This window comes from Aythya fuligula, chromosome 7 (assembly GCF_009819795.1).
Source record: "Aythya fuligula isolate bAytFul2 chromosome 7, bAytFul2.pri, whole genome shotgun sequence".
Classification (NCBI taxonomy): Eukaryota; Metazoa; Chordata; class Aves; order Anseriformes; family Anatidae; genus Aythya; species Aythya fuligula.
This window is the reverse complement of record NC_045565.1, coordinates 29,032,220-29,251,514: the sequence shown is the minus strand read 5'-3', so window position 1 is coordinate 29,251,514 and position 219,295 is coordinate 29,032,220. Positions and strand designations below refer to the sequence as shown.

General features: G+C 45.3%; 5 protein-coding genes across 9 annotated transcripts; 2 read left to right on the top strand and 3 right to left on the bottom strand.

The window, feature by feature from the left end:
- The first annotated feature begins 8,308 nt into the window (after positions 1-8,308).
- AFAP1L2 (actin filament associated protein 1 like 2) lies at positions 8,309-69,789 on the top strand. 3 transcript variants are annotated; one of them, XM_032191036.1, is made up of 20 exons: positions 8,309-8,389; positions 46,076-46,204; positions 46,742-46,819; positions 51,293-51,384; positions 54,981-55,071; positions 57,957-58,040; positions 60,050-60,255; positions 60,517-60,696; positions 61,565-61,654; positions 61,961-62,048; positions 62,393-62,497; positions 63,096-63,307; positions 64,921-65,066; positions 65,359-65,470; positions 66,139-66,381; positions 66,469-66,649; positions 66,829-66,996; positions 67,529-67,710; positions 68,161-68,289; positions 68,945-69,789. In XM_032191036.1, exons 1-20 carry the CDS (start codon positions 8,374-8,376, stop codon positions 68,969-68,971), a joined length of 2,559 nt encoding a protein of 852 aa, XP_032046927.1. In that variant the 5' UTR covers positions 8,309-8,373; the 3' UTR covers positions 68,972-69,789. The 3 variants fall into 3 exon arrangements, with proteins under 3 accessions (XP_032046927.1, XP_032046926.1, XP_032046925.1); XM_032191035.1 differs by lacking the exon at positions 57,957-58,040 and having other exon boundaries at positions 60,053-60,255; XM_032191034.1 differs by lacking the exon at positions 57,957-58,040.
- A 1,774-nt stretch (positions 69,790-71,563) lies between these two features.
- On the bottom strand, positions 71,564-84,987 carry VWA2 (von Willebrand factor A domain containing 2). Its single transcript, XM_032191231.1, is given in 12 exon segments — positions 71,564-71,567; positions 74,991-75,081; positions 75,579-75,779; positions 78,257-78,521; positions 78,636-78,748; positions 79,494-79,624; positions 79,763-79,957; positions 82,019-82,128; positions 83,533-83,651; positions 83,809-83,820; positions 84,292-84,369; positions 84,939-84,987. Coding segments are annotated over 12 exon segments (1,368 nt in total).
- Positions 84,988-88,876: 3,889 nt separating this feature from the next.
- Positions 88,877-107,680, bottom strand: TDRD1 (tudor domain containing 1; the record flags this gene model as incomplete). The annotated part of the gene is made up of 22 exons (XM_032191230.1): positions 88,877-88,974; positions 90,489-90,535; positions 90,745-90,960; positions 91,242-91,409; positions 92,314-92,424; positions 92,649-92,765; positions 93,239-93,481; positions 94,024-94,194; positions 94,409-94,519; positions 95,211-95,333; positions 96,069-96,317; positions 97,720-97,890; positions 99,327-99,434; positions 100,617-100,793; positions 101,205-101,276; positions 102,428-102,599; positions 103,536-103,679; positions 104,368-104,550; positions 104,886-104,990; positions 105,893-105,953; positions 107,068-107,173; positions 107,581-107,680. Coding segments are annotated over 22 exons (3,048 nt in total), but the record flags the coding sequence as incomplete, so codon positions are not given.
- A 5,696-nt stretch (positions 107,681-113,376) lies between these two features.
- CCDC186 (coiled-coil domain containing 186) lies at positions 113,377-143,175 on the top strand. Of its 3 annotated transcripts, XM_032191085.1 has the most exons (18): positions 113,377-113,439; positions 120,655-120,808; positions 122,443-122,493; positions 124,620-125,309; positions 127,643-127,769; positions 129,689-129,817; positions 130,554-130,766; positions 132,006-132,125; positions 132,649-132,753; positions 133,073-133,171; positions 133,955-134,041; positions 134,808-134,950; positions 136,901-137,156; positions 137,760-137,949; positions 139,038-139,118; positions 140,161-140,371; positions 141,351-141,570; positions 142,300-143,175. In XM_032191085.1, exons 4-18 carry the CDS (start codon positions 124,624-124,626, stop codon positions 142,381-142,383), a joined length of 2,751 nt encoding a protein of 916 aa, XP_032046976.1. In that variant the 5' UTR covers positions 113,377-113,439; positions 120,655-120,808; positions 122,443-122,493; positions 124,620-124,623; the 3' UTR covers positions 142,384-143,175. The 3 variants fall into 3 exon arrangements, with proteins under 3 accessions (XP_032046976.1, XP_032046978.1, XP_032046979.1); XM_032191087.1 differs by lacking the exon at positions 120,655-120,808; XM_032191088.1 differs by lacking the exons at positions 120,655-120,808; positions 122,443-122,493 and having other exon boundaries at positions 113,407-113,439.
- Positions 143,176-167,673: 24,498 nt separating this feature from the next.
- On the bottom strand, positions 167,674-170,279 carry ADRB1 (adrenoceptor beta 1). The gene is made up of 2 exons (XM_032191511.1): positions 169,032-170,279; positions 167,674-168,084 (listed from the first exon to the last, which is right to left on the bottom strand). The coding sequence occupies exons 1-2, from the start codon at positions 170,277-170,279 to the stop codon at positions 167,911-167,913; spliced, it is 1,422 nt and encodes a 473-aa protein (XP_032047402.1). The 3' UTR covers positions 167,674-167,910.
- Positions 170,280-219,295: the final 49,016 nt, after the last annotated feature.

Here is a 219,295-nt window from a genome sequence, read left to right as displayed (position 1 = left end):
AACTGACAACCTGGAGGTGTTTCCCCCACTGCTCTGCAGGGCAGGATCCCATTCCCTGCCTGCTGCCCTGCAGCCCCAGGAACCTAGAAAAGAAAGAAAGAAAGTCTTCCTTTTGATTGTCTCATTTAGTCATGAAAAGTCCACTTCCCAGGTCTCAGCTCCTTCCTTGTAGCAACAGAGCAAGAGTTACTGCCTGGTGCCAACCCTAGAACACCTCTGGCCAGCCCAGGCTCTGGAGGTCCTGAGCAGCAGCCCCCAGTGGGGCCTTGGACCCAGAAGGGTGAGGGAGCAGTTGTTCTGTTTCAATCTGCCTCAGTCCATAGTGGTTGGGAATTTCATCTCCATGAACGTCTCCTGTGCACAGAGTAAGTATACAAGGCTCTGGTCCAGTCACTGGCTCCACAGCGTGACAGTGGCAGCCACCCTAATTGCATTTCTTAATTTCTCTCCAGTTAAACGTACAAGCCCAATGAAATCTAAGTCCTGAGTTTCTCTCTTTCTTTTCATTTTTTCTTTTTTACTTTTTAGGCCATTTTTCTCTGTTCCCTCCTCCCCACAAATAATGTGAGGTTTATGACCCCTGAGTAATGGCTGAGGAATGCGCTGCATCCTACAGCCATCGCAAAGCATCTGGCAATGGGAATCTTCACAGCATGTCAAAAATACACAGATAAAACCACTGTAAATAGCTCAGATCAAAACAAGTCAAATGTCAGTGCTAATTTGCTGTCAAGTATATAGTCCAAGACCACTTCCTCCTGCAAAAAGAGAAACCCAGTTCCCAAGTGTGGCTTGCTCTGCTGTCACAAGAAGCTCGCTCTCTACCAAAAATCTCTCCAACTCTGAATGAACAAGAGCATTTTTTTCCCCCTTGCTTTTTTATTCTCTAGCTTTTGTGCTGTCCGCTGCGGAGTCTGAGGCTGGGAAATGAAACTTCAATCTGGCCTGCCATTTTTCTATTGTAAGAAAGGACTCTTGGGAGAGATATTTACTGTTTTCTATGGCTCAGTGAGAGGGCGAGAGAGGGAAGTTGTTCCAGGAGTTCCCATTACAAAGCATTTTTTCACATAGGCTCGCTTGTATTTTTAAGGACTTGGAGATTAAAGAGCCGGCAGCCCTGGAACAGGAAGCTTGCTGTACATCCAAAGGTCAGGTGGGTCTCAGACAGCCACTGCTTCCAGTTCTCTTTTGTATACACACTGCAGATTAAAATGTACGTCCCAGACTGGACGTAGCCATGGTAGTGATGGGGGCCTATGGGCTGGGGGAAAGGACGAATGAGGCAGCAGGAAAGCAGCACAGAGCCGTCCCTCCTCAAGCTGCGGTTTCATGAGACGAAGGACTGGGCTGCTCAGCCAGCTCAAGGTATTCCCACGGCCTCACAGCTCCTTCCTGCCATCAGATATGTCAGCATGACTGCTTGTGGGGTCGCTCTCCCTGACATTCAGGAACTGATCCTGCTTAAGAAAACATTTTTTACTTCTTATTCCATACTTTTCTTTTTTTTTATTTTTTTTTTAATTGGAGTCAGTTCCCTCCTTCGGTGAGTGCAGTGGCCTCACAAAACAGTTGTACTGGCACAAAAGGGTGGGCACAAATGGGTAATGGGGTATGAAGAACATTAGAGCAGAATACTTTGAGTTGCGAGGGATATTGGACATGTTATGTCATGAAATTACAGTCTTGATTTGGTGACAGAGGTGATAACCCTCCCTTTAGCACTGTGGTTCCAGCAGCACATTTACACATTCTGTTATTAAGCAGTCATTAAGAAATGTGTCATCGTTTGGGATATCCCAGCCCCCATAGCACCAGGTTTTGGAAAGAAGAGTTGCTTGTAGAACCAACTCTTTTCAGGATGAGCCCAGTGAGGCTGTCTGAAATAGTGCTGCACGTTGGCTGGCTCTTCTGGACGTGGCTACATACTGCAGAGCAAACAAAACGCGGCTGAGTCCATTCAAGGAATTCATTGACATTGATGCTTTGAGGTCTTTATGTGAACCGAAGTGTTTGCTGTGAAACAGGAGACAAGCTAATAATCAAAACAAGTTTTACAATGAATGAACTGCCGCTGAGAAATGCCTACTTTACAGCTTTGATACCATGCTGGATGTTAAATGACTGCCAGGAGCAAACTCTGTGGTATCTCAGTTAGCTCTTACCCTAATTATCATTTACAGAGGAGTCCCAGCTAGATGAATGATGACTTCAATATAAGGACTTTTAAGTAAGATTTATTGATGTGACTACATTAATAATTCCCTTAGTAATGATGCATTTAAGAGTACAGATACTGTGGGAGGAAGGGGGAAGGAGGCCAGATATTTGGAGTCATGTAGAAGTGTGTGTTTTATTTTCATGTTGTCTTTCGCTGTTCCCCCTACCTCCTCACACAGCTGGGAAAAAAAAAAAAAAAAAAAAAAAAAAAAAAAAAAAAAAAAAAAAAGTAATGCTCTTACTGGCTAGTTTTGTGGAAAAAAAAAAAAAAAAAGAGAGAGAAAAAAAAAAAAAGTAGGTAATTGGCACATCTGTTGAGGACAAGAAATACTGGATCATAAACAAGATCTGCCAATACACACAGGCAGCCCCAAGCACACCACACTGCAACATGCCAACCTTGCTGCCAATGCTTGGCATTCAAGATTTGTTTTTCCCATAGCTGATCAATTGTTCCACTTCTTAAAAAGTGCATTTGTGCTCCTTCTGGCCCCAGAGCGATCCCAGCAGAGGACCACAGGAGAGCTTCCCTGTGTTTTACCAGTCCCAGTGACAACAACACGACTGCTGGGGCAGGCTGAGCAGCCACCCATTCAGATGCACAAACCAGCTCAAAAACTGACCCTGTGAGGAAAAGTGGAGTCAGGTTCAGTTGTACCAGCAAGCTGTCAGGGTCAGTATGGCTGCAACATGGCCCTGGTGCTGACACCAGGGAAGAGGAGCTCTGCCCCAGCAGGATTTACCCCTCTGCAGGCCCCAGGCTGCCACTTGGCCTTCACCTCATGGGGACATCCAGGGAAGATCATCCAAACTTAACTAAAGTTGCTAGTCCATTCCCCTCTGGGCATTTTCAGCCTGAAATGAAATGTCCTTGGTCAGATGATCTCACTGAGGGATTGAAGTAAACCGAAAGAAATTAAAGGCACTTAAAGCATGAAGGTTTGGTAAGATCTTCTGCAGGTCTTGTGGGAGATGCTAAAGCCATTACATCTCACCACCACTCCTCTGCTGGATGTCAGCATCTTCAGCTGCAGCACTGGAGCAGCTGCATGCAAAGCTATTCAGGTTATTTCAAGTGACCTTCCTTGAAGGTTGAGCTGTGGTAGCTAACTTGTCGATGAGAAAGGAAATGCCACAAGAGTAAACAAAAATAGTGTTTGGTGGGCGGCCAGTGAGAAGCTGCAGGACAGAACCTGCAACAGAAAGGCCCTGAGACAAGATCTCTAGCTATAACTTCGGGACCCAGAACTATCGTTTTGCAGAAACCTCATCCTGTACCAGAACCCACATGTCTCCTCAGCGTGTCTGCTTGAGGAGTGCTGCAGCCTGAGGTGGACACGCACGCTTGTATGGTCACCTCCCACCCTGCAGTTGCTGGGGCCTGGGGATGGTGGCTGCAGCCCTGTGCTCCTCGGGGAAAGGCAGACCAGGGCTTGGGTGTCCAGGGCCCTCAGGCACCATGGGACACTCCTGGATCCTGCCACTTGTGCATGGGGTGACGCACGCCATCTCCCAGCTTCGCCAGTGGCGACCCTCGTGGCCTGTGCCCCTGGGCGGCTCTCCCAGTCCAACCCCCTCCAAAAAAACACACATTTCTGGGCACCTGGCCTGCTGTGTGAAACAGCCTTTGTGCGATATTTTGTCAGCTACAAATAATTGAAAAAGGCCTACATAAAGTCCTAATTGTGTCACAGAACAGGCTCTTCAGTCATCCATCTTCCTATTAAACTTGCGAATTTCAGCTACTCAGCCCTGTTGGAGTTATTTTCCCCTTCCCCTCCTTCTTCTTTTAAGCTTCTATTTATATTCTCTCAGTTGTCTCTGCCAGAAGATCTCATGTGGATACATTAGGCCTTTTCAAAAGGAAAGTTGGATTACAGCGATTTTTCTCCCCGTAGGACACAACAGCTTCATCCTTCATAACAGAGCAATACACTATAACTTCATTATGGATGGCATGAAGCTGGCCTATTTAAACAGAATACTTAATGATAGCTGGGAAGGCAGAAGAAATTCAATTCTGCTGGTCTACGTGGGAAAAGGGAAAGAGCTCTTTTGGTATTTACTGAGGCTGACTTCTTGACTCTTAATTAAAGTCTCTGTTCACAGGACAAAAAATAAAAATAAAAATGGGAGATTCGAGTGATACAGATGAGATCTGCTACCGTGTGGTTGCTTCCTTTTTGTCAGGTAGTCTGACATACCCTGAGATCTAGTATTATTAGCAGGCATGAGGGCTCCTCCGTAGTACTTAGCCATGGCTGGTAGAAATTGCAGTTTGTTGGTGCTCTACTGTAGAAATTACAGGTTCTGTGTTTATTTTGTTTGTTTGTTTGTTTGTTTGTTTGTTTAACTTTCCCACTTCAGCAGTGCTGACCTCTGAAACGTGTTCTGCTTATTGACTTTGGCTTGGTGGAAGTGGTTAAGGCCTAAAGAGAAGGTGCGGACTGAAAAAAAAAAAAAAAAAAAGCCACTCATTTTTGGGAAAATGCCAGAATGAATAGCCTTCCGTGAGCTCACAGTTGACATCAGACCACAGGTTGTGGTGATGATGGAAGAGGTTTTAAAAGATCCTAATGAAAATGTAGCAAGCTGTAAAAATTAATGTTTTCCCATATTTTGATAAAACAAGTTTTTCCTCTTGCCTGGGTAAGTTTTAGTGGTGCTGAAAGATGCCAAGAGGTCATCTCTGTCAAGGTGAGTCCTCCATTAACAGCATTATAGTCCACAGAGGTTTTTTGTACCGACTTAGGAGAGAGATTACTCCATATTGGTTTACCAATAAAATCCATGTGTGGATGAGATTTGTAATATTTGGTCCACTGAAAGCCCTGATTTCCTATCCCATCCCCTCAAAAACTAGGACCATGGCTAATTACATATCAGAAACCTGTATCAGAAACTCTTAGGAAGCTGAAAGACATGTCCCATGGTGGCTGTGAGCATTATATGCTGAAATGCAGCGTATTGATACCCAGTGAGGTCTGCTGGGGGGAACATGCCCGCATGGAGTTTGGAGTGGAAAAAAGAATGTTTTTTAGTTCTTTTACTGGTATTGAACACTGCCAAAGGAAAGCTGAGGGGCTTCTCTGGAGGGAAACATAGGTCTTAAGTGGAAAATAAGTGTGATGAAGGAATGGCTCCAGGATGAATAAATGCCCAGGCAGTTAAGAACACTGTCCAGTCAGCATGTCTCATACTTTGGCCAGAGATAGGTATTCTATCTATCAGGGGAGCGAAAGTCATCCATGCTGTTAGAGCTCTCTCTAATTTGTTCTAGGAGCAGTTTGGACTCAATGACTGCAAAGGAAATGTCAAAGAATAGGAAGCCAAGAGAAGCTCATCAAAAAGACATCTGGTCCTGCTGTCCTTAATGGGAAATCCCCCCTCCCTCCAGCCACTCTCTTCCCAGCTATGCTCTTTTGAAACAGTTAATGTCTGAGGGAATCCAAAACATTGCTGGGATGTATCAGCCATGACGTTTTTGTATAGCTGAGCAGCTGAACAGCTTTTTTTTTATTATTATTATCATTTGTTTGTGTTAGGTCTGATTGTCTTGCCTTTCATTGGAAAAAGTCAGAAATGGCTGGGCAGAAGTCAGTGGAGCAACACCAGTGTTATGCCAGTTGAAGCTGGGGAAGAATTTGGCCACCTCTTTTATGGCCAGAATCATGAGGTGCTTCACAGGGAAATAAGAAGACCTCAAAAGGCATACCCATAGTCAGCATGCTTGAAAATCTCCTGAAGTAAAAGATTCATGTCCTGTTCTCCAGTTGAGTACTCACTCCTCTTCTGCCAAGTAGCTTTGCTTGCATCAGTTACGCTATCCCAGAGAGTGATGGGTCTGTCTCCTACTGCTTCTGGCCCCTTCTTCACTGACTGAGCCCTATCAGTGCTTTCCTGGAAGCGGGAACAGGTAAGGTCTGCTGTAAAGCACCCACAAATATTACCTGTGGGGAAAGAAGTTGGGTTGAGGCTCATGCTCCTGAGTGGGTTGCTAGGATTTTTCACAGAGCACTGCAGTAAATCACCTGGTGGTGGCATTTAGCACATGAAATATCTCCCCTGCAAAGAGGCAGAAGCCTATTATGGATGTCTGCAATTGCCACTAATAATAAGGAGGAAAAAAGCAAAAAATACATGGATACGCATGTAGACGGATGTTATTTTATTGGCTCCAAGGAGCTCCACCATGAAAACTGGCACACAAGTATTTGCTCTGCCTGGGCAAAGCAGCAAACTCTGATTTCAGCACCAACACTGGGAGTATTAGCTCCTTGCACTAAGCAGGGTCTGCACGTTTCCCAGTTTTATTAAACCCTGGAACACAACAGCCTGTTTGGAAAAAAAAAAATGTTCCAAAGTGTTCTAGGTAGTTTATGCTGCAAGAGGAAGGGGACAAACTTATATCCTCTGCCATTATGTTAGTTGTCACTGCCTCACCAATTGCCATGGGCCTGGCCAGCAGTCCTGAGACACCAGTGTGTCCTTATCACAGCCAGGAGGGGAACGCAAGGGACAAGCAGGGGATATAAAGCCTCTGGGGTCTGAAGACAGGAATCTCAGGTATTTGATGTCTTGGTGTTTCAAATCATCTTTAATTAGCTTGTTTAACTGTTATTATCCTTAATTAGGCTTGCTGAGTTCAGAATGACTACTCACCTGCTTTGAGGCACAGACAAGCTTTAAAAGTTTGCAAAATCAGGGCCACACTGCTAGATTCTGAAAACTGCAGCCAAGAACTTGCTGGAAAGGGCCGTAAGAGAAGTATTTCTAGCGACGGATGTATTTATTTAACCTGTTTTTCCCTCCAGTCATCAGAGGCTGCTGGATCTGATGGCTCAGGCACTTGGCTTGCCTCTCCATTTGTGTGGTGGTTGTGTACTGGCAAGAGACGGGATGTGCTCCACCTTCAGCTTCCTTGAGCAGCAATAGCCCTTTATCAAAATTTGTTCTCACTGGGGACGTTTCCACGAAGTAAAAGCCGCTTTACAGTTCCACCTGACACAGACGCCCTGTGAGATGTCGTTGCCAGCAATCACAGCCTTGGAGGGTGGGGGCAGGAGGGGCACACAGGGACCCAGGCAGGCTGGGAAATGTGGGTTCTGTGAGCCTCTTGTTGGCCTTTGCCCAACTCACTGCTCTCTGCTTGCTGACTCCACGGCCCAGCAATTGTACAGAAACGATGATGCTCCCCCCTCACCATTTTACTCAGCTGAAGTGGAAATGAACATCTCTGAGCACTCCAGGCTCTTCAGACGTGTGTGCATCTCAGACATAGGCTTGCAGAGCTGAGCAAAGGTGCAAGGAGCTGTATGGTTTGGGGAGCCCACCCACCTGCCCCACAGTGGAAACAGGTCTCTGCAAGAAGAGGTATGTTTCCATCACGGGCTACACCGCTGTCTTCCTGCCCACACTTAAAGTGCTAAGCAAGGCCCAAGCCCCAAAGTCGGTGAGTCCCTTCAGGGACAAGGCCAACCTCAGAACAACGTGGCCTTGCTGTCACCCTCCTCCATCAGTGGCATCCTCTTTTAGTTTAAAGCCATTACCCCCTGTCCTACCACTACGCTCCCTGACAAAGATTCCCTCCCCAGCTTTCCTGCAACCCCTTTTAGGCACTGGAAGGCTGCTGTAAGCTGCCCCAGGAGCCTTCTTTTCTCCAGGCTGAAGACCCCCAGCTCCCTCAGCCTGTCTCCACAGAAGCGCCCCAGCCCTCTGAGCATCCTCGTGGTCCCCTCTGGAGCATCTCCAACATCTCCACATCTTTTTTTTAACGCTCCCATTATTGACAGAAGCATCACATTCCTGCAGCGGCCTCTCAAACACCGCATCACCCTCGGACCCGGCTCCCTCTCGCCGTGCCTGCGGCGCTGTGCCGAGAAAAACTCCTCCGGAACCCGCGGGTGGGGAAATCCCCCGGGACGAGCCGGGCGCGGCGCTGCGGGGCGGGGCAGCTCCGTGCCCCTCGAGCCCTTCCCGGCTCCCGGTGGCCTCGGTGGCCGCAGGTTGCCGGCTGCCCGTGCCCACAGCGGAGCCCCGGCCGCGGGGCGGAGAGGGGCGGGGAGGGGGCGGCCCGGGCCGGGATCCGGAGCCGGCGGCGGAGGGACGGGAGCGGTGCGGAGCGGAGCGGAGGCAGCTCCGTGTCCCGCAGCCCCCATGGAGAAATGCAGAGGTGAGGGGGGGGCGCCACGCGTGTCCGCGACCTGCCGAGCTCCCCTGCTTCGGTGGGGAAAGGGCTTTGGGGAAATAAAGGGGGTCGCCGCGTTCACGCGTGGGGAAACCGCGGTGGAGGTGGGGGTGTCTCGGGGGTGTCCGCGTGTGGGGGCTGCAGGCGGCTCCGTGGGGAGCCGAGCCCCGCGAGTGGGGCGGGGATGGGAGCGGGGCGAGTCCCGCAGGGGGTCGGGGCGGGGGGCGCGGAGCTGCGGCTCCCCGGGCACCTGCCCCGGGTAGGGACCGTGGGGACTCCCCACGCAGGACCCTTCCCTCTCGGGGTCAGGGAGCAGCGCCGTGGCTCGCTTGCTGCAGCCCCTGGATTTGCCGAAGGTTGCTCCGCTTTTTCTTCCTAAATCGCCCGTCGGCGCAGACTTCCTGCGCTCCTGGTTTCTGAATGCAAATCGGGCTGGAAGGAGGGCAGGGTCCCGGCCTCCCCGCTGTCCCCGGGGGTCAACAGCGGCTGGGAACGGCTCGGCCGAGCCCCGCAGCGCTGCGGGAAGCGCCGGGGAAGCGCTCCGGGGAGCGGAGGAGAAGGAGAAGGGGGAGGAAGGGAGGGGGGCTGGTGAAGTGCCCACGCCTGGGGTGCTCTGCGATTTTGGTGCCGCTGGCTTGTAAAAGTCTCCCCCAGAGGAGGTCATTCCAGCACTTGCACTGTACCGAACAAGTCTGTGGTACAGCTTTACCTATTGGAAGGAAATGGGGTTCTGCTCATAGCCACTGCCCTCCTTGGGCTGCCTGAACACTTCAGAGAGGAGCATAGAGCTCAAAAAGTACGTTTCTGCCTGACCCTGCCTGGACACTTTACCCTCAAAATACCCAGGTGTGGTTAGAGCTCAGTAGACGCATTCAAATTAACAGCCCTTGTTCCCTAATCTTTCTGTGGTGGGGACCTGATATGCCAAGGTATCACACTGTGGGAAGTTACTTTTTGCCAGGACACCGTTCTCTGACTCTGCTGTGCAAGTAATGCAGTGTTCTGACACAGCTGGTTCTGTATCTCCTGTTGCATTTTGATTCATTTCCTACTTACAATTGATGCTTTAGAGGCCCGATAGGCACAGTAGTGATGTACTGCTAAAGTGATGTTAAAGATCATATCACAAGCCAAATATTGTGTAGCATTTTTTTTTTTTTTACTCTTTTTTTTTTTTTTTTTTCTGGCAGGGTCTGCACAGTGCCATTCAGTTCTCGTGGCAAAGCAGTGGATTCATTAAAATTCAGCTATGTTTTGTATATTGTCTTCTTAAATATGCACACTGCTCCCTCAGAGCAGGGCGATGTGTTCTGCACATGTGTAATGAATAGCAAGAGCGACTGATGGCAGAGCTCGCCAGTGCCTTCTGTGCTATGGGTAATGAACGGGCATGTGTGGGACCAGCGGGTGCTGATGAGGGCAGGGAGGCATCCCGAGCTGTGTGGTCCCAAGGGGAGAGCATGCAGGAGGTGGGAGCCCTGTGGAGCAGGTGGAGGAAGCAGCTGAGTGAGGAGTTACTGATGAGCATGAGGGGCAGTGCCTGTTCCTACAGGACAGTCCACCTATGATGGATGGAGTCAAAGGACACTTAAGCAATAAACTGCTGTTAGGGGGAGGCATTTAACTCTAAAGCCTCTCCTATTACTTAAGAAGCACAGGGTGTGAGCAGCAGCAAACAGCACTGCTTATTTCTTTTAAATGCAGGTGGGGACGCATTCTAGTCCTGGCCCCAGCCTGGCACACACAGGAGGTGTCTGTCCCTCCTGCTTCCAGAGCAGCTGCAGGATTTGGGTGCTGTGTCAGCCTGCAGGGTGGCACCTGCACTGCGGGAAGGGCTTAGGCGCTTGGATGCACGTGGTGGGAGTGAAGGAGGGGCTGTGGAGCTCTCCTGGGAATGGGTTTCCTTTCCCAGCCTCTGCAGATGGGGATGCAGGGCCAGCTGCATGAGAAGAAACTCTCTTGACACTTGTTAGGCTACGAAGGCTCTGAAAGATGATCTCTGTGTGTGGCAGGTTTTTTTTCTTTTTTTTTTTTTTTTTTTTTTCTTTTTTTTTCCTGCCAGTCTGCAGCAAAGAGCATTTTCTCAAATGATATGAGCCTTGAGAGGTTTGGTAGGTTATTATTGTATTTTTAATGCGGTACAGCTCTCTAATGGAAATCGGTGTTACTTGCAGCCCAGTCCTTCAAAGAAAGATGTTTGGCACTCTTGTGTTACTGTCTCTGTTGAAGAAAGACATCAGCTTTGTATTCCTCTTCATCTGAGGGTCTGCCAGGGCTCTGCAGGGCACTGTGAGTGCTTCCAGTGCTCCTCTAAGGAGACGTGCTCCTTCCTTGAGGTTGCCTTGTTACCAGAAGCCAAGCGTTTAGTGTAGATGAGGATTAAAATGGTGACTTGGTAGAAAGATGAGGTGTTTGCTCGCTTATTAGCGTGTTTCGACTGGGAGGGGAATGGGGCGTGGGCCTGCTTGGGACCTAGTGCACGTTCTTTTTAACAAGTTCCTGCAAATGCAGGGAGATATGCTTGGGATGAACCGTAAAGCAGAGAGGAGAATAAGAATCCTGGTGACATTCTGAGACCCTGTATAAACCCTTGTTAATCAGAATCAGAATTGGATTGATTCATATTAACATGATCTAGGCTCTGCATAAACATATGTGGTTTATCCTCAGCTGAGCACCATCACAGCTGTTGTGTTCAGCTAATTGCCTTGGTGCAATTGGCAACTGGAGAAAACAGGGCAGTGTGCTGCTGTACCGAATCCAATACAATTTTCAACTGCTGTGCTGAGTCTCCTTTGAAATGGAAATTAATGTCCTGTGTAATGCTGTAAGATGTGTTATCTCTCGCTTATGTGAGAGTGACCCTGGTGGGTTTTGGAGAAGGAAATGGGCTCTGAGAGCAGAAGGCAGGGATGCAGTCATTTTCAGCACGGATTTAGGAGATGAAGCCTTTTTCTGTGACTGAAACCACAGCCTGTCTCAATTATACATCTACCCTGTCCACCCAGCCACGCCATCCTGCACACTGTCACCCGTGCCAGTATATTTCTAGCCCAGCTGCATTTCTGGACGCAGCACCCCCTCAGTCATGCTGCTATGGTATCTGAGCCCTGCTGGCATTGTTCACAAAACTGCCTGGATCCTGCTCCTGGAGCTGGCAGTGCTCACCTGCACTGCAACTTTGGGCGCCTACTTTTGGAGCATTCCTGGCAAGGCACGAGGCCTTGTTTTTGTGGTGTGCTGTTTCTTTTTGTGTATGGGGCAGTTCTTGTCCCCCTGCACACCTTCACCACTCCTGAAGCTGTGTGCGTGCTGTACTTGGCGGGGGCTCCAGAAGTTTCCTGTGAAGGAGTTCAGTGTTTGGGGGCTTTCACTGATCGCTTCCATTGAAAACCTACAGCACAGGGAGTGCTTACGTTGTTCTCTTGGGAACTTCCTATGAGCCTCCAAATAGCCTGCTGTCCCAGAGGGAAAGGCAGAAGTCCTCTGAGGCAGGCAAATGTATCTTCAGGCAGTAGCGACCAGAGAGCCCAGGGCTGCAGGGGACACCTTGGAGAACCAAAACTCAGCCGTGCATCTGTGACTAACGATGATGTGGAGCACCAGCACCTGGGCCGTAGGCGTTCCTCGCTGAAGCACAGGCCCAGAGCCAGTGTGTTGACTGGGGTGCCGCAGTCACAAAGCTGGTCTGCTGACCTGCCCAGTGGTGTTTACTTCCCCTTGGAAGTTGAGTCACCTCCTCTCTGCTCTCAGGTCAGCGGGGAAGACAGGCTGGTGTGGGCACTGCCACAGTCTGTCACCACAGATCTGACCCGTCTCTGATGTGGCCTTGCCCCTAGGAGGTGCAGGTGCCAGCGCTGCTCATTTCTGGGCTAAAGTTCCTATAAATGTTTTTACAGACCAGTAACTTGAGTTGATTTCAGGGAGCAGAGCTTTAGGAAGATGGGGTGTGTGGGGGGAGGTCTGAAGCAAACTCAAGCTGCTGAAGCTGGCCAGAAGCCCACAGGCACCCTTCAGTGGGGCTGCATTGGATGAGCGACTGGCCCTACAGCGACCCAGTGAGCCTGCAGCCGGGGCTGAAAGGCACCGAGGCTGAGAAATATGCCAGGGCTAACGCCTGGCATGGGCTAGCTTGTGGCTGCTGGCTCAGGACGGCCATGGGAGAGGCATCATGACAGAGGCGTGTGCGTGGCAGCTCCTGCAGGCAGGGGCTTTGGTTTTGCTGCAGCCCTGGGGTCCCCTGGCAGCGGGGCTATGGTGTGGCGGGATGCTGCGGGGGGAGGCCTGGGAACTGTGCTCATCTGGCCTGAAGTTCCAAACACAAGGGTCAGCGCTCACTGAAGTACTTTTTTCCCCTCTTTTCCCACTGACCTATTGGCTTTCTTCGTGGGCAAAATTCCACAGAAAGCACATCTGAGGATGGTTTGGTGTATGGCAACATTGTCTTCAGTTATAAACAGCTCTGTCTGGAAGTAAATATCTCAGAATTATAGGATCAGCCTGAAACTCCCACATAATGTACATACTTGCCACTTGTGATTTAATAAAAGCCAGTATTTCCTCCCCTTCAGTGAACTGTGCTCTGTCTTGCATAAAGGTTTTTCTGATGTCTTTTTTTTTTTGTTGTTTTCCTCCTTTGGATCCGCTTAGGATAAAAGTGTAGTGCAAGGCTTACAATGAGCCTGGGAAAGAGAGACCCGCAAGCCCTGGCTGGCAGTTCAGCCTGTGGGCTTCGTGTTTGTGCGTGTAGGAATTTGAGTCTCCTCCTGAGATAACCAGGAGCAGTCGCCGCCCCCAGCACGGGGGTGATGCACGTGGTTTTCCACTCGCTCGTGTGACTTGGGAGGCTTTCATTTTGAAAATATCTTTAGGCTCTCTATCTCGCTAATAATTAATGGATCTAGTTTTTTGTTTTGTTTTTTTTTTTTTTGGAGTCAGTGTGAAGTTTGGAGTGTAGAGGTGAGCTGCTAAGCAGCTTGGATGCCTTTTGAAGATGTTTGCATAACGCTTTGGCAGCGGTGTTTTCAGCGAGGTGGGCCCGAGCCAGGAGATTTTTGCAGTTCATGCCCGAGTTGTGGCTTGAGCCCTTCCCTCTTGAACTGAGCTCGGTGGGGAGCAGGGCTTGGGCTGCTGCGATGAGGCCATCTCCTTCCCAGAGCTTGCGTCTGCACCGAGGCAGGTGGCGAGGGGAAGTGTGTGTACAGGTTCCTGTGAGCTGAGATAAGGTATCTGCAAACAAATCTCTGATCCAAAGTCGCTCTGCAGATCACATCATCGTTATTTATCACTGCAAAGCACGAGAACTATTAAGGCTTGGGAAGAAAGAGCTGGCTCACAGAGAACGTGAGTTGCACAAGGGTTTTGCAATGCCGCTAGTGGCTTTAGCTGAGTGTCTCTCCACAAGCACGTTTGAAACGGGGAGCTTTCTTCTGCAGAGGAATGTGACCCGGCCAGCTGCAGCCCCACCAGCTTCCAGTAGCACCATTAATTTGTCATTTGTGTGGAACAAGCCAGTGCATGCGGCCGGTCAGTCCCCACGCCAAAGGCTCTGGCTTCTCATGGTCCCACTGAGAATGAGCTGAAATCGGCGCTAACACAGAGATGCTCTTTGGTGCCTGCTGGTAACAGGCAAGTGATTGCAGCGGTTAGGTGGCCACCACCTGCAGCAGTAAAGGATTGCAAATGCAGAAATTTGGGCTGCAAAAGTCGAGATGTGGCGAGGCCAGGCTTCTGCAGCGGCTTGTGACAGCTGGAGGCCATCTGTCCCCTCATCCCATCAGCAGCTTTATCCCTGCTACTTGGCTGGGGAGCATGTCCTGCCTCCTCTGTTTGATTCTGGTGTCTTCAAGGATATTTTGCGTTTTATTGCAGCCTCTAAAAATGTGCCTGGTAGTCTTGAATACTGGGAATTTCTGCTGGTTTTATTGTCATGCTTCTCAGACTTCTCCATTGCCCTGGGGTATACAGAATCCAGCAGAGAACTGGGATTATAATGTACTGTTCCACATCTGCTATAGGATTGCCTGATCTTGGCAGCTGATGGAGTATGATAAAGCCTCCTCGCATGAGAAGAGAACTGTTCAGACCGATGGAGCTCCATCTACAAAGCAGCAGAGCTCTCTTTACCTTGCTGCAGTTAGCTGGGCTGAGGGGTGGGAGGTAGCATCCCCTCATCTAACCCCAGCCAAGCTTTTGTTGCCTGTTAGGAGTTCAGGATGTGTTCATGTGCTTGTGGGTGAAAGCAGCTTTTTTTTTCTTAATTAAAAAAAAAAAAAAAAAAGTGTCTTCTGTGCATTGTAGCAGCTGTCTGCTTGTTGTGAGCTGCGCCTAGAACCATGCCTGTGAAACTGGGTTAGGAGACTGAAGCGCTGATAACCTGTTTGATAACCTTGTGGCTATCTGTATTCCTTCCTCTTGTGGTGGGTGATGAGGGGAAAAGTGTAGAACACAAAAGACAACGAGCTACGTGTGATGAAATTGCATGAGGTGACTTGAAGTGAAGGTGTGACACAGATGGACCAGGCAGACCTTGCAGCTCCTGGGGGGCCACGTGCCGTCCTGCACTGGCCTCAGACCTCTGAAGAGCAGGCTGCAGGCTGGCTCCTGCTCAGCTGTCTGCTGCTGCTGGGGTCTCGTGTCTACTGGGCAGCACTGCGGCTACGTGCTCTTCCTCCTGAGCTTTTCAAGCCGTGCGGGTGGTTTGCCTAATCTGGGGCATGTAGTGCTTGATGCCTGGGGCTGCAAGTGTCATCAGTGCTGCGCGGGCTTTTGGAGTTCAGCACCCTCACCCTTCTCTGTATGAGTATCCCAGAGCAGTGCTCAATCACCAGTGAGCTCTGTGTGTGTGACTTTGGGGAATTTGGGGTTTTCCCTCAGCCTGGTGCTTGTGATCCCCACATCTGTCTTGGTTCCCTGTGCAGCAGTCAGAGCGTACTGCTGTTGCTGGTGATGCTCAGCCTCGTATGGCAGTGGTACCTCTGAAAGCCGGGGGCCTCTGCAGAGCCACCCCTTGCAAGACGAGGTGCAGGAGCTCGCAGTGTCTCCCTTGGCTACTCCATGAGAAAGCTATAGGAAAACGTGAGGACTGACTTGTAATAGTCCTAATTACATGTTACTGGGTTCTGTCCAACCTAACCAATCATTATTAGCTGAGCAGTTAATAATACAGTCCCCCTTCTGTGTGCCAAGCATGGGTGTAGCTTCTCGGCTAACAAGGACCTGTACCCTTGCAGGGCAAGGGCTGTGTGGGAAGAGGAGCAGCCTAAGAGCGTGCTGAAAAGGCACAACCCATGTATTCTCTGAGGCTCACAGTAGACGTACACTCACCTTAACACAAACCCAAAAGGCCACGGTTCTTTTTACCAATGCAAAATGGAAGTCTGCTACCACACCATGTAGCAAAGCAGTGCTTGTAAATGATTTACTCTTCTGTTAAGCACAGTATTATTTTATATAAGCACAGGTTCTCACTTCTGCTGTAACCTTGTCCCATCTTTTCCAGTCCTATTAAAGGGATACATACGCATGCACAGTGTCTTTCAACTCTCTAATGAGCAATGCTGGCTGGTGATGTTACCCATTTGCCTTGGTGCCATGACAGTTTAATTCTGCTGCTGCAGCTTTGGAGTTACTCCCCTGGTGAGGAGAAGACTCTCTTTTGTGAAATTGGGTTATCTTTCAGGCGCTGAAAGGCACTATTGCCTTGTTTGGTGCTGGTTGTCTCAATGCTGAGCTATGCATTGGGACACCATAACCTATTGTGTGTTGTTTAATGTATCTGTGCTTGCAAGAGTTGCTCAGCTTGTATCTGAATGTGGTTGAACTGCAGGGTCTAGTTCTAGGAAACTTCCCCAATTCTTGTAAATCAGTCTTGAAGTGTGTTTGTTATGCTAAGCTTCACTCTTGATTTCTGGGACTTTGAATCGTAATTCTGTCGCTGATCCTGATCTAGATATTGAGACGCTGTTAATGCAGTCTGTCATCTGAGCGCTTACATTGTGGCAGCTAGTCCCAGTTTCAGCACAGCAGGCTCTTGCTTTAATCACCTGCATATGCCAAAATACCAATCAAATGGATTTAAACGGGCTACCTCAGCTTATGCTGAGCCAGTACAACCTAGCAATATGTGAAGCAGAGCAGACCTGGGTGAGGATGCGGTTTCTTCAGGTCCGTGTCTGTTAGCACTTTGTGCTAGATGACTTCAGTGAGCGTAGTTTTCAGCTCGGGTTGCTCAAGCAGATGCTCTCTTTGAGTGCAGAAGAGGTCTATTTCTGGAAATTGAAGTGGGAGTTGGCGGGCTGGGGGGAAACGAAATGGCAATTGAAACTCGTTCGTTATAAAGCCTGAATTCCCATGTCTGGCTGAGAAGAGAAGCAAATGCTTTCTAGACCCGGGAGGCTCAGCGTTCCCAACAGCAGCATGATTTATTTGTAATTCTGATAGCTCTCTCTGAGCCTCTTAAACTGAAAGTGCAATGGCAGCTTTCCTGTACTGCTCCGACTGCGTGCAGCAAGCTGTGGGCAGTGCCCGGGCAGGAGACCCGAGTGCTGCAGGAAGGGAACTCAGCTGCAGCCAGGTCTTGGGGCAGCACTCCAGGAGAGGATTGCCTCCGTCCGAAACCCTGCATTAAATGGCACGGGATTTAACTTGCATGTTTCACTGGACCAGCTACGTCAGCCTTCCTTCAATTCTTTGGCTTAAATAATGGCATCCCCCTTTGGTGCTGTGTGTTTTCATTTCAGCTGTGGTGATTCTCTGATTTTTGTGGTGGTTGGTTACCAGCTCCACAGGAGTTTCAGAGCCACAGGGATAAACTGGAGCATGGCCAGGTGTTGAGCATGGAGAACAGCTCTTCTGGGAGATGGCTTCAAGACCAGGTGTAGGGTGTCCTGTTCATGCTGCGTGTGTACTAAAATGGAGCATCCATGCAGTTAGTGTAGGCATTTAGCGTCTCTTTGAAACTAGTGTTACTACAAGGTGTGTAAAAGAACATGGACTGCTGTGTGCCACCTCCAGATTGCATGTTCTTACATCAGTCAGCTAGTCCCCATGAAGAAATGAGTTGGTCTGCGTGGTAATCCACTTCTCTCTTTAAGGTATTCTTATAGAATTTAACTCTGGTCAGACAACCTCACACCGACACTCCTGATTAGCTGCAAAACCTTCTCAGTTTGCTTTTGTTCCCATGCTGGACTGGAGTTTTTGTTGGAAATGCTCTGTTTTCAGCATGTGTTCTTGTTTTTCCTGACAAACATGAATGTCTGTTGGCCTACATCTAGAGGAGGTGGGAAAGGCCAAATTCATTCCTGGTGTCACTCCAGCATAGTCAATGGGCTGACCACAAGGATCAGATAGGATCTAGGACATTAAGTTTACTGAAAGTTTAACCAATTTTTATTGATACATTTCTGGTGCAACTGATAAAGATGCTTTGTCACATCAGGAAATCGAACTTTAAAGTTAACAGAAGCCAATGTGTGATGGAGAAGGAATGCAGAGCTGGCAGCTCATTCACCCAACAGAAATGCTGATGCTTCTGGGTGCTCGTAGCACAGGCATGGCTCACCCTTGCTGCAGACATAATTACTTGAACCATGAAAGATGAGGAGGCTTGAACACACTGGAGATGTGTGGTATGCTAACACAGCCAAATCCTCTGCTGAGACCTCAGTTGGGGCTGGGGGACCCTGGTGCTGAGGGCTGTGGAGCCTTCGGCACAGCACTGATCTGTTGGTGCTTGACATCTTCATCTTAGAGGCTTTGGGCTGAAGCCTCCTCAACTGAGAAGCTCCTGAGAGCTTTTGCTAGTCCCACATTCTGGGCTGGAATTTCAGATTTTCTCTCAGCACTTGTCTGTAAGATTTCCTTCTCTCGTTAATACAGTCACTTTTTGTTTCTGTTGTTCCCAAACACGCAGGCCTGCTCTGCCATGGTACAGCAAGAAGGAAGTAAAATATTCCATTTTAAATATGTAAAGAGAACTGCTGCCTAGCAAAGACAGAGCTGGCTTCTGGATGAAAGAGTCAAATGCCAAACTGTTTTGTTTCAATTTGAGCAGGAGCAGCTTTGATCTAGAAAAGATGACTCAGTCAGTAGCAGGGAGCATTTCTTTATTCTGAATTCAGAAATAAAACCCTAAGATTTAGGCTATGGCGGGTTTGACACGTCAGTCACAGTGTATATTATGTGAAAATGAAAACCATAATGTCTGAAATGAACTGTGGATGCTTTTCCGAAACAAAAAAAAAAAAAAAAAACACTTCTGATGTTGGTTGCCAAGAGTTTTCCTGAAGCCAGAAAGGGCTGGGGGTGGGGGAAGATCACTGCTAGGGAGATGGGAACAGGGAGCAACGTGGACAAACCAGGAAGGGGAGAGACTTCCTGCACCGTAGCTTAAGCCAGAGGTGGGGCCGGGATTAAAATCTGGGTCTCCTGGCCCTCAGTCAGACCCCAGAATCTGCGTTTGCTGCCTCCTTGCCCTGACTCGGTGCATCTCCTTTGCCACCTCTTGCAGCTCGCTGGAGGAGGCTGATGTGGTTAGACCCCGCAACTGGAGGGTCAGCTCCAGTTGTGTGGAGCAGGGATGGCCAATTCCTGCTACTGAGCTGCTTTTATTTGGAGCCAGGTGTCCAGGCCCAGATCGGCGCAGCTGTGTTTCGTGGCACCGCAGCTGACCCAACAACACAGCTGTGCCCGGGCTGGGGCCCTGCGCAGGCCGCAGCACACACACGTGGCCCGAGCTGGGTGCCGGGGTCAGCAGGTTGTGTGGCTGGGATCCTGGGGACGTGGTGAAACACATCTGGCTCCAGGCAGCAAGCTGCTGGCAAGCCCTGGTGCAAGGGAAAGCTGTCACTGGTGCGGCTTTATTCAACATCCAGCCACTGGCCTGGTTTGTTCTGTGCTGCTGTCCCCTGCAGGCTGAGAGCGAGTGGGTGTGTGTGTGTGTGTGGAGGGAGCCTCCAGAACACTTCCTTGGTGGTTTCGGTGGTTGCATGCACTGGGTGATGGAGACTTCTTTGGCACGGTCGCCTTGTGAAATCTCCTCCTACCCAACAGGTTGTTCCTGCTGAGGAGGACAGCCCAGCCCTACGATCCCCCTGCCTTGCCTGCACCACCTCTGCATTTGCTCTCCTTCTTGCTCTCCTAGCAAGCAGCTGCCAGCTAGCTTTTGGCCAGGCTAGTTTTCTGCTTGCTGGTAGACCAGAGGGCAAGGGGGTGGGAGCAGTGTGCTGGGGAGAGGGGCCACTCTGTCGGGTAGCAATGCACAGTCAAGCATGCTCACTCAGGATGCCAAGGACGTTCAGGTTCTCCACAGATGCCTGGCAGCAGGGATTTCCTTGGTCTGCACTGTATATGTCTGATAACAGGGCTGGTTATAGAATAGTAGCTGGATTAGGTAGCCCAAGCTAAACAGCTGTAGAGAAGATGAAATTAGACAGGGAAAAGAGTCCTTAAATCATTTACTTTACCCCTTGTTCCAGAAAGTGTGTGTCTTCTGGTGTTTTCCCCATTTAGATGCTGAATGTTCCAAGTGATGTGACTTTCCCTCAGATTTCTTCAGGATTGCTCCATGGTCTGGGAGGTCTCATTACTCCTAGGGATGTGATGTGAAATATTAGTACTGGATGTATACAGTGGAACACTCACATAATTTCCTTTCTTGGCATGGCAAAAAAATAAATAAATAAATAAAATCCCATTTTCACTAATGCCAAGGAACAGCCAATGGTGTGATGTGAGAGCTGGAGAAGGTGAGGAGGCCCACACTACCTGCTGTCACACTGAACCCAAACCGCCCTGGCACCCAGGGGTGTCTCAGCCAGCCCATACTAAGCAGCGAGCTGCTGGCCTCCCACAGCATCGTCCTGTGGCTGGCAGCTGGTACAAGTGTGAGTGCAGATGTGGTGCTGGGAGACGATTCAGAAGCTCAAGGCTTGCAGCTGGAAAGTGGAGAGAATGTGGTTGGAGGGAGTTGATCATATCCTTTCCTCGAGGAAGGAACGGAGGCTTGGGCACTTGGGTGGGAGGGAGGAGGTGTCTGCTGTCCACCCTGCAGCAGAGCGGACTGAGAGCTCCCAGATGTCATCAAATCCTTCTCTTCCTCCTCCAGCTTCCCTTTGTACATTACCATTATCACAGTTTGTTTTGCCCATCCATTTCCAGGAACTACCCCAATTTTCAAGGTCCTGCAGAGACAGAAGGGAGGTTCCTTCTGTGACAGCTTGAGGAGCAGTTGATCATATGTATTTTGTTTTTTTTTGAAGTGGACTCTCTCTGGTACTGGTTCTCCTGCCACTGATGTTTTCAGCCCGGGGGAGAACTGTATGACCATGACATATAGGCCAATGCGAAGCTAATGGACTGAAAACACGTAGCAGTGCTGGCTAATCACAGGTCCAGCAGTATGTAGCATGGCAGTATGGGTGTGCTCCCAGGTATCGGTGGTGCTTTTGATATTTCCATGCTTCGTTTCACTCTGGTCTTGAGTGTGCCTTTAATATAAAGCAGTACTGTGAAAATCAGAGACTTTACCCTGTGACACCATGTGAATTTTGAAGGAATAATGCTTTCTTGAATAGCACCGGTGATATGTATGTTAGCAAAGAGATTAGAAGCATGGATTTCAGTCCTCCACGAAACAGCCTAAAGGGCCTAACTGGAGATGTTGCTGAGCTTTGTCCCACGGGAGCAGGCTTTTAACCCTTGGCTGGAACAGTCCTGTGGGTGGAAATACACAGTGTGAATATTAATCTCCAGCTTTAAAACAATAACTTTTGCAATCAGTTGTTGGGTGTGGTTTTTTGACAACTTCCAGATCTCATAAATCTGATGTTTATGAATTATAAATAGCTGTAAATGTACCTGAAAGCTTGGATGCTGTAACTGTTATTAACTACTCTTAATGTAGGTCATAACTTCTGCCCAGAATTGGTGACAGTCCTCAAAGCTATAGGTGTGCCCAGTGCTGCAGTATAGTTTCTGGCATGTCTTTTAGATGGAAGGAAATTGATAGGATAAACATTATATCAGAAAATCAAAATAAGCCTGTAGAAATTTCAGCTTGCAGTGAAGATTGTAATTTTTAGGTGGTAGGACAAAGTGATAATAAATACAGCAGGGAACAAGGAAATCATGTAGCAACTGAAAAATATCCAAACATATGGAAAATTCAATTCTATGGAGAATTAAGTCACTATTATGTAATCAGGATCAATGGAAATGAGCTGATGTCAGTATTGGACTGGCTTAATGCATGGATGGAAAATTGTGTCCTCTCGGACAGACCTGCTAATAGGAGTGGAAGCTCCATGCACGCTGCATTTCCATTAACCGTGTTTTATTTTTTTACCTAGAAGGGGCCTGAGCCAAACCCAACAGAAATAAATAGCATTTTTACTAACCTGAAGCTGATTTGGGGTCTGAGCCTAAAAGATCTGTAGAAGATGGCAAACAGCAGGAGTCTGTGGTGAATGTCTACCCTGTACTGGTTGTTCAGGGCAAAGCTTTTCCCTTGCTTTCCATCTGTCTGAACCTTTTGTGCAACCAGCTTCTGGATCATCCCTCCAGGTAGGGCTGTGGTGGCCCAGCAGCCTTGAAAGTCCCTGCCCAGGTAGGAATTTCCATCCCAAACTTCCAGCTGAGGACTGGAAGGGGCTATACCTGGCACCAGGTGGGATGGGTGCCCATGTGCCCAGGGCACAGAGACTCCAGCAGCATTACAGTGACCACAGAATCAGCAAGGTTGGAAAAGACCTTCAAGATCATCATGCTGCAGAAGTGCCCAAAGACCTCCTAGCCTTCTTATGGCATGATGCTGGTTCTGTGAGATGGACCCTGTGGTGCGGGAGGGATGAAAAGCCCTTGCAGCTGCATGGGATGTCCCAGAAGGATGTGTGCCTCGGAGGCAGCTTGGTCTTTTTTTGTGGTGGGGCTTGATAGCAGCAGCAAACTCATAGCTTGTCCCTGAACATAATCAATCCTTACCTGGGCAGCTGTGTAGGAAACACCAGAGCAGTCTGTTAGGGTTGAGCACACTCTAGTTAACGTTACTGAAAGGTCATCCTGGAAGAACTGCTTGGGTTCAGCACAGCTTAGGGCAGTGTCTCTTTGGCCACCTTGAGCAAGGCTGGTTATCAAGATCCAGCCAAGCATCCTTACTGCTAATTTGAGAGCCAGAAGGGTTCCTGAGGTTTCTGGGGTGTGTTGTTTTTTTCTGATTTGTGAAGATGAATAAAAAAAAAAAGAAAAGCATATAATGGTTTAGTGAGAAACTCGTGTTCTAGATACCTTGGACACTGTGACAGTGACCAGGGCACTGCACTGACCTACTGAAGATGCATTTTGGGGATGCCCATCAGCCATGTATTAACTAAAAGGAGAAGCAACAGGTTTCACAAGAGGCTCTTCCCTGCATGAAATAGGTTTGAAATCCTGGAGTGGTTACTGCATAATAAGAAAACCTGCCTTTGATTCAACAAAATGAGGGGAAAAATGTCAGCTGTTAAATGTTAGTGGATGGAGCTGTCATGTGAAGCGAACATGTGGGTGGCTTCCAATTAACAGAGATGCCAGGGGTGGGGAGAGACTAAGGAGAGAAAAGGGGATGGGATAGGCTGACCTTTGACTGTTTCCAATTCAGTGAGAGCCTGAAGGGAGTGTGCGAAGTGAGCAGGAGGTCTCTGAGGGTGTCAGCCCAGGAGAGGACCCGAGCTGCTGAACACCTCACACCCCATGGAAAGGGGAGCTACCACATGTGCCCTCAGCTCTTGCTGCTGGCTGGGCACTTCTGCTGCTCACCTTGTCAGCCCACCCTCGGAGCCAATTCCCCTGGGCATCCTAGGGAAAAAATGGGGGAGGAAGGGAAGGGAAACTCCCTCATCCCCACCATTTTGTTGTTTCCACACATTACTCTCACTGGCTTGATGTGGTTCAGTGAAGGGTGTGATGAATACCACTGCAAGTGCAGGGCAGAACTGAAACAGTAGCCAATGGCAGAGAAAAGGAAGGGGAGCCTGGGGCTCGTCAGCTTCATGGGTTCCTCATTTGGAAAGCTTTTTGGTCATGGAAATAACCTTGATGTTTCCCTAACTGCTAGGAAAGGATATGGAGAGGGGTGTGACAAAAAGAGAGCAAACAGCTTTATCCAGTACCTTAAAGGTTACTTCTGCTTTTCTTGTTAAGCCTCTTCAGCTTAACTTAAACATTTTCTGTGCTATGAAATAATCGCTCTGAAAATGGTGCTAGAGAGGTGAAGACACCCTTGGCTTTGGGAGCAACGTTAAAATGATTGCATCTACTTCCTGCCCAGCAGATTTGTTGAAAGTTGGCCAATGTCTTTCCTGAGAAACAGCTGCTCAGAAATTTGGGAGGAAAAATATTTTATTCCTCACATTCTGGTGGATTTGAGGCTCACCAGCTGGTTGAGTAGCCTGCCAAGGCTCCACGCTGTTGTGGAAATGTACAGTAACTGGGCATAAGTAGCTCTAAGCCCCTTTTGGACTCGAGTGTGAAAATGTCTTAATGCTGGGAAGCTGCTGAATGTCTCTTTCAAAGTAGAAATAAATCAGAATGGAATTGCTCTGTCTTTGCCAACAAATAAACTCATTTTGGGGAATTTACTGTCCCTGTTTCCACAGCGCCTCTTAGGCCCGGCCTGTTGGCTGGAGCTGTCCAAGCCCTCCAAGGCCCTCGTGCTATTCATGTCTGTTTGAAATATTATATTCAACTTAAAAACCCAGTTCTTAAATTGGATTCTTGAGTGCTTGTATCCATAATTTGTTTTGCTTCAATCTGAGGATGAAATTCTCTCTATGTTGAGGAAAGTCTCTGATTGACTTCAAGGAAAACAGGCTCAAGTCCTAACAGACTGAATTTCAAACAAGGAAAGGGAAGACTTGTGTCAAAAAGACTTTACTGCAGCAAATACAACTTCTGTCAACGTAGTCTCATTTGTCTGTCTGTTTTTAAACCCTGATTAAATTATTATGATTTGCTTTTCTCAACTCCCACCCCTCCCACAAAGCGGAGAAAAGTTTAAATGGAGTATTTTGTTTGACTGGTGTAAAATAAATATTTTGACAGCTAAAAAGTAAAAAAGAAATGTTTGCATCCGTCTTCCTGAATGGAAAACTGGATATTTTCTGGCCTAGAATGCAATGGTGATGCTTGGCCACAAGGACAGCCTCCTCCAGCCCAAATGTGGGCCCAGGACGAACAGAAGAGGGATGGTTCAGATGTGATATGAGAGAAATCTTTCTGAGGATGAAGAGAGTCAAGCTGTGGACAAGGCTGCACAGAGAGGTCCATCCTTCAAAGTTTTCAAGACCCAATCACTGCAAAGAGCCCAAAGTGACCTGGTGTGAATTAGGACTTAATGCTGCTCTGAGTATACCACTGGACTAGGGATGCCTGAGGTCTCTTCCACCTGGAGCATTTCTGGGATTCTTCAGATTAATAGCCAGAAACATCACCTCTCCTCCAGGAGCTGCGGTTTTGGGGGTGTAATGGCTCAGTAGCCCATGCTTCTGTGTGGAGTTTTCAGCTGGTGCCATCCCTCTCCCCATCCATACATGTGCACATTGACAAGCATGAGCTTTGGGACAGCATGACCCAGATGCTGAATCTGGAATAAATCCGTGATACTCATATCACAAAGCAGCTGCCTTCAGGGTGTGTGAGGAGGATCCTTGCCTGCAGGGAATAGTCAAGGGCTACGTGAGCTGTGCTTAACCATTTCATCAGAGTTCTCTGTTTGCGTTCTGTCTGGCCAAAGCTGCTTGTACTTGTGGCCAGGAGCTGCTTGTGTGTGGCTTCTGCAATGGATCTCCAGGCAGACTTCCTCCCTCTGGGCTAGCAGACTTTTGGAATAGGCCAGTCTCCTCGTAGCATCCTGTCTGTCAATGGTGAAGCTCAAATCAAGATTTCATTAATGTGGAGCAAATTGTTCTGTTGGAATAAAGTTCAGGCTGCAAAAGACCAGAGCTGCTTTGGATCTGACCCAAGACTTTTACAAAGCAGCTTCAATCTATGTGTATGGTTTTTATTTATTTATTTATTTTGTATACACTATACAAGATTTCAGAACAAGATGTTCTTCTAACCCTATTAAAAAAAAAAAAAAAAGGCCAAGAGAAAATGTGTGATGCAGTAGTGGGAGGCATTCAGATGCTGCCAAAGTGGTGTGATGTAACTTGACACGGTGCCAAAGTTTCAATTGTAAACTGAATGCAGGTGAATGCTGATCAAAATGAGCCCACGGAATATCAAACTGCTGCATCTGTAGCTTGGTTTGAGGCCGCATGTAGAAATACAGGTGAGGGAGCCGGATTCTGTCTGGTGATATATGAGTATTCTTATCTCCATGTTTAAGTCCTAAAATAAACACAACCCATGGATATGCAATGTTATTCTCTCTAAACAAGCTTAAAAAAAAAAAAGCACAAACAAAAAACCCACACCTTACTACTTATGCTTAGCTTTTGATGAGTAGACAGCTTGGGAAAATGTTTGCTTTATTTTTTACACGCTATCATCTTACAGACTTGATGCGTGTAAAACGCTGATAAGAGGACTGGCTTGGTGGCTGAGAGCAGAGCAGTGGATGTTGTTTATCTTGACTTTACTAAGGCTTTTGACACGGTCTCCCATAACATCGTCACAGGAGTAGGCGGGGAGGTGAGATGAAACTGTCTGAACTGCCGTGCTTCGTGGCACAAAGTCTAGCTGGGGGCCACTGCTAGAGGTGTGCCCAGGGGTCGATACTGGCACTAATACTATTCAACATCTTCGTTAAAACCTAGCTGATGGGGAGCATCCTTGGTAGTTTTGCAGATGAAACTTGAGAAGTGTTCGATACACCAGATGGTTGTGCTGATGTTTGGAGGGACTTCAGCAGGCTGGAGAAATGAGCCAAAGGTTTCTGAAGTTCAGTAAAGAATTTCAGGGTCCTGCCTTGGAGAGGAATAACTGCACCAGTACTTGTGGTGGGCTGACCTGATGGGAGGCAGCTTTGTAAGGAAATATTCACAGGTCCTGGTGGAGGACCATGGTACTCCTCCTCAGAGGACCATGTGCTGGACCTGGTTCAGCCAAGGACCAAGAAGGATCCCCCAAGAGGGATTGGAGCATCTGGCACAGGAGGAGAGGCTGAGAGAGCTGGGACTGTTCAGTCTGGGGAAGAGAAGGCTCAGGGGGTCTTGTCACTGTGTATAAACACCTGATGGGGGGTAAAGGAGGCAGAGACAGATGTTTCTTAGTGGTATCTAGGGAAAGGACAAGAGGCAATGCTTTTCCACAGAGGCGCAATCTGTCTTGGTCAAGAGAGTTTTAGCTTCCTTGAGCAGGGTCTGTGTTTCCCAGCTGCCTGAGCGAACGTCTGTCCCATCACGCTGGATCTACTTTTGGCACGCTCAGGTACCTGTGAACTTGTGGCCCTTAAGCTGTTCTACAGACGAGAATCTCCAGTCCAATCTTGGGAGTGTACCTTCAGGGCTAGAAAAGAGGCTTTTCTGTTCAAATGGATTTATTGCCGCTGGTTTCCTCGAAGCACCACTAAATGTGTCATGCACAAAGGTGGTTTCATCAGCAGTTCTGCTTGGCGGGAGGGAAGAGGCTCTCTGTTTTGCTTATTTAGGTTCAGCATGAAGTCTCTCCTGGCAGGTCAGTTGCTTCCCATGCGCTCCCAAGCTGCCCTTCCTTCGCTGTGAGCTGAAGGTGAGCTCCCACCCCTGGCCAGCTGTGGTCAGGGTGGGCAAAGCCCCGGGCCGGGATGCTCTCCAACCCAGCCATGCATGGTGTTCACCATTTGATCCTCTCTGGCTGCCCTCTATTTTTAGAGGTTTGGAAGTGTCACTGGGACGTTCCTCATCAGAGGATCTGGCACACCAGGTCTCCTACACGTCCTGGAGTTCATCTGGGCAGAAGGGATTTCTAGTGGAAATGCACATCTGTTACTCCTTAAATGTGACCACTGTCAAGGTTTCCATCCCTCCAGCAAAGCAGTTCTTTGCCAATGGCCCAGTAAACTCTGCTTTTGGAGGAGGAGAGGGAAAGGGAGTAAGTCTTCAGGATAACAGAGTCTTTTTTTCTTTTCTTTTTTTTCCTTTTTTTTTTTTTTTTTTTTAGTTGAAGGGATGAAGTTTGTTTTAAATTACAGCATATTGAGTCAGTCTCTTTGACACCCACAGCTGTGCTGGCAGAGAGCTGCAGGAGGATTTGTCCGGGCAGGGTGCTGTGTGCCTGGTGGGGCTGTGGGAAGGATGCACCTTGCAAGGTGCTCGGCTCACGGTGGCTCCCGGCTTTGCTTTGCGTCACCAGCAGGAGCATTCCTGGCAGGGGGCGGGCGTCCACCCAGCAAAACAAATGACATTGTTTTGACACGGTGCAAAACCGCTCCCTCCACCTTCCCCTGCACCGCTGCTGCCCGTATCTCGGCGTGAAATCCTGAGGGGAAGCTGCAGGCTGAGTCATCTGGCGCTGCGCGCGCTGACAGCACAGACAACGGGCTGGAGCGCCGCGGAGGCTGGGAGGAGAAACCCAGGAGATCTTGGCCAGAGGTGGTGGTGGGTTCCCCCACCTCCTTTCCTGTCCTCGGGCTTGGTTGTGGACCCAGACCTCCGGGTCTGAGCTGTGAGGTGATCAAAAGGAGTCGGTTCAAGAAAACCACTGACGAGGCATCAAACTGCCAGGGTAAACTTGTGTTTTCCTTGCAAAACCTCGTGTGTGAGCTCAAGGCAGAGATGGAAGCGTGCAAAAAGGCTTGCACAGGGAAGGTCTTTGAAGATTTGTGCTGCTCACAGGAGCAGCCAAGATAAGAGGCTGCAATCTCCCTGCTCCAGCTGCAGTCTGCAGCCAGGTAGCTTTGGTGGAGCTCGTGCATGGGTGTGTGAGAGGGAGCTGGGGCTGCTCAGGAGCTGGGCAGCAGTGGGAAGCCTCCCTACACTCCCTCCCAGCCCCTTTCCTCCTGGAAAATGAAGCCAAAACAGGGAGTATTTTGGGTGTCCCCTTCCTCTGGCAGCTGGTCCCCTGGTAATGAGCCATGCTGCCTGGGGATGCCATTTCCCCAGGGCAGGCAGCTCCCCCTGCACTCCTGCATTGATTTGTGGTGGGAGCTGCATGCCCAGCCTCTTATCTCTTTCCAGGCTCTCCCTGGAAAAGCTGCTTTTCTGCAGAAGGGCTGCGTGCAAGCTTCCTCCTTCCTGCAAGGGGCTGTGGTCCCTGTGGCTGCTGTGCCGCGGGAGGGGAGGGATTGCTCCCTTCCTTTCGGTATATCCCACCCACGCTGGGAGAATAGGGAGTTCGCTGCTGAAACAAATGGGCAGGAAATGGGCAGTGAATAAAGGAAAGGGCTCCTCCACATGCTGTGAGTGTGACCAGTGGTGTGAGCCTGCCTTTTAGAAAGGGCCTTGATAGCTGGATATGACCCAAAGCTCCAAGCAGTACATCTGCACCGTGCCTTGTGGCTGGGCACAATCGGTCTGTGCACTCACAGGGGAAGCAAAGCGCCTCTGCCGTGGGCTGCTGGGCCTTGGGAGGGTTGTACACAGCCGGTGTTGGGCGGTGTAGCCTTGCAGGAAAAACCTGGGAAGCCTGAGGCTGTCCCTAGCACGGCAGCACGCTGTGGGGTGAGAGAACAACTCCATCAGCTGCTACCTCAGCAGCATTTTACACCATGCCAAGACCCCTTGAGGGGGTTTTGCTCTATTGAGTTTGCTCTGCTGAGTGGCCAGAGGGCAGACCCAGGCCCTGCTGGCTGTTAGGAAGGTGTGCTGGTGCTGCTGGAGCTGCAGTGGAGCTGCTTCGCCGTGGAGCACCGGCTGTCACCATGGGCACGCGGGCCCAGAGGTCTCCCCTGTTCCTGCAACCTTCTGGACCCCCGGGGTTTTGGTCTGGGATTTGAGGCCAGGGGATTTCTGTTTGTTTGTTCAAGGCTGTTTTATTCGTTTATTCCTAATCACATGCAGTTCTCATTGTTGCTCAGCCTGTGGCTTTCAGCTATCTTGAAATGAAAAGAAAATACATGTTTGTCTTCCAGCACCTTGGGAGCCAAGGGAAGCCTTAGGCAGAGCCAAGACGTAACGTGGCAGTGCAAACACTGATGTGCAATGTTCCCCCAGATCCGTGATTAAGAGCCGATGATTTTCCCAGGGTTACCAGGAGGACACAAGCCTTCAGGACCCGGTCCTCTGGCTGCCACAACACTAAACCTGTTCCTATGGAGATGAGCTGATTGCTATCGGGTTTTGTGCTGATTTCAGGCCTTTTACTTCTAACGCTCTCAAATCTGCTCTGCTACGTATTTCCCTTCTACGCACAGCCAAAACCAGACCGAGCAGCTTTCGGGGGACAACACGAGCAGCAGCCCTTTTCCCCAAGGGCTCTTCCAACCCAAACGCCGCCTGGTAGGAGGCCCGAGCAGCTCCCGCGGCTCCTCCGAGGGGCTGAGCTGGGCCTGCCGCCCCGCCGTTCTTTCTCACAGTATTTTTAGTGGAGGAATGCACCTCCTGACCCGCCGCCGGGAGCCTCTGCCGTGCGGGGAAGTGGGTCCCAGGCATGCTCCAGCTGCGACGTTCCAAGCAGCGACTATTTCGGGAGCATCTGGGTGTTTCCAGGTCCCCCGGGTACGCTCTGCATTTGCCTTCTCGCCTTTGTTGATGCTGCTTGGACAGTAAGGAGGACCTGGAAACTCGCCACGATTTATGATCTATTTTTTATTAGGTAAGCAGCAGACAAAATGCATCCTGGCTTAGCGACCCGTATCGGGGAAGGGGTGCCTGTCTGTGTGGGAAGCATGCAGGGAGGGCTATCAGCCAATTTTTCGTTTTTATTTTTTCCTGGTTGGTGCTCTCTGGCCACACATAATGTAGTGAGTGAAAAGAAAAGAGTATTTTTGTGCTGTTCTTGGGGCCGCGAGCAGGCCGGTTGCAACAATGCGGTGTTTTGTGAAGGTGCCTGCTGATCATCCGCCTGTTGTAAGTGGTACGGGGCCAGAGGACTTCGCAGGTGACTTCCAAGTGTAAAAGCTGTGCTGGGTGGGACAGCAGCATGGGCTGCTTCAGCTCCTCTTCAGCTCCTGGAGCTTTGCTGGGTGGCTGCAGCAGTGTCCCAGGCTCCCACTGCCCTTTTTGAGGGCATCGTGAAAAGTGTTTTTTCAGCGTAGCTCTGACCCAAAGTGCTTCTGGAAGCCAGATGTGTCAGCTCAGCAAGACATCCTGTCTAAATATTTTCAAACAGAAGTTTAGGGTTGCTTTATGACTCTTGGTTTTGGAACTGTCTGTTTTTCAAAGCCAGTTTTTGGTCTTGTGGCTCTCTCCCTGCAACGAGGCCGGGTCCTGGTCTAACTTTCACCGGTTGGACTGGGAGCTTCTCATACCGAGCTGGGCTGCAGGGCACAGAGGCTGGAGCACACCACGTAGGTCGTGGGCAGCACTGGAAGGTGTCTGAGGACTTGACAGCTGTTTCCTGATAAATGTCAGCACGGGGCAAACCCTTCTCAGAAACTGCTGGGTCTCACCATGGGAGCATGTGCTTGGTGGAGCTGTTGTTGGCAGCAGGAGAAGGGAAGGAAAGTGGGCAAATTCAGACATAGTGGGGTTTTTCCTTCTGTAGTAGGAAAATAGTGGGCCAGGTTTGCTCAAAAGTTCCAACAAATTCATGGACTAATGCAGGAGAACCATAAGTACAGTCTGTCAGTGCAGTTAACCAGAAATTATAAGGGCTGTTCTTACACTTCAAGTGAGTGGAAGGCTTTTTTGGCTGGTTTCTTTTCCATTTATTTTTTTTTTCCCAGAAAATGCTGATCTGTTAGGAGTTTGCTGTTTTGTTTGTTTGTGTTTAATTTTATTTTTTTCTCAGTAAAGATATACCAAAGTTATTTTTTGTTAAAGTTCCTGAGGTCCTGGCTGGAATTTCTGGTCATAAACAGCCTCCGTGACAACGGCACTACCTGGGAAACCCACGTCCTTGGGTCTGAGCCTTGCAAATCACCCCGTGTCAGGCTCCTAGCCAAGGAACAGTAGTATCATATATACATAGATGTGTACAGACATACGTATGTAGGGGAACAACTTAAATGGGATAAAATGGGAGCCAGCTGCTCCAGAGGAACTGGTGTTTGGGGCACACAGGACTTGCCTGCAGTTCTGCCTAGCCTGACCTCAGTTTTGTCTCCTCCTGTCCCAGAGGAGAGCCCTATCAGCCTGGTGGAGTCACCGGCTATTGAAAGGTGGTGGATTCAGTCTTTCTTTTTCCTAGAAATAAACAAAATCCCAGTGCTTAGTCTTCCCATTGAAAGTGGAATGGTTTGTGGTTTCCCGTTTCAATGAAACATAGCTTGCACTTTGTTTCAATTTCATCTTGAGCTCTTTTTTTTGTGGTATTTTGGGATCCCCAGAGCTGAACATCTGGGTCTCCATGACACGAATTGGGAAATATCTACACTGTTTGTTCACTCCTGCATAAAACTGAAGTTTCTGTTTAAGAGGTCATCCTTCTTCTCTGTGCTTAAAGTAAAACTTTATTGGTAAGCTTCAGTGGGGGCTGTGTGGATCTTTTACAAAAGAAGGTACGGCTCAGGTAGATATCTGCGGTGGCTGTACAGCAGTAACAAGATTATTGCGTACTCTATATTTAAAATCCTGTGAATGGCAGTGATTATTGGGTTTGGTGTGGCACCTGATGTTACCATTGCATTAGCCATGATACGTGATATGCGGTCCAGTGAGGGCAGTGGGATTAGATGTCACCTATCCAGGCTGCAGCCCATTGCTGGGAAATGAAGCCATCAGATTTCTCTGAACACCTTTGAGGTGTTGGTCTGAAGCTGTCTTCTTGCCCAGTTACCTTTGGTCCATGGTGGCTGCTTGTGTCTGGTGCCACTGATACCTCCCAAAGCAGGTTTTGAAGTGGTACATGTGCATCCACAGCAAAGAAGCCTTTTGCCAGTCTGCCAGTACCTCCTGAAACGTGGCCTCCCTGGTGTGTACCTTCGTGTGATGAGTCCTCTTTCAACAGCAGCTGCGTTTGCACAAAGATTGCTTTGTTTCCCTCACAATTGCCAGGAGCTTGTGAAATGGGGGCCCTATGAGACCTGTGGGGAGAAGTGACAACTTCCCTTCCTGTGAAATTATGGTTAGATCCACAAGTCTGAAGCAGATGGGATCCAACACAGTTTGAACTAAGTCCACCAGGAACATTTGAATGCTGAGACAATTTTCAGTAAATACTTTGCGTTATGACATCCTGTGAGCTTCCTCAGAGGGTTTCTGGAAGCCTGGTTAAGCGTGCCAAACCTCCAGAATATACATATATTTATTTATTTTTAGCACTCTTGACAGATAAGCAACCCCAGGGACTTAACCATGGCGACATCCAGCTGGGAGCGGGGCGGTCCTGAGGGACCATCTCTGTGCAGCGATGCTGGGGCTTGTTCCCCTGGCCCAGCTCACCTCATCTCACCTGCACCCAGTGAGACAACCCGAGCCCTGTACCCTCTGAGGGCTGTAGACTTGTTTTAATCATCTGTCACTCTCTGGATATGAGCCATTGAGGAAAAGAGTCTCTACAGTAGGGTAAAAGTTTAGAGAAAATGGGCATTAAAGCCCTCAGGTGGGAAACAGGTGAGGGGCAGGAATGGCCCTGGTGTAACATCAGCTTTGGCTTCACTGCAGAACCGCAAATCTTTTGGCTTTGGGTCTCACTGCAGCTGGCTGCCTTTGGCTCTTGCTCTTCCAGAAGTGTTAAGGCCTGGTGGAAGGGGATGAACGTGGAGCTTGCAGAGGGGAACAGAACAAGTGAGACAGGTTTCAGCTGAGCTTTTGCTGTCGTAAGCTTGTGTTCATTTGAACCCCCATTCAAAACCGCTCGTGGCATAGCACATATATCAAAGCAGCAGAAATTTAGCAATGGTTGTTTGTGACTGGAAACCACCTAGTTTTGCATTCGGTTTCATCTCTGGCTAGCATCACGCCTCTCCAGCTGGAGCAGCACTCCTGACCTGGCAGGCTGCTCACCGCCAAAGCAAACATCAGTGCTCGTGGACCCCAGATGCCTTTGAAGCCTTTGCTTCAAAAAAACACCACCCTCTGAACTATGATGAGGGATGATAAACTGTGCCACATACAGATCCAGTCCTCTAAGAAATGTCTTATCTCTGAGGGATTTTCAGAACCCCTCTCTTGTTTGGAAATGATGAAAGCAAGACAGCTGTTAATGAGGTGAAAAGAAAAATGGGAGCAGGAGGCATCTAGTTCTTCATGGTGGTGTCTTCCTCAGCTTTTCAGCAGTTGCAAGGCGTTTCTGTAAAAATGTTTTGAAATGCAGGTGTTCATGAAGCTGCATTTCTGACAGGCTGGGGAGCAATGGGAAAGCTAAAAGAAACTTTTTTTGGCAGTAGATCAGCTTTCTTAGCATAGTGTACTTGCCCAATCCGTATCCTTTTAAATTGTAATGACTTCCTCAGGCACCATAAACACTCTGGCCCTTGTCACTTCTCCTTTTGAAGTCTGTTTTTCATAACGCAGCCTTTTCTGAAGTGCTCCTGCTGTCAGTCAGCTAACTAGTCCAAAACACTCCCGGTCTTCAAAATCGCTTAATTCTTTTTCAATTACAGATAACAGCTCTCCTGTTGCTTGCTGCTGACTCATGCGAGAGAGGTAGCATGCCTTGGGTACACCTGCAAGTCCCAGCTGCCACCTAAATAGGGCAGAGAAATCAGAGCAAGATAGCCAAGGCATGGGCACAGTGATGTGTGCTGAGAGGAAAAATTGCCTCAGTGAAGCCAGCATCTGAGCGTTAACCAGTGCTGGGTGTGTATCCTTGGTGAGGCTTAGAAAACCAGCCCCATCACTGAAGCTTTCGGTTTGGGCCTAAGGTTGCCTGTGGTGAAGGGTGAATAAGGAAAAATGTCCACTTCTGAAAAATATTTAATTGCACAACATCCTTTCTCATGTTAGTGGGACCTGAAGTGTTTTAGGAAGTGTTTAGAATTACCTGAAGAATTTAAGAAGTGTTGCAAAATACAGGTCTATAGTTTGGTCCCAAACTAGCAGAGAGGCAGAGCTAAAGGACAAATTCAAATCCCTTCAGACAGAGGAGGGATTTGAACCTGGCCTGCCTCCTTGGCTGTAATGGTAAGAGGGCAGCTGCCCTGTCTTGGTGGGTCCAACCTCCACCCAACTCCTGCCTCTCTCTTCTTTTTCTCCTAAAAATGGGAAGTGTTTTCGTAGTCATTTGTCTTTGCATTCCTTCACCTGCCTCTCTGCTGCTTAGAAAGCCTGGACAAGCAGGTAGCAATAAAATAAATGAAGCTTCAACAAACCACAACAGGAACAATCCTCGTATTTTCCCTAACCCAAGAAGATTTAAAGGCTCTGTGGCTTTGTGTTCCCTGGCTGCCTCAGCTTTGCCTTTGGGGCTGGAAATTGATGGAAGGAGAGAGAGGCAACAGGTTGAGTGAATTTGCAGTGGCAGCCTGTGTGGGAAAGGGCTGGTGCAGCTGCGAGGGCTTGGACAGCCTTTGTGAGACAGCAACAGCAGACAGCAAATGAGAAAATCCCTCCCTAAGCAGTATCCCAAATGCTCCCTGGACAAGTGAGCAAAGCAATGTGGTGAGGGGGAGATCTGGATCACACAGCCCAGGGCTCTTCTCCTCACTGCTGCTCCTTTCTCTGGACCATCAGCACATTGAATGGCCACTGGTTTTCCGTACCTTCTCTGCAAAACTGGGGCTCTGCTGCTTTAGTTGCAGCTCACTCACCAGTGGTTTTGAGGATGTGTTTCTCTTTATGACTGTGAGCATTAGAAAACTATCTCAAGGGCAGTTCCTGCTTGCGAGATGCTAATCATGTCCTTGACTGAATTGGTTCCAGCGCCGGAGGCCGAGCAGTGTGCTGGCCAGGCTGCGCCTCACAGTAGAATAAGAGACTTCCTTCAAGTTATTACTTTCATTAAAAGCTATTAATGCATTATTGCCAACATTTAACTGTGTTATGTTCACCTTTGGGATGGAAAACACAGCTTGGAGCAAGGGCAGCACGGATGGGTCTTGGCCAAAGCGCTGCTCCCTGCTCGCGCTGCTCCCTTTGGTCCCGTGTGACCCCTCAAGTGCTCCCCAAATATCCCAGGTGGGCAGGGGAAGTTCCTGAGGATCACATAACTTCTTATTGGCAATAATGCTAAGAAAAGAGAAATGCCAGACTGGGTAAATTATAGCCCAGCTACAGGGATCTCTCAGAGGTCTGTTACAAGGGATATTAAGGAGTCAAACACGAGCGCAGAGAAGTTCCAAGGAAGCTGAATTTGCTGGAAGGGCCTGATCTTGTCTATCAGCAGTTTCTTGTCATGGATTTTCTGCTGAAATGGTAAATGAAAATAACAATCTAACTCTTAAATCCATGATAGGATTAGCAATACCTTCGGCATATTTATGTAATGGGTTTCGGAGATTTAATTCAGCGTATTGTTCCCACTCTGGATAACTGGCTCTCGTTCATGTAAACAAAGTGCAAGACAGACAAAGTAAGAAAATCTTTTTTATCCGGTAAATGGTTGTTTTTCTGGTTTGAGAGCTGTCTTTCATTTCCCATGCCTCACAGTCAGAATAAAAAAGGAAAAGTTTTTGAGTTTTCTTGGGAAGTAAAAAGGCCACTCTTTGTCCTTGTGCTCTGCCACCTCAGCCCCCTGGGCTCCTGTGGGGCCCTGCTGGGGAAGAAGGCAGAGGTGCAGTAGGGCTACCTTGTCCTGAGCTCCTCACCCCTCTGAGTGTCTGGGTGAGTTTGACCTGGGTGGTGGTTGATGAGAAGCTCAACACGAGCCAGCAGTGAGTGCTTGCAGCCCAGAAAGCCAGCCGTACTGTGGGCTGCACCCAAAAGCAGCGTGGCCAGCAGGGTGAGGGAGGTGATCGTCCCCCTCTGCTCTGCTCTTGTGAGACCCCACCTGGAGTCCTGTGTTCAGCTCGGGGGCCCCCAGCACAAGAAGGGCATGGACCTGTTGGAGCAAGCCCAGAGGAGGGCCACAAAATGATCAAGGGGCTGGAGCACCTCCCCTGCAAAGACAAGCCACGGGAGCTGGGGTTGTTCAGCCTGGAGCAGAGAAGGCTCTGGAGAGACCTTAATAGCTGTTGGTAGGGTAGAGGGGTTGATTCTGGGCTTCTTTGATCCCTTCTCCATGGATCTGACCATCACAGCACATGGGGCCTGCATCCATGGGGAGACAGCAGGAGCTCACGTTGCAGCTCCTCGTGCAGCAGCGCCCAGCTCCGGCAGTCACTGTGGTGCTGACATCCTGACCCGTGCTGGCTGGCACGTTACTGGGTCACTCACCCCAGTATGCTCCTGGCTTGTTGTGGGAAGTACTGTGTCACCATTTTGCCCCGAGGCATTGATAGTCACCTGTATTTTAGCAGGGCACGTTTCTTTCTCAGGGTGAAGGAGAGCTGTGTTGGACGAGTAACGTGTGTGCAGCCATTGCGTAAATCGGGAGGCTTGGGAGAGGCTTCTGAGGCTCCCTGTGGGTGACACTTGTTTTCCCCAAGGCAGCTGACACTTGTTTTTGTGAGCATTGGACGGGTAGGCCCTACTAAGAAAACACATTTGGCAATTTCTTGGGCAATATATGAATTAACAGCACAGATGTCAAATGGTCACAAAAACTTGAACTTCATTTGAAAACCTGGTGAGTGGTGAAAACGATGTTTGGGGTTTGAAGCAGAGCAGAGCCCCTGTTTCTAGAGCATCACTGCAGCATTAGGACAACATTGGTGTTTCCCTGCAGGGCTCACGTGTCTTGAAATGGCTCATGTGGTGCCCAGCTGCTTCGGTAATCCACAGCTAACAGGAGACGTGTGCTCCTGGGGTGCAGCTCTTCCACCCCAAATTCAGCGACAAGTCAGGTCCAAGGTGGGGGAGATGAATACAGATGGCATCCAGCCCTGTCCTCGGGACACCTTCTGCAGGCGGGTGGGAGCTGTGGCCTCCCATGCTCAGATGTTGGGGCCCTGCTGGGAGAGGCTTGCTGAGCTCTGGTGACTCAGGGCAGGAGGAAGTACCGCTTGGTCATTCCTAAGCACTTCCACACCTATTGACCCTAAACTAAAGTTTAGTAAACATCAGCTTGCTGTTGTTAGCAAAGGGGTGAGCTTGGGTGATGTCTGTAGATTTTTATTATTTATTTATTTTTAATTATCTTCATTTTGGAGTGTTTTGCCTGCTGGTGATTATGCAGTGGGATTCCAGAAAAAGTCTCTGATATGCACATTGCTGCATCCCCACTGCTCAGTGCCTCGGGGACACGCTCCCGCCCCATATTTAGGCTCCATGATTCCCCTGAAGAGGATGGATAAGGACGGTATGAAATGTTTGGAAAAGGGATTGAGCAAGATTGTTAAGAAAGAAACACAGCAATCAATGATGATGTTGCTGTAGCCTCCACCAGCCTACCCTGATATATTTCAGGATACTCTTAAAACCTGTTTTTCCCCTGTTTTTGCAATAGTCTTGTTCAATCATTCAGCAACTCCTCTGCAGAAGCAGAGGCTCAGCCCAGGCCATGAAGGCTGCCGGCACAGCTCGAAGAGTCCTTGCTGCAGAGGAAACAGCAGGGAAAGACTGGGGACGCCAGGGCTCTGTGTCTGTCTTTCTTTCTGACCCCAGAGCTCTTGCTTTTGCTTTCTCAAACATAATTCTCTTCCCCTTCTGTTATGTTTCTATTGTTTGTTGGAGGAATGATGCCATTAAATCAACAGAGAGTGGTGGGAAAATGCTTTGATACGAGAGTATGTGTATGTGTGTGTGCATGTCCTCCATTAAAAAACAAACACACACAAACCCTCTGCATATCTGGCAGCTTCCTTTATTTTGTGTCTTGCCTGCGAGAGAGAAATCCATCTCCAAATACTTTTGGCAGTTAACCTCCTTCATTTGTATTGATGTGGTACAAAGCGCGGGGTGTTGTTCCAGGGCTGTCGTTCACCATCATTGTGATAGCTAATCTCTCGAGGGCCTTGCATTTTCCCATTTGCTGCTTTGGGAGTGTGGTATCCCAGGCTTCCTTTTTGTATGGGAAAGAGGGATCCTGTGGCCAGGGCTCTGGGAGGCATTCGGACAGCAGTGTGCCTGCTGTTCTGTAAGGCATGGATGGGGATGTGATTTCCTCTGGATATAGCCATGCAGAGTGGTGGATAAGAATGATGCAAGGTCTGCTGCGGTATTTTGACAGCAATCATTTTCCCTGTCTGAGGAATTCCTTCAAGACCTTCCCTCCCATGAGCTAGAGCAGCCCAACCTGGCTCTGTTCCTTCTTCAAGAGGAAGTCTGCTTTTGGGAATCAGTTTCTGGCTGCAGTAGAGAAACGTTTTCCCCCAGCAGTGCCCAGGCCCTCAGCTGAGGTGCAGGAGCACACATTGCCACTTCCATGGAGCAAACATTGCACCAAGGGAGAAAAGAACGTGTTTGGGATGAGTGAGTGACTGTGAGATGCTCATTGCACTGGATTTGAGCAATGTCGAATTGTATCTTGTAGTTGAGATCTTTGTGTGTTTTTATTTTTATGTTTTTTTCCTTGAAAATCTTTCCCTTTGGTTGCATGCCTCTAAGTAGCCCTTTCCTGGATAGAGCTATGCATTACATTAGATAGCAAACAATGGATGTCCTTTTTGAGTTACAGGTCAGGTGGTAACCAATTCCCCACAATAAAGTAGCTGCACTGAGTCTGGGTCTTCTAAAGATCGAGAGAGGGAAAAGAGAGCAAAACTTCACAAGAAAGGAAAAAAAGAACCCTAAATCTTAGCAGAAGTAGCAGGGAGAAACCACAGGAGAAAGGACTGTGGGAAGAGAAGGGAGTCAGTGATGGCAGCTTTAGAGGAAGTTATGTCTCTGTGTAACGCCAGTGTAGGAGGCTATGGGGCTTGGCAGCAAATTTCTGATTTGTAGAAATTGTTGAGATTGTTTTCCTCCGTGTTGGGAAGGGAGCCTGCTACAGCCTGCTCTTGGGGATATTTATCTTAGAAAGAGGACCTTCTTTAACATCCTGCCCTGCCTGACTTAGTCCATATTTTTTCAGTTGATGTCCATGCCAATTATATTTAATCTCAACTTACCCTCTTGGCCACTGTGCTGATCTTTCCTTATTTGCTTCCCTGATGTTTCCTAGCTCTGTCCTGCCCCAGCAAGTTACCATGTTAGGCCAGTGATACATGACCTGGTATGCTGAGGGTGCAACACTTCTCATGGTGACAGTCCAAACAACCCCACATCCCATCATGGTTTTGTGCTAATGCTACTCGCATTGTTAAGCACCTGAGCACAGCTGTGCAGTCCATAGCCTGGTAATACATCAGGGACTTCCTGAGGCTGATGGGCACCCTGCTAATAGGGCATGTTACACAGGGAGGAGACTGGCTTCTTTCAGATGTCAGCCAACCAATTTGTTTGCCAGTGTGAGACCTCCAGTGAGTCACCAATTGGTCTGTCATGGAAAGACTGAGACACTTTGCAAAGAAAGATGTCACTGTATAGCCCCTGAATTTTCATTCATCTACCCTATATTGCATGTAATAAAGCAATATGGCACTAAAATATGAGATTGCTTAGTAAAGCTCCTTATGACACAGTAATTTTCATGTTTTGCTTCTCTTCTCTCTTCCTTCTTTTTTTCTTAATTTTTCTTGGATGCTGTTTCTCATCTCCCAGCAGAGTGAAGAGAAGCCTGTTGTTTGCTCAGCAAACTGAAAAGCTTTGTGTGCGTTTTCTGCTGCTGTTTTGTTAAAGTTCAGGGTTCCTAGGTTAGAGCTGCTGCTTCTCAATGCGAGGCTTGTTCCAACTTCCAGAGCAGCCCACGCAGAGCTGGTTGGGTTCATCTGTGCAGTTCACAGCCCACAACCCACCAGACACATTGTTTGCCTCTCTCCTTCCATGATTCATACTTTGCGACAAAGACAAGCCTAATGGTCCCGACTGGAGTGTGAAGCCAGGCGGTGCTGGATTTTAGGTGCATCAATAGAAGCAGTCTGGGTTTTTTTATTTCTTTCTTCCTTGTGAGCACTCATTATGTCTGAAAATCAGACAGCTTTGTGACTGGTCATAATAGTCTGACACAGCAGGCTTAATAGAGAAAATGTGGTAGGAGTTCACTAATTTTACAGTTTTCCTATTTAAGAGAAGAGGCTCGCCTCAGTTTTTTTTTTTTTTTACTTTTTTTTTTTTTTTTTAATCTAGCAGTGATTGTTTAATGAGAAAGTTCGCTGTTTACTGGAAGCCTGGTGTTGTTTTTTTCCTTCTTCTTCTCCTTTGATAAACACAGCACTTCACATTTTGCTGTGGGGAGACTTCTTTTTTTTCTACAAATATTTATGAAATACTCTTTTGTGTAAAATGGAGGAGTTTCATCTGGCCAACGCTGGGTTGAGGAGCTTTTTTTTCTTCATTATTTATTTATTTATTTTATTTTCCTGTGAAAAGCTAGAGGCAGAAAGGCTGGCCAGTCACTGCAGGTGCCAGCATGGGCAGTGGAGCCTGCTTAGTGACGATGAAAACCGAGCTGGCACCCTTGAACCCGTGCTTGTCTGCCTTCTGCTCATCAGCCTGGTGAACTTTGGTGCGCTGGAGCCACACCAGCTCCTGTCACACGTCCTCTGAGTGTGCCACGGCAGAGGGGTAACCACTACAGGAGGGCCAAGGCATCATGGTGGCCTTGTCTTTGCTGCTCCTCTACGAGGCGCTGAGTCCAGCCACATGGGGAGGGCCAGCTGGCCTGAGGAAGGGTCTGCTCTGCTGTTTTGGAAGGCAGCCCCACGCGGGGGTCATCCAGCCTCTACAGCTGTCACTGTCACCACATCTGCCTTTCCTCAGGGCCATGAGAGAAGCCTGCTGGCTGTCATCGGGGGCGACGTCAGCCTGAGCGAGGCCCCCGAGGAGGCTGAGGAGTGCTGTGGCTCGGCTGACAGCACTCGCTGTTCAGCCCTCTGAATGCTGCCTCTGTGCCTGCCAGGCCCCTCCATGCACTCCTCAGCTGCCCTATTGATGGGGGATGAGGAACCAGAGCAAAAAAAAAAAAAAAAAAAAAAAAGTGAAAATCATTGCTCTCTGTGGGCCGCTGTGTTGTGGGGTACCCCCTCAATCTTCAGGGTGCATGTTGTGTGCCCACAGACACTCATAGCATGTGGGGAGCCTGAAATGGGGTGTGGAGCTGGGAATCTCCTTAACATGCTAAGGTTCAGGGAAGGGTGTGCTGGGACACAGGGAAGCCAGGTTGTATTGGGGACCTGCTGGAGGAGAAGCCCATATCCGTGGGCAAATCACTCTCATTGCTGCATGCCCGAGTTTCCTGGTGGTAAAGGGTACTCCTTATCATCCTCTCATCTCGGGAGAGGAAAGAGTTCATCATTTAGTATGTCTCTTCTTACAGTCCTTTGTCCATTGGCTGGGGCCCCTCTACCTTGATAAAATAAATAATTGAATTTAGATTAAAAGGTCTAATATAATCCTGCCCAGTGGTTACTAAAACACTTGAATGAAAGTTCATTCTGAGTCTGTCTTTCCATTTCCTCATAAGGCCAAGACATGAAGTAATTAGATGTAGACATAGGTTGTTATTGTAGCAAAATGACAAAGATCAGTGGTTATTGGAAGGAATGGCTTTTATAATCTAGTTTTATGGTCATTTACCTTTCAGTGACCTTGGTGTCAGGCAAAATTGGCAGCTCCGTTGCGAGGAATGTGCTTCCTCAATGGAAGCTTTGCAAGCTGCTGCATTTTTGGCTCTAGCTTCACATGAACTAGGACAGATACTGCTGCAATGCAAGGGACTTTGTCTGCAAAGAAAGGCCATAGAAGAGAGCCAAAAGAAGCCCTTTTCAGCGCTCTCTGACTGCCACTGAATTGACGTCGAAACAGATCAGTTGTGTTTCAAGTAATTCTTTGCTTATTGCTGCAACCGAATTTCGAACCTTCATACAGAGAGCATCTTCTGTGGTCAGAGGGCTGCCCAGGAGTTTCTGTAAAAAGGGTTTCACTGTCTTGGAGTAAAAGAAGGGAGAACATCCCTCACCTTCCATTTAAGATCATGTAGGAGGAGGTGGTGGTTCTGGTTGTAGCCCCCACTCTGCAAGTCTTCCTACACCAGCAAAGATGTGAGATTTGTGTGTATTTTAAAATATTGTACTTTTGGTGACAGTCATCACTGAAATCAGTCAAATTCCGTGCATTGACTGCTCTCTTCATCTCATACTGAGAAATCCTTATGGTTGTATTCAATGACTGATGCCTGTGGCCATGAAGAAGAGCATGATACATGTATGAGCTGTGTTTTGCTATCTAATGTACTCCATATTTTTGGCCAAAATTTGTAAGGAGATGGAGTATCCTGTCCTGGGGCTTGGAAGGACTGGCTTCAGTAGGGGTTTCCACAGTGACCGTGGCTAAATCTTTTAATTCTTCTGGGCATTGCTTTCTCTGTTCTTAGCCTTAGAGGTGATCTGTTTTTCATAAATAAGGTGGAATTTTTGACATGGAAATATTTATTTGAGGTAGTCCTTCTGATAGAGGTAGACAGGTAGAAGGATTACTAGAAGGGTCACATTGTACTTGGGGGTTACAATGAAGTGCTATGGGAGTTGAGAAGAGCAATACAGATGTGCAAGGAGGTTTCTCAAAGTCATCTTTGAGAATTGCACTGCCTTGTGACTCCGGCTTCTGTCTACTTCTGACATCTCATTCTGCTGCGCACAGCTTTTGATTTTGCAATTGTGTTCCTTGCATCTGTAGCTACTGCCATGCAGAGTCTGGCTTTATATGCTCTTAGTTCTAAACTGCTAAAATAAGGAGAGCAAAACAATGCAGCTCGGAGGGAGAGCCATTTGTTTCAGGCTGCTTTGGATAACCACCAACCTGGTTCTGCCATGAGTATGTTCAATATTTCATCACCACAGCATGACAGGTCTTTAGCTGAGGTCAAGCAGTGGTTTCCAGCATTCCAGATCCTGAGATGGTTTGACATACATGGGCTCTCAACTGTTTTTAATCCTATTGACCTGCTGTGACCTGCTGTGATTCTTGCTTGCAGAGAGGATCTTATAGAGCTCCTTCTTATTCATCCTTCTTCTTTCTCACATTCATCACTCTGATGAGTTTTAGCTTGTTCTTCTTCTGATATGAGAGAATGAATGGTCACATTCATTTCAATGGTGGTTTATTTTTGCAGGTATCAGGTTTGGATAGGGAATGTCCAGCTGAGATGAAAGAGAAACTTTTATAGAAGCAGATGGTTTATATGCTGCTTCTTGCTGAAGAAGAGCAAAATGAATCTCTCTTGAGTCCCTAAAGGCTGAATCCCTTGAAGTCTGACAGAGTCTTTCCACTGACCTCGGTGGCCCCAGGATCACATCCTAAATGAGTTGCTTTGAGTCACTGGAAGCCTGAATTCAGCTTTGGTGGGCTGGAAAATGTAACCTACTGTATGGGCTGTGTTATTCACAAGAGCCGGGTCCTGTGTGTATGCTAGCTGTGGATGCCTGGGAGAAGAATAAAGGCATTTTCTGCAGTCATGGGGGTGGAGGAGGGAATTATCCCCCCTTCCCTGCAAATGCAGTATCGTGACTGCTGCGCAGGCAGCTGGGGGAGCTGACCCACTTCTGAAGATTCAAATTAAGATTAAGTATTTTTTTGAGCTGTTTCTTTTGGTACACACAAATGTCCTGTTCCTAGGGCAAATGAATAGGAACATACGTTTAGGCCTGACTTCAGCCAGTACCAACCTCAGTTCAGGTTTTTGGAAGCACACCATTGTAATGGATGAGGGGGGTATATAAGACTGGGATTTGCCCCAGTGGAGTTTCCTTAAACTTAGGAGAAGCAGGCTCCTTGATGTTTGAGAGAAGCAGGTTACAAGCGTGTTTGACACAAAATGCTTACAGTTCATTGCTAAGTGACACTTATCAATGACATCTAATATTGTCGCCAAATGTTATCTGTTTCATTGTAGCTTATGAAAAATGCTATTTTTTCTTGAAATCATTTTTACTTTCTCTAGTTAGCGATGGGTTATATCTGGGCAAACAAGCAGCCAACAAAAGCATTCAAGTTAATGCATCGTGGTACAGGCATTTTTTATTTCATACTGGTCCTAAATAAGACCAGAAGAGAATTAATTGGATATAGAGGGTATAAAATGAAGTGTGAAGTGCTAGAATTTAGCAGTTTCATCCAGAGCTATTATCAGTTGATCTGGACTTGTGAGACTGTTTTAGAGTCAGGCTAGTGAAGGTTAATACAGTTTGAGAGCAGTAGCATGATTTTGAATTAATGGCTAACAACACAAAGCTTCACAGTGTAGAGTAATTTATGCTTTATTTTTCCCTCTTCTAACAAGTATTCACCTGAGGAAGGGTAAGCAGCGGGGTAAAGACAGGGCAGTAAGAAGGCGACAGCTTTTTCCTGAACAAATATTGGTGATGAGACTGGAGGTGGTAGCACTTAGGGTCAATGTGCTTCAGATGCTTTGCCCTGCAGAACTGAAACATTAACACTTTTCTAGTTCACTGCTGTGCACTGTGATTCACGTGGGAACATGAAGCAGGAAACTGCTGCAAGTAAAGGGAAGGGCATGTTGCCCCAGTTAAATAACCCACACATCACAGCCCCACGTTCCTTGATGGCGTGCGAAGGATCCGCAGCCTGGCAGTGCTAAACCCAAGCTTTTCAGCCTTCCATCACCTTCCCTGCAGGTCATTGGCATCAGGGAGCGATGGAGGGAAGTGAGCAGGGAGCCTCCCAGCCAGAGGAAGAGCCAATGTTGGTTTTTCCCTACTTTTCCCACACGCTGTCATTCTTGTGCTGCGCTTCCTCTCTCCACATAACACCCTGTTATTTCCTCTGCGGAGCAGGCTCCTGCCACCACTGCTAATTAGCCCATGATAAATTTCAGAGCAAACAAAAGCAAGCAATTAAACGCCTGTTGCTTTAGCATGAGCCCTGTCAGTGGCAGAGCTGAGCAGCAGCTCCTCAGAAGGAAAACAAACCTATTGCTGCGGGTGTGAAGGGATGGTATTGGTGCAGCAGGTTTTCCTGAAGGCTGGCTGGGATGCTGCTCAGCCTTGGGTTTATCTTCAGTTCCACATGGTACACACAGCACTGGTCAGCACCTAAGCAAGATGGCTTGAGAAGTTACTGAATCATGGATTTTCGATGTCCCTTTCTTTTTTTTTTCCTTTTCTTTTTTTCCTTTATTTTTTTGAGTGGAGATGAATATTTGGCACATAGCATGTGGATGGTTTCAAATTGTTATGGAGAAATAAGGAGCATGCCTGAAAATAGGAACCAAAAAGCAAGGTCTTTGATAGACTAATTGCAGTGATGTTTCAATTATGTTTGGGGATTCAAGTGGCAAGATCTTGCTAGCTGCTTTTGTATAGTCCCAGCCCTATTGCTCAAAATCCCTCTAGGCTTTTGTCATCTTGAGCAAAAGGTCCTGTAGAAGGAAGTGTAGGTGTTTACCTGGGATTTTAGTGGTTTATGAACAAGCTAATGGAATTTGGAGCTTTCTTTTAAAAAACAGAGGGAGGGTTCAAGCTGGAAAAATAAATATAAATTAATTCCTGAGCAGAAAAAATGGAGAAAAATGGAAAACAATCAGTGAAATGCCACCAAACTACTTTGCTAACAGTTGTCTCTGTTTCTGCCGTAGCTCTCGAGCAGCTGCTCAATGAACTGGAAGATTTTCTGAGGATCCTGGACAAGGAGAACTTGAGCAGCACCGCTCTTGTGAAGAAGAGCTTCCTCTCCGACCTGCTGCGGGTGTACACCAAGACCAGCGGTACGGGCAGGGAGAGCTGAAGGTGGGGTGGTGGGCTCACGTGGGAACCCCTATGGGGTCTTGAAGCACCATTTTCTTGGAGGTTGGCAGGGAGGGGAGACGAGAAAATTAAAAGGAGAAAATGAAACAGATTATTTTTTCAGTGACCTCTAATTGTTTATGTAAAATTACTCTAGTTATGTGTCCAGCTTTACAAGCAAAGGATTCCCAAGATTCCTGATCCTTTCTGTTTTCCTTATTAAACCTTAAGTTTATTTAATCCACTTTGTAAGATACACAGGATGTACTGTTTGCCTAAGTTAGTGTTTAAGTAGAAATTTTAACTTACGGAATTTCCTGGCTATACAGCATTTATTTTTTCTGCTTTTTATTATTGGTTTTCTTTCTTTTTTTTTTTTTTTCTGCACATTGCCTCAACAAACATGCTGTCCCCCACGTGCACTCAGCAAAGCCACTTCTTACATCTGTCTTTGTGAAAAAATGAGCAATGGGAAAGCAGAGGGTGGATAAAGGCTTCGCTTTTCCCTTTGGTTGCAGGTGGCGATGAAGAATATATTTACATGAACAAAGTGACTGTCAACAAACAGCAGGGTGACCAGGAGAAACAAGACAAAGGTAGGGAATTGAAGATTGCTGGGTGCCTCATACCTAACAGGGTGGTGAGGGTTCATGTGGCTACTAGAGCCTTTCTTTCCTGAGACCGGTGGTGGTCTCTCTGGCAGCTCTGAGAGCTGAAGCAGTTGATGGTGAGGAAGGGTTGCCATTTTCATTACATTCCTTTGGAAATCGTGGTCCTTGCCAACACTGAAGTTATTCCTGGAAGTAGCACTTTGGAGGGCATTATTTTGGGATTAAAACGTTGCCTTCTAAGGCTTGCAATTCCAGTGCCTGAAATATTTAAGGAAACTGTTGTGTTTCCTTTGGCCATGAAATAAGTCACTTCACCTTTTTGAGCCCCTGAAAGCAAGTTCTCTTTCGTATGTCGCTTTGCAGTAGCCCATAGGGTCCGAGTTGTCACAACCTAGTGAAGTGAGCTCCCAGGCACGGTCTGCACCAGCTGCATGGGCAGAGCAGCTTTGTCTCCTGGGGGTTCCTTGAGTTCTGCAGGGTACAAGCCAAGAAATCAAACCTCATTAATTTCTAATTTAGATTTCCCAAGTTTCAAATTTGTAGCGTGTCAAAGAACATAATTCTTTAAAAGTAGACGTGCTCTTTGAAGTTCATCACAAAGGCTGTTTTTGATAATTGTGTGGAGTGAATTACTGCTGACACGCATCTTCTTAAAGCACTTGTAGTCAGAGGCAAACCCAGCCCCAAAGTTTTCAGTCCAAGTAAACAAGAGGATGCCTCAGTGCAGCCTGCTGTTGACTTGCTGATCCTTCAGTAGTTAGGCCAGCTCTGTTTTCAGTTGTGTTTTTTTGTATGTGTTTTTCTTTTTCTTGTTTGTTTGTGTAGTTGGTTTGGTTGCTTAGTTTTGGTTTTGGTTTGGTTTGAAAAAACATAAACAACAAAAGTAAAAAAAAAAAAAACAAACAACAACAAAAAAAAAACTACCTGCAGCTGAATTTAGATTAATTTTAAATACCCAGGGAGACAGGATGCCCTCCCGGATTACGCATGCAGCCTCAACATGATCCCCGGACAGGGTCCTCTGGGTAATGCTGTAATGCTCCATAACAGGATTGCACAGCCTCCTGGTAGCTCCCAGTAGCTGAGTGGCAACAGAAATACCTCTTTATATAAGTTCTTGTTTAGGTGGATAAAACAAGGCTTGCACTTATTGACCATGCTGAAACTCAGGGACAATTTATTTCAGACAATTTATTTTTAGAGTTGCTTCTTTTATTTCAGACTTTTCCTGATCAGGGCTGTGAGCCTAGCCACTCAGTCCCTCCCTGTGGGACCTGGTGTTTCTCGCTTTCTCTGTTTTCAGCAACTTCCTTATTCCAAGTAAAACTTCTGGGTTATTTGGAAATGCAGTCAGTCAGACACATGTGTGGGATCTTAGCCATAGCTGCATCTGGGTGTACAGCCCTGAGCCTGTCTCTGTCACGGCATGGAGAGGTCTGTGCGTGCTCGGTCAGTGGGGGGACCTGCAGGTTCAGGCTTAGCAGGTGGAAGGGGCTGTAGTACCCACAGGTGCTAGGGAGCGTGATGTAGATCCCCAAGGGATTATGCAGCTCCCTTTATCCTCTTTATCTGCTGCAGCTTTGTGTTTCATCATAGTCCTTTGGTGGGATGTGGTGACCACACTCCTGTGGCTGAGGTCAATGGGACCTCTCATCCCCTGCAGGTTTTACTCACCACCTTGGGTGTGCTCTAGCAGCACAGGGTGAAATGCTTCTTGACGTGATAATACACCAGCCTCTAAACTCCATAAAAATGCAGTTTCTATAAAAACAAAACCCAAATAAATGACATATTTCACTGCTCACTGTATCTGCTTCCAGTTCCATCAGTAAGAATTTAAGCTGAACTGTACTCTTCTTTTGAGATACCACTTTATGGTACAGAAGTTGAATTCACTGCAATGAGTGAAGAAGGCACAGCACCATCATTTGCTTGATTTCATTTATTTGAGATATACAGCAAGTTTCTACCCTGCAAGTCCATGGCATTCTTTCGAAAGCTGAATGCTGTCTTCTGAAAGTCACCAGAGAGAGCAAGGGATGCAGGATTTGGGGAGGTGGGCCTGATGCACAGTGTAGGGCTCCTTGTGGTGCACCCTGTCATCTTTATCCCAAATATCACCAGTGATTCACTTTCACAAAGAGCAGAAAGCACAGATAAATAACAAACAGTTAGTACCAATGTGAATTTTAGCTGGTGTTTTGCCTATTTTTTCTTCCTTTCCTTCTAAATGCACTACTGGCTGTAGCAGGAGAAGGAAGGGGTAGGTACAGCACACGCGTGGACTCTCCATACCAAGAGCATACACTAGGTGCAGGTTCCTGTCGCAGAATATATCCAACTCATAGATGGTTTTAATGGTATAGCAGCAATTTCATAGAATCATAGCATGGCTTGGGTTGTAAAGGACCTTAAAGATCATCTAGTCCTACCCCCCATCATGGGCAGGGATGTCAGTTTGGTTTATTATGGTAAGTAGATCGATATCATTAATTTGTTATGATGATAAGAGTCACAGTGAGTGGTCTACTGCATATTAAATTGCTTAATCTTAACAAAAATCAGGTATCTTTAAAAATTGAAGCTCCACTCATCAACAAGTGTAGTTAGTAAGGATCTCTTGGAGTAAACTTGAGAGACATCCCTGCCCAACGGGATGCCATGCAGCCCTCTGCTTCAGCAGGGAGAGCTCAAATTAGGCTTTCTCTGATGCTATTTGTGTAAGATAAATGGATTGGCTTGTAGTTAGACTTCAAATTCTTATCGAATTGCTCTCAACCTGTGATGTGATTCGTTATTTCCCCATGAGGAATTTCAATGGCCACCTGCTCTAGGGCTGTACCTACTTTGTTTGTGGTCACGGCTGTGAGCACTCACCAGGTGCTCTATTATGAATGAGCTGCCCTGTTCAAGGCGCTGTCACATGGAGGCCTGTTGGGGTTCATAAGCCTGAGCAAGACTTGTTTCCAGTGTAGGAACCGAGCATATCAGTCACAGTTCCCCCTTGCTGGCAGCTGGGCACAGCGATAGGTACCCTTTGAAACCTCAGAACAGAAAACCCCAAAACATCCCCCAGGAGTCCTATCAGGAAGAAGGTTAGAGGAGGTTGTTCTTTCTGTGCAGAGCCTGAAAATCAAAGCTCCATTGCATCCTGCTGTGTTCCTCAGCTGGAGCATGTGGGCTTGTGTCCACAGGAAAGGGCTGGTCTCCAGCAGGGTGAGGACCGAGGCTGAGGTCCCCATCCTGTGCTGCTTTACTCTCACCTGGAACCTCACAGGTCATCCCTCAGTCCTAGTTGTGCGGTGCATTTGGTGTCCATCAGTCCATGAGCGTCCACGATAGCTGGCTGGTGCTGATGACCAGGAGACCTAAGAGAAAGCAATTTGACTTGCGAGATGTGTTTTGCTTTCCTGCACCATCTGGCCACGAGCTCGCTGCAGCCTGGGGCAGAATTATCATTGTGGCTTCCGAGCCCCAGACTGGAACAAAGTAATGTGGTTTCCAGCTTCTATTTTTGAAACCCAGAAGTATGCAGCAAAGTTCATGCCAGTGCCTTTTGAGCACAGTGCTAACTGCTGCTGGGCATTGCATGAGCTGTGGTGGTTTCTGTGTATGCCTGAGGAGCGTGGCTGCAGCACTAGCAGGTGACTACAGGGCCCAGAGCACCAGCTCAGTGCAGATTTTGGACCTAATTCCCTTGCTTAATCTACGGGACCTGCAATATCTGGGCATCTTAGCCTCATTCTTCCCAGAGTATTTGCTAAGAGACACTGTGTGAAAGGGGACTTCCCCCACCGCACAGAATAATGCCTTCAACGTCCTTAATTTTTTGGCTGGCGGTTGCCTGGCTCCCACTTGTTCCTGAGCATTAATGCATTTCTCTGTCTTGGAGGTCGTGGGATCAGGGGACTTGATTGAGGCCACCCAGGAGTTCTGTGGTGGGGAAGAGGGACTGCACACAAGTTTTCTGAGCTTTCCGTATGTCCCCCAGCTACTGAATCACTCTGCATTCAGCTGCTTGGAAAATCTGACTTTCCAGAGGCAGAGGCTGACTGCCTGGAGCAGTTCTGCTGCCATATGCCCTTTCACATGTTTGGCTTCTGCTGCTTCAAGAGCATCTCTTCCTCAGCTGGTAGATTCAATAGCAATTAAATTACTGTTCTTGGCTGGCTTTGAACTGTTGTGCAGCCCAGCCCAACCCAATGGGTCTGGGCTTCACAGTTTTCCTTCCAGAAGGAAAAAAACATGCCCAAAAGGCAGAGGCAGGTTCTTTTGCTGGGTCTCCTAGTGCCACAGTCCTGAACTTAGCCCGAAGTGACATGGTCACCCCGCAGTGCTGCCTGTAATTATCATTCTGCTTCCTACCAAAATAGCACCTCGCTGTTCCTGCACCTCCCGGGTAGCCGTTTGCTGGGAAATGCCACATGTCATCGATATAATTGTGTTTCTGGCTTGCAGCACTGGATGGGAGAACCTCCTTGACCAATGGAGACCTGGGACTGCATTCATCCCCTCCTCAGAAGAGCCTGCCAGAGCTGCCCCCTCCGAAGGTAGGTGTTACAAAACCTCCGCTGTTCACTGCCCAACCCTCAGCCTGGGGACATCAGCCCCTGAAGGCTTCGGGGCCACTTTTATTACATAGTGTGCAGCACAGCCAAATGGACAGAACTTTAATAAATCTCTCTCTATATATAAATATATACATAATCAACTAGGGTCTCCCCAGTGTATTAGTTTCCTGCCCCAGGCCAGGGGAAAAGTGGTTGGAAAAGGCAACATGGGTCTGTACAGCCCCACAGAGCCCATTTTCTCACTGCTTTTGATGCTCAGAGGTGCAAGACCCCAGGCACTGTGCTCCAGCTTGCTGAGGGCTTGCTTCAAAAAACTACAAAAGAACATTCCTTTGGATCCATCCATAGGAGAGCTGTAAATCTTGCGAGGGTACAGTTTTACATGGTCAGCTTCCAGTGGGATTTTGTCCCCATGCCAGAAAGCCGGCCCGGCTGTCCTCGAGAGATTGTGGCTGTTCTTTTGTTGGTCTGACGTGGGAATTGCAGCAGCTGGGATTTGGGGATGTGAAAGGAAAGGAGGGCAGGGAGTGTATGTGGAGGGGACATGGAGGAGGGCAGGATGGTGCATCCGTGACCCCAGAGAACCTGCCCCTTCCCTGGCCATGGGTGGAGGCCCCAGGACTTCAGCCCAGGACAGGCTGTGTGCTTTAGCAGGAGATCTCCTGCTCATCTGCATCTGTAAGCTGGGCAGGAGAGGCCACTGCTCCAGTGGGATGGCCTCTTCCCTACCCTGGCAGCTGGTTGATAATGAATTTTGGAAAGCCACTTCAAAGAAAATCCAGAAAATTAAAAACACTTTTTTTTTTTTTTAACATACATTGTCTTGGGAAAAGGAATAGCAGAGCTAGCTACTTACTGCAGGGACTACTTTTATAGGAAGACCCCAAGGAATCAAGCACCCCAAGTATTTTCCCCAAACAGCTCAGCTCACTGCCATTCCCGGGTAAGCCCCTGGGATGCCGCCAGCTGATCTGCTGATATTTGCTGGCCTCCCCTGGGAGCTCCTGTCCTGAGCATCTGGTGCTGTGTCAAGTGTTATGGGGTGGTTCTAAAGAGTGCTACATCTTTCTGACAGGGGAATTGAAAAATTAAATGAGGAAATTAGGAAAAGCAGTTTTCAACAGTAGCTGACAAGGTTAGGCTGTGCTCGCAGGCCAGCTGCCTGTGCTGGGAGCTACCTTTGCTTGGTGGTGGAGCTAACCTCACTCACATAAAGCAGTCAGGTGCTTCCTCGCTGTAAGCATCCGAGAAGTATCAGCGAGCCGTTGGCTGCAAAGAGATCTGAGCACTCAGAGATACTTAATATTTCAAGAACTGTGGCAACAGAGGGTGATCCAGCTGGGTCCTACTCATTTCTTTGGTTTTGTCCCAAAGTAGCCTTGAAGCACTAAGTCCCACGGGCTATAGCTCAGGTGTCAGGGTCCTTCCATCCTCCAGTAGCCCTGGCAGCTCTCTGTGCTCTGCCTCTTCTTGCAGCTGCCTGCCCAGGAGGTGGCAGGGCGCGGGCACGGACTCCCAAGATGGTTTTGTTTGCGTGCTCCGCTGTGTCGTAATGCAAGAGACAAATGTGCTGCGAGGGCCAGCCTGGCTGAGATAACGCAGCAGCATATGCTCTTTGATTTCAGATAAAAACAAAACAACTCCACGTCTTTGGGGGGGAAAAAAAAAAAAAAAGGGAAAAAAAAAAAAAACGACTTCTGGGGCAGCTGAGGCTCAGTCCCGCCTATTCCCCGTTGGATTCCATTGTCTGTAGGAAGCAAAACAGAGCAGCCCCTTCCCCCCACCCTTTCCCTGACACTCTTGGGATAGTGTCAGAAAACCCACAGCCTTTCTTTGTGTAGGCAATTTGTTTATGGTCATAACACAATGTGAGCTGGCTACACGCACAAGGCCACCACAGATGACAATTACAGACATACTCCGGGCCGGGGAAGGGATTAAGGAAAGCTTTGGACTGGTTGTTCTTGTTTCTTTAATTTAACACATTAGGACAAGTTCCTAAACCTCGAAGTGTTTGGAGGCAAGTGTTTTCTGACAGCATGTCCTGTGTGGCCATGGGAAGCAAGCTCAGAGCCTGCTCACAGCAGCTGGCAGTCCCGTGTCAGGAGGTGCCTTCATCCAAGACACCTGAAAAGGTGACAAGTGTGCAGCTCACCCGTGTGGGAGCAGGAATGTTGGGCAGCATGGGCAGGGTACCTAACTCCCATGGGATCAGTGGCATCTCTTATCGAGGGCAGTTAGCCAGAAAATCTTTTCCTTCAAAGCTTCCTATCTGCTTTTGGGCAGCAGCACCCTTTGGTGGACATATCCAGGGCAGGAGGAACAGCTTTGAACCTCCATTTGATGGTGCTGGCGTGACCTGCAGAGGGAATTAACCTGCCTTAGACTATGCCGTGATGCTCAAGACCACCTGGAGCAATTACCGTGGTCCAGCATGAAGGACCATGCGTGATCCGTGACCTTCAATGTTGTGTCTGCAGGGAGAGGCCGGCTCTTCTGCCTGCCCTCCTGGGAGGCGTGGGGTTTTACCCTCATGCCCTGAATGTCCTGTCTCGGCCAGAAGGCAGCGGGAGCGGTGTGAGCTGGAGCATAGCGCTGTCAGATGGCTGGGGGTGCTATGGCCTGGGCGAGGAGAGGGGAAACCTCGCTGGGGAACAGGGGGTGCTGCTTTGGGTTGTGATGGGAGAGTGTTTTGGGAAGAGTGTAAGATAAGGGCCCATCCGACTGTTATCTCCGGCTCTGCTGTACCACGTTCAACAGCCATGTGAATTATTTGAGAAGTAAAAAGGTTGTTTCTTAGCTTCCCTCCTTTTTTTTTTTTTTTTTTTTTTTGTCATGTGTTGGTATTTCTAAAGGATCAAGGCACTGTTTTTCCTGCCTGCCTTTGCTTGTGTTTAGGGAGGGGTTTGGCAGGCACCACAGGGATTTTCCACACTTGGACTCCTTTCAAAGACTTATTTTCCATCAGTGTTGTTTATCCATTTCCTTCATTTTTATTTTATTTTTTTTTTTTTGCTCAGAGCACAATTAAAGATTCCTAATATTTCCTGAAACAGAGATTTTAGCCAATGGTTTGCTATCTGCCAGACTTAGAGATATGACCCGTGGGTGCTCAGGCTGTGCTTTCGAGTGTAAAGCCAGAATTGCACCAAGTGTCCACCCTGCTGCTTCCCTGTGAAGGCGATCGGTAGCTCAGAGGATCGTCCCCTTCCGAGGAGCAGCCTGGGAGGGGTCAGCGTGGCAGGCACAAGTCCCAGTTCATGATAAGGCCAACGGGCTGGAGCTGCTGCTTATGGGGAAATGTACAAGTCCATCCTTCCAGGACTTTCAGCAAAATTAAAGAAAGTAATATTTATGATGCAATTATGCAGTAATTTCGGAGAACTTTCTACTTTAACTGGAAACCTTCACCAGACTAATAATTCTTCTTCCCTGTCATCTTAGCTTGTTTACATAAAAACCCTAGAATATGTTTTAGTGCTACAGAAAGGATGACCCATTGTTTTCAAGCATCTGTTTTTACCTTAAATCATGCTTCTTTTTTTTTTTTTTTTTTTTTTTTACTTATTCTGCAGATTCCTGAAACAAAACAACCTTTGGTCCCCAAGATCGAATCCCCAGAAGGATATTATGAAGAGGCCGAGCCATATGACGTCTCTCTAAACGGTATATCACAGCTAACTGTCTGGGGGGGTTATGTGTGAGATGGAAGACTTAAAGTTTATGAGAAAGTTACACTAAAAACATACAATTCTTACAGCTTATGAGACAGATTTTGTCTTCTGATTCTGGTCACATGTAATATTATAGGTCTAATGCCAGCTGAAAAGAAAAGTCTAATGAGTTACTCAAAATTTTAAGTTTACTTTAGAAACAAGTAGTGGGTCTGGGTTAATATGACATCACTGTAAAATATTTTAAGTCATTGTGGATTCTCATTGTCTTGACGGTTTTCTGGAAGATGGGCTCTAGTCAAATGCTGGTTTCCATTCGGAAGTGGTGAAGCTGTGGTGGCTTGCATTTATGTCCTGATGCTCTGTTTGTCCCTTTGGGGCTCAAAATTGATGACTCTGACCTGTTAGCTGCTGTAACAGGTTTTATAATTGACTATTTACTCAGCTCTGTCTCTTTGGGTAGTTAAACTATTTGTAAGCTTGTTCTAAAAGCCAGCCATTGTATGAGGGGACGGCGTGGATTCGCTGTGCACACTCACACCCGTGTCCCGGTAATGTCCTCAGCAGTGCCATGGGTGCCCATCCCCGTGTGCTCCCATCCCCTCTGGGGGAGGCTGCTGCAGGCAGGCAGAGCTCCCAGCTTCTCGTTTGTGCAGACGCATTCGTGCATGCTTCTTTTTGGGACTACCCCTTCTGAGGGTAGTCCCAAAAAGAGGGATTACCACCCTCTGATCTGGTAGCAGCCGATCTTGTCGTTGCTGTACGAGCCATTTGAGTGTGAATGATGGAGATGATATCGCACTGCAGGAGAGGCAGCTCTCAGCTCAGCACCATTGACTGCAGGGTGCAGCCGTGCACGTGGCACGGGGTAGATCTGAGCAGGAGGAGTTGAGACAAGCAGAGAAGTGAGAGCTAGGGATAAGTGGGATTTGGATCGAAGTTCTCAGCTGTTGAATCAGAGCTGTCTATGAGAGAAGCTGAGCACTCCACAGCCCTGGTGTGCAATACCAGGCGGTAAAACTCCTGCTTGAAGCCACGTGGGGCTGGTTTATATGGGCATCCTCACAGCAGCATGTCCCCCTCACACACCCAGGCAACTCGTAGCTCAGTGTGGGTCCCCAAGCTCATCCAGGCTTAGGATTTTCAGTGCTGCTCAGAGATGCAAATACACCCAGCAGGGCCAGTTAGAGACCTAAGGCACCCAGAGATCACAGGTTGCAAGTGTGGTAGAAGAGAAGATCCCCACATGATGGGAGCACTGTCAAAACAAGGTGTTTGTGTGGGCTGGCAGTGCTGTCTGTAGCTGCTGTTAGCAGCTGTTTGACCAGCAGTCTTGGTGTTTCACACCTCTAAATGCAGAGCACGCTGCAGCTTGCCCTGAGTGAAAGCACCAGGCACTGACCTTGGCCCTGTGGTGTGGTGCTAATGGGGTGCAGCTGCAGCGTGTGCTTTAAACAAGGGTGTCCTGAAAAAGCCAGACCTGGGTGCCTGCAGGGAGAAGAGCAGCAGGAAGAGAAGGGGGTGGGTGTCAGGAGCTAGCGAGGTGAAACCCTTTTGTCTCCAAGCCCAGCCGGTGATGCCAGGCACCACCAAGTGCAGCATTGCAGCAACGAGCAGAGATCCCAGCCCGAGAAGGGCGCAGAGATGGGATGTGCAAGCCCAGACAGCGCTGCCACGGCGTGTGGTGCCTTTACCACCCGTGAATGCGGTACCACCCGTGCCCTCTGCAGGCCCCAGCAGGTCCCTTCTGCACAAAGCGCCTGCGTGCTGCAACACAGGTACCTCTCAAGGGGATTTCTGTGGGAAGGGAGAGAGCGCTGTGCTGCTGGGAATCTCTGTTGTTTTTTGGTAAATTCGTGTGTCAGGGGGCTCGTTGGGGTGAGTAGGAAGGAGGAGTAGGGACAGACAGGCAGTAGCACCCTGCAGTAGCTGCTTACAGGGAGTGATGCTTGTTGCCAGCAACTGCTTGGAGACCTCAGTGTGGCTGGCATTGCTAAAGGGTGGTGAGAACATGTATGGGTTTGCCCAGGGCTCTTCTGGCCACGTATGCTGAAGTGTGACCCCAGCACCCACCTGAGACCTCGCTGCTCACCCCTGCAGTCTGGCAGAGCAGGGAGCTGCTCGTGGTGTTGCTGACAGCGTGAGCCTTGGAAGACACCCTTGGCTCTCCAAACAAATGGGCGTAGCGAAATTAAACAAAAATAGGAACACTAGTAAAATTGGGGAGCGTGCTGCCAAGAAAGGACATCAAAGCAAGCCTCCAGATGGGCTGAGGAGATAGAGGGTTTGTGCATCATCAGAGGTGGGACTGCAAACAGTGTAACAAACTGTGGGTGAGCTAATTAAAATGAAACAGGCAGGAGAGAGACCCTTGGGTCTTGGGGTTCCTCTTTCATCGTCATCATCCCTGCGTCTCCGCTGGGGATGCCTCTGCCTTCACCGTACGGCTTCAGCAAGTGCTGCTGCTTCCTTTTCCTCCCAGACCGAGAGGTGTTAAACCATTATCATTCCCTTCCTCTGCTGTATTTGCATAAGTGAAGGCTGTGATAAGAGACAGAGTGAAAATGGAAGGGGCAACGTGACTGGTGACTGCCGACTGAGCAACGATTGCTCCAACTGAGCCAGCTCGTCTGCCTTCGCTGGTTTTAATTCTGATGATGATGATCCTTTCTGAAGGGGAATCCCCTTGCTCGAGGGGGCTGGTTGCAAGCTCCCCAGGCCCCTTGTCCCTGTTGGAAGCTGATGCAGGGGATGGGGCAGCCTCACCGGCAGAGGGGGGAGTGGGACCCGAGCCAGGCTGTCGCCCTTGTTCTTTGCATTTTCTTATCTGTGGCTTTCTCTCTTTGTTTCCCTTTCTCTTTGCTTTTGACTGTGCAGGTCTTTTTGGTAGGCTTGCTGCGGCTGGACCCAGGCCAGGGTTGCAGGTTACTGAGGGTGTTATTTATGCCACAATAACGATGGGTATGGCATGCTTTTAACCCTGAAGTGCTTTTCCTTTATTATTATTTTTCTTTGAAACCTTGTGTTTAGCCAAGGCGATCAAATGCTTCCCCCTGGCACTGCCTGTTACGTGCATGAAGGGTGGTCGGAGCTCTCTGCATCACTGTATCAATGGGCAGCCCGGGCAGCCGTGGGAAGACCAAACAGGAAGGCAGAGCTGGGTCTAGATAAGGGCATGGCGGAAAGCCTCTGGGGTGGTTTGGTTTCATAATTCTGTCTGGGTCAAAAGTATCTTGCAGGTGTTATTTTGGCACAGGAGAGACTGGAAATCTCAGCAGAACTGGAGGAGGAGAGTTGAATAGCTCTGAATCCTTGTAAGAGAAGAAATGGGGAAAAACACACTCTGTTTTTTCAAAATTTGCCATCAGAGCATCTCTGCTGTGTGTTGGTGTCTAATTTTCTGAGTCTAGGAGGCTGCCACCGATGCCACTTCAACAAGAGGATAAAACTTTGGTCTTAGCTGAAACTGCCAGTAGGCAAAGACCTTGTATTGAAGTGCCCAAGCTGTCTGCCTTGGGATGGGGTGAGCTCTAGGGGTAATTACAGTGTTAGCACAAGTCACCCAAGCAGGGTTTGTCCCAGTTTGTCAGCTGGAAACACAGCCTGGAAAACGCCTTTCCACCAGGAGGCCACAGCGGTGCTGCCAGGCCAGGAGGATATGGAGATGGTGAGCCAGGAGTGTGTGCCAGTGGTATTCAGAGACGTTGAAAGGCAGTCTTTTTTATTTTATTTAATTTTTTTAAAGTTTGTTAAATTGGGGCAGCTTCGTGCTGACCACTTGAGGGATGTTGTAGAGTGAGATTTCACCAGGTAAGGCTGGGGGTAAGGCTGTAGCTTTGTTTCTTCATCTCAGTTCCTTTTATTTTAAAAACAAACCCAAGCTAAGAAACACTCTTCAATGAAGCTCCTGAAGCTTTTGCTCTCTTTTCCGGCTGCTTTTCCTCTCTTATTTTACACCAATCCAACAATGTTACTTTTATGTGGATATTGAGATTTGATGAGAATCTAAATTAGATTAAATTCTGGTGAGGGAAACTTGATGACCTTTCTCAGTTTGATCAGATAAGAATGTCAAGCTCTACGCAGACGGTGCCCAAATCTTGCCATCTTGCCATGCGAGCTTACGTAGCAGTGATGGGGATCCGGTTCCTCGTGAATAAGAGCTGTACTGTAGACACCATCAAAGCACTGCAAATTCCCCTGCAGCCAACAGGAACATTTTTGTTGTTTCTGATGAATCTGACACCAATGGTCAGCTGCTGCTATCAGCTGAAAACTCCTATCGCCTCCCATTAGAGCTGAGCATTGAAAATCCCAGCTTACCCTAATAAAGTAGCAATCAGTTCAAGAATGAACATGAAAAATATGCTTGTTATTATTTACCACTGCCACTTATGACTAATTCTTGCTGCTGCAACAGTGTGCTACTTCAAAGCCCCTTGATGTCCCTTAGATCTGTTAGCCCAGAGAGGGAAAGTGGCATGACATCTCCAATACAACAGATCCTTGGTTGTTGCATGGCTTTGCAAATACCATTCTTACTTCTGACATTCAGAGAACAAGGGGTGATTATGGCTTGCTATTGCCTTAAAATTTTTATTTGGCTTGAAGTGGAAAGCAGAGAAAGCATCTTGGCAGGAAAAAAAAAAAAAGGTAGAAAGCATCAGAAAACATCTAGGGGAATGTTCTCAAACTTGTGGTCAACCGAGATGTGTCTTTTGAGTGTTTGCTAACTGAGGCTATTAGACTCAAAACATTTCAATTAGATTAATATTGGGCTAGGAAGGAAAAAAGAAAAAAGAAAAGATCTGCGAGGGTCATTTTCCTGTTGATTATCCTCTGCAGGAGATGTTCAAAAGACACATCCCTATGCTTGCAGCTTTTGCATGGCTGAGCATGGCTAAGGCAAGCAATAGGCCCAGAACTGTCCGAGGGATGTACTTACTGACAAAGCTTTGCTTTTGTTTTAGAAGATGGTGAAGCCGTCAGCAGCTCCTATGAATCTTACGATGAAGAAGAGAGCAGCAAAGGCAAGTCAGCAACCCACCAGTGGCCATCCACAGAGGCCACCATCGAGCTGATGAAGGACGCCCGTATCTGTGCATTCCTATGGAGGAAGAAGTGGCTGGGGCAGTGGGCGAAACAGCTGTGTGTCATCAAGGACACCAGGCTGCTGGTGCGTATATCCTCTGCTGGCCGCCTACAACAACCTAAACCAACCTATTTACACCATAGGTGTATCTACATACGTGTAGAGATGAGCTGCTTGTAGTCTGCATAGCTAGATGTGGCGTCCTTGTAGGTCCTAAACCTTCTTGTTTTCAGTGCACTTAATGCATGAGGTTGCACTGAGCCACTCCTAGTGGTGCACTCTTGCCAGCAAGCAAAAGGGAAGGCTCCTCTTGTCCCTCACTTGTCCTCCATCTTCCTTTCCCAGTGCTACAAGAGCTCCAAAGACCACAACCCTCAGCTGGATGTGAACTTGCTGGGCTGCACCGTTATTCACAAGGAAAAGCAAGTGAGGAAGAAAGAGCACAAGCTGAAGATCATCCCCATGAACGCCGATGTCATCGTGCTGGGGCTGCAGAGTAAAGACCAGGCAGAGCAGTGGCTCAGGGTCAGTGACATCCCTGGGGTTGCCCAGGTCTTCATCTGCCAGGGAAGGCAGGTCCCTGAGCATTTCCTTCAGGCTGCAGTGCCTGGCATACCAGCCCATCAGGAGCCCTGTGTGCCAAGGGGGAAGCTCCTCGCTTCCCTCCAGCTTCCCTCCATGCATGTGGTGTGGCTCAGCCCCTGCTTCTCCCCATGCTGATGGGTGGTGTTGGTGCTGCAGGAGCGCCTGTCTCAGTGAGGCAGGTGTGAACATGGGGAGGGAGGGACAGGTAACCAGAGAAAGCCTTTTGGAAGGGCCTTCCAAAAGGATTATTGTCTTGACTCCTCGGTAATGCAGAGGGAAGGTAAGAAAGAGGAGAAATGTGAGAGTGCTACGTGCTTCGTGCTCCTGTGCAGGGCTGTACATCTTCCAGAGATGAGCGTCCCTGAATCCCAACAAGACCGTATCTGATTTTCATCCTGTCCTCGCGTGCTCTGGCTCCTTCCTCCCTGCAAGCCCATATACAAATAGACCACTTCATTTTCATGTCTGGGTTAGCTTCTTCCTGGAGCAACCCACCGCCTCCTGAGTGCAGGAGGCCACACAGGCACCTCACAGCCCAGCCACCACAGCAGGAGTGTCTGGGGGGAGAGTGCCCAGCGTGAAGTGGCTGAGGACAGGGGGCAATGCATCCCTTGCCTTGGGATGGCAGCAGAAGAGGGAGCCTCTGCAGAGCCTGGGGCAGCACCAGGGCTCCCTGGCTGACCTGGAACAGGAGGGATTCTGGGGGTCTAGCAGGATGTCCTGTTTTTGCCTGTCTGTGGTTGTGGGGAGAAGCATCGGTCCTGTTACTGCGCTGTACTCACCAGCTATGGCTTTGTCTTCTGCACAGGTAATCCAGGAGACCAGCGGTCTGCAGTGCGAAGGAGGCAGTGAAGGCAACCAGTACATCCCAGACTCACAGCGCCTCACTTACCCAAAGGTACACCTTGCCCCAAAAGAGAGGAGGAATAGGGGGATGACTTCTCCACCCTTATTCTTTTAATAAATAGCAGTCGTAGGTACATTAATGGTGTCTGAGCAGATGTGGATATAAACGTAACCCGCCACCTGTTCTGCTAAAAAGGAGCATTAATGGAACAATCTGAACTTTCTTGCCACCTCTTTCCCTCAAAACTGACCCAGCCATGGGCTCCCCTCCATACAGGGGAGCAGCCAGGGGGGAAATTCCCTGCAACGCAGAGGGTTGTATGTGCCTGCATAGCTCATGTCTGGTGCTTGTTGGCAGGTGGAGCTCTCTGAGAGGTACTCTGCAGCCTCAGAGAGTGGGAGCAGCACAGAGGGGCACCCAGAGACGGCTGAGACGACAAAAGATGGTAAAAACTCACCCTGGGAATGAGAGGAAACTTTGTGTGCAGTGAGGGTTTCTGTGGCTTCTCCGTCTGCTGCCAACCCAAACTGACCCAATGCAGGGTGAAAACCACCTGTGAATTCGCTACCTGAGAACTTGATTTCATTGCTTTTCATTCCATAATGAATAGGCAGGTGAACACTGGGATTTCTCAGTAGTTACTGTGTTCTGCTAGGGCTTGAGAAATCTGGGTGTGAGGCCCTGCCCTGCCACAGAGATCCTGCATGAATCTGGGCAAGTCGCTTTGGGATGGTTTTAGATGGCATAAATGCAGCCTAAGTGACTTTTTTGTTTGTTTGTTTCTGGTAGTTAAGAAGAAGGGGACAACTGGCCTAATCCTAAGCAACCTGATGAACCTGGGGAGGAAAAAATCCAGCTCCATGGATAGCCCAGAGCGATCCCTGGAGACCTCAAGTAAGTGACAGCATGAACTCCTCTGCAGGGACTTGTCTCAGGGCTGGACCCTGGTATGCAGTGCGGGGTGAGCACCAGGCATCATGGCCTGCTGTGTGCATGCATTGGGAGGTAAAAAAGCCACTGTCCACGTGGTCCGTGCCAGTAAATCCACACAGATTATGGTGCCTCCTCACATTAAGGTGACTGTGGTGCTTACAAGGGCAGGCCATAGCTCACAGGGTGACTCAAGAGCAAGAGCAGATTATACCAGACACACGTGGGATTCAACAGGGAGGAGGTCGTGTGGGTCAACTGGAATCATCTTTTGGGACCAACTTTGCCCAGGTGTCTGTAGTCAGCTTGCTGCTCCAAGCCTAATTTGAATTTTTGAATTTTTGGAATTTTAAGGGTCCCATTTTGAACCAATTTTCACCCGTTCATCCTGTTTTGTTTGGTTCAGAACCACTCATCTTTGTGCTTCTGCTCTTCATCATTGCCTGTGGCTTTTTGTGGTGAACTCAGAACTGACTTACTCCCCGTGCACAGAAATGACTTTTGATTCACCTCGACCCTGTGTGGTGCAAAATATGACCTGATAACCTGTGCTTGTTTGCAGGTTACCTGAACGTGCTTGTGAACAGCCAGTGGAAGTCCCGCTGGTGTCAGATAAAAGATGGTCACCTCCATTTCTACCAGGACAAGAACCGAAGCAAACTGGCTCAGCAGCCCCTGAGTTTGGCGGGTTGTGAAATTATCCCGGATCCAAGCCCTGATCATCTCTACTCCTTCCGCATCCTGCACAACGGGGAGGAACGGCTCATTCTGGAGGTAGGCTGTGCATCTCCAAGCTCATTCTTCTTTAAATGGTCGGTTTGGGTGTCTTAGCAGGCCTAAAACCTCTCAGTGCCCAGAAGATAAATGTTTTAAAGGTCCTTTAGAGAAGACTTCACTTCAGCAAACAGAGGCTGAAGCATTGGACTTTGGTTTACCAGACCACAGTCACCTAGAAGGTGTCCTGCCCGCCTGGTAATCCAAGCTGCCTCTGATGCTGGAGGTGTTCAAAGCCAGGTTGGATGGGGTTTTGCCAACCTGATCTAGTGAGTGGCATCCCTGCCCATGGCAGAGGGGTGGAATTAGATGATCTTTAAGGTCCCTTCCCACCCAAACCATTCTGTGATTCTATGAACTTTATCTTCTGAAAACAGAGAGTCCCAAAGCCATGGGTCATGAGTGCATCCTAAGTAAACTGATCACAGATCTGCCTCTGAAAGTGCAAGTGAATTCGTCTCCATCTGCTACTTTCCTTTGCCTGCATCTAGGCTGCTTATCTCTAATCTTAGTTCTCTCTGACGACAGCCTGATTATGGTAGGAGGTGGACAATGTGAGCAATTTCCTGTATTTTTCCAGTGGGTGGAATATTTATAGCTAAACAACTGACTTCAAGTGCCTGTCATGAAGTTTTTAGGTGTTTTTGCTTAGCCTCTGATCCAGGTTATGTCTATGTCCAAGACATTTTGCCTAATTACAGATGTGAAGAAAAGGTGCTGGGAGCATTTATATTTTGTGAATGGAAGAAACTGCATTTTGTTGGGCCACCAGCCTCAATGTACAGACTGGCTGGCTGGCTTCCCAGGCTCTGGGAAGTCTGTGCTAAATAAAACAGATTGGAAGCTTAAAATATGCTTTCCAGTTTGGGATTCACTTGCCCTGAATTTTACTTTGTACTTACTGCTCTAATGCCTCAAATCAAAGCAAACGATATCTGTGTCAGCCCACGTCTTGCTCCAGGGAGAAATCATCCACTACTGGGAAGTATATAAGGCTATTTGCTAGAGCTGACTTCCAGGCACAATATTCAACACTTAATTTTGCAAAACGTCAGGCTGTTCATTGCATCTGGGAATTTGGTTCTGGCCATGTTATAGCTGGGGGCTCCCTTTGATGTTCTTCTCTGACCATGCTTTAAGCTCTCTCGTTCCCTTCTTCCCTGTGCAGACAGGATTTGGGGCTCTGGCATAAGGAACGTGCAGGCTCTTTGCTATGCTTGTGTCTCCTTGCACATCTGGTGTTTGGAAATCATGTCACTGCACTCTGCTGGTGGAAAATAAAAAATGCACTCTTTCCTCCCAAAGCTGGCTCCCTGACAGCATCTCCAGCCATGGAGACTTAGTTTGGAAGGCAGCTGAATTGTTCACTGAAAGGAACATGCAGACTGCGAATTTTAGTCAGGAGTCAAGAGAGGAGCTGCATTCCTATATATAGCTCCCCAGTTTGCCAGTTGGTCCATACACTGAGCGGTACTGCCTTCTTTTTTTAATGTGGTCTCAGGTTTAAAATAAATCTCCTTGCAAGGCCAGAGAACTGCTGGTACACTCCCTTGCCAAGGGAGTCCAGGGATGCTGCTGTTGCCACCCATAACATCTTTCTGGTCACCTCATAGGCAAAGTCCTCGGAGGAAATGGGCCACTGGCTGGGCCTCCTCTTATCCGAGTCAGGCTCAAAAACAGACCCGGAGGAATTTACCTACGATTACGTGGATGCTGACAGAGTCTCCTGCATCGTGAGCGCTGCGAAGAACTCCTTCTTGTACGTCCATGGGGTGGCGCAGGGCTCCTGGGAGCTGGTGGAGGGGGAGCGAGCTGGAGAGGGGTGCTTCAGGTGTGGGTGCAATTTGGGGGCTTTCTTTGAAAGCTCAGTGTAAGGCAGGAGAGCATTTGTTGTCACGGGAGTAGGGACGTGCACCCAGGTGGCCATTGGGAAGCCAGCTTAGTGGGGTTGGGGGTGCAGCACCATGTGCACAGACGCCCCAAAATTCAGCAGCGTGGCCACGCAGAGAGCGCCGTCCCTCCTGACAGGGTGTCCTGCTGCCTGTTCACAGCCTAATGCAGAGGAAATACTCCGAGCCCAACGCCTACATCGACAACCTGCCCAGGGGGAGGATGCCGCAGGAGGAGCTCTACGACGACGTGGACCTGCCGGATGTGCCAGAGGTAAGGTGCCCAGCACGACACCCGCCTGCAGCGAGCACTGCGACCGAGTTTGGCTCCTGCTGCTGCAGCAAACATCCCTGGTCACTGTCACAGGTGGCTTGCATCAAGGGGCATCCATGATTCACAGGGAAGCATCTCATTTCCCAGCCAGAGGGAATCTCCAGCAGGGAAAGGAGAGGGCTTGCCAAAGCCACATGCAGCTGGTAACAGCACCTGGGGAGAAGGGAATTCCCAGCCCCCCGGGGAAATCCAGGCTTTTGCAAGGGACAGAAGTGGGCGCTGGTGAGGAGTCACTGAGGAATGTGAGAGGTTTTCAGTGGGGCATTGTAGGGATCTGCTGTCCCAGGCCATGCTGGGGAGACGGGGGCTGGTATCCTAAATATAATAAATATCTAAATATCTGCACCAGGGTGAGATCCCCATATGAGTCTTCTGCAACCACTGGAAAGATTTATCGAAGGAGAGTGGAGGAGTGGGGGGAACTTTCTGTACTCTGAAAATATTCCTTGAGGAATGACTTAGAAAATGGCGTTGTAACTTTGTTAGATCACTTATATGTTTATGGAAAATATCCCAGACTGCCTAAGATGCTGCTGCTCCGCAGTGAGACTTTGTGCTGCTGGCTGCAGCAGACGGGCCCTTTTCAGGGGAACATTTGCCTTTTGCAGGGAGAAGTACCCAAGAGTGAGAGCAAACTGGAGGGGGACCAAGACAGGGTGTACCTGGATCTCACCCCGGTGAAGTCCTTCCTGCACTGCGCTGGCAAGAAGTCGTGCCAGACCTCACCCCTCGGCTCGCCACCTCTAGAGAGGGCTGGCACCAAGACTGCTCCTGACAGCGCGGATGAGACAACCCTGGTGGCTAAGGACGCTGCTGAGCCCAGTGGAAAGGCGATGGAGACCTCAGAGCAGGTATTTAACCAGGTTTGGGGCCAGGCTTCATTAGGGGTCCAGCTCCCCACCACATCATCTCACCTCCTTTCCCATCTTCTGCTCCAGAAACAGCCTGAGAAGCCGGAGCCCGAAGAGCTGCCGCCCCAGACACCCCCCATCAAAGCCCAGGCACAGCAGCAGAATGTCGCCTTCCCGCAGACGGCCCCCGAGCCGCCCGCGGGCTCTGCAGCAGTGGTGGGCAGCCCCCAGCTGGCACCTGCACACCGGCCCAAGCTGCCCCTGCCTGGTGAGTGGGGAGCTGGGGGCATGGACGGGTGGCTCCGGGTGCAAGCTGTGTCCTGCAGCTGGTGCTGAGCCTCCCCTGACTTTCCCCAGTCTCGTTCATTTTTGTTTGCAACCACCCGAAGATGTTTTCCCTTCTGCTTTTTCCTTCTCTGAGCTGGTTTGGGTGGCTTGTGTTTTCAGTGGCGGCAGTGGAGACCAAGCTGGGCAAGAACAGGACAGAGGCGGAGGTGAAGCGGTTTACGGAGGAGAAGGAGCGGCTGGAGAAGGAGAAGGAGGAAATCCGAGCTCAGCTCACCCAGCTGCGCAAGGAGAGGCGGGAGCTGAAGGAGATGCTCGTGGGATGCACAGGTAGAGCTGGGCAAGGGGCAGCATGCAGAAACGAGACAAGGTGGGGCCACGGGGATGGGGAGGGGTGAGGAACCTGGGACCAGAAGGGGCTTTGCTCCTCCAGCACCACGTGCGTGACCATGGGAACATTAACACCAGCCCAGCTGCCAGGGGAGTCAGTACTGAAATACGGGGAAAGGCTGGATCCTGGGCCACCCTGTTCCCATCTCACGGCACAGGAGGGACAAGCTGGCCCTGTCACAGTGGTATGGTTTGCCTCAGCTCCGGGGGTAGACCTGGTGCTCTGAGCCAAATCACGTAGCCTAGAACGCACTGGAGAAAGCGCTGGCTCTGCCATGCTCCATCCTGGGGAAAAACATAAGGAAAATGTGCAGGAGTGATGTATAGTCTTGTGGCTGGTCCCTGCTCCCCCTCTGGGTGCCTCACGTCCCCTGCAGCCACCAGCACCACAATTACCAAGGACCCCCAGCTTCATGCCAGCCCCTGGGAGCCAAGCAGCAAGTGCGGTGCTGAGCTGTCCCTCCCTTTGCAGACAAGAGCCTGGAGCAGAAGCTGAAGGAGATAGAAGAAGAGTGCAAGAAAAAGGAGAGCCGAAGGGTGGATGTGGAGCTGAACCTGGTGGAGGTGAAGGAGAACCTGAAGAAGGCAGAGTCCGGCCCTGTGACGCTGGGCACCACGGTGGACACCACGCACCTGGAGAACGCCGCACCCCGGGTAGGTGGGGGCACCCCAGTGTGCGTGGGGGCGTGGGCACAGCACCTCAGCCTGCTCCTTAATGGCATAACCAATAATAACGTAACACCATATTTTAAAACACTCTATCTATAATGATGTGATACATAAAAATATAATATGATAATATAGCAATATGATAATACAGTAACATGAAAATAAGTTATAATAATATGACAATAGAGTAATAAAATAATGAGATACCTCCCCCGTCACTGCTGCTAAAAGGAGGCTGGGACTCAGGACTCTGGCTGTTGTGGGACCTTGAGCCACACCATCAGGGCCATGCAGGTCAGGACCCAGCGCTCCTTCTGCACCCAGCCAAGCAAAGGGTTGTTCTGGGGGGAGATTTAGGCCCCTAAATTTCTTCCTGAGGACATGGTTCCCACAAAACAATGATGGTCACCCCTATTTCTACTATTTGTATCATAGACTCAAACAAAAACTGCCGGTCCAGGAAACAGCGCAGAGAGCTCACCAGTCAACTCAGCAACGGCTTTGAAAAACAGACCTTTGTCTGTCATGGTGACAGGGAAGGGAACAGTCCTACAGAAAGCTAAGGTAAATGCTGGTTTGTGCCTGGGGTCGCTGCTGCTCGCTTGTCCCAGCAGCTGAGCAGACCAGCAGGGGTGATGGTGATGGGTTTGGCCTGGTGGTGTTCAGGCAGCACGCTGAGCAGGACTCAGGGCAGCCTGGTTTTCCTCTGCTCTTGGCACCTGGGATTGTCCCAGCTGCGATTTCAGCTCATCGCTGTGTGCTCCTGTAACTGGAGCCCAGCCACGCTGACTGCGCTGGCAGCATCTGGAGTAAACAAGAGGTTTCCTCTCACTGAAACTGTGCTGAAATGCATTTGAAGTTTCACTAGGAGGGAGGGTGATCGGGCAGTCTGCTTCAGAGCACCTGGGAGGCCTCCATGTGGTCTTCTTACTGTCTTCTTACCACCACCTGTCTTTTTAATGAAACATAGGCACTGGCTGAGCTTCTCAGCCTTTACTTTAAATGTCTCACCCCATCTACCTACCCACGTGCCCAGTCCCTTGCAGGCAGTGCCACTGTTTTCTGGAGTGGGAAGTCTGTAATGAAAGTATTGCTTCTAACAGAGACCTCCCTGACCCACCCTGTGGGTACCAGATAATCGGGTTGCTCCTGAGCATATTACAGCTACCGCTGCTTGCCAGATTTGCCTTTTGACTAATTTGCCTTTATTCTTTGGCAGGAATGGGAGAAGAAGGGCGCTAGTTAGAAGGACTTTTCTCAGAGATGGACTAAAGACTGGAATTACCCAGGCATGGACAAGGGGATTCAATCACCTGCCGGTGGAGGTTGGGTGTGCGACACAACCCACCCCACGCGCCTCCTCTGCGTCGCTCCACCTGCTCAGATGCAGCAGTGGAGCCAACGGCTGCCAATACCAATTAGCCCAAACGATCTTGCTCTTTCCAGACAAGTCCCATCACGTAGCTAAAACAATAACAACCAGTGGCAATCCTTGCATCAGATTCCTAACCCAGTCGATGTAAACAAGAATGTTACTGTACATAGGGGTGTTTTGTCTATTTCTACTCTGAAGGTTTATCAATGAGTTATTAAGGTTTCTATATTAGTGGCAGTAGTGGGTTCAGGACAGGCCTCTGCTATTCTTTATACCCCAGTGGTTTTTGACCTGTTACAGCAAATCCCAGTCAGCTAAAGTCTCACCTGTTGCTGCTGGTCCTCACTCAGCTGCAGATCATCCAGCCTTCAGCCTGGAGAGGTACCTGGGCCTGAGCAATGGCTGCGACACGGATGAGAAGCACACACTGGCAGGAAGGAGCCTCCCAACGTAACAGAGAACAATATCTACACCTGCAGCAGAGATTTTCAGTGACCAGATGCATCACACCGTGGCCTTCTTCCTACCAGCCTGCAGCAGGGTTTATTTGCCGCAATACAGAGGAAGATCCCTGCTCACCTTCTTGTGCTGCGTTACAGCCTGGTGGCACCAAGGGCTCTGGGCAAAGAAGATCTCTCAGACCGTGTCCAGAGGAGTTTGTTCTGGAAAAAAAAAAAAAAAAAAAAAAAAAAAAAGAAAATCATATTTGAAGGCTTGTTAACAATTTACCAAAGGCCCAGGCCTGCTTACCTGTTGGATGAGGATGCTGGATCCTGTTGCTGGCCCTTTCAAAGGGGAGGAGAGGTAAAAGTGTCCCTGTGCTCCTGCCCTGGCTGCAAGCACCACTTTGCTGATGCTCTCTGGTCCCTGCAGGCTGCAGCACAGCAGCAGCTGCACAATCTGCTGGACACCTCCTAGTGGGAAAGGAACCCTTCACATGGGTGCAGGAGGGTGCTGGATCTGTTCTTGTCCACGTCTCTGGTGGGCTGCTGGCTGTCTTGGTGCTATCACACTTATTTCCAGATGATTAAACTTAACGTACCCTTTGGGTGCTGTGGCCTGCAAAGCTCATCCCTCTCCTCTCTGGCCAAGCTTTTTAATGAGCGATATTAGGTGCCTGGAACTGGTATGCTTAGAGACAGTAAAATTTGAAAGCACAGGGCAGAAATTCATCTACCTGTTTTCTTCTCCCCCTTGTGGCCTGCTGTCACATCTGAAGGCCCGCAGACACCGCTGCCTGGCTCCTCTGCCAACCTGGCTGGGCTGTCCCTGGGGTCCCGTGGCTACACTGACAAACAGCACCCAGAACCAGGATAAAGACAGGCAAAACATTATACCTTCCTAACCCCTGAAAGCCTTTGACAGGCCTGAGACCAGCTCCAAATGAGGCCTCTCCCTGAACAGAGGCCTGATGGCTGTGGGATGAAGGGGTGCGGGAGGATGCTCACTGCTGCCGCAGAGCCTGGGCACAGCAAAGCACATGGGCAGGGCATCCCAGAGGCAAGAAGGATGCCCTTGTGGCACAGACTGAGGAATTTGTAATCCCAGGCCTCAGGAGGGTTTCACCAGCCCCAGCTGTCAGCCCTGTTCCTCACGGAGGTTTGCATGTAGGGAAAAACTCTCACAAATCACCTGCTGCCACTTCTGGCTCAGGACCCAGGGGCCTTTCAGCTCCAAAGCACAAGGAGGCCATAGCCACCGTCACAAAGCTTTTGTTTTGACCCACGATGAGCTGGCAGGAGACCCCGTCCACCCCCTAAATACACACACAGCACCATGCCCTCACCCTACACCCCGCTGTCACCTGCCAGAGCTTGTCCAGCCATTTCACAGCAGTACCCACACAGCGCTGGGCAACAGCAGCCCCGCTGCCCGCACCGCAGCCCCGTCAGCTTCGGTGGGCTTGCTGGGACCGCCAGGGGATGGTGAACGTAGGCGAGTCCTGAGCAACACCTGTTTCCCAGACAAAAAAAATGTTAAATGATGTCTCTGTGTCCCCACTGTTTTCTTAACTCAAGGCATTTCCTTTGTCGTAACTGTGAGCTATAAAGTGGCGCTTTAGAGGGTTTTATAATAAAATGTTGAGTATATTATTACCAGTGTAATTTATTTGTAATACGCCTTGTCCCTGCTCTATTTTCCAGTAGCTTTCGTGCGCTTCAAACCCCAACACTGTTAGGTACTACAGAGTTCCTTGGCTATGCAGTCCACAAAGTCTATCTCTGAAATAAATAGCTTAGTCCTCTACAGTGACAGCAATACCAATCACGTTTTTCTGACAACTCACCCACTGAAAAATAGCAAGGAGTTTGCACGAATCCATGCAGCAGCCTCAGTAGCAGAGTCCTCAGCACAAAGGGAAAAATGTACCAAAAGTCCCTTACCTCCTGCTCACCACCAGGTAGCAACTGTGTGCAGCGCTGGTGCCTGCTGCCATCGCTGTCGGGACAAGCAGGACAGGGTTTAGCTGGAAAGGAAGGAAAAGGGTTAGTAAAGAAAGTTGCTGATGCCTGTCTTTGCAGCACAGATGCCAAACCAGATGCCTTTGTGAAACAAATATTTACTAGTCACAATGGGAATGATTTTGCTTGCTTTGTGCAAGAAACTCGAGGGAAGCTAAGACCTTACAGGGGATGAAATTCGTGGCACTTACCTAAATCCCAGTTTTTTAAAGAAGAAACGGCCTCTCCCCTGCAGTCAGTGCACGGCCCATGAGCTGTGAAGGTTCCTGCAGCAATCCTACAGAGTAAGAAGCATTCATGGCTGGTGGTAACAGCAGCCCAGACACCTCACACAGAGCTGGCACAGGCCTCATCCTCTGTACCCACTGCTAAGCCAGACAGGATCAGCGCCGCCTTCGCAGGGATTCCTTGGCAGCAGTGCCAAGTGCAAGCAGCATCCAGCCTCCAGGGCACGACCCCCATCAGACACCTTCTTGTTAAATATTTCTGACTCAACTCAAAGAAAGCCTGTGAGAATAAACCCAATAAAGGGATCACGACAGAGCCCCAAGCCACTTACTTTTTTTTTTTTACTTACCCATTTTTAATTAAAATTTGTAGGAGAAAGGGCCTAGAAACTAGCCGGGATCTTCAACTCTAATTTAAAAAAAAAAAAAAAAAAAAGGCAAAATAAAACAACTCCAGCTGCTCAGCACTGTCCTACCTGCCTGTGGGATCAGCAGCTGTCTCCAAGACCATCCCAACCCCCTGGCCTTTGTGACCTTTGCCTTTTCCCCCCTCTTCCCCCTGCCCTGACGCCCCCTTACCTTGCAAAGCGCTTCATCCCCTACAAAAGCAGAGCTGCGGGGCTGCTGCTGCTGGGCGTTCGCTCTCCCTTGGCAAAACCCCGCAGAGAGGGAAGGTTGTGGATGCAAAAACGAGGACTGAGAGGCGAGGAATTGCAGTCACCTGAGACCAAGCTGGGTTGTCCCACATATGCGAGTTGCACATACCTGTGTGGGTCCTCGGCGACCTCTGCGGGGCTGCTCCCGGCATCCAGAGCTGCTCCTCTGTGGTGGATGTAGCCCAGCGTGGGCTGCACGCTGTGGGACAGGGCTGGCACCCTACAAACAGGCTCTGCAGAGCATGGCTGAGCAACCAGCCAAGGAAGGGAGGAGGAAGATCACGGGTGCAGCACGCGTGGATCTCTCCCACAGAGATCCCTGGGGCATTTGGGGCTCTCAGACCCCTGCCTCACTCACCCAGAGGCTAAGGGCTGGCTTTTACAGACACTGAGGTGCACGCCTCTGGAAATCTGGTGGAACACAGGAACCAGCTTCCTTGAAACTCCACGAGGCTTTCATCCCATCTCTACCTGACCATCAGATGCCTGGGGCTAGATATATCCCATCTGGTGTTAAAATACACTCTGCAGCACAAGAGCTGGCAGTCTGCGGCTTCCGAATTTCACAGAGGGCTTTGTCCGTCCATGCTTCAACACAGCAGCAGGTTTCTCCCAACTCTGGACCCCAACAAGCAGTCCCAGCAAAGCCCATGCCCTCCACCAACGTATTTAATAGCCACATATTAAAAAGAAGACAGCACGCACAGATTACATCCAAACCACACTTGCCACAAGCCAAACTGCTCAGCAGCACCATACAAACCGCCCTGCAGGAAACAGGGATGCAAAAGAAAGGCTTCAAACACCTGGATGAGGTTGAGCATACCCCAGCCCCAGAGCTGTGCGCCAGGCAAGGTATCAGTATCCTGCAGGGGAAAAGGCTGCGAGGAGGGAACGAATGGTGCTATTGGATGAGCTACGGCACAGAAACCACCAGGGAGCTGCAAACCCCATGCCACGAGGGTGAACGTTGCAGTGTCTCTCTCCCATCAGAAGGCAGAGGATGTGCAGGGAGACCAGGAAGAGTTTTCCAAGCAGCTTAGCTAGAATCCAGCTGGCTCCACAGGTGCTTCTGTGCTTCAGCCCTGCCTAAGTCAGTAATTCTAAAGGATTCATTTCTCTTTCTGTCCAAATGGCAGCCCTTCCTTCAACTAAACCTCCATTTTGCTGTGCTGAGGTGACGGTGAAAAAGCAGCAGAGAAAAATACCACAGTGTGAACCTCGGGCCCAACACAAGGCTTATAGCTCCATGGGCAAACTGATGGGGTGATCCAGTGAGGCTCAGGATGCGGGCGTGAGGCCAAAGCGTCTTTGGAGACGCGTGAACCATCACAGCCCATCAGAGGCCCGGTTTGTGCTGCAGGGACTGCTGCTGTGCTGGGGACAGCTTAAAACAAAGAGGGGAGGGAGAAATGCCACAGGGCTCGTCCAAAAAAAAATGTAAGAAAAAGCACATACCATACAAAGTCAACAGCAAAAAAGTGGCCAGCAGGATGAGAAAGGAAACGGTGGATGAGATTTGGGAAGAGACATCCAGGCCTCTTCCTATTCTGTGCCCTCTGCTTTGGGCTGCACAAACCATGGCACACCCTTGTCAAACCAATCGTTTTCAAACCTCTCTCCTTATCAAAAGTAGGCAGCTAAAAAATGCCTGTGAAACTAACCATATCAGATCAGTCCACATAAATTCAGAGAAGAGAGTGACATGGACAACTTACAAAACAGAACAGAAACTCACAACCAGATCTCCTTCCTCTTACTTGTGCTCCTGCAGGTAACAAGCCAGTCACGGCGTCACCCGCTGCCTAACCAGGGAGCCAGCTGTGACCAAGGGTCCTGACCAGGTCTGTGAGACCCCAGGATGAAGTGATGTTGAAAAAGCTCAGAAAAGAAAACATGAAGAAGAATCTTCCTCATTTAAAAAAAAAAAAAAAAAAAAAAAAGTAATTTCATTCTGCAGTTTTTCCATTGAGAACTAATTCTGACCAAGGTATCAAGCAGTCAAATTTTCAAATTTAGAAAGACAAACAAATCTTTAGGCTGATCCAAAAACTAACATCAAGATTACAGCTGACTAAGAGTCTGATCCAGCCTATTGGCTCAGCTGATTCAATACTTCCTTAAAAATCTCTGTGCACTGGGAACAACACTGCCATCTACACTATCTCCCATCGGTGGAAACTCCAGAATTGCTCAGGCTCCCACATAATTTTAGACTAACTCAAAGATCTTTCAAGAAGGCTGTTAACAAATACAAACCCCCCAGCACCAGAATCCGGATGAGGAAATGCAAAATGCCAACAATTAATATTGAAATGCAAATATTTACTTGATTCAAAAAGAAAGCAAGCACCAGAAAGCTTGTGCCATGCAGTTTGTGCAATGCAGGAACTGGGAATGTCCTCAGCACGGTCTCAGTGCCAGTCACTTGATCCAGGCCAAGGCCAGAGGCAGCCTGCAGGGTCATGCATGTGAGTAGCAGTCTGTGGTGGTGGCAGGAGAACCTGGGCACCTTCTGTGTCAGCAGCGTCTGTGGTGCCCGTACCTTTGGGTTCTGGAGAAGTGCTGCGAAGCCCTCGGTCCCCACTGCACACAGAAGTGTGGAGGAAGGCCTGGGGATCTCAGAGAGTCACCCCAGAGAGCTCCTGTTGCAGAGGAGAGAAACACAGATGGGATAAGGGCTTTAGGACCAAGGGATAAGCTCAGCACCTTACAGCCTAACAAACACCGTTTGGCTTGGAGTTACCTAACAATAGAGAACTATTGGAGTTAGAGATAACTTTGTCCCTTCAAAGGGCAGCTGGAGCTTTCCATCCCGGGAGCCCAGGCGGGTTCATTTCTTCTGGCAGGGCCCATGGGAAAGGGGAACAGAGAGAAGGGGAAGACTAACAAAATTATTACACCTTCTTGGGCTTCAGCTTGCTTAGCAAGTGCATAAAATAGGGTGCAGCTTCCTGAGAGAAGCATCCCAAACCTCTCTGCTCTCCGGGTGACACACCAAGCTAGCACCAAGGCCACCAGGAAGCTATCAGGGAGGTACAGCTACATCTCTGCTAAAGGGAGAGGTGGCATTTGGGAGCAGCTCAGTGGGGCTGGAACGAACGGATGAGGCCTGTCACAGTTGCTGTCTCCTGAGGTTTATGGCTCTTGCAGTGGGGTCCTTCACAGCCGTGGCATTCACAGTGGTAGCTTCCAGCCCTGAGGATTCACACGCCCTAGTTCAGGCAGGGGTTGGGTTTGCAGAGGCTCACGGTACTCTTCGCTTCTGCAACAAATGCAAGCAAAACAGCAGGGTCAGGCACGGTGACAGAGCGGTCGTCGTTCAGACCCACATCTGTCAGGAAAAAATTCTACAGAGATAGCAGCTGAATGTCCCCGAGGTCAGGAGATGTCAGCTGGGGCGAGTGGGGTGGGAAGCACGCAGACACGGCAAAGGGTGTAACCCTACAGCCCTGTTTGTACACGGAGGGCAAACTCCTCTGTGTTTAACCTGGAGAAGAGGAAGGATGGCTTTGCTGGATGTTCTGATCTAAAAGGAAGCATCTTCAGAGCCGTGCGCTGAGGACATGGGCACCTCTAAACCCCCCAGATCCAGACACTGCCAGTGCAGAGCGAGACACGTGCCCTGCTCCAAGCAGTTTGCAAGCCCCGATACCCCCGGAATTCAAACCCCACTTTGCCCTGGAGAGGCCCTGAGGTTGTACCAGAGGTCATCAAGGACAAGAAACCAGCTGGGATGCAGGGATGGCATAAGGGGAAAACAATACGGGAACTATTTCAGTGCTTTTTCCTTGGAGATTTGAGAGAAAAGCCTGCAACAATAGCCTGAGATATTCTGTTCTTGTGAAATATGGGACAGATTTCCCAGCCCTCCGAAAGGAGCAGACTGCAGCTGGCAACAGGGCTGGCAGCATTTCAATAGCAGCAGCCCAGAGAAATTTGCTTCCAGCCTTCCGGCACTTCCACAGCAGCGTTGGCAAGGGTGTGAAATTCCTCCAGGGAACAACCATGCAGTGTAGGGGCTGCACCCGCTAGCCTCGCCCTTTGCTCCGCAGCAGGAAAAGCAGGCAAAGGGAGTAGGAAAGGAAGAAGAGGGAAAGAATGCAACTTCTATCCTCTATCCATCACAACGGTTACTACAGATCACAACACGTTACAGTCATTCCCACTGTATAGGTAACGACGATTGCACATCAACACTCAAACCTACACCTGAGACAGGCAGCTTTAGCACTGATGCCAGTCCTAGAGTTGAGGGATCTCAGTCATCAGTTCCTGTTGATTTGATGTGGAATCAAGTTGACCTCAACAGCCTTTTTGTTGTGGTCAGACATCCCAGATGGGGTCCTGCCTGACGGCACATCCCCATGGACAGGTGTCTTTGCCTTCATCGCAGGGTGGCAGAGCTGCTGGCAACCAAAAGCCAGAAGGACCTCTCAGACCCACCACGCACCTCCCAGGCCCTGGCTGCCCCCCTGAGAGCTTTCCTGGTGCTCTGCTCCACACACCTTGTGTCCACCACTTCCCTCCGCGCCTGGCACACAGCGCAACCCGGGGGTCCCTATTTGGGGGAATCATGCCCAGACACCATTGCTCTGAACTCAAGCCTCCTGTTAACACAACATCACCTTAAATCAGCTTCTTTCACTCCAGGGATTTTACCCTTTGATGATGCCGGTATTTCTATTCATTTGTTATTTTTTATAATTAACACTTAGGATCCTTTCTCCTAGACCCCAGGTCATCTTTTATGGTCTCTTTTCAGCTAAGCCTTGTAATAAATACAATACTCCAGGTGTCCAGGGGCAGGGTCTGTTTTTCACATACTTCTATCACGAGTCTTTCTTTTTAAGTCCTTTCACAGACAATGATTCTGTTAATAAGTCTTGGACTTAGGGCAGAAGAGTGAATGAAGGGTTTATCTTTACATCAACCTGGGTCCCAGCCTGTACAGTACAAATAGTGATTACCTGCACGTGAAATGAAAGCGACGATTCAGTCTCAGGATGTTATTAGCCTGGATCATTGAACCTTGCTGTCTCTTCCCCTTCATCTGTGTCCTTGTGGTTAATTTCATGGTAATAACACATAATAACACAACTGAAAATATCGCTGCAGTAACAGCACATTGAACATCGCCAGGTAGGAACTGCCTGCAGAGGCCTGCCAAGAGACAGGCTCCTCATCCCAAAGAGACAGCTCTGTCATTGTTTTTCTAACCCTGGAAGAGCCACGGCATGCCAATAGATGAAAAAGACCTTTGATTGTGCTGTTAATCACAGCACTGCTCAATTTGCCTCTTCTTTTGATCTTACTTATGGGTTAAAACATAACAAGACCAAAGAGCTGAATGTTATACTGATACAAATGAGAAATAAGACATGGCATTTAAAAAGGGGGAGAGATGAGCAGCAAGGAACTACAAGGACTTTCTCCACCACCGATGTCTGCAAACCAGGGCTTTCCATTCCAAAAAGCTCATTTCAATCAAACACAAGCATTCACACTCAGCACACACGTGTTTCAAACTTGATTTCAGTATTCGTTTCCCAGCTGGGACTGCCCCTCAGAACTTGAAATCGTGAAGAAAGCACACAGACGTGAGATTTACATGAATATTTGAAAATTCTGCCCTCCTGAATGCTTTGGGGATAAGGATTTCATTCCGCAAACAAAATTAAGCATAAGGTGTCTGAAAACCTCAATTTATCAGTCTGCAGGCTCCAAAACCAGACAGACTTTGGATTTAGGATTAAATCCTGTGCAATGCAAACATAATCTTAGTGTCCCATAGTGGGACACTCACTCAGGTTCCTCCTCCACTGAAATTCAAAGCATCAATGCGCTTCATGAGACTGAATGCATCCCTGTGTTGTCCCACCTCAATGAGTATCCTGACATCAGTATTGTATTGGGCCACCCCCACGTGTATCAGTGAGTCCCAGCCCACTGCTGCTTGGAGAAAGCTCTTGAGGAACACCTTGTAGCGTAGGAACCCCTCCAGTGTGACTCCTGCTGAGCTGTCTATCAGGAAAAGGAGATCCATGCCACACTCAAGGCTCACTCAGCTTTGGTGCTGAGAGCGCAATGTGTTGTGTACGGTGTGTACTGACCCGTAGAGTCATTCCTGGGGCCCTGCCACGGGCACCACCAAGGCAGGACCCAGCTGAGAAGGAAGGAGGGAAAGCACAGGTTCACAATGGATGTCTCCTCCATACCCGACTGAGAACAGGCAGTGGTATTTGTCCAGCCCCTCTGGGACACAGGTGCCACCATTCTGGCACGGCTGGGAGTTGCAAGGGTCTAAATGGGACCAGAGAAGGGAAAGACAGGGAGTCAGCAGGGAGCCTGCCCCTTCCCATCCCGTGCTGGCTCGAGAAAGGCCTTTGGTGCGGAAATGGGTCAAACTTCAACCTATCTTCCTACAGCTGGAGCTAACGCAGGGCCATGTGCACCCTCACTCTACTGGGGTGGTTCTCAGACAGACAGCAGTGAAGACAGCAAACCAGACTGACCTCAATGCATTTGCTTTCCAATAATGCCAATGAAGTTACCTTCGTGTAAATACAAAATAGTTAAAAAATATAAAAAAAAAATAAAAAAATAGAAACTCTTTGCAGTCCTTCCAGATTTACACTTATAAGCACAACCGTGCTTATCACAGAATCACAGAATTTCTAGGTTGGAAGAGACCTCAAGATCATCGAGTCCAACCTCTGACCTAACGCTAACAGTCCCCACTAAACCATATCCCTAAGCTCTACATCTAAACGTCTTTTAAAGACTTCCAGGGATGGTGACTCCACCACTTCCCTGGGCAGCCTGTTCCAATGCCTCACAACCCTTTCGGTAAAGAAGTTCTTCCTAACATCTAACCTAAAACTCCCCTGGCGCAAGTTATGAGTGAGGTCTGATGTTCCCATTCTGAGAGGTGAACAGAGATACACCAAGACTTAGGTCTAAGACCCTTCAGGGCTAGAGAAGCATTTCAGACACCACCTCCTCTTTTCTCACTCAGTGACCAGGTCAGAGCTGGGACCGGGGCTACCTGGGGCGGTGGCATTGTAGATGGAGCCAGTGAGGGCGCTGTACAGGTTGTTGATGGCACCATCGGCATCTTCAACAGAGAACATGTGCTGCTCGGTGGGCTTGCTGGCCAGCATGCGCAGCCTCTTCAACCTGCCAAGCAATGAGGGGGTTCAATCGCTTGTGTAGCCGGGCCCTAAATGGTCCCCAAGGAGCTGAGTACCAAAGCAAACCCCGCACTTGCTGTTTGGTAAGCTGGGCCTTCGTGCCCAACACTGTGAAGTTTCCTACCTTTGAGACTTGATTCCCATTGTGAAAATGGTGATCCCTCTCTTCTTCAGCTGCGTGGCAAGTGTTGTGGTACTTTTACTGGACTTTCCATTCGAAATGATGAACAGGATCTCAGGGACGGTCGAGTTTCTGCCACCCGGGAAGCCCTCGCAGAGAATGCATTCCAGAGCCTGTTTGATTTTTTTTTTTCCCCATCTCTAGAGAGAAGGGGGATAAAATTGGAAAAGCAGAAATTGAACTTTTTCTCTTGCTATTGCTGATTTCCACATTTCTAACATCTGGAAGGGAGGAACTTCACTAATTTCTGTTGCCATGCAAGGCATCCACAGAGACGTCCAATCCTGTCATTCTTGTCATCTTTCCATAGGTCCCATCATCCATCCCTACCTCTCTCCTCTCCAACCCAGAGTTGTGTTAAGAAGACTTAATAAAACAGAGCACTCTGTGATGTTTAAGTTTTATTTCCAGTTATGACAAAAATCAACTGCTTCTATTTTTCCATTTGAAAATGAAAGCCACTTCCTTAAGAGTGGTTTGGAAAAGCGGTCTAACAGCAACCTCTTGTGGTCCGGTCAGAAACACACTACAAACAGACGTAATGAATAAAGACCAGCACCTCAAAAGTTTTCCTTTTTCTAGGCACATAAATGTGGTATACATTCTTGTCACATATCACCCCTTTTCCTCCAGAGGATCTCCTCCCATTCTGAGATGAGAGCTACAGCCGGGGAGCCGTGCGTCGCAGCTTGTGGCCAAGAGTCTGCAGGCTGGCAGTGGGCAGAAAGCCCTTGCCTCTTTCTCCCTGGTTAATTATTATTATTATTATTATTATTATTATTATTATTTACAAAAGTCATTTGTCTATCCTGTAGAAAAGCTCCTGAAAATACAAATGCTAAGCTTCTTAGTGTATTCCCAGAAACTCAGCAGGACTGAATACAAGGCATGACTTCATCATGGCTTTGCCAATGCCCTTTACTCTAAGTAAGCATAAAAAAAAAAAAGCCACTCGGTGCTCCAGTTGTCTAAACCTACACTAAATTCAACTGAAAGCAATACCCTCATCTGCTAGGTTGCATGCCAGCAGCACTGGTATGATAGGGAAGGTGCACCAGCCACGAACATTCACACAAGCTGTCCCCAGCCCTTCTCATTTCGGAGATGGGATCATCTGGAACAAGCATGGGGCCATTTAAAACAATACAAATTGTCTACATCAGCCCTTTCTTGTCCTTCCCCAGGAAACCATCCATTCCCTCTTGCTTGCCCCCCCCCCCCCCCCCTTTTTTTTTTTCTGGTAAGTTTTCCCTGTAACACAACACAAAAGGTTTTCTTGATTTGAGAGCACTGCATCAAAACCCAGCTAATTGATGTTGCTTAAAAGTCAGAAGTGGTCACACTGCTCACCATACGTACGCCGTGCTGAGAGCAGCAGACATCTGTGAGAAAAGCTGAGCAAACCTTTCTCCCTAACACAGATCAACAAAAGAGAAGGCACTTGGAGGCCATATCGATACCTCATCTGTCACCAAAACAAGTGTTATTTGGGTTGGTTGTCAGGCCCTTTGCAGATCCAAATATATTTCTTGGTGATGAGAAGTCTGGATTCTGAGAGCCTCTGCGAAGAGTATATTTGGGCTTCTAACTCTATTTCCTGGTACCATGGGAACACATCCAAGTCATTCAGGAAGAAAACTTCTGTCTGAAAACCCAACTTCCTTGAATTCAGCAGATACAACACATCACAGATGTCAAGGGGCTAGCAATTCATCGCTACCTGCTAGGTCAAAGGAAATTGTAACCACCAAAACCCAAAGGTGCGCACTGTCCTGCCAGCGCTCAGCCAGGCGGGAAGGCCACACTTGCTTTTTCCTCTGCAAGCCCAGAGCTGTGGGTGTGCAAGCTCCTCACCGTACAGCCCAGCAAACAGCAGGAGAGTATCCCTGCACCTCCTGCCAGCAGGAGGAAGGATGTAACCCACAGCCCTGCACAGAAACTCTCCCCTACCTACCACATTCCAGCAGGACACTGGAAGCTTTCTCCCCTGTCAGCCTGCACTGACAAAGACAGAGCAGGATGCACGCTTGTCGCAGGCTGTGGATTATGGACCACAGGCACTGGTCATTCCTCCTCCTTCCTACACGTATCAGAGTGGTGCACGCACAGCTGAGGTGCAAATACCTGGATCTCGCAAAAGTCTCAGTCCAGAGATCATTCATAGCCCAGAAAAAGAGAAGAGCTGTAAAATAAGCTGACCTGAACCTGGTGCTCTGGATTCCCTCTTCCACTTCTTGTTTGTTTTGGTATGAATCCAGTGGGAACTCAATGTGGGGAGTTGAAGTAAACTGTATCAGTCCTACATGGACCTAAAAGAAAAGGTTGAAGAGTATGAAAGGAAGGTGCAAGCCTTTTGATCAATTTACAGATTTAGAAACAGTAAATTGTATCACAACAAACATCGTTTTGCATGTTGAACCGCTGGCACTCTAAATATATTTTAAAAAAAGAGCATAAACCACAACATTACCTGTACTGATTTGATTACAAACAAGGAAGTTCAACTGCAGACAACATCGGATGCTCTGCTGCAGTTGCAGGCAGCTCAGGATCTGTATTTATCCATTCAGAGCAGCTTGTAGTCTCAAGGATAATAATACGTTTATAAATAACGCCTTTTACACCAAACTATTTAGACACTGCAAGGGCAATCTTTCCATTACTAAAAGCAGCTCCCTCTGGCACTGAGCACAGCAGGTAACTCAAGGCAATTATTTTTCCACTGCTTCCTCTAAAACTATATGCATTAGTTGAAAATGCCTGAAAATGCAAACAGACTAAATTATCTATATTGGACTATATATCCGGAATATTTCACTGAAGCCTTACAAGAAGTGTTATGGAATGTGACACCTTGAAGGTTAAAAGGCTACTGATTTTCAGTCCTATGTAAGGATTAAGAGAAAGATATGGGGAAGCATGGTATTTAAGAAAACGACTCCTCGAATCTGCAAATATTGCATGGATGAAGGAATACAGCATCCAGCCAGGACCTGTCCTTAACCAAATTGTAATGGGAGATTTCACGGGAATGAAAAACTCCCCTCTGAGCAACATCCCTGTTGGCTGCAGAGAATGTAGGTCCACCAGCAGCTGAGGAGGACAATGACATTGTGAAGAGCTGTGGCAGCGTATGGATTCCCAAATGCCTCTGTACATCGCTGGCATGAACTGCTTCTGTTCTGCCCGCTGGGCTTGTTTTGGAGTAGGGACTTTCTAGAAGCAGGGCCAACAGACTGTCATTTACATCCCTACAGAGAGGTAGAGACCTCCCTACAGAGAACTTGCCAGAGACTAATTCTGCTACTTTCTGGGTGGGTAAAAAAAAAAAAAAAAAAAAAAAAAAAAAAAAAAAAGTTCTACCATTTGTAGTGTGTCTACAAGCATCCAAAATGCAATAAAAATCAGTAAAACAAAAAACAAACAAACACAAACAAAAAAACACAAACACAAACAAACAAATCAGAATCTTTCACCCGAAAGATTACGTCTTTTCTGAAGACCAAATGGAAGAGCTTAAATCCATGAAGATTCAAGAAGAGTCCTCCAGCCTCACTGCTTCACAAACCTTTGCTGCATCTTTCTGAATAACTATCCTGACCCCAGGGGAGCTGCCAGGATGAATTTTGCAATTTCACTCAGCATGCTATCACTGGCCTTCCCACACATCATCGAGCTGCTTGAAACTACAATGAGACATTCCTGACACTCACCCTGTCTGGATCAATGTCCAAGGCATCACAGAGTTTGCCTGCGAAGTGCTTTGAATCATTAAAGCCGCTGTTACCAACGCTGTTGGAGCCATCCAAGAGAAAAAGGATATCAACTGCAGCTAGGAGAGAGCAAGATACGTGAGCCGTGGAGCGAGCCACTCTCCAAGCCCGTGGCGTAGGCACTTTTGAGGCACGCCGGGCTCTGCGGAGCCAGATGTGTTTCATCTCCAGCGGTGTTCAAAGCACGCTCTGCTTTTGTAAACACAAACTCTGCACAGCTCCAAGGCACTGACAAACACATTTCACAAAGATCTGACCATTCTCCTGCCTTCAGGGCTGTGTCCCTGTGTCACCCCTGCCTGCAGGAACACACTGGTTCCTCCGTGCACGTTGTTGAGGCATCGCGCTGCAGGGGAAGCGCTCGTTCCTCTGGCAGGGCACACAGCTGAGGGGCTGGTGGTGATGTGCACCAGGGAGAAACGTCCACGTGGAGCACACCATGATGGAAAGTCTGAGTTGAACACATGGCACTGCTATGGGATGGGGCTGGAGGGCATGTCCGGCATAAGAAAAGACGTAAATTGACAGGCAGACAGTAGAAAACGTCTAACAGGAGAATGAATGATGTAGTCTGTAAGTAGGGGGTGCTTTAGGAACTAGTAGGGCCCCAAAAGAAAAAGAAAACAAACACAAACACAAGAGAAACAAAGAAAAAAGAATTCAGAAAGTAGAAGACTTGAGTTATAAAAACAAACTTACGCTGGTCAGCAGCTGAAATCTTGCCAATCCTCTTCTGGTTGGCATGAATTTCTTGTACATTCTTGGACTTTGACAAAACTGTGGGATCAAACAGATCCATCAATACCAGAAACTGCCTTCAAAAAAAAATAAATAAATAAGCACAGCCTTTAATCTGTAGCAGTAAAAATGCTGTTTTGCTGGGCAGATTTCACACTTGCAAAAAAAATAACGTGGTGATGCAGCTCAGCCCATCAGCACCCCGGGGAGGAAATCCCTTCTGGCAGGGACATGGACACAACTTACCAAGCACCTCACTCCTGCACAAGGGAGAACAGTGCCCTGCTCACTGCAAGCTGTGCCAGGCTCCAGCTCTGAAGACTGCACACCAAACAGCTGCAACTGGAGGCATCTATGAACTTTTAATATCATAATAATAGCACCAGCTTTTCCTGTTTCAAATAGACTCTTCACATACAGTCACGTGTGTTTGGAAGCTGTTTCTCCAGGTATCATTTTCCCCCTGTCCATGTGAAGCTAAGTTGCAGAGGTTTACACAAAAACCTCCTGGATTCAGCTCTCGCACCTCTGAGCACAGAACTCCAGGTGGAGATGGGGAGGCAGCTGAGAGAGAAACCATTGATGCAGAAAGACGACTTTAAACGTACCTTGGGGAAGATAGAAAGCAAAGATGAACGCAAGTGGCAAGAAGTTCATGATGACAAATCTGAAAGAGAAGAAAGAAATGAAAGGAGTATTAATCCAATTCCTAAAGCAGGTTTCTTTGCCTGCAGCTAAAATCGCCTTGCTGGTTGTCTCATGAAGAGCTCTAAAATGTCTTGTCTGAGTAAAAGCAGTGAATGCAGCTGTCCTGGGAAGAAGGGTGGGAAACAGGAAACAAAACATTGAAATAGAAGGAATGATAGAGCAGAAAGCTCCTCCTGTATACCCGTCTCTCTTCTTCCCAAGCCCAGAGGAACCAGGCTTCACAGGGGAAGGGGGCACGGCCCAGCCCTTCCTCAACAACACTCAGCCCCAGGCTCTTCCGTGCTTCGTGTTTTCTGAGGATGGAAATGCTTTTATGTGCAAATGTCCAGCAAAGTCAATGTTCTGCTCATTTTTTTCTGTGAAATCAGAAAGGCTGCTATCATCTGTAGGTGGACTTCAGCGATGCTTTCGTACATACCCAGATTTAGACCAAGCTTGTCTGGCAGAGGCCTCGTCTTTCTATTTAAGATGTGTATATCTAATTTTTCTCCAGTGAGAGTGCTGGGTACACTCACCAGAGCAATTCTGACCAGATTCAGGCTGAGTTTTGGTCTCCCTCATTGCAAAACCAGATTTTTGTTGCATAGTTCAAGACAAATAAGCGTGTTGCTCATCTCTGCAGCAAACAATACATTAAATAAATAGTGCTGGGACAAGAAGAAAGATGGGTAAAAGTACCTGTCACAGCTGCTTTAATTAAATACCAGCCCTTTTCATGGCCCCCTGCTACCAAAACCTTGCCACGTAAACCCACTACGCTGAGACCTGGCTTGCAACAAAAGGCAACTTCCAGCTCATTTTTCTAACTGTCCTCCTTTTATTTAACAGCAGGAGAGAAGGCAGAAAGGATTGTGCTGCATATTCATCAAAGCATGACCTTAACAAGCCGGCGACACCCTGACAGCACAGTTGTAACACGGTGCCTTCCTTCAGCGCCAGTCTGCTGGAGGGGACGTGGCACTGGCTCACCGAAGGGAACCTGCTGCCCTACCTGCACGAAGGAGATTTCCTGGAGGCTGGAAGTTTCCTCCCAAAGGTTTTTGGATTTGCTGTCCAAGGTAAGGAATTATCTGCAAGTGATGCAATTCTCATTGCTTCATCTCCTAAGGCTTGCTAAGATGTTGGAGGCAGGTGGGACGCATCTATGGGGAACTCCATGGGGAACTCCATAGTTTCCCATATCCATGGGGAGCTCCAGGTGTCCCCTCTGCCCCTCAGGGACAGCTAACGGGGAGAAATAGGAGCCAGAGATGCAGGGGGAGGCTGGTTTTGCTTGACAAAACCAGCTTGTTTACGCAAAACCCTTGGTTTTGCACTGAGTAAGGGTTTTGACAAGCTCTTTTCCCCAGGGAAAGACGGGCTCCTGCACACAGACCTTGATCTTGTAGCACCGCTCACACAGGGCACAGTCGAAATCTATGTATTACAGATCGGGTCCTGCAACAACCACGAGATGCAGAACAAAAGACACTTTTCTGACCCAGGAGCTCGTGCTAAACTTACTGTGCAGTTTGTTCTGACAGCCGCGCTCATGCTATTGACGTTGCCTGTGGCTAGAGCAGCAGGAGCGTTCCCAGGAATGCCTCATCCTTTTCACCCGCTGCTGGATGTCACATCTGAGGCCACCCCTGGGAGCCAGGGCCTGCCTGAGCACCTCAAGCACTGAGCATTTGCTCACACAAATGCAGATGCCAGGAAGAAAAGCTTTGGGGAGAAAAAGGGAACGGCACTGGTATCACTCCAGTGATAAAAAGGGGGGGGCTTTCGTGGGGGAGGGGGCTGTTCCTCCTGAACAACCACTACACGTTTTGAGGCCCTGGTTCCCAGGACATGGCCGAACATCGCTCGTTGATGGGAAGTAGAGAATAATTTTTTCCCCTCTCTCTGTGCTTCCGTGCAGACTTGTTGTTTCTTTTTCTCCCCATTCCCTTTCCCTTTAATTAAACCTTTCTCATCTCAAACCTTGAGTTCTCTGTGTTGTATTTTCTCCGCCTTCTTCTTTGAGGAGAGGGGCAGTGAGAGAGCAGTTGTGGTGGAACTCGGCTGCCCACCTGAGTAAAATCACCACAGGGGTCTGCTCTGCGTCATCCCAGCCAGAAGCATCCCCACCTGAGGTGGGTCAGCGAGCGATTTACCTGCACCGAGAGAAGGTGCAAATGGTTCCCAGAGGAAGTGGGAGAGGGCCAGGCTCCCCGCATCCTTGTGGCTTTCCTCTGCACATCAGTAGGAAGACCTGGTTCTGTTTTATCCCTCAGCAGTAAGAATCTGTCCTTAAAACGCCAAGGAAAGTCAAGCTGGTTGTTAACAAAGACAAGCCTCAAACCACAACTTCAAAATTAAACATGTAAAACAGCAGACAAGTTAGCAGAAGCCCCCATTAAGCCATTTCCACAATTTCCAAGCCACACTTTAATGTCTGAGTGGTGGTTTTACTGTGCTAGGAGGCTAAATACCACAACCGCAAGTGCCCAGCAAGCCTGGCCCAGCCACGCCGCACGACTCCCGCTCATGGCCTCCCCTTGGCGCCGGGCTCTCCGGCACCCCATTTTGGGGTCATGGCAGCCCCTTGGCCTCCCCACCCCGATTCCCCCCAGGCTGGGGCTTCACCTCCGGGGGCTCCTCCTTCCCCAGCCCTCCCTGCCCCACACCCGGCTTTCGGCGAGTTCCATAAGGCAGAGGACACAGTGCGCTAGATTTAATTTCAGAGTCGCGCTGTTGCAGCTACTCATCCTAGAGCTAAGAGCCAGATGGAAGAGTGAGTTCGTTTCTGCACCGTCTGTAATTAAACAACGGAAAGATTTCCTAAAGAGGCAGGAAAAGTATCTGAGGCAACTTAAATGTAATAAAACACAATGCCAAACAAACACTTTCACAAAGAAATTTAATATCAACATCCTTCTACTTTGAACAGAGGCAGAGTTTAACACATTTACATCAAGAGAAAAAAAAAATGTATCCCTGCAGTTTTAATAAGCAAGTATCTACTGTGCTTTATAAATGTGCTTTAAAATGATTTCACAACCATAGTAACATGCCGCAAGATCAGTCAGCAATGACAATACTACATTTAAGAATTCCTGAATCAAATTACAAATGGGCTATCACATCCCAGAAAAGGACTTCTCTATTAGTGTGGAAAAAAAATGACAGGGTTGAAATCTTGACAATGCAGCTACCTGTAAGAGACAGAATAAAGATCTCATACAACTCCAAAATATTCACAGGTGCAAATTACACAGCGTAAGTGTAAACAGAGACTTGTGCACACTGAAGCGTTTACTGATTAGAGAACTACCTACATGCAGCCTAAGACAAGATTCATCCTTTAACAATACTGAAAATGAGTTTATGAGAAAATTTTCAGTCTAACTTCACAGACAGGAAATTATGTTGACAGAAGACTGTAATCAACATAAGGCAGCAAATTAAAGTAAGGGAGGTAAAAGAAAGTAAAATTAACAGTACCAAAGTTGAAGCAAGCTTTAGATTACATTAAATCCAAATCTCATTTTTCATAATATATTCAAAGTGCAATGACCACTCCATAAAGTTACACGTGTTCAATAGCGAAGTAAAAAAAAAAAAAAAAAAAAAAAAAAAGCTTACCAACACTGGTACCCCAAAAAAAAAAAGAACAGAAAAATTTAGCTTGCAGATTTGAAAACATTCAAGTTACATACTTATTTCCTAATAACAGTCCAAGCATAAAAATTGATACAGTTATTTAGGCAGCAGAATTTCTTCTAAGTGACTCATTTTTAGTACGATGAATACAATTGCTCTTCCAAAAAAAGGAATTGCAGGAACCTGGTATACATACAAATGAAACAGCGCGTCAGAGACTTAGCAGTCCAACAGTTTTTTCATTTCACTGAACCCATCTGGATTCCCATATTTGTTTAGAAGGAAGAGAAGAATCTGTTCATGTTTTTTAAGCTGTGGAATAAGCAGGAAGTATTAGAAACACACTTCTATAACTTGAAGCTTAAATTTGTAATTTACATTACAATCGTAACTTACAATTGTTATAATTTAATTTGTATATCCTAAAACTACAAACTCAGCCAAGTCCCATACTAAGTCACTACAGAAAGGAACAGTATATTCTGTAAAATCTTCAGGGAGGAAGCCAATAGAATTCTAGCCAACTTGATGTGTTTTTTTTTTTGTTTGTTTGTTTTTTTGTTTTTTTTTTTTAAAAAGAAAATTTCAAGACCAAAATCGACGGAATACTCAAATTAAGGCATAGGTCAGGTTGTTAAATTTTTGTTATTTACACACATCTATCTCAGTATAACTTAAAAGATCAGGAAATTTTCTGTTTTCTCTTCATGTCATGGGACTTTGAGCCAAACTTTTTGGAATGAAGGATGACAAAAAGGTAACCAAATTGAAGTCACGTGAGATTAGAGAGAAAACAAATCCCGAAGAACTGAAAGATCGAAAGAGATACAACACAGAGGAAGGGAAAGGGAGCTTCAAGAGCCTACACTGGGACAGGGAAATTTACTGTGCTCTTTCAGAGTGTAGTTATTTTATCTTTCTGCTACTAAACTGCTGGTAACTAAGCTGCCTTTGAAACAGCAAGACCCTGAACTGCCAGAAGTGCTCTCTTCTTCCCTCCAAAATATTGTAGTGCATGTTTTTCTTTTGGCCTAGATGCCCCTGGCTGAAAAAAAAATCAAAACACCTTTGCAAAGGTGTTTGCCTTTAGAATTCCAAGTTTTGTTTATTCCTTTGACAAAGACCCTCACTTCAGAAAAGGCTGATATACCAGAAAAGATGCACTTTACATCACTTTGAGTAATCTAGAGTTGTTTCTAGTATTTCATGAGTGGCCTAAGTTAAAGATTAGCATTGCCAAAACCAGAAAGCTTTCAAAAATTACACAAACACTATTTCTATAAAAGACTTTTTTTCCCTGAAAATAAAGAGGAAAAGATTTTGAAACTAGCAAACAGTTACACGTTCCAACATTCTCAGATTCTCATCCCTATGTGACTCATCTCCTACATGTATTTCAGGTAGCATAGGACTTACAATATGCACAGCTGTCTGCCAAGTTGCATCCACAGCAAAACACAGCTTTGTTACTGAAAACAATCCCATTGCCCTTGGATAAAATGATACAGTCTATGCAAAACACTGAAACTTTCTTTACATAGTAGACAAAAGTAGTATCCCTGAGCCCTTGAACTCTATGGGAGGGAGGGGGGGAAGAGTTGGATATGTGGCAGAACACACAGAGTGATATATACGCAGTATCTCCTCAGTTTTGGGATGTTTTGATTATTACCATGCACAAAAACTGAGTAAAGTACCGGGATATTTACTTCGCGTATCTTCAGTGTTTCAGTTAACTATTATCTCCCTGCTCCCAATTGCTGCCCACATAGGGTTTCTTTTAAATTCTGGAAAAAACTTAAAGTATTGTTTGGACTGAATCTTACTTGCATTTTTAATTCTGTGCAGCAACATCTGGTCTCACTTTCATTGCCTACAAAAAAAGAAAAACAAACCACAAAGTAAATGAATGATCTAGATAAACTAGGAAAGCGGTGCTTATGTGTGAAAGTTGGTACATGGAATTCCCCAAAATTTTCAGAAGAACAAGTCACTCAGGCACCCCACGTATCAAATGAATTCTTAATTCCTAATTAATTCTTCAAATTAAATTTAAATTACGAAGTCTGTAAAAATAAGTACCTTGATGCACAATATCTGAGTTCTCAGCTTTGCAGATTAAACCTTCTGTTACTAGTTTGTCAACTATATTCAGACTACCATTTTCACACTGTTTCTCCACTTTTACCAAGTTCACATTTTCATTAATTCCCTTCACTGTAATTGTGACATATTTATTCAACAACATTTCTTTCAACTTGTCAAGTAACAACGGAGAGCACTCAGCTTTCTTTATTCCTGGAAGAAAGAGAAGTACAATCAAATTTGTTCTATGAAGAGTGTATCACTTCATCTTACATATAATGTCATCACAGCTTCTGAAACTGTAACACTAAATTTTCATAGTAAATATTTAAGATTTTACAGCTAGTTAAGAATGTTTTCCGAAAAAGCCTTCAGGGTATTAACCATTATACTATTTCAACATATTATGTTTGTCTTTATTAAGGAATGAAAGCTATCATCAGGATAGATGCAGATTTATATTGAACTTTTGTTTTGTTTTGTTTTTTTGTTACCTGCAAGTGAACATGTAATTGTTTGAAAAGGAAACTTTAAGTAGGAATCAGTGATTGGCAGGACATTTGAAACCGGTAAAGTCTCTGTGTTCCCACAGTCTGCATACAGTACTTTCACTGTGGACTGAGAAACTTTTAGAACAAGAGCTCTGTACCAACGCCCATTACCTGAAAAGGTCAAAACAAGCAGAATCAGATGGATTATAATGAGAACAAAGATGTTCGGCTCTATAGTTTCCCAGGAATTTTTAAGTACTCTGGTATATAGCAAAGGCCACTTGACAAGATAAAAACCCACAGAAGAACAACAGAAAAGTTTCTGATTGCAGTATTTATACTGACTTAAGTGTTTCTTTCAGAATTTTGCCCAAATCACACAGATACGATTTTTACTACGCTACTCTTTTGGGACATCTACACACCACATTGCTAGTTCCTTTATCTGTTTTCCAACACATTCATTTAGCATATGCTTGGTGTTCTCCATCTAGTATTTTTTAATTCATCTATGCTGTTTTCCATGAGCTGTTATCTGATCTAGCATTGTGTTTATTTTAATAGTATTTTCCAAGTTAAGGCTGTTCAGTGTTTAGCTAGATTTCCTGTAGCAATTCACACAGTCAACGTTTAATATTACTCAACACATATTTTTTTAAATGTGAGCTAATGCATCAACAGAGAATGCCCTCTTCTAAGAGATTAAGGCAATAAATGAAGGTTCCTAACAGTTAAAAATACCTTTGACTTGAATTACAGTTCACTAACCGCTTGTTAACCTAACACGGATGAATTATTAGTTGTTATAGCCAGTGGCACCTACCCACGCACACAGAAAGCAACAGAACAGAAAACATCCAGCCACCTACCAAACAGAAGTGGGTCTGTATAGATGCAATGGCACTATTGCTCTGCTATAAATTTAGTGTCCCCAAGACGCAGGGCAGTACAAGTAAATTTCAGTTTAGGCAGTAACTAGCTATTCTTTGCTCTTCAGGTTCCATACGTTTTGCAGTGCACAACATATTCCACAATCTACTGGTTAAGGAAATATAAGATAGATAGATTTCCTCACCCGAAAACCTGGCACAACAGGCTTCGCCCAGTTTTGGTGTGAATGACTTCATCTTACAAGATTTGCAGTAGTCATCTAGTTCAATCATCTGCTTAAGTAGTTTGTCGTGATCTACAGGGAAAAGAATGAATGTAATGAAGAGCAAGCTTATTCTTAAGCTTCCCTGCCCCCACTCTTAGCTTTTTTTTTTTTTTTTTTTTTAAATATGTTTGTACATTTGTCCAATCCAAACTGTGTTTCTATGTAGTTCAGTTTACTACTGGCAATCATTTTATTAACCAGCTTGAAGCAGTAACTTCTTACTGGTATTAGGAGCAGAGAACACTTTTTCTTACCCTTACTTTGAACTGGAATAGCATAGAACAAATCTGGGCTTACAACTTCTGTTACACAGACAGGTATGGTTTCATCCATAGCCAATTCTATTGGCTTCCAGCGCCCAACTGAGGTATCTAAGAGAAAGAGCAAGAAAGTGCTTCATGCTGCTTTTTTCCAAGCATGTACATGTTTTAAGTATGTTACAGAACACACTTTTGAATTTTAGTGACAACCACATGTCTTTATTTCAAGAAGAGAACTATAACCCAAGATAATTCTTGCTTAATTTGGTGTTCATTATCTAATAGAGATGAAAGCTGATAATTAAAAAACACTTTGGAGAAATAGGATACTGGAAAGTAAACATGGAAAAAGTTTTCATCATGCAGCAAGCTTACAAATGTCCACTGTCAAACATTCAAATAACATTCAAAACAAACACAGATTTATACTTTTTTTTTGCCACCTGCAGGGCACTTGTGTTCAACTATAAAAACCTCACAATAATAGTAAACATACTAAGTTTTGAGTTTGATATTATCTATGGTTAAAGGCTGGGAAGTTGAAAATTCCTGTTCAACCCAAAAGTTAATATTCATTTAGTTACCTTTATTGTCAGACTTATTTGGAAGACTACTTCTGTCTTGTAGCTCTTCCCTTACAGCCAATTTTTCAGAAGTTAGTATCTCATTGATCACTTTTGGATAACCTGTGGAATTATTAATAAGCTCTACACCTGCCCCGTCTCTGGAAAGGGAAGTTACTTTGGCTTGAAGCTTCATCCCTGCAGAGAATGCGTGAAATCTTTCTGTTGCTTCTGGAATCCATTTGCCGTTAGCAGGCTTTATACCTATGGAGGAAGAGATCTGTTCAAGATTACTCCATTAACTGACTGACTTTCTCCTACATTGTATTTTCCTTTAAAGATCTAATTTCTATTTATTTTTTTTTAAAACACAACTTGAAATACCAAGGCTACTTTTGCTACCTTGGGAATACACAATGTACTTCAGACTTGTTAGCTGGTCTTCTTCCTTTCCTCAGAAAGGAAACATTTCCTCAGGACTCCCAAGTTTTATTTTCTACATCTCACAATACTCCACCAAGTAAATCCCTAACCCTTAGCACAAATTACACTGAGGACTGTTTATGAAAACACCGTATAAGACTGCTTTATAGAGGGAGCAGAAAACTATAGTGTTTTAAGAGACAAAAAGGCAGAATACACCTTGATGAAACGAGGCATATTATTTCCAGAGTCTGGAAACAAGACAGACATTTATAATAAAACAGTTCTGTGAAGTATACCATGCCATCGCCTCCTTCCCTACAAGCAACAAGTTTCTACATGCAGTAACACTTATAGGGAGAAAAAAACCTAAGAAGATCCACCTGAAAGCCAGCATTTAATTCCTTGAAATGGCAGCTGTAGGAACGAGGATGGAATCTGCCGTATTTTATCCACTGGTACTTCCTCAACATTTCCGTAGTCCATAAAGCATACTTTAACAATTCCATCTGAAGTAACATTTTGCACCAAAGCACGATACCAGTTACCATCACCTGATTTAAAAAAAAAAGAAAAAATGATTTCACACATCTAGTGCATTTACCAGCAGATATACACACACACATTTATTTACTAGCAAAAAAAATAAATAAATACATATAACCAATTCTTTGCTATCTTCTACCAATATAAACTATCAGTTAGGGTGGAGTTTTTTGCACCTTATTTCACCCTGTAAAACTGAAATATTTTAAGTCTGCCACATACCAGAGAAAAAAGCACAGCAAGGTTCTCCACTCTCCGGCTTAAAAACGTTTGGAGGAGTTTTCCAGCAGTATTCAGACAATGATTTATTAAGTAAGTTTAGAGCACGTAACTCTGAAGAAGAAGAAGAATTAAAGACAAGATCAATAGAGTAAGTTGGATTGAACATTATCAATACTTCTGTGGTATAGTTTACATTTAAAGAAGAGTTAATGGAAGATTTCAGTGAAATTTAGTATTTTATCTGAAAAAACTGTTGACACTGAATTAACTAGTTAACTTACCAGGCAGACTAATTTATCAAGAAGCGACAAAGCTGATCTTTACTGACAAATAAAGAAGTAGCCACAAAGTTTGTCTGCAAATTGCTGTATAGGAGCCTTTGAGGTCTGGGCCTCTTCCACAAGTCTAACCATCTGTGAAAGAGGTGTATCAGCTCTGACATGGGTTGCCAAAATTAGCAGTGATCCATTCTGATTAACAGAACCTCCAATAACTGTACTGCCAGATTTTTTAGTTGCATGCATCAGTTCACATGAGGTAAGAGATTTATCTACCACTGAGCACCCTTCAATACTATTCAATTGCTTAACTTCAACATTTTCACATTTCATTCTCAGAGCCACTACGTGCCCTGATTCAATTTCATCATTTTACTCGTACTCTTTGCTCTTACATACAAAAATTCAGAGGTAAGACTCCATGCTATAAACTCACTTGAAACAGCAACGCATTTGAACTATAACAACCAACAGACCAGGAAGCAAAGAAACTATGCAGGAAGACAAAAGCTGAAGAAACTTACCACTGTTATTTGAAATCTGACAGTAGAATTCTCCAGGGTTGTACAGTGTACACACTATCACATCTACTGTTTGTTGAAGAGTTAATTTATTCCATCCCCACTTTTTTTTGTTTGCTGTGTCCTCTAGAGAGGAAAGAGAAGTAGAGAAATTAATTTTTATAGAGAAAAAAAAAAAATCACATCCTGTATGTTCATGCTTTGTGTACTGTAGTTTCTCATAATAAATAATGCAGACTAATTACTGGTGAGAACCTTTTTGTAATAAAAGAAATGTGCCAGTTGCTTCACTACAGAGAAGAGCAAGCCATAGGTATCTGGGGAGCAGTGATCACAAAAGTTTCAGACTAGACAGCAGCAACCTGAGCATGAGGGACTCTGTGGAATTGTAGTTGGTTCTAAGTTGGTTCCTTAGTCCCCTACCTATCTCTCACGTGAAAGCTTTGGTCACTAAATGCACGAAAGGCAGTTTAGGCCACTAATCCCTTTAGTGTTGAAGTTACACAGGCTACTGCAGTCAAACAGCTTTTGGAAGACTGAACATATGGCTTCAGATGTAAACCATAGACAAAGATGAGCTAAAGGGCAAGGGCATAGAAACAGGCAGGTATCAGCTAGTCATATCCTACTTCAGCTAGAAATGTTAAGACTTCTGACCAAAGCAAATGAAATTCTTGTATGATCTTTTACAAGTAAACAATTGCAACTTTTCTATGTACGTGCACACACGTACACAAACACATGATTTCTTCATGGCAAAGTCACGATGGCTAGGCTTCAGAGCTGTAGAAGCTAGACTTCGTGATCCAGACTGGGAGGAGGTTAAATACTACCACTTGAGCAGGATGTGCTTGTACTCACCATTCGCTTGCTTAACATCGCTTATTTCAGTTGCTGACAAGGCCACCCTTGATTTCTTAGCTGCACAGTTTTTCTGTAGGAGATAGCTCGATATATTTATTTCCGGAATAACAGATGCATCCACAAGCTCCACCACAGACCTGTAACTCTCTTTATCCACTACTTTCACTGTCAGCACTTTGTCTTTCACTAATTGCTTCATAAGAGAAATAGCTTCTGAGGACCAGGCTCCCGTTAGTGGCTTTACACCTGAAAAGTCAAATAGCACGGAAAGATTCAGAGGGCAGTCCATATCTGAACAATACGTGGAAGGGTAAAACAACACCGTTTGAAACAACAGATATACCAGTAAACATCCCTCACTCCTCAGGCTTGCAACAATATTCCAAAACCAATTATTCAGATACTGTTTCTGTAGGACTTTGTTATGGGCTCTCTCTTGTCTGAGTAGTATTATGCAATTAGCTAGTAGTCTATTACACAAGAAGTGTGAATTCGGATTTAATGCTTCCTTAGTCTGAACATCTAAGATGTGTCAGACTGTGGGTCTCATGAATACAGCTATAGTTTTGAGTGTATTTGGAACAACATTGTGAAACAACTTTGAAACATTGGAACAACTGTGTGAAAGATGGATCTGCTACTATAAGCTTTTTCCTTCCTGAAATGGTTACTCTTTACACTACTAAATTTACTTCCAAAAATGTAAGTTATAACCAGAACTTTAGAGTGACAGGACAGCAGAAGCCTGACCAAATCAGCAAACAACTAATGTGATTGTTATGTTTTGTTGTTTTCTTTGTACCCCCATGTTCTGTCTCTCAGTCCTAGAGTAGTTGTTAACAGTTACAGATATCACAACTTGTCCCATTGTCCCAGAGAGGTGATTTCTTTAGGTCACATCCTATATGCATTGGTTCCATCTCTGCCTTTGTCTTACGTTTTCCTACAAAGCAAGAAGCCAGAACACTGCTCTGACCTTTATCAAATAAAAAAAAAAAAAAAAAAAAAAAGCCTGAAATAAGAGGTTAAACATCAAGTATTGTAAAGAAAGGATAGAAATCAAATATTCTAAGGCAAGAATACTGAAGCACAGGGATAGACTGTCTTGCACAGTGATGGGAACAAATTGGGAACAAACAATTTCCAGCAGCAAGTTAAACATATGCATCAAAACAAACGATCATGATCCTGGCTTGAGACAGGAGGATAAACTAGCAAGTGTCAGAGACCTCTTCAACTTTGCAGACTGCCAACTGAGCCTATGACTGATTCCATCAGATTAGTCCCAGGGAGGGGAACAGATATAGCTCAGCATTTCAAAATACAACATGAAATTTTACCTTCTCCTGCAGTGTTAAAGCCACAACAGATTTAAGAACTCCACAAATCCAGCAGATAACTGAATTTTGCTTAGAAAAAAAAAGCACGCTCAAACCTAAGAATAGGTATGCTAACATAACAGTTTTCTGAGCATCTGAATAGATAAGGAAATAATTCTTCATGTTTTGTAAATATGCTACAACAGTTAATTAAGAATTCACTACTGGTTTTGCCACCCTTCAATCCAAGAACTGCACACATGGTAACTGGACAAACCCACTTATTTTGCCTCTATCCAGAAAGAAACAGCTCATAGTTTGTTTCCTACCTGCCAAGGTACATCTTATGGCTTGAGCTGGCAAGTTCATTAATTTTGGAGTCATAGGACGAAGTCTGGTTGGCTGAAGAACTTCAGAATTCCCATAATCTATGTATCCCACCAGAACAGTATCTTCAGAAGTATACGTTATAACAGCAGCACGATACCAAATATTGTCTTCTAGAAATGAACATGCAGGCATTCTTTATACTAGATACTTGCTTCCAAGAACAGAATGGTTTTTTGGACAGAAAAACTTTACATACTTTGGCAACCTCAACATGACTTGAAACAGCAGCATTACAGTTCATGCTAACCTTGACAAAACCCTGTAGAAGACACCTACCACCATCATTCCTTATGGTGGTTAAATGTTACAAACATTCTTTCCATTAAGAAGCCCCAACACACAAAGGCATAGTGCAAGGGAAAAAAAAAAAAGTACTACCCCCACATAATATAGTTAAGTTCAGTATTTAAGAACAAGAAACACAACAGGACCTCAGCAGACAGAAATGGCATGCAGTTCAAAGGCCACATAACATGATCTAATATAATTTATATATTTTAATTCTACTCAAAGATTTCAGAAGCAGAAATAAAAGCTCTCTCTCTCAAATTTATCAAGACAGCTGAAGTACTGAACTGATGGTTTTCCCCAGTTAAGCACCTGAAACCAGTGCCCACTCAAAAAGACAGCTTAATGACAGCACCAACTTTTTTTTTTTTTAAAGTTTATTTCAGTTTATCTGTTCAGTTTAACAGCTAATTTATTAAAAGTAGCAAAAACATACAGGAAATGAAATGACCAGGAATGTTCATAGATTACGTAAAGAGGTTATAACAGCAACATTTCTGGCCAGAAAAAAGGTACAAGAGCAGCATTTTTTTTTTTTTTTTGTCTGTTTTAAAAAGGTGAATGAAAAGAAGAAATATCTGTAAGGAGCAGATTCATCTTTACCCTCCTGCTCTCAGGCAAACAGGACCTCATATTCTTACAAATAAAAGGTATGTTTCATATAGACCTGACAGCTCCAGGCACATAACACAGCTTTATGCAGAATACTAGTTTAGGTTTAAACAAGATGTCACATTGTAATAGGACTTGTAGAAACTTGACAGTGATGCCTGTCACACAGAAACTAAGTTATGAACATACCCTGCATAATTACCAGCGCTTTGCTACATAAAGGGTTGTGAAGAACACTATCAGGGCAACAATGTTATATAGAATCTGTTTCTTTTTTTTTTACCTTTTTGGAGTGTGAAATTTCAAGACTATGCTCATTTCCAGCCACAGGAAATAGCACTTAGCAGCATTAAATCCATTTCTTCATGGTCTCATAAAAAGGTCCTTTACCCAGCAAACTAATGCAGTGTTGTTTGTTTAACGATGGGGTCATTTTATGATTCTTTTTTAAATATCAGTAAATGATGATGACATCTATCAAATACGCTTCAATTTAAATTAAAAAATCACTACGAAGTGCTGCGCACAGCTAAAACTAGACAAATGAAATAGCCTGTATAAGACATTTCTAAATATAATTGTAAAACGCGTTTAAATTTGGCAGTAAGTTAAACTGACAAATTCAGAGCCGTACTTTCACTTTTACCTGTGAACTGGGCACAGCACAAATCTCCTGAAGCAGGACGGAAATCTGGATTGCTCGGAAGTCTGTTACAGTGTTCTTCAAGACACAGCTGAAGCTCAGCAAGAAGACCTGGTATTAAAATACACGTTGTGGAAAATACACTGCTTGATAATTAAGTACATAAATCTTAAGTTCAGAGCCAGAAAGAACAGACTGTAACATAACGGAGGTTATTTCATGTAATGTTAAATGTAATAATAAAAAAAGTGATCAAACTAAGACTTGCACAACTGAGAAATCACTATGGTAAAGAGAACAGACAGGGAAAGCCAGTCAGACTCTTTCAGTACAGTAACATAACTGAAGCCAGTAGGAATTGGAACACTGATAGTGGAATCACGCTGCAAAGAAGCAAAAGGAAGACAGCTCTTCAAACAACAGGTAGATGTCTAGAGTTACTTTTTGCCAAAGGAAGCGTAAGCTATGGGTCTACCCAGAATTCAGAGAAAGACTGGGTAAGTATAAAAGAGAAAACCACTAAGGATTAGTAACGTAAGCATGCCAAATCCCATCCAGCTGTAAAAGCCACTTTATCTGAAAATAACTGTACACTCACAGAGTGCTAGGAAGACACATCCCACAAACTTACTCTGCTCTCTCTCCCCCAAGCATCTGTTTAAGGGCATTGTGTGAGATGCACCACAGCTCCTTCTAGCCTAGCATCCTGATCCACTGTAACTGTTACTTGTTACTCTACTGTATCAGAAGACAACAAAACAGGGGCTGGGAATTGAATCCAGCCTTCTCTCCTTTCTGAAGTGCAAATATTCTCCCCATGCTACATAACAAAGCAGCTCAGTCCACACACCCAGCCTAAAAGGCAACTTCTCCCCAGTGGCATAGCATTACAGGCATTATAGGAACAAAAAGGAATAATTAGAACCTGACACACACTTCTGAATACCTGTGATAACATGTTTAACATTTAAGAGAACACATTTATTGTTTAAATATACAGATTCACTCAACAAGATTGCTATAATCCATACAAACACCATCTTTCTAGTTTAGACTACTCAGACTGGCAACAAATGATAGCATCGTCCGTTAATTTGGAGGTGAACAGCTAATGCTGCCAAAAACATGCTTTACAGCACCATGGCTCTTAATACAGGCAGAGCCTAAAGCCACAGGAAATCTCCGTTACAAGGAGAAACTATCAGACCAGCAATGCCTCCCTCTAGAGGCTCTCTACTGAAGACAAAAAATCATGCTAAATACCTCACAGCCTAGCTTCAACAAGTCACTTACAGCCATTGCGCATCTGCTGACAGAAGAAGTCGTCTGGATTTTGAATATGGGAAACCACACCAGGGAACGCGTCTCCAATACACACAGAGACGTACTCTGCTACTGATTTTCCGTAGCAAAGCGGATCTTTATCTTCAGGTGTTTTTTCTTTACATTCCAGAGAATGGTTTTCCGACACTGTACAATAAAGAAAAGGAAAAAGATGTCACCGAACAAAAGCTGGATGACTTTGCAATGTGCGACCTCCCCAGATAGGATTCAGAGATATTTATAAAAATTATGCTAAATTAAACTACAGAATTAAAACATTGTGAAGCAGTTTATTCGTTTTGCTATACTCTTTGGACTTTGAAGGCTCCTTACATTTTATCCACGAAATTAATAGACACATCCTCACTCAACAAGCATTTTATATTATTAAAAAGCACAGGTGCCAGTGTCACTGAAGGAAGCTTCACTGGCCAATGCTTGAGTAGGAGGTAAAGTTAATGAACAGCTAGAATATGTAAACTACATATAAAGCATCACCTCATATGTGAGAATCTAAGACTCCACAATCTACTTAGAAAGTATGGTTTGCTCACTCACCTTTTGGAGAGTCTGTTCCTTCAGTATTACTCTCTGGAGTTAAATCAGACCCCATTTCTAAAGGCAGTTTATCTAAACAGATGCAAGAAGCAAAGCAGTTTAGCATACAAGGTAGTCATAGTTCAGATTCATTTAAGAACCATCTTCTGAATCTGTCCTATGTTACTATCATGTTATTTATCAAGCAATTAATACACTTAGAATGGGAGACCCAAGTGGCTTCAGAGTAACTCAAGTGTTTAAGCTTCCTGACAACATGCATAGCTCCAAGAACGTTTGACTCAATGAAACACTCACAGTCACTATTTTCTTGTAGACACTATTAGTTAATACTTGGCTGAAAAGTGATTGGAACTTTTCAATTCTTCACAGCCTGTATCTGAATTTGCAACACCCAGTACACAGGATTTACAAAGAAATCCTGAGTTTCTCAGTAATTACTATTCCATTTCAGAAGCACAAAAATCAGTATTTCAAGTTTCCAATATAATTCTTTTAAAATGAAAACCCGAGTACAGATATTTAAATTGCTTGTAAGGTAAAGAAATGCTGTATGTGTCTATTCCATGACCAAGAGATCGCTGTGATCTTCTCTGCAAGAGGCTGATAAGTTATATTAGTTTGTCAACGTAGTAAAAAGCAACTGGATGTGAAATATGCCCAGCACGGTCCTCAAGCAGTGGCATTTGCACAGGAATAAGGTGAACCATCACTCCACAGACTGCAGGGACTATGGCATGAAGATAAGCTTCCTGCATGTGAGGAATTTTATCAGTTGTTAAGTTAAGAAAATGAACAATCACTTTCTTCAAAGTTTCTGGGGCTGCAAATTAACGAAAAGAATATTATCTCATCACTATACTGTTCTTGCTCTGTGGCCAGATTAAAAACAGCCCTCTTAATGACAGCAGGTACACTTTTTCCGTATTGATCTGGTTCTACAATCAAACCCTTAAAGCTCAACTGAAAATATCAATTCAGTCTCAATTTTAAGGTCATTAAACATTTAGGTATTTCGGGTATGGACACTTTAAAATAGCCTCTATAATTAAAAATATATAAAAAAATAAAATCAAGGGGTGGGAGGGAAGCAAAAAAAGAAAAAATCCTCCTCCAAGGGTCTTGGGGAGTGTTGTGGAGAGGGGAAGTGAGTATGAAAGACTTAACAGTTGTGTTCCCCACCTCCCCCCTAGCCCATTTCCACCCCCACAACAAACACTTACAAAAATTTGGAAGAACAACATCTACAGCAAATCTTGACATCATTTCCTCTTGTAATATGTCAACAACAATTACTGAACAGGTCTTTCCCATGAGCTGGGAAGAAAAGATGTCGTCGCCTTCATTCCATCCTCTTTGTTTTGGTTCATAATTAGCAAAGGAACACTTAATTGCCTGGAAAGAATTGCCATTAAAACAAGGAAGGTTGAGGATTATTTGCCCTTTAAAAATACGAATAAATAATTAAGGCCCTCCAAAATATCATCTGGTTTGTAAGAGTAAAAGCTGCTGCTGAAATCTGAACCACCCTCAATTCAACTAGCTTCTTTGCAAAACAGTTTAAAAAAAAAAATAGGAAGTTACGTTCAAACTGTACACTGGATTTCCTCAGGACTACGAGGTCACATTATGTCTGACCACAGGTGTATGTTGTAACTTGCCTGCAGTAGACACTGAGGGTTTTAAGACAAGGCTCAGAAGGCTGTCAAGATCTACTACAAACCCAGCAGAGTCGTGTGAACATACTATGAAAGACTGTTCCAACAGCTGGTACTCAGAGCACCCACTGGTTGAAAGAACACTTCGTTATCCTTTGTGTCAAGTCAAACATACTATTTTGGCCTGTGGATTAAAGCTAGCCCATTTATTTTGTAATGGGAGATATTCACACAGCATGCAATGAAATCAGTTGGATGATGAACAGCTACCATTACAATCTTGCAGCTCAGACCAAGAGTTGTCAAGGTTTGCCCAAATTCTAAGTCATTTTCACCACTGCCTAAAACCAGATTCAATTACTCAAGAAGGCTGCACCACCTTACCCCTTCCAGCACAGAAGGGAAATGTGAGCCCAACCATCCCACAGTTATTTTACGAGCTCAGAAAACAAGAATTCCACGACTAAGGAAAATAACGAAAAAAAGGGTGGCCTTCCTCAGTCCTACAGAACATTTCAGGACATGAACCCCTGTGTAATACAGCAGTTTTTATGCATCACTTTCTCTGAACACAAAACACTGCGATAATGGCAGTTATACTGAGACAAGAGCTATATTTATTTCAGAGCTACTCATTTTAAATCTTAACTACTGTTAGGAAAATAGAACTCACACATGGAGGAAGCAGTTCAATGTCTTTGTGTAGAGCTTTAATCCAGGAAAGTGGAATGTTTTCTTCCTTTCCATAATCTATATAGAATACTTGTGCTTTCTTTTGTGATGTATCCACATCTTTAACCAGTGCTCTATTCCACATCTGTATAGGAATAAATAATACTCTTAGTAAGAACACAGCATAACAAACCACCACAATTACTACACTCCTCGCTAAAACACACACTTCAAAACTTACTTTATTTCACCAGGTTTGTTTTTAAACAAAGGCAACCAAGCAATGTTAAAGCAAATCAGATGAACATAACACATCAACGTTGACTGCTGCGAAGATAATTATTCTCCTATGGATCTGGGCTCTCCTACAGAGAATCACAAATTTGCTAACAATGGAGGAGGAAAAAAGAGGAAGAAATACAAATAATGGGATGGGAAGGGAAATGAGAACTAGAGGTGACTACAAAAAAGTGATTAGCAACTAGGTAAGAAATTAAATAACTTAAATAAGTAGAGGTATACTCCAAACTAACTAAAGTAATTTAGTTTGTTTGTTACAAACTCCCACAGCCTTCAAGAAACACTAGGACAAACCATTCCTACACGGTTTAAGTGCGTAAAAATATATGCAAGTAAACTTTTTAGATGGAAAAGAAAAAAGAGTGCCTTAAATTTGAGTTCCAGGCATTATAAAGTTGCTAACTATCACAATTTCAATACAATAAACAGATCTCTAATTAGCAGCTTTCACCGGTAGAGACATAAAAGCAAAACCTGCAAAGACATGATAAGCTCAACATAAAAGTGTTGTTTTATGGACAATCAAATCTTACCTGATCCAAAGAATTCCTTGCAACACAGACTTCTCCTTTGATAGCAACATAATGCTCCTGAATAACTGCGTTAGCATAACAGTCTTGCAGTTTCACTGAAAGTTTACTGATCTGGTCTAAAACTTCTGGAGAACTCATCTGCATATAAAATTCACTTGGACTCCTGAATTCTGTTACTGTACCCTGAAGAGAGAACATAACAACGATGTAAGAACACCCCATAGTCCATTAATCAGCACCAGCGTGCATTTCAGTGAATGCACTTCACCCTACACCTGCTGCTGTTCTTTTGTTTTGAATCTAGCAATAGTATCCGCTCAGAACAAGGAGACAGTGATGTTCACCACCACAGAAACAAATCTCTCCCCATTATTCCCTCCCTTTGCATTTATTTATCTTGATAAAAATAAAGGCATTTTACAGGCAAACAAAATGATACGAATTGCTGAGGTAACATACAGCTATACGCACTTAACAATGCTTCAAACACCTCTTGTATTCTTCCAAAATTAAAGTACCTGTACTTCCATAGCTTTTTTGAGACCTAGACTCTGGAGATCTGACAACATTATTTTCTTGCACTGCTCTTCTGTCTTGAGGGAATCCACAGACATTGAATTACCCTATTTAAAAGAGCTACAAGTTATGTTTAGACTGGAGTTGTTCAGCTGCATCTTTGTGTAATGACAAATGCAAAAATAACATTTCATCATCTCAGCCAGTACCTACAAATGTGCTTTTGTTAAGAACTCCTCATTGGAACTCAAAGGCTTTGTATTACTCTTGGAAATAACCATAATATAAATAGTAATATTTATAATAGTTATATTTTATATTTATAATAGTTATGTTTAGTTCATACAATAAATAGTTGTTATACAACTAAATAACATTATCAAGAGAGACACTGAGGATGAAAAACAAGTGCTGAAGTACTTTCTAAATTGCTTCAAGAAGTTAAACAGATGACTGAACAAAACGATAGCAAAATGATCTCCTGCAAAACTGTTCTTAGGAAGTCCACAGAAAGAAATGTTTGACTGAAAATAAGATCAAAACGCTATGAAGGAGAGCTGCATCATGTTTAAATCCTGTTATAGCAAAGAAGCAAGAGTTCATCTGCATCTGTTAATGTACAGGACTACATGACATGTATTTCTCCAATATTTGCAAGACTCCCAGCTTTAGCTCATGGATATAGGTAGAAAACAAGAACACACCAGAATTTTTCAGAACTGTACAAGCTACATCTGTATCCTTCCTAAGATATTTCTCTCGCAACACAAATCAGAACGGTTTTTATTTCAAACAGAAATCAAGTGTATTGACAGTCTTGCTAATAGCTCTAGAAGTAACGTACTCTTGAATGTTTCTCATAGTTACTTTTGCTTAGAAGCACTGATCTTTCTAAAATGAGCAGATGATTATCTCTGGAATTTGCTCCTTCCCTGTACAGGTTAAATCATATCCTGCAACTAGCTTACAGTAACTTCATTCAACACATAGCAAAAATCATATTCTATACCTTAAGGTAAAGTCCTGTCTCTGTTTTAGCAGGTATCTTGCCTCCATTGTTATTACTTGAACTGTAATCAAAGAAAAACATGTCAACATCGAAGAACCAAAGGCCAGACACGGAACATTCATAACACCTACTTGCAAATGAAACAGGAAGTTTTATTATTATGTTAATAATATGAGGTTTGTCTCAACCCTTATCCCTCCTCCAAGAAAACACAGAAGAAATGTGTTAGTTCTGTGTCACATAACATCTGGTACGCTTTTCTTGATTCCATCAACAAAAACTATTCAATTTTGGTTAAACTGGAGAAGAAACCTCACATTGTTGTGGCATTCTGCTAACATTGCAATCCCAAATAAGCATTAAAAACTGCAAAACCAGGAAAAAAAGAGATAAATCTTTGTTTCAGTTGAACACACAGGTAAAAAACAGATAACATACCAGACTGAATCCCCTTCTCCCACACCCATGATTCAGAGACTGTAGCAAAACTTGGGAAAAGACATGTCTCTTGTGAACTTATTATGAACACCTGGTTGCAGGCTCACTGAACAATTGCTATCATCACCCTTTACTAGAGTCAGTCTAAATGCTCAGATTTCCAAAACTTCTCCAAAGCCAGGCAATTTGTACAGTACCATAACCTAATGGAGCTTCATTTCGCTGAATGAGACTAGACAGTGATCTCTTGACCATCTCTACTGGCATGTCAAAAAATGACAAAGAGTAGCTAGAGCACTGAACTGGCTGAAACAACATCTTCTAATTGCAACTGTGCTGATGAAAAATAAAATATCCATAAAACTCAACGATGCTACAGTTACATTTAAAGTTTCCCTCTTTAGAGTCTGTTAAAAACACTCCATTAATTGTGCCACTGCTGAAAAGTACAGACTTATTTGTCCTCCATTCCCTACATCACCAACAGCAGTAACACAGATGATGAACTGGTATTCTTACTGCATGCTCACATCATCCTAATACTAACTAATTTCTGTTGACTTAATTCACACTTAAGAACACTAAACACTACCAAGTCATCCTAACATAATACTAGCCTAAGAATAAGCAACATATTTTACTGTAATAGTGCCCTGGCATGGTAATTTAAGTTGTATTAAGAGGGATACTATCATATTTCTGTAAATATTATTTAACAGAGCTTTTAACAAACTTACTTCTGTTTAACTGGCTCACACACAACTCTATGGGATGGCCAGTCTTCCTTCTGACAATCTACAGAGCAATAGTTTATTTGCCTACATTGTGAACATCTGAGGGATCCTAAAAAAAAAAAAAGTCAAAGAAATATCTTTATGGGAAAAGACAACAGCTGTTAAGATACTAATTCCACGTATTATTAAATAACTGCTTAGTAGCGGGTCTTACTACAGTTCTAAGCAGATACAAATAAGTGTTTTTATTCATCTGTAAATACCTATTACTGCTCCAGTTGCCCAAAATTCCTTCTATACTTAAGTAAAAAAAAAAAAAAAAACAATGATTAAGAAAGAGACGCTCTCTTCATTTTATCAGTTCTGTAAATCCAATTACGTTATGAATAGTCACTACATTTGCATATGACAAATAAAATACATTTCTATGTTAAGGCATTTTTGAGTAATTCTTATGATCCTGCTTCACTGGCAAATACATCATGCATCACAGACTACAGAATAACAGCAACTTACCAAACAGACCACAACGATGGCAAGTTTTCGTTTGAGGAGGTGATACTAGCGAATTAAAGAGACTCCTATCATAGCCAATAGAGAAAGCGTTCTCATAGGAATATTGCAACTTCTTTGGCTCCTCAATCAGATCAGAATGCGACACCTGTAAAAATCTAAGGTGATTCTTACCAGAAAAAGCAACCCAGTTGGATAGAAATATTCTAATGCATCGAAACGTGACAGAAGTTCCAAAGTTCTTGAAAGAGATGATCAATTTATGCTGATCACTCTGCTATCTAGAAACACTCAGAGTATGTGAGGCAATTATAAAGTGCAATAACTCACAGTATTTCCTTTATCAGTTCCAGCTGTCTGTGGCAACTTTCTTCTACTCGTTGTGCCTTCCATGGAACTTCCTAAGAGAAGAAATATTTGCAAAGTGGTCTTAACAATACTAATGTGTGCCCGTGTTATGGAGTATTTACAGGAAAACGCAAAAGCCTTCTGTTTCTACTGTTCTGCTAGCACACGTGAGCAAACGGAGATGCTATAGGAACATTACATATTCTGCTAGTCACTTCTTATCATTCTGATGCCATATTCATTCAAACCCTACCCTCAGTATTACTTGAGCAAGAGTTTCACTGCTCTGGTCCTATCACTCAATAGAGGCCTTAATGATTACCATCCATAAATCAAGTACTCAAAACCAAGAATACTCTGAAACAACTTAAACAGATTTTATTTTCAATTGAGTGCCTTATAAGCCTTGTGATTTCCCAAGTTTATTCTGTATCTGAACGCTTGTCTTGTAAAAGTTATTTGATAAACCTGCATACCAACATATTCAGAACTACATTTTTTACTCCTGGGTAACTCATTCATCTACAAAAAAAGATGTGGTTTCAGTTGTAGACCACACATGCCTTTTTGAACTTGTTCCAGTCCAACAGGCTTTTTAGTCTCAATTTTCCACCAAGCCAATATAAAGCTTGTGTGGCCCTTTTTCTACCTGGAAACAAATTAATCACACTTAATGAACCCTCCAGATGGATGCATACTGAGTTACCTCAGATCTCCCAGTAGCAATCCTTTCCCTCTCCCCCCCATTTTGGAATAACTGAGAACAATAACTGAAGCCTCCAATTCCCACCACACAATTGCACCAAATTCCCTAGTATCTAAGGCCTTCCTAGCCATCCAAGTCTGAATAATTAGGAATTATTTGCATTTATAAGCCAAACTTTTACTGATGATCCTTATAATGATTACGCATATACAGAGAAAGTTAAAATACCTTTGTCAAGCTTTGGACAAAATCTCTTTTTATTGCAGTCATCCACTCTTGTGCTGCAGTTTACAATAACGCTTTTTGTACCTTTTTTTTAAAAAAAAAAAAAAAAAAAAACACACACACACATTTGACCAAAAAAAGTGTGTAATTGCTTCACAAAATACTCATTTTTGTTATGTATTTCACAAGTTCAGCCTCCAAACTGAGGACTTTGCAACAGAAAAGTGGCTCTCCTCTGCTTTAACCATTACCTGGAACTTTATTACCGCTGTACTTCGCGTGAAGGGGCTGGGCCATCGTGTCAGAGTTCATGACCCAGTATGACAAAAGGCAACTGCATGCCAGGTGACTAAAGAAGCATAGATTTAAGAAATCAATTCAGGCAAGGACACAAATTGAAAAGTTGAATATTTTAAAGCCATATTCTGAAGTTATACTTAAAGATCACTTTTGGAAGGATAATTCACCACCAGTTTGCACACTAAGAAGTAATAGCTTGTGCTAAGAAGTAATAGCTTGTGCTAAAGGCATTAACAACAAACACTTCTGACCAAAGGTAAGTAAGAAGCAGTCCTTTACGAGTGGCATTCGCTGAGAAGCAGAAACAAGGTGACGAGCTAACCAAACCACTCGCTCCAGTATGTGATGTCTACTTGTAGCACCAGCTGAAACCCCCCCATAATGGGGGCAGGGCCCCCCGTGAGGGCCCCGCAGCAGAGCCCTGAGGAGTGCCAGCTTCTGGACCAGCGCCGTCAGGCTACGGGATGTTGCCAAAAGGAATTTCTAACACCTGCTTTCCAAACATTAACACACCATACACCTATTTTAGCTATAAAGAGATCCTCCTACTACATTATACTGAGGAAATTAAGTTACAATGTACTTGCAAATAAAGCAGAGCTGCCTTTGTGCATACCCATTTACATGGCAATCAAGCAAACCACTAACTCTCGTAACTGAAACCACATGGAACCAGCAGGCGCTACTTTAACTGGGGACAGAATTTAGCCTTTTTAGCCCCAAGACACCCGTCTGGGGCCAGGCGAGGACACCGGCTCTCACCCCGACCCCCGGAGTGCTGCGAGGGGCCGGGGCTGCCCTGCGCCCCCCGGGCTGTGCCACGCAGCTGCTGGGCCTCGCTCGATGGCCACGGGCAAACGAAGACGCCCCAGCTGCTTCTCCCTCCTCTTCCTCTTTCTCCTCCTCTTCCTTCTCCTCCTCCTCCTCAGATCCGGCGCTCCTCCCCCGGAAGGGTCCGGCCCGGCCCTACGGGACACATGGCTGTAGGGGGGGCTGAAGCTGGTGATGACCGGGGAAGCCCTGTGGGGGCGGGCGCCCTCCCTCCCTCTGAGAGCTGTGAAGCTCAATAATCAATAAACTTCTGTTTTAAAGTGTTGGGATTTTCCCCTGTGGCCTAGAAGATGTGGTGCTTCATCCATCTCCCCTTTCCTCGTGTCCCAGACGAGGTGCTCCCTGATGTCCTGACCCTGCAGAGCACGCCAGTGATCCCAGTGCCGTACGGTTAAATATTCACCAAGAATAAGTGAACCGTGGCTCTCCTGGTGCTTAGGCTGCTGTGCCCACTGCTAAGATGTGTAAGATCAGGTACAGAGTTTATTCTTACAAGTTGTGTGGGGTGCGACCCACCCAAGTCAGAGAAGCAACTCTCCTGGCTCCTGTGAACCTCAGCCCACTGTGGCAAGCAGCAGAAGTTGGCTACGGTGGAGTGGCTGATGATAAATTTGGCAGGAGAATGTGATATTTCAGGAAAATGGCCAAATTGGCCACCATTTTGCAGCAGAGCATGCACAGCAGGGTTGCAGAGAGTTGGGGCAATCACAATGTGGCCTCCATTACCTCCCCACACCATGTTCCTCTGTCCCTAAGGTTAGCCCAGAAATTAGTGCCTAAGAAGCACTAATAACTGAGGCATTAAGAAATGCTTCCTTGGCATTCAAATCTCTCTCTCACAAAAAGTTTATACTATCTTTGTATTTAACATATCCAGATATTTTTAGTACCTTTAGCAGGCTTACCATTTCCACCCCCAAGGATGAATCAAAGCAATGCTGCTAGTCTGAACAGTCTTTTGGAATGACACTAATTAACATTATAGACTGAGCTGGAAGAATACCAAGGGGGTGCAATGAAAAGGAGAATCAACTATCCCACTGGGGACAGAACTTTATCAGCATGTGAACTGGCATGAAGTTTTCTTGCAGTTAAAAGTGTCAAAGAATGACTGAGCCACAACGAATGTTCATTTCATTGTTTTTGTTTCTTAAATGTTACTCGGTCATTTGGGACGTTCCATGCCTTAGGATACTGCAACCAGAAAGGGCACAAAATGACAGCAGTGAAAACTAATTCTGAAAAGAAAAAGAACAGGTCTGGCTTCAACAATGGAAAAAGATAAATGCAAAGGAGTGCTAGAGGTAGCTGGGGGGAGTGCTGTTAGCACAGAGTCTGAACAGGAGCAACATCGCAATAGCTGCTGGAGGTCGATGTGCTTTGCCTGCAAATATTAGTCAGAGCTTTGGGCTTGCCTGCATGCAGGTTTTGTAATACTGTACCAGTGTGTCATTAGCTCTAATTTGTAGGATCCAAGTGCTTAGGAACTAGCTGGGACACCACTGTGCTACATGCTCAACAAAGGGCAGTCTGAGCAGCATACAATGAAAATAGTCTTTTCCAGGTATGACTTACTCAGAGCACTTGTGTAATTACAGTCATGCTTAGGATTGAACGATTCCGTGCATAAATTAGACACAACAATGGTGGGCAGGCCTTGGCACCAGGACTGCAGCTTCAGCTGCAATGCTGTACTTACCTGACGCGGGGAGAGAAGGCAGGCTTCCTGGGGCTTCATGGGTGGTGCTCCCGAAGACCCATGGCAAGCCATGCTTACTTAGAGTAAAATAGGTAGTTAATGAAAGCAATTCTTAATGAAGAAAATAATAACTCTTTAGGTCATCTTGCCATTATATGAAAGGCATGATGTGAAATTAAATCAGCTTGCAGTAATTACATTACAACAGAGCAGCCTGCTAATGACTGCAGAGGATGGGGCCCTCCTCCTGGCTCCTCCTTAGTGTTGCCAGCCACGGCTCTCCAGTGCCAGTGGTCTGGAGGAGTGAGGAAGAGTATGGGGTGTTAAGCACTTCTGCTGCTTCAGCCACCTCCTTGTTTATTTACCCCTACAGTGGGGATGCTGACACTTCTACAGCTGAAGGGAAAAACGGAGGATCATAAGCCCCTGCAGTAGGCAGAGCTATAAAAAGCTATATAATTAAAAAACATGAGCTAGAAATTGAGCAGTTACATGAATATATTCTTCTATTTTCTTAGAAGACAACAAAACAAGAGGCAAAAGCTCCAACTGTGACTTTCTGAAAAAACAGGCCAAATTCTGCTTCTGCCTCTGCAATGCAGAGCTTATGTCTGCAGCAGAAGGGGAGTCTGTGCATATGACTGTCTTTTAGAAGGTAAGTTCTCTCGCTCAGAAATTGTCATCCACACCATTTGTGGTGCCGAATGAGAGCTGTTGCTGGCTACCTAAGAGCTGCAGTCATTTGGTTGTTCTTATTTAATTTGAGTGCAGACAGCTTGGGGAAGGGGCTTGACCTGTGGTCTTGACATTACCATTCACAAAGTATCCGTAGCTGCCTGCTGGGGAGAAGATGGTGTTTAGGTGAAAATTTGGCTTCAGCATTGGTATTAAAAGAGAGTCAGAAGTACCTGAGCCTATGTGCTGTGGAGAGTCCAGCTGCCTACAAAAGTCCTTTTTGCCTGCCTCCCTGGGAGAGCAGAGCCTCAATTTTCTTAACCTGATTTCATCACTGCTAAAAAAAAAAAAAAAAAAGTATGTGTAAGGTGGCAAAGTCAGCCCTGCCAAGGGGCGGGTGTTGGACCACATGCTCCTGAGGTCCCTCCTGACCCAGTTGCTCCAAGTGGCTCGTTACGTTTAAGGAGTTCCTAGGGCACAGATGCCATGGCTTGGGGCAGCCAAGCTGCTACAGTAAATGCAGCTGGTATCACTTACAGTGTCTGCTAACGTACTTCTATCAATTTATTTTTTATTAGATTAAAAAAAGGCATTTATATTGTCCTCTGGATTCCAAACTGTGTTCCGCGGAGCACTTGCTTCTCTCACCACTAGATGCAATCAAGGCTTTTGCTGCGGGGCAAATTTCATTTATTTATTTATTTATTTTTTAACCCCTTCAGCAAAGAAACGGTGAAGTCCTGGCAGACGCTCGCCGGGGCCAGACCCCGGAACACCCTAACCCGTCCTATTGCACCGCGACAGAAAAGCGAGGCACCGTTCCCTTCATGACGAAGGGGTGAGAATTACTTCGTGCCACACAACCACCTTGGTAGACAGGAGAGGCATTCCCCATTGCTGTGGGAATGCCACAACACCTCAGGCTCGGCCCCTCAGGGGCCGTCCCCGCGTCCCCCCTTGCGCGTCTCCCGCCCACTGCGGGCCGGCTCCGCCATGGCTCCGCCCGCGCCGCCATCTTGGCTGATGTGTCAGGCCGCGGCCATGGGGGAGCTGCCGCCCTGCCCGCCGGCCCCGCACGGTGAGGCGGCCGGGAGCGGGGAAGGGGGAAAAGGGGAAAGGGGCGGGTGGGTGTCCGCTCGCTGCCGGCCCTTTCAGCCCTAAGGGAGCCCGAGGGGGCCGGGGCTGGGCTCGGGGGGGTGTCCCCGTGGTGGTGGGGCTCGGTGCGGGGCGACCCTAAAGCGGGGTGTGGGAGCGCCCCGTTGAGGTCTCCATGCCGTGAGGCGGCTCGTCCCCGCGTCTGGGGGTGCTGGGGGGCTCGCTACGCCCCTAAATAATCCCCTGACAAAAATTAGCGTTGTGGTGGATCAGTGCGAAGGTTGTTTTCTAGCGTTAGGGTGTCCTCGTTCCTGCGGGGGGGTGGTTGAAGCCCCTGCTGGGTGTGTGAGCAGGGAGCTGCTATGGGTTGGGTTTTGGGGTGTGGGTGTGGGTTTGGGGCTCCTGGCCTGCCAAATCGGCTGCCCAGGTGGGTCTGGTGTGAGGGTGCTTCCAGCCAGACCGTGCACACCGCGGGAGGGTCTCCTGTGGGGCTGAAACCTGCGTGTAGGGTTAGGGGTAGGGTCCTCCAGCTTTGTTGTTGGCTTGGTTTATGGTGTAAACTTTCCAGAAGTTAAAATGTGACAGGCAGAACGTGCTAAAAAAGCCACATGTGACTGGCGTCCTGCTGTGTTTTGCTGTACAAGGAAATTGTCGAAACAGCATGGAAAACAGCTGCTCTTTCATATTGAGAAGGAAATGCAATCAGCGACTGCAATGAATGCTTGCGGTGCCATTGGCTTCAGGAGGGGGTGGCTGAGCTCTAAAAGCAGGAGAAATTGAAATTCTGAAGAGGCATCAGGAGAGAAGGCAGTCCCCTTGAAACGTCATCCAGTTTAGAGGGGGGTGAAACGTAAACTTGATCCTTATTGCCTCTGAGCCCTTCTCGTCTTTTTCTGGAATTCTTCAATCGTCCTTTCTTGCCTTGGCTTTAAAACAATATTCTCTGTTGTTTTAAAACTTACTTGATTTGGTATGGTTGACAGATGTTTATTAGGATTGCAAAGTTCAGTATTTCAAAGTGTTGAGAAGAGGACTGAGGAACCAAACAGAGAGAATGGTTTCTTTGGTCCTAATTAATAGGTATGTTGCTTATCGTTTCCCTAGGCTAATATTGAATTTCCTGAAGCTGGCTTTTTAAAGAGGTATGGAAAAAAGCAAGTTCTTTTCTGGCTAGGCTCTGTTGTTATTAGGTAAAAGGCAGTGTGTTAAATCAGTAGTCCTTATGGATAGCTTACCTTCAGACTATAGACTGAGACCCTGCTGCCTCCAGCTGAAACAAAAATCTCATCAGAAACAAAACAGTCTCAGAAGAGTAGAGATGTAGAAGAAAATGATCCTGTCTTCAAGAAGCACACGGAACACTGATGTTTTTAATGTGCAAACGTTACATAATACCTCTTATTAATTAACAGAAGTCCGTCTTCTTTAGAGCTCTCAGTTGACTCATTCAGGTCTGCAAAAGATCAACTTTTTTTTTCCCTGTTTGTTTTTTTGCCCTCAGGGGTTTTGGAGAAGCTCCGTAGGAGGATCAGGTTAGAGAACAGCAGTGCCTCACCATCCTCGTGAATGGGGTTCTTCAGTATACAGAGGTCAGGCAGACAGAAACGCCTTGGTTGGAGTTTCACAACCCTGGTGTATGTTCTGGAAAGAACATTTGAAAACAGCCTTTGATTGCCAATATGCTGGTATCTTCGATGCCAAATAAGCCAAGACCAGTAGCTTACTAATTTGATTGCATGACACTACAGCTTTGTAAGAAGGACTGTCCGTGCTCTAATTTTTATTGTATGCATGAAACTTCTAACTGGTTAACGATGGAGACCTGTCATAGAATATATGCTTTGTCCAGGCTGTGATCTCAGTCATCAATGGGATTTCTTCTCCTCCCTTAAAGCATTCTGCTCTGCACAGGTGAGAAAGTGAATGCAAATGAGGCGGCAGTGGTGACTAAACTGGCTGCTATTCGCCTTTTTGAGCAGAATTGAACACGCGATGCTAAAATCCTGAATGGCTATGCTGGTGTTGTTGGTGGTATTGCAGCAGTTGCTGAGCAGTGTAGGTGAGACCCGCTTTCCTTACTTAGAAGAGTAGGAGTTGTGTGCTGAAGAGGCTTGCCCACAGAAGATTGTGGGTCTGTGCATAATCCCGTATGTCTCACTTGAAGCTCAAGGTAAAAGGGACGCTTTGCTCCTATGTGGTTTTCCCTGAGACACGGGCTTCTGACCTTGGGGCTAGAATGACAAAAAAATGCAATACTCTGAGTACCTGATGCCTCGTGTTATGGGGAACAAGTCCAGTCCCACTTGTTAAACCTTAACTGATAAACTTTATTTTGGAGTTGTGCCGTTACTTGGCTCTGTGTGCGGAGTTAATGTGATCGTGATACTAACCGCTTGCAAGACACGGGTAGGAAACCTGGTGATGCCATGAAGGAATTCATACGGTGTTGCTCAACTGTTTGACTTGTGACATAAGCAAAGAAAAAGCAACGTTAAAGTATGAGTAAGCCTCGTCTTCTACAGCACTTGACTCACGTTGAAAAAATTGATAGCGATGATGAGCTTTGCACCTTAGGACTGCCGTGGGGCTATGCAATCAGTGCGTGTGTATAAAGTAAGATTAAAAAAAAAGAGAAAAGCAAGCTAAAGTATTAAACCGAGACAAGCAAGGAAATCTAGAGAGGATCTGTGTATGTGCACGCTTCCACGCCCTGCTCTCCCAGCACTTGCATCAATGCAGGTCTTTGTGTGAGCTGAATCGGGAACTGTGTCGAGTTATGGCTGGGCTGGAGAGCTCGGCGTCCCAGCACGCAGCCGGCTTTACCTCTTGTGCGTGTCCTGTCTGCGCTGGTACCCCTGTAACCCTTTGTTTCGGCTAGCGTAGAGCTATATCCAGTCTTTGGTCTAGGGTGAAAATGAATTAATGTTGGGAGAGCTGGTGTAGGTGGTGCTCGGGTGGTTTTCTTCTGCTTCCTACATGTGCCATCTACATACAAGGCCATCATTGTACGAGGCCTCTTGGCCTTCCTCTCTGTTCTGTATGGCATGCAGGCAGTAGTTAGGAACTGAATCTCCTCTGAAGCTGTTCTTGGCTGAAATCTTTGATCTGCCCCTCTACATAACAGCGATACGGTAGAGATACTTCTCATATCTGGTTTTGTAAACCAGAATTTATTTCAGTGAATCATCTTTTCCTTAGAATTTCCAGTTGAAAACAATTATCTCTTGGAGTTGATTTTCCCTCTTTTGCAGTGTTACCTGGAGACGCACTGTTTAGACTGGGAAAATGATTGTAGACGGAGTTCTTGTGAAAGATGCTGTGCCCAGTACAGGTACGCTGGCTGCTAACTGGAAACAACAGGGAAGTTGGCTTTGCTAATCAGTGTGATGAGCAGTAGACAATAGCTGAAGATATTTGCTTTAGGGAAATAATTAAAACAAACAAAAAAAACATACGTGACTTGGACAAAGATAGGTTTGGTCTGTTCAGATTAGTCTAGGTGAAAGTATTACTAGGATTACACTGCAGCTGTCTGCTAACACAAGCTGTAAAATTTTTCTTCCGTTTTATTTTTAGTCATACTGTCACAAAACTTTTAACGAGAGTTCTTGTGATGACAGGTTGGCACTCAATTAGTGCTGACTAATTATCCAAATTAAACAATTGTTGTCTAGTAAAGATGTGAAAAGTTCTTGAAGAGCTGCATCGGAGCTTTTAAAATGAGCAGCGCTACTATATGAAGGGAAAAAATTGTCCTGCCACAGCATCAGTTATTTCCTTAGCAGTCTGCTTGGAGATTCATTCTGTGTATGAGAGCACACGAGCTGTCCTACGGCTTCGTTTCTTACCCAAGTGTAATAGATTGGAAATTAAACCCAAACTAAAAAGAAATAGCAATTTTTGGGATTCTGAGAGTTGTCTGGTTGCTAATGGTGACTTTAATGTCTTTGTTTTAGGGTTATCTGGTTAAAGAAAGTAGCACTTACTATTCTGTTGGGATACAGTAATAGGGGGGTGTCCCTGCCCACGACAAAAGATTTTCTGGTGAGTCTGGTGGCTATTACTTTGGGATGGTGCCATCTTGAAAAACAAACTAAATAATAACAGCAGCTATTTTGTAAGCTCTTGGTCCAGCGAAGAGTTTAAGAACGGATCATGAAGCAAGGATCTCTAATCCCAGGGCAGAGAGCTGCTCTGGAGCAGTTTCAAGGGGCCTGTCCTGTAGGTAGGGGTTTTCTCTCCACATCCTGTGTGGAGGTGAGCAGTGTTTCTGTATCTAGATACAGCACAGGCTGCAGTTTCAGCGTGACTGTATGAATCCCTCTGGAATGTGGGCTGCTGGTGGTGGTGTCACCGGGTGTTTCTGCTCTCTGTTTGCCTGGTCATGGTGCTGAGGACCCCGCTGCCTGGTGGTGTCATCTGCTGATGAGCCACAGAGTGCTTCATCTTTTCTTTCCTTGTCCCACGCCTACTCCGAAACGCATCGTGCTGCTACTGCAGCTTTAGTCATTGGACTTCAGTCCACTGGTTGCAGGAAGTTTGAGTGCTCTGCTGTGACAGATAAGAGGAAAGAGGATGGCTGTGTAGGTTACATTGTACTTTAAAAACAAGCTTGTCTCGGATACTATAAAGCCTATCTAGATGCTTTTCACATTTCCAGAGGTGAAGAGCACGTGTGGTGGTAGCTGCTGATGTGAGAGCTGTGGTTGCCTGGGTTTGTGGATTGTATCCCTGCCTCCTTGGTGGAAAGGAGTTGCTGCTCTCTTTGCCAGAGGCGCTCCTCCAAGGTCTCATAATACAGCTATGAGGGGAGAACATCTATGCAAAGCTATTGCAAACCCCTCATTGTTGGAAGGAACAAACATAATTGGCTGCAACTGATCTCTACGTTGTTTAACACATGCCTGAATATGTCTGGTGTTTGGTGAGCTGCATTTATGGTGTTAACTTCTTGCTAACAGGACGGTTACTTCTCTTTCACTCCGAGGCACGTATCTCAGTGCTCTTCACTGCTTCTCAAAATCCCCTCTGGTTTGAGCAAGTCTTTGTTATTATGTACACACTCCTGAAGCGTTACTTCCTTTCTTCCCTTCCTTGTCCTGCTTCTCTACTGTATAGCTAAGCTCGGCAGCTTAAATACATTCTTTTTCTATTACAGCAGCAATTTTTGTCTCCTGGGACTGCCCTGAACATCCAGCCCATGTCCTGGCAGTGCCACGCTTCTGTCACTTCACTCTGTGTCTGGTAAAAGCCCAAATGTGATAGTTACTCGGTGACAAGATGCACATTTTCTTTTTTTTCCCATATTGCCAGTGATTTTTTCTCAACAGTCCAGCTTCAGGAAACGCTTCCCGTACTTCTGTCATCTAATGAGTCGTCAGATGTGTTTTGAAATTGCCTGAAGCCTCTTTGTTCTTCTCCGCTGTTTACAGCGTACATGAGGCATGGTTCAAACTCCCGGCTTCGTGAAATTGAATGCTGGCATTAACGGTGCATCTGCTTAGGAAGTCTTTGTAGTCCAGGGTCTAAAAGGATCGTGTTTGTGTTCCGTAAGATTGAAAAGGCAGGCGGTTTGAAATGGCATGATATTGAATTAAAATGCACCAGATTCTGAAGGCATGCCTGTAATAACAGGGGAGGGGAGGGTTTTGTGTTCCTGCTGAGAGCTGTGCAGGCAGTGGGAAGCACACAGGGAATTGCTTGCATCATGAATTAACTTCTGGTGGCTGGAAAGTAGCGGTGTTGGAACGGGGCTGAAGATTTCTGAGTGGGTAACTGGATGGACAGCTAAATGTGTCAAGAGCATCTTAAAAAGTAGGGTGTACGGTCTTTTTGGCAGAGGAAAAGGGAGGATCGAGTGTTGGAGAACCTGCTTTTTTTGTGCTCAGTGACTGGCCCCTGAAATGAGAATTTATTGTTAAAGCACGTATGGGAATGAAGGACTGCTGCTGGTTTTCCTCCCTCTGCCTTCCCACCTGTATTGCTGCATCTTCTTGCGCTTTTGAATTGGCGATAGGCAGAAAGGCGAAAGAAAAGCAGAGAGCAGGAGGGAGAAAAGCTGCAAGTTTGAGATGAATGTGATAGGTCTTAGCTCTCTGCTCATACAGAAAAATTCCTAAATCTTCAGAGTTCTTCTAGTGAAGGTGAACAGAGGAGTTAGTCTGGTGGTTCAGTGTAGCTATTGTTTGAAATACTTTTATTTGTACTCTGGTTTCTTGAGGTCTGCTTGTAGAAGCTGTCCCTTGCTGGCTTGTGTTCTGGCACCTGTGCATTCATCATCATCTCATAGTATATTTGGAAGCGTGATCCTTAAACAACAGTAATTACATTTATTTTTGTTACTGCATATGAAAATTAATTCTCAACCTAATTTTTTGGAATATATATCAGTATGAAAATCAGAATTTGAGTTGGAAGATGTATTAAAAGAGGTGACATCTTCTAACTGCTCATTGGCTTCTTATTGCCGCAGGTGATTGCTATGGTTGTAGATCAGGAACTAAATATTAATGGCTGATCACCTGCTTCCTTAAACAGTTATTTAATGTGGACTGGTAAATCTTGGATTAATAAACAGTCAAAGTACTGTTCAGAGATGATACTGCTGGCTTTTCTGGGAATTCCTTTTTCAGTTCCCTGTAAAAATAACATAATAAACAGGTACTGTGCTACCCTAATACATCATCACAGCAAGGGTATAGTACCATAATTAGACCTTTTTATTCCAGAAATCCAGCTAACATGCTGCAGTGTGGTGTTTACTCGTCTTGCAAGAACGAGAGCAAATCTTGCGTGATAAAGAGTTGCTCGACTCGTCCACTCAGCAGCTGGATCTCATAGGACGAGTTAAGACCTTGATCTTACTGGCTGGTACTTTACAGATCAGGTCTGTACTGTTAGGGTAGCTAAATATTAAACATTATTTGACTTAATTTTTAAGTCACTTTAAACCTTGAGATAGGCTACTTGCAGATAGTAGAACATAAAGGGATGTAATCCAAATAAATTCCAGCAACCTGTAAGTTTTTTCCTTTGTAAGTTTTACCATTACAAGCCTTAATTCTGCAAGCGTTTCCTTGTGCTCTCACCTCTTATCTACAGATAGCTGCCGAGGCCAGGGCTTAACAACGTGTTAGAGTGCCTGCTGCTGAAGGTAGCTACAAGGAATATTTTTTTTTCTTTTTTTGGTATTTTACAGGATCGTGTAGCAAGGCTTTTGATGCTCCTCCTGGATCAATACCTGTCTTGTATCAGTGCTTAGCCGAAGAGCTCGAGTGACTGTCACCTCTGTTCGTGTTTCTGCCGTTTGATTAGCAGTTTAGAGAGGATGCTTCTGTTCTGGTCCAAACACAGTGAGTGAAGAAACACTGCTGGTTTCCTGAGTCTTTGCTTTCTTTCATGTATGTGTCTGAGAGACACTCCCATAGAAAGTTGTGCTGGCCATTTGCTGTACCTGCAGGCCCCCAAAATCTTCCAGAGTTTGATTCCCATCAGTTTTGCTGCAGCAATTTGGCAGACAACCACATTTAAGTTACAGCAGTAGGAGAAAAGGCTGCAAACTGGCTCTGCCACAGCAGCAGAAACCTTATGGCCTGGCTGCAGGAAGCCTTCCCTGCACCATGCCAGTGCCCAGCAGGCTCCTGAGGTACCTGGGGGTGCTGGGGGTGCGAGGCAGGCACGCTGGGGCCGAGCTCCCCTCCCTGTGCTCACCTGACAGTTCCTACCCAGGAAGGTGCAGGCCTGCCCTGGTGGTTGGGCTGGGGCATAAGGAAGTGGTACCGCAACTTAATTATTTCCCTGACCTTTGGAAGAGTCGTTTAGGGTAGGTAGGGTGATAGAAAGTGTAGTTGGAACCTGGAAAAAGATCGAGCTGCTGTCAAGTATGTGTCAGGTGTATTTGGGACCTGCTGTATTCGTATGCTTGATGTGAAACAAGGGAATATTATCATATTTTGTTTCAGCTGGCTGGGGTCAGGCTGGCAGTGTCAATCTTTTTAAGCTACTTTCACACACACAGTTCTGCTTACCAAGCAGGAGCCTTTTCTTTGCTGTTGTTACTGCAGTTTTCTGTCTGTGGCCTTACAAACGAGGTATCTGCTCTATTTACTTGCCTGGGGTGGACGTGACAAACTTTGGATATGCAAGAGACACGTTTGAATATTAAGGTGAATTTGCATTGACAGCTACTCCACCTGATTTCTGTGGCTGGATATTTCTGAAGATAAAATTCTGATCCTAGGATAAGATTTTATTTCTATTTTAAAACTAGTACGGTGCAGTGGCAGCAGGAGGAAAGAAAACATCTGTTCAGGGCAGGAACAGGTTGGGATCGATTTGGGCAGATAGATGTAGAATCCAGGATATTGGAATCGGGCTGGGAACATTCTTAATGTAGGAAATTACATTCTGGGCACCACTGAGATGTAGAGCAAGTCTGCAGGGAACACTGAATCCTCAGAATTTACTCTTCAAGCTTTAACAGATTTGTACAGACACTTCAAACTCCCTGTGTGTCTCCAATATTAATTCAGTCTTATTTACAGAAGGAAGTAACGCAGCAACGTGAAAAATCAGTGTTCTTCCCAAAGAACAGCCTAACAGACCTTTATTTTCCACTTGTTGCTCTTGTGTGAGGAAAAATACCATCCACTTTGCTGACTGGCCTTGAGGTTTAGGTGTGGTAACCGATGTGGAAGCTCCCAGATCTGCTTTTACCACTTCTTCTCCTGTGGGAGTTAACTGCAGCCTCTGGGCTGCGATGGGCAGCTCTGAGGCAGCAATACATCAAACAGCTTCACATCTTGGGGGGGGTTATAACACTTTCTAAAGTACTTTAGAAAAGGCTTAAATTGAGCCAAAATTTCCCTCTGATCATTCCAGAGAAAGTCTCAGCAAGGACTTAAGCTGCAGGAACTGCTATGGAAAAAGTTGCACCTCAGCTTTATCCTAACAGCCTTTTTTTTCTTTTTTTTTTTTTTTTTAACAGGCGTCTGCTGAGCGTGTGGATTGTAAGCTGCCCGTGACAAGATACTAGGAGGTGAATTCCTGCCTTCCCTCTGAACAGAAGCATTGTTTGCAGATCTGACGGTTATTGACTGTGTTAAATGCACCAGTCTCAATCATTATTTTTAACAGCTTTTTAATTAAGTAGAAGCTGGCGTTCTGCTACTGTCGAGCTCAATGCTTTTTTTTGCAGCTGTATTCATTTTCTTTGCTTGCCAATTTAGATCTTAAGTAGGGGTTGTTCCATTTATTTTTTTAGACTAACACAAGAACATCTTGAACTTTGATTACTAGCAGTTATCAAAATGTAGATAGCTACCAAAAGAGCAGTTGTTTTGGCTGGACAAACTAAGCGGATGGATTCATTGGCTCTGGTATTGACCTAAACATAAATATTTGAAGCCAAGGGGGATCAGGAATTTTATTCATGTCAGAGAAGATTTGCTTGTGAACTGGGAATCCTTGTTAAAGTTTCACAGTGTATGTTGTGTAACAAGTCTGCCATTCACCACCTCTTTCTGATTTGTAGCTTTAGGTACGGTTTGTCTTCTGGTTCCTATTGACTTGTACTGTTTTAGAGACTGTGGTGTTTAGTTTTTTGTTTTGAAACCAAAAAGGAAAAGAGGTGTGTTTGTTACTTAAAGAGATAGAATTGTCATTGGCTGATTTGTTACTGTTGCCATAGCATGTTCTCTTTCATACACAGCCTTAGGTTTAGTTTCCCTTTCTGTTTTCCTCCTAGAGATTACCTGGCAGTGTTTTCAGGTGGGTCTTTTTTGATAGTATTTTCTGATAGAAACAGCTGAGCTGAGGCGACCTTTTTTTTTTTTCCTTCTCTGTTGTTTTTTTTTAATACCTATTGGTGCGTAGTGGTAGCAATTAGTCACAGACATAATGGGATTCGTGCATCCCTCTGTTTTAACAGGGTAAGCCATGGGACTAAGTGTTGGTTAATAAGGCAGGGACTTTGGAGGAGTTGAGCCAAGTGGCACAGAGGGCTTCCTCTCGGTCTGAGTTCAAGTGCAGAGTCTGGAGCGTGTAGCTGAACAACTCCAATTGTGTGAAATGGGTGAGAAAAAGCTAAACAAATGAGAAGGCTGAATGAAATGAGAAGTATGAAAACATGCCTGATATTGCAAGATGGCAGAGTTACTGCTTCCTTTGAGATAATTGTTGGAAAAGCAAAGCTGAATTCCTAAATGAAAAAATTGACTTCTGTTTATAAATAGTCTAATTTATCCAGTACGGGCGGCAGGGTTACATCCAAAAGTTATGACTGCTGTAATGAATTTCCCCTAATGGACAGGGTATGATAAGAGCTTCTTGTGCTCGATAAAAATGCCAGCAGGCTTTGCAGACACCTGACCATCTGGGAGTCCTGAAAAAGAAGATCCAACTTCATATCCAGGCTGTTCCATAAATGTTCTAGCTATTTGGATCACAGTACGGTGTCCTTCTAGAAGAACACTTTCTGCATAGCTTTTCAACTCCTCAAATGTTTGCTCTGCAAGCTACTTTGGGAGAGCAAATCTGCCTCAGACCATCTGTGCTCATCCAGCAAGAGATTTCTGCTGCTTGCTAGCAGATGGGAGAAGAGAATCTCACCCTCAGCCCCCTTTTTCTTTTGGGTTGCTGGGTACGGATACGTTTTGTTGTATGGGTAATAGGTGAGGACGTGACAGTAAGGAAGTATTTTCTCCCTGGCTGGGTGAGGGAGTTGCCCTGTGTTATAAAAAGGAGTGAGTGAAGGCACATTGTTACTTTCAAATCGTGTGGGGGACAATGAAAGCTAAAAAGCACACGATTCTTAGGTGTTTTTGTTATATCTGAAATGTTTTTCAGAGGTGATTACTTGAACTTTTTCTGGTTTAAAATCAGAATTTTTAATCCTAAAAAAAATCTCTTTTTTTGATTGCGTTGGCATTTACTGTCCCACTCCTTCGTGTTTGCTTTCCTTGATTTATCACCCTCCTTCAGAAAAACTCAGAGAATTGATGTAAAAGGCTGGAAAAACAACAAACTCTGCATAGCTTCTGTATCTAGATATTTTTGCCCTTTGAATTTTACTTTCCAGTAGGCTTTCTTTCCTCTTTCTTAATCTTTAATTTTGATTTTGAATATAATACGTTGTCTAATATGAATTCTATTACCTTTCTGAAGGAAAATGATGGAGGAATATGTCCCAGAAACACAAGGCACGCCGGAGCCAGTCAATCTGTCGGGCAATGCCTCTTCCACGTGCCCAGAAAACAGGAGGACAGATGAAACACCTGGAGCAAAGGACTGCTCAAGCGTTGCTTGTGCTGGAGCTGGTGTCCTGGACATGGAATCGAAGTTGTTGCCCTCAGCCCAGGATCCATCAGCCACTGACCTGAGCAGCGGTGGGGGCCTGGCAGAAAGACGGGAGCAGCAGCCAGCGCTTGACGACAGCGGAGGGGCGGACTGCGCTGCCAGTACCTGCTCTGAAAGTAAGGTCGAGGGCTCCACGAAGCCAGGGCGTTTATCTAGCGAAGAATTTGAACAAGATCCAAAAACTAATCAGGCCGAACAATCATTAATGGAAATACTGAAGGAGCTAAGGGAGGAATCTGACTTTGTGAAAAAATCCAGTGATAAAATCTACACGGAAAGCCCTTATGACACAGACTGCACAAAGAAGCTTATTTCCACGATGCATCAGACTTCCTCGCAGGACGATTTGCTGAAGGAAATAGAGTCTGAACTCCTATCTACAGATTTTTCCAAAGAACACAAATGTCCAAACGGTGTGAGGAAAGGTGAACATGCCTTGGCTGTGTTTGAAAAATGCGTGCAAGATAAATACCTGGAGCAGGAGCAAACTATAAAAAAGTGAGTATTTTAGTATTCTCATTACGGCTATGGAGGTGTGTACTGAAAAGTTTCAGATGTGTATTACGTGAACACAACATTGTGGTATGAAACAAATAATGTCTTGTGAGTTGTTTTAAGGACAGATGAAGAACTTCCTTAAAAAAAGGTCAGTAAATGAGGAATTATTATTACGTGTGGAATGCACTTTTAAATAAAAATGTGTGCTCAGATCTCTGAATTCTTGTGGGATTTGGCAGGAACTGAATGGCCAACTGTTCAGTCGAATAGCTTGCCAGAGCCTAGAATTACTTATATCACCATCGCTTTTACAGTATTTAAAAATAGTCCAAGATTCATTCTGTCTCTGTATGTCTTCGAAGAAATGAACCATTGTAATTACAAACTCTCACTAGTTGTGTTTGATTTGAGTTTGAAGTTGCTTCTTGTTTGTGCAATATCATAATTCAGTCTTTTCTCATAATCCAGAAAGTTCTAGTTGGTTGAGAGCTGTTCTTTGTGTTTGAAATGGTACAGGAGGGCTTTTGAAATGCTTAAACTTTGCTGTATTCAGCTGGGCTTAGTAGTTCTACCATCTGCTACATGAAGCATGCTTGTCAAAAGCCAGTTCACTGATTGATTTTTATTTTTTTTGATTCTCCACTTGGCTTTTAGTGTTCTGTTACCTCTTCAAAAAGGTTTTTTATTAACGAAACATAGTGTGTAACTTTAATTTTATTCCTGTTTGCAGAGATGGAAATGAGTGCCCTGTTCTTCAGGACATCACAGGGAGGGAGAAACTCCCAAAAAGTAGAGTAGGGAAAGCATTCTCTTGCACCTCACTAGGTAACCTCTGACAAAATATAAACGTGAGGAAAGTGAGCTGATGACAGGAAGGCTTGGGTATGTGTGATTAGGCGTTTAGTAATTATGGAGGAGGAATGAGAATCTGAATGTAGTGGTGTGTAGATGGTTCTAACTCCAGAAAATGGTAGGTGAACAAGTCAGTTGGGTTTTACATGTTTGTTTACAGTAAATTCAAAGGCAGATCAGTATTTTCAACAGTGGACCAATTACTTAGATACAAATGTGTATGTAGATATATGTATTTATTACATATACACGCAGATTTGTTTTATATAAACATACCTTCAGTCTCTTTCTTTGCCAGCTGCACCCCTTTGAATTTTGGGTGCTCACCTCAAGAGTGCAAAGCTGCTGTGGAATACTTTTAGTCCAAAGGGCGTTCTGGGTTGGGCTGATTTTTGTCCCTTTGTTTATGATCAAAAGAATTTCCTGTAACGTTGCTCTGGAAGTAATCCAGCTGTCTTCTATGAGCAGATCTGTGCTAGGTAAGTGAGCAGCGATTGTGTGAATCTCAGCTCCCTTTGAGCATTTGTAATCTTGGAATATTCCTTGCTTCAGAACTGTTCTTTAACCTAAGCTTGCTTTCACTGGTGGTATTGAAGTTTTTGTAATTTGGAAGCCTTGTTTATTTAGGAAATACTTTTTGAAGGAGAGAAGCTGAAGATGAAAGTACGTATCTAAAAGGGTATTTAAATATCTTGTTCAGGTAAATACATACCGCACGCAAATTCGTGCGGTTGGTGGCCTAACTTGCCTAGGTGCTTTTGGAAATACCCGCTACCTAACTGTGTCTTTAACCATTTAAGTACATTTGAGACTCAGCAGCTCTGACAATATGACTTCTGAGTTTCACATATTGCACTGCTAGAAGGTCAGGCTAAATCTAGTATTGTCAAGGTGTCAGCTTCAACTCAGGCTTCAAACAGCTGCAAAAGAACAGACCGTAGCTAAACATTTTAACTTAGAAGGGCTACAAGCACGGATGCTGTTGTAGTTACGTGGAACCCAGATTTTCTAAGTCCTATTTCTTAGCAGGTTGTGGACTTGAAAGGCTGCTGTGAGAGTTTGTGCCAATCCAGGAAATGAACACACTGTCTGTGCTTTCAGAGCTTAGACTGGGGAGCTCTGTGATTGGAAGTTTCTGTGTACAAAAGTAACTTAAAATTGTTAACCTTTACAGAACTCACTGCTAGTTCTGGAGTAGCTTAGAGGCATGAAATATCTCACATCATCAGGGATGGTAGAAACCCCAAAATGCTGGAAGTAAGCAGTGTTCTCATCAGAAAGTTGCTGCTGGCTGGTTTAGAGTTAAGCTTCACAGGCACAATGTACTTTTTTTTGGTAAGGCTTTGGTGGAGTTCAGTAGTGTTCCTGGCTCTAATTGCAATAGGATTTACAGTCAAGAAGGAAGAAACATGTATCTCAAAATAAATAAATCAAAAATACAGTACTGAAGTACCTTACAGCTTGTTTCTTTTTCTTTACAGATTGATTAAAGAAAATAAAAAACATCAAGAACTGATTTTGGACATTTGCTCAGAAAAGGACAGCTTAAAAGATGAACTGAAAAAGCGAACAGAAACAGAAAAGCAGCACCTCAACATCATCAAACAGGTACAGACAACTGAACAGAAGTGGCAGCTGGTATCTCACCTGTACATGATGCCCCTGTTTAACAGAATGTGTGGTAGCGTAGGGGAGAAGGCAGGAGTGCCCATGCTTGTGTATGCTGAGTATTTTGTGAGGATAAATCCATTCTTCCATGCCAAGAAATGTTAACTGGCTGGAAGTGCTTAATGTCTATGGTTAAGTGATCTGAATTCAGAAATTCATTTTAGGTGTTCGAGCAGTTCCAGTTTGAGTTGCCTTGATAGGTGGGTTGGTTGTGTGTGCCAAGGTTGTCTTCCTGCCGGAGGCTGCGTATGCTAAAGGCCTTGTAGGCCTTTTTGCAAAATGGCAAAGTTCAGTCTCTTAGGATGATTTATTTCTTGTATGTAGGTAGAAGGGGAATCTTAGGAAAGTGTTTTATCATGACTCATTTTTTAAAAGTAATATTTATCTTCTGTTAACTACTGCATCTGGCAGTGAATGGCTGTAGTTGGACTTGTAAGTGCTAATGGTTAAGTGGAACACATATAAAGGTTAGAGCGTGTTAACTGTGGCCTTACACGCTATTTTGGTATTAGCAGTTCCTATATGCAGGCATTTGGCCAGTGAATGGTTCAGGACCATGACAGGCCAAAGAGGAGCATAGAGTTCGCAGTTGTGCAGGCTGGCTTTAGTGTGGGAGGGAAAGGTATCGCTTCGGGTGTCACTCGTGCTCTGTTACAACATTTTGTGAGGGAGGCACATGTTGGTTTCTAGTCCCACGAGTAAGATTGCAGATAAGGATGTTTGGAGGTGGTTTCAGAAATACTGCTGTGGTGTAACACTGGCAGTTTGGTAGCAGCTGGACTTGTGGGATACAATGAAGTGTGAAACACCTGAGTTGTTGGGTTTTGTTTTCTCATTTTTGAAGTGAGTGTTTTTAACGTGATGATTTCTGAATTAATGTGTCCTGGTAGCTTTCAAGGAAATGAAAGCTTGGTAGCACTCACAGTTGCAAGTAAAGTGGTTATATGCATGCTTGCACGTTTAAAAATAAATAAAAACAAATGTTTTGCATGCTAGGCAATGATTTGGCTTGCAAAACCGAAGAGGGTGTGATCAAATTCACTGTGTGGCAACAAGTGTTTTTGCTTTGTGTTGTGGCTTGGATTGCACAGAAGTGAGGTACTGACACCGGCATCTTTACACTTTTACACCCTTCTTCCCCACAAAGAAAGGCAGGCATCGGTGAAATGGCTTTGCCCTGTAATGAGAGCGTTGTCCTTAAGGCACAGTTTGAGGAGCCTTTGGGCAGCATCACAGCTTGTTGTCCTTGTGCGAGTGCTGCTTCCTCTTGGACTGCGCCTGTGTGGCTGCGCAGCGAGCCTGCCCGGGGAGGTGTTCCAGCTGGTGGTTATTCTTCAGCTGGATCAGGTCTCACCTAGTTCACTGGGTGCCTAAGGAAACGTGCCAGCACGGTGACTAAGCACCACCTTTGTATTTGCTGAGTTGTTTTTCAGTGAATTAATTCCCAGTCCAGTTCAGCACGGATGCGTGATGACTTTGCCAGCGCAGTGCAGGCTGGAGGTGGTGGCACAGGGGTAGCAGCAAAGAAAAGGGTGAAAGAAGCAACTTCAGCCAGCAGCCAGCTCTGCTCTGGCATCTCAGCATTTGCTGTCAATTTAATTTTTTTCTGTAATAAACTACCGTGCCTCCTGTTCTACTCCATTTGATGCAGTTGTCTCACTGAAGATGAAAATTGACATCTTTCATGCTTGTACTTGAGTACAAAGCTAGATGTTGATATGGATAGTTGCAGCTTGACAAGTGTAAAGTACAGGTAAAGATCTGTTGAAGCATATAATTTGTGTGAAATGTTCCTGCCTGTACAAAACATGATCAAAGTCTTATTTTTCCTATAATTATATCATAATGTTGTCTTCTAGCTAGAAGCAAGAATAGAAGAGCTTATTAAAGAAGTGAAAGCTGGTAAAGACAAACTTTTAACCCAAGATGCAGCAGCCAAAAATGCTATTCAACAGTTGCATAAAGAGATGGCCTATCGAATGGAACAGGTAAGACAGAAAACCTTTAATTACAGAACATTTCATGAATTAACTTGATCCCTGTAGGAAACATGCAGCCTGGTTTTGGCTCAGAAGCAGGGTAAAAGCTAGCAGCGGCTCTTACATACCCTAATTTATCAGATGAAATATTTTTCTCAAATACAGCACAAAGCTTTTATTTTTCTCTCGTATTACTGAGAGTTGAGATTTTTTTTTTTCCTTCCTAATACATTATGCCAAGTATTTTCTCTATGTGAACTCTAAAGCTCAGTTTCTGATTCTTTTTATTTTCTTAGATGAAACAAAATGTATTAATGCTGGGGTCGGGGGGAAGTCCATCTGAAAAATAAGCCACCGAATGGTGCTGAGGTTGGCACGTGGACAAGGGAAGACAGGATTGATACTGGGTTTTTGCAGAAGTATTTTGTGACTAAACCTTATCAAATACAACTCTTTCCTTCTGAAATAATCTGTATTCAGAATTACTTGTGGGGTGGTAATTCACGTGAGTGGTTTAGCTGTGAAGCTGCAGCTGCATAGATGCATTTACTGTTACAAGTAATTCCAGTTCAATCAATTGGGCTCTGGTGACACTTATGTGGGGATCTAATGCTAGGGTTTGCAGAACTGGTGCTATTGAGCCCTGCTTTGATATGCTTCCATATTGGATGTCTTTGGAGTAGTGTCTTACAAAAGCAAACCAGAATGAATCACCCTTGTATTTCATATTTAAATATTTTTCAAGGCAAATAAGAAATGTGAAGAAGCACGCCATGAAAAGGAAACAATGGTGATGAAATATGTCCGAGGGGAGAAAGAGTCACTTGACCTCCGAAAGGAAAAGGAGATACTTGAGAGAAGAGTGCGAGATGCAAACAAAGAAATTGAAAAGCATACTAATAAAATCAAACAGCTTTCTCAGGAAAAAGGAAGATTACACCAGCTCTATGAAACTAAGGTGCTCTGAGTATTGCTGTGTGACTTGAGTGAATGATGAAAAGCGCTATCAGAGCAAACTTAACAACACTTGTTTGCTAATGTACTTGGGGAAAGAAGAATGTTTTTGTTTTGTTTTGATGTATATCTGTGGAAAAAACCCTTTCCTCTGAGGGAGGGGGAAGTATTAACTGAGTTCTCGTTATCTTTTTCAAGTTCCGTTTAATATTTCCCTAATTTATTTTCTGTAATAAAAAAGAAAAGAGCACTTATTGCAGGTCCATGTTTTTTTGAGGGAGTTTCTAACTTTTTTTTTTTTGAATTTTTAAAAGGCTGTAATGGCATTAAGTTATTGCAGTCTTTATTGCAATTTTTCTGTCTTCATTCTCTTGTACTTATGAAAATTGGTAGTATGGCAATAGGATTTTTCAGGCCTGATTCAAATAAATAAGTAAATTGCCATTCAGTTTTAGAAGCCAGTAAAATTTCCATCAGGCTCCTAAATTACCCAGGTGTTTCTGTACTGTTTTGCAACTACTTCATGTGGAAGACCTGAAAATTGATGAAGTAGTAGGGTTCTTGCTGATTTGGGTCTCTTCTGATGAATTTTACTGTGCACAGTTGACAAAAGAAGCAGAAAAATACGATTTAAAGTCAGAAAAAATATGCTGCTGAAGCAAAAAATCACTTCAGTGTTTCTCACGTGAGCAGGAAGTGGGAACGTGGCTTCAGGTTTGCTAAACAAAAGTTAACCTACTAAAAAACCTCAGAACACCTCATGATTACACTAGAGCCTTGCAGGAACCGTACTGCCCTCACACGGTGCTTCAGTAAACCTATATTTAGCAGTTGATTCTATCATTTCAGAAGCAGTTTGGAGGTGTGGGTTGATGCTCTGTCTGTGGATGCTGGTACAGAAGTTTGGGCCAGCAGTGTCCTTTTCTTAATGTCCTGACTTGATGCTGACTTACAGGCTGGTGGTTTGACCTACGTATGTTGTTGCTGCCAGTGCTCACCCTGCACGTTTATAGCTGGTATTACCGTTCTGTCAGTGTCGGGACTTCTCTCTGTAGCCTTGTGTAATACATAACTACTGTTTGAACCTGTGTTTCCTCATCCTGTTGCCAAAAAAAAACAAAAAAGGGCCTGTGCAGCTTACTCAGGAGATTTTTATTGTAGACCAGAGCTCTATTTTGTGTGTTGCAAGAAGCACTGGATGATTTATATCCATAAAATAAAATTTATGATTTTTTTTTTTTAGGATGCTGAAGCCACTCGACTCAACAAAGAAATAGAAAAACTGAAAGAAGAAATCAATTCTCATGTTATCAAAGTGAAATGGGCTCAGAACAAATTGAAAACTGAAATGGATTCGCACAGGGTTAGTAAAACGCTACCATGACATTAGACTACAGTCAGAGGAATGTAGTTGCGATACTGTTCTCTCTTTAAATAGTACTAAAATCTATTCTTAAAGTGTTCTGAATTTGAACACCTGCCGCAGAAGTTGGAATAGTGCTTTTAGATACTGTTACTGAGCTGGTAATGATAAAAGGATGCGAGGAGGGAAATGCAGAGGGTTCTGTTTAATCTGATCATCAACTTTTATTTGGATTTTGTATGATAGATTTAACTGTCTTTTTAATTCAGTTTTTCTGTGATAGATTTAATGTGATCTATCATCTACGGCACATAACCAAGGAGTCCTTTTTTTGTGATTTTGGAACAAACAAAATTACATAAAGTACTAGCTGAAGGGAAGTAAGAAGGGAAAAAATACCAGACATTTTTGTTGTTGGTTCTTTTCAAACTGAAGTAGGAAACTTCTGTCATAAAAATTGTTTTTTTTTCTAAATGATGTTATGTAAGTAGGTTTAACCCGTTATTCATTCCTGTTTCTGTAGGAATCAAAAGAGCGCCTCAAAGATGCAACAACAAAATTAACTCAAGCAAAAGAAGAAACAGACCAGATAAGGAAAAACTGTCAAGAAATGATAAAAACCTATCAGGTAAACACTTTCTCAGGAGGTGGAATTAGTGTCCAGGATCTTATTTTACACCTCTCGCCCCCCCCATTTCTATCTTAAGCCATAATAGGGAAGAATTATCCTGTGTGAGCTACAATGTTGAGATGATCAATCACTGATTGCTTTGCTTGGAAAGTTGATAATCAGAAAGGAAAAAGTTTGTCTTGATTAGCATCTGGTGTGCAACTCTGTCTTCACCTTTTCAGAATTATTGGATACATGCCTATAGGAAAGTTCTTCAGTGATGTGAAAAGCTGTATAGGTGCTCATAAAACTCTCCTTGTATCTTCTATCCTTTTAGGAGTCGGAAGAAATTAAATCAAATGAATTGGATGCAAAGCTCAGAGTAACTAAAGGAGAACTAGAAAAACAAATGCAGGAGAAGTCTGATCATCTGGAGGTAAGTATTTGGTGTATGGAGGCAGCACAGTTGCCTGGCTACCAGTTAACCTGGTAGTTATGAATGCTACGAGTTTCTAACTTGAGATTTTTTTTAATCTGCTTATAGTTCTTGCCAAACATTTTTCTTCTTGCCCTAATACTCCATTCCAGGTGTCTGCCTCCAACTCTGCTTATGGGAGGATGTTTTTAGATACTACCCTGGACTAATTTCTTAAAAACAGAATTGTTCTCATTGTATCATGCTTTTCCCATAATTGCTCTTTCATTTATCAGTGTGAATGTTTTCATAATTTAGAGTGCAAATTCTAAGGCAAGGCTGTCTTTCTTTGACCAGTATTTCGCTAAGCTATGAGTCGGGGATAGCTTCCATTCTCTGTAGAAATTTGTTATCCCAAAAACTAGATTCTCTGATGAGTACCTGCTCACGTGTGCATGTTTCATCTTCAGTTAAGCAAGTGTCAGAACGTAGAACTTTCCCCAGGGGCTGTTGTGATGTCAATTTGTACAACTAAAACTGAAATGTGCAATCCTATTTCTGTCCTTGCTTCTTTAAAAAAAAAAAAAAAATCTAGCTTTTTTCCCCCTAGGCTTTTGCTTTTGTTTGTGGTGGCTGTTTACCAATCTCTATATAAGCGAAACAAACCTTTAAAGTACCTGTTTTATTTTAAGCCCAGCCCTCTCAGCTGTTTTGTTGGCCTGCATTCGCCTAGATTTTTTTGATATCCTAGGGAATGCCAGTGTCAATGTAGATTTCTTAATGAACTTCTCGCTCTTTAAAAAGGTGCATCATGCAAAAATAAAAGAACTGGAAGACTTGAAGAGAACATTTAAAGAAGGCATGGATGAACTTCGAACACTGAGGACAAAGGTAACGTGTTGGATTGTAGGAGAGCACAACGCGTAGTATTGGCTTTTGGAATAAGACTATATTCAATTTTTTGTTTGTAATTTTAGTTCTTTGAATAAATACTGTGATTAGAGACTGGCTTGCATGAGATCAGAAGGAGCACATAACTGACTCTGGGTAACCTTTCTTAGTGAATCAGTAGATCCATAGTACAATGTTTTGTTCTATGTTATGCAACTCATTTGACTGAAAAGTTAGGAGAAACATATTTAGTGAAGATCTCCTGAGTTTAGTAACTTTGGAAAATGAAAAATATCTGTAAACATTTCTTGTCTGTGAAGCTAGGTTTGTAGACATCACACATTTGATGTCTGTTAAGGAGGTTATGCTATCTGTAACTTCTGAACTGTCTGTAAATTAGCCTGCTGTTCCTTCAACCCAGATCTCAGTAGGGCCTTAGAAAAATGGATGAAGACATGACTGTATTTGGTTTTGTAATTGGAAAAAAGATGTCTTTGAAGTCTTTGAATCCTGGTGCATTAGTTTGAGTCTTTGGACAAGACTAATGTTAATCACACTTGCATAATTTGGTATTTTTTGCATGTACTATTTTATCTATTTTTTCTGACTGTGTTTTGTGTGAAAAACAGGATATTACCACTCTGAGCTAAAATCATCAAAAAGTAATAAAAATGTTTTGTACAAAACGTTAGACATCTGATCAGAAGATCAGAATAATTCATCTCCGAAGCTTGGGGAAATAAATAGTTTGATTTTTCTGATTCAGGTGAAGTGTCTAGAGGATGAGCGCTTAAGAACAGAAGATGAGTTATCCAAGTATAAAGAGATCATTAACAGACAGAAGACTGAAATTCAGAGTTTGCTGGACAAAGTCAAAACTGTCGATCGTCTGCAGGATCAACATCAGAGGTACAGCTATGCACTTTGAGGAATGATGTGACAGATTTTCTGGTATTTGGAAAGTTTTTCTTTATTGAAATTACAAAATGCTTTAAAACATCAATAACATGCAGAATCCTTGTCCTAATTTAAGTGTTTATTTCTATGGTGAATCAATCTCACTAGTAATAGAGATGACCTTAATAGCTTTTAATAAAATTAATGGATTTAGTCTCGTAAATCTAACCAAAGTGTTCACTTTTAAGTGTACCCTATAAGAAGTTATGTCTTGTAGAAGCCTGCCCGCTGTTTGCTTTATTGAAAGATCCATCACTTCAAAAGTGTGATGGATGGATTAAAGTATTTAACAGAAAAGGTTTTATATCTTTGATAGGTGCCATATGCAGATAGTTGGGAGCACTTGTATTTCTGATGGATTAGTACTCATTCTGCTGTCCAAAGTTTCCTCATTTAAGAACGTGAGGGATATAAAATCTTGGAAAGGAGTTGGGTTCGTGGACAGTTCAGGAGTTGCTGAGCATATTTCTGTTTTTGCATGGTGCATATGAAGTAGAATACAGAAATGCCATCCACTTCACTGATTCTAAGCAAATACAATGGAGGTAGACAACTTTTGGATAAAAAGAACCACTCACATGTCCCTCCTGTGCTTCTAAAGAATTCTTATTTCTCATTGAAAAATATTGCTGTGATTACGTGCTCAGGGTTTAGAGAATGAAGCGTTTTCCACTTGCTGTATGCTGGTCAGCTGCATTGGCACTGTCTCATTAGCTTTCCTAGGGAAACTGTGATCTGCTAGAGACAATTGAAGCATAGACTTCAGTCAGCAACAGCTTTTTTTTTTTTTTTTTTTTCTCTTGGGATCTTGTTAAATGAATTAAAATGAACTCTGTGATCACAGTGTGAAAACTACAAATGTGTTTTTCCAGTTATTTTTTCTTCTCAGTAGTTGAGATGTCCTTAAACATGTCTCCATTTTTCCTGTTAAACTTGGATTGAGGTGTTTTTTTTAACATCTTCTCTGCACAGCGCTCACTACCACTGCATCAATTTTCCTATAGTCTTTTATTTCTCTCTTAAAATGACTGACGTGTTTTCAGTACTCCCTAGGATGTTTGACAGGGTTGTGGAATCTTAGAAAGAGATTGAAAACTTGGATCAGTAAATTCCTGTTCTCTCTGAAACTCTCTCTGAAAATAAATTTGCTGCCTTTTTTCACTTGCTTCCAAGAAAATAAGAATTTTGTCTTAATTCGTGCAAAATCTCATCTATTTTCTTTATGAGAAAAGGGTTGAGGAAGCAGGTTTCTTCCTTCTAGAAGGAACCTAAAAGATTGAGGTGAAACATCTTTAAATATGTAAAAAGGTATTATAAAGGGAATGTTCAGCTAGTCTTTGTGTGCTGGAGCAAGGACAAAAATAAATGGAATTTTGCAGGAAAGATTATTTTAGGTTGGATGCTGGATAACACTGAGTTGGATACTGATTACCTCCAGTGTTGCAGGATTTGCTTTTTGGAGAAATGCAAGGATCAGTTGGAGATCTCTTTTCAGGATGGTCTACACATTTAACTTTGCTCGGTTTGACCTTGACTGTTAAGTAGAAATTGCTTCTCTCATAATGAAACAACGTATTTGGAAAAGGGAAATACGAGAATATTGCATTTGCAGGCTGTCCTCTTAATCTACAGTCTTGTTTCTGACACCCTGTACTGAAGCACGTGAAGTTGAGTACAGACAGCTGGTCACTTCATTTCTGTGTCATGTCAACGTTGCAACTTGTCATGAAATGGAATCTGCAAGCTCTCTTCATTTTTAAAACAATCCAGTGGTGCACGAGGGTCACTAAGTGTTCCTGGGCATTGCCTGGTCTGGGCCCAAACACTTTTATTTCAGTAAGGTTTCATATCTGATGTCTTCAAGCTCAGGTTATTCCTAATAATATGCAATTCTTTTGGCAGAGATGAACAAGATATCAATGCTTTAAAGGAAGAAGTAGATGGTCTCAATTCTCTTATTGCTGATCTCCAGAAGGACATTGAAGGTAGTCGGAAAAGAGAATCTGAGCTATTGATATTCACTGAAAAATTAACCAGTAAGAATGCGCAGCTTCAGTCTGAAAACAATTCCTTACAGAGCCAGGTGGATAAGCTTTCTTACAGCGAAAGAGAGCTGCAGAATCAGGTGGAATGTGTTCGACAGGCTAAAGATGACCTGGTGAGTACAGCATGCAGCTTTGTTCATGCGTTACTAAAATGTTTGGGGAACGTGAATTCCACCATGTGTTTTTCCTCACCTAACTGCAACTTGTTGTTGAGTTTGCCAGTCTGGAACACCTCTCTTTTTAAGAAGACAGAAATCCTAAGGCACATGGCACTGAAATGTGATGGGGGTGTCCCTGCGTTGTTCTTTCTGTGGTGCAGGACAGAGTTACTCTCCATGCAACTGACATTGAAACAACCAAAAGATTGTAATTTGTGAATTGTATTACTGTTTCTTAGGTAGTCTTTATAAATGTAAGATAAACATAATTTAATTTTCAATGATTGCTGTAAAAACAAAACAAAAATTAACGTACCTGTACTGCACAGCTCTATGTGCTGTACTGCATTGTGTGGATGTTTTAGAATTCAGGAATCTTACTGCAGCATCGCACTGTGCTATGTATTCAGTTGCAATGCTAGTTTCTAGCTTAACAAATTTAAAATGCAAGAGATTCTCATGTAGAAAGCAAAGTACAGAGATAGAACTGTTGAGTGTGCAGTGTGGTTAGGCAGGAATCCTTGTGGTATATGACTTAAAACCAAACTATAATTTCAGGCCACCAAGTTGCAGAAGGAGGAGGATCAGCGAAAGCTAGAGGTTGAGATGCTGCAGGCTCAGCTGGCTTCAGAGCAGAAAGAACTAACAGCGCTGAAGACCCACGTGGATGAGCTGAAAGATGAACTGACTACCCAGAAGCGCAAGCATGCAGCAAACCTGAAAGATCTCACGAAACAGCTTCAGCTAGGTTGAAATTCATTTCAGATATAATAATAAGTCAGCCCAGTCTGTAAGCCCCTTCACAGAGTCTGGCAGAGACGAAGGCTTCTGTCAGTGTATGCGCGCTGTTTGAGCTTAGCCCTTCTCACTCTCCCTGTCCCAAAAGAGTGAGCGAGCAAGTTAAGACTTGAGAAAACTGTGGTGGCAGCAAACAGGGCCTAGTCTCAATTGTCAGCCTTAAATAGAACTCTTGAAATGGGCTTAGTTATAAACTGAAAGTTTTATTTTGAGAGCTTTGTCTTTGTTATCCTGTACGGGACTACCTAAATGTCACTGTGGGTAGGTACGGATCCTGGTCTGAGTATAGGCAAAAGCTGCCAGAAGTTTCCTAGCTCCTGACTGTATCAGGAATTATTGGTGGGAGCTACTGCTTAGTATGTTAAACAGAGCAGTTTAGTTATTAAGGATGGATGGATGTTGAGAGACTGAGATTAATTTTGTCAACAGATAGAAATCATTAAATACTTGATAGCACATATGTTCTGAATGCAGATAGATTTGAATGTATTCAGGCTTCTTTGAAATGTATTTGAAAAAAGAACTCTTAGTGACATTGTGCAAGAGAAGTTATTTGTCTCTTTGTACATACATGAACAGCTGTGCATTTTCCCTTTTCATCCCTACTGAATGAGTGGTGCTTCTGGCACAAGTAGTGCTCTCAGCTCCCACTAGTGATAGTCATGAGATCGCAGAACGGAGCTGCTGTTCTGTCATTCAGTGGTTATTTCCCCAGCAGTCCCAATCAAAGGCAAAATCAAATTCAAGTCTTGTTGTTCCCAGATAATCCTGTGGATGACATTACTTCAGCTGGAAATTGTTGCAGGGTCTTAGCAGATGTTGCATCCAGGTACTTCATGGCTGAGTGCAGGGAGAGAAGGGAGCTATTTTGGTTCTTGTTTTGTCTTTTCCCCATCAGATTTTAGTTGCTACCATTGTCTTTAAGTAGTCAAGCCACGTTAAATTATCAGAGGTCAGAGGATTAGAGTGTTTGTTGTATCACACTGGGTCTTGGTTTTTAATCTCCTGTTGGTAACAATCACTTTATTATACTTTTAGCACGCAGGAAATTGGATCAGATGGAAAACGGTAATTATGACAAAGAAGTCAGCAGCATGGGGAGTCGTTCCAGTTCATCAGGTAATATAGCTAATAGCAGGGCTGCCAAAACAATCCTTCGATCTTAATAAGGTTGCCATGGTGTGCTGCTCTCAGTCTTGCTCTTTCTGTGGTTTGTGCGTATGCAGTGTGTGGGCAGTCTCCCATTCAGCCTGACAAAATAGCCTTTAAACACCAAAATGCACTTGGCTGAATGCAGTTAAAGGTGCTTATCCTTATTACAAGATTAAAGCTTGATGTTTACATGCTTTGGGTCTTCTTAAATGCAAGACTTTTGTTGTTGTTGTTGCTTTTATGTTTGGAGGAAGCTCAGAGGACTGCAGTTTCTAGAGAAACCTCTTAAATGCAGCTGTGGCAAAACAAAAATTAGCAGCAGCTTCCAAGATTGTTTAATTGCCTTATTGACAGTTGCAACTGTTTAACTGATAAAAATCAATTAGCATGTTTAGAGGCATCAGTGTGTTTGTGTAGAATTCATTACTTTCTATCCAGTTAGAAGTAGAACGGTTATCTTTAATGCTGAAAACAACAGCTGTTTTCTTCCTCAGTATCATTGGGTTTTAAATTGGGTTAGGTATGCTGAAGTATTTTGCAATCTTTCTGTATAAGTAAGAGGTGAACAGAAAGAAAAAAAAATACTTCAAGCTCTAAGTGAACAGCGCTGTAGGTGGTTTACAATGTAGGGCTCCTGTCAGCCTGTACGCAGTTCTCATGGTTGTGATTTTAGCAGACTGTAGAATAGATTTGTTTGAAAATCAGCTCAGTCTTGTACAAAGTAATATTAATGAATATGACAGTACTTCTGCAGGGCTAAGTGTTACTCATGTACGTACAGTGATGCTAATGGAATTATGCCCATAACTAGGGGACTACACACTGCTCCAGCACGCATTTAAATGGTGTAAAAACTACTTATTGTAGAAACCCACTCACGTGTAAGGGAAACTGATGTTCTGAAGAAAATATCCTAAGCTACTAAAATGTAATGAACGTGCTGCACTGGTGGAGATATTTTATTTGTGGCAAAAGTAAAAAGAGCTTTAAAATCTGAATGTGTTGGCAGGGTCCCTGAACGCGCGCAGCAGCAATGAGGATCGGTCACCTGAGAACACTGGATCTTCAGTGGCTGTGGACAGCTTCCCAGAGGTGGACAAGTCTATCCTGGTTGAAAGAATCCTGAGGCTACAGAAAGCACATGCTCGAAAAAATGAAAAGATGGAGTTTATGGAGGATCACATTAAACACCTTGTGGAGGAAATCAGGAAAAAAACTAAGTATGTTCTGAGTTTGGTTGGTACAGTTTTTGATGTTGGGTTTACACATACTGAAGTATGCACGAGACTCTATTTCTTTATAAATGCTTAGTGTAGTTCTACTGCTATTCTCAACTTAATGTTGAAATGATTTGTTGAAGTTATGACTTAAATGAACAGCGTTGCTTCAATGACCATTCAAAAACAGATGAATTCAACTGTGGGTGCTGGTTTTAAAAAGGCAGAATATTGCTCCCCAATTGTCTCACACTTGGTGTTCTCATGGGTTGATATCACTTGATCCTCAGTTGCTACTGACAACTGTCAGCAGTGCTACAAATCGAACCCCGGGGTCTTGAGTCAGACAGATAATAAATAAAGCATGCAATGAGAGTTGCTCCTAGAAAAGCTGATTTAAACAACACTTCTTGCATGCGTGAGATCTCTGAGCAAGTTTGAGTGTAGTACCTACATGTACAGGTCATCGTCCTACTGTCTTCCAGTTTGAGCATATGCTACCACACTTCCGTAACAGATCTGTCCTGTGTGCTGAGACAGGTTCAGTGGGACACTGAGGTGATTTTAAATCTGAAGACTGCATCATACTTCATATGCCAAGCTGAGATTGCACAGTAGTTGAACTTGCCCAGTATTTCAGCTTTTGGGCTAAATGGTATTGTCTAATAGGTCTTCCTTTTAGCAAAGAAAAATAGAGGCATCTTTTTGTAACCTTTTTTGCTTCAGTAGCAATATTACTTTCTCAAAGTACTTTAAAGTATGTAAAACTTGTGCATTTTAGTGTCCCAGCTTTCTATCGCCTACTATAGCATCTGTGGTACCTTAGGTTTTCTGCTGTCACAGGCTTTGCAGGCATTTACTTTACTGCCTAATACAGTACTGCTTGGAATTAAAATTATTGTATGTCAGGAATGTGAAGTTATGTCAGTGTCTGTTCTTAACTACCTTGTAACGCTGTGATGTCTTTTTAATTTTTGCCCAGAATTATTCAGAGTTACATTTTGCGGGAAGAAGCTGGCACGCTGTCCTCAGAGGCCTCTGACTTCAACAAAGTACACTTGAGTAGACGAGGTGGGATCATGGCATCTCTGTATACATCTCATCCCGCAGACAGCGGTCTCACGTTAGAACTCTCCTTAGAGATAAACAGAAAGCTGCAGGCTGTGTTAGAAGATACATTACTGAAAAATATTACACTGAAAGTGAGTATGCCTTTTGTTCTGCATGCTCTCCTAGTTCTGAGATACTCTCTTCAAAGAGATGCGTGCTATTAAAGGGAGGAGGCTTTTTGGAAGTCAGCTCCCTGTGAATTGGTGATACTGATAGCATTGGTTAATCAAAGAGTGCTGTAATGTGATCCATTCTGAATTTCTTTCGGGACCCTGTGATGTGCTGTAGTAGAGGGCTGGTTCTCAGCAGTAAACGTAGGGCTGCCTGTTTGGCAGAGAAAAAGCCTTTGCACCTTCCCTCTGTCATGTGGGGGCTGCTTGGGCTCTGCGTGCCTGGTCCTGTGCCAGTTGCTGGGTACCAAGTTGAGCCACTGGGGCAGCGGGTCTGCTGTGAGGAAATGACAGCCGGCTGGGAAGAGTTGTGCAGCCCGCCACCTGAACTGCTACGTTATGCAGGAGCTGGATATCTCTTCCTGGGATTATCGTTCCCCTTAAACACTGCACTTTGTAGAGACAGCCTGTAGAAGTAACTTAAGAAGTAACCATCTTAGTAACTGCAAAAAAGACTTGCTCAAAGGTTTGCATCCTTTACTGAAATGAGCTTGGTTTTCTCTACCTCAGTCTAATCATTTGCATTTGTTCGGGATACTTGAAAGTACCAATCTGCTGACATAAACACTAATTTTGACTTATTAGTGCATTTTGTGCTGATTTGGTTTGTTTTCTCTCTCTAACTTAACCCATCCTTTCTTTCTCCCAAAGGAAAACCTTCAGACTCTAGGAACAGAAATAGAACGACTTATTAAACACAAGTACGAACTGGAACAGAGAATAAAGCAGACATAACTAAAGCTTCTGTGGAATAACTGATATGAAGATGCGGAAAAGGCAGGTGCTACAGACCACTGTTTTTCTACATTTTTCCAGAAATTTGATTGCCTGCCAGCACAAGCATCCAGTATTTTGTATACACGGCCTGTAGTCATACAGGCTGCTCTTACTCATGAGAGAGATACAGGGTTTGGCATCAGTGTGGTTCTGTCTACCCAATACCAGCCTGAGGTGTTGCTGAACTTTCCTACACACTACATTTATCTAAAACTTTTATTTGAATTGACATAGAGATGCTTTGCAGTGCATACTATGTTTTCAGTGAGTTGCAGTGAGATTTTCATTTCTACACTGTATCATTAATCAGTCTTTTAATGACAGAGCTTGAAAAAATAAATCAATTATGTTTTAATTGCTGTTGAACATATCCAGTGCTACTGAGCTTTAAGGGCTTTCAGATACTATTTCCTTTCTTGCATATTACTTCTAATGATTAGGTTGATCGAGCATTTTTGACAAATGCATGGAAAAATGCTTTGTCACAAAATTTTTAAGTGATGACTATGACATTGCTTATTTTCTGCTTTGGATTAGCATTTATTGGGTCAATTTATTCAAAAGAAATGAAACAACAGTAAAACTAAGGGATTAAGGAACTTTCTGAATCAATTATTGAGTATGTGCAACAGAAACAAACATCAATTCAGCAAATCTTGTAAACCCCTGATCTTTAGGTGTATGGTCTAAAAAAGTCTTATCTTTGAAAATTGGTTAATAAAACTTTGTCTTTTTTTATAACTAACAACATTTAAAAAAAAAAAAAGTTAAACTGCCCACTGTTACATATGTACAGATAGACATTGTGCTTGCATCTGTTTTCAGATGAATGAAAAATTTTCAGAGACAAATAGAAGCTTACTAAGTTCTCTTGTTAGCTTTGAATAGACCAGCCCATGAAAGTGGTGGTAAGAAATAGAAAATATATCTAAATGGAATTTCATTCTGTTGGTTGGACTGTAAAAGTGGCATAGAAACATGTGTGACTCCTTAATTTTACTGTTGTGAAGAATTAAGATGGTTAAAATGGCATGAACTGAGAATTGTTGTTTAATCCCTCAGTGTCTGAGAGGGTGACAGCAGAAGAGGATCAAGGTGACAAGTTCTTAGTTTCACATCACGTTCACATTTTAATTCCAAGATAAGTAATTCCCAGGATCTGAAAAGTCTATTCCAGCAGTAAATGCATTATCAGTGTGTTTATTGCCTTCTGACCAAAATGTATTTACCAGTTCAGACTGTAAATACATGTGTTGGGTTTTTCTTAAATACTTGAACTTCCTATCATCATGAAAGGAAGATTCAGTGTACATCTGTATGCTGGAGCATACAAGGAGGAGAGTTTATGAAAACAAGGAGAGTTTATGAAAGCATCCAGGTGACTTAGGGGCATGTACTCCATTTTCATGTGCCACTGAGTCACTCGGGCATTGTGATGAACCAAACTGAGCAGAAGGGCCCGATCTGGTTTGTTTGAATAGTTGGGTGCAGGACAGTGGGATAGGCACTTCTGAAAGTACTTCACAGGATCAAGACCTGGTTTGTGGTCCAGAGAGCTTCAGGGGGTCTTTGGATAGCCGGTCCCTTCAGTGTCAGTGAAGTGTTTGGAAAAGGAGGGTGAAAACGAGTGATGAAAACCCTGATGAGCGTCGTAGAAGCTGTGAGCCTTTAATCTGGGTGGGTTTTATACATATATGTATATTTTTTTTAAACTCCTGAGAACAATGTTTATTCAAAACGTTAGGAAATTTTGACCAGCGCAGTCGTGGGACTACCTCTGCTTTGTTGTTGCTTAAGTGATGTGGAGAGGGAAATACCTGCCTCTGCTGAAACAGATGGTCCCCAACTTCTGGGAAGCTGAGATTTAACCCCGAGCAAACAGGCAGTTGGTCATGACTGAGCTAGACCTTCTGCTGAAGGAAAGTATTGAGAAAGACCAATTTGCATGTCGAGACATAGCTTAGCTTTTGTATGTTGGCGTTTTCATGCTTTAACGTACCAGATCTCTGGATATTTTCAGGTGTTCAGCTGAATGACTCCAGTATTTTAGATACGATGTTAATATTGTAATCATTTAATATATGTTCTCCAGGTGTACAATGTGAATGAAGGAGAGGCGCGGTGCAGATGGAATAAGTGCAATGACATTGTGGAAATTCTTATTTCTTTTTGGCATGGTTGTTTCTCCATTTAAGTTATTTGAGAAACCTAGTTAGTTGCCCTCCTGCCCTGCTGGAAATGCTGCTTTCCTCTCTGTAGCACTAAAAACTTCCCAGACTTTCCCCCCCCCCTGGTTATGGAGACACACAAAGCTGTTGAAATTTCACTTTGCTTACTGTGCATGGTATTTACGTAGACTAAAGTCATCAGGAGGCTTTATTTTAAGCATACCTGTTAGAGATAGAACTTAACAACACATTAACAAGAACTCCTGTGGAAAGGTGCTCCTGTGGGATGGTTCCCACCGTTGAACACCAGTGGGTGCAAGGCTTGGTTTATTGTATTTCACTTACCCTTGTTCTGAAGACTTTTTATGTTATCAGCAAGAGATTGAAAACTGTCTCCAGATAAAATAAATTTTGCTGATGAACTGACAAACTAATTTTGAAGGCAGCCTGGAGCAGTGAGCTCACGTACCTGTCACTGAATCTCAGTGTCCATTAGATGTGTGATTGCCACAGGCTCTTCCGCAAGTTCCTAGCTGGTAGCTAGTTGTATCCCACAGGCTAAAACATCTGATTCCTGAACACTCAGGGTGCTCTTTTAATCCAAACATCTCACATCCAGATGTTCTCAGAGACCCTACAGGAAGGCTGCCGGTGCTTTTCTACCCTCTGTAAAATCCTGTGCTGTCATTGTCTAAAGCTAGATCCTCTGAAATAAAGAATTATTTTTTTTCTGTAGAAATCACTGGCTTTCTGCTTCATAGGCTTGTGCAATATTTTTAATTTCAGTCTCCAGAATGCAGTGGAGGTCAGTTTGTTCTCAGATACCCTCTCATCTTCTTAACTTGTTGCTGGCAACACCTACAGTCTCTCCAGCTGCTAAAACTGAAGTTAGTCTTTTGAAATAGCTTTCATCACAGTAGTTTAGTTCATAACTAAACCAGACAATAACAGATCAGATCTCTGGCTTCCACTGAACTGAGTGTAAAGCTGCCTGCGTGCTGCAGGGACCCTGCAGGAACCTAGGGAGCAGTTCAGAGCTCAGGGCCTGACCGCCCTCTAGGAATGGGCTTTGCCCCTTCCAGCTGCCGATGTGATGGGAAATACCAACAGTAGGTGGCACTAGAAATCAGACTGATCGCGTCTCCCCAGCCACCTGAAACCCTTCAGGAGGCAGACAGCTGAGCTGCAGAGGGAGTTGGGTGGCATTTACAGCTTTTCCAAGACGGATGGCATTTCCTTCCTGTTTCCATGTTCAAACTGAAGCTATGTTAAATCTTCCAATATATGTATGTACGGTGTCCGAATATACAGAGTGTCTATTGATTTAATTTTGTAGATACTTGTTTCTGTATAAAGTTTTTGAAGATATCGCTATACATTATGTATATATTGTACTTTGAAATAATAAACCCACAAATGAGTGAAAGTCTGCTGCGGGTCTGTGGTTTGTGCCTACGTGCTGCTGCCTGACGCCAGGTCGCACAGGTACCTGCGTGGCTGCGTTTTTCTGCTGCACCATCCGAGCACGAGGTAGGTGGCAGTGGTGTCCTTGCTGCGTACCGCAGGTGCTGGCAGCCAGACTAACAGCAAAGCCAGGGAAAAGCAGAGCTGGGCATGTCTGTACTTCATCTCTGGGAGACTGGGCTGAGACTGCTCCATCCTGAAGACAGGCAATAGGTGTGCTGCAATTAAATGCTGCTGTGAGCTCTTAGCAGTTCCAGTAAGTGGCCCGAATGCTTGAGTCCTCTTTTTCCTTGTGCAATGTGAATTTGACAATCGCAATAGCAAAGGCCCCATTCCCTTGGTCATGCTGTGCATCTGTCTGCTGCTCTGGTTTATTTATTCAGCTATACAGGTGCATAACAGCAGTATGACTGCATACTAGCTCTTTTTTTTTTTTTTTTTAATTTTTTAAGTGATGCTGTCAGATTGCAGGCTGTTGTGGCTACTCTTTTAGTAAAAGTTCAGGAATCAGATCTGCAGGGGCTGTGCTGCCTTTTCAAACTAGTTGCACGGAGACTGAGAAAGGGGAAGAAGACAAGAATAGGATAACTTAAGGAGTTTATTCTAGTATCTCCCAGGGAATGCTAAGTGAAAGAAGGGAGGGTGCTATTTTCTGTTGGAATTTTAATGGCAAACTAGCCCTGGCTTTCTGGGAGTAGGGTGAGGGTTCCCAGTGTGGTTTCTGGTTGCTGTTATCTGCATTGCCCTTTGCTGGAGTTGTTTGCAGTCCACTGTCTTTCTTCCAGCCTTTTCCACTGGGAGCAGATGCAGCTTTTGCTGACAGATGAAGCGAAAAGCCAGGATTTATTTGTGCTCCCAAATACTTAGTGGCACTACTTGGAAACATCAGCTTGAAGCAAAACTTCCTCAAATAGAAATTGTAGTTTGGGTGGTAGTTGCAAGTAGCCACTTGGCAAACTTCTCACCCCTGTTTTGCAGATCTGTGTTTTGGACGGGCACAACTACCAGAGGAAAGGTTCCCGCAGCACTGTTAAGCACTCAGCCCTGCAGCAAGCCCGTCTGGTACCGGAGCCATTGGGCAATAAATACACACCCCAGAGCTAGCAGTCTGCTGCTCTAGCCGACTGTGAAAGAGGAAATCCGTGCTGCTATTTTTCTCTCCCTGCCCTATTTTAAGGGTTTTTAATAGAGAGACAGGGTTGGGTTTTGTTGTTGAGGTTGTTTTTAGGCTATTTTACATTAAACCACAGTGGGTCTGTGCCAGATTTTGCAAGAGTTTTGCATGCATACAGTAACTTCTTGTAGAAGAGTGAGTGCTGATGAACAAGTTGTTCTCGTACCCTGTACAAATATGCTGTTAGATATGTTTATGACTGTTCTGCTCTGATGGATGCCCTACATGCAGGAAATCTCCAGCCTTCAGGTGTTGCAGGGCTCTTCACTGTGTGCAGCTGATCTCAGGGCTGCTGTAATGCCCCAAGTGGAGCACCTCACTGACTAAAAGCCTCAACTAATTCTGGTCTTGAATGCCAATGGGCTACTTAACGGAGTTTCTATTTAGAAAATAATCCAGAGTGTAGGAAAGCAGCACACAAAATCCCTGAGAAGTCTGCTCTCTAACAAGATGCTGGTGTGTTTGACATTAGGTAGGTGAGCACAGCCTTGCAGGCATGGCCTTCCCTTTTGGGGTCACTGGCATGTCCTTAAATGCTGTCCTGGGGTGTCCAACCTGCAGGCATTCAGGAACAGGTGCTGCCTTTGAAGACAGATGTCTTGAAGCAAGGTGTGAATTTAGGGCACTGTTTTTCAAGCTGTGGTCGGTCAGAGGTAAATGTGCCTGTGGTTTCAGAGTGGCTTTGTGCCTTGCTGCCGACTGTTCTTGCCTCACTGCTGGAAGGAGCGGCCCACGCAATCTGACAGCAGTGTTTGTGAGGCTGCACTATAGAAGCAGCCAGTTAAAAATGCCTTGAAAGAAGCATTTTTTACTAAATCTGAAATTAACTCCAGTCAGTGCATGGCACAGCGGGGAGGAAGGAGGTGAGAATCCCTTACATCGGTGCTGCAGGTAAAAGCAGCGTATGGTTACGGCTTGTGGTTATGGTAAGGTCACGGGCTGAGAAGAACAAGCTTAGTACTGGTCAGCCTAAACCTGTTTTGTGGCTCTGCAAATGGCCTCCTGGAAACTTTGGCAAGCCAGAGACAAAAACATTTGAGTTTGACCTTAGAGCTGTAACCCATTAAAGGTATAAGTGGCTTGTCCTACGCTGGTCTGAAGTCGTGTAGCTTGGGCTGCACAATCCCAATAACAAATGCGTCAAGACAGGTGGATGCTGGCAGTGAATAACTTCTGCATTGGCACTTCAGAAGTGTAGCTGCATCTCTGAACCAGGACCTGGCAAACCACTGCTTGCATCAAGTTGCTTTTGCTCCTAAGGTAGGTGAAGCCCTTGGAATAGGGATGTGATGGATTTGGCAGTAAGCCCGTAGCACGAGGCTCCTAGATTACTTTTTGTTGTTGTTACTTGAATTACGTCAAACAACTTCCCTCTCTTAGACTTTCCTTGCAGTCTTCCAAGGCTGCTTGTTGACAATGAAAGACCATTCAACTGTTTCAAACGGATTTGACCTTGCTTGGGTTAGCGACAGAGCCAGTACCTGGTGGTCACCTTGTAATGCCAAACCGGCTGTGATGTGTCCCTCACTAAATAAAAAGCTTGGGCAACTGCAAGCCCTGCTGAGGCACGTTGGCAGGCGAGTTCCCTCCCATCACACTGAAGGAGAGCGTGATTTATTTTTCCTTGGCTTTGGCAGTAGCTGAAACAATAGAATTGTCCCCAAAGACTGGGGCACGTGAGCCAGCGCCATTCCTCCAGAGAGCAGTAAATGGAGGGACTCCTGTTTAATTGTGTACTGGAGCAAACACTGGAAGCAAAACACAAAACAACCCTCCCACCCCAATCGGGGAGTTCAGCACCAAGTGCCGAGGGAGGTTTCTGGCAGGGAAGGCAGGCTTGGACGGGCGAGCGAGGAAGCGAGGCACTTCCACCGGCTCTGAGTCACCAGCCCCACAGGCTGGAAAACCCCGGTCTTCCAGCTACATGGCTTTGGTGATGGTTTCTCTGGGGGGAGACTGGCTTTGCGTGCCCAGGCCGTGAAGATCTGCTCCTTGGGAAGTGCAAAACCCCATGTTGTGGTGCCAGGACGGAGCAGGGACGGAGGCTTCTGTCTGTGGGGCCTTCCTGCTTGTGAATGCAGGACCCAGGCATGGCACGGGGAGGCTAGGCCCTTAGAGAACCTTCATTTCTGAAACCATCCTACTTCCAAAAAGCAATTCACGATTTCAGTGTGGTTTTGTGCCCTTAAAAGGTTTCAGAAGGCAGGCAGCGAGCTCGGATTAGGCCCCGTTGCTTCTGGTTTCTGGAAAAGCAGCAGGGCAGAAGCTGAGCAGAAGTGGTGCGGGCAGGGCCAGACCCAGCTTCCTGCCCGGCTCTGGGCGAGGGGAACTGGTCCAGATAAGCAGGGAAGCATGGGGAGAGAAAAAGGGGCTGGGATGAGGCTAGCTGGTGAAAAGCTAAGAGAGAGGGGAAAAGGAGCTGCGTTATAAGGAAGGCAGGCCCAGAGCAGCAGCCAGGGGCCTCGCCTGCCTGGGCCTGGTGTGCAGCTGGCAACACCATCAGAGTGAGCTTCTCCTTGCTGAACCCCGGGCATCCCAAACATCCACTTCGAAGTGGAGATATGTGAAAAAGAAACAGAAGGGACTGACTGTTTTTGGCAATGCAGCTCAGCAATCACTTTTGTGGGGAAGTGCTTCCAGCAGCGCTTTCTATCAGAGAAATGGCCAGGCTGATTTTTTCCTGTTTCATCCTAGATCCTATGACACCGCCTCCAGCCACCCTCCTGCCCCGTGTCCTTCTGGTCCCGAAGGCATCGCTCGCTGTCTGTCCCTCGAAAGCAGAGGCAAGGCTGGCACCATCTTGGCACCCACAGCCCAGCTCCATCCCCGTGGTGCCGGGACAAGGACAAGGCCCCTGGCAGGGGAAAGAGGGGACGGGGACATATGCAGCCCCCTGCAGAGCTGGGACATGCAAATGGAAATATGTAGGTAGGGAAGGAGAAAAAAAGGATACAGATATCATGATCAAGGTCTTTATAGGATTTCTAATGGGTTTAAAGGAGAAAAAGATTGTTGCTGGGGGTGAGGAGGGAGGGGATGGGGGGAATGTTTTGGTTTTGTTTTACCAAAAGTGATGGTAAGATATAATTTGTAATATAAGGAAATAGACAACTCTGTACTGATGATCTGACTGTCAGCTCTTACAAGAAAAGGCAGGTTGTGTTCTAATATTGAGGATGAAAAACGGGAGGACCCAGCAAGAGCCCATAGTAATGCTGTAGGAAGGTGGAGGCAGAACAGCCAGGAGCAAGGAATGGACTTTGCTAAATCACCAAAGGAAAAATGCAATCCCCAATTCCTCTGTTAGAAAGGTGTATATCCAGAGTAGGATAAGCAAAACGGCACACTAAATTGACGGATGCAGTGAAGAAAAACACAAGAGAAATAACGCCTCAAAATTATCTAGTTATAGTTCTTCTGAAATCCCATTGCACTGCTGCTGACAAAGGTCTGAAAGCAGTTCATATGCCAGGCACGTACATCTATCATGCTGGGTAATGCTGCATCATCGTTTCCTGGTGCTCCTGTTTGCCTGTCTGTATCCATCTGTTGTCCTGTGTGAAGGTTAGATCACAAGCACTTGGGGGCTGGGAGGGATGGGCATTGCCTGTGCAGAACCAGCATAAATTGTTCCCGATCCTCGCCTGGATCTGCGAGGCACCGCTATCAAAAAGGAAAGTTTAAAGATTTCTTGTACAGAGTATGAGGACAACTTTAATCCAAGATAAGTAGTGACGTGCGAAAATTAAAGGGGAAGAGAAATTGCATTAGCCTTTGTGAACAAGCAAGGAAAGAATTGCAAAATAACTGCTTTGCAAAGCTTGGATTTGCAGAGGCAAGCGCAAGGTGCACGAAAGGGGAAACGGAGTGTGCAGCTAGCAAGTGTGCATGGCTGCAAAGATTCCCTGATTGCAGTGCCAAGAAAATCAGAACTGCAGCCAAGAAAAACATGGTTAAAATGATGCGATGTCATAACCCAAATGCTGCTAATAGTGGCAATGGCATGCTGAACAATCAAGAAGGAAAATACCGGCAGCATTAGTGTAACAGGGATACCTGCAATCTGCAAGCAAAAGGGGTGAGTCTGTGGACCTGCTAACACAGGAGCAGACACAAGTCATGGCAATGCACCCCGATGGACCTCGACCTTACCAAAAGCACCAGCCAGTCTTTCTCCAAGGGGCGATACTGAAGTAAGCATGAGGGCTGCATGCTCAGGTTTGTGAATTTTTAACTCATTGTTTAAAATCCACCGCACCTAAAACTCCCACCAGAGCAGACCCATCTGGTGAGCAAGGGAAGCCAAAAAAGCTGCAGTTCAGCACCAGGATGCTGCGTCTTGCTTGGACAAAAAGCTGCATAAGGGCTGATAGCATCCTTCCCTTTTGAAACACTTGCAAGGGCTTTGAGATCTCCAAAAAAAGAGGCGGGAGGTCCCGCCTGTAAGGTAAGTGCTGGTGGCTGCAGCGCATTTGGGAGACAGATGCGGTTTATGTTCTCCAGACATCTGCTCCATGCCTTCTAAAGGCTGTGATAATTTAGTGGTGCCAGCTCTACTTACACTTGCAATGCAGTCAGGTAATAGAACTAGACATGAGAAAATGCAAATGTAGATCCACACCAAGATATGAACATCCTGGCTTAGACCCAACCTTATATTTTGCTAAAAAGCGAGGAATGAAAATTTCTTATTCAGAGAATAAAAGGCATTTTATTCACCCAACTCCTTTTATTAGTAGGATGTGGTTTTGGGGTGTCTATTGATGAGCAGCCTTTATTACTCATGCTTCACAGCTTTATCTGTACCCTGGACTTCAATACAAGCAGCCTGATGCAACCCCTGATAAGTGGGAGAGGGGAAAAGCATGCACAATACAAGACGTTCCCATCAAAATCTCAGTTCCTCTTAATGCAAAGAAGTCCTACAGGACGCAGCGTGACTAGGGCTTGAATGCAAATCTCTTTATAGAGCACCCCTCAGATGGGGAAGGGCAGCTCGTCTGGTGGCTTAACCACAGCCCTCAGTGGCCACTTCCTCAGAGATGCCTGGGAGGCGCCCACTGGGACAGCAGAGCATGGAGATGGCCTCATCCGAGGTCACTTTGTGGTGACCCCAGGCCCAGGGCCATGGTCTGGAGCCACAAAAGTGTCCTCACCCCATGTGCAGGGGGAGGCCCAGGTGGCATCTCAATGGAGCCTGGCAAGGAGATCTCCACATGAGCCTCCAGGCAGGCTCAGCCCCACAGATGAACCTCTTCACTCCCTGCCTGCCCTGCTCATCCCATCCCCTTTGCCCACTACTTCAGGCCCTACAGGTCTGTGGATAAAAAGGGAGAGCTGACACCTAGAGTAATCAGGCCACAGAAAGTGCCCAAGAACAAAAGATTGATTTTAATGGCCCAGCTTTGAGCAAGTTTGGCCGTTAGCTTCAGGAAGTCTTCATCATTTGTGTCAAGGAGGAAGCAGATGGAAATCGCAGAATTAATTTGATCTGAAGAGATTGTGCTCTGGAAAAACACACGTGTCTGGCCCCATTACTCAAGGCTACAGACCTGGGGACAGGACAAGCCACGTGTGGCCTGTAGGCGGGAGCAGTCTGGGTGCCACTCGGCAGCACTGCTGCACGGTGCCTTTCCTCCAGCAAAGGAACAGGGCAGTTCTGGGGAGAACTGACAGAGCAAACCCTGCGGGAGCTTGCCTGTCTTCTGTCCTTTGAGGAAGGTGAACAGCAGCAGGAACGTCCCCTGGGAAAGCACAGAAATCAGAGGACTGATAACGCTGTCCCTTGTCGTTGGGTGGATCAGTTTCAGTCAAGGCAGACTGTGGTTTTGTCAGGCCATGACACCAAGCTGTGCTGTCCCCAAGGCAGAGGCACACCACAGCACCTCCCTGAGCCCCATGGAGCTGCAGGCCTCTTTCCAAGGGCCCACAGACCCCAACAGTGAGCTGGGCAGCATATGCTCTGTAGAAGTCATTCATTCCCTTTATTCTATTTATTTTTCTTAGAAAAGGGCGGTCTAGTTGCAGAGCAGCTCCCCACCTGTTGCTGTGAACAAACCTCTTATGATCTGAATAGCTGCACTTTGTGTTTTAGGCATGTAATGGGATGCGAAGGGGGGTTAGTGAGCTCAGGCAGCCCCTCATGCTGCTCTAACTTGATCACCCACCTCTCTCACGAAGCACAAGCGTTGTGTAAAAGGCAGCCACAACTGAAGGTGACCCCCTAGGTGCTGTGTCTTGGAGATAGTCGTCATCATGTAACCAAAGTAGCTCAACTGTTGCTGGAAGAAGAGTATGATAGAAGCATTCCCACCCCCTCCTACCAGCACCACTTTTGGATCCTATGATTTCTTCCTTGTTTAAAATGATTCAGCAGTAGACTCTCAGATAGTCTCTGTCTGGTTAAAAATAGTTGCTTGCCTCATATGGGTTTAGCGTGGTGCTGTCAACTGTAAAATGTTCCACCTTCCAAAAAAGAAGAGTGAAAAATGAAAGGGAGCACTCACACACCATTACTCCGCAGTCAAGAGCTCGCTCCAAATCCATGGAAGGAGGAGAGGCCAGCTGGGCGGCGGGCAAGATGCTTGAGTTGCTGCCTGATGCCTGGTCTTTGGGGAGCAGTGTCCCGTACACAAAAACTCCCAGGCTGATGGTTTGCTCATTTCTGAAGACAAAACACTTGTTTATGTTCAAGAAGTATTTGTTAGCTGCATTTTCGAAATATAAGAAGAGCTTAGTCATTGCAGCTGGATGTCTCCTGATGTCATCTAGGAGAACACGCTCCAGCAGGAAACCAGTATAGCCCAGTTTGGCGAGCCACATTCCACTGCCAACCCATAATAGTGGGGCAGCAGAGCCTGAGGGCTGCCAGTCCTCACTGCTGCCATGCTCCATGGGCGTGTGGAGCCTGCACGGTGCCATCGGCTCACCCAAGCCTCGTTTGTGTCAGTGAGGTGAACGTGGCGTGAGGGAAAATGGGGTAATTTGATTGCAGTAGAAGGCAGGTGGTGCAGGAAGGTTCTGTCACTTGGGCCTCAAATGTGCTTGCGTTCAGGCCCAGCTTCTGGGGAGTGTGGTGGGACCACTCTGCCACAGTGGGGGTGGTGGTGAGAGGCACAGAGGAGAGAGAAATGGAGAGTGCTTCAGGCCCAGCCCACCGAGGGGTGGCTGTGAGGGGACAGACCATGCTTCTGCAGAGGCCCCAGTCAGCTCCTCACCCCAGTCAGCTCCTCACCCCAGTCTGTGAGGGCTCCTGGCTGGGGAGGGAAGCACTGGGCAGAGAGCTACTTGAAGTGAGAAGCTGAAACATTCATCGTGGTTTATCCCATATGCTGAGCAGCAAACTGCCTCGGTGGTGTTCACCTGCTTCCAGTGCTGAAGAACCTCAGAAAAGCCAAAGGGAAAAGCTATCCATCACTTTTCACTGCACGCTTGACAGCATCACAAGCTGGCTTTAGAAGCTGTATGACAAATTGCTGGTTAATGCCTGGATTAATTTTTTTATTTTTATTTTTATCCCTAAGAATTGCATCTGCTGTGCATGCTGAACCAGCCAAGAGCCCACGGGTTGGGTGCTCCGAGGCCCCATCTCTGCAACACCCTGGCACTGCCACAGCCCTGGGGAGGTCCCACAGCGTACCTGCACATCACTGCAGCTCCAGCCTCAGCCCTTGTTCTGTGTCATGCTCGACAAGACAAGGGATGAGCCCAGGGATGAACTATTGCTACGGGGAAATAACTGTCTTGAAGGAGTGCAGGCAGGCCCCAAGTTTTCCAGCTTCAGGCGCCTGCATGTGCGCCAGACCCCAGGACACAGCTGTGTTTATGGGAAGGGACGTTCTCACAGGCCAACAATTTTAACACACGCCAGGCCTTATGCAATTTTCCTTTCCATTTATAACATTATGTATTTTATACGATAAAGTTTGAAGCGTGGCTTTTGTGCATGAACGATACAGTTTCCATAATATTTTTTTAATATGCAGAGGCATTTTGTTTTGAGCTCCTGGGGCGTGAGTCAACTCCTATTTGAGGCCACTGGAGTCCTTCCAGTGACCTTCCTGGGACCTGGCTCATGGGGCAGCCAGGGCTGATGTGCCGCAGGTGCGAGCTAGTGTGACCTGCCGAGGCTTGGGGCACCTCAGAAGAGCAGGTCCATCAAAAAATGGAAATTACAATCAGGAAATTACGCCTACAGCACCGTGAGCCTCCACTGGGCAAGCCGGCAGCAGCTGGGTTCAGCCCTGCAGGATCCCTGCGTTTGCCCGTTGGAAGCAGATGCCAAATCCCTTAATCTCGAGGCTGCAGGAGGCAGGGTGGGCTGCAGGAGCTCCTTGAGTGGGACAAACATGGCCCTGGGTTGTCTGAAGCACATGGGCCATGTCCTGCACCCTCACACGAGCAGCGGCCCCACGGGGCTGCCCAGCCTGTTGGGAGCACTGCCTGCAGCAGGCCGTGGGGGTGTCCAGGATGCCAGGGGGGATCCATGCCAACTCAGGTGCCCACCCATGAACAAATTTTATCCCCACTTCTTAAGGACGCTTGGAAGAGTCATTTCTTTTTTTGGTAGAAGCACGATCCAGCAGGGAAATGTAAGGGGCCCTGGTTCAGCAAAACCCTGGCAATTTAGCTCAGCTCAGAAGCGCAGCTCTGCTCTGTGGCTCCCCGGACAGCCTCCGGTGTGGTCAGCACATGGAGGTGGAAGTCCTCGGAGCAGTGAGTCCATCAGAAAGCTCCAGCAGGTGGTAGCCTCAGCCTGGCTCTGGTGCCATCCCGCACAGCACGGCTCTGAAGACACCCGGGATCGTCCCTTGGGACGCAGCGCAGGGCCACCAAGCCGATGGTGTGTGGCTTGGAAATTAGGCAAGGATTTGGTGTTTATAAAACAACCGCTAAGAGTTTTAAAAAGGGACCAGGAGTGTTTACATACAAGCTGGATGGACTCTAAAGCGCTGCATGCTTTGTTGTGTCAACTCGCACACCTGCACGAGGTATTTTTAAAAATCCCCACAAAACCTGGGAGCCAAAGAACGGGGCGAGTCGAAGTGCCAAGCCCCACCTTCAGGGATGACCGGGGGCTCCTGGCAGGACCTTGCAAAGGGCTCCAGGCCCGGCTGCGTGGCAGCCAAATGTGGGCAGGGAGGAGCTCAGTACCCTCCTCCATCCCCTGGCAGAGCAGGCACCTGGATGAAGAGGAGTGGAGCCACACCACGCCTTATCTTGCACTTCTTAACCTACCAGAATTGCCAGTTTCTACACCAGCAAGTTTCTGGACCCGTTTGTAGCAACACGGGTTCCCTTTCCTCTGGTATCTCTCACAGAAAGCCCTGCCTTGACAGTGTTTGCTCGCAGGATGACAGCAGGACTTGGCCCATACAAGGTTATTGACCTGGGAAGAGAGAGTTTCTAGAAGTGAAGGGCTGGGCAGTTTCTCGGAAACTGCCTTATCAGCATGGCTACAAGCTGGGGCTTTAACAGCCTGGCTGGTCTGCGTGTGGCTTGTTCCTATTCCTACAGCTCTGGACACATTTGCTTATTTTGCAACACATTATTTCAAACAGCTTCAGGCCAAGATTGCCTCAAAGCCATGAAGCCAGGCTCAGTCACTTTGCTATTTCTGAAGTGAGGTGTCAACTGAGTCCTGAAGCACAGCAGTGAGGGGAGCACACGGGAAGCGCAGAAAGGCTGATGCTGCAAGCCTCGTGCTTCCCCTTTCGCCGGTGGAGAAGGGAATGGCAGGGGAGCCAGGGGTTATCAGTAGACGCAAGAGGGCAAAACAGGAACCGAGGGGTCTTGGCTTTGAATAGCGAGGAGTGTCACCAGGGCGCAGGCTGGTCACTGGGAGAGGTGGAGGAGGAGTGGGGGGAGTGGCTGAGTGCAGCACCCTGGGGATTCACAGCCAAGCCTGGCAGTGCCTTGAGGTCTACTCAGGGTCCCCATACACCAGCAGCCCCTGTTTGACTCCTAAAGCCCCACAGGAGAGCAGGGGCCATGGGAGGCCTTTTTCCACAAGGACAGGGCTTTGCAGCTGGGGTCCAGCACCGGGGTGCTGGGCAGGAGCTGGCTGGAGAAGCCTTTTGGTGCAGACAGCTCGGCCAAGCTTTTGGAGCAGCGCCCACAGGGCCATGGACACGCAGTTCCAGTAACCTCACCTCCCCACTCGCTGTTGTAATAATCCTGTTTGCTCAGTCTTGATGGCAGAAGCCAACCATAACCAAGAAAAAACAGAAGGTTGCCCTCCAGCACCTCTTCCCACTGACAGGCTGATGGTAGCTGGCCGCACTGGATGCCGTCCTCTAGGTGTCCCCATGAAAGCAGCCTGAGCAACCTCCATGGTAACTCTGTTTTGCTGCAATTACACCTGCAACCAATAGAAGCTGATGTAAAAAGATGACATTTTACTGGAAATGAATATGTTTGACTCCAAAAAAAAAGAGATCTTCCTCACAGCTGTTTACGTGGGAAAGCAGGGAAACCAGAGAAGGTCCAGAGACATTTTGGAGAGACTCAAAACTTGGGTGGGGAGCTCAGGCAACAGAAATGCAATGCTCCTGTAGATGAGGTCTTCTGTTTGACCTCACCTTCGAGACGTGGAATCTGTCCCGCTGTTCCCACTCCTTTGGCTTTCTTTTGGGATCCTCTCTGTAGCTCTTCTCAAGAGCATCCTCCCATTGCCTAAGCAGCCTTTGGCCAACAGATCACTGCAGTCACAGATGGTTTTTTCTATACTGGAATGTAGCATTAAACTAATCACTGGGGGATGGAGACAAGCAAAGCAAAAAAAAGTATAAAAACAAAACAAAACAAAACAGGAATAATCCTTAGCTCACAATGAATTTTGCAGAACATTGTTGAAATTAGGTTTTATTGGAACAAAAATGTATTTATCATATCTGTCAACACTGAAAAATTGAGTTTAAATTAAGACTTTATTTTAGACCCTGAAAATGACCCAGAAGTGATGTAATATTTATAAATAGCTTATCGTACACCACAGTATAAAAATGCATTTATCCTCTTACTATTCAGTCAATATCGAGTCACCAATAGTCTGGCTATTGTTATATACGAGATGGGCATTACTTTTACCCTCCTTGCCATCAAAACAGAAGCAAAATAAAACCACACAGAGGAGAGCAGAATCCACTGGGACAGATTATCCCGTGAAAAGGGGCACAGAAACCAATGTCTGTCAGGAAAGGGCACCTCACCTTGATGCCAAAGCTCCTGCAGAACCAAGCCCAAATGACACCAAGCAGCAGAGACTTCTGCCCCCTGTCCTTGTGTGCAGGCTTTGAGGCTGCAGCCTGCTTAAATCTGCTCTCCACCCAGTGCCAGCCCCGTTTAGCTCCCGGTGCTGCGGGCGGGCAGCCCTTCCCGATATCTTCACCCTGTTGTTCTTGGCCAGGGCTTTGCCAGGGCTGTGGGACTGCAGAGCGTTTCTTGTGCCAGCTCAACTTGAAAGCAAGAAATGCTCCGTGACCCCAGTACAACGCACCGTGAAGGCTCCCCTGAGCAGGGGAGCAAAGCAGTGTATAAATTCAGCCCGACACCGTCTGTGCAGCTGTTTCACATGGCCGGGAACCCACGAGACTGCTCACGCTGGCATCTGCCCCTAAGCACTCACAGGGGCTCAGGCACTGAGCTCAGCTACCAAGCGGTCCCAAGACATTTTGGGGTGTGATTCGAGACTTTATGCCAGCAGTGGTGAGGCTGCGAGGGGACGTGCATGGGGGACAGAGGTGACGGGCAGCAGTAGAGAACCACAGATGAGGCTGCAGAGGTTGTCGCTGGAGTGACAGGAGCTAAGGAGGAGACTGTGGGTAATGCTGTGAAGCCCCCCAGAGAGGAGAGATGGTGGGGAGAGGGGAGTTTTGGGGAGCGGGAGGCTCTCAGCAGCTGGGAGCCATGCAGCGACATGGGGAGATAAGGTTGGTGATGGATGGACCTCGGAAGGTTTGAAGGTTTCTGTTCTGTTTGGATAAGCAGTCAGCTATTCGTGCAGATAAGCTTCAGAAACAAAACAACACATCTGATCTGAAACCCTTTGTATCTAAAAAGCAGGGCTGGAAATAGCATGAGATAATTCCTCCAGGGCTTTAGTGCTTCCTGGGCTTTTCCTTCAGCAGCACCGGGATGTCCAGACCCACCGACCTGAAGACCCGGGAGTTGGGGCACGCTGACAGCCAGACCCCCCCAGGGCTCGGGCACTCGGCCGTGCCCTGCTCACAGCCTGGGGCAGGGGCAGGCGGGCACGTGGCGTCGGCGTGGTCCCCACAGCGGACGTGGGTGGTTTAAAATACAGCAGAGGAAACGCCCTTGCTAACATTTGTGTGTATCTTAACGTATCCGTTGGCAGGGGGCTTGTGTAACGCTGCCCGGCGCCTGATCACCAGCCCAGCCTACACCTTGCCGAGCATCCCGCTGCGTGCAGAGATCTGCCCTGACTCCGGATGGGTCCAGCACGAGGCTTTGTCACCTGCTGGTGGTGCTGGCACAGTCCTGCCCCCTTCGTGTGCCGTGCCCAGACCTGGATGAGGGCTGCGGGTGGCACTGGAGAGGATCTGTGGGTATCCTGCAAGTTGAACTGCAGGGCTCGAGAGGAGCGCCTTTGGAAAGTGCATCATTTCCTTGGGAACGAGCTCCAATGCGGTGCTCTACCCCAGCGAGTTTCCTTGTACCATGAGTTGTTTAAACAGTTTCTCATTATGCGTTTCCCATTCGGACGAAAAACAAACCTGAAAGCGCGCGGCACCGAGGCTGGTAGGAAAAAGGAAATCCTGCTCTGACCATCCGAGCGGGCAGGGAGCAGCTCCCGGCTCGGGCAGGCGCTGCTGGACCTGGGGAAGGTTTGGGGCAGGAAGGGGCAGGTGGGAGCTGCAGAGGTTCGTGGCCCCCTAGAAAGCCTTTGGGTGACCTGAGCACATTTCGGGCTCGCCTTTGAACAGCTGGCTGGTTATGTGGGGTTCCTGCGGGGTACCCCCTGCTTTGGGATGCTGCAGGGAGGACACAGGTCTGGACCCAGAGGGCAGCAGAGCAGAGGGCTTTCATCAAGCTCAGGGCGCCTGCCCCGTCTGGGTTCAGCCCTGCATCCCTTCCCGGGCTGCTATTTATGTCTGTGCCCTAATGAGTCCCCCGTTCTCCCCCCGGCGTTAACCTCTGCCTTGCCGAGCAGTGTTTGGAGCTCACAGGAGAAAGCTGTTTATGTTCTATGGCTTTGTGATAGTTTCCTCCTCCACCACCTCCCTTCCTTCCCCAATAAAATCACTACGGCGCGCTCGGCAAGGCCCAGAAACAAAGCGGGGTGGGCTGCACACCCAACTGCTTTTTGGTGAACCCGGCAGGGAAATCATGTCTCTCCTGAAGGACGTCAAAGGCTGAGCTCATAATACAAGGAAACTAGCGTCCACTCTAAGCGAGGAATTGCCCACTTGCAGCCCCCGAATGTCAAATACAGTTGGCCATGGCCATGCAGCAGGCCACGAGTCGTCTCTGGAGGCAGGGGTGTCTTCCTCACCGGTCAGGATGCTGCTGATGGTGGCAAACCCATCTGCTGTGAGGCTCCGTACACTGGAAGTTGCACCAAGCGAGCAGAGAAACAAGAGCAAAAAATTAAAACCCAAACCTGCAGCAGTGTTTTGGACTCACCTAAACGGATGAACAGCAGCAGAAGGCAATGCAAATCCATTACCCTGGCTGCTCCCTGCAGAGGGAAAACAGGCACGCCAAATCCCATTCATTATTCTCTTTCTTATTTAATGCTAAGTTAAGTCATTGAACTTTCCTACTTGATCTATCCATTTTCTTTAATAGCAGGGCTGCAGGAAATCTTTTGCTCCTCAAAGGGGGTTTCAAGTTTCTCACTGATATCACACACAAAATACTTGGAACGTCTGAGTAAAAAATAACCGCGTTTCAAAGGGAGGTTGAGCCATGCCGACAATGATAATTTTTCTCTTTGGAGGCGCAGCACCAAAGAGTGGAGGTCACAGGGAATTCGCAGCGCCACTGTTCTCCTTCCAGGGGCTTTATCTGGAGACAGGCGCTGGGACAGACCCCGCGGGGGCCACCGAGCGCGTTATCTGCTCCCCGTGTTAAAGGCATGCATTTGACAACACCAACCGGTGCATTTACGGGGTGCCTCATCACGCAAAATCAAAGAGATCCAAGCCGTGCAGGAGCACAAGCACATTTGGTGTAGCGAAAAAGCATCTGACCGACGCCCAGCCTGCTCCGCCGTGCTCCTCGCTCAATTACGGTGATGTACGAGCGTTCCTGAAAGGCACCTGAGATGTTGGGGCGTGATGGCAGCGTTATATAACGTGAAATGTATTAATGGAAACCATCCAGCGCTGAAATTACCCCGGCCTTTTTATCATTGCATTCCTTGCTCCTGCATGAGCAGCGTGCACAGGGTAACGGGGAGTTACGTACCCACTGCCCGTGGCTTGGTGCCGTGCCACCCCCTTGCAGCTGGGGACGGCGTGGTGCTGCCACCAGGTTCTCCTCCAACTCCCCTGCTCCAGGGCTCTGCCAGCACCTGATGAGCTCTTCCGTGCTGTGTAACTGCACCTGCACCCCGGGCAGGCAGAAGAAGAGGCCGTGGGTGCTGCTCTGCATCCCGGCTCCTGCAGCAGCACCAGACACGCGGCCTGTGATCCCACCCAGCAGATGGAAATCTGGGCCGCCACCAAAACAGATGATCTCAGCCCTGTCACTCCGCACCTTCCCATTTCCTTCGTGCCATCGCCCGTGCTCATGCAACCCACGTGGCCCAGCTGAAATAAATCTTTCCCGGAAAGGCTGCTTCGCCCCCAGACGAGCCCGTTGTCCCGGCTGCTGCAGAGGCAGCAGGGCCCGGCCAGGCAGGGACTTGCCACGGGCGCCGGGCACCAGCTCCCCTTGGACGGGCCGGTGCCGAAAACCGCAGACGTGCTCACCCTCCTCCCAGCTCGCTGGCAACCAGCAGGCAGCGAAAGAGGAACAAAAGCTCTCCCTAGACACTCTGGAGGGGGTTTGAAGCACTGTCACAGTACCTGGTGTGGCCGGCAGTTACTGCAGCTGCCTTGCGCCCAATGTTATTACATCAAAGCTCCAAAAACCTGAATATTTTGTGCAATTCTATTGATTCCTGCTGGTGCTGGGAGCGTTTTGATGCACTTTTTTATCCTACCTCCTGTGGGCTAGGCAGTGCTGCCGTCACCCCGGCTGGGGTGGCCATGGACAAGGGCGAGGTGCCAGCAGGGTGGCCGTGGAGGGACCCTCAGTGGGGGCCACCTGAGCTCCACTTCTGCAGCCACCTTCCCGAAGCCAGGTAGGACTGATTTGCAAGCAGATGGGATCAACGGGGTTTTTGGCTGCCCCAGACCGGGGACAGGAGCCTGCAGTGGTGCCCGTGGAGCTCGGTCCGGGCCGTGATGAGGGCTCCCCACCGCTCTGCTCGGCGAGGGCACTGCCCTCAGTGGCGTAAGCGAGCTGACGGAGACCTCATTTGAAGGCTCCCAAGCGAGTCGTTAGGGGAAGAGCAGACAAACAACACATCCCTCCTTGAAAGCCGGGCTCGGACAGCGGCCGGGCGGCTAAACAATGGGAGCTTTGTGGGACGTCTCCCAATTTACCTGCTGCCGTCCAAGAGGAAGCGCTCCTCCCTCGCAAGCACAATGCCTGGTTCGGTGACGCCGCGCGGGGACGTAGGCTGGCACACACCTTCGTGTCACCGCGCTCGCCCTCCCACCCTGGCAGGAACATCTCTGAGGTGCCACCTCCCACCACGGCTTCGCCTCCCCACCGGTCGCAGTGGTGAGGAGAGCCGGGAAGGAGCGGGAATCCCTTCTGCTGGAGAAGCACTCGAGAAGTTTTGACCACAAAGCGCTTTAAAGAAATCTGACCACATTGCAAATTGTTTGTTTTCTCTGGTCCTGGCTGGAGGAAGCACGGCTGACAGCCCCGAGGGGTCTCCAGCACTCTCCCTGCCCTCAACATTTGGCTTGTTTCTAGCTGTAGGATTTATTCACCCAGCAGCTGCTGAGATTTTGAGCCCCTTAGCGGCTCTGCCCGCCTCTCTGCTGAATTCACATACATCTACCTCTCAAAGCATCGTGCCGACGAGCTTAGGACTAATCATCAAACTAATTTTGGTAAGGAGACTAAACATCAGGGCTCTGAGAGAGACACAGGGCTGGGCACGCAGAGGTACATCGCTGCCTGGAGGCGCAGAAGAGCGGCTGATGGCAGGAGCACCGAGCCGGGAGGAAATCCCAATTTAATCTCATTAAGGGTGACGGGATTTGGATCTTACACGGGCTCGGGGAGGAGAGGCACACCACTATGCCCACAACACGCTGCTCCCTGCGGCGATGTCAGAAGCCTGTAGGGATTCTCCCTTGGGTTGAACCTCGAGGCTGGGACATTTCCCGTGGAGCAGCCGGGCCCCGGAGCGCTGAGCATCTCACGGCCAGGGCCGGGCACGGCCACGCCAGGGCTGGGCCCTGGGCTCCTGCCTGGGCAGGGCTCCGGGTGGCTGCTGCGGGGTGCTGGGGCAGGGCAGACACATGGCAACGTGAAGGGGCCTGCAGCGAGCCGCCGGGATGGCAGGGAGAGTGCCTCGGAGTGCCGGCAGAGCCATGGGTGCTTTATGTAATGAGCACCAACGCTCTGCTTTTCGGCAAGCCCAACCCGCCGAGGTGCCACCATCACGGTGCCATGGGGCTGTCCCTCTGTGGGACCAAGGCTGTGGCTCCAGATGCCAGCCCGGGCTGTGGGAGGTCTCCAGGTCCTGTAAAGCTGGAGGCAAAGCTGGAGCCTCCTGGGGAGGAGACGTGGTCCCCAGGAGCAGGTCCCCCCAGTGCCGCGGGCTGCCAGGGAGCTGCACGGCTGCCGAGACGCTGCTCAGGTTCGGTCTGGTTTCCTGCTGCTGCCCAAAAAGAGTCAAAAACTTTCAGGAATGTCTGGGGCATGTTTCAGCTGCCAGTCCCTCGGTGGCACAGGCGTGTAGGGAAAGAGTCTTTGCTCCTCCACTCCTTACCCCGCGTTTCTGCGGTGTGCCCACCTGCTGCACCCTACCCAGAGCGGCCAGCCTTCCCCACAAAACTATATTGCAGTGTTGCTGTCTCTGTTTTTACTGTTTGCAAATGACAGCTCCAGGTTTGATGCCAGCATCGCCTTTCTCACCATTTCTTCATCCCAGTCACTTTTTCCAGCCCCGTCCGACAGCCCCTGGCCGGAGGGGGAACCACGGTGGCTCCTCTCGGGTGGGCAGGCAAATAAATGGGCACGGCAGCCCCGCAAACAAAAAGCAGATCGATTTCTTCGGCGAGGCCGTTATTGCAAACGGTGTTGATCTTACACTCTGCCCGATTGTTTACACGCAGAGGAGGACTCCTCGCTTCCTCCTTGGGCGTTTCGGAATTTGGCAGGCCCTGAAAGCGAGTCAGTGGTGCATGGGGTAATGCTCCTCGGGGAGCGCACGCTGAGCGCGATCCCGGGAGGTCGCATTAGTGCCTCTGCCACGATCAAACAGAAAGTTCCCGCTGAACAAAGAGTTTTGAGGACTCCGAGTGAAATATGCAGAAGGTGTGTATGTCTCTGCGCATTTGCTTCATTTCACCCATTGATGTGGCTGTAGCAGAACTATTTTTAGGCATAATCCTTCAAACAGAACACGGCTTCTTTCTGATTAGCACAAAGCTGGCTGCTAGTCAAAGGATAATTATTTCCCAACACATCACCTAACGCACACCAGCAAACAAAACACTTATTATTCCAGCTATCCAGTGGTAACTGTTGTTCAGCAGTTCGCATTTTCTTGACATCCTCGGGTAGGACTAATTGCTCCGGCTTCATTACCAGAGGTCATTTGCTGCTGGTAACAATACTTTGCTGGAAATACTCTCTCAGAAAAGATTAGATTATCAGGTCAAGTTCTGCTGCCAGTGGCAATGATGCCTGACCGCATTTGGCCTCAAGAAAGCGCTCCTTTAGTTCCTAGCTGCGCGATTTCCAGCCCTGCAATTGATACGTTACATAAAGGAAGTGAGTGCACTCCGCTGGGCAGGAAATTACAATAAATGAGGAAAGCGTGCAGCACGGGGAAGGTTTGCAAAATAAATAGCCACTTAAGAGTTATTAATAAAACGTGAACTTCAGACAGGGTTTAGCAAAAAAAATAAAAAAATAAAAAAAAATAACAAGAAAGAAAAAGCTGATGAAGAAGTAGTCCCGATACTTGGAAACAGAGGGGTGCCCCGAAGGGAGAGCAGCTGCCTGCAGAAGCAGCAGAGCGTGCTGTATCACCAACCGATGGCTGATGCTGTCAAATCCTGTGTGAGCTGTGGGCACCGCTACGATCCTAATTTTAAGCCGCATTTTTCACGCTTAGTTTCATTGGTTCATCAGTTACAGCTCGGTGCGAGCCTGCAGGCAGCTACCAGCCAGGGTCCCAGGCTTTAAGAGCAGTGAATTTTCGAGAGGCGCTTCTGCAGCCCGAACGCTGTTGTGCCGGGTGCCCGTCAGTGCATCCAGACCTTGGAAACATCCATCTATTCTCTTCCTCGGCTCCCCCGAAGATACCACGAAAGGAAGGCGGGCGTCCCACCTGCTATTTCCATTTAGGCACCCGGAGGGCTGCAGCCTGCTTCTCAGCCGTGCTGTGCAAACGCTGCCAAGAGAGCGACCGGCGCCTTTGAGGATCCGGCCGCCGACACACGCACGTCTCAGGCACCCTGCTCGAATGATTTTTGGTCCCGACAGGCTCTGGCTGTTTCCTCAGATGTACGTATGTTCACTGCAAGCCTCCAGAGCATGTCGGCTGCCCCGTAGCACTCTGCAGGTTTGCCTCTTGCCTGGCAGCGGAGGACAGCCTGTCCCAAGGGGGATCCACACCGCTGGCTTTCCAGCAGCTGCCCATGCTTCACTGCCTGCTGTGGCTTCCATGTGTGGGCTCCAGGCGCTCCCAGGTCACCGAGTGGGCCCTGCTGGGGTCAACGGGCAGCACGCATCCTGCCTTCAACACCTGTAAATCCGTGGTGCTCAGCCAGGGGAAGCGTGACCCCATGCAGCTCTTCGGCAGGATGAGCAGAGCAAATCCCGGCCCTAAATTTCCCACCTGAAGTCCCGGTTGAGCCAAAACTCTCATCACCTGCTAAAGCCTAAGGACAGGAGGGCTGCCTGCTGGGGCCAGATCCTGCCCTGCCCTACCCAGCAATGTGCACGGGGAGGAAGGGCCGGGGCTGCTGCTGGTGCTGGGCACGCTGCCGTCGTGTCCCGTCCCGTCCTGTCCCCGATGCAGGCAGCCGCCGCCTCCCTGCTGTCACCAGCATCAGGTGCCACGGTCCCTGCACGTGGAGTCCCGGTGACTTTGCTGGAATCACAGACAAAAAGCAGGTCCGTGGGGTCCAAAACCAACAAAACCTGCGGTGGCAGAGCAAACCGAGCACCCAACCTGCCAGCCCGGTGGCATTTTGAGGAGCCCACCTGACACGGGAGAAACTCCTGCCTGCCTGCAGCTCGCAGCCAAAGCCCTGCTAATTCAACTCGAAAGGATTATTCACCTCCCCAGTTCCTTTATTTTTTCCTTGCATAAGAGCACAACTTATCTTTTTTTTTTTTCCTTAAAATACATTATTAGAAGTTACTAAAGACAAATCACTTTATTTAAAAAAAAAAAACACACGCAGTTACCAAATCAGCCTCTCTCTCTGCCCTACAGATCTCACCTTGGGAAGCACTCTTCCTGGGAGCTGACTTGTGATTTAACTGTGCTTCTGAGTCTAATAAAGCTAAAAATGGCTCACTTTCATTCTGCGCTGACATCGGGAGGTGTTTTACACTGCCTTTTGATTGCTCGAGCTGCCGAGTATTCATTGCAGTAATGAAAACGTTACGCACCCACGAGGGCACGGCGTGCCTGCACAGAGCAGTAGGGGAAGGCAACCTTCTGCACCAGGGACCCCAAAGCTCAGCCCTACACCAGCGGTCCCAGCGCGAGCACCACGAGACCCCTTCCCACTCAAGGCCCCATTTAACTTTCAAAGCAAGAATTCGCTGTAGTCTTAACTATTCTGGTCCCCCAAATCCCAGCTCGTACCCCAACAAAAAGGTGAGCACGACCCCAAACGGCACGGCTGGGGAGAAGGAGCGCGTGCATTATCAGCCTGGAAACACCTTGTCACTTAGCCATTAATTTTAAGGGAAGTGGGCAGACCTCGGCGCAACAGGAATGCAACCTTATTGGGTTTCAAACACGCTTTTTTACAATCCTGTGTCAGGAAAAGCCATTAGATAGAGTTGTATTGGTAACCCGAGCCATCTTTGAAGAAAAACAAATGCTGGTCTTCCCATTATAGGCAGGTATTGTTTCAAAACCTATACAGACACGCTTGCTTGTGCTGCAATGGTATTTATTGCACATACACCAATTACTTACACAGTAGTAAATTGCACCAGAGTATAAATAGGTTATAAAACACACACACAGAGGAAAATGGAAATGTCACACAAGTGCTAAAATAACAGCAGGTTCACGTGGGCACTTGGAAATAAAAATAATAAAAGTCCCTTAAGATATCTTAATTTATAATACGGATCTATGTACAGTACCTTCATAAAATAATATAAAAAGTCACTCTCTCGATAAAACTATAACAGATCAGACCAAAACAGAAATCAGTTTCAGGTTTGGTGTTATTTAAACCTCCGTTTCATTTTCAATTTGCATGTGTGTATGTGTGTGCAAGGAACATCTTCAAAAAACTTTACAATTCTTAATACTGTGCAAAAAACAGCTTGGTTGCCATTTTCCAAAATTGTGCAGTAATTTTTTGTTGCTGCCAGGATTTTTTTTTTCCCCCTGTCCATCTGTAATTACAACGAACAAGCTGCAGAAGGCTCATTAACCTCCCCCCCACCCCGGCCCCCTTTTCCATAAAATACTACTAGTGGTAGATAAATACGCTGTTTAATATAAACACGGCCCGTTTATTCCCCTGTACAATATGCACAGTTTGAGGTAGAAGTTTCCCAGCCTGACTGCTATTGTCTGGCCACAGAGATAAGCACAACAACTCACTGGTTGCTGATGCAGAGGGTGTGTGTGGGGGGGTGGAAATAAAAAAGCAGAAGAGTTTGGGGTTATTTTAATATTTTTTTTTCCCTTTCCAAAGAAAGAGACCTGTGCTCCCTGTTCTTAACTCTGTCGCCATCCCAGCTAGCAGAGGAGGGGAGCGCAGCCTCCCCGCGGCGAGCGGGGCTGGCCGGCAGGTCGGTGCGGCCCCACGGGCAGACCTCGGCCACTTCTGAGTGGGACCGGTCCCGAAGGGCTCGGAAATCAAACGGGGGGCACCTGCTGGCCCCTGGCACAGCGGGGACCTGCTCCTGCCTGGCTGCATCGCCAAGCTCCCGCTGCTCCTGCCCGGGCTCCGGCTGCCGGCGCCGTGCGGGGAGGCTCGCCCACGGGACGGGCTCGGGAGAGCGTTTCTCCAGCCCGGCCGCATCTAAGTCTCTTTCAGCACTAAATATAATCTGGTTATCTTTGGGACTGGCTGTTTTTATTTTCTGTCCTCCGGCCAGCGAGCTTCCTGCTTGCTTTTAGCTCCAGATGAGGTATGTCGTACGCAATTCACCTGCTTTTTAGTCGTAAGTAAACACGGGCTCTCTCTCTCCCCGCCAAGGCAAAGCGCAGCTTGGGCTGGCGTCAGCGTCCCCATCAGCGTCCCCACCGTCAGCGTCCCCACCGGGCTCCTGCCCCGCTCTTCCCCTGGCCACGGCGAGCCCCGCGCCCCCTGCCCGCCTCCCCCTCCCTATACCTTGGACTCCGAGCGGGACGTTTTGCTATTTCTCTCCTCCAGGCTGGACTCGCTGCCGCCCCGCGTGCCCCCGTTGCAGTCGGTCCAGGTGCCCCCCTGGCTGTGCTCGGGGGACCCGAGGGTGCTGATGAAGCCCCCCGGGAGCGGGGCCAGCTGGCCGCCGCTGGCGTGCAGCCGCCGGTCCGCTTTGCGGGGGCAGCAGAGCAGCCTCTTGAAGGCCTTGCGAAAGTCCGGGCTGCGGCAGTAGATGATGGGGTTGAACGCGGAGTTGGCGTAGCCCAGCCAGTTGAAGAAGACGAAGAGCCAGTCCGGCACCAGGTCCCTGTCGAAGGCGTTGACGATGTTCACCAGGAAGAAGGGGAGCCAGCAGAGGGTGAACACTCCCATGATGATGCCCAGCGTCTTCAGGGCTTTCTGCTCCTTCATGGCCATGATGCGGGAGGTCTTCCGCTTGCTGGCCCGCCCGTTGCCCAGGACGGGCTGGTGGTGGGCGAGCGGGGAGGCCGGCGGCTGCTCCTGGCCGCCGTAGAAGCGCCCCTCGCAGCGGTCGATCTTGCGGATCTGCTCCTTGGCCTCCCTGTACACCCGCAGGTAGACGAAGATCATGACGAGGAGGGGGATGTAGAAGGAGACGACGGACGAGGCGATGGCGTACGCCCTGTTGGTGACGAAGTCGCAGCAGCCGGGGTCCTGGTAGCACTCCAGCGCCCGCGGGTCCTCGTCCCGCCACCAGTGCATCATGATGGGCAGGAAGGACACCAAGGCGGAGATGGCCCAGACGGTGCAGATGATGCCCTTGGCCCTCGCCCTGGTCATCAGGCTCTGGTAGCGGAACGGCGAGGTGACGGCCAGGTAGCGGTCGATGGCGATGACGCACAGCGTCTCGATGCTGGCCGTCACGCACAGCACGTCCAGCGAGGTCCAGCACTCGCAGAGGAACGACCCCCAGAGCCACGAGCCCCGCACCACCAGCGTGGCCCCGAAGGGCACCACCAGCAGCCCCATCACCAGGTCGGCGCAGGCCAGCGAGGTGACGAACAGGTTGGTCAGCGTCTGCAGCCGCTGCGTGCGCCCGATGGCCGCCATCACCAGCACGTTGCCCGCCACCGTCAGCAGCACCAGCAGCGCCATCAGCAGGCTCATCCCCACCGCCCACTGCTGCGACACGGCCCCGCCGCCGGCCTCCTGCCGCCCCGCCGAGCGGTTCCCCTGCGGGCCGCACTCCGCCGACAGCCACCCCTCGCCCATGGCCGCGCGCCCCGCAGGAACGCGCCCCCGCCGCCGCCGCCCCGGCCACCGCATGGCCCCGCGCCGCCGCGCCCCGCCCCTCGCCGCGCCGCCGCCAATGGCAGAGGGAAGGGGGGCGGGAGGGACACGCCCCCCCGGGGGACGGCCGCCAATCGGAGGAGGGAGGGGCGGGGCCTGAGTGCGGCGCTGCGGGCGCTGCCCCTGGGGCGCGGGGCTGGGTGCGGAGCGGGCGCGTTGAGCGGTGCACGGGGGGGGCTGCAGGGGCTTGTTTATTGAATTATCTATTTATTTATAAATAAATTTATTATTTAATGCCCCGTGCACAGGTTAATTCCTCCCAAGTAGAGATCTGTGCTCCCGAGACCCCTGGTCGGCACGGGGGTCTTCCCCCGTCTACAGATCCACCCCCCCATATCCGTGTTCATGCCCCCCATATGGATATTTATTCCCTCCATTTGCATATTTATTCCCCCATATAGATACTTATTCCCCCATGAAGATATTTATTCCCCCCATGTAGATACTTATTCCCCCCATACAGATATTTATTCCCCCCGTATAGATATTCCCCATAAAGATATTAATTCCCCCATATATAAATCAATTCCCCCATATATAAATCAATTCCCCCATATATATATTAATTCCCCCATATATACATTAATTCCCCCACATATATTTATTCCCCTTATATATATTCCCCCATATATACATTTATCCCCCCATATTTATATATTTATTCCCCCATATATATGCTCTCCCATATATATGTTCCCCCATATATACATTCCCCACATATATATCTATTCCCCCTATACATATTTATTCCCTCATTTATATATTTATTCCCCTGTTATATATCTATCCCCATCTATATATTTATTCCCCCAATTAGATACATATCCACCCTATATATTTTAATTCCCCTATATATGTATTTATTCCCTCCATATACATATTTATTGCCCCATATACATACTTATTCCCCTCCTTTATATTTATTTCCTCCTCCATGCATATTTATTCCCCCCCCTATTTATTGAAGACCCCTGCACCCTTCCAGCTGGACCCTTAAAATCTCCCGCCCCCCAGGCTCATGCCTGCTCCACAAGGTCGCGACCTGGGAGCAGAGGATTTATTTCTCTGCCCGCTGTTTGCTTAACCCTGGCCAGCGGCCACGCAGCAGCGGGGACCTGACGCTTGGCTCCCCGCCGGCCCCGTGGGAACCCACGTGGAAATCCCGAAGCGTTGCCGTGCCTCCTCTGGTGGACAGGGGTGGGCCCCCTTGGGTGCCCTAGGGCATGGTGCCCTAATGGGCAGAGGCAGACCTTACACCGAATGAACAGCAGCAGGATCCTGGATGGGAATATTTTCCAGAGCTGCTGTAAGTTACAGTGATGCCCACTGATGGATATTCCGTTTTAGCACAGAATCGACCAGATTGAAAGCTGATAAAATCCTACAGTCTTTTCCCCAGATGACACATTTCGTGGAAGGCAGCGATAAGGGGTACCACGTAGCTGTTTTGTTTGCTGATCCCAGAGCATCGTCCGTCTGTTGTCTGTTCATACCCTTTATTGCTGTGGTGTCCTGATACAGCCAATAAACACCACAACCCAACCAAATGCCTGCTCTTTGCCTGTCAAACTCCCCTAAAAGAGCTCCAGGTGGAGATCCCCATCCCACTGTAAGGGAAGATAAGCTCCAAGGAAATTACAAACAAGCATGCAATAAGCCAGAAGAAGCCTGATCTTGCGTTGCTTCCCAGTATCTTTGTCGGTTCAACAAGCGTCAATCTGGAATGCCAGCTCGGAGCCGGAGCCAAAATGTCTTTGGGAAACAAAGCAACAAAGCATCTCCAAAGGAAAAAATAAGCAATTTTACAATTTCTGTACAGAACATCCCCCTGGCCCTTACAGCACAGAGCAGCCAAATACTAACTGTAGGCTTAACCCCTTTCAGAGCACTACCTTTTGGAAATCTCCTTTAAAACAAAATTTCCTTGCTTTTTTTTTTTTTTTTTTTTTTTTTTTAATTTCAGGCAGCTCCTTAACTTGGTTTTGATACAGATCTTTGTTTTCAAATACAAAGATCTGTATCAAAAAAAAATTTCTGTTTTTCAGATACAGATCTTTGTTTTCAGTTAGGGATGTCAGGTCAGAAGAACTTCCAGACCCAAAAGGGACTGTTTCTACTTGTTCTCCAGATCACGGGTTTAACAAACAACTTATTTATTTTACCCCGGGAAAAAATAAATAAATAAATAAATAAGTCACTTAAAAAAAATAGTACCCAAAGAATTGGTAGTAATGTGGGGATGCTCTTGCCTGGCCTGCGTGGTTGGTTGGAAGGGGAAGATTTGGCAGAAGGGTGACGAACGTGTGGAGTAGGATGGTGGGGTTAGCCAGTGAGGAGAGCGAAGAGACTGTTTTAGCATGCTGAAGGCATAATGTCTTAATGTAGCTCGAGGAAGAGAAAATTGTCAGGGAGAGGGAGGCATAGATGAATACAAGGAGGTTTAATGAGGGGTAGAATGATGAAAGGGAAAATTTGATATGAATCTCTAAAGGAGCTTCTAGGACGTAACCCCCACTGGGTTTCCAGGACTGGCAGAGGATATCTCATCGCTTGGGTCTTTATGGTTAGGTTTGACAAAGCTCAAATTCTCAGCTTTGGATCAGATAGCATCTTTCCCAAGATTTGGACATTTCCAACTCGTACTTTCAGCTTTAACATGGCTTCCTACCATATCTCACCAACTAGGGTCTTGGCAAATATCCTTTAATTCTTCCTGTGCAAAGGGAAATAAACTCTGTCATCCTTGCTACTGGATAACCAGCTGAATGTAAGGAGATTTACTGGAGGAATGAAGTGGAGGGGCAGTTTCTCTGTGGCTATTAGTCTGGCATGGACAGTGCAGAAGCTCCTGGGGGCCAGACGCTGGGATGTGGAGTTGTGCTGGGCACAAGGGGCCTGGCAGGATCTTGTCTTCCTCATCTAGCCTTGGTCCAGTTACGCCCTCATTGCAATCAAATTACAGCACCACCATTAATGGCATAACATCATCTTAAATATTAACTGTTTGTTCTTTTGAGGCATTCACCAAAGCCCAGTGAAATGCCTGGAAGGCCTCCCATGATGTCAGGGAGTTACACAGGCCTGTCCTTCTTCCTTCTCGGCAGAAGGACCATGTAAAGGCAAACAAAAAATGCATGTGCTCTCACTTTTTCTTCCTGCTGCACTCCTAAAGCCCTTTGTAAACTGAACATACATCAGAGAAGCTGTTTTGTGTTGGTTATCCAGACAGTTTCACTAAAACCTGAGCAGACGACAAGCAAACAAGAAACAGCCCCGCAAGCCTTCGCATGAAGTAATCGGGCTCGGCCCTCTCTGTTCTGTCCCAGGAAGAAACTGTCACTTGGCTGGATTCACATCGGACTTTTGTTATTAGAGGAATAGAGACACGATGGAACGTTGCCACGAGATCCATGTCTCTTGTTTTTAAAATAAACGTCTTGGCTTTGACTTGATGTTTATTTTCCATAAATGCCTCGGCTTTAATTTGGCATTTCTGCAGCAGCGGGAGGCTGTTTTCCTGTGACAACACGCAATTCCAGTGACATTATCTCCTGATGGCATGTGACAGCGCGCCAGACACTGCATGTAGTTGCTTTTACTTGAACAATGCCATGAAAATGGATGACAAAGGTATTGAATACCAGGAGAGGACGTACTTCCCAGCACCGTACCATGGGTGTGACACCACAACAGCACAAGGGATGCTGTCTTGTAGAGTGTGCTGGGTCAGTACAAGCATGCTGAGCTTGGCTTGGTGGTCCAGGCTACTGAATGCCTACCAGCTCCTGTTGGAGCCTTGGTTAGTGTATGCAGGACCAAGCATGACAATACTTTGAAAAGCTCTGAACCAATCTGAACACACACAGATACGTCCTACCATGCTGGAGTGCTCCACCATGGTAACTCAGCCTGGTAGACCAAATTTTCATCAGGAGACCCTCTTACAGACTGATGAATTATTAGTTACCTCCAGGTGATTCCAGAAGTGCCATGGCTCTGTCTTTCTGTCTTTCTCCGGGTAAAAAGATGTTGAGGAACAGCCAAATGGAGGCCTCCTCATCTCCTGAAATCTGTCTTGTCCAAACAGTCGGACTGCAGGAAAAGGCTAAGCTTGTCCAGGAAGTTCAACCCTATTCAGTCCCCCCAGAATGGACCAAAAGACTCTGGTGAAATTCATCTTTCATCTTTCTCAGTGATACTTTGGTACCTCCATGACCCACACCTGCTGTTGTTGACCGATGCCTCACAACGTGGTGTTACCGTTGTGTCACCAATCACCCTGCAGAGCTGAATTCTTGTTGGGCAAAAACAACGTTCAAACATTGTTAAGAACACGCCTGTTTTGGTGTTTCTGGAAGCAGAGTGGTAATTTTGCTATTGATGTAATTTTCATAAAGTTGATCCCCCTTTTATTCACAACCTGGTCTCGTATTAATCTGGAGCAATATTGATGCAGTCCTTAATCCAGATTATAACTAAAAATTGCCTTCAGTTGCTCCATCTGCCAAGTCTCACTGTCTCCATCTCCCTATACTTTTTTTGACATCCAGACTCCTAGACAGAGACACTGGCACTGTGAGAAAAGCCTGACTAAGGCTGCCTCTTTTTTAAGCACCAGCGATTCCTTAGAGAGGGGTAGGAAAACATTTTATAGCAGGCCAGAAAACACTGTGGTGGCCAGAGGCTCTGTTTATACAGAGGGAATGTGGTTGAGGGATCGGAGCAGTGGAGTGATGACTAGGAGTCCTCTGAGACTTCCTCCTAGTCTATTCCTGCTTCGACACATGCTGCCTACAAGGAGTTGCTTTACTTCCCCGTACTGAAGCTTACCCATCTGTAGGACGAAAGCTGTATGCTTCAGGAAACATCACCTCACATTGTTATTGGAACAAAAAGCTAATCTTTTACAAGCACCTGTTGAGGTGTGGGGATGTGAGGTGCACTGGAAAGGCACGGTGGTGGAGTTTCAGTGCCAAGCAGCGTGCTGGTTAGTGAACCAGCCAAGTGAACCATGCCAAGAAACCTTTTCCTTCCTCTTCACATCACGGAGGACTACAGCACCTAGGCTGATGTTTGGGACGTGAAACAAGACTGATTTGAATGGCTTGTCAGTGTTCTGGATGGCAAAAGACTGACCTGAGCAGAGTGGCTGTGGGTCCAGCTCCAGCTGCCTGTGCTGGTGTGTGCGTGGCTTGCAGAGATTTCGATTTCTGGGCAGCCCAGTATCATTGGCAGAGTGTCTCTGGATGTAGGACCAAGGCTAGATCCTGTAGGGAAATGAGTTACGGCTCCCACTGGGAGAAAATATACTCAGGATTTTTTTTATTTTTTTTTTAAAGCAAGAAAAGGCAATTGCAGTTCATGCTAACTTAAGGCAGTACCCTGGGAAAGAGCTCTGAATAGCTGAAACTGTCACAACATGTGAAAAAGTTAGATGGTTGTTCCTTTCTGGTGGAATTAAGAGTGCATTTTGAAGCTTTTAATTTTAATTTTTAGCTTTTAAATTGAAAATTTTGCAAATTTTATTTTTTGGTCAGTAATTTTCCCTGCTAGCATGCATCCGTAGTCCTGTGCATCCTCTCAGCAAGCTCTCAAATGCACAACATCAACCTGCCATGTCACATACTCAGGTGGGTGCTGTCTTTACTACACATTGCAGAAAACAAAGCTAATTTGAAATATTGAATGATGCTCCCCTCCAAAAAGTGTGGACCCTGGCTGCTTTTATTTGGTGCAAATATTCATAGGATTAGTCAAAAGAGAAAGAAGCAATATAATGAATCAATGTTAGGTGTGTGGCATGCAGAGCTCTGAGAGGTTGCTATTATCTAACTCCAGACAGCCCAAAAGCTAAAAACTGTTCTAAAAATACCTCCATTTAAATCTGTGGAATAACTTTCATCTATTTCTGCAGAGCTGTTTGATTCCTTAACCTGTTTTTTTTTGGTCCACTGATAAATGTTTTTGACATTTAGTTCTGGAAATTGCCAAGAGAGTTTAAACATCATTAACATCAGTCTTAGATATAGTTAATGCATGGCATGGAGTGGAAACTGCTGTGGCTCAGTTGTCACAGACTAAACTGTTGACTTGTGCCTACCTGAGCTGTGGGTAAAGTAGCCTGCTGTCAACTGATGCATTGCCCTTGTTGACTTGCAGGCTGCTGGAGTCCTCTGACAAGTGGAAGAGCATAAATGCTTGAATCCTGTTATACCTGCTCCTTCTGAGCACATTCCTGTGGCCTGGGTCTGTCCCCAAAGAGAGCAGTGCATAGATGTTTGCTGTAAATGAGGCTTCTGAAATCTACCTTTCTGAGGAGTGCAGAGCACCCCCAAGCTGTAGGCTCCTCCAGGTTGGATTTCAGTGCACTGCATCCCTGAGGGATAAAGCATAGGTGCTGTGTTTAAGATACTTGAACCAGTGCCATTCTCTCTATTCACGTGTTTTGGTTTTCCTCACCAGTTGCCACAAATCTGTTTATTGCATTGCTACCAAGCATGCACAGGAGAAGGCTTGTGCTGTTATCTCCCTTATCTGTTTAAAGAGCCATAAAATTAAGACAGCGGTTGCCAGCCTCATATCCAACCAGACATGATATACAAGTGATAATGAAATGAATGTGAAGTGAGAGAAAGGATGTGCATAGTTCAGCATCATTTTATAGTCTCTAAAGTGCAGCTGTAATGCAAGCACTTTGTCTTGCCCATGCGGACTCGAGTAAATTTAGAGTGATGTTTACTTTAGTGAAGAGGTCTGGTGTTAGTTCCTTCAAGGTTTAAGTGAAATATTAAAGCCTCATACTGCCAAGTCTGTTCAGCTAGCTCTAGTCACTGGAGCCAGGCTGGTACTCTCAACAGAGCCACAGAACCAGAGCGGTGATGTTCATGAGAGGTGTGAACAGGACCCTCTTGTGCCCGTATCCTCCCTCCCATAGCAGTGACAAGGAAAAATACCAGATTTCTATAAGACTCCAAAATTCCAAGTATCACCTGGGTGGCCCAAAGATGAAGGATGAGAGATCTCAGAGATTCACCTAAATCAACTAACAAGATCCAAGTCTTTGTACATTGTGATAAAAAGCAAAAAGTAACTGTTACATCATCACTGGCAAAAAAAAATAAAAAAATATATATATATATATATATAAATGGATAATATATATATATATATATATTAGTCTATGTCTGAAGTGGCCATTAAAATAGACAGAACACTTCTGCAATTGCATTATTGACTGCTGCTCTGAGTAGAAGGAAGGGTCGGAGCGAATGACCAAAGCAATGTGTCTGCCTATACTAACTGCTTCTCACTGGCTTTAGAAACCTCTGCCAATTCTTTCTAGGTGGCCTTGATACTACTGGTTTGGATTAAGCTATTTGTCACATACACACATTTTGTTCTTCAATAGTTTTGGACCCAGGCATGCAATTTTTTCTTCTATTTATCATGCTGAGATAGTGAAAAAAAAAATGTTTCACTGTTCACTAGTTTGTTTATTTATTTGTAATAGCAAATTAATATGATAATCGGGCTCTGCAGGTAATAGCATATTTCTGATGTCAAATCCTCTGTGTAGGTACCTCCCATTGGGAAGTATCTGTTTGGTCTGCACCTAGCAGCAGATACCTGGCATGGTAAGCTGAAGTGCTCAGCCTTCCTGTTTCCTGGAGGAAAAGTGGATAAACATGTGCTTTCTACTTCTGAAAATCTGGCCAAAATTTAACACTATATAACTAAATCTTTCAACAAAATGGCTGTGGTCTTGAAGCACAGCTATAACTGGAAATAAAGCTGGGTCTGGCTTTGGTCTCAGCGTTTCTCTTTTCATCATAGCTTGGCCCAGAGTTTTTCATGAGCCAAATTACTGTCCTGTGTTTAAAATCCTGTGTTGGAAATGAAGTCTGACTCTAGTCTTTGCTGTGAAATTTGGATCTGATTTTCTCTCTCTGTGCTGGACCCCATAAAACCCTAAGCAGCAGGGCCCGGTCCAGACGTCAGCCCAGTCCTGGCAGCCCCAGTCCATCCCCACACCTTAACCATTCTACCCGTGCTTTGCAGAGAATATTTGCCTGAGTTACAGATTTTTGATTAAAGATGGAGATAGATGGGTAGGCAGTCAGTGTGGGTAAACCACCGAAGCTGTAGGGATTTCACTGGAGCTTTACTGGAGGCATCCGGCACGGCGCTGCCAGCCCTGCACTCCCCTAGTTGTATTCAGCCTGATGAAACACTCCTGAGTCATTCCCGAGTTCGATCTCCGTTCTCATTTTAAGGGCCTGATTTTTAACTCAGCTTAACTAGACCTCCCTTTCCCACCTCATCTTAAATCGGCAAGATATTTAATATCTACTAATACCTCACTGTGGCTTCAAGCTAAATTCATTTATGACCAAATGACACAAATGACACCTGCCAAGTAGTTCTTCATGCAGCTGCTGTTTATGCACAATGCCTTTGGACAATAAGGGAAATTAATTTTTATTTATTTATTTATTTTTCCTAAGTTTTCTCTGTTAGCTATTGCACTTAATGCATATGGCTCCCTCACATCTGAGTAGCAGAAACTTACATCTGCCAATAATTTTGTAACATATTAGTAACAATGCTGTAATTGCATCTAATAAATATTCTCTCTGCCCTCACAAGGCTTTTGTGAAGCTGAATAGCTGTGTGCCACTTTGCAGACCTCATCTGAATGGTCCCCTATAGCCTGAATAATATCACTATTTTAAATAGCAGCGCTGTTAGTGAGAGCCCTCTCTGCTCGAGCTGTTCTTGACAGTAACCACAGGCTGCTCCTCGCAGCCTCGGGATCTGGAACTGCTGAGCTCCCAGTTAACGTAGCTATTCTCACTCACTAAACACCTTGTTCCTTATGATTTATTTATCCTTTTATTCTGAAGTCTATCCAGGAATGAGGTTTTGTTTCTTTTTTTTTTTTTTTTATACTTTAATTATTCATAATGATTCAGGGAGCTTGTTTATGCAAACATATTTCAGGCCACGGGCTCCCTGTGAACTCTTTGCCTTCGTAATTGCTTTGTGTATTTGCTGTTCATCGTGTGCTGCCTGCAGAACTCGCGGATCACCACGACTCTGTTGTGTGGCATTGCTTTGTTCTCCCACCGATGAGTCTCCAGCCCAGGAGATGTGTTTCTGGAAGGCATGAGAGGGCTTCTGACAAGAACATCTGGGCATCTTCCTATTTTCCAGGTCTGCAGCTCTCCTTCAATTGTTTCTGAAATCGCAGATTTATTCTTGTGTTTTTTTGGAGAATGGGCTGAGCAGGTGACATTGCTCACTCGGCTTTTTACTTCAGTCGCTGCTACTGGTTGTATTACATTGGGGGTCAATAGTGAGATAGGAGTAAAACAAGTGCCCTCCTGCAGACCTAAACCAGGCCAGTTAGTTAAATAAGAGGGGAATCAAAGGGACAGACAGGATAAATGGCTTTCCCATTGGCACCCAGCACTGCTGCAAAGTAGGGCCAGACTCACAGCTTCAGCATCTCAGCCTGTGTCTGGTGTGTTGGATGCTGCCTGCTGATCCCACTAAACTTTTCGTTCTCTCTTTATACCCACTTCTGTCTCTTGTTGCTCTTGGCAGCAGTTACCATGCCATGAAAAGACATTCCTGTGGGAGTAGGGCAGAGGGGGTGGTGCCTTTGCTTTTCTCTTGGTGAAAAGGTCGAAGCATCCTGGCATGCTGTAAGGTCTGTGAAGAGTGGTGACCACTGTAACACAAGCATCACAAGCAGGGCAGGAAATACATGGAAGACGTAAAATAATCCCTCTATTCTACTGAAGGTCTAGCAAATCAATGCCTGGCATTACTTTGCTGGCAATGCCTGTGTCCAGGCTTGGGTGCCAACTTTCAGAAATATGTGAGCCTAGTGGAGCGATCCCAAAAGTGAGTGCTGAGAATGACCAGGGGCCTTGGGGCCTTGACACCATGGCTTCAGTGGAAAGACTGAAAGGACTGGGTTTGTTTACTCTGAAGAGATCACTAAGGGGACGCCTGATGACCGTGTAAAATGTTCCTGCAAAGAGGAGCAGAATAAACTGTTCTCTGCTGGATGTAGGACAAGAAGGAACAGAAAGATATTGCAGCAAGAGACACTTAACTTGCAGCAGGCACTGCTGGACTCCAGACTTTAATAAGACTTTAAAATAACTTTGAGCACTTAAGTAATGGCTCTAGGTTAGGAGCATTGTTGAACTTTAGGGTTTAGGCTTCTTCTATATGCAGTAAAGAGAGGCAGTAGTTCTGGACTAGTTTTGACTAGTGAGGGAGCTCAGTCTCCTGATTTAGCTGATTTATTTAAGTGCCCAAGTTAGATGGATGGATCTTTGCTCTATGACTCATCAAACCCAGTGGGTCCCTTGTCACAGTCTCCAGTTCCTGCCTTCGTCATTGATTTTCAGTTTCCTTGTTGTGTTCGGCAGTGAATCTCTGCTTTACAGAAGTTTGAACAACCTTAGCATAATACATATTTCCTGTTCTTCAGGAAGGTTAATGATTTGTTTACTGCATCAAAACGTTTGATGACTTGCCCCTTGAATATATAAGCATGATTCTGAAGGCTGCATCAGCTAAACCATTTCAGTTTTAAAATAATTGATAATGAATAATATGTTACCTGGTGGGTTGCTTTCTGGTGTGCTAAAAAGCTACATAAATGTAAAATAGTTTTAGTCTCAGTTTTTAATGTTTCTTTACAAATACAAATGAGTAAAAAAAAAAAAAAAATAGAAAAAATACCATGGCAACATCCTAATAGTCTGACTGTCCTACCAGATCAGAAGATGTAGCATTAAAAAAGATCTATCTATAGCCCCGTTACTGTGGATCAAGGCAGTATTGGGGAAATGTCTTATGCTAATTAACAACAAACAATATTTTGTAGCAGAGCAAAAATCCCCTTCCTGGAAGAAATGTATTGGCCTGAAACTCATGAAGTTGTATATATGGAAAAACTGAGGTGGTCTGATTTAAACGTGCTTTGATGTTTGCTTTGTTGTTGTTTTTGTTTTTAGTTTAGTTTTGCTTTGTTTCTGAGTCTTTGGGGTCACAACAAGAGGCCGGTGATATGGCACAACTACCCCCATCAGCACAACGGGTGTGCTTCCATGCTCCCTGCTAGGGATGGATGGTAGGTGAAGGCACAGCGTGCCCATGCTGTTAGCCTGTCTTCTCAGGGAAACAAGACCTACAAAGTCAACTCTCTGTGATGTGTACATATATGTCTTTCTGCCTGTTGGCCAACTTCAACCAAAATTGATGGAGGACAAGAGATTTCCAATAAAATAAGTTCCTGTATATGCTAATGGCAACAGGAGTTGGGTAGAGTGAAGAGAGCCTACTAGTGTCTTGCTTAGGGAAAGGCAGCTGCAGAGCTCCTACCTCAGCAGATATTAAAGAATCCACACAGCAGAGACCTATTGAAAAGAAGCTTCCTACAGTTTTAATTTTCACGGGAGTAGTTATTTAAAAGAGATTTAGTTGGAGTCACGACAGGCAGGGGCTCTGCTACCACCTACCCACCTACTCCTAATCTCCCCAGCCCCAAGCACTTTGAACCCTTTTACTTCCTATCAACAAAGGAAAAAAGACAAGTTAAAACATTTCCTGGGAATGACATTTCCCTGTCCTGTATTTGTTCCCCACACTTAATTTTTATTTCATACTCACTGCAATTATCTTTACTAATCAGTTTTTTATTCTTATTATTTATTTTTATTTTTACTTGTTTATTTTTAATTGCCGGCTCAGCCAGGTTTACTTGCTATCTTACAATCAAGTGTATTTTCCTTCCAGCTCTACAAACAGTGAAGCTCCTGGACTCGGTTATACCGCAGCTACTGCTGCTGCACTGCTGTAAAGGCATGAACTGTATCAGAGCACAGCCTGCTCCTGCAGCTGCTCTGGCTCCAGAGGGGTGTTTGTGTCAGTAAACTAATCACACATGACTTGGACAAGAGGCAGGCAGGGAGCAGATAAGGGGCTGTTTTTGCAGAGCCCGTTCTTTGTCCATGACTATGTTTTGGTGAATGAAATCATCGCAGTGCAGACAGCAATGTGGCTGCACAGGAAAGGAGCCTGGTTGCCCTGTACTTACAATCCCCACTTGGTTATGTGCTCCCAGCCTTGGCCAAATCACTTAACCCTTGTGTCACTTCTCTGAGCAGTAAAAATACATTTAAGAGCAGTGGCCTGCTGTCTGGAGATAGTGAGCTTCAAAAATACTATATGTACAAAACAGCCAGATGAGAAACATGCTTTAATTTCCATTAAAAAAAAAAAAAAAAAAAAAAAAGAAAAAAGAGGAGGAAAGACCTTCCCAGAGATTTCCTTATATGTGAGATAAAGTAGGGAGAAATAATACTATTTTTGGGGGGAATATTTTTCCCTCCAGTATGAGTGGTAAGCTAGTAACTGGGACATTGTAAGTTCAGGCTTGGTTGTGTTGGTGTCTTTTTTTTTTTTTTTCAATTTAAATTTAAATTTTATTTTTCTTTTCTGTTAGTACAAGAAACTGGTACAAGGAGCTAGGTATTGCAGTGTACTTTCATTACAAAGAATATGCATCATCAGGTGTTTCATAATGGCAGCTGGGAAACAAAAAGAAACTTCAAATAAAGGAGTCAAAATAACTGGAGGGCTTCCTTCTGTGGGCAAACTGGGAGGGAAGACCCCAATGGTCATTTGCGTTGTCCATGGGGAAGTGAGGCATGTCTTCAGTGTGAAAATTCTGGTTTCACCAGAGGTGAAAGCCAGCCTTGCACTGAGATTAGAAGAGCCAGGACAGTGCCTAGAAGCCCAAATGAGCCATTGCAGCCACCACAGCAAGTGAGCTATGACAGTCCCTGCTGGGCTTCAAAGTCTCTTCAAAACATGACCTAGCTTTGAAAATCTAACTGACTACATGTATTGGTAATTACACGGGAATATAGGAAGGAAAGGTGTTCAGACAAGATGTAAGGAGAAAGAAAATGAACACTATGTGAGAGGTATCAGCCCTGTTTTAGTGATGAAGACGACTGCAGTGAGCATGGATGGAGAAGAACTTCTCTGAAATGGAGTGAGGTTGGCAACATAATGGGAGATACCCTGAAGAACGGCTTTGAGTAAGACACCTGAACATATCTAGGCCAGCTGAAGGAGGAATATCAAACAAAAATCCTGATAGTGCGATCTGGTAGGCTGCAGAGTGGTCTCAGAGAAGCAGTGTAGGTCCCCATCATTACAAAGCAGAACAGAAGAACTCAAACAGAAAGGAATGGACTATTCCTACTTTGTGAAATTCAACATAGCAAGGGCCATCTGCCTTAAGAGAGACAGAGACAACACTGAAGTTACAGGAGACTAGCTAATATATTTTATTTTTTTTATTGTAAAAGCAGAAGGCTTGACCCATTCGGTTTATTAAATATGGCAGCTTGCCTCATTATTTTTTTATCATTTGATATGTGTTCCTTCTACAGCTCAAAAATACGAGCTTCATCAAGCAATGCTGGAAGTAGTTTTAAAAGCTTGCTCAAGAACCACATCCAGAAACTCAAGACAGCTGTCTGGATCTGAGCCAGTGGATTTTGACTTGAAAACAAAGAAAACCCTCCTATGACCTGAGAGGTCTATTACTATCAGTTTGCCTTTGTTCAAAAAAAAAAAAAAAATTATCTGCTTCCTTAGGATCAAAGGTAAATAGTTCATGGACACAAGAGAAAAGTAAAAAGGAATCATCTAGCCAGAGAACTGTACATTTGGAGGCAGCTTGTTTTGCAGTCATGGCATAACCACTGCTCCAATTAACCAGGAGAATAGGTAAAATAAGGAATAAGTTGAGTTTTTCATAGTACTGGTTTCTAGCAGTAGTTGGCATCCATGGCTATCATGTTGTGGCTGTTGGACTTCTGCCACTTCTTTTCCATTCAGTTTCAACTTACCCAACCTAAAACAAGGAAGAACAACAGTCTGCAAAGAAAACCTGGATAAGTATGTGATCATGTGGTGGGCTTGTGAGAGATGTAGAGAGCACTTTGCAGGGCCTCACATGTAGTATGTGTATTTCTTAGCACTTTTGTTGAGTTCTCCTCTTCTACTTCTTCTCCACCTCTTTTCCAATCTCAAGGTATAAGACTGTACTATGCGTTTGACCCAGGGGTACTTATTGCACTTTTCCTGGTTGGGTGGATGAAGCGTGGCATTGTAGCCTTGCAGAAGAGTTAGTTGAGGTCTGGCTGGATCGGCTTCTGTGTACAAGATGAATGAATGAAGACAAAGGGCAAGATGTGACTGAAGGTCCTCAGCTTTCAAGTCTGGTCTTCCCAATTTGTCTCTGTTTATCTGTACCCTGCTGAAGTAGGGCAGAGATTTGGGTTGTTCACCAGGCAGACATCACTGACCTGCACAACTGATCTTCCCTTGTGCATCTGGAGAGTCTTGCACATCAAGGAGTCTCTTACCAATTGGAAGACACGTAATTGTTGGATATTGAAGCCTAGCTAAGTGATACTTTTCACCCAAGTAATCATTTTTATCCAGGAACCTCTTCTGATGTTGTTTTCCTGAAAGTTCAATAATCCAATCCATGGCGGGGGATATGCGTGGTGACACAATAACCTTTATATTTTATTCTACAGGGTGTAGTTTAGGTTTAGTCTGTAGGTTAGGTTTTGATTTTCTGTAGAGACTGTTACTTAGTTAGGAGGACTTTGGGTTAGTCTATGAGGACCAAGCTGGGCCATGGAAACTGCCCACACAGAGCCTTTTCTGTGCCTTGGTGCTATCTCATGTCCATGAGAGCGCTAGTGTCCATCAATACAGATAGGAATGCTTGTATCCTTTCATCAATAACAGATAATATGTCTCTGCTGTAATTAGATTTTGAACACCACACTGCTTTGCTCTCCAACACAATGAAATCTATCAAGTGTTTATTGCTGTCCTGGTTAGCATTCTCTCAAAGCATTAGCCATGAAGAGAAACCCCCATTTTTTATCACACTCATTGTCATGACAACAGATCTGTGTTCTGCTGCTTGCCATTTTAAAGCCTCTAAAGCTGAGGAAACAACACTGCTGTACTTCAACTCCATGAGCAACAGTACTTCAGACTCCTCTCCTGACCTGAGTTCTTCCGTGAGCTCATGCCAGCTTCAGTTTACTTCCCCTTCTCTGGGGAAAACAGGAGGAAGGGGCCAAACAATTGTTTGGATGGGATGGTGTCAGGATGCCAAAATGGGAGGGAAGAGAAAAAAAACAAGTAGTATTAAACTGATTGAGACAAACCTCCAATGCCATTGCACTGACATACAGGACTAATCCATCCATCCTCTTCTCACTTCGGATGCATAAACTTGACAATAGGTTTAGGTGATCCATTGTCTCTCAGCTCACTGCAAGGTGCTGCAGTTTGAATGACTTTTCTCTTTCTTAACCTTCGTTTTTCCATTTGTAACTGATGAGGCATTTTTAGCCTACCTTAATATGCTATTTGAGCCAAAGGTTACGTTCCAATGGACAGGGGTGTATTCTGATAATGGGATCATGGCTAGCGCTATATTTTCTGGCTGCTTTCCTAATAACCACTAAAGGCCTCATCTAAATGATAGGAAACAAACAAACAAACAAAAAGCAGCCTGGGTAAAGTGAAGATTTATTCAAATATGTAACTGGAAGTTGAGTTGTCTCTGGGAAAAGAATCTAAACTATCCCTAAACTTCCTTGCAAAATGACCATGATAGTAGGACTGTTTTCTGCATTACCAGCACTTAACATAAAGATTTGTGTTATTATATGGCCATTCAAAGCAAATGAAAGGCACCACATAGTAAGATCTGCTCTTCAGGGTGACAGGCTGAAGACAAATGGGCCAGGTCTCCTAGTAAGGTTCTTGCCTTCCCTATTTTCTGTCACCCTCTACAAATGACGGCAGGATCAGGCCCAATGCAATTGTCTGGGTTGAGTTTCCCCAGCATGCTCCAAGCTCTGGCCTTGCTGGTGTGCAACTGTGCTTGTTGTTGTGCCCCAGGGCCTCAGGCATCGTCCTCACGGCTCTGTCAGCTCTGTCCCTCAGCCTAGTCAGAAGGTTTGGGTGCCAAGACTTGCAGATCCTCCCTCTCGGCAACTGATGTGACTTCTGCGTGAAGAGAAAACAAAGTAGGTTAAGCTTGATTTTAATTAAACATTTCCTGCTTTCACAATGAAAGTGGAAAACACATATGGGTGTCTCCTCACTAAGTATGAAGGACAAAACAATGCTTTGTAGGAATGGCGCAGATGTTAAACCCTTTGGCACATCTTGTTCAGCTCCCTTTCCTTTGAAGTCAGGCTGGGGTGATTTACTTAAAGTGCTTCCCTCCTGTGCATGTCTCAGTTCTGTGGATGATGAGGAAAAATGAAGACATCCTTAGCAAGCATGAAAAAGCACTCTTTTAAACAAAGGATTATTCAGAGAAAAAGCCTGTTTTCCCCTGTTTGTAGCACTGTAAGGAATGAGAGAACATGAAATATCATTTTGGTTCAGTCCTGGAAAATGAGGTGATATTTGGAGTTTAGGATATCTGTAGGGATTGTTCCCTGTAACTCTTTGTATAATGCTTCTGCAAGGCTTCTACCTGGATCAAACCATTCATGGCTGCACTGCTGCTCTGCTGTGCTTCTGCAACTCTTCGGTGTCTGGAACCACCTCTGGAGGTGCCTTTCTGGAGAAAGCAGCTGATTTTGCAGGGGAGTAGTGCACAGGGGTGGTCCAACAACAGCCTCGACCTGATTAACTAGAAGGAGCACTGCTCTGACTCAATACGGCGCTCTCTAGGCCTGCATGTTTCATGGGTGTGATAAGGGACACTCGCATGTGTAAGAGATGTCTACATTTCCTAGAAGACATAGTTAGTGGTTGCATCTATTGTTTTGGCTTAAGCCCCATGACTGAACCCAAAGTCCCCGATGATGCGAACTGATCCCCGCTCTGGCACTAGCTTGGAGTTGGCCCCTTGAGCGGTGGGATTAACTGAGGATACTAAAGATCAGTCAGGGATGTTTTCCTTGGAGCGCTGCCTTCCTGTCCATGTTGTGCAGCCTTTTAGGCAATGAATTAAAATGAAGACACTTGGAGAAAGTGCATGGAAAGCACACTCTTCTGCACAACCCATGATCCTGCACAAGTTGTGTGCATGCAACTGGCTCTAACCCCAGCTAGTTCTGAGAACTCAAGCCCAAAATCAAGTCCAGCAATCAAAGTCCAGCAATCAAAGTCTGAATCTCCCATGTTGCACCTGCTGCTGCAGCTCAGGTGTTCCCAGTCCCATGCACAGCAGGGTTACTCCATGCCTCTGAACTTGAGCTCAGGCATCCCACCACGCTGCTTGCCTGTTTTGCAAAGGAATATCATCACGCCCAGCTTGCAATTCAGTCTACCCACCTTTCTGCAGCTATGTTTGATTGTTTCTACACTGCTCTGCTCCCTACAGAACTAGCTTTTCCTTTTTTTTTTTTTTTTTTTTTTTTTTTTCCAAATATTGCCAAAATACTTCTATACTTTGATTGCCAAGACGCTTGCAGCCCCTTTCACTTCAGTGGCCTCTGTAAATTTAGCAGGTGTGGTCTCTCTTGGTGGAGTCCCTCTGTCTAAAAAAGCTTTGAGGCTGGAAGTGAGCATTACCTCTAAATTGCCCAGCTCTCCTCAAACCCAAGGGGCATTGGTCGGGCTTTTTCTTTTAATAGCCTGCATTAACATGAAGGAATACAAACAATTGTGGCCTGACACAAAGCTATTGTCAGAGATGCTTGCACTTTCCTAATGGAATATAAATGTCCTCAGAAAACAAAGCTTCAGCTTTATTAGAGCAGACTAGTGAAGCTCAGTGGATGGACAGGCTAGCTAAAGGCTTTCAGGTGTGTGCCTTTTGTCTTTGTCTTGCACTTTTGTTCCAGTGTTCATATTATGATTTTGGCATAGATACAAGCTCCATTTGTACGTGATCAGGAAGTGATACTTGGTAACTCATTTTTGAACACTGCTGCAGGGGACTGAAGCGTAAATCTTACACACACAGACAGATGTTTCTGGAAAAGGTAAAAGGTGGATTATATCTAAATATAAAGGAAATAACTTCCAAGAAGAAACTCTATCCTTCCCAGTACTAATCTTGATTTTTTTTTTTTAATTTTTTTTTTTTTTTTAATTCAAACCCACTATTCAAACCCACTATTTTTTTGGACAAGGTTTTCTGTGATGCACGGCACTGCAGAGAGTTAGGCTCGGAGAGTTACTGTGACAGCACAAACCATAACACTATCCATCTAGGCCATCAATCACATTTCCCAAAACACCCAATAAAAGAAAGTGGTATTCTATCCACTTCCTGACTGCTTTTACTCAAAAAAAAAAAAGGCAGAAACTGGATGAGAATTTGCTTGAGGTCATGAAAACTGAGTCAATGCAATCGCAACTCCAAATTCCTTGCCATTAAGATAGATCTACCACAATTGCAGATGATGATGACATTAGGATGGCATTAACTTCTGTTAAAAGACACACTGCCCTTTCACTCGCCCTCCCTTAATTCTACTTTCCCTCTTAGTAAAGCAGATCCAAGAGTGGGGACAAAGACCTGAATTCTCCTATCAGGTTACCTTAATGCCCTGCGGGTCTCCTTGCCAAGTGGTAGGAGAACCTGACTTGGAATAAAAATGATCAGAGCTCTGTTGATTTCTGTAGAGTCAGGATAATTTGTGCCAGCAGAAGTTTTCTCAGGACTCTTAACAAGAAAGAAACTAGAGGATTACAGGGAAAATTGTACTGGTATTCATGGAAAAGGCTAATCTCGTGTGTGAATATGGTCATGCTCTGGCTAAAGTAATTGCTGGCACTGGAGAATAGCAGAAGTTAGAGCCTGTCACTGAGAACAATCTGTCCTGGCTCATCTTGCGCTGGTTATCATGAGAGCTGTGGATGGGGGCAGACTGTGCTGCCCCAATCCCATCTGGCAGGGCTGGCTGTTGGTGATGCTCTGGGGACAGGGCAGGGGGATCAGTGTGGTAAGCGCCTTTGCCTTTTTGGAGCTACTGGTCCGTGCTCCCTCGTGCAGCCTTCTGCAGGAGGCAGCAGCAAGCAGAGAAAGATGCACGGTGTCTGAAGCCTCTTATCCATGGCTTGTCAATGGCTTTAGTGAGGTCAAGCAGCTGAGAAAGTTTGGAGGTCTTGGGAGGACAAGATGGGAGAAGGGGAACTGTGTGATGTGAGACACAGAAAGGGGAAAGAAAAACATCTTCCTCTGTGTCACAGTCACCAGAAGCATTGCAGTATTTGTTAGAGCAGAGCCCAGCTGAAGTCAGAAAACCACTGCTAGAACACAAACACAGGCAAGGGTAGCTACAACTCCCAATTTAGCTGGCAAAACAAAGAGTAAATGCACTGAGATACCCCAAATCCCACCAGAAGTCAGAGAAAGAGCCAGGAAGAAACCTTTTTGAATGATTGATGGTTTTGTTTATTTAAAAAAATTATTACAAGCCCTCCAGCTCCCCACTCCGCAAGTTTCTGGAACTTGATGTAAAGAAAACATTTCTTTTCAGAGTCAAGCATTGTAGCATGTTCTAACATCTATTTTCTTGAATAAAGTGGAATGAAATTTCTAAATGAAGAGCCATTTCCAACTGGAAACCAAATGTTCTGGCTGGAGTTGCCAACATGAAAAATTTCAGCTTTCACCATCTATTGCGGTTTGTTATTCATGGACAGTTAAGCAAAACGGAGACAAATTCGCAAAACATTTACGTTGCTGGCAGGCCTCCTGACGCTCTGCGGAGTCCCACCATCAGGAGCTCCTTCTGCGTGCTGCCTGCCAGGGCGGTTTGCTTAATCCACCACTCCCCACTGGCACCTGCCTTGCCAGAGATGCTACCTGTAGCCTATACCACTCGACCCAGTAGTAGCAGAAGCCCAGAGCCCCTGAATACCACCCTTCTAGAGCTGGGGGCCCTAGACACCCAAAGGGGTGTTAGTTCGTGCTCACTAGCATTGGTTATGGGGTGAGCTGGGGCATACACCCACCCACCCTATCTACACTACAAACACTTGGTGCTTCTGTGCAGAAACCTGCACCAGCATCTCGGCCAGAGGCTGCTGCAGTAGCAGAGGCTGGTTTGTGGCCAGCTGGAACCTGCAACTGGAGAAACTCCTCAGTTTGCTTGACTGATAATCGCTCTGAGGCATCTGCAAGCTGGACTGCCTGCAGGCTGATTGCACTATGGCAGCAGGTATTCAGTAGCCAGTGAATCTCTCCTAGGAGTCTGAGAAGCCTCTGTCTTTCCTGGGAAAGGCAGGATTAAGCTCTCCTTGTCCTGTGTCTGTTTTCACAAGTTCATACTGACCTGATTTTTAAAACTGATTTCCTAGATTTGTTAGCTAGAGGACCTGATTAATTTTGTCACAGAAATATCACCACAGTGCTAACAGAAGCTTATTAAACTGGATATTTGAGTGGCAAAAAAAACATATTTAGCAGCTGTTTGCAGATGCCTGTGACTTGACAGATATTAAAATGCCATAAAACTGTCTCCTCGTTCAGACAAATCCTAAAGCTATTTATATCTATTAGCTATTTATCTATTATCTGTTTGCTCTCCGTAGCTGTTTATAGCATCATGTAGTGCACTACAAGGACACGGGACTTCGGCACCACTGGGAGTTACCATGGTGTTTGCAGGGGACAGAACACGGGGACCTGAACTATTTGCATTTTGCAACACACACACACATGCACTCGTGGTGCCAAATACTTGTGGGTACAAAAGAATGAGGCTCCCGTGGTGTGCCCAAAGCAGCACCCGTTTACATTCATGGGGCATTTGGCTCTGTGATCCATGCCACACTGTCAACAAACAAGTAGTAGTAAGATATCTGCTGAAGATGGGAATGAAGAAACATACACACAGGCTTTTACCACCCTCTAGAATAAATCCACTGTTAATAATGTTACTAAGATGACAAAATTCTGGTTCCTTTCTCTTTCCAAGGACCACAGTCATGTTGATTTATTTTCATTGCCCAGTCGAGTAAGGAGTTGGCTTCATGTTCCTCCTGAATGTTGGTCAGAGCTACTTGAGAGACTATTTTTATTCCCAGACACACTCCTTGGATAACATTGCTATAATTAATAATGAAATACTCTCAAAACATTTGAGATATTCACAATGCAGGCAAATTCTGCTGTCTTATATTGTAGACAAGGCAGGGACAGATGGAGTTAAACATCCTAAACATCTGGAAATTACCACCAGAAAGCCTTGTCCTACATTTTGAGTCAAAGAAATAGTACTGCTTAGCACTCTACTCAGGCTATTCAAATCAAGGGCCTTGCAGGAACAGCACCAGTCTTCCTAGGCAGCAGTGGCATTAAAATGACCCAGACAATTATTTTTTTCATTTCCTTTAGGATAAAGATAATTCAAAGATATCCTGGTGTGTGAGACATAAGTGAGAGAAGTAATGGACCTTCTTTGACATATTGTGAGTGCGTAGAAGGAAACTAAGGTATCTACAGTCAACAAAAGTTGGTGTGAGAGGAGAAAGTTCAACCAGCCACTGGCCAGAACACAGATAAACAAGCTTAACAGCTGAAGCAGGTTTTGAGAAGGGTTATAATTAGAATAGAATAGCAGTATAATAATAATAATAAAGATTATTAATACTGATTAATATTAATAATTAATATTAATAATTATAATGATAGAATAAGCAGAATTTTCATTTGAAGTTCTTGGGAGATAGTCATGATGGGAACTGAGACATGCAGCAGAAGAGATGAGCAAGTGGTACAAGGTTGCTCAGAGAGCCCATGACCTAAAGGCTGGCTGACACAGCAAGGGAACACAGACATTGCTTTCAAACAAAGGTGCCAGTTCACCTCTGGGGCAATTTTCTCTGCAGCAGTGGCCATGGAGGAGCCAACAGGTTGTGCTGGAGCTGTTACAAGTGTGGCAAAGCCCCAGGACTTCAGCGGCCATGGAGAGCTCTGGCACAGTGACCTCTCAGCACATCAGCACAGGCTGCCACTGTGTGGGGGGATGCTTGGAGAAAAGGAACTGCTGGGAGTCCTTAATGACAGACCATTGAGTTCCTGTTTTCCTTTTTTTTTTTTTTTTTTTTTTTTTCCCCAGCTTATCTGAACCTCTGGACTGCCTTGTGTGGAGAAGGAGAGAGAAAAAACAGGAATTGGCACTTACTATTGTGTTTTCCCTTTTTTTTTTTTTTTTTTTTTTCCAGCTGACCCGTGATAAAAAAAGATCCACTTCAGCTTAGAATAACAGGAATGGTATCAGAGAATTTACAAGCAGAAGGAACCATCTGTTTTAGGTGCCATTAGACTTAAATGGGCTGTGCTCCTTGAAGCAATGCATCCGCTATGTTTCCTTCAGGCTAACTCACATCAGTAACTGGAGGTGACTCCCCTGTGTGACAGAGGGAGAGGAGGATGCTGAGGCTGTGTTAACCCTGAATGCCACGAGGCTACCTGATCATCAGTATGCCAGGTGTTGTCTTTTTCCCTAAAATAAGCACAACTGTACTGTCAGTTTAGAAAAAAGGACTGCTCAACAGAAACTGCAAAACTAAGGCACAAAATTTGGGAACTGGAATAGGGCAAACATGTTGACAGCTATGGAGAGATACCACAGAGAGCTGTGGAGTGTTGGTGAGGACCTTGGTACAGGGTCTCCATGTGAAGCGGTGCTGTAGTACATACATCATTATACGTTGTAGGGCATGGTGGGCTGCCTGCATGTGTCTGTATCCTCACTATGGAAACGGGGATCTTATTAAGCATTTTGAGAATGGTTTGGTCAAAAAGTTCGTGGAGTCCACAAGAATAGGACCACAAGCCCCAGCTGGAGACTCTCATTACCAACACAAGTTTTCCACCAGATGAAATACTGGGTTTTGAAAGTCTTTGTCAATGATCTCTCTCACCTCCAGCTGCACTGTCTTTATTTCTGTGGTACTTTATGTAAGCAGAAATGTGTGGTTTTATTAACAATAATGTGGGTAGTAAGCTTTCTGTTAGTACCAAAAACCCAAGTCACGTATTTCTCTTAGAGTGTTGGTTTCTGTTGCTGGTACCTTGATTTTTTTTTTTTAATTTTATTTTTTTATAAATGTGCAGTGGCAATTGGACAAGATGTATTTAATACAGAAGGATTAAGAAAGTCTTTGTCTCAAAGAATTTTCTGACTTGAGTCAATTTTTCAACAGGAAGACAAGAACAAATTGAATTGAGTTATCACCCCCAGAGAAATGTGGCTGGTGCATTAGATCTGGGAACCTTTGGTATTAAAGATCATAACACTTTAGAAAACAAGTAGTCAGCCCCCTTCCACAGAAGACTATTTATTTAACCTTGTGATTTCTGCTGAATTTTTGTCAGTGGGACTGCTAACTGTGCAACAGACACTGGATCCTGCTAGATTGAACTGGTAAGATCTTTGAAAGGCAGCGAGCGTAAGCCTCCTGTACAGTTCTATTTATAAAAATCCCCAGCAGCTGGTGAAAAATGAAGTCTGTGTACCTTACGCTGCCCCAGAAGTTGTGAACAGCAGCTAAATGCAATCTTGACAGGCTGCAAAGATGCTGTGAGCCAGAAGCTGCATCTGTTCAGTTCTACTCTGGGAAATAGATGAGTATGGAGGCAGAGAGTGGGAAACTGCTTCTGGCCCTTTCTTCACTGTTTACTCCAAAGAAGTGCTAGAGGAAAACAACAACAATGAAAAAGCTTACAAGGGCAGTCTGAAGGTAGGCGGAGGCAGGACTTATTCCCTGCCTGAGGATTTGGAGTCCTCTGAACAGTGCTACAGCAAGTCCAGGACATACTTCAGAAACCTTAATTAGAAACCCAACTGGCTGTTGCTAATACAGCATCTTCAAATTGGCCAAATTCTTAGAAGAGCACAGAAACCAGAAACACAGAGCAGGGCAGGAAAACCTGTGAGGTTCTCTGGTCTTCATCTTCTCTCCTCTCACTGAAAAAAAATAATAATAGAAAAAAAAATTGGCAGTACTACTTTCCGTTAGCTAGCCATTATTTACTACACCTAATCTGTACTTCATGGCATGGATTTCACATTCTGCAGAGTTAAATTATCATTTATTTCACTAATAGCTGGTTTTTAAAGCTTTGCAATGTCACTGCTCCTTCACACAGAAATCAGAATGCCTGTGTACACCAGTGTCCTATTATACCCCTTGCACAATAATGTTGCAATCTTTATATTTAAACTACATGTCAGAAGCATTACATTAGAACCAAAAAAATGGAGGATATTAAATTCTCATGTGCCTCCCTGAAGCGCAGAGAGGTGCCAGCATTAAAAACTTAGAGAACAGGTCAATCGCTGCAGCTATTTTTCTCATCCCCTGCTGAACAGCAGAGATGGCTATAAACAGCATTTGTACACCCAAAGTGATCATTTGGCCTAGCAAAAGTTCTGTTGAAATAAACCTGGAATCAGTCCCATGGGAATTACTCCCTCCTTCGAGAGGCAGGGAGGTCTCGGTGACCTTTCTTCTAGCAAGGGACAGCTCGTCTCCTCAGCTCGCCCTTTGCGAGCTCTGCTGGGGGCTGCTGGCCTGGGGCAGAGCTGAAGATCTGAAGATTAAATACAAGGAAACTCTCACAAGTGGCAGCACGGCCTTGCCACAGTCCTCGTGCCACATCCCTAAAGCAGTTGTCTTCCCACCAGCTTGCCACCACACAGGTAAGTTCCCCATTAACTCACCCCAGCTGTAGCACAGGTCCAGGTCTTCTGCTGACAACTTCTGTGCCCGTTGCAAAGGCTACAGAGAAATTTTTAGAGCTGGTTAATGCACACAGAGCTCTGTGTAGCAGTAAAGCATCACAGGAGGGTGATATGAAGCCCCTTCATTCCCTTATACACACATCCCAATTAAAGATTAGAAAAGAGGGCTGTGAATGCATGGTTGCGCGACAAGTGTTTGTATTCATCCACTTACATCATGCACATTCAACAGAGAAGTTTGTTCTCACCCCTAGTTACCTGACACCCAAAGTATCTGTTTTCCTCTCATATGTGACAGAGACAGCCTTCTCCTCCCTTCACAGACTGTTTAATTGTAGCTGGCTTCACCTGCTGTCAGTTACGGTTCCTCACACATAACCAGCGTGCAGGCATGTAGCTTGATCCTTTCAGTCCCCACAAGCTTTTGGCAGTTTGTCCCCAGCAGCATCTATTGCTGAATCTTCTCATCGTGTTGGATGACTTTTGCTCTCAAAAGGCATAGACCTGAAGCAACTTCAGCATGAATTTTCACTCACCTTTCTGAGCATTTAATAGGTGAGAAATCATTACCACAGGCTGTAATTTCAGCCAAGGGTGGGATTCAGAGGCTGGCTGGACCTTCCCATGGATAAACACCATCACCTCTGGTTATACCAGTCCTGTACAATCCCAAGATGTTAGAGGGAAAATTGCAAGCTCTAGTGTCACCTCAGAATGTACAGATGATGACCCAGACAGTAACTTTGTCTAAGACATATCATCGTCTCATTGCTTTTGAGTTTCTTGCACTTTTTTCTTACAGTTTGTAACAGGCATGGCTTAAGACCATGAGCAGTTACCCATTACCCAAATGTGCAGTTCCCACTTCTGTCATTTCCCTGTGGGTAAGCAGTCACTCCTGCAACCCTTAATACAGCAGAGCTTGCTCTTGCTGCTCATCATCTCACAGCTTCCCTTGCTCAGTCACCCTTTCACCCTTGCTGCTCATCATCCCACTTTTCAAGCTAGCCAGAAAGACCTGTCATGTTTTTAGCTGCATCTCTTTGGTGAAAGCCGTGTGGGTATTGTCACGATCTCTTCCTAAACACTGCCAGCTGACCGGGATTTCTCAGATATCTAGCACTGTCATGGTTGCTTTGCACCCCAGGGGAAGGAACCTTGTGGAAAGAAGTGACCTTGTAATTAAAGATTGTGTCATAACGTAAACAAGAAAGAGAAAGAAATATGATCTGCAGAAATTATTCAAATACTTGCATTTGCTGAACCTGAAACCTCTGATTTTCCTATCAAAGTATATTTCCCATGCAGTCAGTCAGTCAGACGACACTGATAGGCAATAAGAATAAAACGAGTTTGTCTGTTTCCCATTCTTTGTGACTTTCTTTAATGCCTTGAGAATGACATTGGATCCACACTGTTCAAAAGCCAGAGTGTCTGACTTGAGCAGATAGGTGGCAAATGGCATCTATTTGATGTGATACATGCTTCCCCAGGCTCTGACAAAGCCTATGGAAGAAGAAAGCCTGTGAGGCTGAGGCTGCACAGGCTGGAAGGCTAGAGCAGCTCGAGAGCAGAGGAGGAACCAACCTCCCCCCACATGAGACCCGTGAATTTAGTCCTTTTAAGATTGTGAATGTATTTACACAATATTTACAGTGAAGGCTTCTTGCAGCATCACTCTTTGTAATAACCTACTGCCCTCTTCCACAGGGCTGGCAAAGGATTCCCTTCACAGCCTGGGGTAACTGCACGGTGAGCTTGACCATGCTGGAAGCAGAAGTTTTTCCTAGTAAATTCTGTGCTGCTGAAAGATTAGTACCAAGCCAGACTGGGTGGGTGTTAAGCTGTGCTATTTAAGGTTCTAAGCTGTGCTATTTAAGGTTCCAGTTGAAAGAAACACACAAATACCCATGTATTATTTTATACACACAAATCTCTCGGAACAAAGAGCCAAATCGCCCTCTTTTCCATTGTAAAACTTGGGTAGTCCAAGATGCCAGGATTCCACAGGAACTTGCTTATGGGTGACTGCTTTTTGATTTCATTGCTGCACCATGAAAAAAAAATAAATCCTGGGAACATTAATAATATCTAGATCAGAGAACTGAATACAGAACTCTGGGCTCCATTCCCACCCCTGCCTGGATTCCCGGGGTCACCTGGAGCAGTAAATTAATTCCTCTGTGCCTTAATTCTCCTTGAAGGAGAAAGATAACAATCCTTGCCTGACAAGGACCAGAGAATAACTAGGAAGTGTTCAGATGCTTACAGCAGAAGGACTAACTAATGGCTTGGAAAAAAAAAAGAAGTGTTCACAGAACCTTAAAGAAGCAAGCTCAGCTATAGCCCTCGGAAAGACCATCTGCAGAGAATCCCATTATGATTCAAATACCTGCTTAAATACCACAGAAAGCTTCAATCTCTGGTTCACTCCCCTTCTTGTCTTGGAAGGAAAAGACAGGATTCTTATCTTTGATGACTCTGCCATGCATCTAGGTTATTGTCTAGATCTTTTCAACATATGTGCCTGTGATGCTATTTTCATCCACAGGCATTTTTTTTACCTGAAAGAAAAAAATACTTTATAGTTGTACAAAAGCAAGCCACCTATGGCTGGAAGATACATGACAGGAATCACTTTATTAATATGAGAACCAGATATTTCACTAGGATTCTAATATTTCAGTCCCCAACAAGATATGTGCTGTCTTTAAGAGAGATTCTACAGAAAATTTGTTTTTCAGTCCTCACCCAGCATTGTGTCTAACCAGCTGCACATATGAAAATTCTTCAAAGGGCAACATATATTTTCTTTTGGTACCTGGGAAACATTTAGCTTCTTAGCATTAGAGGCATGGAGAAAAGATCACACAGCAATTAGCTTATTGCTGAAAACTCAACACCTCAATGTTTGATACAATTTCTTGCCCATCGCTGCGAAATTTTGGAAGTAGAAAAAAATAATTCCAGAATCACTACCTACTGTAAATGGGCACATAAAAAGTATTTCAGAAGCTTCTTATGTGTGTGGTGCTATATTTCCTGGATGAAGACTATATGTACAGCACTGAAGATGATCTATAAGAAGAAACAGAGCCTGAAGAGATCTGAAGATACAACGCAGAAAGCTTTGGATGAACAGAAATGTATGTATCAAAGCAACTGGCTTGGAACAGAGTCCCATGCTGAACAACTCTTTTATCTGCTTGACTGGCCCTGGGGATGTAATCATGCCGTAGTTGTACTGACACTGGCAGCGAACAGAGAAAGGTTTTACATTCTTTTTCCTTTACTGGGAAGGGTTACCATGTAAAAATATGGTAAAGGATGAGACTGGAGGCAGAAAAGAACAAGACAAATCTTGAAATATTCAAAACATTTTCCTATTAAAATTAAGAAATGTGTCAGAATTTGAAAAAGAAAGAAGCGACCCTCAACTGGTCCAGTGACTGATTGAAAGGGGCAAAGAACTGCAAGGATACCTGTGTCTTTCCTTCAATATTTTCAAAATACAACATAAAACTTCACCCATATCTTCAATATTTGTTAATGTAAGAGAACATACATACTGCTGAGAGCAATCTTGCTACTTTTATTCATATAGATGAAGTTGGAAGGGAACTCTGGAGATCTTCCTGTCCAAATCCCTGTTCAAGCAGAGCTGTCCAGGATCACATCCAGTGGATCATGTCCACTTCAATTCCCATGTAAATAGCTACCCTGGGGATCAGCACTGGGAGACGGGTTTGCATCCTGTTTCTCACTTGTTCTCTGTGGTCCATTTGTATATGAACTTCACTGAGATAACCAGATGTTCTAGATCAGAAGGAACAATTATGACAGCACAAGTGAATGAAGTTCTTGGGCAGGAAAGATAACACAAACTAGCGTGTAAAGCCATTACCTTTGAATTTTCATCATGTAAAGCAGAGTACGCTAACCCTCAGATAATTTGTTAATTTGTTCTTATAAAAGCACACAGTACGTTTTATACTGCGTCAGCAAGCCCAGCATGCTCCATTTACAGCATCAAAGGGACATGAACTTGAACCTCAGCTGAAAGAGAGACCATTTGAGATAGTGCCCCAAGATTAAACTATGTTTTGAAATAGAGTTCAACGTAAGCCTTCTGTCCTCTGTGGAGTAAGTTATCACCAGTTCTGCAAACAGCAAAGAATATCGTACATTTCTCAGAGTAAAAGGGATCCTGCATACTGAGAGTCCAGCCAAAATCAGAACAATCTCAGTGTATATCTTATTTATTTTAGTTGCATATCTTGAGCTAATGAAGTAATCACTTTTGCAGTGGGCAAAAGGACAATGTTTATAAAGGTTCAGGCAACCAAGCATTTATGAGTTTAGTGTAGAGGCATACATCTTTCTGAGACAATGAATATACAAGAGATTGAGTATTTTTTTTTAATTTCAAACAGGAGAAAATCTGAAGGGGCTGAAGAGCAATTTTAGTTACTGTGAAAAGGATGGGTGTCTTTCATACCTGTTGCGCATGAAGGCACAATATTTAGGATGTTGTATCTTCCACAGACCAGAAAAGGCAGATAACAACAATGTCTGTGTTCTACATGGGTGCAGATGAGGTGCTTCCTTAGATGTCTAAATTAATTGATGTTGAATATAAAGTCATACTGGCTGCACTGGCAGGTGTGGCCACTTGTTTTGCACCTGTGAAGTGGGCTACAAAAGATTGGACATACCTCCTGGCATTGCTGTCAAAACAAAGGAGCCAGTCTGACTAACAGCCTGAAGTAAAATATTTTACTAAATTTAAACACACACGTTATTCAGTATTCTGTCTCCTCTGCCTTTGTCCGTGTGCAGAGGTATGACCAATATGCCTGGTGACTCACACCAAGAGACAAGAATAGCATCAATGAATTACTTGAGTGTTTACAGCAGGACTTGCCAGAAAGGTGCCTTGCTCACAGCTTTAGATAAAGCTCTAACTGCAGTTTGTCATAGAAAGTTCAATTGCTCTGAAATATGAAAAACTGTGGCTTTGTTAAGCTCTTCTCAGCTAAAAGTTGCTATTGCTGTGTCTTATGTTAGCTGAACTTCCACACAGGTCTTATATTATTGTGAGGCTGTCAGAAATCTCTCAGCAGGAGCAATAAATGCCAGTGAACTGTAAAAGTGAACCATCCATCTCTAATAGCATTCTGAAGGAGGGCGATAACATGTTGAGTAGATAATCAGGAAACTTTCTTACATGATAAAACTCTTCAGCCATTCAAAAAAAAAATAAAAATAAAAAATGGGGAGACTGAAAAAGATCTAGAGAAAACAACTTATGTAATGCATGTTCAGGTCTTCCCAGAACCATCAGATGTTTCCGTTTGTGTTTTTGTCGTTGTTGCTGTTGCTTTTTCTGAATTTTAGTTCTTATTGCCTGCGAAGAGCACTGTGCATGCCAGATCTATGGATAGTGTAAATGTGAAACAAGGGTACCAATTTAGATGTTTACTATTGCTCCAGGTACTGGAACAGCAAGGTTTCTGCAAAGAGTATTCTATTAAGGTGCAAAGGCACATTAGTATTAAAATTATTAAATTGTAATATATTTTAAAAGTATATGATTGTTTGGTGGTAATAATCTTCTAAAAAGACAAACATTTCATGCTTTTTCTTTGGGCTGTTTCTGAAGGAAGCAGCACCTGGCTCCCTCTTAGACGGGGAACTACATCCGTAGATGAAAAATAACTCCTGAGTTTCTCCAGAAATTTCCAGGAAAATAATAAAACATCTACCTGACATTTTCTAGTGGTTTTAAAATATATGATGTACCCTTCTCCTTCTTCTTCCTGTGGGCTATTATGAAAAATAATTCACTTTGAATCAACATTTATGTGACAGAAAATTCCAAGAACTGTGAAAAGGCTGCTTTGTGACTTGGGCTCCACAGACGTCTCCATTCAAAGATCTCCAAAGTCTCCATGCTCCCATGATCCGAATTGCTCTGCACAAATACACCTACAGATGGAAATTCTGTTAACTGTGCTGCCTTGTCTATGTCAGCAGTGCGTAGCTGTACCTTTCATTTTCCTTCACATTTTCTGGAAAGGCCATCGTGGAGTTGCTGTTCCTCATGACCATTACATGGCTCTTTTGAGGCCATAGCAAAGCCTACTCATCTGCGTGTCTGCTATGGAACTTGTGGTTTCATAACTTAGCAACTTCAAACAAAAGCAGGAATGAGATTGCTCTTCTACCTCTAGCAAAGTAAATAGCAAGTGACTGAATGTGCTGTGACCTGGGTGACACAACCAGGTGTTGTGGAAAAAATGGTCTCGTCTTTGCAACCTCTCCCTTCATTCTTTTATTTCCCAGCCCTATCTTGTATGTTTGTCCAACAGCTGATCAGTTTGTTAAATAACATATTTTAGTTCTTGTGGGTAAACATCTTGGAGAACATGTTTTTTTTTGGTGCTGCTCAGAATAAGAGCATGGAGCAACGGGCTTGCTTTTCCTGATCGTCATGTAGTCCTTTGACGTTCTCATGTTCCTGGCTGAATTCTGTCTTTTCTGGTTGCTTTAACAAAGCTAAAACTGTGTATTTTTCCCTGTGTATTTTCTTGTACTTCACCATTCTTAAATGCACAATCTTTTTTCTCTTACCTTTCCTCCTTTACATCTCAGATGCACCCTGACCAGTTTGGTCATTGCTAGATGGAGTCAAGATCAGAATCCACTGTAAGTGTGGGTACCACGCTTACTTCTAAACTAGCTCTTACATCTTGGGGTTCTTAGCATTTACATGTGCCAAACAGAAGGAAAAGAAGTGGACAAACAGGGGGCTCTGTAGTGATACTAGGTTCAGATATAAATCCAAGTCACTATTAGATCCTGTGTCTTCCTCTAAAATCTCTCTTTCTCTCTTTTTTCCTTTCATGAACAATGTATCTGGAAAGCCATTATTTAGCTCTGAAGTTTTCAGGTGACAGTAGCTCACTTTGAGTGTCTTTGTGGTAAAATCAGCTCAGTTGAGCAAGTGAAAAGACTTAGGTCGAGCTGAGAGAAAACTGTCACTAATGTCTGTGAATCACACATATTTAATTTGCATTTCAAGCCAACCTCATGCATCTAGCTGTTTCTTAATGAGAAATATACTGAAACTGTACTGTGTGTGTCCACGCAGCCCCCATAGCAAGGCACTGATTGCACTGGGGATCAGCATGAGCAATTTTCTCTGCATTTTGAGGTACTTGCTAGTTAAAAATAGAAAAATACAATACCTTGGGTTTTTTAACTCAACTATTGTTCATCAGAGGAAAGGAGCAGCATTGCAGATGCTCAGAGAACATTTTGCCATGGTACTGCCCTGTTCCCCTCCTGTAAGCACTCCCCATGGCAGGCAGTTACAACAGATGAGTGAAGCCTGAGCTGACCATTGTGCCTAGCTCAGTCTGATAGCAAGGGGTTTGTGTCTCCATGATGCCTAATGCAACACTCTTCCACTAATTGGTGCCAACCAATTTCCTTCCTCACCCTACAGCCCGCTGGGGGTGTGAGACGCTGAATTTGCACATCTGAGCCCTGGTAGCAAAGAGACATGCTAGGCAATGGCGGGTCTGCATGTGCACTGCTTGCAAAGGCTTATGAGGGGAGAAAGGAAAAGAAACAGCATGCACCTTGTGCTACAGCCTGCCTTTGCTTTTGGCATAAAGTTGGGAAAAGTATCAAACAAGATAGATGGAAAACTTGAGGAGAAGGTGATTGAGGAATCAGGTAGTTGGCAACTATTTCTGGATGAGATGACTTTTAGGGGACTGTGAAGCTGAGCTCAATTCAGTTGTACCTTATGGCTAAAAAAAGCTGATCAGGGATTTTTTTCTAAATGTTAACAGATTTTCCTTTGACAGCTTCTTAAAGGGAATATTTCTTCTTGGAAACAGTCAAAAATTTCTTTTTTTTTTTTTTAATGTTTTCTAAATGAAATTTCACATTTTAGAAAGGCATTTCTTTTTCTAAAATTGCATTTAAAACTAAACTTCTAAAGAAGAACATTAAATGAACTAAATTCTTCAAAAAAAGTAGAGATTAAATGTGAATGAAGCACTGAGGCTTGACCCTAGAATGAAATGTTTGCTTTTTCCCCTGAAACATTCCTGCTTTATTTTGTCCAGAATTAAGTCACCTTCCTCTGACTATTTTTTTAGTGCTGGGGTAGGCTGAGTGACAAACTTCTGCTTTTTCCAACAGAGTAAAGGACGTCAGAAATACGTGCAGAACATGGGTGAAGGTTAAGCTATGCAAAGGTTGAGCAGAGACAGACGGCAGCAATAAGCCTTTTCACCGACTACTTTAAAAATATGCCCTTGCCACTCTTAGATCTTTCTGTTTGAGGAAACCAAGGTAAAAAGGCTTGGAAAGATGATGCTCAGCAGGTCACTGGCAGCCGGAGCACACAGGAGATCAACAATGGGAAGTGTTCCCTCTAAAAATGCTGTGTATACCAGGGCTCTTTTCTCCACACAAACTAAGTGTTGATCAACAACATCTCCTAAGCTAGACCAGCTCTGACGACTCTTTGAAGGCTGTCCCAGTCTCACGGAGCTTTTCTGCCCTGTCAGCTTAGGTACTGACACCACCCCTGGTTGTGCCATGTTGTGGAGTATGACTGTCCTGAGGCCTCTATGCAGAAAGCGATCAACTCAGTAATTTTTACTTACCTTTTTTGGGGATTTGGAAAATATATTTACTGATTTTAAATGGAATTTCAAATATCCTTTTCATTCATTGTGGGTTTGATATCATTTTTGAAAAGTGAACTATTGCTTTGGTTTTATTGTATAACAGTGGTTTCTCAATCTCATTCCAATTACCCAATAGCTAAAAGACCACAACATGACACTATCTATGAAAACAATATCTTTCTACCCATCATGAAGCAGAAAAGGTGCACAGCTCCATCAGTCCTTCCTTTGCAGACTGGATATCTATAGTTTGCCTGGGTAACTTCTCATGCAGATGACAAACACAACACAGATGAGTAGTCACAACAGCTTACTTGGCAAATCGGTGTATTTGTATTTAATATAAATATAGGGGAAATCAACTCATGTGTAGAATACATGACATTTCAATTTTATTCAACAATGTAAAAACAATTCTAAAACAACATGAAAGTACCTCTGGAGAGTGTCAGGAGAATGGTGGTTTTAATATCAGCTTCATATAGCATTTTATAGGTTTTTAATTGAGGGCACCACAAATATTGTGTGTCTGTGTGTGGGAACATTTACCTACTTCCCCAAACACCTAATAGACAATACTGCAGTAGGGTTTAGGAAACCAGCAGCTTTATTTTTTAGCGTTACCATTGAAGATAATGGCAAACTGATTTTGGCTTGACAGGTTGTTTTTTGCCAAATCAGTTTGCTTCCAGTCCACATCCATCAGGCACTTCGATTAGGTTTCTGCCTGATTAGGATTCAGATTACTGACAGCGTTGTTCAGTCAGTAAGAATGCCCGATCTGGCCAGCTTAGCATAAAAGCTGGAGGATGCTTATTTCTATGTTCTGGGTTCTGTGGCCAGCCCCATAATTTGACCCTAGATCAACACCCAGTCTCAGGTGTGGTCTACAGCACAGCTTGGAGCTAGATCCCAAAACAGTTCAAGGCAGTGGAGAGGAGCAGGGCATGGGGCAATCCTCCAGAGCCAACCAGCCTGGCTGTGCCGTAAAAGCTGGCTGGTTATGCATGCCGTATTTTAAAGAGAGCACTAAGTTCAGACCAGGAAATCGGGGTTGGTCTATAATTAGTAGCTCACATTTAAAATGAAAAATTAAGTATGGCCAATGTCCATCATTGTAGGAAAGTAGCTGGTTCTAAAATGTTTTTCTGAGTAAAGAAATAAGATCACAGTGAGTTGAACGGTTTGCGGTTTCTTGAGCGTGTGCCTTTCTCCAGCAGAAACCAAAGGAGTTTAATTTAATTGATGTCTTCTTTCCTGAGAGGAATGTGCTCGTTTTCACTGTTTGGATCACAGACAGGTCTGAACGAGACCACCAAGCAGCACGAACTTTGGCTGGTGGCTAAGGTAAAAGCAGACTCAAAGCCATGAGTGGGTCCCACTTCTGTCATTTGTCAAACTCAAGCAATTTGGGAGTACATGAGTGCCAAGGCTTGTGAAGTCCCACAATTTTCTCTAGAAGCCTTAACAAGAACCTGGAATTTAAACTCAGCTCAATGTATGCAAACTAACGCAGAAGCAATCTTAGATTTTAAGATCGTATCTCAAGTGGATCTTGATTTCTGAATACTTGTATTGATTTATTTTGCAACCTGCTTTCTGTAATGAAGGAGAAAATAAGGCAAAACCTGCCTATTCTGATCTGAGAAGCTCTTTGAAACATAAATGAGGATATAAATGGGGAAATGGTCATGGGTTCATTCTGACTTGGTTTCTGACATTAGTTTGTTCTGCCATGCTGTCTTCTGGAATACAGTGTCTTCTTTATGCCCTAAATTTCTATTTAGCAGTAGAAATGCAAGGTTTTGTATTAAATCAACAATGGTATCTTGTGGCCCCTGAGAAGTGCAATGGGTGGTATAGACAGTCATTTCCAGCTCCCTTTGAATACGTGGTAAAGACCAAGCAGGTTGAGTGCAGCTGCTGTCCCTGCTGTTTCATGAAATACTCTACCAAAAGGCTGTGAAAAGGAGACCTCTGTCTCTAGTTTCTAAGTTCCTGCTGGGACCCTGGAGACAAACTGTTCCCAGTCTTACTTTACATCCTGTCTCCAGCTTGAAAATGGAAAAAAAAAAAAAATAAAACAACAACATAGCTTTTCACATACCTACTCCTAGGTTATTCCCTGGTTTAGATCAACATTGCATTACGTTAGATGTTTAATATTAGCACGGCATTAAATCACAGATACAAGGCTGAACCCACAGAAAGCGTTTCCAGCTGAGGCAGTCAGGCCAGAGACTTTGCTGAGCCTCGAGTTCGCTGGAAGACTCCTGGCAGTGTCCCCACACAGAGGGAGCCCGTGGGAGGCAGGTCAGGCTGGTGAGTAGCACCACAAATTCTAGAAGAAAAGAGCAAAGAGTGGGAGATAGGCAGCAATAGAGGCAGTGAAGAAACTACCTTTCAAAATTCAGGCTGATTTCTTACATGAGGTTGAGCTTGAGCATCACTTTCATACACCCTTGTGCTGTAGAAATGTTCTTGCTGGTTATACAAAAGGTGTCAGACAAAACAGTAAAGAAAACACAGGTGGTAATCAGATTTTGTCCTATGCAGTGAATCAAAACCCAGACATTTCAGGTAATGGCAGTATGAGTGAGCAGAATGGGACCACAGAGTCCCTTTTGTGGACATGTACTTGTGAGGGACCAGGAGCCTGAGCTCTTCAGCTTTGATAACGCAGGTCTCCACCCTAAAGAGACCACACGGGAGCAGGAGGTCCCACAAGTTGATGGCCAGCACCACAGGTGTGCAAAGATGAGTTTTATTCAGGCTTTTTAATCAATGCCCAACTGAGACGGCGCAGGACAGTTCATGCTTCTCAAACTTCGTTTCTTCCTGGCAGAACTTGAGAAATGCTGTATCAGGTGCTCACTCTGGTGTTTCTGCTTAGCTAAGAGCTTGGGGAGAAAGAAGCCCCTCCACTAGCGCTCAGGTTTTCTTTACAACACAAAAGGATGTGAACAATTACTTAAATTAAACTCTTTGGAAACTGATTGAGTCACCAGAAGAAGGTTGGTAGGGAAGCATCACTTCAATCCGACAGGCACACACTGTGAATACAAATTGCCAAACAGAAGTTTAAACTCCATTTTAAGGGAAAGCACAGAGGGAACATGATAGGCGTCAACTTCCACAGCCGCTGGAACAAACCGTCAGGTCGAATTGCACTGTCATGTGCCAGCGCTTCTGCTAATGCTCGTCATCGCCCACAGAGCAGACAGCGGGTGTGCTTCCTCTTCCACGCACCCCCTCACCTCCACTCTTCCCTGAATCCCTTGATGAAAGACAACAGATATTTTGAGATCTCGCTTCTTTACCACGATTTTCTTTGCTCAGGTTTTGGGGCTGCTGTAATTGGCTGCGGTGTTATTCCTGGGGAAGGAGGTGTGAAGAGGTTGGCCTCCTGGGACACCCTGTGTGTCTGCACTGCCTTCCTCAAAACAAAATCAGAACAGGAGATCGCAGAGCTCTGGGCTAACTAACAAAGTATGTATGGCTTGTCAGGGGGCTTAGATGTAAGGAAGAGTAAAGGGGAATAAGACACGGCTTTTCAAAAGGGTTTAGCTCAGCTTGTAACAGTTTATAGACATATCCAGCAAATCTCCTGATAATTAGGCCCGTTTCTGGCATACCAAAGCAAATTGTTTAGATCTTTTTTCTCTTTAAAATCACATTATCTGGAATGCCCTTATTGATAGCAGATGGATGAGGCTCAGAAACATGAAAGCCTTTGTGCAAGAAGACGAGGGAGCTGTATTGGTCTTTTCTACTAATTTCCATGAACTTCAATCTCTTTCTTGGGGAGGCTGTCACAAGACGTTCCAGGGCATCTGTATTTCCTACCTCTGCTGAACACGAAACCTGGAGCAAGAAGGGGCAGCAACATCTCAGATGGACTCCTGGAGAGCAGCTCAAATGCAAAAGAACTCCCAGACCTGCACTCTTTGTCTCTGCTTTCTCAAAGTCCTCTAATGTATCGTCATTTCCATTACTACTGAAACGGCCTCCCTGCCTATTGAAAATGAATGTACTCTCATCTAGTGCAGGCATGTGAAGCCAAGCCAAAATTAGTAAGAACTTGATTTTAATACCATGCTGGGAAGGTTTTATTCACTGAGTTTGCTTGCCTCAAGACACACTGCTGCCTTAGAGCAGAACTCCCACACATACTGGTTTATTACCAAAGCTCACATTTTATAGGCAATTCCTAATCCTCATGTTATTTTGTTACTCAGACAAATTTATCTAAATCTGAATTTTTGCAAGTATGGACTGTGCTGTCTGAGGATGAAGGAGTCTGGGACTAACTGCATAATGCAATACAAACACCACAGTTTTCCTTTGCTAAGAAGTTTCATGTTAGAAAGCTCCTCAAGCCCACTTGTAAACTCACAGAGGCAAAAGTCTAGCAAAACTGGGCTTACAAGCCCAACCTCAACAGTCCAACTCTTACAACAGAAAGTACTGTGAGCTTATAAAAAGAGACTCCTGGTCTCTGTTTCTGACTGTCACTTTTTAATTCTGTGGGGAAAACCTACAAATTCTTTATACCTTAGTTTTAATGTTTCTAAAATGATGGTATCAACATGCACCTTCATCCTGTATATCAGGCTCCTCAAATCTGACAGTAGAGTGTAAGACTTAGATTTCCCTTTGATGTGAGTACTGACTTCTGATCAGTTTTCTCAGTTTACCTCAGCTTAGGGGCCATCCAAATAAGCGTCAACATTTGTGTTTTATTTTTTTTTTTTTTTTCAGAGTAGCTCTTGCTTCACCAGTAATGCATAATTTAAACGTGTCCTTCTGTTATCCCTTAAAAAAGTCAAAAACCCTATGCTACATTGATTCAGAAGGATGCAGCAAAAGAGGTTTCAAGAACAGATTTGATTTGTGAGCATACATTTAAAAATGTTCTGGAGTTTCCTTGGGGTCAGTCAAGAATGTTGAAAACTATGTCAAAGCTTATACAAATATTTTCAGTAGAAGGCTTTCCAATGTAAAGCTAAATAAAATGAAATCAAATATGTAGTGCAGAAAAGAAAAAAAATATCATTATTTCACATCTTTTTTTTTTTCTTTTTTTTTTTTTTTTTCTATTTATCTATTTGTAAAGTGTTTTCCAATGGATGCACAGATCTGTTTATGGCAAATTGAAGCTGGCCAACATTAGGCTTAATACTTTCAAAGAGCCTCACATGATATTCTACCAAGCCTTAGGGACTCACGGATCATTAGGAAGAAACAATTGAACTAGTTTTCCAAACATTTCCTTCTGTTGCTCACAGATACATCCATTGGTTCCCCAGACATCCCTCTACAACATAACAAAATGGACCTGTAATATCCCATGTTTTATATAGTATGTATGTCATAATTCAATGTGGCAGAGAAGAGGGTGATTGGTAGGACAGCTCAGGGCATGGGGTACTTACTGCCGGCACCATCATTAAGCTAATTTGCTTTAGAAAGTTCTGTTCACCTGAAAGTTTCTGTAACCATGGAAAGAATAGAAAAGAAAAAAAAAAAAAAAAAAAAAAAAAGATGGAGTCTCTGGAATATCAGGCACTTAACTTTACCCATCTTCTAATTATAATGTTGAACCTAAACATCAACTTTTCATTTTAGGTTTCTTCAATACTAAAGTTGTAGAACAGTGGTAGGTAGCAGTTATGAGGAGACGTATATAAAAGACATGCACTGTCTTACAAAAAAGGTAAAAATCAGTAAGACATGGGTTTTTGTATAAACTGTTAAAAACTGCCTAGAGGATTCTCAACACAAAGAAGATGACAGTGCTCTGGGCTCCCAAATGCTCTAAGAAGCATTGGTCAGCTTACATGAAAATAAACATCCTTATCATTAGTTTTCAGATGTGAGACACTAAGATGTAGCTCAAAATGTTCCCCATTTAAACCTCTGTACATTACCTGTGATTTGACATCTCATCTTTTACACTCTGCCAGCTGGGAACGCTGAGGTATAATGGGAAGTTGATTTCTTGTTTTCAAACTTTAGAATAACCAGACAAGGAAAATATACAACAAAGAAGCTGTGAACAGAGAAATAAATTAACTTGGTGCTGCATGAGGTTTCCAACTGAAAACTCTATGGAAATATAGCCAGAATAGAAATAGCATGTAATAGCTATCCCAGACTTTTAATGGAAAGAAGGGAGAAAGACCATATGAGTATTTGTGCTTCTAATGTTTAGGCTGATCTGTAATAAAATAAAAACAATTTAACCAATTTTAGTTGGTCTGAAGAAGAGAGAGGGTGCTTCCCTTCCTCCTTTCAAGCTCTGCTTGTTGCTAGTGCATCTGTTTTGCTGTTGTAACTAGAGATGCATCTTACTCATCAAAATTGATCTTGAATAATCACCGTCTACAAACGCCATGAAGGTAGCTCTTTCCTCGTGGGGATTCATACTTCCTGTTAGGAAGACTGATAGAGCAAAAAGATGGAGTCAGGTCATTCCATCCTTAACTCTTTGATTTATGTAGAAAATGTCTCATGGCAAAAACAAAAAATTAAGCTTCTGTGTCTATGTGTTGTTCAAGGACAGCAAGAGAAGGCCTGCTCCTTTTGATGAGCCTGCCATCCACCTGCACACAGATGAAGGGGCGAGGAGCCCTGGAGTGGGCAGGTGCTGGATGCTCTTCCAGGGAAATATGAGCTAACTCTGGAAAGTTACAGACGGCTTTCAGATTGAAAACGGGAGGAGTGAGTCCGTCCCACTTCCAAAACAGAAGTTGATATTAGTCCTAATAAATGTTGATATTCTCAAAAGCCACTTTAACAGTCCACCTACACGGACCATCTGCCTGTTCTTGCTGCAGCCTTGGTGAGTGCTGGGCCACCACCAGGAGCTGGGTACAACCTCGCAGCCAGCCCCTGGCATGTACCAGCTCCCGGCAGTGAAGAACAAGGGGGAGAAAGCATTCTTCTTAAGAGAAAAGAATAAACATAGAGAAGGAATTCTGCATAAACAAGCGGGCTTCTAGATGCAGCTCCATAAATGAGCAGATCAGAAGAGCAAACAACCCTTGACACTGCCAATGAGTCACTCCCACTGCACAAAGGACAGGGATTTTGTGGAGCTGCTATTTCATAGCTCCTCTACAGAAGATAAAATCTGCATTAGGTTATATTTCTTCTGTTCCATGCTTCAAGAAAAAAGAAGCTGTTACAATAATAGCATGGGCTGAGAATTCAGAATAAAACTCTGAATTCTGTTAGATTCTTTCTCTTTGAAAGCAAATTATTTTCTCTCTCTGTACATCAGTACCTGAGGCATGTCGTTCTGAGACAGCCATACCCATGCACATATCAAGTTTGATACATCGATGTTTGAAGGGCTATTTAAATAGGTACGAAAGATAGACCTGTATTTAAACTAAGATATATGCACATCATCATTACGGTGATTCCTATTCTTTGTGCACAAACTTCTAATAATCCCATGGTGTTTAGTGGATCTACTCTGGATTCTCACTGTCATAAGACTGAGATTCCACTTTAACTAAGAAATGACTGTAAGTATGAAAGGATTGGACAGTGTTCTGATTCACTTTGTACAGGAGTATAGATAAAACTATGTCTATAAATTAATATCATTTGCAGGAAAGTTTTCAAATGCATGATGCTGGGAGATTCAAACTTCCTTTGTAACCATTTGAAAGAGTTTGATGGCATTCTCTACGGGGTTTATTAGGAACACAAGGAAGTCAGCAACAGGACACATACATAAAACATCTATGGAAATCTTGCTGGTATTCATATGACCTGTAGAACTTAAGGTCAAGCCTTAAAGCAAAATTTAATAAAGCCATCTTTTTTCAGCTCAGTTTCTCCTTATTTAGAAAGCTACCTGAGCTTATTTTAACTCCCAGTAAGCTTCTCAGTTTAGGTGGTTTTGTTTGTTTCTGCTTCTTTTACTCATATTGAAAGAAGTTTGGGAAGAAATCATGGTAAATTCATGAAAAGAGGATAAATATCATTCTCAGTGCTGGAGAACTGTGGCTTCCTTAGAATTGCTAGCAACAAGACAGCAACTCTAGGATCCAGAAAAAGGGTAATAATTTTAAAATTTCTAAGCACCTCTGACAATTCCTGGCAATCTGCATTGCTCTCAATCAGCTGGGGATGGAGAATAGGTTGACAATTCAAGCTGTCTTCTCCAGGGCAGCTTAGGCCCCTCTCAAGATGGTAATGACCTGCAAGTAAAGTAAGGATATAATATTTCAAAGGTTACAAGCAGGCAGAGAATAGCTTTTTTAAAGGGCTGATATCATCACAACAAGGTCCAGATGAGAAAGGAAAGGGAACAAACTGACTATATAAAAATTTCCTTGGTAATTCTAAATAATGCACTATTAACTTTCATGTGAAGTAACCCTTAAAGTGTGCAGTGATTAAAAATTAAATTTTCAAAATACACTGTTATTCAGTGTTTAAACTAAGATCTACCTGGAAAAACTAATTTCACAGGTCCTAGAATTACAGAACTGAGCAATGGAAATGAACTATGTGTCCCTGCATTGCTCAGGCTCATATGCTTTTGTACCTTTATTAATGCTTTGTTTAGCCTCGTTTGAGCAAAGTGAATTTCCACATTAAATTCATTTCTGTGCACCTCAGAAACAAAACAATCTATGTTTAAAAGCATGCTCCAATGACAGCAAGCAAGAAAGAAATCTGTAGGTTTAATAAAAAATGGCTCTAGTGTGTAGAATATTTAAGTAAAATGGTTACATTAGAGATGTAAGTAAGGTGGTGTTTTGCTGTACTCAACTATTGTAATGGAAAGTACATTTTAAATCAGAAAAGAAGAAGGAGGAATTAAAAAAAAGGCAGAGAGAGAAATAATAAGCCAAATAGTCATCAAAAAAAAATCTATAACTGAGCTGGCAAAGCTACATGCCAAGTTTCAGCTAAGGACATTGAATTTCAGATGACAGGTTCATCTAATTTACTGCTTTGTTTTGGACATCAGGTTAAAACACTTTAAAGAAAAGCTGGACCAATGCTGCTATGTCCTGAGTTTTCCAAGCATGATGAGCTCAGCTTGGAGAAGGAATTGAGTATTTGACCTTACTGTGCAGAACTTGGGCTCTTAATTTTCTTGTTTTCTTTCTTATTATTTTTTAAAAGGCTATTAAATCATGTATGTTATCAAAAGAAAATATTCTAAAGGCAAGGATTTAAAAGCTCAAAATGGTCTTTGGACAACAGTGAAATGAGAGCACACAGTTAAGAGTGAAATTCAGTCTGCTTACTCAGGTGGTGTCTACGTCTAGTCTTGGAGAGCAATTCGGATTGCTTGCACCCCAGCAACACCCAACCCCAGAAAAACTTTAACACCATCTCCACCTTTGCTGAAATTTCTACAGGCACACATATGTGTTGGAAGGGCTAAGGCACAGAGGTGCTAGTTCCTCCCTTCCTTCTAGGACAGCAGGGAAAGCCCAGCAGCCCATCTTAGTGATAAGACAAAAGGAAATGGCCTTAAGTTGTACCAAGGGATGTTTAGGTTGAATATTAGGAAAAAAAAAAATATTCACTGAAAGGGCTGTGAAGTATTGGAACAGGCTGCCCAGGGAAGTGGTTGAGTTACCATCCCCGGAGCACTTCAAAAAGCGTGTAGATGTGGTGCTTAGGGACATGGTATAATAGTGGACTGGGCAGTGCTAAGCTAAAGGTTGGACCAGATGATCTTAGAGGTCTTTTCCAACCTAAATGATTTTACAGTTGAATGATCTTGAGCACTCTTGTTCCACCACAGGGCTTATGGGTGGAAGTCCTGGCTGGATAAAGATGAGCCTTTGCTCAGTTACATGCCTGTCCTCTCAGCAAAACACATTCATGCTCTATAAACTCAAGTAGACAAATGAATGGTGAGAAGTCTTCACTGCTGCTCATGGCCAAGTGAAGAAAGGGAATTTACTTTCCCCACACAAGGCCTTTGTAAGCATTTAACTTTCCTGTACAGTCAACAAGGAGAGAAGAGTGTCCCCTTCTTTGTCTTTCATTGGTGTTTTCTACAATTGTATAGAGAAGTCTTAGAGAAGTTTTTTCTCTCTCTTTCCCCTTTAGATATTCTCAATAATTTACAGGGGTAGGTATCTGCTGTTACGGGGTTTGACATTCCTGCAGTTCAGGGATTATAGGTCCCCAAGGTGAGGTGCAGGACTTGGAAGAAATCATCTAAGTAGTTCTTAGAGTTTGATTTTAAGCACATGCCTAGCATTTAACCTAACACTGTTACATTAATTGTTTGTTGAAAACCTACTTCCACAGATCCTTCTCTCATTCAGCTCTGTTGACACTTTAGCTTGAATGCTTCACTCCTAATTGCCAGTATTAGTGTCATTCCTCACTTTCCATACCCCGAGAGTTGGAGAGACACTTAGCATATGGACAAAAAATTCCTGTTCTACTCTGCAGTAGATTGGAAAAATATCATTCATTGTGTAATGTGTCTCAAAAAAAAATTAGAATCCCAGGTTGTTACCCACTCATTCCAAGCAGTGGAAGTCAACTTTTTCAGCTACAAATGGCACGCCTGAGTTATCATGAGCTGCAGAACCGTGCAGGTCTTGAGGAATTCTCTTTGTAATTGATAATGCAGATAGCACTGGCTTGTCATTGCCTCCTAGGTCCATCTTCTAGAATAGACCACAAAGGCAAGTATAGGTGGTCATCCGATCATGTTCTCCGTGGGCAAATACCTAATACTTTTTTTTTTTTTTTTTTTTTAAATGGCAAATGCAAAACCAACTGAAACATTTTAGAATCCTGCAGCATGACCGAAGTGCTCAACCCCAGGAACATCTAGTAACCACACAGAAAGCGATGCTGCAGTTGACAACTTCAATGAGCTGGCAGAACAGCCTAAGGTCCGTACGCTGTGTTGCCTAGCCACGTTGTTAAATCATTTTAATTACCGAAATAGTCTAGAAAGTCTGCTCTGTCTCTCACCTTCCCAACATAAATAAAGTCCTGAACATGTTGGCTGGATTATTTTGTGTATCTTTGCTTTCTGCACATTCTTTCTGGTTTGGGATAGAGAAGCATAGTCCTCGTATCCACAGAACAGGCCCAGTCCTGGCAGCAGCTATTCAAGATTAACCACACCTGCAAATGGAAAGCACTGCGTAAAAATGGCTGATACTGTCTCTTCAGAATGGTGCTTCAAGTTAGTTCTGGAAGGACTCACTCAAAGACACTTCTGTTTCACGCTTTTCTCAGTATTTTACCTTTCTACAAAGTCAGTCTAAATATGTTAGCGATGATGGCATTTTCTTGGAGGGTGGCCACATGGCTGCTGAGAATAGATTGAGGCCACTAATAATAGATCTTAAATAGGTGTAAGGTATGCAATGCTTGTTTGCTTCCTATCTGGAAGTCTTCCAGCCAACAAAAGTTCAGGTTTCTCAGATGAATGAACTTAGTTTTGGTAGACGTAACCCAGCTGAAAATGTAGTCTATATGAATGAAACCTGCAATGTACTAAGAGTGCTTCAGTCCTCAACACCACAAGAAATTTCTCATTTCCTATGAGAAATCTTGTCTTTCCTTTTCATGCCCATTGTTGCATATCTGCTATATGCTCTTCTGCAAATTTAGTTTGTGTTTTTCCTCTCAAAATTTTGAATCAACTTTATGGTGAGGTAAGGTCTAAAGATCTGCAAATGTGGTGATTTAATCAATTCCAGAACCACATGCCCAAATATATATTTTTCTACAGTTTCAAAATAATTTTTTCACTGCCGGATGATTCATTTTGCTTCTTACCCATTGCATAATTTTAGCAGTGTTACTTATTAAGGAAAGAAAAATACACACAAAAGGTCGAGCTTTAGATAGAAAGCGATATGCAGTTTTGAGGCACTCATCGTTGTCAGAGGAAGTAACGTCAAAATAGACAGGGAAATGAAAATCAGTTTTAGATTCCAAGGCTGTGGAAGTATTTGTTAAGTATCTACATTGTGCAAGGGTCTTAGAAGTGATATTCTTCTAGCACTTTTTGTTCTCTGTTTTTGTAAAAAAGATAAGTCAATTTGCTTAAAATTTCTCAGTGAGTCTGTGGCCAGAGTTTTCCACAGCATACAGGTAACTTTGCTGCCACCTTGAAGCTGTGTGGAGTTCTAGTCCACAGCAATTGCAAAATAATCTAAGTTACTGTAGCTTTCAGTGAAGATAGGCTCTTCATATAACCTTGCTCGTGACAGGCCACAAATGTCCAAATGACCATCTTAAGTTGCTCTAACTTGGCTCAAGATACAGGAAAGTTTAAACTTTTTTCCAAATACCTTAGTTATTCTGCCTGTAGTCCCATTTTCAAAGATCTGAAGGGCTAGGAATTTTAACATAAAACAAAAAGACTTTGGGTCTGATGATGAAAATACTCTCAGACATCTACATTACAGCATGTTGAGGTGAATGTAGCCCATGAAAAGTTAATGCAACTGTAAAGCTAATGTAACGCAATATAAATATAATGGGAGTTTGTAATGTGTTAACAGCCACAAATCTAAAGTTGGGCATTTTACTATATCCACACTTAAACAGTTGACCTGATGTGGCAAAGGCTCAAAGTTAAAGCTCCCTTTTGAGAGCCAGGAGCGAGACCTGGATCCCTGTGATGCTGATGCTGTCAACACGCACAGAAGGTCCCACTGTCACCTCCACTGCCTCAGGAGTGACACCAGGGCTCTCCTTTGGGATGTGAGCTCCAACAGCCCCTGGCAGTTTGGAGCTCTCTGGAAGTGGTTTCATTACTGTCACTTCTCATTAATCTGAGCTCTCCAGGGATCCGCTACAAATTGCTGATCTATGGAAGTGAAAACCTGCAGCCATATCTATCCTGGAAAATGTTGGCAGTGCTACGTTCAAGCAGATTTAAGAAAATCACTGATAATAAATCTTCCACTATTTCCTTTGTATATAAGTTGGTATCTCCGTTTCCCATTTTTCCTGATACATTTTATTCTGTGATTTATATCCCACGCAGAAGCAAAGCCTTTTAAACATAGGAGAAAACCTAATGTTTCACAGATGTTATAAGGAGTTTGCAGTTAAATTGAATATATTAAAAATGTGTTCTACACTTAAAAAATGATGAGTGATCTTTGTTGCTTCTGCTTATAGATACCAGAAGAAAAACAGCCCGCTATTCAGGAAACATTAAACAGCCATTTTATGAAAATTTGATCCATCTGAGGGAACATTAAGTTGGGTGTCCCAAAACTGAGGTATCATTTAAGCCACTTAAAAATATTTAGAACAAAGAGGCCACCTGAAAACTAGAAAACTAGAGTGCTCCAAGACTTGCAAAGATAAAAGACTTTATGGTGGACTAGCACTGCATTGCCAGATTCCTGCCTGATACGTAATTTCATTCTCAACTTAATGCTGTTTAGATTATTTGATTTTTTTTATTATGTTTATTGAAGGATGTGCTCTGTGGAAGTGCTTATAAATTTCAAAATTAAAGGAAAAGAAGGATTCCAGGAGATTAAAGATGAGAGTGAGCATTAGCCCCTCAGATTTAGGATGACAGAACATTGTACAGTGAACAGTATCTTGCTTACAGGATGGAGAATGTTAACTACTGAACTGGCACGCACAAACAATTTGACAATAGATATTAACCACCTGGCCACACCATTGAAAGAATCTGTTTTAAGAAGTTGTGTAAACAAACTTTGATAGTTTGCATAATAACATGCTCTTATCAGCTCTGAGGCTGATGAGTTCAAACAGCAGGACACCGGAGATCAGCAACGTGAGCCTTCCTTTGGAAGTGGGATTCTAATTCATCCAGACTTTGAACTGGCTGGGGCATTTTTTGCCACCATGAGAAACTCCCATAGACATACATTATATATATATATATATATATATATATATTACATTTTTACATATTTATTTTGTATGGTAAATGGTGACTACAGGCTTAATTCAGTGCTCTTAACTCCCTTTTCACACAGCAGATAGTTTTCATTAAGAACATACAAAATGCAATGCAACCTTTCAAACACCAGGCACAGAAAAAGAACAACCTAGGAAATGCTTTTTATGGCAGGGCTATTTAAATATAATCACATATCTATCATCAGACAGGCCTGCTTGTAACACTTTGTCAGTCCTCCTGGAGAGGAGGCGGTCTGCAGTCAGGGTTTTTGAGTAAGTCAGAGTGTAGGATTTTTTTTAAAGGCATAATGAGCAGCTAAGAAATAATCTGCAATTTTCATCATTTCTTTCTATTAAAGCAGCACTCAGCTGTCCCAAGTTAGGGCTAAAGCCCCACTGTGCTAAGCACATGAAAAAATTAGTGTGTGCCTCTGCAGCTGAGTATTTATGTACGAGCAGACCTCTACTAGGGTGAACAAGCTCTTTGCTGTCAGCAGCAGTGCTCCTGGACAATGAAGCATGTACGTGTTTGCTGAAAAAAAAATTGAAAACAAGTAGACCCTACGAGGATCAAAGCCTTCCAAAACAAACAAATCTCCCAGTGCAGGTGCAGACTATGGTCATTTTGGGAATGAATTCAGATTCATCTACAGTGTCTGTGGCAGGGGACAGGGAGTGGGTGACAGGCCGGTGAGGTAGGCTGGGCTCTTGCTTCCAGTGCTCATCTGAAATATCTTGCTCAAATACTTTGCTTACGTTCTCCTTACTGAGAAATTAAAATGCCCTTAAAATTGTCCGTTTGGCACAGATTTTTTTAATTTAAGGATAAAATAAGCAGAAGAGTTTGCCTCAAACATTAGTAAGCCAGTACCAGCAAAACCAGTGCTTAATTTTGGTGTAGGGGATTATGAAACTGATCTATAATCACAGAGAAGCAAGTACTCTCAGCTCCCATTGCCATAACAGAGAAGACCTCTCTTGTGCTGTTTTTGTCTGACAATTTTGGTTATTCATCCTTACATTCTTGAGAAAATATTAGTTGCATTAGCTATAGTGTTGTGTTTTGTTTGTTTGTTTGTTTGTTTGTTTGTTTGTTGTGTTTTTGTTTTGTTTTTTAATCTTAGAAGATTTCGTAGAATCATAAAATTTGGAAAAGACCCCCAGGAGACTGTAAAATAAATAAACCAAAGTTAGGGAATCTGAGGGGGAAAAAATTCCTAAAGTAACATCTTAAAACTTTCGATGAATGTATGGGTCTGAGATGCCTATTTCCTAATGCTAATGTTGTATACTAGCTGCTTTACATTTCAAGTATCTTTATGGCTAAGAAAAATAGCATATTTTTCTTCCCAGTATTTTCCTCAGATACTGTAATGTCTTAAAAAAAGAAGCAATTTGGGGAAGGTGCGAAAGAGTTAAAAAGGCAGCTTTTAGGGAAAAGCTAAGCTCAGGATCCCACGCATACTGGAATGAGGCTCTGTAAATTGGTTCTAATAAAACATGAGACAACAGG

Excerpts from the sequence above, each read along its gene's own strand:
- AFAP1L2 (XM_032191036.1), top strand. Across the intron at positions 55,072-57,956 it reads ATATGACGTCTCTCTAAACG|GTCTTTTTGGTAGGCTTGCT; the intron begins GTATATCACAGC and ends TTGACTGTGCAG. Across the intron at positions 65,067-65,358 it reads GCTGCGAAGAACTCCTTCTT|CCTAATGCAGAGGAAATACT; the intron begins GTACGTCCATGG and ends GCCTGTTCACAG.
- CCDC186 (XM_032191087.1), top strand. The coding sequence starts at position 124,624 with ATGATGGAGGAATATGTCCCAGAAACACAAGGCACGCCGGAGCCAGTC. Across the intron at positions 137,157-137,759 it reads GACAGGCTAAAGATGACCTG|GCCACCAAGTTGCAGAAGGA; the intron begins GTGAGTACAGCA and ends CTATAATTTCAG. Across the intron at positions 140,372-141,350 it reads GAAATCAGGAAAAAAACTAA|AATTATTCAGAGTTACATTT; the intron begins GTATGTTCTGAG and ends ATTTTTGCCCAG.
- ADRB1 (XM_032191511.1), bottom strand. The coding sequence starts at position 170,279 with ATGGGCGAGGGGTGGCTGTCGGCGGAGTGCGGCCCGCAGGGGAACCGC. Across the intron at positions 168,085-169,031 it reads CGTCCCGCTCGGAGTCCAAG|ATGGACAGGGGGAAAAAAAA; the intron begins GTATAGGGAGGG and ends TTGTAATTACAG.